This window comes from Strigops habroptila, chromosome 1 (assembly GCF_004027225.2).
Source record: "Strigops habroptila isolate Jane chromosome 1, bStrHab1.2.pri, whole genome shotgun sequence".
In the NCBI taxonomy this organism is placed as follows: Eukaryota; Metazoa; Chordata; class Aves; order Psittaciformes; family Psittacidae; genus Strigops; species Strigops habroptila.
This window is the reverse complement of record NC_044277.2, coordinates 22,793,830-23,082,187: the sequence shown is the minus strand read 5'-3', so window position 1 is coordinate 23,082,187 and position 288,358 is coordinate 22,793,830. Positions and strand designations below refer to the sequence as shown.

The 288,358-nt window shown below is 40.7% G+C and overlaps 2 protein-coding genes across 2 annotated transcripts; both read left to right on the top strand.

The window, feature by feature from the left end:
• Positions 1–27,932: 27,932 nt before the first annotated feature.
• Positions 27,933–89,483, top strand: SDC2 (syndecan 2). Its single transcript, XM_030497281.1, has 5 exons — positions 27,933–28,369; positions 77,706–77,817; positions 84,911–85,044; positions 85,824–85,959; positions 87,209–89,483. Exons 1-5 carry the CDS (start codon positions 28,310–28,312, stop codon positions 87,370–87,372), a joined length of 606 nt encoding a protein of 201 aa, XP_030353141.1. The 5' UTR covers positions 27,933–28,309; the 3' UTR covers positions 87,373–89,483.
• Positions 89,484–115,369: 25,886 nt separating this feature from the next.
• CPQ (carboxypeptidase Q) lies at positions 115,370–256,946 on the top strand. The gene is made up of 8 exons (XM_030506502.1): positions 115,370–115,420; positions 119,214–119,676; positions 131,737–131,944; positions 156,802–157,009; positions 197,566–197,677; positions 213,579–213,670; positions 223,211–223,412; positions 256,735–256,946. Exons 2-8 carry the CDS (start codon positions 119,250–119,252, stop codon positions 256,893–256,895), a joined length of 1,410 nt encoding a protein of 469 aa, XP_030362362.1. The 5' UTR covers positions 115,370–115,420; positions 119,214–119,249; the 3' UTR covers positions 256,896–256,946.
• The last annotated feature ends 31,412 nt before the right edge of the window (positions 256,947–288,358 follow it).

The window sequence follows — 288,358 nt, the reverse complement described above, 5'->3', positions numbered from 1 at the left end:
TTTCTGTGTTAGAAAAGTCATTCCATTCTCTTCTTTGATCTAATTTTCTATTTTGGAAATTAAAACAGAGCTAGTGCTAAAATTCCTTCATTAGATAGAGCATTTATTATGAACAGCAATTATGCGTTTAGTCTTACTAAACTGATTTTATGGGATTCTGCATGTTTATTTTCAAGGTATTCTCAAGAAAAAGATCTGGAGCCAGAATCATCTAGCATTGAAAGGTGTCTGCTCATAGGAGCCTGAAAAACCTTTCTCAACTGTATTTGAAATGATTTTTTAATTCGTTTGCAAGGAAATCAGAGAATCCATTTGCCTTTAGCCACAGTCCTGATGCCAGCAGGTAAAGCCAAGGAAATAACCCAGAGAGCATCCAGACAAATCCCTGATGAAATCTAATGCAAAGTTGCCTACCAGAAACCTAAAGAACTGGATTCAGAGAATGTTCATGGACCCACACCCAAGTTTTTTATTCCCCGATGAAGACTGACTTCCCATTGACACTCAGTGAAGCTTCCAGCCTGTGCTGTGAGGATGCCTCAGCTGGGTTCAGGACCTTAGGAGGAGGGAGGTTTCAAGCACTTGGGCTGCCTGTGGACAGTACAGGCTCTCACCTTTGAGCAGCCACTTGGGCTGCTCTGCAGTCCACAGTGGGGACAAGAGTTGTGCCTCCTTGCTCTTTGTGCTGCCCTGTGGTCCAGGAGCTGAGGAGTCATCAAGGAAAGAAATATTTAAAACCAAATCTCCTTGAAACCTCTTGCTCTGCAGGATCCCCCAAATAATCCCCATCCTTTGGTGCTCAGTCCATCAGGAATAGAGGTTAAAAATTCAAATTGACAGAAGAAAGCAGCAGCAGCCATTGTACCATGGAAAGGTCCTTCTTTGACAGATTGATAACAACATAACTCTGGTAGTGAATTTTGCTTTCATATTCTAAGAGGAAAATTAAACCAATGTGTCAGACCCATCTGGGCTCGCAATACCAGTAAGCAAGAGGGAAGTGAAGAGTATCGCTATCATGAAGAATAAGGTTTAAAAAATGAAGACAACTTCTTCATTGTGAGGTCTGGGGTTTATGTTGTATTTTTATTACTGCAGATGGTTTTGTGTGGAGTATGATGGCTATCCTGCTGTGTTGGAAGGATTATGTTCAATTTAAAAGCCTGAATTTCCAGTCTACAAGTTTTGTAAGAAATAAATAAACAGTTTCATACAGGAAATGAACAGAAGTCTCTCTGCAGCACACAGCATTTACAAATTATTGATTTGTCATCTGATATTTATTGGGCTACCTTACATCACGAATATGGAGACAAAAAAAAAAAGTAAGTGAATGACACTGTCCAGTACCTGTTAACAGGGCAGAATTAGTCTTTACTCTGACCAAAGGTGCCTCTTCCAGCCATGTCTTGGCAGTTTAAAGACCATTAGCCAGCATAAAGGGTTGTTTCCTTTGGCATCTGCTGGCTTTGGTACAAGCCTGTACTGCAAAGCCTCCATCCACAGCATTAGCAGGCATTTCTGTAAAATGATGTTACTTCAAAGCTCTGGGAGCATGCTATGTTATAAGAATTCAAAGCAGCAGCAGAACATTATTGAACAGCATGCCTAACTCATTGCTATTATTTACCATGTGGTAAATGTTAAATATTACTAATAAATATTTACTGTAGATTTCGAGAGCCCCTAAAAACCACAGGAAAGGAGCTCCGGCAAGTTTTTCGATGTTCTTCATAATGGTTTCCTTGCAAAACCTACACAATTCTCCTGTTTAACACTACCTAAGCAACAGAAATGTTCAGTAACAGGAACATGTATGATTTAGTACAGTGTTGCTTAGACAATTCCTCAGTTGAATTTATAAGGTGAGGACAGGATATTGCCATGTTACAAGTATGACCTCCCTACATCAGCTAACCCATGTTGCTTCTTGGGACATCAGTAGATCAGAAAGAAATTTTAGTTTTACCCATTAATGTCAGCATCAAGCTTATAAAGAGCAAGCTTGCCTTCACAAACAGCACTGACAACCAGCTTCCTAAGAGCCCTTGCAAAATGAGTGGAGTCCCCAGCATCTCTTGCCACATCCTCTTTCCAACTCTGTTGAAGTGCTTGGGCTAATAGCTGCTCTACCTGTGACTTTTGCAGTTTGCCATGAGCTGGAGTGTTTATTTACGTATATATATATGTAAAAGTATATGGCGGGTTGTAGAGGTGTTGCTTAGAAACCTCTTTTAGCAACAGAATCAGCAGAGATCTGCTTCTGCTGAGTCGGAGATGTAACTACTTAACAAGGGCTAACACTAGCTGCTGCACAAGACAGCAGCTAGCTCTGGTGGGACTTATAGGGGTGCCGCCAGCCTCTTCCTTGCCCTTCCCAGCCTAGCCAGAAGGCCACTGACATAGCTGTTAGCACAACAGAAGTCCTAGCATGCATGATAAACCTTATAATTTGCCATACTTGCTCAAGATGTCAGTGCAAGTTCAGGAGGTTCTTGCCTCATCCACCCTGACATTGGTATTTCTGGTGTGATTCAGGCTCTTGGTTCATGGGCGGGCAACAGGAGCCCCATTCCCATGGCAGCACTGCTGCCATCCACAGTCCTGTACCATGGCTTGGATCTGCAAGGTTTCCCCAGTGTCGTCATGGAGGGAGTTCATTAGCTCAGTTCTGTAATGTCACATCTCATCATGTTCATTCTGCATTGAATTATTTCCTTTGCCTGTCACAGGTTAAACCTGAGGCTTCCAGCTTCCTATTACAAATGTCTTCAACACACAGGTTCTCTCATGAAAGATGATCAGAAAAAGCTGGAAGAGGTAGGTTTTATCTTTATAGCAAGGACTGAAGAAAGAGATGATAATTGTCCTATCTGAAGTGGCTTTTTCTCACAGCTATTTTCATACACGTATGCATTGATCTGTTGAGATCCATGTAGTTACACCACCACACTATTGCAATAACACCACCAAAGAGCCATCAGCCCATGGTCTTCTCTGTAGCAGTGATGGACCAGGGGAGGATCAGTCTTTTAGGAGATTCCTGCGTTACCTGCTGGCAGCAAGCTGAGGCAGGCAGCCTGGCAGCTCACATCATCTCTTCAGAGCAAAGCCTTGGCTGACTGCCTGAATGACCCTTAGGCAAGGTTTAGGATGACCCAAGTGACGCAATCCTAGGAAAATCTCAAGTATATCTTCGGGAGAAGCATATTGTCCAGCAGCCCCAGCAGACAGTGTGGGTGTCCATCCCTCTCCCAGACTAATCCACCAAGATTTTCCCGAATCCCCCCACAGTTCACCCTGGACCCTGAGGCCACCACCTTCTATCTTTAGCATGCTACCACTGTTAGCAGGCCTCTTTTGCCTCTGGAGATAGGCTATACCTTCTCAGTTACTGATTCTGCAAAGATGTGGGACCACAATATACCTTCTAGAGGGCTGTTATCCTAAGAAAGGCTCCAGCAAAGGAAGGATGCAGCCAGGCATCTGCCAGGCCCAGGATACCTATGCCTGGCGGGGAGGTTCTAGGTGGTAAGCAGACCTCGGAGATCACACAAAGAGCTTGTAATTGTGCCTGTGACCTCCCTGGAACCAGCCACAGTGAGTGAAGATGTTGACTAAAGCAGTTACTGCAAAGCCAACATAAAGCAAATAGCCCATATACACCAGTGAAATGGGATGAGGAGTAGAAAGTGCTGATCAGCAGGTGGGAGCCTGTACAGCAGAGCCTGTCCCAGCAGCCCATGCTCCAGGGCTTAGCTAAGGAGAGGCTGGTACTGAACCAGATTCTTGCTCTGTTTTCTGAGGAGCTGCAGGAGGAGATTGAGAGGAGCAATGTCTAAGGTCTCCCCCAGAGACAGTATTTAAAAGCCAGACCTACATGTCATCATGAGTCTTGCTGGCTGTTTAGTTGAGAAGGAGATTGGAAACATGGTGCAGCAATAGACCCTGACTGATGGCAGACATGTTGACTGTGCATAAAGTGCGGTCATTTCTTCTGTCTTCATCTTACTTTTATATTCACTCTCTCTTGCTCATAATCCTTGAATATAGCCAACCTTTGCTAGACTGGGAATATAAACATGTATTTTTATACATATAAATTCAAGGCCAAAGCCTGTGGCCATGAAATTGGAGGCAAATGGACAAACTGTTTCAAGATATGGGAATCCCACTCAACTCTTCAGAAGGGACTAACTGAGGGGGAGGTGGCATGTCCCTCCAGCTACCCTCCAGATGTGTCCCATGGCCGGGAGCAGTGTCAGCCCTCACCGCAGGGTGGCCAGGCACTTTGCCTTCACACTTCAGAGCCCAAGCACACAGACGGTGTCAAGGGTCTCCCTCAGGGAACTGCTAATGGGAGCCTCCAAGTGGAAAATAGCTGCAGCAATGCAAATAGAGGTGGATAAGCCACATAGGTGCTGCAGCTGCACCTCCGTGGCTTGTCATCCACATTGATTCCCCAGGGGGCACATCAGGTACAGTCCTGGCTAATTTCTAGTGACATCTGTGCTTAACACGGGTCAAGCCCTAGCCCTGCCTTTCTCAAAACAGGCTTAATAATTATTAACTTCAGGCTGGATGAGGAGAAAACAAACGTTAACTAATAACCTTGATTTCCTAGCATACACAAAACCTTTTTTTTTTTTTCAACATTGGCTCTGCTTGACTTTCCATTTGCCTGGGAAACACCGATCAGATGCTTTGCCCCCTGCCTGCGGTTTTATACCATGGGAAGGACAGAAAATCTGGAGTGGTGAATCAGTGATGCAAGGTGAAGTTGGAGATGTGTGCAAGTCAGCAGGTACTCCGCCGTGCCGGCAGAAGCGGGGCTTCTTTTCTTCCCTTTACTTTATGAATTAATTTGCCATCATGTCAGTTCAATTGTAACTAAATCTGCTTCTTTTCTTCCCTTTTTTTTTTTATGATGCACTTTGCAGCGCTTTGCATAGCCTGAGGGTCTCAGTTGGCATGTAAATGGATATTGCCCTGCAAGCTGCATTCTGACATACAATCGCCATCGTCTCCTAAGTCTTAAAAGCCAGACCATGATGTGAATTATAGGCTTTTTTTCTCCATGTGGGGCTTGCAGCTTATAGTCCTAAATTACATTTTGTCAGCCTATTAACAAAGCAAGATAGAAGCCCATTAAAAATAAGCTGCAGTTATGTAAGTGTTCATAAGTGTCTAAATATTAATGTCAGGACACTGCATAACGGAAGTGCTCTAAATAATCCTTTTTAGCATTTGTAGTTTAATCTTTACTCATATTTTATCCATTAGTTACCTCTAAATAGCATGGTTCTTTTGATAAGTTAGAGGCTGTGAATAACATTCACTGAAATATCAACATTCTTGTCTTTCACTGCTGCAGTTGAATATGACCGTTCCTGGGGCTGCTTGGTCTTTGGTATTTTAATTGCAAATGAACTACACAACCTGCAGCAGTTTAAACAAACAAACAAAATAAGAGGAAACGTCCCAGTGCCCAACTCCTGCCTCCATCTACCGTCTGCAGAGGTATTTGAAATCTCAGCCCACTCGCATTATTGGTGCTTAACTCATACCACTTTTCTACATGGTGTTATTTGCCCGCTTCCAAATCTTACCAATCAAATGCTGTCTCAATGTCAAAGTGATGAGATAAAATGACAAAATGCAGGAATTAGAAGCTTTCACACTGTGCCTAACTAGCTGCCAGTGTCTACAACTGATCCATTGTGTCAGTGAATTACTGGGTTTGGTTGGAGGTCTCAGCGGTGGGTACCACATACACTGTAGCATCCAGCTGTGGATGAGGAGGGTTTCATTCATTTTTTGTGCTTACTGTACAATCCCTACCCTACCAGGGCTTTCATCTAAGAAAAGTACATGAGCAATACCTGAAGGCAAATGAGGCAATATTTGCACATTCAGAGAAGGACCTGAAGTGGTAATTCACCATGTCATGGTAGGAGGCTGGACCTTGTACAGAGGCAGCCAAAGTACCTGCTGGAGTCCAACAGATCCTTCTCCTCTCGTCCTCCTTCCCTGTCAGCACATCAATTTACCGTATGGCAGCTGCTCTGCTATGGTGAGGTGGCACATGCAGGCTTCACCCTGATGCATGGGCAAAGTACATGGCCATAAAAGAGGGTTTCCCCCTGCCCATCACAGCACCCTGTGCTCACTACCATGGCACCCAGAGTCATTCCAAGCCCTCTGCTGCTACGTGAGTGTTTCTGGCTGTAGGCTTGGCAAAGGGGATGCATGGAAAGGTGCAGAGACAGGACGTGGATGCAGCCAGGGGAGGGGTCTAACAGGAGAAAAGCTAAATTTGTTTCATGGCTCAATTTGCAGCTCTTGCTCACAGCCCTGCACAGTGAGGACAGAATCTGTGGGGCAGCACTACGAGCAACTGGCATCAAGTACCAATGGTTTTGGTAAGGCGAAAATAAATTCCATAAATATCCTGTCCCTCCATTTCTCAACAAACACAGCAAAGAATCTCATTTCTTCAATATTTTGTAAATAACTGACTATATCAGGTAGCTATAAAGTTTTCATAGAATCATAGAATCATAGAATAGTTAGGGTTGGAAAGGATCTTAAGATCATCTAGTTCCAACCCCCCTGCCATGGGCAGGGACACCTCACACTAAACCATGTCGCCCAAGGCTCTGTCCAACCTGGCCTTGAACACTACCAGGGATGGAGGATTCACAACTTCCTTCGGCAACCCATTCCAGTGCCTCACCACCCTCACAGTAAAGAACTTCTTCTTTATATCTAATCTAAACTTCCCCTGTTAAAGTTTGAACCCATTACCCCTTGTCCTACCACTACAGTCCCTAATGAAGAGTCCCTCCCCAGCACCCTTATAGGCCCCCTTCAGATATTGGAAGGCTGCTATGAGGTCAAATCTGTTTCCAAAATGCTCAGTAATTTGTTTGTTAATTTAGATTGCACTTACTTTAATAAAAATAGCCAAGCAAGAGGCATTGAAAAACTGCAAAAGGACTTCCAGTGGGAGAACTGATGCTGTTTAACTCTCCATTATTGTTGCTTAGGGCCATAGCCTTTCTCGCGTTCCCCCAGCACCATGGAAATGCCACGCAGCCAGCTGAGAAATAGCTGTCATCAAGGAATTCCTCACCATTAGATTTATGGACAAGGATAATTTCTAGGTTGAGACACAGTCTTGTGTTTGAAGATCCTCTTGTGAAAACTTTGCCATTGCAGTTGGGTTTCTAAGGAAGTTGTGACAACAATACGTGTTGATTAGAAAGCACTAAATGCTGGAGCTGAATGATTCACAGTGTCACGCTGGGGGATGTTGCAGAAATAGCTTCTGGTAGCACAGAGCATCCCAAACTCTAGCCTACAAAGCAGATCCTACAGCACGAATCACGTGGGAGTGATTCTTTCTTCTTACTTCCAGCTGCTCAATTGCTTAAAAGGTTGCTAAAAATATGACTATTGCTTAATATTATCCTTATATGTAGTCTTTCTGCAATATCATCTTGCAAGCTGTATGGGGAAATCCTCCCACCATGTGACAAATATGTTTGATAACTCTTCAGAATCTAAATTTTCCAACGGAGGCATTCACTTTCTCTATTTTAAACACATCCTTTCTATTTTGGTCAAATGACTGTGATCATTAGATCACCAACAAGGTGAAAAGGAACTCTCAAAAGAAAACACCCCCAAACCTTCACTTTTTGTTAGCCCTGAAATGTGCTGGTGGGGGGAGGACTCACTGCCAAGCTTTGCTTTTCCACAGCCTCAAAATCCTGCTGGGCACTGGAGCAGCCCAGCTGCTGGTGGGAAGAGTCATAGAGTTGCGAGAGGGGCACAGTGCATTGCTGCCCTGCCCCAAAATGCCTGGGATCACTATCACCCTTTTCTGGAAATATCCATGCGGATAGCTGGTTTGATGTTATATCAGGGCTTCTGATGCTGGTAATAACTTTAAATGAAAGTATACATTTTCACTCATATTATCCAGGCTCTCTATAGCACCCAATGTCCTGAATTTAAGCAGAAATATTTAGGTACCATTGCAGTGTCTAAATGTTTTTTTGATTTTGAACACCAACTTTAAGGAAATCAATGACAAAACCTGAGCTTTCAGTGTTTCTCTGCTGAGGATTTTGGGCTGCTCACAGAGCGCTAAATCAAGGCAGCATTCAGAGATTCTGTACCATAATGGGTGACACCAAACACTTCTTCAGACTTTGCAGAGGGGTTGCAATACTAGGCATTTTCACAGTAAAAGCCCAGAAATTGTTCGTGCATACAGTATTTGCACAGGGTTAATATTTCCTTTTTCTGTTTGTGTGTCCGCACGTGCCCCTACACAGATGTGCACACATATATGCACACACAGAGTCCTGATTGGTACAAGAAATTTACATTTTTAGCATATTTTTAACACCCTGGATTCAGTTTGCTGCAAACGGTGGAATTACCTTACTGACATTTTGACAGCAGTATTTGGACTGCTGTCAATGCTTACAAAAATCCCATGGAAGTTGATGATGAACTGCAGAGGAAATGTGTCTTTGCAGCAGAGCGGCACTGTTTTCTCTCTGCCCTTCTCGCCTTTTCTCTTTAAAATACTTCAGCCATCTAATCCGGGATCAGAAATTACACTGTGTCACTTAAATTGCCAATTGCACAAAACAGGTCCTGAATGGCTGAAACAAAAAAAGTTTGTGCACAACCTGTAATCTGAAAATCATCTGTCCAAGCAACTCAGTAGCCGCTTATGAATAACAAATACATTTGAAGAAATGGATTGGGGCTCACAGACTGACCTGCTAGCCACCATCCAGGATGAAGTATTCATAGCCCCCGGCAACAACTACTTTATGATTGTGGAAAAATAGGAGTGTGGTACCTAGAAAATACTTCTAGGGGAGTCTACAGTACCTCTGTGGGTCACCTAATAATTTGAATTGGGCAAGGTCGTGGGAGAGAGGATGGCAGCCACCATGTGCTTCAACACAGCTGAAAGCAGAGGAGGGATGATGCTTGCCCCATGCATTTGGATGTTTCCAGCACTGGGCAGGAAGTTTTGCTGGGAAATGTTGGCAAAAGGTACTGTAGACATTTGCAGGAGGCAGAAGGAGAGACGGAGAGGGAGGAGGGATGCAGGGAGAAGTTCAGCAGCGTGGGCATGTGAGTGAGAGCTGTCACCCAAGCAAGGGGTGAGGCATTCTGCTTTCTGTGTGGCTCTAGTCCACACCCCAGGACAAGAAACTGCTCCCTTTCTTATTATCATGACTTACATATGGCCTGCAAAAGGCATACATGAAGAAGCATGGAGTAGTTACTTTTTTCATCAACTGCTCTATGCACGCCAGAAATAGGCTTTAGTCCTTTGCTGGCTTCCAGTTCATGTTAACAAAATACAGTGAAAGTGATTGCTGAGCAAAGGCAGAACTAAGAGTGAGCTTCAGAGGGCTGAGAGACTGTGAAAAATGAATGGCATCCCTGCTCTGCTAACCAGCAGGAGAATGGGCTGCACAGTACCGCTGGGATCCTACCAAGTGCAATCGCACATTTTCCACCTCCCTAACAAAAAAAAAAAAAATGCTATTTTCTCTTTGAAATCCTTGGAAGCTCTGCTAGAATAAACTCTCTAATCCTGTTTGAACAAGTGTGATTTTATATTCTCACTGTTTGCTTTGCATTGCATTACAAACCCCCATAGTCACTCACTTGGAAAAATGCTTGTGGCTCAAATACATTGAATAGCTAAAAACAAACACTGTTTACTCTTCTGATTGCATTAAAAGCATTTTACTTAAAGCGTTTACAAAATCTTCTACATGTAATAGGAATTCACTGCGAAGTCAGAACAGCGCTTTTAGGACTTTTTAAAATCATTGCCAAGTAATCATGGTAATTTGATTATATTAGCAGGACTTTTTAAAAATTCAGGAAATTGGGTCTTTATTCAGTAAAATGAAAATAGGTTGTAGGAAAGAGATACTCAGGCATTAAATGCTACAAGACGTTCTGCTGTGAATTGCCAGATGTTCCCATGCGGCGTACTGAACATAGTGGAACGTTTTGATTGAGGATTGCAACATGCTGTACGGAGTAATCAAACTACCCTCAGGCAATGGGATGAAACTCCTCGCACCCCACTGGAATTATCCAGTGCAGCAAGTTCCCATAATCTCCTGGCTCAGCACATGGAAGCAGCTCACACAAACAGATCAGTGCGCACGTTCCGAGTTTGTCACTTTAGGTTTCATCAGCCTGTGCATGTGCTTGGCAATAGATATTGGTTCTGGACAAATGTTTCTCGTTCAGAGTCTTGCTTATGTGACGGCATGGCCTGTGCGTTGAGTTCACCTTCTGTACCTGCTCTGCCTGCATTGCCACGAAATAAGTCCAGAGGAATTTGACTTTATATTGCCTTTTTCACACTCGGGGTATGTAAAACTGCAGTGGAAATTCATCAGCTGATAGCAACCACACAACCACGTTGCATAGGTAATCCTCAGGCACAGCAGCTCCAGTGGCTCTGGATGCCTATTTCAGCTTGTTTAATGGTCAGAAGGAATTTCGGTGACATCGCTGGAGTTACACATACAATCTTCTTGTTTTAAGGAATTCCATGGGATTGATCTCTGACCTGGAGGGTGACGCAGAGGTGACCTCCACCTCTGACCTCCCTTCCTCCAAAGGACCCAGCTGGGTAATGGTCAGAGTAGCAGCCTGCCAGTCCTGGGCTGCTCTGCAAGTGCCATTTTCAAGCATAGGATCTCCCATGATCTTGAAGCAAATTTTCCCACTTGCCATGTTTCAGTTTTAGTATCAGGTACACTGAGGCCCTCAGCTGTTTGGCAAGGATGTATTATCAGAGGAGCAACAGGAGGATTTTTATGCAATAGGCACATCTGGAGAAGATATCTCTGCATTGTGCCTCCTGTGGTTTCAGCCCCATTTCCAGCTGAGGTAATTAACACAGCTTCTGGGATTGCTCTGCACCTGTGTGGTGGCTGGAGGGGCAGCACCAAGGGCAAGGGAATGTCCAACAGGAGAGGTGCAGTGGTTTCACTGCTTCAGCTTCACACTTCAGCTGTTCTCTTGAAGACACTCAGGGTCTGGTTTTGGTACTAGAGAGCAAGTGAGGACTATCTGAACTGGAACTCCATTGAAATCCAGAAATCACTAAGGTCATTTTTCCCTGGGATAGCTGTGACCATGGGCTGCCTGGTCTCCTTTGAATCTGTCTTGCTGGTGCCCATTTCCATAGGAGGCTGATCCTTTCCCGCCCCGCAGGTGTATGGATTTCATGAACCTCTGCAGGAAAACCTCCAGTTTCCCTTAAGTCAGCGTGCCATCACTTGTACTTTCCCCATGTCCACTGTGGTATGAGCAGGCATTTCTGGCTCCAAATGATGCTCGCCCACTCTCTCTAATCTCAGTTTCTACCTGTTTATCCCTTACTTTTGGGAAACTTATTGTGAAGCTGATATAGATGTGAACCTCCACCCACTGGGTCGTAACTCTGATGAAAATCCCTACACCATTTATGCCCCCAAGGATTTTCTTTAAGCACTGTTGCCAGCAGCACATTTGGGATCAATTTCAGATTTTAATTAAAAAGGCATACTTCTTATCTGTTATATTGTCACTACTCAGTACAACTTTCTAATGCTTTTCAAAGAGCAGGTTCAGACTAGAAATGTGTGATTTTTGTAGGATGTAGAGGGTTTTTTGTAGGATGAGAGAGTTTCACCACAGAGTTTTATCGTCCTTATTCCTTTTTGTTTTTGCTGTGACCATAAACTCCAGAAAACTCTTGTGAGAAGTACACAGGCGGGGGGGCACTGCAGAAGAGCACGCTGGCAGAGGAGGGCAGGAGGCCGAGTCTCCATGATTGTTACTGTGGACCATGAAATGCATCAAAAGTCCAGTTACACAGGCAGCAAAATACAGGAAGGATTTATAAACACAAGTGTAGCTGTGTGTTGCCATCACAAAGACCTGGGAGGAGCTGCTCTTGGAAGTTGACATGGAGGAAATCATCAATGTGCAGCGTTCATGTAGTTCATCCATCCTCTTGCTGTCATTGACACCAACCATTCAGCAGGTATAAAATCAGGGTTTGGGAGTCTCTTTGGACAGAAAGGACCTGTAGTAGTCTGTAATGGAGAAGGACACCCTGCAGGGGCTTGCCTGGCTGTGTCATGTCAAGCCAGATCCTCAGCCGGCTATAGGTGGGGAGACGAATTTCTGCAGCCTAAAAACAACACTGATCCTGCCAGCAGCTCATCCTTTGCAAATCTCTTCACCTGTCGCTACCTGAGGGTGTTTGAAATCAGGCTGAATGCGCTCATTCAGCCTCATCTTCTCCAGGCAGGGCTGACTGCAGGGGCTGAAGTCATGCACCATTGCTGCCCGATGCCGTGACATTAAGGTCTCAGCACTTTACGAAGTCCTTTGAAGTCAGGGATTATATGGTGCTCCTTGGGCACAGAGTGGTGTACACACAGCTTCTTACTGATGTGATACTGGAACACCAAGAGACAGAAAATTGAATTTAGCCTCTTAATAGCATTTATTGAGATCTGCTTTAGTAACAGGCAAGAATAAGGACCTAAGAGCCCAGGAGACTAATCCTTTCAGACACTCAAGCTCCTATGCAGAGTGAGGTGAATCTCCAAATGCCACGTAAAAGACATGAGTGACTCAGGACTGTGCCCCAGCCATGGGAAAAACAGGGAGTCCTCTTGCCTCTGAAGGAGGCAAGCAGATGATGGCTCAGAGGTATTTTCTCTCCTGGCTTTAGGGTACTACTGCGCTTATGAACAGGGCTCATAAAGACAGGGACTGAACTGGCATGAAAATTAACTTTCTACATATCTGTATCTAGCTGTCTCTCTTTTCCAAAAATTTTGTGAGAAGCAACGGAGATTTTGCAAAATCCACACCTTGACTATCAAGACTTGAGGATGCAGCGCTCTAAGCTGCTGAGAACGTATCAAATCCTTCAGCAATGGATTTATCAAAATGCTTAAGAGAACTTTTTGTAACGTGGAGTTAGTATCCTTAGTAATATGGTTTCTTACTGAATTGAATAATAAAGTAGGATTTTTTAAGCAAATCAACTCTTGAAGCCTACTACTGTCACTGTGCTTTTTCATCTCAGGAAATTCTGGGGACTAGAAGTGTGAAGATTTATTTCACTGTGTACTTCTGAAGAAAAACTTATGTTAGAAAACAAGGGCTGGAGCTGTGGCAGATGGTGCTTTTCTGGAGAAGAAATTAGTGTTTAATAAAGATTGTAATAGTGTGAACCAGATGTTCATCTCACATTTATCTTTGAAAAGATTTGGGATGATGCCAGACAGATACATATGTGCATCACAGATCTTGAAAAAATACACAACTGTATTCCCAGGGGCTCATTAAGGGAGGAGTAACTTTCTGCAAACCATCAAACTCAACTGTAAAAGCAAGGTCTGTTTAAGCTGTGACTAACTATCTCCTAGGAACTCCCTTTCACCTTTCACATGGGCAGAGCAGCACTCCAGAATAACAAGGGTAAAGTAATCTGGTTTTCCAAGGAAAATGGTAACAAGTTTCATCAAGTACTTTGGAAAATAATAATTAACTAAGTAACAAAGCTCATAATGAAAAGTTACTCTTATCAGGCTTTGTCTAGCTCTCCACTGGGATGCAGAGATGAGTCTCTAGCTATGCAAGACAATATTTTTAAGTTCCCTATTTTCTGGGCCTTTCAGCTAAGCATGATTGTATTTCTTGTCTCTGAATTGTTCCTGCTGCGTGACAGCCTCCCAGTCTTCAGTGAGCTGTCCCAGTTTCTTCCCGTGCAGTGGAGAAGTGCTCCCACCCCTGCTCTCTCCACCTGAGCTACCTGAAGGATCAGCCTCATACTACATGATGCTTCTGGCAGAAGAGAGGTGTGAGGTCAGAGCTCTCAGCCTGGTGCTGAGGTCTTGCAACAAGACTATTTAAAACTCCACATGCGTGCCACTCTGCTGCCTGTGCCATGCACACCCTCCCCGGTGACACTTTGCCTCAGCTGCCTGTAAGCAGCACAGCTGCCTGTACTGCTCAGGTATGAGGTCCTCCCTCCATCCCTCCCCCAGGGCTGGGTGGCATGAGAATGACTTCACTGGACATGGCTGTAGAAGATCAGTTACCTTGACCTTGTTTCCCTTTTGCACTTACACAAGTCCTTGATACCAGCCAAGGTCTCCTGCCTTACTATCTTCACTTCGTAAAAACACACATTGCTGTAGAGAAAGAGCTCTGGATGGATAAATGACTTTTCATGCTGTGACTGAGCTGTTTGCAGTCTCAAGTCAATGAAGCTGCCACTGGGGTCTCTAGTGGGTGGAGGCAATTATTTTAGGTGGAGGGTCATTCGCAAAAGGGCATGTGCAGCAAGTATTGATGATGCCAGATGTGTTACTGCAATTAGAGCAGGTGCCCATCATAGGATGTAGCATTTATTATCAGCTCCTGTTGTTATTGGAAAAGCTGCAAGTCCTATATATATCTGTGAGAGGTGAGGTTAATCAATGACCTCTAAGGTGGTTATTTAGCATTATCATCTGTGTGTGTGTACATGTGTCTAACCGTCTGGGAAAAATCCAGTTAAAAATTAAGGTGGCAAATACTTCAGCTGCAGCACAGCCTTGCAGGACTGGCAGCTTCCTGCAGCCCTGGGAGCACCATCCTGGGAACAGGCAGTGCAAGGATAGGGGCACTGTTATACCCTCTGAAGCAGTTACTCCTTTGGCTGGGCTGCAGGCCTGGCTCCTGTCTCCTTGTGGGTAGGGAACATTCAGGGGGTTGTCCTACGTCAGGGGCCCAGCAGCACCCACAACTGCTGACCTGGGAGTGAGGGGAGCCTGGAGCCCTGTGGGAAGATCCAGCAGTGGCTGCCAACCGGTTTTGCCAACCTCCTTCCTGCCGCAGCAGCAAGAGTATTCTTTGTTCACAGTTTTTTGAACAAGGATTTTGTCATAGCACTAAAATAACCAAGGGACTGCACGTTTTAGTTAGGCCTGCTGTGATTTCTGGTCTCCTTCCTGCAAGCCAACAGGAAGACCAAGTGGATACGGGTAGCAGGGTCTCCATTATTTTGAGGGGGAGCCTCTGAGTTCCTGCTGCCCTCCTTTAGCAGATCTCTACAAGTCTGCCTCAGCATCCAAACAAACTCAGAAAGCAAGAATGCTCAAACTAGATGAGGTACATTGGAGAAGCACATGGAAAAGTATCTTGCCTTAAGTACATGGTGGACATAATTGCCAGGATCATTTTTCTGGGCATGGCATTTGTACTGTATTGCTGGGACAGTCAATGCCATGGCCATTTTTTGCTGTTAAAGCTCAAGGTGTACTATCTGAAAAACTTTGCAATATGTTTTCTATAAACACAAAACCTACATTAATTAATAGGATTTTAATTAAGAGGATGAGCTACATTGTGCACACTTAAATTGCTTTAGAACTCATTTACATCAATTTCTTTGCTATTAGTCAGTTGTAAATCAATTAAATATGTCCACATAGAGGACCTGACTGGTATAAAATGCAAGACTGATTCACAGATTCCTTGTACTTACATTCCAGTTCAAGGTGTCCTTGTAGTGGGGCCAAACACTATCCTGTAAACACCATACTTATCTTTTCCAGCTTACAGTTTTCTTGTGACTCAGATACAAAACTGAACTACTGTCACAGCATTGTGGAGGAAATGCTTTAGCTTAAAACTCTCCAACCAGAGTTCATGCTGAGTTGCCTCACATTGCAATTAGAACAGGTGAGGAGTGCACATAAATTATTATTGACATCTCTGGGAGCTCAGCTGATGCAAGGTTAGTTACTTAACTCAGTTGTCTGCTGGAGCCCTTGAACTAAAATAAAGATTATTCTCACTGACAGCATCTTTTGTGCATGCAAAAGCACAGGAGAAATCATTATGGACTTTATTCTTTGAAATTCTTAGGAGTCACACCAAAACCCCATAGCTGCTAAATGTGTCCTTCCAGAGCTGGAAGGTAATGAATTTAAAATGTTGTTTATTACAGAAAAGAAGAAAGAGGAAAAAATCAAAAGCGTCATCATCTAACATTACTGAAGAGGTTGGAAGGGAAATAAAGATATTTATTTTCGATGTGAAGATATTTGCAAGGTTTTTCATCTTTCCTGTGCTACCACAGAAGCATTGAGGCTTGTACTGTTACACCAATCCTACCCCTGTGAAGAATTTAATAAGAATATTAGAGTAAAAGCAGCTGAGATCTCTGAAGTGAGGTTCACCTGAGAAAGAGCACACCAGTGTTCAGAGCCCTCCAGCACAGCTTGGGAACACAGGCTCATTGCTGACCAAGGCACAGCTAGCGGTATGCCTGGAAATCAGTGACATCATCTACCTAAACTGTCTGCATATCTCTAAGGCTTAGAAAGGACAGAGTGATTTTCCTTCTTTGTGCCCATTGCTAACTGTTAACATGGGAAAGTCACACCAGATTTAAACAAACTGTTCAGAACTGTGTGAACATCCCTCTCTGCTTGCTCTTGCCAGTTGTGGCTGTCCATTATCCCTGATCTTTGTTCTTGCAACAACTGAACAGAGAACCTTGTGGGACAAAAGCAACAGTTTTCTTTGTGCCTACAGAGCTGTTGTAGAATTTCAGGCAATGTCTAAACAGATGCCTTGAATAGCATATGTGTTTAATATTTTCTTGGCCACAGAAGACCTCTTCTTCACCTCTGTCGCGAGTTCTGTCCTGAAGGACTCCAACACAGTCCCGTGTCCATTATACATAAATATGCTGGCAGGGTCAGCTACTGCAAACCAGTCTACACAGGAAGTCACTCACAGAGCAAACCCAATGGCATACATGTGGGAATATTCAAAAGACTTCTGTTACTCATATGAGTTGCCATTAGCAAAACTGGGCCTTTATGGTAATGTTTATGACTGTGCCTACTGCCCCACATGAAGAAAGAGGGGAAGGAAGAAAGCACCCACTGCCTTTGTCAAGGTGCAGGAGATAATTCTCACTCTAGTGCATGTTACTCTTTTTTCTCCCTACTGCTTGCACCCTTCTCCCTCCCTCCTATCCTTCCATTTCCTTCCGCCACTACAAAGCCCTTCAAAGATCAAAGTCATCATCGACCATGAGTTTGCACAATGCTTCTGCTTCGACACTGGCTGGGGGCCAGCTGGCATGTGTTAAAAACCATCATCAGAATCTGTTCAATTACTGTTCCCAATGCAGTATTTTAACAAAACACTGGAATGGACACAGTTCTAGCAAGCTGATGCCCAGTGATGGGACACTGCAGCAGCACAGCCATGACTTTAATGTTGGATGGTTTAATTCTTTTTTTATTTCATACTATTAATCCATGTTTGGCCCATTTTGAAAAGATGCCTTTGCAAACACAGTAAAATGAGATCTATAAGATTTTCCCCAATTTAGTATGAATTTATTACTAGAAGAGGTCCCATGTAGATTTAAATTCAAAATATATCACTTACAAAATGAGGCTCTTTCTGCTAGGGACCTCCCCAATCTATGACCTGTTGCTGGATAAGGACACTGTCCTGGCTGGACTTGGAGCTGAGAGTTAGCATGATGATCAGCTGCTCCAGGAATTGCTTGCAATTAATCCACCTGTTAAATTAAACCTATTACAGTTTCTTCTAAGCCTTTTCCTAACCTTTCATATATGTCTTGACTTCTGGTCCTGCCCAGAGCCACCACTGGGTGGTTTCTCTGGTTCACACCTTCTCCAGGTTCTACTCTGATGCAAGAGCATGTATTCTTGCTGCCCCTGGGTGATCGCGCACAGAACAGGCCAGGTCTGTCATGCCCCAGGCAGCCAGGGGCTACCTGCCTTGAAGGACCTCATGCTGTACATCTCTCTAGCCAAAAAATCTGTAGATGTATCATCTGCACTATTGCCCAAAATCATACCACAGGATTGAGAGCCCCCAGACAGCTAAACCATGGAAACTCAAGGACTATATGGAGCAGAAGTCTGAACTTTCTGCTAGTGGAAGAGCATCCAGCCCAGTGTGCAAGGGAAAGGTGACAGCCTCCCTGTGCACTCAAGCTGGAAATGAGAACTGCGAGGGTGCAGCACTGTCCACTGAGACACAACATCAGAGCAGCCTCCGGCTGATGCACAAGTTGTCCTGTTTTGAGGAGTGAGCCTGTGTTATCAGAACCAGTTTGACCATGGCTAGGTACCTGTTATTCTTCTTGTCACCCAGGAATCTGAACTGCAGGGTCCCAGGGCTGGTTGGGAATGACAAAGCAAGTCCTGCACTGAGGACATTGCTGTCCTGGCAGAGACATCCTCTCGTGAGCCAGGGAACCACTCCTGCTGCTCTGCAGTGGACGGCCTCTTTGGCAGCTCGGGGGACTGTGAATAATCCTTTTGAGCTCCTGCCACCAGTTCCAAAGTGTGATCAGTACACAATGACGCCAATGACATAGTCTGAACCCTCTCTTGCTTCGAGTGGCTGGGTTTGAACAACAGTGGCAAGAAAGATCCGGGAAATACAGGACATTCAAAAGGACTCCCTCCTTCACACAGACCCTGTGAGAGGAATGTAGTCACTCCATCAGATCACAGGACATGTTGAACACAGGTCATGTGTTAGGCACACATTGTCCTGGCATCCTCACCTTGCCCCTGCCTCATGTGACAAGTGCATCTTCTTGTCCCACTTCCCTCATCCCATCACACAGCCAGATGGCAACCTCAGCACCGAGGAGCCTGACTCCCAGCATCTTGCCACAAGGCTTTTGCACATGCCCAAAGCAAAAGGTGGATGGGGCAATTATTCACTCTGTTCATCACTGCTAAAGCCTGGGGCAAAAATGTGCCTTCAAGATGCCCATGATGCTGGACTGGGAGCCTCAGCATCCAGGGTGTCCCAGCAGAACATGGCACGTGTGGTGGCTGGGGCACACAGAGCTGTCCCGCGTGACATAGTCATGTTTTTGCTTCTCACCCATTATGCTTTCGCTGTTCCTTCTTGTATATTAATTGGCTACATCTCCTCTGTGTTGGATTTGATGGAGAGTTAACTGCTCGAGCTTTTTGTTCAAAAAGATATCAGAAGTTTCAAATACTTGGTTGCCCTATCTCAGCGATCGGGTCTGCAAAATTATCTGGGGATTATCCTGAGGATGAGGGTAAAATCTTGCCCTTGGAGAGGTCAGATGAGTATTTTACCACAGATTTTATCATATTCCTGGAGCTGGAATTTTCCCCAGTGAGATTTCTAGCACTTTAACTGGATGTTCAGTTAGAAAGACCGCACATGATGCTGCCTGACTGGTGTTTAGCTTTTTTGCTTCCAGGCCTGGCTTAACCTAATATGAGAGCTGGGAGTGGAGGGGAGACAGGCTGGGCAGGAAACAAGAGTCCAGTGAACTTCTACAAACCTTAAACAACTGCAGCTGGCTGGGATTCAGTATGTGAGATGGACCAAGGTTCAGGGTGATTTATTTTATCTGGAATTGTTTCACATCTCTGGATGTAATATGTGGGGTTGGCTCCCCCTGCAAAAGAAAGTAGGCTTTCCGAAGAAGGCTTTCAAAATGATCACCCATTATCTGTAGTGCAGCATTTGCCTTCTCTGCATTCACAAATTTGGAATTAATTCCCTACACGACATAGCATTTAATGAGTTTGTCTCCTGAGTTCTGCAAAGCATTTAAAATCCTTTTGATGGCATTTTCTCTTTTAGTAATTAATGTCTTATCAGTGAATTTTGCAGAGAACAATGGCCTGATTCTCCTCTGATGTCATTTTACATCTCTGTAGCTCCACTGACTACAAATGAGTTTCTCCTGCTTTGCATAGTCGGAAAGGAGAATTAAGACCTTAAGCCTACCATTATTTAATCACATGCTTTGAACTCATTTTGTCTCATTCAGAATTTGTCCTTTGCTTGCAGCCCTGCATAAGTCCCATTTTACTGTCATTAAGAAGCTGGTCATTATTGAGAATGTGTGTACTACCCTTTGATTTCAGAAACCTCAAGTGATGGATGCTCCAGCCAGGGGAAACCCCACACCATATCATCTCACAGCAGTAGGTGGTGGCTCATCTCCTCCTGGGTGTCAGACTTCCCCCAGGGATTGCTCTACAGCACTGAGGGACACTGGTCATTGTTTCATTTCACCACTTCCACATACCTGATGAGTTTGCAATTACACTCAAAAAGGAAAAGCTTGTCACATGAAAACGAAGCTTTTTCTCTAGCATGAAAAGTCCAGCTGTGTTTTCTCTTAGCAACAGTCAGACCGCAGACTCTCCTAGTACTGCAGACTGATTTGTTTTGATGCTCACAGGATATATATCCTGAGATTGGAATAAATATGATGCAACATATACGACCTGGACACATCTTTGTTTTATTCATTTGGCTCTGGATCCAGTTCCATCCTGAGAAGGTAAAAACAACACCAATAGAGAGAGAAACAGAAATGCAAAAAACCCAAACAGCTGTGATAAGGCTTGATATAGACAGATGCTCACTTGCTGTTGGAATATATGTTTATTTTAAATATATCTATATATTTATATCTGAACAATCAAGTATGAGCAGGCAAGAGGTAGCAGATACTGTTTTAAAATACTTTCATCAATTATACACACAGCTGGACTAACTTTAGCATGCTCAATGTACTACATGGGCAAGTCCTGCAGTACTTGTTTACTCCTGTAAGTTAGGAGGTGGTAAGTGGTGTCAAATAATTCCAGTGATTTTTTCATGTGTGCAAGCATTACCCATATGGGTACAGATTTCCGGGGCCAGATGATAGAAATTAGTCGACCCAAGTGTGACATGTTGTGAATTATACTGTAAAAGTAACATTAAGAAAACCTGTGATATGAAAACATTTAAGCTACAAAGAAAAGTGCTCAGAGTTGAGAAACATCAAAATTGAGGTTGTCCTTGCAGCTAATGCCTTCTGATACTATCTTTAATTACAGTCGCCTTTGTCATTGTCTCCATAGCTTTCAACTTCTGCAACAAAATGCGGCATGGATCTTACTGACAACATTCTCTCTCACTATACAGCCTATTATTTATGCTGATCAGCCAATGCAGAGTGTTGGGGCAGAGAGACATCTTCCCATTGTTATTTGCTGACAGCTGAGGGACCTGGAGCCTTACGTCCATTGGTGTAATTTCGAGGTCTGGAGGAGAACGCAGCTGTCCCATGACGGGCAGTTAGCATCTTGTCTTCGGCAGGACTGTCTCCCTCCGCCTCTTCTCCTGGCCACCCCAGAGACTGCGCTGTCCTGCTTTCATCCCTCGCTGACCCTGTGGGTACCTACTGTGGGTCTGATGCCCTGGTGCTCACCTGTCCATGCCAATGCCTTCCACCACCCTTGCTCTTGTCCTCCCACCGTGCTGCTCCCTCCCACATCGCCCCACTTCCTCCTCACTCTACAACTCTTACCACCACTGCCCCGCTCTTTATTTCTCCACAAGTAAATCAAATTCCGTTCTCTTGTCCCTCACTGCGTAGGCAAACACAGCAGACCTTGTCTCACAAGTGCCGAGAGGAAATCTACAGCCAGCCCTTTTATTTGAAGACCAACCACAGGGAGATTTCTGTGGCTCTGAGCTGGAACATGCCCTGCTTAGATGGGATTTTTAGACGTCAGAATTTTACAAGTCTCTACCGAGCATATACAAACTGCAAAGACGGTAATGTTTAGACATGGTCCAAATTTGGGAATAACTTCCCAAGTGTGTTGAAAAGCAAATTTCTGGTGTTTGATTGACTCCTTTTGCCTAACTTTTGCTCTTTGCTTCCATGCATGGAAGTAAAACTTCTCAGATAAATGTTTGAAGGAATTTGGCTTACCATAGACAAAACAACATACTTTATCCTAACCTTGCTCTTGGACACAGATGCACTGGTCTTGATAGAACCTGCAAAACAAAAATAAACCAAAACAAATAAAGTCAGCCGGAGGCTGATACTCAGCGTAGGAAATTTCAGCTTGATGCATTAAACTTTGGCAAATGTATAAGCAACTGACAACAAGATATAATAATGAAAAAGGGTTGGGCAATCTCTGTACCTATAATTCATAACTCCTACTCATTTTAAGATAATGGAAATTACTCATGTTCATCAAGAATTGAATGGATGCCTCTGTTATTACTTGTATTATTCAGTTAGCAACAGCAGCCAAATGTACGTCTAACTGACTTTCATTAACTTCAGCAGTATACCTGGCAGAATTAAAATCTATTTCAATTCAACCCTTCCGTATTTTTCTCCTGATGTACTGCATACAAACCTTAACCACGATATCATCTTTTGGGATAATAAACTAAATCAACAATGCATTTCATTTGCAGTGATCATCACGTATGAGACACTTCCAGGTATGCAAATGTCTCAGGCAAATATTGAGCCATGGTTCTAAATGAAACTTTCAGAGATAAAGAATTATCTTTTCTATTTTAAAGGTACATTTTGTCCTAATAAAAAGAAAGCAAGTGTAATAGCCTTGGCTAAAATGTCAGAGTGGTAAATTTTACCCTGTTCAGGAGGTCAGCACAAAGTGACACTGGATTTCTCAGGGCAGTTAACATCCAGAGCCAAAGCTGGGAGCGTAATGTTTCTTTGGCCAAGTTTCATGATTTTTTGGTGGTCTTAGCTGTCAGTATTGTGTTATTTGCTTTGCTTATGGTACTTGGTAGGCACCTCTCCTGGAAAAGAGAGCCTCGAATCAGCAAGGCACTGGAGGCACATATTTTACATTTAAAAGCTTCAGTGATTTGCTGAATAGCAGGGATGAGACCTGCTCTAGGAGCGCTGCCAAAGCCAGACTTTAATGCCAGGTGTAAAGGCCATCTTTGAACGTGGATGAATGACTGGTTCTGATGTCCCCCTCTAGGCAGGGGTCATGACTTTCTGAACGTAACTCTTCTGGAAAGCTGGCTAACACCTTCTCACTGAGTAGGAGATTACTGCTGATCCCGCCTGCCTGCTCCACCTGAGCATGTCCCCCCAGCAGCCATCGCTTGAGTGAAGCCTCCAGCCTGTGTTTACCATTCTCTATCTTTGCATTGATGCTCCTATTATTGAACAATGACAAACACAAACCAGCTCCATTTTCAGGCTGCTCCTGGACTGCTTCACTCCACCCACCACCTCTTAGGAGGCTGCTGCATGTGCTCTGCCTGTAATTCTAGCCTTTTCTTTTCATTAGGCCTCACTACCACCACTTTTCCACAGAAAATGAACAAAAAGGTTTTCTTTGCTGCAAGTTTTCTGTTGTCAGTTGTTTCCCAGCTGAGTTGCAGGCCAAGTTCAGACTTTTTGTTGCATTCATGCAGAGCCCAACATTATAAACCACCTTATAAACCACATACAGTCCAAATGCGTGGCCCTGGCCATGTCACAGCAGACACAACAAGCACTGGTTGCTTCATGGTGCCCTTAGCTCCTGCCATGCTGCTGTTTTAGCAATCAGGGAGCACCCAGTTCTGTGCAGACATATTTTGTTTTTCATATCAAACCAAAATAAACAGATAGATGGATTAAAAAATAAATACCCTGCATAAGTGTATGCTTCAGAAGCTGCACAGCAGGAGAGTTCTTTGAATCAAAGAAACAAATGTGTCCCAGGGTATTTTGGGGATGCTTAGAATAGGTACCCTTGGAACAAGAGCCTGTTGAAGAAGGATGCATGTTCATATAATTACACTTTTAAAAACTGTCGCAGAAAAGAACCATTCACTGATGCGTTACCAAAAATTGCTGCCACTTCTCCTGTGGTTCAATGGTCCTACAAGCAGCAGTCCCAGCCTACCATATCCCTGACTTCATATTATAATACAGAAATTAAGACGACTGCACTTGCAAATATTTACTGAGATATTTTTGTAGAAAAGATGGGTAGTTCTATTATTCTTAAATTAGAAGCACAGAATTTGGGAGTTTGGGGATGCAGTAATAAATCTCACTCTGAACTCTCCTACTGACATATTTTAACAAGTTTATTTCAGACCATTGCCAGCATGGGTTCAACCAGATTTAACGTCAGCTGCTTTCTTCCTTTTCACAGATTCTGCTCCTCTGTGAATAAGTTATTTGGGAAAAATTGCCACCTCTTATGACCTTTGAACGTGATGCCAAGGCTATCCCATTATGGGAACAAATACGTATACCAATCATTTATACAACAAACATCAGCTCCAGCCAACACCACCTCATCACCCACTTGGCTGCAGCATGAGGCTCAGAGTTTTGCTGTGTTGGCTGATGTTGTGGGCCAAGCGTTCTCAATCATGCCTTGGGTTATTGGCCAAATCTTAATGGAGAAATGGCATGATCAGGAGCTCTCCTGCCCATGTAGACCTCTTTCCTTAGCCCTGCTGGGTGTGCGAGTCACCTGGTGGACTTGGCCATGCAGAAATGAATGCTTGGGAAGCACTCAGGAACTTGTTAATCAATCACACTTATCTTTAACAGTGCTTTGGCAGCTACAGGCTTGAAATCTTTTTTCTAAGGTTTCCAAACTTGTTTTTTGCACAGCTGCTGTCTCTTTCTAACCATGACTTTTCCCTAAAATTCCGGTAACTCCATGGCACATCCCACTAAAAGGGTCCTTCAACACCCTGTCTGTGCTCTCTGGCACTCCTAGTTTTGGAAATGTTTGCATTTGTGTGAAGTCATTCAGTGCTTTGCCTGCATAGTGCAAATGAGCCAGAGCTGGGAACACAGCCTCCAAATCCAGAAGGTTTCTTTTCCCTTAGGAGAGACCCACAGGTGAATTTTCAAATTTGGTGTCCATTTGGGTTATGGTTAGCTATTTTTAGTTGAAAACCACATTGCACATGCTACATGGGAGGTCCTCTCACATCCTTCCAGCATATAACAGTTTGTAAAAAAAGGGCCTTTTTGGTGCAGTTTGTCCCTTAATCCCACCTTAATGCCATTCCAGCCTTGTGTGATTCAGCATTGGACTGTTGGAGAGGTGAGGGGGCTTGGGGTGGCACAAAGGCAGAGCAGTGGTCGCTGCCTGACAGTCTGCATCAGGAATGCCCTGGCCTGCAGCTTTCTTTTGGCAGCTCTGTCTCGTTGCCTGGCTCTGATTACCCTCTCATTGCAGTTCTTATTACATAATTCCTCTGGGTTAAAAACATTTGGTTTCATGCTGGGCTTTCCACTTGCTTCTGTCCCTATAAAATCAGGGTGACAAGAGGAGCAGGTGCCAAACCACTTGGCTGTGATGAAGTAGAACAGCTATCCTCTGTAGGACCATGCATGGAAATGCTCCTACCTCAGTATGTTGCTTCCAGCCAGAGGGCTCAGGAGTGTGGGAAGGCAACAAGTAGGTCCCAAGACAATCTTTTGCTATTTCTGTGACCTACAAGGGTTATTTCTTTTCTTTTCTTTCCTCCTCATGCTCATTTCTATCCTTCCAAATAATCCATTTGATTTCTGGTCCTCAGTTCTTCTCCTTCTAGTATTAGTACATGTGCTTAGCTTTGTGCTTGACATCAGAAATTGCCTCCCCACCCCAGGTTTAAGAATGTGTGCAGGCATTTGGAAGTTTTCCAGGTCTTAGCCCCGAGTCCTCCAATGGGCACTGCGCATATGGACACTTGTGGTCCATGAAAGGCCCCTTAGCTGCTGTTCTCTTTGCCTGAGGAAGGCCTTCCTCTCACTGATTGCAGATGATATTGGTCTTTGGCAGATTCTACTGAGTACATAGATCATAGGATCACAGAATCACAGAACGGTTTGGATTGGAAGGGACCTTGAAGATCACCTGGTTCCAACCCCATTGCCATGGGCAGGGACACCTTCCACTAGACCAGGTTGCTCCAAGCCACATCCAACCTGGCCTTGAACACTGCCAGGTATGGGGCAGCCTCAGCTTCTCTGGGCAACTTGTTCCAGTGTCTCATCACGCTCACACTAAAAATCCCTGATAATCATGGATTGTAACATGCAAGAAAGCGTGAGCTTGCTTTGTTTGTTAAAGACATGCCCGAAAAGTCTGAATGCTAAAAACACATGCTACTGTAGTAAATCACCTGCCCCTCGGTATCTGGCAACCCTTAGGATGCTTCCTGTACTCAGCTTCTCTGTCTTCACAATCGCTCTTTTATGTTATTTGCTTCTAATGTGGCGTTCTGCTTTCCTGCTGTTAAGTATCCTGCCAGCACATGGAATGCTACTTCTGGTTTCCGCTTTGACTTGGGGCAAGTTGCAACCTCTTTATCTCTCCCACCCGTGCAGATGGGGGTGCCTGTAAGACCCCATGCCAATGTGAGGTCCTACAGATTTGGCCCAACTGGAGTCTTCCTCCCTTTTGTTCACTGCACTTCACTCACCCACATCAAACAGCACTGAAATTGTTGTTTAGCTGGATTGCAGTCCTGCTGCCTACCAAGGAAGAGGATACACAGAGTTGGGTCCTAAGTATTTGCAAGATACTTTGAAGGAGAAGGATTACATTAAACAATCTGTTTAATATAAGCAATATATTAAACAATCTGTGCGTGACTCCCACGAGGAGCAGACCACTGAAAATCTGTAAGATTTCAGCAGGGAATGCAGCCTAAAAAATCAATGACACGGCATGTCCGGAAAGTGGATCTAGAAATAGCAAGTGTGGTAACTGTTGAGAGGTATCATGTTCCTGGGATTGGGTCATGTGCAGCAAGAGCACTTCAGGCATGGCCACCTACCCCTCTGGGACAAGGGTCCTGCCGCTTCCCAGCACACCGCACAGGCATTTCCATGGATGCCTATTTGCCTACGAGAGGTTGGGAAAGTGATGAGTGGGGTGAGAGGATTGCTTGTGCAAATTAACTGCATTTCATTTTCTTACATGGTGTTCTGGTTTTGATAGGAAGGCAAACGGAGTGGGAAGTAAAGCAGTTGGGATCTCAACACCACCCATCAGCCAAAGCACTCCACAAAGTGCAGGGCAAGCAAGGTAAAGGGCATGGAAAAACATCTGCCCAGGATAATCTGTCCAGGCAATCTCCCTGGGCCCTTTTTGCCCCCTCCAGGGCAGAGGTCCTCTAAGGGGGATAGGTTTTGCTAAAACAAGAGATCATTGCAGACCTTGCAACCATTTGATGCAGCTATAAAACGCTGCCTGCAGCCTTCTGAATTAAATCATAAGTGGTAGTTTGCAAGTGAGACTGATATATTTTGCTTTCCTGGTTATTGCTCCTTTCCCGTGTCCAATGACTGATGTAATATATGGACACAGTCAGTGGTGGAAACATGCTGGCATAGGCAAGTGGATCAGACTGAGGCTCCTAAGCTTTGCAATACCACCATTTTCCCCAGTTGAGAAATACCACGGACTAGTCACAGCAAGACTTCTTGTTTTGACTTCTGGAGCACACATTCTTGGTGCTGTCAATTCCTGCAATATTTATTTTGAAGCTCCTGGATCCCTGTAACTGGGTGCAAATTGTAGCTGTCTCTCTTACTTGCCACCCCCTCACCCCTAAAAGTTTCTAAGCTTCTTGTCGAGGGAGAAAAGTTAAAAGCAAAAAGAATCTTGGGGCAGAAAGCCAAGAGGGGATCCACAATGGGCTGGCATTTTGGGATATCCCCTCTCCCCGAGATTTTTAACCCCTCAGTCCTGTTTTTTCCGACACCGGAGGCTGCCACCCGGGCTGACTCGGGAGGGTGGCGCGGAGCAGGGATGCGAAATCCAACGCTGAAAATACGCGCCAGCGGCCAAGATTTCCCTTGAAAAGAGGGAGCCTTTCCACGGCCCCTCTTTTATACCGGGCCAGCCCTCGCTCGGTCGGCCCACGGCGCTGCTCATGTTTTCCACTGGGGGGGAGGACGAGAGAGGGGAGACCGGGGCGGAGAAGGAGGAGGGGTTGGGGGGGGAAAGTTGCTTGAATTTGCGAGGGGCGAGAGCCGGCGGCAGCGGCGCGCCGCCTCCTTCCACTGGCTGGGGGAGCTGCCAATCTGTGTTGTAATCCTGCAGGAATTTCTGCGGGGTTTAACTGAGAGCCGCGCCGCCGCCGCCGCGCACTCGGGGCGGACGGAAGGCGGCGGAGCCGGCAGCGCGCAGCCTGCAAGCCGGGCGCCCTAGCGCCGCGCAGCATCGGGCCCGCCGGGCAGCGCCGGAGCGGACCGCGGAGCGGAAGGAGCGCGGCGGGCCGGAGGGCGCCCGCGGCCCTGCCCCGCGCCCCCCCGGGCGCTGCCGAGCGCCGGCGCCCCCCGGTTTCTCCTTTGTGCCCGGCCCCAGGCGGCCGCCGCTTCGGCTCCGCGGGAATAATGCGGGGCGTGTGGCTAGCGCTCACCGTCAGCTTCGTGGCCTGCGCCTCCGGGCAGCCGGTGAGTGCCGGGGCGGAGAGGAGGGAGGCGGCCCCGCGAAGCGCGGAGGGACGGGATAGGGACGCGGGCAGCCGCTTCGGCTCCGTCTCCGGGCGCGGAGCGCTCAGCCCTGGCCCTGCCCGCGGCGTTGCCGCCCGCTGGGTAGCGGGCTAGTTCAGGGGGCATCTGTTGATAGCTGAGGGCTCTGCAAGGAGCAGACCCCTCCTCCAAAAGGAAAAAGAGATCCCCCCCAAACGAAGCGGAGCGGAGCGCCCTGTCGCCCTCCAGCGAACCTCAGCCCAAGTTTGCCGCGACGGCCCGTCCGCCTGCCGGTCCCGGAGCCCCCCCGGTGCTTCTTTCCCTGCCGCCCCTGAGCGAGGGGCATGAAGGGGGGACTCGGCGGCCGTGGGGCGCCCGAAGGGCGGCGGCGGCGCTGCGGGGTCGGGTCCCAGAGCCCTCGGGGCGCTGCGTCCCGCGGGGGCTCCGTGCTCGGCCCGGCGCTGGGAGCAGCAGCCCGAGGGCAACGCGCCTTCCCTGGCTCCGCGGGCAGCGAGGCGGGAGCGTCTCCTTGCAAAGTCAGCCCTCTCCGGACGGCTGCTAATATGAGGGGGAAAAATCAGTAACGACTCTTGGTTGCGAGGCGCAGGACCCCCCAAAAGCTTCGTGTACGCAGCGCTGCTGCGCCTCTACTTGCGCGGGTGCGCAGCGCTGCGCGCCTCCCGCCAGCCGCCTGTCCCGGCCGGCGGCCCCGCCAGCCCTTTCCTTGCGGACTTGCTACGAGATGCTCGGGATAATGCCGCTGTTTACACTTTTTCTGAGCCACAAGTGTATTTGCTAAGCAAGGCCCTGCGCTTAATGCAATTAACTCGGTTGCCGGGATTTGTACCTCTGGAAGAGCCACTCTCGGCGAAGCGCTCCCACCCTTCCGCGGCACGGAGCCGGTGACGGCCGGGCAGAGGGGTTTAGCCTTTTCCATCGGTGGATGTGAGATTGTTCTGAGAGAAAGGGGGCATGCAAATGACACTGTTGGAGTGTTTGGGCAAATATTAGGAAATAATAAATTGAGGTTTCAGTATGAAATTAAAAAAAATGACAATTTAATCCAATTAAAATGAGCCGCTCCAGTGAACTAAATAATGTCACTAGCTTGGGCTAACTTTTGAAGTTGTCTAGCTGTTGTATAAATTAGCCCAGTCACAGCCTTCATGAAATCTGGCTCATCATTAGGGATTTCTAAGGATACAATTGCAAAACGCTTTTCTTAAGAACTAATTAAAAAAGGGTTGTGTAGAACACCGAGTCCCGTTTCCACGAAGTATAACAGCACTGCAGAAACACCCTTGGCTAATGAGGGACAATATACTTTAATTTTATAGAAATGCTGTTATTACGAAGCTCTCTGATGGTGTAGTAACTATTAAACTGCCACGGTAATTAGTAAAGTATTAAGTTTGATGGGTTTTTGCCTTAGGATGAACACGCTGCGGCTGCGTGAGGCGGCTTGTCAGGCGGTTCGGGGGGTAGGGGGAGAGCGAGGCGGGGGCAGAAAGCCTGGTCTTGGTGCAGCGCCCTCCCTGCTACCAGAAAGTTGTGGAGAGACTGGAAAAGCAAAGGGAGGTTGTTATTTTTTCTTTTTCTTCCCTCATCTTCCCCCCCTTTTTCTCCTCTCACTATGTCTGGCAGCAGCTACATGATCCCTTAAGGTAGAATTCTGTAGACTGATCTCTGGGAAAAGATAGATACCAAATCTGTTGTCACTGCAGAAGGCTGTCCTGGTCATAAGAGGAATTTTATTTGGATGCTTAAAAAACCCTGCTAGCTCTCCAGAGCACTCTCAAGTGGTTTAGCTCTAAATTTCTTCCCCTTTGATTCTGCTGTTTATTGTAGTTGTTATTATCTAGGCAAAGCTGTAAGGTAGAAATCTCATTTCTGATGAAGTAAATTATCCAGGAGTTTTTTAAGGAGGGGAGGGTGGGGCAGCAGGAGATTTTGTTTCCTGAAGCAGTGAGTTCCCTGTGTTTATTTCATGTAACCAACAAACCTCTTTACTGGGGTGGGCCATGTAGACGTCAGAGCTGTGTCAAAAATGTACTGGACATGAGACCACCGCCGAACCTGGGAGTGGTTTGTCCATGCTGGATGCATGTTCTGAGGTGTATGCTGAGGTGCGGGGGCACAGCAGATGCTCTCTGCTGTTCTGTGCCAGCTCCCCTGGGGGAGCCAGTGTTTGGGGACATGTTTGGGGTGCAGAGGGTGAGGGGGAGCCCAACCTGCTCATGCCAACCTGTGCATCGTGATGTGGGCATGCCAACATTGCCCACATCAAAGCTGGTGGATCACAGCCAGGGTTTGTGGGGTGGTTTGCTGCCATCAGAACAGTGTGCAGTGAGACATCAGAGTCGAGTGGGGTCCAGTAACCCTGGCAGGCCTGGAAGGACATGGGGGAGTCACCCAGGCTTGTCTGACTGGCAAAAAATGTGCTTTTTAGCTACCTTTAAAGTTTCCTGGTTTGCTTTTAGGAGAGGGAAAGAGAGTGATATGAAACCGCTGGAAAGAAAAGGCAAACTCTGTAAGCAAGAAGCTTGATGTGCCTTTTAAAAGGTTGGGTCCGGTCCTGGAGGTGGTGGGAGTCAGCGATTGCTGATTTTAGTAGCACCAGAGAGCAGCGCCAAGTATCTAACTGTACTTGTCAGCTCCCATTCGGAAGAGGCTGATAAACCTTTCTGTTTCATCCCGGTTTGCAGCAGTGAGACGAATGGTTTTCCAGAGCTTGTGCGATGGTCTGATCTTCCCCGCAAGCCCAAGCGCATGTTGGGAAACTTTGCTGGCTGACAGGTTGTGCTGCATACCGCAGTGCTGAAGTGCTGCTCTCCTAACAGAAGGTTAATCGTGGCTCTCCTTGGGAGGGTTCTGGAGTCTGGAGACTTTGCTTCATGTCAGCAATATATGGTGGGGTGTTGGTTTTTAGGCTTTCAGTAAAATAGAGCACTGGGGCATTAACATCAACTGGGTGGTCTTTCTGTTTCTTCTGCAAGCATCTGAGCACTGATTTGTTGACATAAATGTAGTTATTGAAGGATGATCCAAGGGCAATATTTGGTATATTTTTCAGGAGTATTTAGTATTTTAGGAGCACGATGCTGTAATTTTCCTGTATTTGTTTTTAATGGTTATTTTGCTTTTCAAATTTGGAAAATTGATAGTGTGTTGGAGAGGAGGAATGTTGGCTTTTTTGAAAAAGACAGCTAGACTTTGGAGATAGTAATTAGAGGAGAACAGAGAAGAAGGTTTGGAGAGATAGGTGGCATTTCAGATCGATATGCCATGCATGTCTCTCCTAAGCGTGTTAAATCTGCATTGCCAAGTTCCAAAGAAAGGTAGGAAGCTTTTTTAGTCTTGATTTATTTCCACCCTTCCCCAGCTCACGTGAGCTTTTTCTTCTCACTGTAGAATTAATAAATATCCATCCATTGCTTTTTGTGGCTTGGCAGCACCTGGAATCAGGCAGCAGCATCTGCCATGGCTGCTTCCTTTGCTCTGGCTGAACATCTGGATGCTCCAATCCAACAGCTGCCTGCACTGCTGTGCACTGGAAATTCAGGTTTTGCCCCCAGTTTTGGGAATTACAATTCTGGTGCTGCAATGAAGCCACCCTTTAGCTGGATGTTCTCAGGAGCCACTTTCTGGGAATAGGTTTCCCTCCTGGGTTAGCTTATCTTTTAAAAATTAAAGAACAGATGATTCTTGTCCCAAGATCAAACACTGAAACATTTTCTCTTTTTAATATCTTAGCCCCAAGGTCTGCACTGGAACTGACTTAATATTCAGGCCCAAAGTGCAGAGATGTTTTCTCTGCATTTTTTTCTAGATCCTTATCAAGGAAGTAGATGAGAGCGTCATCTTCTGGAACAAGTCAGGGCAAATATCTTGGGGTTTGAAGTCGGGTACTGGGATTGTGGTTCTTGGGCAGATGATACTTCTGTGGTATGTTTGAGGCAATTGCTGCAGCTAATGGAATAAAGATGGTAGACTTTGGAGAATGAGACATAAGCCTTGGGTTTGCTTGAAGTTTTGATGGATCTAAGTCTCTGTGGTCGTAATCTTAAGCGTAATCTCAGGATGACCATATTGAGGCCTAATTTCTTCACTAGCAGAGGTCAAGCCTAATTTCTTGGCCAGCAGAGGTGCGAGTTCTAAACAGTCCCATGTCAAAGAAAGAGCCATGATCTAATGCCTCCAGGGAAGATGGTGGAGAGATACCTGCCATCCTCAGTGGGGAATGTAGTGTTTTGGCCAGGAGTCCTGAGTTTGGAGAAGAGTTCATTCCTCCCTGCAGCAGCTGAGCTCCCTGCAGAGCAGCCAGTCATTTGCCGAGCTTTCCGTTTGCCCTGCTTTTCGTGGCCAATTGTCTTTATAAAAGAGAGGCATATGTATGGCATTTATTAATTACATTATCTCACCAAATTGACTTTTGCCATTGACCAGTTTAAACATTTTCCTTATGGTGAAGAATTACAGACTTTAGTAAAGCTCAGCAGCCGAACAAAGGGCTTTTGTCTAGTTACAGAGAAGTACTCTTTTGTCTTATGAATAGATTTGACTGACTATGATTTTTAGCAGAAATGTTGTGTTTGAGACTGGCAAGCTTATTTGAGGCCCATGTAAGACCCTACTTGAATGTAAGTCATAAAGATGCCCTCTGTGCTGCTGCACTTGAGAGAGTACGCACACGTTATGAGCAAGCAATTTGGTCCATGTTCAAGTTGCTTTGCTCTCCATATTGTAGCAGGCATGACAGAATTGCTGTAGGCTGTTCTGCAAACAGCTTCTTGTTGTTTGGTTATCGTAGAGTCACAGAATGATTTGGATTGGAAGGGACCTTAAAGAATATCCAGTTCCAAACCTCCTGCCACAGGCAGGGACACCTTCCACTAGACCAGGTTGCTCCAAGCCCTGTCCAACCTGGCACTGAACACTGCCAGGGGTGGGGCAGTCACAGCTTCTCTGGATACCCTGTGCCAGTGTCTCACCACCCTCACAGGGAAGAATTTATTCCTTATTTCTAATCTAAATCTACTCATTTTGAGCTTAAAGCCACCTCTCCATGTCCTATCCCTATGTGCCCTTGTAAAAAGTCCCTCTCCAGCTTTCTTATAGGCCCCCTTTAGGCACTGGAGCTGCTCTAAGGTCTCCTTGGAGCCTTCTCTTCTCCAGGCTGAACAAGACCAACTCCTCAGCCTATCTTCATGGGAGAGGTGCTCCAGCCCTCTGAGCATCTTTGTGGCCCTCCTCTGGACTCATTCCAACAGGTCTATGTACTTCTTAAGGAGGGGACCCAGAGCTGGATGCAGTACTCCAGGTGGGGTCTCACGAGAGTGGAGTAGAGGGAGAGAATCAGCTTTCTGGGCTGCATATGCACACTGCTGGTTTACATTGAGCTTCTCATCAACCAACACCCCCAAGTCTTTCTCCTAGGGGCTGCTCTTCCATTCTCTGCCCAACCTGTAGTTGTGCTTGGGATTTCCCTGACCCGGGTGTAGGACCTTGCACTCGCCTTTGTTGAACTGCATGTTGTTTGCACTTACCCACCTCTCCAGCATGTATAAGTTCCTCTGGATGGCATCCCTTCCCTCCAGCATGTCAACCACACCACACAGCTCGGTGTCATCACCAAACTTGCTGAGGGTACTCTCAATCCCAATTGTCTGTGTAGCTGATGAAGATGTTAAACAGTGCTGGTCCCAGTACTGACCTCTGAGGGACTCCACTCATCACTGGACTCCACTTGGACATTGAGCCATTGACCACAACTCTTTGAGTGTGACTTTCCAGCCAAATCCTTATCTACCAAGCAGTCCATCCATCAAATCCATGTCTCTTCAGTTTAGAGACAAGGATGTCATGTACCTCTCGTGGTTGGTTCCTCTATCATTTGGAGAAGGAAGTTATCATCAATGCATTTCAGGAACCTCCTGGATTACCTGTGCCCTGCTGTCTCGTCCTTCCAACAGATATCAAGGTGGTTGAAGTCCCCCATGAGGACCCCCTTGTGAACGTGAGGCTACTCCTATCTGCCTATAGGGAGTCTCATCTGCTTGGTCTTCCTGGTTGGGTGGCCTGTAACAGACTCCACCGGTAATGTCACCTGTGCCAGGCCTCCCTTTAAGCCTGACCCATAAGCTCTCAGTTGGCTCCTCATCCATCCCCAGGCAGAGCTCCATGCGCTCCAGACAGCCATTGGCATTGAGGGCCACACCTCCTCCTCATCTCCCCTGCCAGTCCTTCCTAAAGAGCCTGTATCCTTCCTTTCCAACATTCCAGTCATAGGAGGTATCCAACCACCTCTCCACGATGCCAATCAGATTGTAGCCCTGCAGGTGTGCACGTCTCTAACTCCTCTTGTTTATTCCCCTTGCCCCATGTGTTTGCATAGAGGCATTTACGTTGGTCCCCAAGGAAGCTGACTTAGTGGTTAGAATAGCTGAGATCTCCAGGCTTTGGGCATCTCCTGCTGGCACTGGCACCAAACTGGTAGGAGTGGGATGGATTGAGGTTCCCTTCCTCTGGCAACTTCAGTTAAAGTCCTCTTCACCAGCTTGGTTATCTTCAGTTCATGCTTACAAGACAATAACAAACTGCTATGTGCAATCTTTTTAGGACTAGTAATTTATTCATAGGTTACATGGCACTATTCAGTGATTTGGGAACAAGATTTCTCTTGCTCACATTGAAGTATAATTTGCAATCTCTTGAGTAAAGACTGCATTAGTGTTTGACCCTGTAATAATGACAGTTCTCTGTATGTATGTTGTTTTCTTGATTAGCTCAGCCCTGAGGGATGCTTTCAAAAGCATACTAGATATTTAGGCAGAAATACAAAATATATGTAATTCTCAAAAGTATTGGAAAACTGATTGCAGCAGGAGAAAACATAGCGTTTAACAATCATTTGCAACAAGTACTTTTGTGCTGAACAAATTATTTTTGTTGACGTCTCAAGTAGAGGGTTCATTTAAAGTGAAATAATGACTAACAGGGCGGCATGAATCTGCAGATCTTGGCCTTGTCTGTAGATTGGCTATTAGTGTGTCACGTAAACTGTGCTTAACTAAAGCCTGAGCTGGACGCTCCATCTAAAATCACTATTTTTAGTTTATATATAAACAGCTTCTTCAGAAATCTCTCTTCTAAGCTAAATTGTTTTGTTCCAAAGGTGAATTGATTTGGGAAAGTTCAAATAAAAACCTGTTTGGCTATATTTGAGTTGTGAGCATGAAGATAAATACATACTTTGTACTTTTATTAATCGTAAGGAGACAGAGGGACTTGCAGAAGGTCAAACAGCTTGTGGTATACACAGGAACTGAATCAAAATGTTCAGAAACCAGCACTGTGATCAGCAACCGGAATGTATTGCCTGTAATTAAATATTATGTTGTCAGACATGTTTTGTTCCTGCTTGATTAACCATAATAAAGTATAATTTTCTCTAGAGGTGCTTCCACGCTAATGGAGGTCACTTGTCACCTTTCAGATCAGTGTGAAGTGGCCCATCCTTATGTTTTGAAGTGTATTTCAGAAGTATGACTGTAATGGTCTTGCATAGCTGTAGGAAACAGTGCCGCTAATGTAGCTTGCGAGGTAGAGTAATTCTCAGGGAGCAGTTGGGTGCATGAGTGATATAGCCTCAAGACTAAGAATGTTTTGAGAGAGAATTAAAAATGTAATCTACTTGCTGCCACGTGAATGAATAACCTTACTAGGTCTTCCACCTCCTACCTTCCCCAGGATCCTCTCTGGTATGTCTGCTCCTGTCCCTCCATTAGTTATACAAGTAGAAGCAACCTTTCCTCTTTCTCTGGGCTGAGCTGCATGAATTCCAGCTGTGGTGACTCTGCAGTACCTTCAGGAACAGCTGGCCAGACACAGCAGCTGGAGGGCACAGCTGTGACCAGCCAAGCCCTATGTGCTTGATCTCTTTTTGGCTTTAAGATCTGAATCTTGTTCATTTTTTGGACTAGCATCTTCAGGGGAAGGCTAATAATGGATTTGAATACATGATGTATTGTGCAGGCTGCAGGAGAGATGTCCAGGAGACAGATTCTTCCTTTGCTGAGTCGTTTATCTGTGTTTGTACTGGATATGGAGATGCTAGAATTAATGTATCACTTAATCTGACTACCAGATGAAAGCCTCCACAAAGCCTTTCCTTTTGAATCCTTTTCCAGTGTTGTGCAGTTCCATATTCAAATATGCAGGCGTGGAGGTGTGACATTGATGATGTTCTTATTATTTAAAATGAAAACCTGCAAGGGAAGCAAAGCAGAAAGGTGAAGCTAGTTCAAAATGTGGAAACGGGACATCTGAAAATTGGGTTTCTGTTGAATATAAATTTGTGACATGTCATAAATAAAAATAGGCATGGCTTAGTCCTATAAATAATAATAATAATGTGTAATTCCTGCAGCAAGGATGTGCATAAAATAGTGTTGCTGAGAAGCAAGATTGTGAGTTTTCCATGGAAGGGGGCTTGCAGAACTTCCAGGTCTTGTCCTGACAATGGACCTGCATCTCCTCCCAGTTGGGAGCTCAGGGGCACTTGGTACTTGCCACTCTTGGCAGTGCAAGCCCGTGAATGGAAGTGTTTGTTCAGCAAAGAGAAGGAGCATCCATGAACAGGATGTGTGAAATTTGGTTAGGTGTTTAGCTGGCTTGTGTAAGTCTCATTGTGAGAAGGTGAAAAGTTCTCAAGAACTGCTGTGGCAGCATACAATGTTAGAAGATTAATGCTTTAGGATCATTAATGACTTAAGCATCTGTAGCATGTGGACCTCACAAATATCTGTCTCCATGGTAGAACAAGAAAGATGACTAGTTCTGAAGGTAGACAGGAAAAGTTACTAAAGTGACATATGTATCTTCTAAATTCTTGTCTTCAGTGGAGTTGCTTATAATTTTCCAGCTATGTACTCTCTGATTTTTTCTCATATGTGAAAGCTGATTTTTTAAAATGTAGCATCTAAAATGTCATGAAACGAAACTTCTTGGAGTATGTTTGAAATTACTTGTTCACAGAGACTGTATCTGCAGAGGATTGAGCACTGAGCTCTCTGAAACTGTTGCTGTTCTAGCTTGGAATGTCTTTGAAACGTTGTTTTTTTGTGTGTGTGTATTTTATATAGATCTTCATTCTACACAGATCTCTATTTTACATATATTTTTTAACTTATCTTTTATATTCTTTTGTGTGCGTGTCTTTCACAAAAGGCAGTGTGTCTTTTAAGTGTCAGGAAAAGAAATGCCCCACAGAACATAAAAAGGACTTCCAGTTACATAAACAGAACAAAATTGCCCACAAAACTGTCTTAATATAATTCTCTTGGGCTGAATTAGGGTGGGAGGAGCAGCTTTTCTAACCTTACTTACCAGGAAAAAAAGCTTTAAATGAGGGTGGTCTTTACAATGTTTTTCTTCTTGTTTCTTCACTTGTGGTTTAATATAAGTATGATTTGATCCTCTGTAGCTCCCACAGGTGCTTTTGGTTTCATTCTCCAGCACAGCCTTTCCTCTGCCTTCAAAGCCCTGGCAGGGGACAGGCATAGCTGGCACTGTAAAATGTGAATGAGTTGGAAACATTTTGTTCTGAAGAACTGGGAATAGTGGGGAGCATAGTGGCTGTCTCAGTCGTGCTGTGTTTAGCCCAAGCAGCCCTGCCCTGTTGAAGAGCAGGGCTGTGTTCTGCAAGGGAGGGGGGGAGTTTCTTTGCCTTTGGCAAGGCTCAGTCTTTCTGCTGGAGTGGGGAGGCAGAGGTGTGCGCATGCCACTATTCTGGGGCTTCTGGATGGAGCGAACTTCTGAGCTCCTGACAATGCAAGAGCATTGGGTCTAAAATGGTCTGAGACAGTACTCTTAATAGTGTTGCTGTGCTGAAAATGCCACTTCTCATCTGTTTTGTAACTGTAGGGCATTAGAAAGAGGAAATGACCTTTCTTTCCTTTTGTTCCTGTTCTTACTGTGATTCACAACCTGAAAAGCTTATTCTACCCTAGGCTGTTTTGGAGTTTTGTGCTTTCACTAATGCTGCTTTCTTGACTATATCTCTCCCACTTAACCAAGAGCTGGTGACTTGGCATCATGATGTAGGTCTCTTCTTATGAATACCCGTAATTGGTCTTCTGCCTGGTGGCATAAATTGCCATATATCAAAAGCCAGATAAACTTAATAGTGATGAAGGTTTCCTGATACTTTTTTTGAGAACCATGAAACTTGTCTGTGGGTTAAAGAAGTCTTCTGGGCTTGTAAATATTTAGTGATGCTACTGAGGTCACATGCCAATAATTTTGTTGTTGTTGTTGTGTTTGGTTTTGTTGCTTTTTGTTTGTTCTTCCTTTCCTAGCCTTCTCTCTATTTGCACTGGAAAAATTAGGCAGCTTTTGGTTATGACAAAAAAATCTTAGTTTAGGAAAAAACTGGTGCTTCTATAATATACCTGTAGGAGTCTTCGATACATGACCATGTTACTTCTTGCTGTTTCACATAACATCCAAGTATCTTGCTGGTATCCACTGGTTTAAATGTGTAAAGACTGAGCAGAAAACTCGTGGCAGATGCTGTCAGTCTCCAAAAAGTAGGGATCCCTTGTCATGAAAATTGTGGCTGTACAGACAGTCATAGCTGACACAGTTCCCGTGTAGTATCGTAGCTCACATGGCATTTCTGTATTTGTGATCAGAGATGAAGGGGTCCTAAGGGAGGATTAGCAAGAGTATTTTGGGGATTTCTCTGTGGCTTTCTAGAGATGCACAGAAAAAGCTAATCTCTCTCTCTCTCTCTCTCATTATTTAATTCAGCTAACCTAATTAGAAAGCCTCCTTAGAGCAGTCTCTGGCAGCTAGCTGCAGCAGCTGTACAATTAGTAGTGTCACCTAATGGGAGAGCAAAACAAGGAGCAGTAGGAAACTGGAGGTGGATGTTTCTGTATATCTTAACAGCCCTCCCAAGGGCCAAGCTTGCTGGGGTGAACTCAGCTGTGAATTTTAAGAGCTTAAAGAAACAAAAGAGGAAAAGTGAGTTTTGAAAGACTTAAAATTCCAAATACCTTGATTTTCTTACTGCCAATCTTGTTATCCTGTTAAGCTTCGCAGAAGGTGTATCTGACCCCAGAGTTATTGTTTTGGCTATATAACCCCCTCTTACTCCTTGAAGTAGTTTTGGGGTTTGGGTGTTGTTGTAGTTTATTTATGGATGAATTTATTAATGAAATTTTACACAAGCATGATTGGATGGGGGGCTGGTGGGCTCTACTGCCCATTCCTCAGGGTGTGAGCAGTAAATCTGACCTGGGAAGAGGTAAGTAATTAATTGCTTTATATATCTGGGGACAGTTCTTTGGCCTTTGCTCGGGAATGCACATATTCCTTTGTGTACAGGAATATGCTTTATTTGGGGATAGTCCTGAAGCCCATTAAGAGCAGGAGCTGGCATGGAGGGGAGCACCAGCCCTGAGCTGACTGTGATGCAGCAGGGCAGGAGGGTGATGGAGCTGGCCACAGTACTGCTACTTGGCCACACGGTTCAGGGCTGTACATAGGCACCAGAGGGCAGAGACAGATCTGCATCTGAATCGCTAACTTGGCACTTCACAGCTTCACATCGTTAATTACTGTGATGCTAATGTCATTTAGCCATACATGCATATTCAGGGAGCATTTAGTTAAGTGCATGTGTGGGGCAAGTCATAATTTCCCAGTCCATGTGGAGGTACGTGGTCATTGTGTTTGAAATATGTGACTCATGGTTACAAAGGATGAGTTTTGGAAGTGCTACTAACTGAGTGGCATATGTCAGCGACTGGAAAATGTAGGCTATTTATAGTTATCCACAGGTGGAGAGGGAAGCAGCAATGCACAGCACCAGTAATAATTATCAGCAGTATAGAAGTTCATCTCTTAAGCTGCTGGGTCTAATGCACTAAAAAGTATTTGATCTGAAGTCTGGCACAGCCTTCAGATGGAGCCGTTCAAAGGCGTCCTGACCTAATTTTGCTGCGGAAGTGTGCAAGCCTTCCTCATTCCCTTAATTTCTTGCAGAAGGTTTCAATGATAAAGTCTTCATCCCCTACACGTGCATATATTTTACCACAGAGCATTTGAATAAAAGCAGCCATTGCAAGCCAGGTGGTAAATATAGCATACAGCTTAACAGAAAAGACCTTCAATTAAGCAGAGGCGGGCCCTTCTCCTGCGCTGTGCAGTTGTCAATTAGCTTTCCTTAAGCCTTTTTTTTTTATTTGCTGGGTCTTTTTTTGTGACTAATTACAAAGCCTGAAGTGCAGTGCTGGCTCTGCATGTACAAGTAAAGACTTCGTGTTACGCTGAACTCCTGTTTCAGTGAACTTCTCTAAAATGTGAAGCAGCTTATAAATAAAAGTTTATTTTCTTTTCCAAGGAAACAAATCATTAAATTATAAAACATCGTTTATGGAGCTATGTAAATTTATCAGTTAATGCATATAATGTAAGTGTTTTGACTTTCCTTTGGATAAATCAAAGCAGATGTAACAACATTTTGCCTTGATAGGCTTTTGTCTTCAAAAGAAAATGTGTGTGTGTGAGGAAGTCTATTTTTCAGCGGGGGTACGATAAGAGTGTACTGCAGGGATGGGTAGTGCTTTGTGTTATTGTCTGTGTAGGTGTAGACTGTTTCTATCAGAAGATAAAAACAAACAAAAGAACCTGAACTGAGGTGTTCTAAATTCTATCTAACCTGTCACTTGTACATTTTCTCGTGCCATTATTACCGCAGTGGTGGTGTAAGACTACCAGTTTCCTACCAGAAATGTCACTTTTTGACCCGTGCTACTGGTATTTCTGAGCAATACAGCACAGTACATGGTAACTGTAGTGCACTTTCTTGTAATTTGTACCTTAAGTTCTTTATTTGCTCTTTTTCTTTGCAATCTACTGTGCTTCCGACCTCATTAGACTAATTTTATTTTTTCCCTCCCTGCTGCTTTTGTGCTGTCAGGCAAGCCAGGTAACTGTTAGCATTGGCACAGCTCTTCAGTCTCATATTGCAAGTACAAGATAAAAGAGCAGAAGAAAAGGTGGATGAAAAACTGAGTCTGCTTTGGTGCTCTGCCTACCCTCAGGAATCCTTCTGCTCACTCAGCTTACCGCAGTGAGAATGAGGGAGTGGGGAGGAGGCGGCTGGAGTGACCAAAGTACTGGCAGAGCTGTTGGTGGGGAGGGGATGCTGGGCTGCTGACATGTCGTGGTCAGACCATAACTCAAGGAAAAACCTGGAGGTGACTGGTCTGGGGTGGTAAAGAGTGGCCGTATCAGGGATACTAGCTCCATCTTTGACTCTTCAGCTGTGTCTGTTTGATAGCACTGGAGCATGTGAACCAAGTGTTAAAGCAGACATGGATGACTTGAGCACTACATCCCTCATCCCCTTTGCATTTTGGAAAGTGAGCGTGTGGAGCCAGACTTTGCAGCTTGGCATTTCTCTCTGCTCATCAGGCTTCCTTGGAAGCCTTTGTGTTCTCCTCTCGGATTGAGGAAGGATGGAATGGTGGATGCAAGGTGCTGATGAAGTTGGTGCTCCTCCTCTGGCCTACAGCATAACTTCAAAACTTATTTTTGTCCAAATCACCATTTGCCTGTTGAAGTGATCAGTAACTGTTTGTTCAAGTGGAGGGGGAGCCGGCTGAAGTTAGGACTAGTTGGAGAAGTATCAGGTTACTGAGGGCACTATAATCAAGGTGACAGCTGCTTTCCTTGTGCTATCCTGAAACAAAATATCTCAAACTGCTCTACAGAGCCTCACCGCATACATTAACCTCAGTGCTTTTACTCTTTCCACAAGTTGGTGGAATACTTAGTGCTGTTGGCTAATGAAATATTGGAGTGCTAATCTCTTTCCATGGATACCAGAGGGGAAAATGTTGAGTATTGCTATCCCAAAGTGCAAGCCTATGTGTGCGCTAATGAAGACTTTCAAGGCAGACAATACAGGGAGGGAAGTGTTTTCTCTCTGGGGTGCTCATGTACCCGCTGTAGGTGCCAAGCCTGGTGCAGGAGGAAGAGGAAGGGTGGGCTCCAGCATGCCTGGGGGGATTATCTGCAGCTCAGCAGCTGCTGTCTGGATGCTCATTTTGCCATACCCTGCATGGTGAGCAACCTGTTAACACAACCCTGTCTTCCTCCCACCCCTTCCAAGGTATTTACGCTTGCCCTTAAGTAACCATTTCTTCCTTCGGCTGCTTAAGCTGACACGCTTTTAGATACTCTGGAGCGAAAAATGGGAGGCGCTACTTGAAATAGCCTTGATGTGCTGCTCGGGAGAAGCGTGTTTGAGGAGCAAGCTATGAGTGTCCTCCCTGAGCAATATTTATACCTCCCTTCTAATAATACCAGTCAATTTTATTTCATTTTATTTTATTTCATTTTATTTTATTTTATTTTATTTTATTTTATTTACTTAATTTTATTTTATTTTATTTTAATCAAAAGCTCCTGTGGGTGTCTTAGCCACAGAAAAAAACACCAAAATAACTTGCTGGGGTTTGGGTGAAGTTTGTTTCCAGTGATGAAGGACAAGCATGTGTAGAGAAGAGGTTTATGTGAAAAGAATAAGATAAATGAAGACCATGAGAAATTACTAGTCCTGGGCTTTATTGTGGGACTATGACTAAAATTTTTGGAATCGTCCTCTGGTACAAAGCCTTTTCTTAATAGGCTCCTCTGCAGAGAAAACTAGTCTTGGTCTTAGTCTTTGGATTGCTAGAGGCTTGTTCCCAGAACAGTCAGAAGGCTGTAAGCTGTGTTTTCCTTCAAGGCAGAAGGACCTCTTCCCAGGCCTCTGTGGAAGGGTCTGCTGCAACAGTTGGCATCAGAAAAAGGAAGGTTGAACTGGGAAGCCTGAATCTGTAAAGACAGCAGGGATGCGAGGCTTAAAAATTGCGGGGAGGAAAGGCAAGGGTAATCTTTTGATAGCTGAGCCTCACTGTGTGGGAAGTGTAGCTTTAGCTGTTACGTGCTGATTGCCACATCCCCTTTCTGGTTAGGAAAGGCAAGAACAAGGAATGAAAGGACTCTGAGAAAATAATCTCAGTTAAAGTTGATTCACACAGGTCTGATGAAATGCACCGGGATTTCTGCTGAGTGTATTTTGAGAGTTGGCTGTAAAAGCCTGAGGCCGGTGGAGCTGCAGCAGGAGGGAAGAGGGGCAGCCTCTGGCTGCAGGGTTTGCAGGAGGCTCCTTCCCTGCCATGAACTCCATGCATGTAGCTCTCCTGTTCCACCAGGCTGCCAGTGTGACCAGAAACCTCCCGTTTCCCTGGCCATACAGCCTTCTCCTGCTGATGGAAAAGCACGTCTGTATCACTTCATCTATGGTCAATGACATGAAGTGTTTCCAGAGTTGAGAGTATGTGCTGATACTCCTGAAAGGGCAAAGAAACAGGGCGAGAGCTAGGGTATTGGTAGAGCACGAACTGCGTATTTCCTGGCTTGCAGCTGCTTGGTTATTTCAAAGCACCTAGTTTATCCTTTTATCTTTTCTTGATCAGACCTAACTTGGGCAAAGCCTGTGCTGTGCGGGGACTGTGTTGGAACATGTGCACTTTGAAGTGGAGAAACTGCTCAGTAACAAGGAAGTATGAAGATCTGAGAAACAGCTTTTGTACCTCATGGTTTTTGCTCTTGAAGGTCTGGAGCATTAGGTGCGCCAATAACAAATCTTGCATGAGCAGAAGACTAAGTGATGTAGGCCACAACAACCAGGGTTGCATCCAGGCTTCCCCAGGAGAACTAGTTAACCAGGACCCTTGCAGCAGGATGGCCAGGGTGTGACATGTCCCCACTTGTGAAGCAGAGGCCCTGCACACCTCTGTTTTCAAAATGATTGAGGTATTTTTTCCTTACAACGCAGTAGAGGCTGAAACTGTAAGGCTGACCTCTTGCATGAGGTAACAGTTTCTTCCAAGGGAGAAGGAACAAACACCAAGGAAATTAAAGGGAGAGTTGTTCCAATAAGAATTTTTTTTGGCTATTTTGTTTTCTTTTTGCATAATTATTTTTAATCCTCTCCTCCTGGCAGCATAAGAGGCATCAGAAGAAGGCAGTGTGTTCACTAGGTGTGGTGCAGGACTCGTGAAGCCTGACCAAAATGAATAGGCTTCACTGGATGGTCATTGAACACATGCTCTGGAAATAACTCCTTAATTTTCTCTTGGGGTTTGGGAGATGAAGGGGCACTTTCTTTCAGCCCTCTGGCTTATTTAAAATAATATGTTGTCATGCCAAACAGAGCAGGATTTATTTTTTTCCAATGCTGCGAGAAGCAGCCCAATATTAAGAAATTCTCGTGGTTTGTGACTCTTAGTTTGTTTTCTTGTATTTTTGATGCATGTGTTTGTTTGTATGCTGAGGTGTTCATAAAAGCATAAGAAAGTGTATTTTTGGGAAAGTTGTGAAATGGATGACATTTTTCTGAAAGGACAGTATGTCTCTTCTGGCAGTATCATGGTCAAACAAGCAAATATGTATTTTGGTAAGGAGCCTAATTTTGAAAACATCTATGGATCTGCCCTGTCATACCCTACTTACTGTGTTTGTAATTCCAGGCAGTCTTGGAAATATCAGAGTTGTCAAATCCAAGTATTTTTGGTTGTTGTTGGTTAGTTGGGGTTGTTTGTTTTTTGGTTTGGTTTTTTTTTTTTTTTTTGGTCATATTTCGTGAATTTAAAATTACTTTTTAATTGTATGATAATGGTCTGAATTACACTATAGTTCTAGCATAATTAGCATAAGTTAGGATGAAGTAGCCTGTAGCCTGTAACTCCAGTAGAGGTATCTCAGCACTTTCTGTGGCAGAAGATAGCCGAATACCAACTTCTGTTCATTTTTTACCTCTCAGCTGAAACTGTTGCTAATACAGCTTATTTAGGCATTTGTATTTCTGATGTGGAGGGATCTGCCCTGAGCTAATGAAAAATATCAAACTTTGCTGAAAATTTGGTAGAGGGAGTGGAGTAATGGTGTGCTGCTGCTGCTGCTGATCTCTTGTGGGTACAGAGGGCATTGAGAAAGGCAGATGTAGAGATACAGATAAAGAAGAGGGAAGAGCCACAATGTGACTTTACATGCTGAAAATCATCCTGACTGCTCTCAATCCACTAATGCCATTCCAGAAAATTATGCATGCTTTGAAAGTGGCTGCAGCAATGGACAGGAGAGAAGCAGCTTTCGCTGAAAAGGAGAAAAAACATTCAAGAAAACTCACTTGCTATAACTCTTGATTGTTCTACTTTTGGTTTTCTTAGGGTTTGGTTTCCTTTTTTATGGAGGATGTGACTACAGTCAGTTCCTCACTGTCCTCTGCCCAAGAGCCAAGTAAGGAAGCACTGATGGAGAGTGAGCAGGTACCTTGCACCATCACTGCTGGCAGAGGTACCAGGAGGTGGAGGATTTGCCTCATCTCAGCAGTCCCTGTGCTGCTCACCTCCTCCAGACTGGTGCTTCATCAAGGGAATTGTGATAGTGTTGCGAGTAATGTTGTAAGAAATGAGGGCAAAGGTAATACTGGATTTATTTGTGGGACTCCAGAAAGATGATCCAGGGAAGTGAAGGTGCTCTTGTGTAACTCTTGCAAAAGCAGAGGACTACTTTCACTAGAAGTGGGACAGAGTAGCAGGTTGGAGCTGACTATCCTGGTGGAAAAAACCCAAATATCCCTTGTGGTATATCACGTCTGAACTGATGTGAAAATACACAAACCAATATGGCTCTTACGTCAATACTTCAGCATCACATAAGACATTTCTAGCTCCTACTGCAACACCAGCAAATCAGTTACTGCTTTGTAACACTCGTGCTAGAAGTAAAGTACCTATATTTTATCAGTTTTATCTTTGGAAACATGTGTGATTCAGGACTTTCAGCATATGAATTAACCAAGTTAAAGATTATGCTTCACAGTACATATGGGTGTAATACTCTTATATGGTGAAAATTAGCTAATATTTTATATGAGCTATTAAGCCTCATATAAAATTGTTTAGCTTTTACCTAATAAATATTTATTAGCTGCTAAATATCAGTCATTCATGCCTGATGAATGAGGTTCTCCAGGAGGCAGCATCAGCGGGGAAGGCATCTCCCTCTTGCCCTCTCTGCACAGTTCTACATTAAGCGATGTCTTTCCCACCTGCTGCTTTTTGCCCGCAGTTGGAATGTCCCTTTTCAGTGCTTGTCAACGAGTCTGGATGGAGATGTGAGTATCTTGCACTTCCCAGCACTCAGAAAGGGGCCAGTTCTTCAGGACAAATCCTTTTAGAGATGTGAATTTGTTTGCTTGCAGGGAGGATTGAAATGGATCATCTACTCAAGTGATGCTGTGATTTCTCTTTGGGAATTTAGGTGGATATTATGCATGTCACACAGCTGAGTTTTTGAACACGTTTTTCATTTTAGAATTTGCTTTTAAATGTCAATATAGTCATCTCTGAAGCTTAAGCATCCAGAATTGACAGGTGTTTTTTTAGGACTAGACAGTCTTTGTGGAGAGGCAAGTAGGAAGGCAGTACTAAAATAAAGCGCTAGGCTATTTGGGATTGCTGGTTCAGCTTTAGTATCAGGGGATGACGAGCCTGGGTGTGCTGTGGAAGCCATTTTCCAGGACAACATGAGTCGTGCAAATGCATGTCAGAGTTCAAGGTGGAGGGGGCAGGATTTTCTACAGGACAGGAAAAGCGTAATTCATCTGTATGCATTATGGTTGTTTGATGGCAAGGGCAATCTCCATTTATACATGAATGCGTTGCATGTTACAAGGGGGGGAAAAGGCAAGACAAGGGGGAGCTAAAAAGAATTGTTCAGACTTGAATTGGGTTGTTTGTTAAGAAACAAAAGAAAGCATCCACCCCAAAGTCAAACTGATTTTGCCATGATCAGCGATAGTCTAACAGTCTAGCCTCTAACAACAGCTTGGGATATGCTGCTGGGTCTTTTTAAAAGAAATGATTGGTAAAGAGGCATTTTGCTGATGCATTAAGCGGCAGTTTGCTGCAGAATTGCCTTGAGAATCAAAACAAGTTGGGGACTTTACTTTTTCAAATGTAAAGTTCCTATTGCCTAGCAGTTCAGGGATTTCTGCATCAGCATGATCTGCCGAGATTATGGAGCCAGAATTAGTTATATGCTTCTACCATTTAAAAGAGTCAACACTTCTTAGCAATTCTGTGTAAGGAGCACTAGATACTGTGTTAATTTCCTTTTCACTCAGTGTGTTCTGTGTGAGGTTTTATTTATTTTTTTAAAAAGTCTGCAGCATATGAAACTTTGAGGATTAAAAGTAACTTTCAAGGATGTAATTACAGTGCAGTTCTCACTACATTATACTTGTTTTGTAAACTGTCTCTATGCAGCCGAATTTATCCTTTGAATGAAGTCTTATGTACCACCAGAGTTAATATCTAAACCAAACCATGGACTTAAATTGGGTACCCATTACCCCAGTTACATTAAATTAGAAACTCTGGTAACAAAGTGAAAAGGTTCTTGTTTTATAGCATGAGCCGCTTTCCCACCCTCAGGCAGCAAACTTATTTTAAGTCTCTTGCTCTGAAGAAAATAGGGTTCAGTCCACCAGCTGCACATGGCCGTCTCAGCACCATGAAGATAGAAACTAGTGCTATCCCAAATGCATAACTCATCCCGTAGCTAGCAGGCATTCATGCAATAGAGTAAATGGCCATGGCTCCTTTGAGCATGCTGTGGGTGAACAGCAGCACTGGGGCTGCGGTGCCTGTGCTTGTGTGCCCATTCCCAGCTCAGCCTCTTCCATCCTGTGCCCAGTGGGAAAGCTGCCCTGAGGAAAACACCAGCAGCTTGGCAGGCTCACCGAGGTGTGCAGGGACCCCTCTGCTTTTGGTGAAGTAAAGGCTGACTTTGCAGCCACTTATAGGAAAGTTATAGGGAAATTTCATCAGATGTTAATGGTTGAATGCAAAGGAAGGAGTTGTAGAAATGAACAGACCTCAACTTGCTGGTGTCCTTTGGATGAAAAAATATTGTTTCAAGCTTTACAGAACATGTTTATGTTCTGAATTTGCATAGGAAAAAGCAGTTTTGTAAACTATATAACTGCCATGTGGTGTTTTTTTCTTCCTTCCCTCTTTCCCACAAATCAGTACAGTGAGGGTGGTGAAGCACTGGAATGGGTTGCCCAGGGAGGCTGTGGATGCTTCATCCCTGGCAGTGTTCAAGGCCAGGTTGGACAGAGCCTTGGGCCACATGGTTTAGTGCGAGGTGTCCCTGCCCATGGCAGGGGGGTTGGAACTAGATGATCTTAAGGTCCTTTCCAACCCTTACTATTCTATGATTCTATGATTCTATGGTTTGTTTCATTCCCTCCATCACCTCAGTGTTACTAGTTACTGCCACCAAAACCAGGGAGTTGGGATCAAGATGATCTTTACTGTTGAATATTCGAGAAACACAGCATAAAGTAGCTGATGTTAATAGCATCCTTTTCCTTGCCTGCTTTTGAGCAAAATTTTCTACAGCATTTCTTAATTTCCATTAAGAAATTTGGGATACTCTTTTGTTTTCACTCTTGGTTTTACCTGAGCAAATACCAGTGATATGAGTGAAGTTTATGTTGTAGGAGTTGGAGATCTTGCTCCAAAAAAAAAAAAAAAAAGCTGTAGATTTGGAGATGCTGAAGGATGGAATAATCTCAGGGAGAAAGGAGAATACAGAAGGTTGACGTTGTTTTTCTTACTACTTTAATTTTTAGAGGAATAAACGTTGATCAATTAAAATAAATATGATATGTCAGAGAAAGGTAAATGTTTAGGAGGCTTCTCAGAAAAGAGAAGAAATGCTTTGAAGTCTGTCCTGTACAGATGCAGAATGACAACCACACAAAACTTTTCATTCATTACGATGCCTTTCAGAGGAGATCTTTTAAAATAGGTTTCACCAAAATGATTCTTAAAAAATGAAAAAAGTAGTTCCTTGATTACTCACAGGTTTCTTCACCTGTCTTCCCAGGGGCCATGGTTTGGCCATATGGCCTCAGTAGCTGACGCCAAGCTAAATCAGGAGGCTTGAGGATTTCACTCATCAAGGGAGAGAGGTCGAGCTGGCATCAATTCCTTGTTGCAGGAGTCTACTGTTGTTGCATGTGCTTCGCTGGATGATGGTATTTATTTTGCTGGGATTTAGGACAACCCCAGTCACTGTGTTACTTATGACTAGATGCTGTGAAGAAAGTGTTTGGTTGTGTAACACTAAATGGTGGTTGATCCATCACCTCACTTGGCTCTCTTCAGCTTTTGGTGATTGTCAACTGTTAAATAAAACTTTGTGTAACTGTGATAGGATTTGTGTTGTGACAGGTATAAGCTGGGCTCCAGCTGTGCCTTGTGTTAGATATGTGCAGTAGATGCTATCTGGGGAGACTGGTGATGAGTTCAGGTTAGATGGATCCCACACATTGTTACTCTTGCATCTATCTCATTTTCTAGGACCTCTCAATTGTTAATGGTGCCATACAGAAATATTGTAGGGGTTTAAAGTACAAGCACATACTTGAATGGTGTCCTGAAGTATTTTAGAGTAGTAAATAAGTAAATTAAACAAAAAACAAAGAAAATTTGTATTTTCAGAGCAGTCCTTTACAACATGAGTTAAACAAAAGAAGCAGCAAATCAGATGCAATCCACGACTTAAGCATATGCTCCAAGTTAAGCACACTGAGCAAGCTCAGATGGGGTCCCTGATGGTACTGCTTGTGCATAAAGTGAGGCATGCATGGGGGCATCTAATGGAGGCCCAAGATCAGAGTTGCAGGTCATGGGCAAGCCCTAATTCAAAAGTGGTAGCAGGGCACTGGGCCAAAATTGTCCATGTGTTCCTTGGTGGGTTTGGTGGCTCCACAAAAATGTTCCGTGATGTGGTGTCATGGGTTTGGATTGATCCAAGACAGGCCAGACCATGCTGTTTTCTTCTGGAGACATCTTTATGAACATACAAAATAATGTAGTCGATTTTAGTGCTCTGGGAGGAGAGAATGGTACAAAATTCAGTATAAGCCCTGAATGGCATGAACACTTAGACTAACACTGTGCAGGTTGCTTTATTCAGTACTGTATCTCAGTGAAAAAACTGTGAGGGAAGCAAAGCCCATCAAGTGTTGCATTGGGAGGAACAGGCTGAGCAGGAGGAGCTGATGAACTCAGAGAAGAGGCAGCTGGCTGCCTTGCAAGTTTGTCCTAGGAACTGTTGCTTCTTTTAAAAAACAAAAAATGAATCAAATATACACCAAAGGCAGTTTACATACTGTGTTTGGCAATTAAAGTTGGGAATGCAGCTGAGAGGAGGGATGCAGATCACTGCAGACGAGCATGGAATAGTCTCATTGGAAAAGATGAGTAACTCCAGAAGAGAGTCCTGTACAAGTGGCTCACTTGTTTTCGTCAGCCCTTTGGAGAGGAAACTGAAATGACAGAAGTCTGTGAGACTTGACAAGTTTCCACCATACTCACTGGAAGAAAGGATGTTTCTTTTGTGCCTCACGTGAAGGAAACCAGCGGTTGCCATTGCCTGTGTAATTCTGTTACCTGTAGTTGCTAAGTGTGACTGAAGCACAACACTAGTGCGATGTTCCCGTTTCAGTTAAGTAATACTTTCCATCCCAAGTTCTCCTTGCTCCTATTTGTGAAGCATTCTTGTTTTTCTTACTAGATAACCAGTAGTTGCCTGCTCTTCTCTCCTCCCAAATCCTGACTTCTGCCCCAAACTCAAACTGCTGAACAGTGTATGGATAAATCCATGGCATCTTGCCTGTCTGAAGCTGCAACCCAAGCCTGACTGAAGCCGAAGCTGTTGGATGGCCACCACCTTGCTCTTGCTTGAGGATACTCTGCATGCCACAAGCAGTGGATGTTTGCAAGGGTTGGAATCGCACAGTAGCTCCTGGGAATCTGCAGCTGTAGGCTTTGGTCTAGTGTTGACCTGGTATGGCCAACCCATACCAGGTATAGGTGCTGGTCCAGCAGTGCACATACTGGTTGTGCACACAAACCTCAGCGATGTGGCAGAGTTGGGTCCTCCAAAGTTGATGCCACATGTGGCATATGGACTGAGGCCTTAATTCTTTTCTTATATACTCACTATCCCTGGAAGTCATTTATATTACTGATTCTGTTCTTTGTTTCCTCCCAGAGAAGCTTAGGTGTCATGTCTCATACAGATCAGTTACAGTTGAGTTCTAGTTTATTGGGGTGGAGTTCTTTGCTTGAAACTGCGCTCTCTCCCGAGTTCCTCCAAAGCTGGTTGCTCTGCCCCTGGACTGCAGAGCTGGCAGGATTTGTAGGCACCTACCCTGCGGTGAGTGCAGTAAGGTCATACCTTTGAAGCCTGTAGTCAGTTCTGCTCCATTCTGGAGGATTTGGCACAGCTCTGCTATTAGGCCTGGCAGATGAATGTGATTAAAAATAGATCTGGCCACTAACTGTTTGAATTCCCAGGTGGCTGAATTTCCATGTAATAGGACTTTCATCATAATTTATCCGCTTGGGGTGTATTAGCGATGAAAAGCTGCCTTTCTGCAATCACAGTTTTATTCATCATGTTTTGTTTCTGCAGTTGCTCAACAGTTATGTCACTCATTTTTGCTACTATGTGGCTTTTGCTACTGTAAAATAAAATTCTCTGTTGAAGAGAACCTATACTGGGAAATTACACTTCATTACACCTACCCTAGTATATCATTTCCTTACTTTCTTGCTGGTTCTCATACCACTTCAGCCTCAGAGCTCAGGTGATGAGACCTGCTCTTCTCTCTGTTAGTGAGACCTTCCTCCCTTTTGAGAAGCAGTCAGCAGGCAGCAACCTGCACCTGCAGCAACACATGACATGGCAAACCCAGGCCTGGGTGTGCACAGTGCTCACTGTGGTACCTGCTTCTCCCATGGGCAGGTCTGTCCGTGACGATGGAGGGCTGGTCTCTTCCTAAGGCTGCCTTAACAGCAGCAAAGGGAGGGCTTTGTCTTGGAAAGTAGAAGAAACTGATGTGGGCTACATGGCAAGTGGCTTTTCTTTTCAGTAGCTCTGTTTTGACTGCAATGCCAGCAGCTGTACTTCGTGCGTGATTCTTGGAGAAGCAGGTTTCCAAATTGTATTGGTGCAGTGACTTGACTGGTGACAGCAGTCATTATGACCTGTATTTGTCCCTCCAGGTGTGTGACATCTGCTTGTATGATATTGATAATAGTAAAATACGCAGTGGAAGTTTTTCCCTCTCTCCTTTTCCAAGTGACGCTTCATCTCTGGACCTCTCTCCACTCAGATACACCAAGGGAGTACACCTCAAAAAAGGAGGCTTGAAAGCACAGTATCATCTGCAGTGTGGGATTTGTGCTAGCATGTCACCTCACTCTGCTTCATTGGCCTTTCAAAGAACTTGACAAGGGAAGTATGATTTATAGTTTATGACATGTTTATATAGAAACAACAGTCTTTTACCACAGACATGATTTTTCACTCTCTTCCCATAACTCACCTTCAACTATTCAATTTTAGAAAGTGTATGCATTATGAAGTTATTTTTTCCTGTTTTTATATCCTTTACATATATACTGCAGGAGGTTTTTACGAAATAGGCTTTTTTTAAGGTCATTAACTTCCTATGTCATTTTCTTCAGTGTTGTGTGATACTGAACGAGCATTCCTCTTGTTTCTTGAAGCATCTTGCCTTTGTTAGTGTATAATGTTTCTGCAATTCATTAAGCTTTATAAGTTTCTTTGCAGTGAATGAAAAGAATTGCAGGTATTTCAGGAATCTATGAATAGCTATTTCATAATAAAAGGCTAATAAAAGGGGAGCATTTTTTCCTGGTAATCTGAGTTTCAAGAGAGGTGAGCACTAAGAACTCAGTGTTACGGCCTCCTTGCTAAAACTTGATACTTTGGCTGCGTAAAAGAAAGCTGTAGTCTTCAATGAGATTGTGGAGAGATAAAAATACAGATCAGCGCTGTGTCAGAGTATTTCTTGCCACAGCACTGAGTGAGCACTCAGGTCTCTTTATCTAAACTAGAAGTGGCAGCAGTGTTGCCTTCAGCATAGCCAAGAGAGAAGGTAGAAGGAGGGGGACTGGTTAACAAGTCCCGTTAAAGTGCCTGTGAAAAGTAAATAACTAAATTACTTGCAAATTCTATACTATGCTACAAGTCCATGTCTGGAAAGGAGCATTAAATAATTCTGATTTGGAAAGACATCTTAGGATGACCATATTACCTTTTAGAAAAGTAATTCTGCTAGATTTGCTTTGCTTTGTACAATCAATTGTGGTAGCTGCTGTGAGAGCCCTTCAACCTTAATGCCTTCCTTTTAGGAAGTGGTATTGGTGATGGGAAGTTGTACAGATTAGGTTATACCAGTGCCTGGTTTCTATCAAACAGCTTGGCAGGAATTGCTGCATTCCCTGATAATAAATTTGGTCCTCTAATGGTGTATCTTTCTAAATGCAATATCAAATGAGAGACTATTGTACGACGTCTCTTTCATGGCTGTACTTGAGAATATTGCCTTTAAATCATGGAGGCTTATTGTGCTTCAGTTTACTTATGTTTAATTTTTAAGCAGGGATTCCCTTGAGCTAGGTACTCAGTTTTACTTAAGGCACATAATAAGTAAGTATTAGATGTGGATGATTGTTTAACGGCCATGGATTTTCACAGTATAATTAAGGTTAATGTTTTCCTAAACTTATTTGGTTTTGTATCTTTTTCAGTTAGTGTCCAATATAGAAGATAGGTTTGTACACTACCTCTGCTCTACTTTTTTATTTATTTATTTATTTATTTTTAATCTAATGTGATTTAATTATTTCTGAGGGGGGAAAAAACCCTCTCTGGTTTGGCTTCAATGTTTCAGCAGCCTATAACCTTAGAGGAATATGCCGAAGTCTGAATTACCTAAGCTTTTCTTCTCTCACCAGTAATGATCAGGAACAGGTTTCCAATTTAAGGCTGCTGCTTCCAAGGGCAGTATTATTACCTGTGCTGTGGGTTCAACCCACACAAGGTGGGTTTCATTACAGATGCTGAATAGGGAACATCTCTCAGTCAGTATAAATGCTGTTGTCAGAAGCAGCCTTAGGATTTTTCTATTGGACAAAGTTGCCTCCAAATAAGTAAGTCTAAATGTATGCATAGTATTTATGATGTATCGATTTTGAAAATAATGCTTATTCCTTCCTAAAGGAAGGAATTTGATTTAATGCTGCTGGTTCAAGACAGTATCAGCAAGACAGGCAAATTTTGCCTGCGTATTTGAAAGCAGTAGAAACATTTAGATGATATCTTGCTTCACACAGGAAAACTTTTAGGCTCAGATAATAGAGTTCATTGGGCAAGTTTAAACTTGCTCAATGTTTTATGTCTTAAAAGGACAGCATACATATAGTATGGAGCTTCTAGTTACCTGTGTCTGTTGGTATTGCAGCAGCTATGCTTCATGTGAGAAAGAAGGAAATTCAGAAGTATATGCAAGTTTTCTAAATCAGGTAAAGATTAAAAATAAAAATCCCTGCCCCCCCCGCCCATGCTGTGATCCTCAAGCTGTTGTGAGGAGTTTGTGTATTGTTTTCTGTTCCTCACAAGACATGCTTGTATCTAAAATAAATTAAAAGCCCCTGTGGGAATGCCTGTTCTGTAGGAAGCTGTCAAGGCTTTCTAGTTGTATATGCAGTAAAGCTCACGTGTTACTTGCACAAAAGTTAATTACTCCTATATTTAACTTGCTCACAGACCTCTAGCATATAAAGGAATTGAAATATGGGACTTGTCCTTCCCTGGTGGTGGCTGGATTTTGTGAGGGGGTTGTTTGTTGTTTTTTTGTGTGTCTTATTTATAGAGCTTTATATCTTTTTCAGAAATTGTCCCTTTATATCTTTTAGAATTATTGCAATAAAGCAAAACGACTATTTTTAATGGAAGTGAGTGCAGTATGGAGTACAGTCATGAGTGTATTATGTTATTTGACTGCCTGTACGAATTACATTCTACATACCGTGCTGTGGTGTGTTAGTAGGCAGTCTGATTTATGGTTGTAGAAAAATACCATTGCTAGTGTTTTTGAGAGCCTGGGAAGGAAGGAAATAGGTAGCCTTTCTGGTTAGCTTTCAGTGGAGTGCTCTGAAATGCTTGGCCTTCAGTCAAGAGAACAAAACCCCTCTTGTTGGTTTATGGGGTTTTAGGGTGTGCCTACACCCTAAAAATGTTGTAGTAGCATTTATTTGGAAGCCTTATTTAGAGCTTTCATCAACACCTTGATGAGGAGGACAGAGCTACTATCAACTCCCCTGCCTGGCCAATTTCTGGTTTAATCCAGCCCAGAGGGAATCATCAGTAATGCATCAGCCTTTGCAAATCCTGCCTGGACCTGTCTTTCTGGCCTTGAAGAAAGAATGAGATGTTCACCAAGATTTTCTGCTAATCTTTCTATAAATATGGCTGTACAATGAGAAACCTTGGAAGTAGAAGATCTACAGGTGTTTTAATACAGACAGCTCATAGTGCTTCACTTTGCTGTTTTCAACTGCCCATCTAACATAAGATCCAGTTCAGGATTGCAGCCTGCAAGCCCTTTTTAATGTCCTTTGAAGACTTGCCGCCTTTTTGCAAAAGGACCATGTGGCTGACAACTCCTGAAAAGCTACGCGTAAATCTCTGCAAATCACATCATAGCTATGTGCACTGAAATGATAGTAAAGCTTGCTCCAAATCAGGCTATTTTCTCCAGCTCTTAATCTCTAGATACGACTAATGCAACATCTTCTAACCTCACACCTGTGTCTACAGGCATAAGATTGAAAATGATTTTCTGTGTAGGTGTGGAGCCTGGGGCTGATGAAAATGCTGATCTCGCTGCAGATCCAGGACAACACAAACTTGGTGAGAAGGGTGCCCTCCTCTTTCCCACCATGCCCTCGCTAGCTTTTCACTATGGCAAAGGGAGGAGGTTTGTTCCTTCCACAAGAAGCTGTGGCTGCTGTAGCAGCCTGCGCTCCCACACCTGTCATGGATGTATCGGAGGCGGCAGGCGATGAGGAGAACTTGGCCATCTGTAGGAGAGCTCAACAGAGTACTGCACAGCTTAGACATACCCCTTCACTGCTGCAGGAGCAGCTATTGCTGGTACTCAGGATCTTTCCCACAGCAGCAAGGGGAACCAGTTTAAGCAACTCTAAGCTGTGGTGAGGAAGGTAGAGATTGGGGTTCTTGGTTTTCTAGTTATTAGAAAAATTGTCTAATAGATTTGTGTTACAAAGACGTTAGTGTTCTTCCCACGTCTATAAGCAACAGGTTATCTAAATTAGCTTTGAAGGTTTGGAAACTTTCTGTTTCTGTGCTTGGCATTTTAGCTGAAAAAAGCAATCTGAGAGAAAAAACTCTTGAGTGTAGTTCTTGTATCCTTTGTAATTGTCTTGCACACATGGGATACAGAAATTTACATTGATGTCTGTTGTGTGAGGAGTGTCTTGGGTTTGGCCCAGATCTTGTCATCTGAGGAGTTTCTAGGTGGTATAAACGGACTCTAGAAGACCTGTTGGGTAACACCCTGGAGCATTCTCCAAAGCTTGTGCTGTGCAGAGCTGCTCTCACTGAAGTGTGATAAACCAGGCTTCACTCATGATTGATTCAGTACGTGTGGACAGGGAGTGTGTGCTGAGGTTACAAAGCTGAGCGTTCCAGAAGTGCTTCCAACCCTTGCACAACCTTCATTCAGGGTCCTTTGTCTTGCATGCCACAGACTAGCCCTGATTCGGAGACAGCCTCCTCCTTCTGCCTGCAACTCCTGCCCTCCCAGCATAGACAGAGAAGAGAAATGATCTTAACTTTCTCTGCTGTTTGAGATATCTTCTGGCACTGGGAGGTCTGCACAGTCCTGGAAGGTGTGACAGGACCTGCAGGAGGCACATGCCCATCTGGAGCAGGAGCTGGAGACAAGGCAGGGTGCCTGAGGGATCCCAAGCAGTGCTATGTGCTTGTGTTTAGGAAGCTCAACAGGGCTCCCCTGGGTGCAGTGACAAGATTTCCACTGATTAAAATAAGATTCTGGACACTGAGCTCAAGGCAAATGGCTGCCTAAAAGTAGATGTCTGTGGAGCTGAAACCCTCGCTTCAAGCCTGGCCCTCTGGGGGCTCTCCAGGAATGGGTTTTAAATTCTCCATGCCTGTTTGTGCTTTTTCTCTTTTCCTTTTCCCCTATCACTGGCGAACAGCGATGGTACTTCAGCTTAGAGCCAGGAAGCACGCCGATATCCTGTAATTGCATCTTAGACATTAGCTGGGAAGTTGCTTTTGTGTAATTGTCTTGTTTTGTTCTCAGTTTGTTTGTTCCCACAGCCTCCTATTACATTAGGACAATATGTCCCACTTGGAAGGTTTTCTCCACCACTGTAAGGTAATTTCATCTTGGTGACCAGGACACCATTGTCTGTAAGTGCATTATATGCAGGTATCCTTACGGGTTTTCATACTGTGTGGGCATTTATCAATAGCCCAGCTCAAAAGAAAAGGAGATGACCCAGGAATAGGAACTGGAGTGCTGTCTTACGCTGAGGGAATAGGTCCTTATTGTCTGTAGGTAGAGTAGGTGTATAATTACCAGAAATTTCAAGCACTTTTTAACACAAGCACATCTCACATTTACAGGTTGGCCTTAGGTCAATTTTTCTCCTAGTATGTAATTGATAGGTATACAGTGCTCTTTTACATAGAAAAGAACTGAATTTTGAGCTGGTTTGTCTGGTTTCGGTCTCATTGCATGATAAATATGGGATGTTTAATTTTAAGCCTTAATAGATTATACTTCATTCTTACTGTGCAGGAGAAAATAAAGTACAGTACACAGTCTGCAGGTTTTATAAACCATTACATCCTTCTGAGATATGCAAGTCTAAATAGTTGGTATCTTGCAGACTTTGATTACTGTATCACAATGCAGGTACTCCTTTGTTTTCCATTCCTCAAAGTGGCACATGGAAAGTCTTATTTCTAAAGCATTATGCTCAGTGTGCTTTCTCCTGTACACACTGGTTGGCATTGAGAAAGGATCTGATATATGTTACCATTCATTTAATGACCGTACAGGGTGGAATTAACAATTGGTGGAGAGTTGCAGTGCTCCAAGCATGGAACAATATAACTTTCATAGGAGTCATTGAGTGACTATAAGCAACATAAGAAGATGTAAAAAGTTTGCCTGGAAGAATTTTTTCGGTACCACGTTAATTAGCAGAATTTATTTTCAATACAGCCAGGTCTGCACATTTAGTTGCATGACAGTGATGTCTGCGTGTATACTTCAGAGCTGAAATAACTGCTGATGTACATGGCCAGAGAAATACAGCTTCTTCTTGCTGAAAGAAATCTGCAGTTAGGAATTATGCTGTGGTTACTTATTTTTCCTTCCTTATAGAGCATCCAGAGAAATGAGTACCCGCTGTCCCAGTCCAGGCACAAGTCACCTGTTTGGTTGGATTGTACTGTGTCATTACAAATAAACAGACATCTCTTACTGGAGCTGTGACCTGCAAAAGTATGGGTCTGCAGCCTGAAGTCATGGGGTTTGGGTTTTTTTTCAGTGCATCTCATGGCAGCACTGAGATACTGAGGTTTCTTGCCGAGTCTCATAGAAGTGCTGTTGTCACAGTAATTGTTCCCTTGGAAAATGCAGATCTGCTGGCTTTGCAGTGTGCCTCTCTACTGTTTTATTCCAAAACTCATTTAGACCTACTGGAACCTGACGTTATAGGTGCCATTTCAGTCAGAGATTGACTCCCTTGCTCAACATGTGTTGGAAGGACTGTTCAGCTGTTAACTGAGGAGTCTGAATTCAGACCTAAAATCAGGACTGTAAACAGCCCTCTGGAGAAGTATACCTCTCTCCATTGATTTGTAGAAGGACCTTTTGGTCCTAAATGTAGCTACTCTGGATTGAACTAAAGTTAAGTGCCTGAAATACACAGTGGCTTTCTGTCTCTCCATCTCCTTAGTCTCATCTGAGAGTGCCTCTGTATTAAAGCCCTGAAAAGGATAATCCAGTATGAGGCCAGTGGGTTCAAAATTACAAGTGAAGTCTATTTGTAGTGATTATGCTAATTGTACTGAGATAGTGAGAGGGAAAGGAATGTGCATATGACTCTTTGGGGGCTCACTTTGATCCTTTCCTCCCTATGCCAAGCAGAGGGACAGAGAGAGTAGGAGTAGATGCAGATAATGTTGGAAAAATACTTTAGGTTTCATCCAAGGCTGATGTGCTTTTTTAGACCGTGGCAATTTTAATCAGGCTAGATGAAACCTCCAGCTCATGAAGGAGGCACCATCAAAGCTGGATGGCTGCAGCCAGCAGCACGGCTGAGCACTGGCCCTGCAAGGAGCAATATCTTCTGGGCACCTTGTCCTGACCAGCCACCACATTGGGCACTTGCTGGAAACTCAGAACTTATTGATAAATAAATAAATGGGGCAGGAGCTGCCTTTGAGCTAGTTGTCAGCTGAGAGGTATGAAATCAGCAACTCATACCCCTGTTATGGAGAACTGATTTCACTTCTGCTGCATCTGAATTGAATGATATAATTTGTGCATTTGTGGGACAGCCTGTCTGCCCGCTTCAGATAAAGCAAGGGGCTCTGCCACATGAAATACCGGCTTCGTGTAGGGGATGAAGGGGTGAATAGGTGACAGATGTTAGTTATATGCTTTATAAACCATGTCAGAGAGAACTGTGCGACAACCTATGCAACAACAGAGTAAAGGAACATGAAAAGGTTCAGCATTAATCCACTCTGGAAGCCATCTCTTGTGTAAGAGAGATGCCCTGGGCCTGTTGACATCCAGCTGGGGAAGCAGGGTAATCCGGGTGTGACCCCATCACAAGGTGTACCAATCCTCTGGGAGCTACCTGTCTAGCTCTGGCATCACTCTGAATCCCATGCCTGGGTCAGAGTGCCCACATGTCTTTCTTGGCCTTCTCCTGCTTAAAGGGAAGTACCTTTAGTTTTCTTGAACAGGGATGGCAGCTGTTGGTGTGCATAGCCTTTGCTGGAAGGGTCTGTGTAGCTCTGAGAGCAAGGAACCTTAGATTTTAACCAAAACGTGTCAGCACAGATTACGTTGTTAAAAGAAGTAAGCCTTTGAATCCCCAACATGATAGTTGTAATCCCGCAGTCATTATAACATCAAGCAACAAGTCTGAAAAAGATGTCGAGCTTGATGCTGTTGCTCAGGATGGCTACAAGCTGAAGCAGCCAAGCTCCATGGGTGGCACAGGACCACAGCTGCATCCTGTGCTCTCTTCTGATGTGCTAAGGTTTCAAAAAGTGGGAAGATGACAGCTCTGGTGGGATAGTCTGCTTTGGCAAGCCCTCAAGGTATTTATTGCAATAATGCATTAAGAGGGGAAATAACATGGCAAATAGCTGCCATAACTGGAAGTTCCATGGTATCTTCTATGCTTTGCTTTGAAAATACAAGCCTGAGACTTGACATGTACCAGGATCACCATGAATGCAGACTGAATCTGTGTTTAATTCCTCTTTAGCATTGGGGTATAAACAAAGAGTGTGTGCCCTGGAAATTTTTACAGCTGCTTGCAGAGAAACAGTAATGGAAGCCCAATGTTGAGATTGATTGATTACTCACAGATTATAGAGCAGCAATTGCAGACAGTTTTATTGTTTAAACACTGCTTGGTATTAAACCACTTTTACAGCAGACTGGAAAGGCAGATGTCCATTTAATCTGTTTGGCTCCTTCAGCACTGCATAATGTCACGAATGACAACCTTCTCCAGCAAAATGGAAAACTTCAGCTGTGTGATCCAGTGGAACAGGCTTGGAAGTGAGAGAGGCTTGCTCCTTTTAGTGACTCCTTTGGTGAATGTGAGCTTTAACTTTTGGATCATGTGACTAACTAAAACTTGATAGTAGGATATGATATATCCTGGGATATACAGGATATTATATATCCTGATTATAAATCAATAATAGGATATTAAGTTAATTTCTTAAGATAGTATAAAGGGTGAAGTGGTGTGAGGTATCCTAAACTATCCCTTTATTTGAATCTCGTATATCGGTTTAAAAAAACCCAAACTACATGTAGTTAGGCTTTGTGGTCAAATCTGAAGTGCCACTTTTACACTTTGCTTCAGCAAACACTGGGGGACTGCAGTTGGTTGTTAACAAACCCAAGCTTTCCATTTTGTGTTACCTCTGAATTGTGGCTGTACTGAGCACAAAGAGGGGAACAGCACAACCCCCTTCAATCCTCACAGAATGGGATTTATAAAAACCAGTCCATGTTGGGTGGTCAGTGCTGGCTTGACTGGCAGCAAAGGTGGCACAAAGCAAGCTGGGGCAAGTTAATGTCCATCAGGCACATGCCTGGGGACAGCTCGCGGAAAGGTTCTGCTCAGTTTTTTGGTGACAAACTGAGGTTTTCCACTCTGAATGCAAATGGTGTGCCACTTCAAACCAGCCCTGCCAGCAAAGAATGAGGGAAACACAGCATTGTCTGTGAAGGCAGGTTGCAGTCTACCAGGAGGGTTGCCTTTGGCTCCTGGCACCGTTTGCTGCCTGCCTGAAGCCAGTGGCTGCTGAGCTGGTACCTGCAAGGAGCGATAGTGTTCCCTGGGCTCCGTGGCTCCTGGTGCCATGAGTGGTGGGGCAGGTGGGACAGACCCTTCCCTCTCCCTCCTGCTGCATGTCCTGCTGTAGAAGATGTAATGACTGCCAAAGCAGATTTCAGTAATATTAGGCTTGCAGAGCATAGCCTGGTCTTTCTTTTTGAAACTGTAAACAGGCTTATGAAGGACATAGTGTGAGCAGAAAATAAAGAGGAGTCCTGGCTTTCCAGCAGGCTTCATGTGAGTGGGGCTGTTGGCAGAGCCTCCTGACTCTGCCCTTACCCCAGTAATTGAAAACTGAGGTGTTATCCCACAGCTCTGTACTGTGTTTTGGGGGGTTTATGTCACTTCTTTTAGTGTCCTTCATAACTATTCATTCTTTCCCCCTTCAAACTGATTTTAAAAGAATGAAATGGAGGCTTGTTAAGCCTTTCAGTTGCATACAGTGCTGTACCTGTGCCACAAACCAGTAGTAATCTGCTGTCCTAGCACATCAGAGGCTTCCCTGGGAGACTACAGCATGGGCCTATGTGTACGCACATATAATTAATGGAGGAAGGACAGCCCCTGGCACGAGCTGGGCCATGGCCCTGGTCTCCAGAAGGGGCCGTGCTCTCTCAGGCTGTTAAGCGAGCAGTTCCAGCACAGCAAACTCTTGGGGTGCCAGTTTATCTTGATAAGCTAGTTTTTCTACAAGTGAAGTGCAGCTATGTATTTCACTGGATGAGTATCTTTAGTTTTTGTGGGATGTATCCAGTATGGACTCATTTTTTAAAGAAATGAACTGAACTGATGACTCTGCTTTATCAAAATGCCTGTAGTTGTTTCACTCTTCTGCCTAATGGTCTTTGTTTATTGTGTTATGAAGTTGAATGAACTTCTGAGTGACTTTTGAGAAGAGACGTCAGCTACTGACAGGAATTGAGTTTTCAGCGGAAAAGATCTTCACCTTTTCAGTTCTCAAATGCTTCCTGGTCATCGTCTGCCTTCATTCAATTATTGAAAGTGGCATTTGAACATGTCTTTCTGATCTCTCCTATCTGGTCAAAGTGAGCAAACAAATGCTGCTTGCCATGGTGTAACATGCTGCAATTGCCTCCTTAGAGCTGTTTTCCCCAGAATGCCATAAAAAGCTGCCTCCATTTGTGTTATTTGCAGAATTGTATTTATCGACAAGTTCTTGACCTAATTTGCTCATGTATATGTAAATCATGGTCATGTAAATCAGAAAACCTGATTTACACACTACATGCCCTGCCCTGTGTGGAAAGGTTTATTCTTGATTAAAATGCCTAATTTGAGAAGAACTTTAATACAACATTATTGTGTGACAGAAAATTCCTCTACACTTTCTACTAATGCCACATCAGAGGCACATTCTTCTGTCTATCCATATAGATGCATGTGTTAAAATGTTGCTTCACGTTGCATTGCTGTCACTTGAAACACAGTCCTTGATTGCTCTATTTTCTTAGATATACATATGCAAGTGTACTAGTAATGTTCCACAACTATTCTGTGTTTTCTTGCTGTGGCAATCTGAATGTCTTGCCATATGGTCTCCTTAAGCAGAGTCTTTTCACCTTCCCTCTTTGTCCTTGGATTATTTTTTTCAGGAGGTGAGGTCAGGTCTATTAAGCAGCCAATATCAGTAATAGGCTGATGAAACTCCTTTTTGCTTGTTCCGAGTGCCAAGTGACCCTTTTACTGGAGCAAACAGAAATGGGAGCTAAGAAACTTTCTAATGCCATGAGTGTAGCAACCTTTTTTATTGCTTGCAGAGAAAAACCTGTGGTTTGAATTAAATGTTTGTTATTAATCTGGGGATAGCCTTGTAAAGTGCAATTGCTTTGGACATATCCGCAATGAAACCTTAAGAGAATTTTTCGATTTGATTGACGGCTATATATGGAGCAGATTATATGCTGTACTTTTGAAGCAGAACTGTTGGAAATAAGGTGCAGCTAATTGGCGTATATTCCTGCTTTATCTGAGAATAACTCAGGGTTGACATGTTACCTATCCATTGTGTCCGCTATTTTTGCCAACACTTAACCACATTAAGTAGCATAAAGATGCCAGTGATGAATTAGTTGCTTCTGTAAGACATTGCTTAAAAGGTGTTTTTGTGGTACCTGTGAACTTTACTGAGCTTAGAAAACATCTGTTCTTTCCATTCACTCCACAAGGTACAGGTTTAACAAGGAAATAGGGAAGTTGATCTAACATACAGAAATAAAATAACACTAGCAGAACTTTTGTGGACTCAATTTGTATCAGTTTAAATATCTTTCTTTTACTTTTCTTCCTGGGCAGCTTCCTCTGTATGTCTTGGCTCTCATGTGAGAGCCTGGTTGTCAAGTGTGATACAGAAGTTGGTATCAAATCTAAATGTCGCTGTGCCTGTGTGGGCTGTCAGTTGAGTACATTTTATAGTGTGGCCTTGGATTAAAACAGGGTAGGGTTTAGTAATTCTGTTGACAGCAAGAAGTAGCATGGGTCACTGGCCACACAAGCTTTCAACATATGAAACTTCAAAGTCAAAGGGCAAGCAAGAGTTGCTTCCCCAAACAGGATCACTGCATACATATTTTTGGTAAGTAGGAGAGTAGAAGAAGCATGGATGTGGCTGCTCAACAAGTTACAATCCAAGGAAGGCTGCTGTGCTAGCACTGGCCTTCTCAGTTGATACCTCCAGGCATAAGCCTGCAGAAGACCATGAGGTTGCTTTTGATGTTTGCTGATATGTGTCAGATTGAGGTTTGCTTTTCCTACCATGACACAGAAATATGGTCCTCAAGCTGGGGACTTTTATCTGATAAGAGGTATAAGAATAAGGCAGAGTGTTTGGGGTTTGAGTTTGAAGTGTGAGAAATTTGCCTTTCTTTTTCTTCTTCCCTTCCTCACCTCCCAAGACAGGTGATGTGGTTTCTTCCTCAGTAGGTAAATACACTTGCTAGCTTCTGTTTCTCTATGATATATATAAAGATAGCATAGAGAGATATGTACATATCTCTCTATGATATGCATACATATAAAAGTGACAAGAAGGCAAAAGAAAGTGTGCAAATTAAAGAGCATGGTCTCAAAAATATGCGGATTTGGTCTGTTTTGTCTGCTGTGCATTCACATTTCCCCCTCTCAGGAGGTGGCTTAAGTGTGTAGCCAGATTCCAGGCAGCAGGGTGGTGTTCTGTAGAATATTAGAAGCATATCAGGGAAGTGGGGAAAAAAAGGAAATAAAAAGGGAACTTGACAGACCCCTTTCTGGTTTCTGCTTAGTACCTCCCTGCTTTGCGCTGTATTGTAAGCAGTGCTTTAGCAATAATACTGACAAAGCCTAACAAAGAGACTTGCTTGCTGGCAGAAAGTTGCTTAAAATAACTTACTGAGGATAAAGAGGCTGCCCAGGTCAATAATGCTGTGAAATCCTCAATGTGTACCAGCTGTGAAATCCTCAATGTGTACCAGCTCCAGGAGGTTTTGTAGGCATATAGATTTTTAAAAGCTTTAGACCGTTGGTAAGGCTGTAAAGATTGCAGAGTGCTGCTAACCTTGTATTGGTGGTGCTGGGACAATTTTATGAAGATTCGGAGTTTGGCTATAGAAATATTGAAATCTTTGTGCCCTTCATCAGAGCTCTGATTTAAAGTATGAATACTAGAAAGAAAGTGTTGTTCTTTATTAACAGATATTTAATACTATTTAGAGTCTCTATATTTTACTCTTCAGTTAGATCTATCACTGTTAAAAATGCTGTCAAGCAACTTACCTGGCTTGCTTTCCTTTAAATCAAGGGAAGCTAATTTATCAAATACAGTGTAATTTATCCCTACCTTTGTTATGAATGTAATTCTTTTGGTCCTAGTTTTATGTAGTATTATTTTTTAAAACATCAGCTGAAGGTAATCAATATGAAGCTTATTTCAGCTAGTTTTCATTAACGGTAGCCACTCATGATAACTGAGAGATGTTAGCAGTTCACTAATCCTTCAATTAAAGGATTAGCTTTCTTCACGACGCCTTAAACCAGAGAATTGTAACATGCTGTTCAAAGGTGGTCCCTTATGTAATTTCAGTTGAAACTTTTATTTTGAAGAATTCCTATACATTCATCTTCAGAGTTGTTTGATCCATGTTCTGCCACATCCATGTGCGCAATTTATAGGGAAGGAGTAGCACAGGGGAAAGGGTCAGGAGCTGGGGTTGTGATGAGGAAGGGAACCTCTGCAAGAAATCTGATGTCAGTCTTTCCACTGCCCATGGACTATTATTTTAATGTACTTTATCCTATGCAGTTTCAGCTTGAGGTTTTCTGTGTATGTTTGTGGGGTTTTTTAAGAGCAGACAAGTGGTTCTCAGGAATATGAATGCATGTTAATTGTTATGGTGTGCAGAAGAGTCTTACAGCAGGTATGGAGGCTCACAGCAGACTGCCTCACTGAGGCTCTGCCTTGTTTTCTCTTTCTGTGCTGTTGATATGGGGTCAACCAGCTGCAAAACCATTTTGGGAAAGATTCCTAACAGTATAGTTCAAATTCTCTTTTAGTGGTTATGCTCGGTATGTCCATTTAGGTTCCAAATGTAACTTTGACCTGTATTTGTTTTCAGAAGAAATTGTCTCCTTGCTTCCCTTGCCCTGTCCAATGCTGCACTGCAAGCCCCAGGGAGCCACTAGGAGAGTAAGAAGCGGAGAGAGGGCAGGAGGGAAAATCCTTCCTTTTTGCCTCGGCTCCACCTGGCTAGGAAGTTGGCTGGCACTGCAGACAGGGTGCTGTGTCTCTCCCAGCCCAACCTGTCTGTCGTCTTTGGCTGGGTAGTCAGGCGGGCTTCTGTTGGTGATGCACCAGTTCATTCTCCCTGGTGAAGGAGGGGAGTCATGCCTGAAGGGCAGCATACCAGACAGAAGACTGCTCCTGAAGCCATGCAGCCTGTACAAGCTGCTGTATCTCTGATTTCACTCAACTGCTGTTATAGTAGAAGTTATTAGAGTGATGTTTTATCCCATCTGAAGTAAACTCATTTCTTATCTTTTTATGCATCAAAGAGGATATGAACACCAAGCCTTTGTAGCAAAAATTCAGTTAAGTAAGATGGGATCATAGTGCCGAATCCAACAACTTAATCTTGTAGACCAGTGAGGTGAGTGGGAGTTGGCACGTGGAAACAGCAATAAAGTCATCTTTGTTGTCTTACTATTTGGGGATCTGGAACATGAAGAGGTATCTCAGAAATACATACCTGGTCTCTCAATGCTTTTTGTGTTTGCTGTCTCTGTCTGAGAAGACTGTGCCAGTGGAAAGAATGATACCATTTATCTTTTTGGCCACAGAGATTATGGCTTCTGGCCTAATTTAACCAAGTTTTGGATTTACCTGCCAGTGCTTTTCCTGCCAGAGGACAAACTGATGTCCCATTTCTGTGCTTTCAGGCACTACCCAGAGTAGTTATCTGAAGAAATGAAGTTGTGATCATTTTCATGGACTGAAGAAAGAAGTTGGCACGTGCAGCGTGTTCTGCTGGCTAACGCAAAGTTCACATTGATCTGCAGTTCAGTTTGCATTTTGCATCATTAGATAGTACCAGTTTTGAGCAGAAAATATTCTCTGTCAGCACCCAAAGTAGTATAAAGATGATGACTGGGGGCTTTTTTTTTGTTTGTTAGGGTTTTTTTAAGATACTTTTTTAAAGGGTGATTCTTTCTTCTCATGTTGAGTGCACAGCCTGCATATTCTGTTGTTATGAAACTAGTGTCCTGGTACAAAGGTGTGTTTCATTCAAGCATGCTTAAAGCTTATTTGAGCTCTACTTTCCTTAAATATAAGAATCTAGCAAACCCAGGATATAAATGTGTTACCACCAACATTCATCTCAGTTCTAGAGGATCTAGGATTCCTCTTCATTCGGAGCAGTTTATGACTATCTTCTGAAATAGGGAAGTTACTTCAGCTAATTGCTATGATGGCACACAGTTTTAGAAAGATCAAACAGATTTTAAATCCACCAGTGGCTGGTTTTCCACCTGTGGGGAGCTTTGGTGGATCGTCACCAAAAGTCTGCTGGCTGCAGGTGGCAAGCAGAAGTGTCCACTGAGATATTTGTAGACCTTGATGAATAAATCCCTATTGAATAACAGATTATGCACTCAAAAATTGGAAATCTCACTCCTTAAGATGAGAAGCTGATTCCTACTCATCTTTGATAAACATCAGTTGCCCTACATAACCTTTGTTAGTAATATTTAATTGGTGCATAATGTAACTTTAATAATATAGTTAATTTATATGTAATTTCCCTGTTTATGGAAAAGGAATGTAATTGAGAGAGTTTATTGCCAATTCTTGTACTAATGGCAAAAATATCTTGATTTAAATGATTTGACGTTATTTGATTCTGGGTTCCTCACATGGGGTTATTTTGTTGAAATCCATGGGCTGGAAAAGAATCAATATGGGGCTTTTGAAACTGGTGGAGGTTCGCAGTGCTCCCACTACGATTGATTACAGCTGCTTTTGTAGGGCTTTAAAAAGAACAATCTGTATTAAAAACATCATTCTTTGGTATGAGCTCGAACAGCTCCAAATAGGTTTCCATGGGGGCTGCCCTGCAATTTGACCACTTCAAGGGACTGCAGTAATCACCAGTGGGCCAGGGCAGTGAGACAGAGGAAAGGCTATTAGGTGGGGAGTTATTGGCATGCATGCCAAAGAGGTTACCCTGGCAGCTTTAATCATTCATCCACATTCTCAAGAGGAGGGAGGAAAATGTAAGTGTTAGTTCTTCTGATTGATTAGCAAAAAGGATCAGTAAAGCATGAAAGGAGAGGGGAAGTGTGCGTTGGAAGAGCCAGTGCACGTTACATTTAAAAGCACTGACTGGGGCAGGTACATGTAGTTATGACCTCTAAACCAAAAGCTACCTGCTTCCTCCATTGCTGTCACACTTGTGACTGGTGATTCAAAGACAGGCTAACCTCTTCATTCAGCATTTTCAAAGGAGTGCATTTAGCTTCTTGGTCACGCTGTGCCTTAAATTTAACCTGTCTGCACATGGGCTGATGCGTCCTTAAAAAAAATGATTAGCATTTTGAGCTGTGACAATTATTTGCATGGTGGTTTTGATCCTATTTTTGGCAAAACTGATGGGTCCTTTTTGGAAAACGTGCAGAAAATTGCTATGCTAATTGAGAGAAATCAATCCGTGATGCACATTGCTGGCTGCTGGCTTCCAATGCTGTTTCGCCTGCACGCTGCCCTTTAATATTTCAGTCTGGAGTAGTACTTTGGAAGCTGATTCAGCTGCAGACCTTCTAAAATAGTTTCCCTGTTGTATCGTGCCGACGTCAAAGGCAGAGTTGAAAAATAAACTGTTCTTTACACCGATTGATATCTTGGTGTGAGGGCTGAAAGGGCTTTGAATCTTTTAATTTTGGGATTCCTAGAGAAACTTTGGTATTAAACTTCTGCTTTTATGTGGGAAACCAGAATTGCTGTGTACTGTACCTTGACTGTTAAGCAGTCCTGAGGTTTTCAAGGTAAAGGAGACAGCTAAACTTCAGCGTTCAATTCTAGGTTTCATGTACAAGGAAAGACCTGTTGGTACAGCATCAGGAAATGTGATATGATGTCAAATCAAGGGGGTTCATGTAAATGGCACAGCAATACTATTTGCTTGGGTTGGTGTATCAGATTTGCCTTGCTCCTCTATCATTCCTAAGTAACCATTTTTAAGTTGAAGTTTGTGTGGTGATTGAATTAGGAAAGTCCTGACCTGTAGCCTCTGTGGAGATGATTTGACCATACAGCTCCCAAGCTGTATGTCTGGTGAAGGACCAGCAGGGCTGGTACTCTTTCAAGCATGGGCTTTCAGCATGAACTGCTGTAGAACCACAGCAAACTCTCATTGCTGGAGAAAGAAAATAAAATACTGCAGTTTCATATCCTGTGATCCAGGTAGCTTTCACTTGCTGAGTTGTGGGATGAGGCTGTGGAGCTTCTTCTGAGGAGACTCTGTCTAGGTGAAGAACTGCTCTCCTTTGGGATGTAGCAGTGGCAGGGATCCACAGAGGTGTAAAGGTTTGTTGTTCCGGAAAATTGTGCATACCTGAATGAAGATGTAGGTATCTTCTGCTGAGTAGATGACAAAGGTGTCTTTTGCAGGGGCAGGCCCAACTATGATCTCACTCAGCTAGTAGTCCTTTAATACTGCTTCACGTGGGCTTGAGCCTAATTAGGTAGCCTAGAGAAGGCTGTTGTGTAACTGATGAGGATGTCTTTTTGTTCATTTACTAAATATCTGTTGTAGCTGTAGAGCATGGAGCGAGTTGTTTGATCTGTCCTTCATCACAAATCATGCTGTTGGTACTTGTGTAAGGATAAAAAGCTCTGCCTGATCTTGCCAACGTGCTACCTCACCTCCCTTCTGCACCTTCATATAGCAACCTCTGTCCCACCCTGGGCAACACAGTTTCTGGATAAGGGATTATATTAACAGTCTGAAGTTTGGTCTCTGTGTGCAGCTAGTAGGTAAATGATGCACAACTGGAAATCAGACTCTGTGAAAAGAAGTGGAAAGATAAAAGCTTTTTCCATTTGAATTTACCTCAAACAGTCCAGAATTTAAGAGGATGTTTATCTTTCTCCTCAAGGCAGGACAAGCTTCAGCTCCAAAGCTGTAAGCAGGCCAAAGACCCACTACACAGATCTGTGACCCTTTATAATGGGAAGAAAAACATTTTCAATTAAGCTTGAACAAGTTCTCCTGTTACAGTTTTAAGTTCTGTTATCACATAATGTACCATACAGCATGTAATTACACATAAGGGAGTATTTCTAAAGGCACAGATGACTGTTAGAAAACAGGCACATAAGTTTCTATGACTTAGTGAAGAGTATGAATGTAAATCTATCAACTGCAGCGCTGTAATTTCTTTGATGCATGGCTGTAAGTGAACAGTAACTGACATAGCAGTGGCTTGTTGGTGTCTCCCTACTCCAGGGACTTTTTGCCTTGGAGCATTTTCCTGTGAGCACCATGTATGCAGTGTATTTTCTTTAGTGCAAGCTCTGACACAGACAGCTGAAATGCCTGACACCGGCAAGAGTTGTTTTATTAATGCTGTTCTTGTCAAATACGCCTCTGTTTTGGTAATTAGTCTGGCATAACAGACTGTGCGCATCTTAAAAGCCAGCATATTTTGACTCTTGGCTCTGACATGAGGCAATCTCTGTAAATCAGCTCTTTTGGTAGACTCCTTTATTGTTGAACACTAGCAGTAGTAGAAGCAGTTTGCAGTACTTGTGTTTATTTTGGGCTCTTCGCCTTTCCTCAGCAGCCACGAGCAGTCAAACCCTTTCTTTATCTGTCATGAGAGATTGGAGGCCTAAAGCTATAGTTTTGTGCAGCATCAGGAAGTTCTACATGAGGTACAAGGAGCGTGAATAATCTTTCTGGCATGTGCTCCTGCCGTGTTAGCGGCTCTGCACTGTATGAGACAGGGTCTCAGCCTGCTGCACCGCTGCCAGCACCAGCGCCGTCCCCATGGGCAAACACCCGACTTACAACACTAGTAGATACACCTGTACAAAGTTGATTTACGAAGGGCAGCAAACGTCCTTTAAGATTCTAAAAATACCTTTGAAAATGAGCTCTCTAGAATGAGTCACGGCAACCAAAGCTTGTTGTTTAAGTGGCCAAAGCCAGCGGTGGGGGAGACAGCGGCTTTTGCAAATCCAGTCCAGGCAGCTGCCATTGCAAGGCTGGTTTTTACATTGGGCATGTGGATGAACAAGAGAACTAGGCACAGAAAGGCAGCAGCCTTGGGGAGTGCTTGGAGAGTTTTAAGCCATTCCAAGGTAAAACTGAGAGATGGTAACCGTGTCAAAATGATTCAGGGGAAATGAGCAATGCAGATGTTGGCTTCTATGTGAAACCTTTGCTCTCAACTTGGAAAATTCAATCTGGGGTCTGTTGTTATGGAAAGGAATATTTTTTGCTGTGATCACAGTTACACAGACTGTGGTGTAGGGTAGCCAGTACCCAGTCCACTAACGTCACCAATGTGTAGGCAGTACAGTTTCTTCAGGAAGAAAATGGGGAGTCCTTAGAGTGTTGTGCTTAAATTACATCACTAATTATTAGTGGCTTGTTTCTCAAGAATTCCCACAACTGCCCACCACTGTGCTTCCCGCTGCCACCTCTGCTAAAGGCCCCACCACACTTGGCACGGTGCACTGGGGTGGGGTTTGCTGGGAAAAGTGTGGCCTGTGAGTCCTTAAAAGTGGCCACCACCACTTTGAATGGAAATAATGGGGACTACGTCTCTCCTTTTCTTTGGTGCCCAGCTGTAGGGCGTATCAGTGAAAGAAAGACATCTGTACTAAGACAACTAGTGGTAAACATGCCTTGTAACACAAAATCCTCCTTCAAAATTACGTGTTTGCAACAGGGTACATATGGGCAGTATAGGAGTGTGCAGGCTGGAGGAGGTTGATCAGCATTCATCCTCATCTGATGAGGATGTCAGAGCCAGCAGAGGCTCATCTGTGAGAATCAATAACACCATGAGAAATGGAAGGTGAATACTCTTCTGGCTAGCATGTTTCTCTGTGAAAACCTAGTGCTTTGAGATTGAAAACTGATTTTCAAGTTTTGCACTGTAGAGTTTCCTGGACAAGGTTAATGAACTCTTAATGGGACAGTCCCACTTGATGAAATAGGTTTCCTGGTGTGATCAGGGAAAGCAAAGAAATGGCAGCCAACAATAGGAAGACACCTGCCTGCTTCGAGGTTGGCAATGCTGAAGCATATTAGTAGTAACTCCTGTTGGGTGGCAGGTCATAGTTCCTTTAGCAGGAAGCCTAGAGGGAAATACAGCTTCTCCTTCACACAAGTGCCTTTTTTCCAGCCTTCAATGGGAGTCTCTGCAACAGCCCTCGGGCTTTAAATGAATGCATTCGGGTAGCTAGCTTTCAAAAAAAAGTAGTGTATATGAAGAATACATCACTTCAGTGAACTCAGACTCACCAGCTGAGCGTGCTTTTATACAAGCATGTATGGAACAGCACTATACGTTAATAGAAGAGGAAAATCCGTTTCCTTTCTCCTTTTTACATATAAGATCTCTGTCTAATCAACAGCTGTAATGTTTGCAAATTTTCAGAGCCTTCTGGCTTAGGTATCTGTGATATAACATCACTTTTAAAATACTAGTCTCTGGTTCTGTGCATACTGAGTGGTTTGCATCTAAAGGACTTCCATCTGGGGAAAAAGGGAAGCAATGTACCGTTAATAACCCAGCTGCAAAACTCAAATTCTCTGTCCCATACATATACCTAAAAAGGCAGAGAAGAGAAATTTGCGTGCATCTGTAAGTAATAAAATGTTTCCTTCCATATGGCAATTACTCATCGCTCTTCCGTCTGATTCCAACAGCCACAACAGCCATGGTAGGCATTACTTCTTCACTGCTCCTCACACCAGCTTTCTTGGCTTCATCTATATGGCATAGAAGTCTTTAATGTCTTACTCCTAAATTATCCCCCACATACTGGAAGGACTGACTTTATCAGCAGCACTGGAAAAGGGAATGGCTGTGACAGGGCACTTTGTACTTTTTGATGAAATGATGAGTCAGAAAAGGCTTTTTTGCTTTGTTTACATTCTGACATTTAGTGTCAGAATGAGGCTTTTGGGTTTTTTTTTTTATAATGTCCTGAATGATCTAAATCTATTAAATTAAAAATAATTTAAAATATAGCTTTAGTAAAATAAAGAGTTCGAGATTTCAAATTCAACATATTACTGATACGGGGAATATCTTTTATCTAGTACTTAATGGGTGCTAATCTACACTACATCCATAAGGTTTAGATTTATGCCAGTGTAGTCGATAACCAGACAGGAATCACTGATCATTGGCATGTAGCATGTGAAGTTTTTAGGTCACAGGATTTTGCAGCTTTATATTCTTGGAATAAAAACGTAAGTGGGTTAACAATGATGGATGAGAATGCAATCTCTGTCAAGAGGTAACGAGCAGTTTTTGTGGCTTCAGGGTCAGATTAAAAGACTGATAACAGAGACATCCTTTCCTGGTGTTCCTGCCATTTTAATAGATCTGAAAATAAGGCTGTTACGTAAAAGTGTCATAAGGGCTCTTATTTCAATTGTTAGCCATAGGAAATGGTCTCTTAAATATTTGGCCTTCATGATAAGTAAAAATAGATTTATGGAGTTGTAATTTGCAAACTTTTTTACTCTTCCTCCTAAGCATACTGAAGTGCTGGTACAGACCTTTCTCTGTCCAAGATTACTGACAACAGACTTGTTTTTCCAACTTATCTTTAATGAAGACCCTGGAAGTAGTCCACAGGCCCCCATGGATTCCCAGCTGACAAGCAAGAAAACATTTCTAGAGCAAATGTTAAATCCAATTATTTTTTACATAGCATAAAATTGCAAAACATGGTTTCAGTGCTTGATACATAAGCACCATGAATGAAGTATTCTTTTCTTTTCATTAACCATCTCATTTTTCTAAGCTTAATCTTCACAGAATTATTTTTTGTTAACTGTTGGGCTTTTGTTTTTATTCTTAACCTTAAGACAACTTTCATTCCAAGTGGCCTAAGGCAGTGCATGCTTCTGAGCAACTGGGAAAAGAGGTGCAAGCTGTGGGTGTAGGAGGGGGGTGTCCCTACCCCATGTCCACTAGTCAGCTCGCGAAGAGAGTCTGTTTGGGGATAGTGCAATGCATTTATCTAGGCAAACGCTTGGGGATTTTTAAGCTAGAGTATGCTTCTTTGTGCCTTTTGTTTGAGAGGGTGCTCATGTCCTGCCCAAGTTTCACTAGATGAGAATCATTTGCGCTGGAAATGGGCTGAAGCAAGGGGCTCTGGCCAGAGAAGCTGCAGAACATCTTCCTCACATGGAGTGTGTGATGTTTGATGTGAATGCATTTGGAGTTCACTGTACTGTATATTTCTCCCTATAGTAAATATTGTACTGATTCTGTAAGACTGTGGGGAATAGTTTTCTCATTCTGACGGAGAATGAGAAATCCACCCACAATACTATATGTTAAATAATGTTTCATATTGTATTTTTTGCATTCCCCAAATAAAATACAATGGATGCTCAACTTGCTGCTGAAAACTACACAGGCTTTTCTTCCATTTCTGTTTCTCTGTTTTCAGCTGATTTAAATCTTGAGAACATCTCAGCATAGCTAGAAATGAAAGCTTTTTGGCAGCTGAAAAGCCATAATTCATTGAAAGAAAGGGAGTGAATATGATGGTGGGGAGCCTGGCTGACCAGGCACTTGCAGCTTGGGCTGGATTGGGATAGCTGCTTAGCTGTCTTACAAAAACTGAATCTTTAGAATAACTGTCAGGGATCATTTCTGTCTTCTCTAAGTCCTGTGAGGCTGGAAAGAGCAAGAAAACATGGGTTTTGCAGGGGGATGTTTTGGATTTTTGTTTGGTTTTTGAATTCTATTAAGTTTGCTTCTGATATAGACAGAAGTAGGAAATGGCCTAAGGAAAAAATAGATTTGTAAGTTCATATCTTTATTCCACACTAAAAATTCTGGGCATGGATGTGTGATGCTTCTGTTCTCATGAAGACTAGTTTTCAGTCACTAACATTTGGAAACTCAGGCAGTTTCTCAGCTGTTGACAAATGCTATTGCTATTTCCATTGTTAGGAAATTTCTCCAGGTAGGTCTTCAATTTTTTTTTCCCAGCTTGGTGTTGGGTATCATTTACTGCCTTTGAATATTGTATGCCTTTTGTATACTCATGGTGAGCCACCTGCGTTTCCTTTTAAATATATTTTGTTTTTTCCTGACTGGTATTGGAGAGTGGGCTATTTTGTACCACAATTGTGGCTGAAAGTAAAATGGGGTGAAGTGGCTTGGTCTATTGTGGCAGCCTCGTCAACAGCAGGATATTTGTCCTGTGACAGGGAGTTGTTTTCCTATACGGAAACAGTCTCAGCTGTGTCTTAATTACAATACCACCTATACACCTACCGAGGTACTTCAGGCCTTCCTTTGGAAACATATTTTAAAGGAGTTAAGTCATTTGACGGTGACCAGACAGTGTCTCGAATTTCTGCTTTGGACTGCAGCCAGTTCTAGGCAGACCATGTGAACTAGCAGAGGCAGATGAGAACAGGCCTTTTGTAAACCTATCTTAAAACCAGGGCTTTTCTTCTCCCACATATCCCACAGGTAATCCTCTTGCCATAGCAAGAGTAGACTTTGACCGAGTGTCATGTTATTTTTCTTTTTCCTCTGTAGAAGAAAAGCAGGATAACACTGTTTTAGTTTAAGAGCTTTTCAGTGAAGTGTTATAGGTATCCCCAGTGGAAAGGTCTTTTACTCTGAAATACTCTAATAATCAGGATGGCCTTTCTGCTTTCCATGAAGAATCATTTTTCGCTGTAGATCAAACTGAAGAGCAGTTTTCTGCCATGAAAAAGCTTAGAACAGGAATCTGTTGCCAAAAAACTCCTAAAAAAATAAGTCACAGATGTCTTCAACAATATTTTTTTGACCTTTGGGAAAAAAATTACCTTGAAAAGTCTGATGTGGGTCTTTGAATACAGGAGTTAACCCTTTCACAGTTTGATACCCCTTTAGGAAAGCTACAGTGAATGCTGGGTAGAATAAACGAGGCAATCAATGCCATGCAGTAAAAAGTAAGATGGAAGCCCTTGGTACTCAGAGCAGCAGGTTTGGGTGCTTATATGCGATACAGAACAGATGCACTTTGGTGTAGCATTTTGGTATTTGGCTTTTTGACTTAAAACTCTGTTTGCAACTGTCATACTTTTTTCAACAAGTCGTGGCAAATGGGTCTTCACGGAAATGCTCATAAAAGTAATAGTAGTAATAGCAGCAGGTATCTTCTCAGTCGTCAAAGATACATGGCTCCTGTAAGGAAGGTCATGTTCTGTCAAGAAAGTGCAAGCTGCTGTGGAAGAAGAGAATGTCTAGTCTTTCAAAGCCTGAATTGTCAATCTAAAAGCGTGACTGATACCTTGTTCTATTATCAGCTCATTTTAGCAGAATTTCTCTTTAGTGGAGAAATACTTGGAGACATAAATGTGGTGAAAGTCACAAAAACCCAAATTTTTAGCCTCTTGAAGCTACAGCTAAATTTTAGGAGAGATGCATTGAGGTCGATATACCTGTGAAACGGGTTTTGATACATGCTCTTGTTGCTTCCCATTTGAGATCAAATGACAGTCTGCATGTGACAGTCTATAGATGTGCATATTTGAGATCCTGACAGAGGCCTTGGTTCCAGGATTTACTTCTTTCTTGTTACAGAAGCTCTGCAGAGTATATTGCAAATCCTGTTTATTCATTCATGCATTTAATGAGATGAAGTGTGATTTGAAGGGGGCTTGGTTCCTAGAGATTGGGTGGTTTCCTAGTTTTCGTTGTGCAGCCTTGGTTTTTTTATGCTGCAATTTTTACAAATTTCTTTAACAACTTAGATGAATGTGTTGCATAAACTGAAATTATAAACTGTTCAGTGTGCCATCATCAGCTTCGGAAATAGGAGTGAAGATTAAGAGACTGCTACGCTGGAGAACTGTTATCTTTTTAACCATTCCCTCTTATCTGTTTTCCAGAGAACAGATTTGACCTCTGATAAAGATTTGTACCTTGACAACAGCTCTGTTGAAGAAGCATCAGGCGTCTATCCAATTGATGATGATGATTATTCTTCTGGGTCAGGTTCAGGTGAGACAATGTGTCACAATTTGATTTTCAAAGGTGTAAGAGGTAATGCGGTTATTTGAGGAAAAGCTGTGCAGTTTTCCTTTATAAGCTGGAGTTGTTACTTTCAGTGAGTATCATGAGTGCTTGGCTCTTTATTTACAGAGCACTGAACACCCCTGCGGGCTGGGTTTTAAATACTAACTTTCTGCTCTTTTCTCTTACACCTTAGTTGCATCATTTCACTTGTGGTGTTTTCTCTCTGCTGTCTCTCTGCTTTCCCTCTGGTTTCTGTGTAGATCTCTCTGGAGTTTAGAAATAAGGATTAGAGAAGGCTTAGTACATCCATGACATAATGCTAATTTAGCAGTCTGTAAGAAAACACAGCAGCAGCAATCTTGTTTTCTCTTATATGCATTCAGGTTCCTGTAAACATAGTGTCTGTGCCTTTTTGTTGTTCTTTTAAATTTAGAAGTCTAGATACTGCCAAAAATATGAGTTTTCTCTGAGGTAATTACATTCATATAGTGAATTAAGTAATTCTTAAACATAAGATACTAAGTTCTCAGACTTAAACACTCATTAGAGGCATGTAACTAGATCATCATTTTTCAAAAAACTGTCAGTGAAACCTCATTAATCATTTCTCTCAGAAGGTCTCTTTGTGGATTGTCTTCTAGACTAGCTGGGAGACTCTAGCTGTTACAAGTTAAGTGCAGGATTTTATGGTATTTTTGGAGGAGGAATTTCCTTGTTGTTTTGAGTATTTGCTAAGCTGTTGTGGAAATCCCATTTCTTTTCCAAGTATGTGTTACTTATTTCTTTGTTATTATACTTTTTGTAATCTGTCTTTTGATGGTTTTACATACTTGTGGATTTTTAAAGGATGAATCCCTCTTGAAGCACCTTTTGTCATATTTTTTATGCATGTTTTGTATTTGTTACCTTGTAAGCCACAGCTGAGATTTTTCAGATGGATTTTTGCTTTTCCGTTCTTTTGGTGATTCAAGGATATGTTAAAATGAAGTCTGCAGAGGTCTGATTGTGCTGCCAGGCAAATCTAGGCCCAAGGTTATTGGCATCTGGATGATAGCTTGCATTTTGGAAGTTCTTCATGGGGGCAGTTTGATATTTCAGTGTGATCAAAGGCTTAATTGGACCTCCTTGCTGTAGACTTCTTTGAGGGGAAATTTAACATTTCATTTCAAAAAGAAAAAATAAATTAAATTAACAATTCAATGTTTCCATTCCCAGGACTGTCTGAGGAAAATTCTTATCTCCAGTAAGATCACACTTTCAGTCAGCATCCCATTCTGTCTTCAGATGCTGGTGACTTTGTAAGCTTCATGAAAGAAGATAGGTTAATAAATAGTGGTATGGAGAATGGTCTGGTTTTTTTGGCTTTTTTTTTTTTATCCCTCTATGGAGTTTGGCTGTTTCTAATATGAACGATTCAAAATGCAGCCTTGCTTTTTAAGTGGAAAGTACTATACAAGAACTAGGTTGAGATTTTATTAACCCCTCTCAGTGGTAAAAGTGGAGCCAGAAGGACAGAATCTACCTGTAGACTTCACCAACAGTAATGCCAAGAGGGAGCATTCTTGCTGCCTCTGGCAATCTTTGTTTCTTTCCTACAAGAAAACAGGAAAAGTCTCATTGTAGACTGAGACTAGCTGGATGCCTCTCCAAAGAGCTCATGTTACAGTACCAAAATCTAATACTTTTAAGCAAAGGAAAAACTCTAAGTTAAAATAATCTTCTGACCAATCTGTGGGCCCAGTTTTATTCATTTAAGAAAAAAATCTCGAGAGAAGCAGATTAGCATCCCCTCCACTCTACCCATCCTATACTTACTGCTATCTCTATTTTATGAAGCAGAAACTGTCCTGCAGATGTCCAATGATCAGTTTTCATTATAGTATGTTGAATGTGTGTCTCTACTTGATACTCAGTGATGTAGTGTTCCTCTAGCAGGAAGAGCCTTCCCACTCAAGAGTGGTTTTCTTGCCATGTAATTCCACTCCAAGCAAACAGATCCAACATGACAACATGCTGACTCCTTTCTTTGGTATGAAATTTGTTAGATGCCACCAGGCCTATGGAGATAAACAGGAATTGTCAGCACCACCATTAATGCCCTCGCAGGTCTGCAGCAGCATTAACGTGGACAAATGTCTCTGTAGACATGACACATTTCAAACTAGAAATTGGCTGAGGGCTTTTTGTAAAGGGGAAAAAAAATAGGTGATGGTGTTCTGCATTTTTTCTTTTCTTTCCTTTCATAGCTTCTTTAGCCTTCATGTACATTCAGCTACCATTGTGCTTTTCCCCAAGTGTTCAGTCCAAATCCATCCACTTGGTTAACAGTTTCTGAAGGAGCCATGTCTGCATCCTCATTGCTCTGTATCAACAACAGAAAGTCCATAATGAATTCATTAGTCCATTGCTTCCTTCTTGCAGTCTCCACCTCTGAGAAGATGCCTCAGTCTGTCATCACTGTTTTTAGTGTTGGTGGTTTTATGTAGCATAATAATAGAAGAGTAAAAATAGTTTTCCTTCCTATAAACAACTTGAATTGCTTTTATAACTACTTTTTCCTCTGGCATAAAAAGGCTTAACTGAACCTTGGTCTCGCAGGTACCTGGAAGTAGCTGCTAAGCAGCATGACTACCCTTATGTTAAGGAGAGGTACCAACTCTATCAGATTCTACAAGTTCTTTGGAAAGTTATCAGTTTGGTTCTTGTATCTTCTCTTCGGTTACTCATGGTAGACAAGTCTCTGCAGTATATTCATTGTATTCTCATGCAGATTTTTTTCCTTTCCCTTCTCTTCCCCAGACTAATATTTCTCAGTCAATAGCAGCTTGAATTGAGAAGGCTAGCTCAGGGTGAACTAGGTCTAGATTGAGATTGTGGCTCAGGACTGTTCTTGGAGGAAAGTTATGGTGGTGGGGTTGGAGCTTCTCCAAGAAACATGAGAGCAGGTCTGCTTTGGCTCTTGACCTAACGGGAAGGCAAAGTTATCCTGCAAGGCTGGAAGGCAGTTTGAGCCCAGCAGCAGTGTGTGTGGTGTGGGGCTGGGTGACGGGTGGTGGGGTGGCTGGGGGGAAGGTGGATGCTGGTTCTTGGCGGAGGCACCGACGCTCTCCCAGGTGCTGAAAAGGAGCCAGCACAGGGGCCATGGCCACCAGGATGCTCCTGGCCCTGGGGGCACTGTGCCCAGCAGACACTCCAGATGAGGCAACACACCCTCTCATGTGCTTGCCCTCCTGTGGTGCAGGCAACACAGCAAATATTCATTTTCCATTTCCTACGGTCCCATTTGTGAGTGCCTTTCAGATTGTCTTGCAGCAAGAGCTTCTTCTGTCCACCTGCCACATCAGCTCCAAGCATGCTTCACGTCATTGACTGCCTGGTTCTCCAGGTCTTTCAATATAAAAACCTACTGTGACACTGTTTGAAAGTGTGTTTTTGTTGTGCTGGACAGAATCTTGTACTTCAGTACAGTTAGGACTCTAACTTTTATTCTTTCTTCAAGTTTTGTTGTTGTTTTTTTTTTTTTAATCTCCTCAGGTGAGAATTATCAGAGACACAGCATCCTTCCACTGTCCCCATTTATTCAGCTGCAGGTCTCTGATAGGGCACTAGTATTATGTTTACGGTGTCATCTCTGGTTGCCTAACACTATGTTGATTAAGGGTTGTATTGGGGATTTTTCATGTGAATAGGGGTGGGATAAGCCAGCTAAAAATGTGTCATTCTGCTATGTGTCACATTGATGATAGAGATAAAAAGTGTGAAAGAGATGATGGGTATGTGTATGCCCAGCTTATGACAAGTTTGCTTGTGGTGGTAGTACTCCCTGAGTGTGATGTGCAACAGCAAAAGTGATACCAAATGATAGGGTGAAATTATTGGATTTGTTTAGTAGGAAGAGTTAATCACTGGTTGCTTTGCAAGTAGGAGTGCTAACTACCGTGGGCTTTTTGTAGTATACAATAATTTAAGCTGGCAAAGTCTTGATTTCTTCACAAGTTTCCTCAAGCACCAGGAGTGTGAAAGAGTATTTGCGTTCCTGTCATCTTAGAGGCAGCTAATAGACACATCACTGAGGGCTATATTAGATATTTCCAATACTACAGCACAATTTAGAGCTATTTTGACCACTATGAAGACAGCAGTTGGGCATCCTGAAGAAGTTGTAGTGGATAAAAGATGGTGTGTGATAGTGAAGAGGTTTCAACTCTTTACTACAGAAATGGCTGTGGGTTTAACTACCACAGGGGTTTTGTGGTGCCCTCACTAGGAGGGCACTATCTATTTGTAAAGGGACTCAAGGCAGTTAATACCCAGCACTGTCACTGGCCAAATCCAGAAATCGCCTACAGAGACAATGATATTTTCAAGAGGAAAAAGTAAGCTAGCTCTTATACTCCAGCCATATCACAGTATTCCTTTTAACAACCTAGCTGGAAGTTATGCTCATGTATACACCAGACGCTCTGTAGGTTTTTTTCTTTCCAATCTTTTTTGGATTCAGGAAGGAGGTTGGGTTTGTTTGGGGTTTTTTGCCTTTTAGGGAACATGGTAGTATGTCAAGTGCTATTGCAATGTTCTGGAGAGCTTTAGAGAGGTTTTTTCCCATCCCTTAGTTGTATTTATGGGTAATTCTGGGAAAACTATTGTCAGTTTAGCAAAGGAAATGCCTTCCCTTTGTTTAGCCCTACTCCATGCCAAGCCGACACCTGTCTAGATAAAGCTAATTAGAAAGCAGGAACCATGGGGATGTGTTTGAGACAGTACCTAAGTCAGGCCTAAATGATAGGTGTCCCAATGTTTTGGGGATTTTCAGGATTCCCCTGGGGCCATACCGAAGAGGAGTTGAGTACCTTCACTGCAAATCTAGTGACTAGTCCAGGAGTTAGATTAGTCATCCATTTGTTGAAACTAGAGATCTGCATCCTCCATAGGTAGAGAGGTTTGGACCTGTAACGCTCACCGTTTTATCTGGCAGACACAACTATTGCCTGAAGCAAAGGTGGCATTTTAAGGATTTGGAGGAGCAGTTGTGATTAAAAGGGACTTCTCCTTTCATAAAAATAAGAAAATAAAGTTCTGTACTCTCAAAGTGTGTTTTATCATCAGATCTCTAATCTGCTCATCAATTTTAATTTTCTTGACTCTGAAAGTCTTGTGTAATTTGGAGGAACTTTGGAAGGTGAAGCAGACTGAGCTCTACATTGGGCCCTTACTTCCCTTATTTCGCAAAGAAAACTCTTGAGGCAAAGCCATAAACATTTTCCTGTTGGATGCCTTTCCTCACCTCTGTTTTGAAGCAGGATGTTGTTTTTTTGATCTTTGAGTAGCATTTCAGGAAAATATCTGATTCTTGTTGTGAGGTCTTATTCTAGAGGTTGCACTGTCATTTTGGTATCTCTGAGGGTTTTTCCAGTATTATTCTGTGCCGGTAGCTTTAATGTAGTACTTTTTTAAATGATTCTAAATTTTCTTTCCTACAGTACAGAAGTTGTTTTAATTATTTGTCTTGTTAATGTCCTTCCTTTCAATGCCAAATGTATGTAACTCTTGATAATGAGTTCAAAACATCGTTATTGTGCTCATATTTTCAGCCTGTCCCTTTTCTCTACAAAAATAAGATAAAAACTGAGTTTGGAATGCGTGAGTTATACTATTCTGTTGTAAGAGGATATATTTGTAAGGAGTTATTCTTATGCACATTTGCTGGATTTATTACCCAATTGTTACTTGGGTAACTGGTGTCTGTAACGAGCAGAACACATTGAGATTCCTAAGGAGTGGTCCAAGAATAGGCTGATTCTTTTCCTCTTTCAGGCCTTGCAATAATTTAGTCTTTTGTCTGTGTCTTCTTCCTTCCAGTATCACTAAAGGATATTTATTAGACATGTCCATTATCTTACTCTAAAGGAATCTTCATACTCCAGCAGAGCTTTGAATGTGAAGGAAATTAAATTTAAGGTCATCTTTAGGGAGTTTTGTGTCCTCTCACTCTTGAATTCAGAAGTCTTTTTCTTTTGAAATATAGAGTTTAAAAACATGTGAATTCTTGATGACTGAAACATAAAGTAATCTTTCTGTGGATACTTGGGTTTTTATGTTTGAGAGTTTAACAGATTTGCTGCAGAAAAGAGATTTTGTTGCTGAAGCAGTGTGTTGCAGAGAAAAACTGTTCAGTTCATATGGTTTAAGTCAAGTCAGGATAAAGAAGTTTATTGATTGATTGATTGATTTATGTAATTAGCTGACAATCATTGAACTACATTTATGGGCTTAATATCAGCAATACAACACATAACCACAATACCAGCCACTTAAAAAAATGGTAACATGCACCTACAAATCTCCAACCTCTTTTTGTAACCGACCCCAGCATGTGCCACACACACACAAAGATTTGTTCACACACACACACACCCCCCCTCTTGCAGGCCATGGGGTGTGCAAGCTCCCCTCATCAGGGTGTGCAGGACCCTCTGCCCGCACACCCCCGCTGTGGGAGACACGGGTGCCCCCAGCCCCATGTGATCCCAGGGCCCCACCAGCTCCTGGGGCTGGCAGGAGGTGACCCTGCACCCCCAGGTTGCAGCTTCCAGGGGTGCCCCCATGATGACTAGAGCTAGAGGTGCTGCTGGGGGCACCCATGGGGTAGGGGCGGCACTGCAAAGCCCTAGAAGAGCACACGGTACTACGGGGCCACATCAGCCAGGGTCACACAGCCCCAGTAGCTGCTGCTTTCACTCCAGGGTTTCTCTCCATTACAAGTGTTTATGCTTTTTTTCATACTTCTTTTCAGGCTGGTTCCTTCTGTTTCAAAAATATTGTGGCAATTTCCTGGTTACTGCTTACTCTGGCTGATGGCCCCCCTTCCTCTTTCATGGGATCGCTTGGGAAAAGTACCTCCCTCACAATTTGAGGCACACTGTTTGCATTTGCATCTCTATCTTAGCATGCATTGTCATCTAGGCCATTTGCTTAGGATGTGCTGTGCAAGCACCCCTACCTGGATGTCATAGTTAAAAATATAATTAGTCTGGAAGAATTTCACCAGTCAGTGCAATGTCTCCTCTTTGGTCTCCAGGTGCTGAAGAAGATGAGGATAGTACAATGATAACAACATCCAGAACACTTCCAAAATTACCGGCAACTAGTGATGCATCTAGGGCTGAGACCACCACAGTGAAAATGCAGACCAAGGTGCCTGCACAAACAAAGGTGCGTGGCTGGAGAGCAATGGTTAAAATGGTTCTGCTGTACACCACTGATGGCTTCATGTTAACTTTGATATATATGGATTAAAAAGCCCCCACACGCTTTTCTTAATGCTATTGCAGCCTGTTAAGTGAATACAGAGCTGCTCAGTTTCATTCCTACTAGGAAGTCTGTATTTCACATGAAAGAAAAGAGAGATGCAAAAAAGAATATCTTAGATACACAAGACAGCTTTTCATTACACCTTTGAGTCTCAGCTGTACCTTTTTTACATCTCTCATATTGTTATTCAAAAAATTCTACATGAAATTTCCCTCCTCGAAGGAGACTGTTATGTGGTTTGGCTGTAGTTTGAACACTTGCCAGGTTCCATTTAGCATTTCAGTACTTTCTTCTACTACCTCAGGTAATATTGTCTAAGTTACCCTCAAAGGTGTTCTGAATATGACATGTCTGATGTGTTAATTTCAGAATTCATTTAGAGGCCATTACTCTGATAAACACAGGAAATATTTAACAATTGTTTGCTAAATATACTTTTGGGGGTTTTAAACTTGTGTGTAGTGTTTTTCATTTCAACATCATGACAACAAATAGATTCAATTACAATGTCTAGCACAGTTTTCTGTGGTCAAAAAGCTTCCCGTGTGTTGTGTTTGTTGATATTGTGGCGTACACATATGGAGCCGCAGCTTTGTGGCTGCCCATGACAAGCAGTGATTGTGCTGACTTGTGGTGCTCTCTGTCTGTAAGCAATACTCTGTTTTCCTTTTGTGCCACAGTCACCTGAAGAAATCGATAAAGAGGAAAGGACCGAGGTGGATGCCAAGAAAAAGAGTGATCAGCCAGGGGATGACACCGATGTGTACACTGAGAAGCATTCAGAAAACCTCTTCCAGAGAACAGAAGTTCTGGCAGGTGAGGCCGTGTTTGCCAAGGTCCAGCTCACCAGAAATACCCCAGGGAACAGAGGGGATCCATATCAAATAATGCAAACTCAACATTTGTGTTTTCTTAGTAGATCCTTAAACGATTCATAGTGGGTAGCCAGTGGTTGATATGATGAGAATGAGATGGGCATCTTCTGGAGATTTTTAATAGCGACGTATGTTCTTAATTGATTTGATGCCCAAAAGTTGAGTACTGCCAGCTGAATATCTGGAGCTTCCACAGCTCAGAAAGGGAGTTGCTATTTGGATTGATGTTTGCAGTGCAAAAATGTATTTCTCACCCACATTGCTGTCTGGTCTGCCTGGTGCAGATGGACACTGCCCAGGAGGAGCTCATGGCAAGGGGTGGGTGGATAGGTGGATGGAGAGGGACATATGAGTGCCACCCTTAGAATACAGAGGGTCTATTACCATGCATAATGCAGGGAGGCACAGGCTAGCCACCGATGTTTTCACTACACGTGAGGGCTTTTTGGCTTAAGAACAGTGTTTGCAGGTACACTTTTCCCTACTGTCCTCACAAGTGTTGGGAACCTTGTGAAAAGTCACACAGTTTTGGACCACATCTTCCCATGAGCATCAAAATGTGAAATAGCCTTAATATCCACATCAGTGGAAGCATGTGGGGTTGCTCTTGAAGGCTGATTGGGGTTGATACTTTCTACACATTTGCAAATCCATGATGAATGTAATGCCTCTGTTCCTACAACTCCATGAAATGTTCCCTCCTACTGCTCATCAATAGGAAATTCATTTCAGTCTTGGGTCAGAGTGAAAACTGATGGAGAAAAGGGAAAACTCATTTCTTAGCTAGTGTAACAAAATAGCTCTTTTAAGGCTGAAAATGTTAACTGTTGAAAAGTGAGTTTGAAAGAAACTTAAAAGTTATTATTATAAATTAAGACAACTTTTGCTTGGCAGTATTTGTGGCTCTCTTAAATGAGGTTTTAGGAAATTTTTAATAACCTTTTTAGAACTGTGGGTTGTTGCATCACTGACCTGTAGATGGAATGTACTTTTAAATGACTGCCCTCATAAACACAAACAGGCTTTCTGAGAATATATTTCAGGATACTAATAATCAAGACAGTTGCATAATGGGAGCCCTTTTCTGCAATTTGAAAATAATAGCAACCTTATTGTGTGAGATGAAAAAGAAACATGGTGCTAAACTTGTTTTCCCAGCATATTGTGAATGTCTGTTTCTTTGATTACAGCTGTTATTGCTGGCGGAGTTATCGGTTTTCTTTTCGCAATCTTCCTTATCCTGCTGCTGGTATATCGCATGAGAAAGAAGGATGAAGGCAGTTACGACCTTGGTGAACGTAAACCATCCTGTGCTGCCTATCAAAAGGCACCTACTAAGGAGTTTTATGCATAAAATTCCTATTTAGTGTCTCTATTTATGAGATCACTGAACTTTTTTAAATAAAGCTTTTGCATAGAATAATGAAGATCCCCCCTTTTTTTTTTCTTCTTCTTTTTTTTTTTTTTCCCATTAAAGAGCCATTCCGGCACCTTTATGATAAAATCCCATTGTATTTAAAACTTTTCATGTATTCCTTTACAAATGTAAAATTAAAACTTAACATTTGCAGTGTTCTGTGAATAACAGTGGCAAAGCATTATTTTATAAAACCATTGATGTTCACTGAATCATTTTTAAAACTTTATGCATAAATATAAAATAATGAAAATTATTGTTTTATCCTATGGTTCAATGAAAGTTGTTTAATTTTTGTCAGCATGTGTCAGATTGATCTTACAAGTTAGTTTTTATTTCATTAATTTATCTGTTTCCAAAAAATGCCTTTTTGTAGTTGTCATGGTGCAATTTGTCTTCGGATAATTCAGATAACAGTAACTTTTAGTGTAAATGTAATTTTTCAGCTATGTAAACTTTAACCTCCACTTTGTATAAATTTAAGTGTCAGAATATCAATTTTACACTTTGCATTGTTTCTCAGCGTACCTGTAGCTTCAGTGAGATTTGTAACAGCAAATTAATGTGTAAAATTGGATTATTACTACAAACTGTATAGTCGTATTCTTACTAAACAAATCTCCTGTAAGGAAGATTTGGAGTAAGCTACTGACACACCTAAGCAAACCCAAAGACTCTAACAGTATTTTGAGAAGTTGCTGCAGATTTCTATGGCCACTGTATTTGTTAATTATTTGCAATTTGAAGGTACAAGTAGGGGTTTAAATTTTTGTTCTTTAAAAATGCATTTAAGTTGTAAACGTCTTTTAAAGCCTTTGAAGTGCCTATGATTATATGTGACTCGTCGCAGACTGGTGTTAATGAGTATATAACAGTAAAAGAAAATGTTGGTATTTTATAAGCACAGACAATTCTAATGGTAACTTTTGTAGTCTTACATGGATAGACATAATTGTAATTTGGGAACATAAACACTACTGAATAAATCATGTGGCCTAATACTGAGAATTCTATTGTGATATACTTTTGTACGCTTTTCATTTTATGTCTACTTGCTTATGTTTTAATGTCACAGAATACATCTAGTAGATCTTAAAAATCCAGACCAAAAGAAAAAGGCTGTTGATCCAGGCTGATCCTTGGACTAGATTTATTGCTGAAGTGGCAGAGAAAAGTGGGAATATTTAAGTCTTGCATCTGATGTATGAATCATTCGACCTTTGCATTATATTTAATAGCAGTACTGACACAGACCTGTTCTTCCTGCAAATGTTGTTTTCCATACTCTAAAATTCAAAGGAGTACCTGGGTTCATTTTTTGTGTATATTGGGTTTTGATTTGTTGTTCAGGATTGTTTTTTTCCCTGGCCTTTGGAGAATTTTGGCTTATTCTGCTCGGACTCCAGCAGAAGAGTTGAGACAAGTGGAATATCTTCATAAGAGAAGAAAGAAATTTTCCGAGTAGAAGAGAAAAGGTTCTGTTGCTTAGACCTCAGATAGGTGTTGGATAGAGGGACACATGGAGAAGATGATAGTCTGCCTCCTTATATTATGCTTTCTAACAGACAAATGGCTTCATCTTCTGCTCTGTTAAGCTCCTCACTTTTTATTTTTGAGATTTCCAAAATACAGGTGTTCAGGACGTCAAGCTGAAGTGCTTCTCAGAAATGGCAATGTAATGTAAATAAGTTCTGGTAGCTCTTTACATAAGAGTTGCATAACTTGTATTTGTTGCTGTCCCAAGTTCAGTGGTCATTTAGGAACAAACAAACACTATCCTGTGCTAAAATATTTAATATATTGCTTTTAAAATTACTTATACTTACTGGCAAGTTTTTCAAAGCCATACAAGTTCAGCAAGTAAAAACAGGGTAAGAATTTAACAGGTATATCTTATTGTGCAATATTTAGTGAAATTCAATTAGTAAAATAACTGCTTGAAATAACTGTGCCAAGAAAAGAAAATTTCTGGCAAATGCTGTGCCACTGCTGTAAAATAAAGCATTTGTTAAAGTGCCAAAATAAAGTCTACCATGCCTAAACTAATACTTTATTTGTATAGTCTGACATCCACTTTTTTGAAGCCCACTTTGCTTGAGGTAGTAGGTCTGAATTTTCTTTAAGGGTGCGATGAATATTGCTGTAAGTATAGCTATGAATATTAAGCACCAGATAAATTGTCTTCTCCTTCTTCATAAGCAAACTGATATTAAGAAGCTGTTTTCTTTTTACTTATGTATGTTAGATTCCACCTCTATTCCTAATGTGCAGAATACTTTATCCAACATAGACATCCTTTGTAATTATGCAGGCTACCAAATATTATGCTTGTTTGGTTCCTCCTGCCTCTGCTAACAAGCAGAAGCAATGATAAAGTTTCAGCTCTATTTCACCAGTTGCCTTTTTTTCCACTACACATCCATTATCCACTCTGTTATGTGCAGAAGATGTTTAATGCTTCAGCTATGTACACGGACCTAAAGTATCACCGTCCTCCCACCCTCCCTAACAAAACCCTGAAACTTCTTTAACATGCAGTAGGTGTGATAGTAGCATTTATCATCTTGCCATCTCTTTCCCTGTTTTCAGTGCCAAACCACAGTATTAGGGAAAAATTCTAACAGAGCTATCATCTCCATTATAAACATCATTTCAATTTTCATCAGTCTGAAAACCAGGCTGATGCAGACACCCGGCTTCCAGCAACGCTGTTCAGAAGAGATCGACAACTGAATGTGCGTCTCTCACACTGAGGCTTCCTAGCACAAGTTGGTCTTCAGTTCTGCTTCCCTTTTGTTCTCCCCTTCCTGGATGTGTTTCTAGCAATACTCTGGCTACTCATAGATGTTGCTGGGCAGCTGGGAGTCTTGGTGCCAGGCTGTGGATGCTGCGCCGCCTGCCCGCAGCTAGCAGTGGCATCTGTACCTCTGGGATGGCTTTTCGTAGAGACCCTTGGCTCTTCTCTGCTAGAGCTGCTGTAGCAGCTCTGAAATTCCTCAGCAACCTGATACGGTGTCTCCTTGTGATTGATAGGCTCTAGTGATTATCAGAATGCAATTTTGCTTTGATTTACCCTGGGTTATAAATGGTTACTTCCTCTTAGATTCTTTGCAGACGAGGCCAAATGCAAGCAACAAAGTTTACGTTAAGTTTCTTGTCTTTGCTTTATTCATGGAAAAGTAACTTTAGAAGTTGAGTTACTGGTTCCTCTGATCGCCGGTTTTACACAAGTGCATTGTAGCTCATGTTTACAGGCTCTATAGCTAGCTTTCCTTCACTTTGAGCATTGCACTTCACTGAAATAGAATACATGAAAACCAAAAAATGTCCTTTTGCATCTCCTAACAAAGGGAATAGCATATTTGTAACTTTGGCTAGTTGTTGCTCTTTTTTGCCCTTGGAGCCGTGTATTGAAATGATGGTGCAGTCTCAAATGGTAGATATGATTTTTAAGCAACATACAGAATACTGGAAAGAAGTATCCAGATAAACACAGAACAAAAACTACTGGTGTGAGGGAGATTATCATACCATGCTCAGTATTATATTCTTTGCTTAAATAAGCAAAGAGGGAGAAGGAAAAAGGAATCTGGGGGGGAGAAGATCTCTAAGGAAACTATTATTCTTACAGATGGAAATAATATAGCAGTTTTTTCTAAATTTGCAATCAATCAGTTATATTTGTTATTTAGGCTTGTTTAATCAGACTGGCATAATTTCCTTTAAGGAATTTGCAATATTGTTGTCCATTTTTAATTAGCTTTAATATTAATTTTGTTATATTTAATCTTTTGCCCACGTATCACAGAGCTCTGAACCTTGGTGTGAAAACTGTGCTGTGAACTTTTAGAGCATTCCCTTTCCAAAAACTTCCTTCAGGAAGAGTGACTTTACTGTACAGTTTGTCTGAGAAAACATAGCAAGTATCCCCCTCCCTGGCATGTCTTCTGGTCCTGGGCTGGTTCATGGCTGGAGCAGAAGAGCAGTTTTGCTAAGGAACTGGAGCAGGAGAGGGGGACGCTGACATGTGCATTTCATTTCCTCCTGACTCTTGAGCTGACCGGGTGCTGGGTTCAGCTGTGTGTGTGGGACGGGGGAGCTGTAACCCAACCCTGCCAGTGGAAAAGATGCTCTGCCGAGATTTCTTCCCCGGTAAAGTAAAGTAAATTGTATATTTTTTGCTTTGAAAACAAACAATGATAGCACTTAAGCTCAGTGGAGCTAGAAATGGAAACGTGGGCTCCTGCCCTAACCCCTGTGATCCAATTTCACATGTTCATCGGATGTGCAGAGTAGCTGCTCGTGTGGGTGGAATACTGAAAATCACTCTGTGCGTTTGCAGCATCTGAGCTTAGTTTCTAGTGGGAATTAGGGGCATGGTGGGGACAGGGCTGATGTGGAACTACTGACACTAATTTGGGGTGAGTGGAAAGAAGGCAGGAAGAGAAACTGTCCTGACAGCCCACATTTTCCACTGTAAGTTACAAGGCATTCTGTTTTCTTGAGTTGTTGCTGTCTCCCTGAATTTGCTCTCAATAGAGAGACTCCATAGGCAGGAGAGCAGGCAGGTGTTGGTGTCATACCCTGAGAGACACTCTTGGTTGCACACAGCTTCCCAGGACATTGGACATCAGTGCTACCTGTTACAGATGCTGGCAGTGGCAGCTCTGCTGGCTGCTCGCCTCCTGGACTTGCAGAGGAACTGCTACCACAACATAGGTGAAAGACATGAAGGGTTGGCTCCCCATACCTACTGCTGCCCACAGGAGGTGCTGGGAGGGTGGCAGAAGGCAACAATTAGGATGCTGCACAGCACTTGCAAGGGTCTGGGTTGTGTTTTGTTCCTGGGAGGTGAGAAGACATGGATGAGATGCAACCAGGGCTTTGCAGTTGAGATTTGCTCTTGTGCATTGAAGCAACTTTCTGTTTCTTTTCCGTGCTTGGGAGATGTCAAGCTACCCCTAATTCCTTCAATATCAGATGTGTTTATGGCATAGCCTGCGTAGCTTTTGAGTTTTCGAATTCATGTTGCAGCTTATAAAACTGTGCTGTAGCTGGGCTGGGGCTGAGGGCCACTGTCTCTCTGGCTGAAGGTCAGGTCCAAAGAATTCCTCCAGCCTGGCAGTTCAGCCCTGGCCCAGAGTGACAGGAAATAGGAATGCCTGTGAAAAACTTCGAAAAAAATATTGCAAAACGTGTAATAGTTTGTTGAAAATAAACAGAGCCCAAGTTCTCTGTAGGGGGTGACTTTAATTCATTTAGATTTCTTCTGGGGCATTATGCAATTCTTTTTCCCATGGATCTTTTGTCGATTTGTTGAATGTAGAGGAAGCTTCTGATTTTTTTCTATTTTTAATTCAAGCACTGACGTATAAGGAACAATAATTCCACCAGACAAGCTACTTGAAGCTTATCTAGTGGTGGGAAACTAAGTTCAGTGGAGGAAAAAGTTCTGTGTCCTAGTTACCCACCCACCTGGTATATGTAGTCCTAAAGTGTAAACGAAGATCGGTGCCCATTTTTCCAAGCTCCTGTGGTGGAACAGGAGCTTTCTCTGAACACTGCAGCTTCCCAGAGGATACAACAAGAAATGGGAAGACTTACTTTTTGATGGTTTTGTGTCATAACCCATAATACTAGTGCTCATCTCCTTCCTACTCCCCTTCTAAATCTAGCGACAGGGAGAAGTCAACAACCATCACACTGAACAGTGCTGAAAGAATGTAAAACAGTCCAAAGTTCAGTTTTCATCATTCATCCCTATAATTTTTGTTACCGCAGAGCTAACAGAAGAGTCTCTTGTGAAAGGAAAGGAAGTGGAGCATGTGCTTCCTTCTGGACCAGCCTGCAGTGCCAGCTGAGCTAATGCTGACTTGGGGAAAAAACTCTTCTTGGGAAGGAACAGCTTCTGAGGCCAAGTCTCAGATGGCTGAGATGAAAGCTTAACTCCTGCTTAGACCAAAAAGCTTGAATGAAGGACCCTGCCTTGACTTGATGCCTCACTGCTGAGCTAGCAGCCATTCAACCTTCATGCTGGTGAGGCAAGGCTTCAGGAAGAGTTCTAGTAAAGTTGCACTATCTGAGGACCATCCTGTAGGAACACCTTTCCTGAGAATCACAGTCAGTTAACTTACTGATTGCAGTCAAAGCAGCAGCAGGAAACCTTTCTTTAAATCATCAGCTTTCGCCTCATTTTGCATGTGCTCAGACATATTCCTAAAGAAAATTGGTTTTCATTGGCTGGTAAACAAGATGACTTGTTAACTTGTAATTTAATTTAATATTTACAATAAATATCGTACTTCTTTTTGCTCTGCAGGAGCACACACTATTTACATATTTATGCCGTTACAAAGCTTAACTTCCACTTTCATATTCTAGTTCTTCCATTCTGTTTGTTAAAGATGGTAAATAAATATTCATTTACCAGCTGATTCAGTTTGTAGCTTTTATTTGTTTCAACTTGCTTTTCAATGGAAATTGAGATTTCATAAAGAATGCATAAAATTAGCATTTCTTATAAAGTAAAATATATTAAGCACATCAGAACAAAGATTAGCAAAAACATTTTGACTTTAAAGCATATGAAATTATTAGAAATAACTTATTTATTAGGGAACAGCATTTTTGCTAGTTACTGAATTGAACTGAGTAATTCCAATCACAATGTCTGTTAAGACTTCAAAACCTATAGGTCTCAATCTTCCTTCTTTTTTCCCACAGGATGGAAAAGTACAAGCTCTCCTGTTTTTTTCAGCTTCTAAGTGGTTTTAGGGAAAAAAAAAAAGCAAACCTGAAAATAATAATAAAAAAGAGAATTTTATATCTACAGAAAAGCTGTCAAAGAGTCAAAAGTTTTCTTTTATCATCTCAAAAACTGGTTACAGGTGCTCAGCCACGTGACTTCTCCCAATCTATGGTTTGATTTTTGCAACAGCTCTAGCAGTAGAAATCATCAATTTTTCTCTGCCAGGCTGTGCTTTTTATAACACACATTCAACCACTAAAAGCTAAGTGGAATTTTACTTTAGCCTTCCCCGATGGGACTTCTAATGAAGATTCTGAAACTCCATAGACTCGTTCAGCTCTGGCTCTTCTAGACTCTAAGAAATACAGTACCCATCCTCGACTAAGCAATATATGCTTTTACACAAGCTCTTAGTATATTAGTTTTTCACTTTCTAGCATGTGTTTCAAAGCTTTCAAACTGTGATCAGACGGACTGCAAATGTGAGTAAGAGGATGCCGTCTTCTAAATATGTACCATAGAGGATCCAAACAGGACTCCAAAGCTTTAGTTAGTTTTGATAGTAACATGTTTACGCTTGCAGAATCACATTTTTTTTAAGTTTAAGTGATTCATGCTATATTATCTCTGCTTGACTTGAGCAGCCTGTTCGGAGTCTTGTAGTTAAACCTAGAATGAGATACTGATGAAGCTGGGTCTCAAAGCATGCATTCATGCACTGAGTAGAAAGTTGTGTCTGTTTGCATTCAAAACCCATCACACAATAAAACACCTCTCACTTTTGGGCCTGTTCAGATGATAACAAGCTATTTTGGCACTCAGATTCTGTCCATCTGTCTAATATCCGCCACTCCAAGAACGCTCCCCTTCCCAGTACAATGGCTAGCTGAAGCATCGTTAGCCAGAGAAGTCACACTCCTGCTTGGCCTCCCATCTGCCTCTGTTAGATGGATATTTTATTGGCTCATCCTGTATGAAGACAGTCTCTTATGTGTTCAACACAGTTCAACCCATCCCAAGCTGTGACCAGGGACTAACTGTGTTTCCATGCAGGGCAGTGGGGTTGCACTAGGTGTCCCTTGAACTTGAACCTCACCATTACAGTAGATATGTTATGAAACAAGGGCTGCTCTGGTACACAGCAGGGTAGAGGGCTCCTTTTAAGTTTATATATCCAGAAATAAAAGATGTATTTTATCTGTGTTTTTTAAAAGTATCAATTGATTTAAACTTGCCTGGGACAAACACATGTTGAATAAGTTAACCTGGATTTTAAGTAAGTTGAATCTGGATTTTATCTTCACAAAAATATTAAGAACAAATGTACCTAGCTGTACTGAAGACAGTTGATGAGAAAAATTAATTATAATTTAATTCCTTCATCATAAGCAGTATTTAATGCTTTTTTAATGCAAATAGATGATAATTGATGTTAGGCATTCAAATGTCTTTGCTTTGTAAACACAGGAGTGGAGGCAGACTCATGTATATTGCTGGACCAATCGCTTCCTGAAGACTGGAGATCCACAGGAATGCACAGAAAGAGTTCCTTGTACCCCTGGGTTTACATCAGGTGCCCATGCTGTGCTATCTACAGCACAAGTCACACAGTTTATAAGGAGATTCCACTGGGGACACTTTCCACGAGTGCTTAATGAAAACCTTTCTGCTGGATTGCAATGCAATTGCCCCTTGTAAGTAAACTTGTAGTAATCAGCGGGAGAAATTACGCTGTCAGGCTATCTCTTGCTCGCCAGTTTTGCTGCCTAAACTTTTGTGGGGTCATGAGTTGCTGACATTTTTATGTCTTTGGAGCATGTGTGCTCATCACTGCTTTTTTGGGGTACTGCATGTCCTTGCTGCAAGAAGCTGTAACAGCAGAAGGACTGCTGCATGCTGGGTAAGGACCCAGGGCTTGCAGCTGCCAACATCACTGTGTTTTTCGAGCATGTATATAGTGGCATTTTGCTAGTAGCTATATGCTGGTTTGTGTTGTTTAGAGAAGAGATTTCACTTGGGCAGGAGAGGCTGAATTTTGTTGGCCTACATCAACATAGTATGAGAATGCATAGAAACTCGGGGCAAATCATGCTGACTTCTGACGGTAAACCTCTATAGCACTGGACAGCTAAGATTTGTCCCACACAAGCACACCTTACCAACCCATTGCCGGCAGATGTTCTGCTCTTAGCTGATGTTGCTCTTGATAACTGAAAAAAACAACTCTGACACAGGAGCATAAAAGCTAGCAGAACTGTGTAGATGAATATATGCCATGAGATGGTTGCTGTTTTTCTTTTACAGTGTCCCTACCTTTTGTCTCATTTTATGCACTATTAGAATGTATTTATTTGCTGGCAGACTGCTTAAATGGAAAGACAAACAAGTCAGGGTCAACCCTGGAATACTTCTTCCTAGGAAGAACTGAAAAACAGTGCTTCTTGGAAACTTAGGAGTATTTCTTTTCAGCTCCTTAAACTGAAAAAGAAGTGGAAATAAAAGCTGAAGGTTGCATTGATTAGCAGTCCATATTTACCTGCCTACAGTGCAAAGCAACAAAGAAAAACTTTATATGAAGAAAACAGCTTCTAGTGGTACTGAAATACAGTGTGGACCTAGAGGAGACTTTTGGGAGATTGAGTCAAAAAAACCCCAGAAAATAGTTTGGTAAAGTAAATAAATGTTGTAAAATGGAAATTGCAAGCATGCTTCTAAACAAGGGTAGCCGGTGCACTGGTAATTCTTTCAGGCTGTTATAGTATGTTCCCACTTCAAATATCTTTTGTGTTTGAACCTGTGCTGGCAGCTTTTCAAAGGAATCTCATACTTTCTTTCCTCTCCCTCCCCACTTTGCATAATAATTAGTATGTGAATATGCTTGTGATTTCTTCTTATTATTTTAATACAGTCACATTTTAGAGACTTCAATAAAGTTCAGAGCTCCACCAAAGCAGTCCTTGCTCCAAAAACCATGCAGACTAAAAGGACTGGAAAAACAAAGCACAGTGAAATAGCACCTCTGTGCAGGGAGAAGCATGGTGCTAAGCAACTGTCCTATCAGAGGAGATCCAGGATCCATTCAGGCAGTATCCTGTGCCTAACAGCACACTGCACCAGTTGCTTCATATACTGTATAATAGAAGGTGAAAAAAATCCAGCAGTAAGAAGTGTCATCTGTCCTCACATTAGATTTAATTCCCCTTTCCAGGAGTCAGATACCAGCTTATTCCCTGCAGCACCAAGTTACAATCAGATAATTCTGATTATTTTTGACATTCATATCTATCCAATCCCTTTCTTGAGTATTAAGTTCTTCACTTTGACGCTGTTCCTATCAGTGTAATCACAGCAATCCTGTAAAGATACATCCATATGAAGACCTTCAATCAACTGAATTGTCTTAATGAGTTCAGAAGTATGTGAGATGGCTCACACACATGATTTCTGGATGGGGGGCAGGGCTAGGATTTTGCCCACCGTAGTAGCTTGTAAAGTCTGGGAAGCTGAGCACAGGTCTCCTCAGCTCCAGCCTCTCCCTGATTTACAATTGAAATTCTGAGGACGGAAGAACAGCAATCCAGAAGCCCAGAACCTGCAAATTAAAGGAGAACAAAACTATGCATTTAGTGAATAATGCAAAATATAAGAAAATAATGTAAGAGATGGATGTGATGGAAATACCTTTCCCAAGACTAAGTGGGTATTGATATATTTCAAACCTATAGACAGATTTGTGCATGTTGCTGGCTAAAGAGTCTTGGGGGGTGGAGCTCTAGGTTTTGTTGTTGTACTGCTTTACTTGCTCTTATTTATTGCTTCTTGGTCAGGACAATGTAAGACATAAGTAGAGTGTTCTTTTCCCTCTGACCTGGGATTAATGATAGCCATGCCAAGATTTCTCTATCCTTCTGACTGTTTGATGATGGAGAAAAAAGATGGCTTATTAGCACTCATCCTTCTTGCTCCTTGGCTGTGGAAGGATTAACAAAGGAAGGTAATTCAGGAAAAAATAATGGAAAACCAGTTTAGGGAAGCAATTTAATTGTAAATGGAGCAAATGAAGAAAGAAGGAATCACTCTCAGGAGTCAGCCGAAATCCTAAATTCAAATAATGCATGTACAGTTTTACATGAGATTGTTTTCATGTCCTATGTCCTCTCTCTTGTTGGAAGCAAAAAGAAAAGCTGTACATTAGTGGTTAAGTTCGAGATGTAGTGGGTGCAATAGCCAATTTTTGAGGATGGAATATTTTCTTGCATGACTTACAGCAACGCATATATAACTATTTAATCATTGTGTGTTATCTCTTTCCAGAGATACAGTCCCAGACACTTACAGCTTATAAGACATGATATGTAAAGAATATACAGAATGTACAGGAAAGAGACAGGTAAACAGGCGTATATCTGACAGATATTTACTTGTGTAACATTTTTATTCAAACAGTTGTTTTGTTACCCTCAGTGTAAGAGGGCTCTCAAGGACAGCAGCAGTTTGAGAAAAACATATTGTTGCATCCCACTAGCATGCTTCCTGACCTGTGTAACAGAGGGCACAGCTCCAGCTGCAAACATGTACCATACAGACTGTGCACTGAAAAATACAAACTACAAACTGGGCCACCTCAAATAAATAGGTGGAGCAGTCAGGTTGGCAGGGACAGCCATTATTTTATAGTAACATGCATTTCAACCTCCTCCTCAAGGTACATGCCCAATGAAGGACATTATTATTACAGTCTTTTCACTTAGGCATAAAGTTCATGAATATAGGAGTACTGTGTTGAATATTAGAGCAAAATTCTTCACTGTCTTCCTGCTACAGCATCTTTTTGGAAATGCACCAAGAGCTTTGATTCTAGCGATGCTTACCTGCAAGCACCTGAGTAGTCCCATTGACTTAAATAAAACCAATCTAGAGGTTAAATTCAAGTGTTTGCAGATTAAGACCCATGTTTGTATTGTAAGATCTTATTTACAGAAGAAATAGCACTCTTTTACCTAAGTGTTTGTAAAAACCACACCTTTATTTAAATAAGCACCATGTTACTTGTGCAGGAGGCTGCCATGTGAGGAGCAGAGGCCCCACCTCCGTTCCCAGCAGTATGAATGAAGGCAGTGATGGCTCTCAGACAGCTGGAAACCATCCATGAGTGACATGGTATTGTCATGGTCTGAAGTCCCCAGGGAGAAGGCCACTGTGACCGTGCAAGGAGCAGGAAAACCTCCTCCCTTTTCATCTGTTTCATAGAATCACAGAATGGTTTGGGTTGGAAGGGAGCTTAAAGGTCATCTAGTTCCAACTGCCCTTCCATGGACAAGGAGCCCCTTCCACTAGACCAGGTTGCTCAAAGCCCCATCCAGCCTGGCCTCGCAGTCTGCTGTAGGTCCTCACACCACTAACACATCCACCCTATAAAACCGCAATCCCGCGTAGCAGGCAGCCCCGCACCGAGAGGGTTTCTCCCCGGGAAGGGCTGGTGATGGTACATGGATGGAGTTTTTAGGCCTCCTCCCCGAGAAGCCAGGGTCGGGCGGGAGCGCCCGTGCTGCGCCCGCCTCGCCTCAAAGGAGCCCACGAGGCGCCACGGCCCGAGCCGCCAGCAAGGGGGGTTCACCCGCCCCGCCCGCAGCGCAGGACCGGCACGGGCTGGGTGCAGGTCCCAAGGCCGGTTCCGTTCGGCTTCAGGCGGCCTCGGCGCGGCCCGCCTCCTTCCAGCCCCGCGGCGGCTCCTCCTTCCCTCGTCCCCAGCCAGCCGGCCGGGCTGAGGTGAGGGCTGTGCCGCCGCCGTCCGATCCGCACGGGGAAGGTGCGTGTTTGCTCTCTCCCCTCCTCATCCTTCTCTTTTTCTCCTCCTTACAGCAAGTCGCTAGCGCGGGGAGCGCTCCCTTACGCTGCCGGCAGCCGCCGCTCGCCCGGGCCGCGCTTCTCGCCGGGCTGGGGGCACGGAGGGCACGCAGGCCGCCATCTCCGGCGCCCCGGCGGGGCTCAGCACTGGCTCCTTCTCTTGCCCATGCCTTGCTTTGGAGCCTTGCCAGGATATGCTGGCGTCCCTCCCGGAGCGGGGCCTCCAGCCGCTGGGCCGCAGCCTCTGGTGCTGCTGGGTCAGCCCAGCCCGGGGCCGATGGGCTGGAGTCCTCCTGGGCCCACCTTACGCCTACCTCCTGCCCTTCTGTGAGGCAGACAGACACCAGCTTGGTCGCCCTTCAGGAACACGGAGGCTCCATCGCGTGACAAGAAATGCCTGCTTACCGTCGTGTTCCTCTTAATTTTAAACGAAATACCGACGTGAAGTTGTAGTTGGCAGTAGCACACGTGCTTGGGGGACACACGGTCAGTGTTAGGCAAGGCACGGTGGTCAGCCGTGGTCAGCAGAGTTGACAGCAGTCACTGACTGGTGACTGTGCTGCTGCAAATGGATAAACCCATAAATAGCAGATGGGCGCATTAGATACTTAGTTCCAGTTTATAGCACACTTCATTGTGAAGAGGTCTCAGCATGTAAGGTGGTTTAGTGCTTCTGAGTAAGAAATTATAGTAACTGGTACCCATTAGATTTGTTTTGGCAGGGCTTTATTCTTCAAAAACTACGTTTTTCGAATTGATGCAAAAGGGAAAAGTGTGTAAGAAGAGAGGCATTTTTATATATACACAATTTTTATATATGTATATATGCATATACGTATTTTATAGATGTGTTAAAATACATATGAGGGAGAGAAAAGTGAGATATAAAAAAAACCCCATGAAAAAAGTAAGTTTTGCAAGCTGAATCAGATTTTGCTAAGGAAGCATTAGATATGGAGGAGCGTTTTGAATCTAGAGGTTGTGTCTTACAAGGTACAAGTCTGCTCAGAACTGAAGAGAAAATTCGAAGTACAAGTATTTCTGTTTGCTTGTTGATTATTTGTTTCATCCTTCAAACTGCAGAATTTGTGGGACCTGCATGAGCACCCGAAGTGCCTGCTCAGAGAGGGCCATACACATGCAACACCCAAAATCCTTGTTTCTTGTTTCGTAAGCCTTAGTTTTCAAGATTCTGCCTGTGTTTTTCACTGTGTTAAAAATGAGATTAATTTTAACTATTTCTACTCACTCTTTTGTAGTAAAAGACTGTAAGAGTGTTGTAATCTATCAATGAAAGGGAAACATGTGGGTGTTTCTTCTTATAAAGCAATACTTGGTGTGACTGTAGAACAGATTCCCAGTGTGGGAATGGAAGAATTGCTTACATTAACATCTATCTAGAATGTATCTCTCTATTTTAGCTTGAGAAATTAAAAAGATTTAAGCTAGAGTGATAAAAGTTGACCTTGATTTTGCTCTGGTTATTTTTCTGTGAGGATGAAAGCTTTTATTAAAAGTCTTTCTCATGCTTACCTACTATCACTTCTTAAAATCACCTTCCAGTCTCATCTGGTGCTCCCTCTGTTATATTACTTTTTTCAAATAAAGCTCAAACACTTTTTCCCCAGAGAAACCTTACAAAGACTGCCATATCCATGAGAGTTCTTATGTCCCTTGTTTCCTTGTAAGTTTTGCCTCATTTCTTTGGACATATTCACTCCGTTTTGGATAGCATCTCTGAATTGTGCCTTGCAATCAGTTTTTCTTTACCCAAATTTCAAGCTTTCAGATGAAGTCTGTGCAGATAAGCTTGGATCAGGGCCACTGCAGCTTTAGAGATTCACACAAAGCCTTCGTCTTGCCCAATATTGTTTCTTGGTGTTTAAAATATATATAATTCTTTTGAACAGCAGAACAATAAGATGCAAAATCAGATAAGAGCAGATTGCAAATCTGGGCTGGGGAAGAACAACCTGGCATTGACCCCTGTTGGGAGACATCTGTCAGTAAAAGCTCATATAAATTCTTATTTGTTTTAGAACATGGTTTTCCAAATGCCTGCGTGTCTTTAATGCCAAATCCGGAAAGGAAGCAACTTACACAGTCTCTTATTGTTGATATAATTGCACAAACTCATAATGCACATGGGATTCTTTTATCTATTCCTGCTATAGTGTATAAAACTTTCTTAATTTAAGATTGAAAACTTTGTCTGTCATTTCATCCTTCCTTCTCAGTTGTGGGAGGATGAAGATGAAGAATGGCAGTACATCTAAGAGATAGCAGCTGCAGGGGTGAAATATTTTGCTTAAAAAAGTACTTTGTGCGTAGAAATGTACAAAATGATTACAATCTTGAAGCTCTACAGTTCTTTCTGTTCTGTCTCGACAGGAAATATTATCTGTCAAAAACTGCATTGCAGTAATCTTTCATGTTTTTGTTACCGAATGTCTGCAATAATCTCAAAGTAGTGAAATAAATGTAAGTTCTTTCTTCAGTTGACCCTTACATTTTCACTGCGATGGTAATAGTGAATTTTTAGCTCTGATTTGAAATCTCCAAATGCCAATTACTTGATTAATTCAGTATTTCTGACAGAATCTGTGGAGAATGCTCTGCTCTTTTTCGTTTCAGTTTTACAATAGAAGAAAAATTGTATGTCAGTTTGAGAAAAATGTTAACCTTGTTAGCCTGTAGTCTTAATTTGGGTGCCTCGATATTGCAAGAGGCTTGTTTTCTGTTTGTGGAACAGAGAGAATGGACCAGTGATGGTAGTAGGGGGGCACAAATTTTATTATCTCTCTATCTTTCTATCTCTCTATCTATCTATCTTGAATGGAGAGCATACAGACATCCAGTATCCAAATATCCAATAATGATATCCAGTATCATTTGGATTTTTTTTTTTCCTGTCTTGGTATTAATAATAGCAATATCTTCTCAGTCTTTTAAATCTAATTAAGATAGATCTGTTTGATGAATTTTCTCCACAATAGGTTAGAGAAAAATGCAAAAATCCCTTTGGTGCTGTTGCTGCCAAGAGGGATTTGATAGAAGTATCTAATGAACAGACATTCGGATTAAAATGCATCTTGAAGAAGTTATTTATATATGTTGGCAAAATGTTTCTCTTTTTTCTTTTCTGATTGCATACCCATTGCAATCAGAGGTATGGCAAGAGACCTGTGGTCTTAAACCCCGATTTTTAAAGTAACTAATGCTGTTTTGGAAAAGAAAAATTCCAGTCAAATTTATCTCAATTCTATAAGGTAAATTTTAAACCAATAATCTTGATGTTTATAGCGAGAGGAGGTTAATCTAAGGTTAATCCCTTCCAACCCAAACCATTCTATGATTCTGTGTTTTCTTACATCACAGGAAATATAAACAAATCGGATTTATTTTAAACTTGCCCAAGTGACCATCCTGCATTCAGTACAACAGTGGTGATCTCCACCAGCTCAGGATTTGCCCAAACCTGTTTTGTGACCCCACAGATGTAGCATCTGTGCAACTGAGAATTGTCGTCACCCTTGTGCAGCCTGTTTTAGTACTGATGTGAGAAAACAGTGCTGGTTTTAAGTATACCTGTGTTGGGGGTTTTTTTTCTCCTTTCTTTTTCTCCAGTTGCTGGTTACGGTGTCTGATCTTCTACTTAAATGTTGTGATAGTACATTTCCTGCTAGAATACTCTGTATGAAAGGGAATGAGATCACTCTTCCGCCCTCCCCCAATTTTTCTAGCTTTCTTCTGCTACATGTATATTGATGTCCTGCACCTTTTAATTTTCGTGTTACTTTTTTTTCAGAGGAGGCACTTGACTATGAATTTGCATAAAACAAGTGAGTCAAAAGTAACTTTGTGTTTCAAGTAGCCCTACAAAAGGGACTTATGCAATATTATGCATGTGCCAATAGACATTTGAGAAAGAAATGTGCTTTTTTTGAGGCCTTAAAATGAGATCTGAGCTGATAGACTCTGTTGGGAAAGCATCCACTTTTTTTATCTGTATCTTTTGAAGACCAAAGCATAAATTTGATTTATCTGTAATGGCTTCCCTTTCTGCTCTCCACAGGTTTTGAGATTAGTGTTTCTGATCTTGTTGATTTTTACTGTTCTGAATCACAGGCTCTCTCTGGTCATGTTCTCCCATACAAAACTCAAGTGCTCTTCTGTGGCAGACTGTGAAAACACTTCTTGGGAGTTTTAGTTTAATGAAATTCTTTATTGCTTTGGAAGCAGAAAGAATTGTAAGTTAGTAATTTCTTTAAGATTGATCATATACTGCAGTAGGCTATTAATATTCTCTCTTATGACAACTAGATAATGCAGAAAAGTACATTACTAATCTCAGGTAATGTATTCAGTGCTGCCAAAAAAATACACAGAGCAGACAGTTTCTACCAGCAGACAGTTCATCATTTCAGTGATGCACTGTGAGATACCCTAGAAGGAAAACAAAGTCAACTTGATTTTAATTACTTGTTCTGTTTGGCTGTCTTGAAATAGTTGTTGGCAAAGAATCTCTAGAGGGTTTTCAGAAACAAAAAGGTCTCAGGAATAGGCTTGGAAATTTCTGTGCAGGCTCTGAGTCACTGCCCTTTTCTAACTTACCTGAAGCTGCTGCAGAGGTTTCCACCCCAGCCCCTGCCTGTTCTTTGGTCAGTGATTCTCACCCAGGTGGCAGAGCTGTCTGCTCATCAGGCTGCAGGGACTGCTGCAGTCCAATCTTCCTTCTCCATTTTCCCTTTGGCAGTAACCTACTGGTAGTCATGCTTGGGATTAATTTCTGCAAACAAAGGATAAATGTTTTTCACTGGATTAGTTCCAAGAACCAACTGGCTGCCTGACCATATGGACAAGGTTCTGGTGCAAGTGAATGGCAATTTGGAGGGTAGAACCACCGTAGCTGGGATCTAGATAGACTTAAGCCGTGACTGATCCAAATCTTCTGTTGCCCAGTCCACAGGCTGTTAAAATGCACATACATTGATTTTAATATACATTAGTACTGCAGGTATGGTCTGTGATACATGCTTAATTTTGAACTTAACTTCTCATGGCTGAAGAGAAAACTTGCAAAAAGGGTGGTAGTGAGCAGGAATATCTCCGTGGTTGGCCTTCAAAGAGAATGAGAATAGACGTTCTTGTTTCCAACAAGTGATGCTGCCCAAGTCAGCAGGTACATCTTGCTTTGCAGTGCTCTCTGCTGTACACTATTGTCATGATTATTAAGACCTGGCTTAGCAAAACCCAGTATATCCTTTATGGGTGGATCATACTGGGCTTATTGGTAGTTGTCTGGTTTTTCGCTGTTTTGGCATGTCTGGTTATGAGAGAGGAGAAAGTGGCTCAACTGGAAGAAACTTGGAGAGAACAGCTAATGTTGAATGTCAAAACATCTCTTAAAAGTTTGCAGTGCTCATAGCAGGGGACAACATTGCCTCCAGCCTCACATCTAATTTTAACTGGAACAACTAATTTTTTGTTTCATTGGAAAAAGAGATGGTCAGAATAGTATGATAATCTTTCTCTGTTTAGATCTGGTAGCAGGTGAGCTGAAAACTCATTTGCAAGACTTTTTTTCCTAAAGGAAAGAGTGTTTCCCAGTGCCAAGTGGTGTTTCTGTTAGCAGTCCTCTCATTGCTCAAAGTAGGCCTGATGTTTTGGCCCAGAATATTGACTTTGAGTAAAGATAATAGTTTTGACAAAAGAGTGTAAGTTAACTTGTGTTTGTAAGTGAACAAGACTTTATGCTTTCTCCAGTATGGGAATTTTGGGATGACTAGAAATGATATTTTTTTCCCTCACTTTACACTCTCCCACCCAATGTTATCTGTGAAACAAATTTGTGAGAATTGCGTTTTGCTTTATGCTGTAAGCTTTTAGGCTGACAGAAGTCAATGCATGTTTTAAGATTTATTTGAGGAGCTATCATTATCAATAATATGTTTCTTCGATCCATATTATATGGCAAGTTTTATTTGAAATAGAAACATAGAAAAAACCCTGTACAAAGTGAATCCTGCTTTGCCGACCCTGTCTTTAAGTCAGGAGGTGAACCCAGCAGTTAAAAACTGCATTATATATGTGTCTGTAATGCATATTTGATGTTTATATGCTTGGGTTTGGTTGGTTTTTGTTGTTGGGTTTTTTTTTTTTTAATCAGTGCCGTTTTCTTGTGATTATGGTGCAGCCCTCTCAGCTATCTCATCATTGTGTTACACACCACACTCTAGTAAGTCCCGCTGTTATTCATGTACAGGTCACAAGGGTTTACCAGAGTCAGAACAGTTGCGTTTTGAGGGAGTATTGGTCACATTTTCTAATTTTTTTTCCGCTCTTTTCACATGTTTGTTTTCTTCTTCGGTTTTTCCTTATTGTTGTAACTCTGGAAGATACAGCACTTCTCTATTGCTGCTGTTCTCAGTGCATTGGTGTTAAAATTAAATGTATTCAGATGAGAGAGTTGTGGTGGTTCAGCTTGGAGAAGACACCAAGGTGACCTGGCTGCCACCTTTCAGTACTTAAAGGGGGCTTATAAGAAAGATGGAGAGGGGCTTTTTACAAGGGCCTGTTGGGATAGAAACAGAGGTAATGATTTTAAGCTAAAAGAGGGGAGATTTAGACTAGATATAAGGAAGAAATTTGTTATAAAAAGGGTGATGAAACTCTGGAACAGGTTGCCCAGAGAGATGACCCATCTTTGGAAACATTCAAGGTCAGGCTGTATGGGGCTCTGAGCAACCTAATCTAGTTGAAGATGGCCCTGCTCACTGTAGGGGGGTTGGATTAGACAACCTTTAAAGGTCACTTCCAACCCAAACTATTCTGTGATTCTTTGATGACTCTTTTCTGAAAAACCAGAGCATTCAGCCCAGTTGAGCAGCATGCAGACCGGAATGGAAGCATGGGAAAGTTCCTTTCAAGGAGGTTTTATAAAAACAACTGTTGGGAGCTTATCAGTATGTGAACTGTATATAAAAAACTAGATGCACACTGGATAAATGCAACCTCCCAAAATTACCAAAATGAAATGCGCTGTCTAATATCTGTCCCTATGGACAAGTGGCATGGGAGGGATGAAAGTCAGATAATACTAGCTTTTTCCTGGAAGACATTTTCAGCTTTAGTGAGGTGACAGCTGGACTGTTGGCTGCAGGCACTGCTGCAACTGCGGGTGATGGTCTGTGCAAGCTCAGCTGTTCGTCTGGAAGCAGGTAACTTTGCTGTAGAAAAAGCCTTAATCTAGGAATTAAATGGGATAGTAAGTTTAAGAAAAGTAGGCTTTTTGCTGACCTTGCCTGCTGTCCAGTTTAAGCACTTTGTACTCAACAAGTAGGGCTTGTTGGTAAGCATGGAGTAAGGGGTGTAGGATTAGTGTTGCCATCAGATCTGTTCCAGTGGATAACTGGGAAATCATCATTGAGGAGCAGGACTGATACATAATTCATTGCTCAATGCACTGTTTATGTCCTGGCCTGGCTTCCAAATGATTTGAAAGAAGAGCTTTCTGAGGAGTGACCTTAATATGGAAATCAAGGAAGTGTGGGCACCTGTGGTAAGACCGTCGTCCTGAAAGGACTGGCACTTCATTAGGAAGTCACAGATGACTTTTTGGCTGCTTCTGAATGAAGGACCACTTGTAACTTTGTGTAAACTCCACTTCATCAGTTGCCCCTGCTTGCAAGCTAATATATATGATAAAATTGAAGCCAAGTGTAAGTGATCCTCCAATACCAGTTTCATTTTAACTCGGAATTGCATTTAGTTCATGAAGAGGCTGACATTTGCAACATCTGGATTCACTGAAGTAGGCAGAGGCTCCATTTTTTTCCTCATACTAGTAACACCAGAGCCCCAGATGTCAAATAGTCTCTACTCATGCTGTGGATAAAGCCCTCTGAATTTTATACAATTATAACAGGGCAAATGTGTGGTTTTGAAAATTACCATTTATAGCTAAATCAAAGTAAAGTGCTCTAAGTGGGTCGTTTCTGCAAGCTTTTGTCTCCTTAATGATTGGTCTTGGACTAGAAACGGTTAAAGCTGGCATTCCCAAAGCTGTGCTTGCAGGGGGCTACTTAAGAGGTAGGCTAAAAGCCAGAGGTGTCCTAATAGCCTGATCCCTGACCAGTTTGATAACACTGTATCTAAATAGCAATTTAAAGAGTGTTTAAATAGCTTCACTTTTTATTGTGTTCCAGGCATAACTCCTCCAGCAAACTCATAGGGAGCTCGTAGCTGTCGCAATAGTAGAAGGACAGGGGGCTGGCAATGGAGCTGGGAGCTCTCAGGGCTCTGCTTGTCTGAAGTCCCTGTGGCTTCCTGAGTTCAGGTGCAGTCACTCACAGGGCCTGGTGTGTTCTTGGCAGCAGCAGCGAGCTGGTTTTCTCAAAGATGGCCAGTGTAAAAACTTCTCTGGAATCTGGGAGCTGACACTTGTGTGTCAGCTTTGCCTTACGCAGTCTGAACTGTGCAGGAGTATTTAATAAATAGGAGGAAACTTCTGGCTGGTTTGTTTCCTCCTGTACTTTCTTGGCATAATTTAATCTCTGAGTATTATTGATCAGGTGCAGTGTCAGAATCATGTCAGTGCAAAGTCAGGGAGGGAAATGTCTTAACATAATATTTGCAAAGTGATGGTTGTTCACATTCTGTCTTCAGTAGTGTTGCAGATGATGTAAAATGTGTGCCAGAATATGATTTATGTGTATACCTAGTCAGCTTATGTTTGCCAAAGTCAGTATCTTCCCTTAACATGACACTCGAGTACAGCATCAGCTTTTTTATTGTCACATTCGAGACCCTGCTAAGCATCTGTATCAACCAAACGGTACAATGGATAGTTCGGCAGCTAGAACAAAGAACCTATGAGGATTTTAAAGGATAGATTTCTATTTGTTTTTCTAATACCATGAGATTCAAACCATAATTGTGTTGAGAAAGAGTTTCATAGTTTGTTAACTAGTTTCTTCCCACAATTTTTTTTTTTTCCCTTGCCATTTTGGAAGGCTGTCTCCAGTGTAGCTGCTGAATATGTTTTGGCAGTGGTACTTTTTCCATTTATTCTGAAGCTGCTGTTGATATTGGTGCATGTTTGTTCTGTTGTATCTGCAGTACAGTTAACTACAGGTACAGTTGTGTAAGAATAAGGCATTTATTTTTGCTTCGACGGTTATCTGTATTAACAACATTATCTAAAATCTCTCCCCTCCCTTCTCGTTCCCTTCTCTCCTCTTCATTTTCTAAAGACTTCTCCTGATGAAAAATACAACCCCCTCAATTTTCTGGAAACCGTTGCTTCCAGGTCTCTTAAGAAATGCTGATCAAGGCCAATGGCTAATATTTCTGAACCTGAAAACTATACTGTAGGCATATTCTACATTTAGCTTTATTGATAAATCAGTGTGTAAGCATCTCACTAAACAGAAAATGTAGTTTATAACACCATTAGTCCAATGCTACTACACTCCATTTAACATTTTAATTTGAGCACATGAATGGGATTTGAACATATAAATTGCTAATACAGCTACTTTTCCTGATGATAATTCTGCATACTGAGAAATCAACGTAGTCCTTTAAAAGGTGTTTTGTACTCTTGATTCCACTTTGAACATCGTCTCAGGTTTATGTTTTGGCTGCTTCAGGGAGAAGTTTCTTCTGTTTCAGCCATCTGCTTAGAATGGTAATTTATCAAAAGGTATTAAGAAATTGGTGTTCATTCAGGTGTCAGTTATTCTTTGGTTCCAAGAAGTGTGTTCCTCTCTTTCACGTTAAAAAACCAAAGGACTTGTAGCTGGGTGTATGTTTGAGAAATAAATATTCAAAGAGAACTTTAAATTTTCCATTGAGGTATGTTCACAAGGAAATTTTGTACATCTGGACTTCCCTCTATGTATTTTCCCATGCTTAAATTTTGTCTACACAGAAAATTGTCAATACTTACCTAAGATTTGCTAACCTATAGCAGCTCAGTGTAAGCTATTTCACAGGTTATCTGTGTGATGGATCTTCAGAGTCACTACATGAGATTTATGGAGAGAGACATGCCAGCTGTGTTAGTGTGTGAACAAAAATAAATTGAGAACAGACATTTCAGGTATTTATTACTAGCATACCAGATACAGTAATTGTTTATGTTTATAACTATTTTGCTTTCCTGTATTTAAAAAATACCAACACAATTCAAACATCTTTTAAAGTAGAACTTTTGGAAGTAGAATTTCATGGCTCAGAAAAACAGGAATTTTCTTACCAGGCTCACTGGTGTCAGCATTTGTCACTGTGCTCTCTATATAACTGGTGTGTTTACTCTTTAGTGTGCTCTTGAGGCTTTTTTTGGTTGTTGTTTTGTTTTTTTTCCCACTTTGATTTCCGATTGACTTTTTATAATATGACCATTTGCTTCACTGCAGCAAACTTTGGACCACTCATCTTCGCAGTGAGAGGAGAAAGGAGCTGAGTGGTCATGCTAATTGAAATGTCTTTCATGTGGCAACTGAATCACTTGGAGATATCACGTCTGGGTCCCTCCTCTTTCAATTGTTTGTCCATTGTCTGTCTGTACTTGTAAGGCCCTAAAGGCATGTTTGGCTTTGTATATCTGTGCAGTGGGCAGCACTGTGGACCCTGCACCCTCATCTTAACTGGGACTGTTAAATGCCCCTCGGAATAAATAAAAATAAATTAATACTGATTTCTGTTGTCATAACTGACTTTTTTTTTTTTTTTTTTTGGTCCTGCAATAGCAAAATTGTTTGATAATTTTTTGTCTCTTCAATGGCAGTTGAAAAGTAACTAGAAGTTAATGCAGAATCAGAACCACCTTATGCATGGTAGCTGTAGTGCTCCATATGTGCAGCACTGCGGAATAGCTTTGAAGAAGAAATGATGTTGGAGCTTTCTTCAACATCAGAAAGAGGTCTGGTTTTGCTAATTTGTTACTCAAAATTGGCTGAAAACCAGTTTCTTATCAGTCTCTTTAAGGAAAGTGTATTCATCTTGTTTACAGTCTGTCCCTTGCCTTGGTTCTTTACATTTAACCTTTTTAAGCTTGCTTTTGTTTCTGTGTTGCAGTGCAGTCTTCAGTGGGATGGTCGCTCCAACTGTACATTGCTGCTGAACTGTAGCAATTTAGTTTTGATGTTGATATGTTGGAATGCAGTAAGATATTTGAGTACCAGTATTATGCTCCAGTGAATATGATGAAATCGTAAATGACATACTTCATATCTCATGGAAATTAATATCCTTTCCCACCCTTAATATAAGTAAAGAAATGTGCATCATAAAGATCATTTTTCTGTCAATCATAATAAGAAATTCTTGATGCTATGCCTTTTTCATATAGTTGTATTTACAAATTCATCCTTCGTTGCTCTGGGAAGGCTCAGTGGGCATATCCTACAGTAAGGAAGCAAAAGACTAGAATATCAATTTTCTTAACAAGTATAGCAATATGTTCACCAGATTTCTCAGCTTCACAAAACCACTTGAACATTATTGCTATAGCACTATGAGAAACATACCTTTTCTTGTGACTGTAGCAAAGACTATGAAAAAAATCTAGCAATTAAAAAAGATTTTCAGAAAAGTTACAGTTATTTTAGTCAGGAAATTTTATTTGTTAATATTTTTAAATACCTCATCATATTTAGTAATGCTGGATAATTATTGACTTAATTTGGAATTGTGGTGCTACTTACAGTTACTGTAAAATGAGACTGTAGGTATAAAATGGTTGGATAGTTTTGAAAACATTGATCTTGCCTTTTTTGGTTTTTGACGTGTTTAATAATGTGCATAATTATTCTCTGGACTTGAAGTGAAAAATTTTATTCCATGTACAAAGCAAAAAAATGCTTTGTAGGCATGTGGTCATAGAGGAATATTATTATTGTCATTTGTGGAAATTCTAGGAATTTAATTTAAGACTTTATAGTTCTAGAGTTGTATATAATGTATGTAGGTGAGATTATTGTCTGGCATAGTTTTTGTTAAGGCCAGAGAGGTCACTTCATCAGAAAACTTGGCCTGTTGCCCTCCATTACATAATTAGTAACTAAAGTTACTTATTTTGGTGGTTCATTTTGGCAAATATCCCAAATCTTAGTGCTGTATAGTCACATTTGAATCTGGGATTTAGTTGTTAGAAGGAGACACTCCTTCCTGTGTATTTTTGGGCCAAAATCTGGAGCAACATAAAGTATACATGCGTTCGGTAGGACTGAACAGCCTTTTGCTGAACGCTGCTTGGAGGAGCACCAAGAAGTGCCTGTGAGTGTCAGATACTTGGTGAATTGATTCCTTTTGGCTTTCATAGGGCTGATAGACCAACTTGTGACAGTAACAGCCCTGCACTGACTATTGTTAATGAAACTTGGTTTGCTCCTGTTACAACGCCCATCCATCAACTTTAGCAGCTTTTTCTATCTAGAGATATGGGTTGATCATTTGCTTATAGCTCATATTTTCTGCTTTAGTTTCATCCTTTGTCTGGATGCAGTTTGCTAGTGTTTCGATAAAAACTCAGAAAATATTTAGCATCAGAATTGTGGGAATAATTTATGTAAATACAGGATAAAAGATTCCTTGTTGAACATGTTTTCAAAAAGAAACTTACTTTAGAATTTTGGGTGATAGATGCATAAGTATGGGGTCTTGCTGGCAATTCTTGTGTTTGGTGCCCCTTATTTTGTGGCCTCTTGTTTCTCTCTCTTGGGTACTCCATTCTTTTCCATGGCCTAATTCATCTCCTCAGATAAGAAAACACAGAAAACACACAAGATGTTGTGGGAGAAGTTTTCTGTTGTTATACTGCCTCAATGAAAAAGGAGTGCCTTTCTCCTGTAAGAAAGGCTGAGAGAAAAATAAGCGGTTCTGAACAGTTTGTGTCTCAATTATATATTAATTTTTTTGTGAAAACGTACAAGAGATGTGTCTGTCCCAAGGGCCTTTACATTACTAAGGGGCCTACATTAGTAAGAGGCCCCTAATGTTTTGTCTCAGAATGGGTGTGTTTGAATATATTTATTTTTTTCATAAGCCAGTCTTTCAAAGTCTAGAGGCAACCTGTCTTGTTTTTCACACTAGAACAATAGTTGCAGACTTGAAGGAAGTGTCATTGATGTTGAGCATCAAAATACCATAATAATTGCAGCCTTATTCTGTTATGTTTTGGTTTAATTGTCCAAAATAATCTTTCCTACCCTCCCCCCAGTTGTCTTTCAACACCATCAGCTGGCATTAGCTATGTACTTTGGCATTCATTGTAATATGAACAACATTGTGTATTTTGGTGCCTTGATTTCCTAACTGCCTTCCTTTCATTAAATATTTCTGTTCTATTCAGTTGTTCTTATCTAAAAATATTGCTGAATTCCTATCTTTTGTCTCTGAAAATATAATGTACTCCCCTTTGAGAACTGTTCGTATTTTGAATGCTCATTAGAATAATATCAGCTGCTAAGTGGCTGAGGCATTGTTCAGTGGTAATATCTTTTATTTTTACCTTATTTTTTGTCTTAGCTGTCGCTGTTTCTTAGGGAGGTAACAGACTGATTGTTTCTGTAGCTTTGCTGATACAGTACGCTGCACATGGATTATGGTGTGATTCTTCAGGCTTACTGCCATCCGTTTTAGCAGCAGCTACTGAGTAAGATGAGATCATGGTAGCCTGTTACTATTCTGAGGCTTGCAGGTGAAGAGTTAAGTGGGATTCCTTTTACTGCTTCCTTCCTATGTTAAGCTGTACTACTTCCACCGTACACTGTATAAATATAGGGTATGAACTTTTGCCAAATGGGAAGCTATGACTGCAGTATCTCTGGGCACATTTGGACTTTCTCTGTTTCAATCCTTAGCTTTCTTTAAATACTTTCTATTCTCCCCACACAAGTCAGTATCACTATTGGGCATATGTGGTCAAACACTACTAGATCACACTTATCTATTCAAAGATTTCAGGACATGTCTTCAGTTGTAGCGAATCAAGACAGTTCTGAAGTTAGTAAAGGTTGAAACAGCTCTGGTGTTTCCTTTAGAATTTTAGAGTTTTTTGGTCCAAGTAGTAAGATTTCATTTTTTTTTTTTTCAAAGTCTTGTATCCATATTGTGTTGTACTCTTCCTTTCCTTAGCTTTAGATGTAAAGAGGCTCATTTTAAGGACTTTGTAACGTAAGCGGTAACTTTGGCTGTGAGTGTTCCCAAAGCCAAGATTTTCCAACTGATTAAATGTTCTCCCAGATGAGGAAAAGCAGTCTTGGAGAAATGTCTGCTTTTCTGTTTCACTCTTCAAGATCATAAAGCTTTCTCCTCCACCCCTTTATCTTTCTAAGTGGTGGAAGAACTCCATGACTTTATTTTTAGGCAGAAATCTCCTCCTCATTTTGCAAGTCCACCTAGCCTTCCAGCCATCCTACTCCACAGCTGTCACAACAAACTTTCCTTCAGATGCTATTAAATGTATCAGACATCACTCCACAGCATGTGAGTTTGCTACCCTGGGGCTTTTCAGTCTATTCTCATGTTATCAAAAACCACTATGTGATTTCAAGTTTCCTACATTCCTTGGAGAAAAATCAAATGGTACATAGTTAGGAAACTGATAGGTAGGAAACTGCAGATTTAGCAGACCTCTAGCAATTAAGTGGTTAATAGCCTCAATTTATTGTTTTCTTTCACAATTTCCCATAACCATGACTCTTGTGAACTTTCTATGTCCTTTGTCTATATTTTCAACTGGGATTTTGGGAAAACTTTGCCACACTGGAGAAGCAGCATTGCTCTATCTTTGTTTATCCTATTTCTGTTCCCTCTGCTCCTCTTTCAGTTATCTGATTGCTGTAGACTGTTCTCATCTGAGAGGTTTTTTTATCCTCTTTCTCTCATTTTTTTCCATCTGCTACATTTTTATTGTAATAATTTTAATGGTGGTAACATCCGTTAGCCTGGTTACAGATTGGGTGTGCTAAAGATCTGTTATATAAGGGCATCATAAAAGATGAAGATCCCAATGATCTTGCCCTTTAGCATCAAAGACAGTAGTTAGCTACAGACAAATGGATCAGGTAATAGGTGAAAGCGTCCTTAAAATAGCTGCTTAGCTGCTATTAAACATCTTATGACACTGTCTGCGCTGCACTACCAATGTAGCATTGTGCTGTACATTTCATTCTCTTTCATACTAATTGGAGCTCGAAAAGAGTTATTTCCTGCCTTTAATTTCTGTTTTTCTTCTGCATACCTGAACCCTTTCACCCTTGATTTTTTTAAATCCTTTCAGCTTATGTTTATGGCTTCCTTCTGTATTCTGAATCACAGATTTCGGCTGGAAGACATCTTGTGAGTCCAAACTCCCTGTTTAAGCAGGGTCAGCTGCAGCAGGTAAAAAAGTGCATTCTTATGTTCAGATGGACCCAGGTATTGGCATGGATGGGTACCCTCTCTCCACTTTACCTGAAGCTAAAAGAACTGGAACTGTTGTACATTACTGTGTTTTAGCTTTGTTCTCATTTTGGAGAACAGAGTTTCCATGGTTTCTAAGTGTAGTCTCTCATCCTGGAAAGCTGAGAGCCTATGTAACCCTTTAAACTAGAGATAATTAAACCTTGAGCCCTGCTGAAGTTTCTGAAGAGACCAAATTCATCTGTCATAAACATGCAGTGTTTAATATGTCAGTGGCTTTCAGTTCTGCTCAAAATTGGAAGAGGAGCAATAGCCGCTCCCGCTTTTTGTTAATGTCAGTTGTTAGAAGTCCCTTTGAAGAAGTGAAAGATGGGAGTTGTCATTTTATATAGTCTTGAGAGCTTAATTTTTTTAGGAATATACCATAAACATGAGTCTGCAGGCAAGGCTGGAATGGGGCTATTCTGTGTCCTTTCGATGCATGCAAGCTTTACATGGTCAGAGAAATAAAGTGGAGGGATTGTAACCCTGTAAAGAGCATCCTTACTTCCTGGAAGGGCAAGGGGGGGGAACCCCAGATTCTTATCCCTACTTAAGAAAATGGGTATTTTGTACTAAAGAACCATGGAATGAGATCCATTAATAGGTCTGGGAGAAACACTTCCTAAAAGTGTGTTTTCTTTCTCTCTCATTTTGCTCTAAACTATTGAAGAAATTCAGTGAATAATTAAATGCATTGAACAATTGTGACTGTCCTATAATTTTATTTTATTTTTTTTAATTTGGTTGACACTGTGGTGTTCATTTGCTGAGTCATAGCTAGGGAGATGTGCAAAAATCAGTAGTCTCTTTTCCTTCATGGTTCACTGAGGTGATAAACTTAATGTTTCAGAGTCTGGGACAACAGATGTGCTTTTCTTTCCCTGAATTAGCAGTGTAGTGATGCCTGTATTGCAGTCCAAGTGAGTAGGATGTCATTTTGCCTAGCAGGGAATTATTTCTTAACTCTGCTAGCCTTTGGACAGATTATGCCAGACTAGTCAAGGAAAGCACAATAAATTACATTCCCATTCTTGTATCATTGTGCAGGTTTTGAATTCAGTTATACTTCTCTTACAGTGCTATGGTAGGTAGTGAGATGCTGTGCGTGGCAGGAGTATGTTACATCTAGAAAAGCTGTGGAAACACATGGGAAATTCGTGGAAAAAGTGCGCCTTTTGAATGCAGCTCCTCTGGGGCAGCCTTTGGAGTGAAGTTGCTGCTGGTTTTAAATGAATCCAGGAAAAGCAAAGGAAGCATTTCTTAGTTAAGGGAAACATGATAACTGTGGTTTCATTTCTCCACTGAAAGAATGCATGAAGTTAGTAGCTGGGGGCTCTTTGAGGTGGCCAATGCTAATTAAACAATCCTCCTGTGTTTTCTGTTTAACAACTAAATGTATCAGCTTTGTCTGGTAGATTTTGCAAACCCTTAAACAAACAAACCCCCACACTTGAAGCTTTTGAAGCTAACTCTCCAAAGTTGTTGTCTTACTCCACTCAGTAAGAATTTGTTTTATGGTAGAAATCAGATTATCTTGCTTGCTTCTTTGTGGATGATGAGCTTGGCAAAAATCAGAGAACGAGCATGGTCATCCTGAGAAAATTACTGATGTCTCTAGCAAAGGATGTCTATGAGCATGTAATTAACTGGTCCAAAGGGAAGGAACATGGGGGGAACATGGGGAAAGTATAGAGCGTAGCAATAAAAATACACCAGTACCCTCTGCATAGTATAACCACAAATAAACAGTAACTCAGACTATAAAAGGTATTTTACAGTTCTCTGTCAGTATCCTGAGATAACCCAAGTCTTCCACTCCTGGTTGTGTAAGACCTTTGCCCTGTCTGTCTTGCAGAGAGAGAGGAAATATATGTGATAGATTTATCATTCATAGATAAAATCACGGATGATTTTTGTTGTTCTTTTGGGAAAGTGACATTTCACTGTGAAGGATTTGTTACTGCATTGATCTCAGGTTTAGGGGACATTTGAATAGTTAAGGAGAACAGCTTAATATTCTTATATTGCTAAAGCTATTGTTTAAGTTGCTGTTTATGAGAAGACCCATAAAGGCCTATGAAACGCTGGAAATTTGCGCTGGTTATCGTATGAGCAAGGCTTGGTGACTCCAAAACGTTTGTGTGTATTTTTTGTTTGGTGGTTGTTGTTGTTTTTCTTCTGGTTTATGGATCCTAGAAGTGTGGTTTAATCCTTTCACTCTTTCTGTGTGAAGTGGATTGAAAAGCAGTTCGACAGATGAGCTGAGAGTGTTGTGATCATTGGCACAAAGTCCAGTTGGAGACCAGTAACTAAAGGTGTCCCCCAGAAGTCAATGCTTGGTCTAGTCCTCTTCAATGTTTTATTTAGTGATCTGGATGCTTGGACAGAGGGCACCCTCAGCATGTTTGCAGATAATACAAAGTTAGGAGGAGCGGCTAGTACGGTAGATGGTTGTGCTGACATTCTGAGGCACCTTGATACTAAATAAATACAAATGGAAGAAGGAATATTAGCCAGTAAACTAGTCCTTTGATTTTGTTAAGACAGCTGTTTCCTAGTAAAACATATTTTGTAGAGGCTAACATTTGCCTTTAGTGTAACTGTTTTTTGAGGCAAGTTGCATTCTTTTTCAAAAATACTGGTATTCCCATGAAAGTCCATGAAAATGGTAAAAGTGCTGAATCTAAATCTTTTTGGGCTAGCAGTAATTGTCAGTTCACTTGGCTGTTAACTAATTACTATTTTTTAAAGTCTCATAATAGCTGCAGCTATAGAGCTGATTTAAAGGCCTTATTTCTTATTGCTAATTTTTATCATTCGAATTGTAGCCTGATTAAAATTCAAAGGAAAATAAACCAATTACATTTCCTTTTGTGTATATCAATAAAGACCTTTATATTTTGGACTTGGATAATCATATTTCCTATATTATAAAAGAGCTTTGCAACTATTATTCCAGAGGGTTTTTGTCAGTTCAATTAATAGTATAGACAAACTATTGCTTTGTAAGATCTTAAAAACGAGAACTTTTAACAATAAGATGGATAAACTATTAAGTGTTAAGAAAGATAACTCTTGGTATTCAACCCAGGATCAGCACCTCTGGCACTGCACCTCTCTACAATGCTGATGAAGTCAGCCCTTAAGAGATATACCAGTTAATAAGAAATGGTGTTTTTCTGATAGTCACAGATTTTCTTCCTGGGGGCATTGGATCTAAGTTGCTCTGACATCTTTCTAGTCCAATAGAAAGTCCTTTCCTGATTATGAAGATAGAGATTAAGAAGCACTTTTATTTGTGAATGGTTCAAGAAATGTTTTTGTCCAGGTGTTTTGTGTGAAGACATTTGATTTGGCACTTCTGGCAAATTCTGCTCCTAACAGAGCAGAAAGGAGAAAGGAGATGCAGAGCTGCTCCTGGATGGGAGCAGCCCTGGGTTTTGATTTAGTGAAAGATGTGATTATTTAAAGAGATGCAGCATTCCAAGGATGTTTCTGAAGACCACAACAAAGATTGTGCCCAGTGGTCTAAGTATCTTTTTCATTTGCTTTCAATAATTGTGTCTCCAAGTTGAGTTTTCTTTCCTGCCAGTTCTGATCAAAGCATTTTCGTGATAAACTGATTTCTTTTCATTTTGTTCTGTCTGCCAATCTAAGTAACAAAAAGCACTGCTGATAGCTGTATGAGGGGTTTTTATAGCCTTTTTTTTTCTTTTTGTCTTTCTAACAGGCCATCTGTGGAAAAGAAAAAAAAAAAAAGAGAAAAATGAAGTGCGTATTCTTAATATTTTTCATTAATTTATTACCACTGTATGCTGGGAAGTCTTTGACAAGAGATGGCAGTTACCCAAGAACATTTGAAGACATTAAAAATGAGATAGCTGGCTATTCTGATATTGCTAAAGCTATTATTAATCTTGCTGTTCATGGAAAAGCTCAAAACAGATCCTATGAAAGATTAGCAGTTTTTGCTGATACCATAGGACCTAGACTAAGTGGCATGAAAAATCTAGATGCAGCCATCAAGTATATGTTCAGTGCCCTGCGGGAAGATGGGCTGGAAAATGTGCATCTGGAGCCTGTGAAAGTACCACACTGGGAAAGAGGAGAAGAGTTTGCAATGATGTTGGAACCAAGGAATCACAGCATTGCTATTTTGGGTCTTGGGAGCAGTGTTGGAACTCGTCCAGAAGGTAACTCTTGCTTTTGGAATTAAGTATAATTTGCTTTTTAATGCCAAACTGTATGATACACCTAACTACTCTCAGTGGTGAAACTGAAGTATTCTTCATGCTGTAGTTCTGCAAGAGAAGATGCTATTTTTCTGGGACTTCTCTGTATGACATGGTTGTGAATGATGCAGTTTGGTTTAACTCAGTTTGGTTGAACCGGCCAGTAAAATTAGAGTTGACTCCTGAACTCTCCATTAAATCTATACCTTTTTGTCTAACACTCCTGAACCTTGCTTGCAATGATTCTGCTCCTCCATTGAAGCTTGTGGGAAATGTTCTTTTAATCCGGGATTTTCCAGCCCTTCTTTTTCGTGTTGGCCAGAGAAGTTCTCCATGGGGCATTGAGTTGATCCATGATTTCTGTTCTTTTTGCTGTGCCCTATCCCCCCAGGCCCAGCACTTCACTCTGGCAAAAAACAAGACAGCAGGATGAGGACACTCTCATGCTGAGCTTGGCAATGCCAGCCCCTCGCTAAGCATGGCAGTTGGCATCTGTGTGTCCTTCCCTTCCCTTGTCTCATGCTTACCTTGGAAAAGTCTTTGGTACTCATGTGTTACTGAACTGCATGTTGCCTTGTAGTGGATGATGTGTGGTATGTTACTGTGGGAACAAGAATGATCTTCAGCTGGGCTCAGCAAAATCAAGGTGTTTTGAGCCGCAAAATATTACCTTGCTTGCAAACAGAATTATTTATAAGGTTCTCTTTTTGTACGTATTGATGTGGGGCTTTCTATTTAAAGGCTGGAGGACAAATTTTTGTGACTGCTCTCCATAAGTAACAATAGGCTTATTCTTAGACCACTTCAAAAGCATTCTTATTCCTTTATGAGAAGATAAATTTGGTTTAGGAAATAGAATGTAACATGATAGTAATAATTATTTTTATGAATTGTAATTTTTTGTGATAGTGAGCTTTCTGTTTGAAATGAAACAAATAATGTATAAAAGCTGTTTTGTTTAGAAAAATTATATAGCCATTCAAAACACAACAAAGTAAAACTGGGTAATTTAGGATAGGTTTGGAATAAACCTTAGTTGGGAAACTGCTACTGTAAATTTTGTCTGAGATATTTCTGTCATATTGAGGAAAACACATGCCTAAAATACAAAACAACTAAACCCATTAATAATATCTGTTTATCCCATAATACGTCTATAAGGCTTAGTACTTTGATAGGAGGATATTTATAGCAAAGGTTAAACCTACAACTTACTTTGTATCCTTTCCAGCCTTATTGCAAGCTTCCTAAAAAGGAAGCTAAAATTAATATGGCATTTTTGGAGTTGAGCAAGTGTTACTGAACCTGCAAAGAGAACTTGCAATTTAATCTCGGCAAACATCTTCACATCCTGAGAAGTCTGGTTTTCACTCCCTTTCTTAGCTGTGTAGTTATTTGTAGTTGCCTGATCTTACTCCTAGGTTTGCCTTTTTTTCATTTAGAAAGTTACTGAATTTACGCATTTAAAAATGCTCACAGAGGCTAATCCTGTCTTTCTTTTTCATCTGTAAAGTTCTTATTATAAGACAAGATTGTATTATCCAGCACTGGTTTATGCTCAGTAATGTTCAAAACCCTCGCATTATTCTCCCTCAACATTTACTTTCCTCTGAGATCTGCCATGTTTCTGAAGAGGTGTATGTGTTGGTGCTAGAAGACTGCATGGCAGTGAGATCTCTCATAGAAGAGCGGGCAGTTTCTTACACATGGTGGTATCATTTTGATTAAATTACCTTCTGATTTAAAATCTATCTGACTGTTCCTGGCTGTTAAGATTTCTGCTGGTCTGATCTTGCTCTGTGAAGCTGTGACAGGTTGTCCTAATTGAGGGAGGTTACAGGGGGTAGCTGGTCCATGGTGAGCTCTTGGCTATCATTCTTCTGCTTGCTGGATCAGCTGCCTGGCTGACGGAAGTGTCTGGTGAGAGGTGCTTGTCACCAGCCTCTCTGGGCAAGAGAATTGCAAGGTGTGCTGCTCAGAAAAGTGGTGTCCCACTTATCCCAAGCACAGAATAAAAAATGTGTGGTTAGACTATTAAACACTGCCTCATCACTTCTGAGGAATTCATTCCTAGATCTGCTCCCTCTGCTCTAACCAGCAATTGTCACTGAGCCCTATTCCTGAGAAAAAGGGATAGGCAGTTGCCCTAAATCACATCAGAAATATTTGAACAATTTTCCTCAGCGAGGGAATATCGGCTGTTCTGTTTTGTCCTGTTTTAGCCAAGAAGCTGTGGGAGCGTGAGTCATCCTGTAATCAAAATAATGCAACTCAGTATGAGATGCTTGATGCTGATTCTCCTGGCATTGTGCTGTTGTTGTTGCACGGGATCAACTAGGGACATCGACTGCTGCCATGCCGAGCTTTGCATGTGTTAAAGGCTGAGGACTGGCTTCCAGTCGTTGGCTTCATGATCTGGCCATTGGTGAGCCACTTAGTGGCCATGGCCTTTAGAGGCACCTTCAGAGCTGCCTCTAAAGTGGACTGTGCAGGTGATCCCTGAGGGTGTTTGGTATTAGCTTGATAATTATTGTGTTTTAAATCAGGATACATTTTGGACCCCTTAGTTAACAAACCTCTGTCTCTGTAGAGCCCAAACAGATCCCTTTCTTGATATTACTGATGCCTACTTAGACCCAGAGGACAGCACTGGCTGGGCTTACAATCTTTTAAACTCTGGGGATGCAGTTAAGACGGGACTCCCCACTCCCAGCAGGATGTACAGAAAACCATTTCTTGCTTTCTCATCCTCTCAGTTGTGTCCTGTGTGCCTCCTTTCCCATTATGTGCCCTCAGGCTTGACACCAGATGGGCTAAGAAAATAGGAAGCATTGGTAGATACTTAAAACATTGCTTTTCTTTGGATGTGCTTAGTGCTACATGCTGGACTTTGTGAACCCCCGGTGCCCTAGGAGCAACTCCTGGAGCTCAGATGCCTGAGCTAGTGCTCTGAAGGGCTCTTTAATAACATGGGAATAACCTAACAGCAGTTAGAAACCTGGCTTTGAATGTTGGAAATTCAGGGTTTCTGTTCTGTTTTGTCCATGGAAATTCAGACCAGTGTTTCCTAAGAGTGACCCAATGGCCAGAGCACACGCTGAGGCTGCTTGCTTTCCGTTTCAGCATACATCATGCAGGTGTGGAAAAAAAATCCACGATCCTGTGGGACAAGGGCAGGAAGCCCTAAATGATAGCAACATTTTAGCCATGGAACTTGAGCCAGCATTGACTCCAGGATACAAGGAGGGTCTCTTCTTGCAGGTCTTCTATCTAACCCACACCTATGGGGTTGAAAACCTTATGGGACATGGACAGAGCTTTGCCCCTTTATTGGATTTGTGGGGATTTGCCTACTTCGGCTCAGATATGAATTTGGCATAGACCTAGTTGGCTCACTTGAGGTTGGAACAGTTCTGATGATGTGCAGGAGGCTTTTCAGTACTTTGTGATCTTGTGGATAAGATCTACATTTCCCTATTTTCTTCTTCAGGACTAGGCAGCATGACAGGATGTCAAGTTTCCAGATTCAGTCTGATTTATACAGCAAAAAGGGGTAGCACAGAAAAGGTTAGGTTTTTTTATCGAAGAGGAAAATTTTTCAGAATCCCAAGATTTGAAGGTGTTGGGTCAAAGAGAAAGTTTTCGTTTCTTTTCATCACCTTACAAGGAGGGAGTAACTTTCGTGCCTGTCTTAGTGACAGGGAGAGAAAAAACATGAAATGCCGAGTGATCCGGATTTCCAGAAGTCAGCAGAGGTTTAAAATGGTCACCACCTTGAAGAAACGGATTTCTCGGTAACAGACAGGATTGAATGTTAGAAAGTGCTTAGTTGAGGGAGCTGACAAACGGGAGGTTTACCATATTTAGTCAATGCCCTTGTCTCGTTTCCAGTGTTTCAACATTGGCAAAACATACATACATAGAGAGAGACTGTTGATTTCTGGTAGTACTGATTATATCCCCCAAATTCTGAGGAAAATAGATATAATTGTTGCTTTGAGAATCCCATAATTGAAGGAAAGTAGTAGTTTAGCAGATGTTTAACCATAAAGTATCAAAAAAAATTTTTTTTTTTTTTTTTTTGCGTTTTAAAATATACTTCCCCCCCCCCCCCGATGAGTGACCCTGCCCTTTCATTTTAAAGAAATCCTGACGAGTAGGACCAACCCCAGAATGCAGCCTGCCTGAAACGTCTCCTCGAAAAATGAACAGCTTCTGGTTTCTATGTACTGTTTTCTGCAGCAAAACTGAAATAATACAAATATGAAGATGATGTATTGGCAGACTTCTTCCTAGTTTTCATGTTCAAGTCATGGAGTTTTTTTGTTTAACTATCAACAACATTTGGTCCAGTCTTGCTCTTACAGAAGTTGGTGGGAGTTTTGCCACTTAGATAATATAAAAATAGTTCCAGCTTGTTATTTATAAAATGGGGTTAATATGTGTCTCAAAGCTGTTGAAGGTGTGTACTGTTGCTGTAGGCTTACAGTCCTTAAAGGGGCTGACATCCCTTTAAGGATGCTGCTGAAAGAAGTGGTCTGGCTCCAGTCCTGGCTGATACATTTTTCCCTGATGTTGACCCTCCTTTTTTGTTTCTCAGTGGTGAAGTGGATTAGGGAATTCAGATAGATTAACAAAAGGCCTCCCCCAAAATTAATTTTAATATGTACCAAGGGAATTACGCTTGAGTTGGATGGTGACTGACCTACTGGGAGAGAAAGAAATCCTTCTGGAGAGACTTGGGCACCCTTTTTGACGAGGCCTGCAGTGCTGAGAACCGGGGTTGGAGGCAGTCATAGACATGAGAGCACAGTGCATGGCAAAGCTCTCCTCCTGTCTTCACTGGATCCCTGTTTTTCTATGTATAAGGAGCTATTGATTCACATCTTGAGACCATGAGCCTCAGTATTGTTTGTTATTACTTAGAGCAGTGCTGCTTGTGGTACAGTAACTATGCTACTGTTTTTCTTGGAATGTAAAAGAGGATGTCCGTGAAGGACCTTGGATGCTGTGGTGTTCAGTGGCCCAGCGTCTGGGCCAAAAGTTAGTGCAATGGCATTTCGAAGATTTAGAGTGTAGGAGTAGCTGTGTGGCTTTGAGGTGAACAGGCTGTCTGGGAAAGACATGGGTTCCAGTCGCTGCTGTAGTAAATGTTCAGGTGAACTGTACAGATTGGCAACAGCAAAAAACTGAATTTTCAGCTCTTGGCCCTTTTCAGCGTCACTGAGTCAAGGGTGGTTACTTCAAGGATGGTGAGCCCAGGCTGAAGCTTCTGCCTGACACTAAGAGAGGCAGGATTTGAACATGATTTTCTGTATGTGTGGGGAATGCATGCACAGCTGGGTCGCACTGGCACTTTCCCTCTCAGGGGACTGTCTACAGTGACTGGCATCTTGAGTCACTATGGAGGGAATGGCCGCCCTTGGTTCATCCTGTTTTGGGCACTTGTGTGCTGCAAAACTAGCTTTTCTAGATCCTGTTCTTGGTGCCTGCTTCTCCCCAGACACGGGGCAAGCCTGTGCCCTGTGCAGGGCTGCTCCTGGGAGAACCAGACCTGTTGCCCCACTCTTTTGGCATACAAGGCTTTGTGCTGGGGGTCAGGTCCAACCCCCTTGCTACTACGATTTACTGCTGCACAGTAAGCTACATGCTATTGAAACCAAACTGTTCTAATGAGATCCAGTATTTGCTGGAAATTAAAAGTCATTTGTACTGAAAATGTGACTATTACACAGTGTTTATTTTTCTCTGTGTTCTTCTTAAAGAACAGAGTAATACATTTAGCCTCTGTGCTATGCATCAGAGCTGAATAGTTTTGGATAACTCTCCTATGTAATTTTAGTTTCATGAAGTAATTCTGTTTGCTGTTCCACAGAGTAGGTGAGGTCACATTTTCCAGAAGTATATTCAGATCTTACAAAATCTTTCTTCCTGATAAAAGCCCTCTTCTTCGTTTCACAGTTTCCGTAAAATATTACATCTTTTCTTTGTACCTTAATTCTTATATCAATACATATTGATATGTGCTAGTAGAACAAATGTGTTTCTAGGGTACATTTCTTAAAGTATTTTAAATTTTTAGTATATGCTAATAATTTTTGAGGGAGAAAAAAAAGTAAGTGATGATATGAATCTTTAAATTGCTTCAGCCTGACACCAGTCCTTAATTTGATGGGTTCATTATGGACCCAGAATTTGGGTTTGTTTTTCTGAAAATCTTGTTGAATTGTGTGGGACATTGGGGGCAAAGCTGAACTAACTGCTGGAGAGAGCTGAAAAGTGACATGTTTTTAAAAGAGGTAAGGTAGAAGTTGAGAGGAAAAATGTTTTCTGGGCAGATTTTAGAGGACGCTGAACTTAAATAGGATATAATGCCAGGTCTTAGCTTTCAAGAATATATTTGCCTTCTCTCTCTACCCCTCAAACCGTTCTTTTCTTTGACCTGTCCCAACAACTACCTTTCTTCCCTATTGCCAGACATATACATCTACTTTTTCCCTGTTGCATGCTTTACCTTCTTATATCTTTATCCAGGACTATTGATCCTGGCACGTGCTCCGGTTCTGTGCAGGATGATGTGGCATCCAGGGTCCAAGACTGACATTTTTACAGTGTAACTGCACATCCTGCCTGGTACATTATAACTTTTTGTGCAGCTGTTTCCCGTGGTCCATGCAAAAAAATTTCCAGGTTTTCTGTATCTCTGTGAAAGAAGCTACCTTGCGAATAGGCACAAGACAGTGCATGTGAGCCATTTCTGAAAGGACCAGGGGTGTGATGCTTTTATCCTGGGGAGATGGGCAAGTCTGAAGGACAACTGGATTAGCCAGGCTAAGGTCAGAAAAATTTGGGGCTACCACCTGCATGTGCTTAGGGTTAGCATGGAATACAGTATACTTTGATGTGGCAGCTTCCAGGCTAAATTAACTTTGTGGGAGAGCTGAGGTGGAAATTGAGACATCTGAGAAGTGGCAGCCATGCAGTAGGCAAGAAACAAGGGTGGTCTGATGTCTCCACTCTGTGAGGCAGGGCTATGATCATCAGGTAGGCTTAATGCACTGCTCTTGTGGTCTCTTACTGCTCCTACTCTTTCTTTTGTCTTGATTTCCTGGTCGTGCTGTCCTGGTGCCTGGTTCTGATGAATGGAGATGTAGCACTCTTGTCTCCTCCTTGCTGTCATAACTGCAGAGGCCAGGACATGTTTCAGATACAATCTTCACCAGTTTCAAAATCCCCACCAGCACCAGAACAGTAAGATGTTGTTGACTTTTAGTGTTGATATTTCAGGCAGTATTTTATGCTTAGGATGCAAAAATTTTAAAATATGTAACGCACAGGGAAGCTTAATGGATACTTGGTCAATGTATTCTCAAGCTTTGTTGTGTTAAGACTTAAAAATACCATATTTTAATTGTTTTAAGCAAAAATTGCCTTGCCCATCAGAGTATTTATTTGACAGTGGCAGCTTCAGTGCATGTGAATCAGTGGCATTGCTGTTCCATAATGTGATTTGTAAGAGAAATCGTAATTCTTATGTTAACTCGGTGTGAAGTAAATGAAGTTTGGCAGGTACATAGGGGTGCATTGTTCACATGCTGTTATTGAAAAAAAATTATTGTCAAATTAATGATGGCTGCATTTGGCTTTGTAACTAGATCTTCAAGGCGCTGTTCCTGTCAACAGAAAAGAGACTGGGGGAAAACCAAGAATTGTAGAATCATAGAATAGTAAGGGTTGGAAAGGACCTTAAGATCATCTAGTTCCAAGCCCCCTGCCATGGGTGGGGTCACCTCGCACTAAACCACGTGGCCCAAGGCTCTGTCCAACCTGGCCTTGAACACTGCCAGGGATGGAGCATTCACAACTTCCTTGGGCAACCTGTTCCAATGCCTCACCACCCTCACTGTAAAGAACTTCTTCCTTATATCTAATCTAAACTTCCCCTGTTAAAGTTTGAACCCATTACCCCTTGTCCTACCACTACAGTCCCTAAGGAAGAGTCCCTCCCCAGCATCCTTGTAGACCCCCTTCAGATATTGGAAGGCTGCTATGAGGTCACCACGCAGCCTTCTCTTCTCCAGGCTGAACAGCCCCAACTTTCTCAGCCTGTCTTCATACGGGAGGTGCTCCAGCCCCCTTATCATCCTCATGGCCCTCCTCTGGACTCGCTCCAACAGCTCCATGTCCTTTTTATGTTGAGGACACCAGAACTGTACGCAGTACTCCAAGTGAGGTCTCACAAGAACAGAGTAGAGGGGCAGGATCACCTCCTTCGACCTGCTGGTCATGCTTCTTTTGATGCAGCCCAGGATACGGTTGGCTTTCTGGGCTGCCAGCGCACACTGCCGGCTCATGTTAAACTTCTTATCAACCAACACCCCCAAATCCTTCTCTGCAGGGCTGCTCTGAGTCTCTTCTCCGCCCAACCTGTAGCAACAATAGAACAGCAACAATATTCTGTATGAAGTTTCCTTGATGTTTTAGTAGAGATTAATCAGTTTTAAAAATCTGATAATAGGGTGAATTTTCTTTTTTTTTTTTTCCCCCTTACTTTTCTCTGAAACCTGTTAGTAACACAGACAGATGCATAGCTCCAAATACTATAATGGCTTAAGTATTCATTGCATTTAATCTTGGGGAGGATAGGTTCCTTTATGAGGAATTCCCTTTGAACTAATCTATTTCTGGCATGATTGCTGGCAGGGAAGCATGTGCTAGGAGGTGGCTCTCCAGACAGAATTGTTCATGCCAAGAATCAGACTTTTGATGTATGGCAGTGTTGCAGACAGCTGATTTACAGGTTCTTTTTCATGTGCACATATATATATAATTGGGCTTTCTGTAGCTAGTAAAGAATAACTGTAATCAGTCATGCCTTTGTCCTGCCTGTGACAGACTTTAGACTTTGCAAATGTGGACCATGCCATTTATTTCAGCTGGCAGTGTGATCATCAAAGTTGTGGCAGAGTGTTAGAAACATACATTTCTGTGTACAGAGGACTTTGTAATACATAATTCTGTTGGTAATTGAAAGTTGCCTGCTTGTTCCCACCATCAACACCCTTTCTGTACCTTAATTCTCAGAAATGACAGAGTACAATTTACTGTTTAATATGAGAAATGAGAGGAAACCCTAGTACTACATAGATGCTTTTGCTTACTCACCCAGCCCAACAATATGTATAGTGTTTCACATGGTGAGAACAAATAAAGAGTCTTCAGCTTCATACAGTCAGCCAAGTTTATCACGTTTGTAATTCTGTCTTCAATGCTTCATGCCCTTTACTTAGCTAATTCCCCAAATGCTCCATATTCATCTTTTGGGCTGTGTGGGTTATAATCTTTAGATCTTGCTTAAGCAAGCAGGCAATCTGCCTCCCTCCTTACTTGTGTTTTCTGAAGACTTCTGTTCAATAACACACAGTCAAGCTCTGGATCAGATAACGGTAAGAGTGAGAAAGATATAGAACAGCTTTTGATATGGGAAAATCAAAAGAGCCATGAGGCATTGAATTGTTAGGAGATGGTGGGGGTAGAGTTTTGTTATTTGGTTGAAGGCTCAATAAGGTGAAGCATTGCCCATTTTTGAAAGGAGTAACTTATTCTCCTTGCATTGGTAAACCGTTGGGGTTTTTGCTTCATTTCTCCCTGTCCACAGGAGATCTTAGGGTGATTTGTGTATGTGTGTCCACATATTTATTTAAAATGAACATTGCTCTTGTCACTTCAGTAGATGAGAATGTGACTAAAATGCAAATTAGTTACTGAATTAGTCAGAAGTTACACAAGAGTAAAGTTTTACTTTGTTACCAAAAGCACTATAATTAATGCTTTATGTATATGGTGCTGCCATTAAATTAAACTTGCAGAGAGAAACTGTGTTTTGTTTTGTTAAAGGATGGCTTTATTTAGCTTCTTTGGGAACATTCAGAAGTAGAGATACTGGGCTGGAGTTTGCAGCTCTGCATTCTTTCCCTTAGCTTCAAATCCCACAAAGCTCACTGTACAAACTTCTGATGCCTGTCATACAGGGAGGACATTTACTTCTCCATGATATTGATAGTTACTAGCTGTCTGTAGAATTCTTTAAAAACCATCCAGAGTTGGTGTTTGTTCATTAATGCAGTAAAGTAATGCCAAGAAGAGTTACTCTTAGCTTCCTATGATGCACAGTCACTAATATGACATGTGCCCTTTCAGTGCCTTCTGCACGATCCAAGTGGAGCATTGGGAGAGCTAATATGAAGTACGGGTTGCAGTATCAGCCTACTACTGGCTTTTCTTGTGGAAAATGAAATTTTGCAGATACCTGCCTTTATTTCCAGTGACATGGTTCCATACCCAAAATGATCCTATCACTGGGATGCTCCTTAGGTAGGCAGCTGAACCTTCATTAGAAGCAGCTGGGGTCTGTTAGCATGCTCACCTACCTGCCAACAACAACTAGTAATATTTGAAGGTGATTCCCTGGTTTGGCTCTCTGTGCCTCTTTCAGTAAAGCTAAGAATCTGAATAGTTACTCAGTTAAAATTTTCTACACCTCTCACGCTAGGTTAGTTCTGTAGCTAAAACTCACAGGCTTTGGCAGTAGCAGTGGATGTCTCTTGCCCTTTTAGTGGTGCACTCTTAAGAAACCAAACCTGTGTGAAATAGTTTCTTTAAGGTTTTGAAGTGTACTGTAGTTTGATCTTAAAGAAGCCATGAGCCTGGATACGCTGGTGCTGGGAGAGATGATCTTCTATTTCTGTCAGTTCTTCTCATGTATTACAGTCTCAAATACAAGCCTTTGAACTCTTCTCCAAATAATTCTTAGCCTACAAAAAACAAAAAAGAAAAAAAGCGGGGGGGGGGGGGGGGGGGGATAAAAAAAAAGAAAGAGGACTTTCGGAGGAAATGTTTTCTTTTTAAAAACATGATGGTTTCAACTTCTTCAACCAATCCTTGCTAGACATTTGTTATTAGTTTTAGTTTTCATGATGTATTTTGTGGCATTTAGGTGAAATGTAGAACACTAAAATTTCAGGCATCCGTTACTGCTTCTATATTTAGAAGAAAAGAACCAGCCCGCATTGTTAAGCAGTTTCTGTTGGTTACTTATCTCTGGAACCAATCAGCAAAATTGGATTTTAAGCATAGTGGTCGTTTTAATGAATTACTTCTTCAATGCTGAGAAATATAGTTTGTCAGTTAATGTTCTAAGAAGTCAGAAGAATTCTCTGGCTTTGGAAGAAATGACTTCTCTATAAAATCCTTTGTTTCTTCAAGCAGGATAGTTTAGCAATTTAAAACTATTCCAACTATGAAAAACAAAGAGCTGAATGGGATCTTTCTTACCATGTGTGAATAGTTCTGCAGAAGTACCTGCCTGTCTCCTCTGTACCACACCTGGGAAAGATGGGTTCCTGGGAAAACTCTCAGAAAGAGATCCTGTAGAACTGTGGTATTATCCTGAATTAAATATGAAGGTGGTTTTGTTTTGGTTTTTTTTTTTTTTTTTTTAATCTATAAGCGAACAACAAAACTTGTTGAAACTGCAGAGCTTTAATTTCATCTAATTTAAGTATTTCAGTCTAAAAATCTGTGCTTCCAGTTGTTTTATGTTAAGCAAAGTTGTTTAGCAACATATCAAAACAATTCCATGAAAAGAGCACTATCTTTTTTTTATTAATCCCATAGGCATCTTTTGCAAATGTTTTTGTACTATAAATGATTGCAGCGAGGCATTAAAGCACATGCAGAGAACAGAATTCTCCCCATATATCCTTCTTGCCCTTCAAGTTATGTTTTAATACCAACCTGATAGCAGGGTTTACAGAACTGTGTGTACTTGGTTCAGGGTGCTATTACAGCTATTTATACCAATCCCTGCTGAAGCATTTCACATAGTCTTCTTTCTCCAGTAATAATTTAAATCTGTTTTAAATCTGTGTTCTGCATAGCCAATGCTTTTCTGTCTGTTAAAACTGGCTGTAGGAGAGTTACAGGGAAGCAGTGTTAAAGCCAATGTAATATTTCTTTCAGGAATTACGGCGGAAGTTATAGTGGTAGTCTCTTTTGATGAACTTCACAAAAGAGCTCAGGAGGCCAAGGGGAAGATTGTTGTCTACAACAAACCTTTCATCAGTTATGGTGAAACTGTGCGATACAGATCACAAGGAGCAGTGGAAGCTGCTAAAGTTGGAGCAGTCGCATCACTCATTAGATCCATTGCATCTTTTTCTATTCAAAGGTAAGTATTTTTTTTTCGTTTCTCCCTGTAACTCACATTTCAGCCTTTAATTCACATGTCTTTTCTGGGCGGGCGGTTTTGTTCTCTGTGACTTAAACATTGCCAGTTACGAGTGGGTGTTCAGTTGTGAAACTGTTGGCTGCACAATAATTTTTTTCCCCTGTGCTTTGTCATTCTTTCAAAATGTTTTCATTTTTTGTTGCTGATCCAAATTTTATGTATTTGTTTTAAAGAACTTCCTGCTTTCTCAAGGCTGCCATAAATATTCTGAGATCAACCACAATCAAATGTCTTTGGTGACACCATGTACCAGACTTTCAGTGATGATTCTGTATATTTGATCATTTTGTATATTTGACCAGAATGTAAGTGCACAGGTTTTATAGTGTTGCTCATTTTTCTAGTATGAGTCTGTCTTGTACGAGATGAAGGAGTAGTCTGCTTTAAACATAATAATTTAGAACAGTTTAGCAGTGAGGTTTGTAATTCTCACAATTCTTTTGAACTGAGGTAGGTTGAAACGATGATTTTTTTATTTATTTTTTTTTTTTAATTCAAGTATTTTTAGATGTCTTAGTACATTACTCTATTTGTCCTGTATAGAGTTACATTCCTTTTTTAGTTTTCTGGTTCGTAACAGAATTCCATATTTTATCTGGTGATTTTTTCCAACTCTGAAAGCTTACACTTAAAATGCTTGTCCATTGTGAAAAAGACAAGTTGAGGCATAGAGAGGAAATGAAGAAGAGTTCAGGTATAAAGTAAAAGGGTGACAGAAAAACCTTGTCTTTTAACATAGTGTTTTTTAAATTTTACAGTTATTGGTGAGCTTAATGCCTGCAGCAAGGTTTGCATAGTAGTCTGCTGACTGCGACTAGAGTTCTGGTCATGCAGGTTCAGACAGCAATGCTGGGCTGAGGACTGCAGATGGGACAGACCCATCTCCCTGCCCACTCTCCTCAACCTGAGCCGCAGCCTGAGCAGGAGTGGCAGAGGCTTTAAGTGATGCCAGACACAAAGTCTGAGTGCTTAAACTGTAAAGCTGTGTTAATAAAACCACTTAAGGCAGCATGGAAGAGACACATGCAGTTTGTACAAGAAGTGCTGTATTTTGCAACTCTGTTTTTTTTTTTTTTTGCAAATACATGTTTAGAGCAGTACAGGCTGTTTGTTCCTCCCCCTAGCTGCCTAATAACTCCCTGCCCACAGAAGAGTCATTGGCAGCAACTAACATGCCCCTGAATGTGTAATACACCATAAACTGGAATTGTTTTCTATTTAGATAACAGCATGGTTTCTTTCTGATCTCTGCTCCTAGGTTTTGTTTCTACAGAAGTCTAGACTGGTAGGTGGGAAGGGCTGGTATGGCTTTGGATCTTTCTTGAGGCTGGGACTGGGAAGTGGCTGGGACAGGCACTTGGAAGCATGCTAGATTCCACCATTTCAGACAGAACATAAGTATTCACAACTCGGTAGTAGAAATGTGCAAGCATCACCATTTTTGATGCTTCAGAAAGTCTGAGAAATGCAGTAATGCTAACTAACTGTATTGGATCATGTGCAGAAGATGGCTTTGGTGCCAGTGTAGTTGACAGCATTTTTATATGTTCCATATTCTGCTAAAGAACCCAACATTACCTGTTTAAAATGCTTTCTCAAAACCAAAATTCTTTGAATTCAGATGCTATCCAAACTATACTAGAGTATTTCTTAGTGCCCAACAAATGTGTTATTTACAATATATTTTCTAATAATTTTATAATACAGTTCATAGTAATGAACAGATAGCAGAACATGTTTCAAAAACAATTTTATGAAAAATTATATGGTTTCAAAATAGCCTTATAGGTATCATCAAAGAATATTGCAATCTATAATCTGTTGATTATCTGAAAACCAGAAAATGATCTATGCCATCGTTAGTTTTGGTGCCCTGCAGAGGTGTTCATTTGAAAGCAACTCTTTGTATCTTCTGCTATTTATGGAAGTGCATTTTAACATGTAATGGAAAATTTAGAGATGAGGAACAGAGGTGGAGACTGAAGGTAATAAAGCCTGTTTATTACGTCTGGGTACTGGCATTACAGCTATTTCAGAATTGAATGAAAAGAGAGGAGAAACAGATGCCGAATGCATGTTTGTTTAGAAGTATTGAATCCCTAATTGAGGCTGGGAGCTGAGGTGTCATTCCCAAAAGCAATTTCAAATTTAGATGCTGCCAGGAAGCACTTTTTCACTAAATGTACTTTCTGTCCTTTCTTCGTTTACCTTCACTTAGGGGGTTTTTTGGGTCTTTGAGGGATTGGTTGGTCTATTTTTTCCTATAATAAGGGAGGTATTCAGGTCCAGTCTGTTATTTCTGCCACTCCATAATGCCTAGATCTGTTTGTCTTGTTTGTAACAGAAAATAGGTGTTGCTGTAGGCAGGATGGATTTTCTTATCTCCATGCCTTCTCCTGTGTTTTCTCTTAATGACCAGCTGTGTGGCTCCTTGTCTGTCCTACCAATGTGCTCTGCTGGATGGGCTCTGTGCTGGATGGGGTATTTCTTGTCAATCAGTGTCGGAGGCACTGTTCAAGACACTTGCCTTTTCGATTGACTGATGGGAAATACTGTTGCTGCAGGGAGTAGCATGTTAGAAGGGTGAGACATGAAAGGTAAAAAGCCGATAAAAGACTTCTAAATGTTGTGAAAGAAAGTCTTGAATTCTTTCATTTTGTACAGTGTTGCTTTGTTGACCAGAACCTTTACTTCTTGGGCCTGTGGGTTTACATGTGCACCCGTAATATGAATAACTGATAATGGGATTGTGGCAGTTTCCCAAAATACCCTGGGAATGTCTTAGAAAGTATTCTCCTGATAGTGCACCATCCTACTTTCAGCAGGTGAATAAAGAGTGGAAATTCACAGTTTTCCCTAAACTATATCAGCTTCAGCATTCAGTGTGTTGATTGTGAGTTTTGTTTTGTTTTTGTTTTTGTTTTTTTAAGATTTCAACCTCTTTTGGACATGGGGTTGCTTATTGTTATTTACTTACTCTATTTACAATAAATTAAACTGGCTGGAACAATGAAAGCCACTTTGTGGCATGATTTCTAGGTGATCTTGCAGTACGAATAATAATAATAGGTTAAAGCTAAGTACTTTAGTAGATAAACATCTTAGGCTTATTAGGGCTGATTATTAACAGACAAGACAGAATTGGTAAAATCACAATGTGAATTAAATCAATGTTCTCTTGCTGGCAGCTTGGTGGCTGTTCTTTGTTCCAGAGGTGGCAAGTGGCTGCGACATTGTCAGGGGCAAGAAGTGTGAAGGGAACCTGTGTGCACAGGTTATTTTTCTTGAAGGTATGATAGTACAGCTATGGAGTAAATGAAACCACTTGAGGACTCAGGCATCCCAACTCTGAATGAGCCTAAGAAGTGATGAACTTGATTATGCTCAGGAAAACTCACTGCTGTGTTTATATTGGGGCTCATGCCAACTTGTTGGTAGCAGTGAAGGACTTAAAGGATTTGTTGTTGAGTTTCAAGGAATGGATTAATTTATTTAAGACAGAAATGGTAAGTGAATAGGAAATAATGAAGAGCAACTATTTTTAATGAACCTTCTCAAATAACGTGTTGCTGTAATCAGTCAACAGTATCCATAGTATTTGATTATTTGGAGAAATACGGATGTTGACTTTTGCTTTAATAGGTTGACTGTGATGTGATTAATGGTCTTGTACAAGTGAAAGTAATACATGTATTTACTGTTGTGTGCAATAAACTGATGAGTATTTCCCAGTTTGTAATGGATGTTTTTACAGCAAAAATACTCAGTTTACAAGGCATGGTTAAAAAAGTGTTGTAATAAGCTAGCCATAAGTCTGGTTTTTTTGCTTCCTAGCTGTATGTTTTCAGAACATTTTATAGATAAAAGTTATCCTTTAGCTGTGAAGTGGTCCAGTATTTATCCTATGGTGAATGTACTATTAGGAATCTAAAACTAGAAGTAAATCCTGTTCCTCAAGAACCACAGATTAGATAAGGTTGTAACACTGTGTCTTGTCATAATTACCCCTTCAAGGGCTCTAGAAAGAAGCAAAATTGAGTGTTTTATGAGAACTCAAAAGGAAAGTTCCCAAGAATCCTCAGAGATAAATGCCAAGAGCCCAATTATTTTTTTTTTTAAATGCTGCAGAACAGTCTCTCCAATATATAAGAAATCCAACAGGGATCTTATTACAAGGCCCAAATAGACCAAGTAGTTTATATTGGGGCTCATGCGCTCCACAGTCTGGAGACTGTTAACAAGGACATACCTGGTCAAGTTCTTCTCTTTTTGGGCTCAATTCACCATCTTATACTTACCTGAAACCAGTGATTTCCTTCACTTTTTCTCCCTTTCCTCAGGCTACAAATGGCCCAGACACAATGTCTGCTTGTGAAGCTCTGGTAACTAATCAAAAGCTGTGTCTGGATGAAAGCTGAGTTCATGAGTGGCACAGTGCAACTCAAGATTTATGGCAGAGGTTGCACAGATAGCCCAAGTGGATACATATGACACAATTAAGTGCAGGCATGCCAGGGCTGAAATGTATGTGGATTTGAAAACTGTTGCTTTTCCTTTATCTTAATTTCCCCTGTCTGTAACCTCACATGGTTTATTTTCTTCTGCCATGTATAGTCATGTATACCTTTTGGTATATACATTGTACTCTCAAAGTGCATTTTCTTTTCCTCTCCTGCTTTCCCTTTTACTCTTCACTGCTTTGTAAACAATTTATTCCCTTCTCAATCTCTCTGGCAATGTTTGTGAGCTAGCATCATTTTTCAGCTTCAGGTGCTAGCACAATGACTTCTTACCACATCACCTCTTCCTAATGCTTGGTCTGCTGCCTTTCCAAATGTGAGACTTGCTACCTAAGGAGAGCTTCCTCCTTTCGCTAAAACTCAATGTCTAAGGAAAGGAAGGGTTTATTAACATTGGTAGTGGTAGACATTCAACTTCTGCTTGTTCTGCCAAGTTTTCTGGAATCTGGGATGGTGCAGTAGTTTTGGTAGGATTTTTTTTTTTTTGTTTGTTTGTTTTTTTTTTTTTTTTTTTTTTTTTATAGAAAAGAAATGCATCTGGCCTTTAAAACTGATGTTGTATCTTTGAAATACTGTATGCTCTGATTGTGTCATGAGTCCTGATGGCTCCTGTCCTCCCTCCAGCCCCTCCTTCACAATGAATGCCAGTATACCTAATGCTTTGCTGCCATCTTAGGAATCTTTCTTCCTGTGACCCGTTCTTCTGCCCATAGAGGAGGACCAGTGTTGTGCCCATGTGAGATTGTATTTCACCTGGTAAGCACTGGCTGAGACTTGGATGTGAGCATGAGAACAGTTCTCTTTTAATATGGGACTCGACATGACTTGAGCTCAGCCTGCCTATGAGCTGTAGGTCAGGTCCCTGAGCATCTCTATTGCTCTGTGTGGACATGGTCTAGCTAAGAGGACCTATATTCCCTTTCATGTACCACTGGTAATCAAGTGGGTGAGACAGGTCACTTTGCCTTAGAAAGCTGCCCCTGTTGCCCATTAAATGTCCTGGACCACTAGCTGTTGTTTTCAGCCAAAAATCTTGACTTGTGTGTATGTTTCTAAAAATTAACCTACATCCTAAAATAATTTCAGGAGCTCTTCAGCTAAGCACTTAATTTTTAATGTCTTCTTTCATTTTGGTCGTTTAATAAACAACACAATTGCTGTGAACCACAGAGCTTATGGTAGCACAAAATAGGATTTAGGTTTGTCATCACTTTTTCTTCAGTAACACTGTCTGTTGTAGCATGGGAATGGTCCAGATTGCTGCTCAACGCATAAAAATTAGCTGTCCTCAGGCATTTGAGTTCAACTAAGATTGTTCGCTGCCTCTGGCACCCATTGAAAAGAATGAAATTGGTTTATGTGTACAGAATGAAGTAGGAGTTTTTGTATAGTTAGTTTTTCTAAGTTTTTTGCTCACTTTCCTCTTTTCGCCCAACACTCATACACACCTTTTTCTGAACTGCCTGTAGCACCTTGGTGACTACATGATTTTCTGGGCTGCTGAAGCCACGCAGCCTCAGTGGCTGTTCCTTGTTCCAGAGATGGCAAGTGGCTGCCACATTGTCAAGGGCAGGAAGTGTGAAGGGAACTTCCTACTTGGCCACGTTCAGGGACCAGCCTGGCTAATGTGCACAGGATGCATAGCTGGAGGGAAGGCGACCCGTAGCATCTCCGGCTGTGTGTACAGCCTTAGTGTGTGTGAGCAACCAGTGCCCTGGGTGCGTTTGAATTTTGATCCCTCCTCCAAGTGCTGTGTCAGTTCAAGAATTTGTGGTTACTCTGGCTTTTGGCCTGTTAGTGCATGTGGTATGTGAGTTAATTTCCTGCAGTTCTGTTCAGTCCCCTCTATTTCTAATTTGCTTCTAATTAAGCTCACCTTGGGCTCTCAAGTCTGCAGGAGTGAGGTGTATTTGTGTCCATTTGTAAACCTGCTTCTTTCGTTTTTGGTTAATGAAATAATCTTGTGTTGTCTTCTCTTGGGATTAGGGGACATATTTTACTCGTTGCCCAAACTTTTTTCTCTTCTAATTGCAAATCATTTTTACAGCTTTCAAAACAAAAGTCCTTGTGTTTTTCATCTGATAGAACTAAGGTAAAAATTACTTAAAAAAAAGTAAAGCTGCAATTAAAGATTTAGGTGCAGTAGCTCAGACTAAGGATGTGCTTGTGGTTGGGCTGTGCTAGGTGCTCTTACTGAGCGCATCAGCTGGTTTAGTTTTATCAGAAAGGAATCTAGCACTGGTGCTCAGAGACTACTTAAGTGATTGGACAGCCCAGGATTTTGGGATGTTTACTTCGAAAGTTCATTCTTTATTCAAACAAAAAGGTTAATATGGACACAGCACATGAAAACTTTAAGAAAGTCACATCATCTGTGTAATAATTTAAACTGTTTATGGTGTAATTTCTATTACAGTGGCCAGAGATGTGCCCCCTGTGATGCAAAGATTCACTTCATCAGTGCAGGTTGTAGCTCTTACTTATCAAGTGGCAATTCCAAGATGGACCACAGGGACAGAAACGAGGCTTTCTGTAAGTCAGGGAAGACAAACTTGGGGATATTCACTGCATTTCAGCCAAGTAGGTCTCCTTGATGCTGATGTGTACATTAAATCAAATGTTATTGTTATTATTGAAGATAGATAGAAATGGCTAAACCAGATTGCCTTTTTTTCAAAAAAAAGCACCAAGAAAGATTTGGTTTGAAGGGAAAAAGTTACTGAATGAAGATTCCAGAAATAATGTTTTTCAAAGGATATCTGGGGATAAGACATTTTTCTGAGTGTAGAAGCAAAGTATTTCTATATTCCTTGAGTAGAAAAATCTGCCTTTTTTTTTTTTTTCTTTTCATTTTTATTTCCCATTTCATGTGACAGTGCTAAGCTGGTATCTGAAATTCTCCTTGATTGCTTGTAATGCTATGTTCTTTTGTCCTGGTGCATGCTATTATGAGCAGTGCCACCCCTCTTTCTTCCAGAGAGCTAGCTCTTGTTGGAAGTACTGAAAATAGTTTGCCTATATTATGTGTGGATATGATGCCATATTTATTAACTTGAGAAACCTTTGCTCATTACCATCTTCCAGTGACAGAGTACCTGTTCTTATTATTGTCTTCTTGTATTTTTAAGTGGTTTTGTTTCTCCCTACCATGTAAGTTTTATGCACACAGGGTGGAGTGGTGAATGTGTGTGTTGAGGATTTATTTTCTTTCAGTGGGGAGGAGAATGCAGTTATGGTGAAGGTAGTTTAGAATTGATCTCTGGGGGAATCGGAAAACTGGTGAACCTGATTCTCTCCTGCTTGGTATTCTGCATGCTCCCTTTTGACACTGCAAAATTGTTATACGCCTGAGCAGGCAGCATCTGCTGTCTGCTTTGCATAGGCTTGCGGAATGCGCAAGGCATAAAGGCAGCAGGAAGCTGAGTGATAATTGTAGAAATGCAACAGTAGTGCTGTAGCATGACTGGAAAAATCAGGAAGCACCACTGGTTATTTATGAATGCTTTTCACTTATGGGATTAGTATAGTGGCAAGAATTGTTCATAGGAAACATCTCAACGAGAGTCTATCCTAAGACAATATCCTGTGTCAATAGGATGCAGCAATATTGTCTTCTGTTCTACTAAGGGACAAGGAAACAATGATAAAACCCTTGTTTATGGTGTAACAAGCAGAACCATGTTTTATAAATCTCTGGTGAGCTTGTGGAAGATTCTAGTTATGTTTCATAGTGCTGTGCATGTTGTCTCACTGCCCTTAGAGATACGAATGTGTGTGCTGTGGGATTTTTCTTGTCCTGCGCTTAGGGGCTTTCCCTCCAGGATGTCTGTTTATGTTGTTGACTGACAATTCATTATTTTTTACTTTGTTTCCTATGTTCCCTGAAGGCCAACATGCCAGACTGCATTCTGCAGTGCAGTCTTTGTGCTCACTTTTGGGCAAATCCTAGCTGTCAGCAAGACAACTTAGATGTCCTTAGAAGAAATGCAGCCTGTGCTTTAGGAGATGATTGTATTGTACAGTGGGTTCTTGCTATTTGAGCAGTGATTGCAGAAGTCAAATTTCAGGTAACTTCATAATAGCAAGAAATCTGTAGATAATGTTTCTTAAGACCAAATCTTTCTTTGGCTTTTGCCAAACTTTTTGCTTCTTTTTGCTTTGAACTGCATGAGTCTGTTCTTTTCCAGTAGACAGGGCTTGGTGTTACAGCTTGAAACCTCTGGGTAATTTCAGACACTTGGCATATTTGTTCGCTTATGAAGTCAGTCAAATGCTGATGAGACTAACAAAGGCTTTCTCCACCTCCTCCTAGTTTTGGCTACTCCAGGTACATGTTCATGTAATTGGAAAGAGTTTCCTCCATTTAATGTCTAGTAATATATGTAGTGTCCTGTAGTTTTGTTAGAGGCAGGTAAAGGGCTAGTAAAATCTTTGTTAATAGACTTATCCAGAAAGATGCTGTGAGGATAATGGTCCTTTTGAAATCCTCATTTCCTCACTAATAGCTTCCCAAGGCACATTTATCAATGTAGTAGTCCAGTTTTGGGGTTTTTTTCTTCTCTTCTGGCCCACCTCCTCTCCTGACATTACTGACTCATACATTTTGTTGGTGGCTAGTTGGCCACCCATATCGTGAGTAACGTGCTAACTCTGGTCTTACTCGGGTACCATGAGCACCCACTGATTAGATTCAGTAATATTCTGGAGTTAGTAAGCTTTAAAGGAACAGTTTTATTCTGCCTTTGCATTACTGGTTCATGTATATAAAGATGTTGAGCATATAAAACTGCCAAGTCTTGGGTTTCTTGTACAGATCTTTAAAGAGTTACAGCTGTGCTTGCTGTGGGTTGAGCACCAGGAACTTTAGCAGTTTTCTGTGATTTCCTGTTTCTCCCTAATCAGCTCCGGCTTTCTTCGGTGTTGCCAGCCCGTTCTGAGTCTGTACAAGTTGCTGTGCCTACAAAAGCACTGTTAGCAAGTTCAGAACCATCTGACATGATTGTAATGTCTTGATCCATCAATTGCAGGTTCTGTTTTAATGTTCTTGCATTATTCAGTTTTCTTGATGACACTGGCAATTGTCTCAGCAGTATATGGCAACTGTAAATGTGGAGGATTGAAGGAAAACCCAACAGTAAAAATGCAGATGAAGATTACAGGGAGGGATCTGGGTAATACAATGCCAATGAATTATTTTCACAATGGCTGTATTTATTTTCAGCTGCTGATTAGATCTGAGAAGTCTGTGGACTGTCATTTCATTTCTCTGTAATTCCACATGTTTTTCCTGTCCGTGTGCAGCACTGAGGACTTTATCTGGAGTGTTCGTCTCCAGAGCGCATAAGCAGATAGCTCTGGACAGCTGCAAAGATTAAATAGTACCAAAATGGTTGTGCCAGAATGGTACAGAATTGGTGTTTGGGGTATTCTAGCCTAATACTCTCTCTTTTTTTTTTTTTCATTTAAAAAAAAAAAAAGGGGAAAAAAAAGGAGTAAAGGCTCGATTTCTTGATGTATTCTAGGATTAACTCCATTAATTTCAAGATACACAGCAACTCGCTTCTTGTTTTTGGTCAAGGCAATACTGAAACAGCATGTACAGAGGTCTGCTGTACAGACTCATCTGTCTATCCAATTTTATTATTTTCATGTCTTGTAATTGGTTTTCAAGTATTGTTTCTACTTCCTGTATTACTCAAGATAGTTTTTCAGAATCTATTTGATATTGTTCTTAATCTGATGGTGTTACAAAATATTATCTACATACTACAGAAAAGTTTTAGCATGTATATATCAAAATTTTATTTATGAAACACGTATCTGCTGTAAAAAATCTGAAGTATTCTTTTCAAGGCTTACTGCTGATTTCCAAAGTGAACACAGCTTTATGTAGGGACTTCGGCTGAATTTGTGTGTTTCAGAATCTGTCTTACATATACAACAAAATGTTTTATTTTGATATATAACTTTTACTTATGTCATGTAAAACAAACAGGCTGACAAATAAAGGTGCCATTTATAAATTATACTTAATGTGCTATGTCAATTGAGTTGACTTAATGTCGACTGTTAATATGCACAATCTCTCTGGTTTATACCCCAGGCAAGCAGAGGATTTGGAAATGCTAATTCCACATTTTGTTTTGCCTTGTTTGCTTAAACATGTGAGCAAACATGTATGGTTTGCTCCAATATATTATGATTTCTCTTTACAAGAATGCTTGCATTGTTTTTCAGGGAGTAGGGGGCCTCTCATTTTTGCTGGTTCTTCCAATTCCCACAGTCTTGCTTGTGGCGTGTCCATATGGTAGAGTATTTCTGTGTTATTTCATTAAATGTTGTCTTCATATAGGATGGCCTCACCCTGCTGCGTTAGCTTGACTATGATGCATGTCAGGCATTTAAGTACGACCTGTTTGTATGATGAAACCCCTTATTTATGGCACACAAATTATGACTTGTGTCTTAGGAAGTCAAAGACAATTATTCCACAGTTGTTTAGAATTGTTTTCTAAATGTAGCTTGATGTTGGTGGCCAACAGTAATAGTGAGCTCTTCCCAGCAGAAGTAATGTCTTGGGCCTCGTAAGTGTAACCATTTAAATTGCTTTAATCTCTTTCTTCAGCTTTGTTTTCCCATTCAAATCCCATCAGTCACCTGAGCCTTTCTTACTGTGTCTATCTTGTTGCATCAAATACTAATCCTTTGGTTTTGCCTGCAGGGAAAGGCTAAATGGTGAAAATCCTTCTCCATCTGGTTTATTAAATGTGAGATGCCAGCTTCTGTCTCTGCTCTGCCAGTGATGCCAGCTTTGATTACTTGCCTGTTGTCCTTTCCTTCAGGCACCTTATACTTTCTCTCATTTTGTTTCTATATTTAGGAGGATGGTGCAAACCTAAAGCTGTAACTTTGTTCTCTTCCAATTTTCCTTTTAAAATCTGACCTTTGGTTTGGTATTTATAGATCATTCCCATATGTCATTAGCTGGGTATGTGACGAGGGTATGTGACTACTGCTAAACTGTTTCACCGTTACCTTGCTTTCTTAGGCACTCTTCTGCATTGGCTGTCTAATATGTATATTGCAAATACTCTGTGAAACAGAGGGGTTGTCTTTGATATGTTTCTATTCATTATTATTAAGCAGGGTTGACTGCAATTCCTGGATTGTTAATCTACTGTGATCACAAAAGAAGAACATTTGTTCTAAGGATAAAAAACAGAAAGAAGCTGCATAATTTCTGATTTACTTATTTCTATTTGGATTTAATCTTATTAGTTTGCTAATAACAAAAAATATACCTTTACAAGAGACATGGAAACTATTGTACTGTTGAGCTCTGGAAAATCCAGATTGATTTTAGGCATTTGTGCACAGGATAACAAAAGATGCTTCTGTCACAAGGGAGAATAGTCATGTGAATTAACTAAAGCCAGGGATTCTGAAGTTCCATTCATCACCCTGCCTTGTGCCCCTGTGGGATCCTGAGTAACTCATGATAATTTTTCTCTTTTCCTGTTTGTAAGCTGCATTAATATGTTTTTGAATGTTAATGTAGCGTAGCATTTGTACATTGTTTACTGTAAAGAAAGCAACATTAAAATCAACTCCTCTAAACTGTGATTAGGTTGTCAAGAGTTTTGGCACAGGCAAAGTATTGCAGAATCTACTCTTGTAGAGAGATGATTGTATTATTACATAGCAGTGGGTGACTTCTGCTGATAAATAATCCATTATATAACCATGGGTTTGTATTATGAAATAGATGCTAGAGGACGTTGCAGGTTGACCTAACAGAGATCTGTGGGAAGGCTCTGGCAGGAGGTGAATGGCAGAGAATAGAGGTCATTACCTTGGAATATCGTATTTTCAAATGTAAATATTTAAAAACAATTGGTTTACTGTAGCTCAAAGGATTTGGATTTTGAGTTCAATTCAGTATCAACTCACTGTGAGAGTTGAAGCTGCTGGAATGAGCAGGCAGGAGCTGGAATTTTGTAAAAGTACAAGGGTTTTTCTTAGTAATAGCTCTTTATTGTCAAGAACAACATGAACTTTAGAAATCAGGTCCTGGGATTCCAATGTGATTTTGCCAAAAGTCTGAGTTTTGGAAAGGGTGATCTCATGGGTGGTACACAAGGGAGGCTGTAGCTGTTCTTCTATAATCTGTGTATGGCTTGCACCTTTTCAGGGAGTAGGCTGTGGTCCTTCTTTGAGAAGAGTCTGTGTCTTCCTCTGAGTATCTCTCGCTGCAGTCTCCAAAGAAGGAAACAACAATGTTCAGGGCTCCCAGTTTCAGGCTCTGAGAGGGCTATAGTGGCTGCTGGGGGAACATGGGAGAGCCAGAAAGGGCTGTAAAGGGACAACGCTGCTTGAGTACATACTCTCTATCTCCAGAAATGGAATTAGAGGTATCTCTGTCTGTGCTCAAGCCCAAAGAGCTTGAGCAGGGACTCAACACTATCCAGATGCAGCCAGCACCTGGAGTCCCAAATCCTGGGCTGCAGGTTCATCTGAGAGACCATCCAAGGCTTTAAGTCCACAAAACTCTGTGGTTTTTTCCCTCTTCCTTAGTTTATTTAGGAACCCTTTACTTAGTTTATAATGCTGACAATCTAGGAAAACAGAAATGCTGTGCTGCAGCATCTGAAAGAATTCTAACATTTCAGGCTTGCCAGAAATGCGATGTGAGTGGGCATACCCATGAGAAAACTTTAGCAGAGATACTTGGAATTATAAGTGCAGCTGCAATTTATGATTTTAGAAGCGTGACTGTTTTTCAGTGCCTAAAATTAGGTTTCAGTCATGTAAATCTTCGTATGGTACTTCTCAGGGACAATCAGTGATGGATTCTTTTAATCCTTTCCCATATAGAGCAGTACTTTTTATTCCTTGAATATTTCAATGATACTTAGAGGAATAACTTCAGTTAGTGAAAAGATGGCAGAATCCATGCAAGTGCGAAAAGGTGTCAAGGAACTGGAGAACACCATTGTAAAGCATCAGACTTCCAGGTAATGCTTGTCCATAGAAGTTTCCTGAGAAAGGAAAGGAGAATGCCATTTGTCCCTCTGAGGGTCTCCCCCTTAAGGTGTCTAAATTGAAACAACTAGTGTAATTGGTCATACTTTTAATACATTTTTTTTTAAGAATAATTTTAAATGCTTAGATCAGTGTCAGCTCATCATGTGATGCGCTTAGCTGTGTATCTGTATAAACAGAAGATGTTTTATTAGCATTTTTGCAGCCAGGTCACTCAATAGTTTCATAGTTCTGGCAGCAAGAAGTGATACTGTGTGATTTGCAGAGTACCATGGGTCATGTCAACCATCAACTATTCATTGCAGGTGAACAGTTTAGTGGTTAAGTTGTGGATCAAGCACTGACCTGTTAAACCATGAGTTTTGTTAATGTTGGTATTAATCCTTTTAATTAATTAAAAGGTTACATCACAAAATTCACCCACAGGTCAGTGAACCTTTATCTTCATGTAAATGAAACTATTTAAAGCCCACTTTGAGGGCTGGGTGTACAAAGGCTTTGCAAGCTGCAAGTGATCTTTGGGCTGCACTTACAGAGCAACTGCTTTAAACTACACAATAAATAGTTATGAACTGCACACATTCAGATTTGTTCTGTGTCTGTTTATATAGACAAGTTAGATTTGAAACAAGTACCATTTCCAGTGAATAATTTAAGTAACTCCACTATGCTTACACAGAATCGTAGTACAGAATATTTTAGCTTGACATCTGCAAGTTAATTCAGCCTGTGCATATTAGCTTGTAAAACACAGTTCTGCTTCTAAAATTATACGATACACTTCTTTCTAAGTAGATACAGTTTTTTAACAGATTTTCTATTTATATTATTTATGAAGTTATATATGTGGTTTCAGTATTAACATTAATCATAGAATCATAGAATCATAGAATCATAGAATCATAGAATAGTAAGGGTTGGAAAGGACCTTAAGATCATCTAGTTCCAACCCCCCTGCCATTGGCAGGGACACCTTGTCCTAAACCACGTGGTCCAAGGCTCTGTCCAACCTGGCCTTGAACACCGCCAGGGATGGAGCATCGTTAACAGTCAGTAAGATAATTTTCCTGCATAGTGTTCGTCAGGGGACAAAAAGCATTTCTAGTTAGCATTTGAAAACTGGAAAGAAAATTCCCACTTTTTATTCTGTTACTGTCTTGTAGTGTTGCACTAGGTGGGCGTCAGTGTGTTCATATCTTGAGCTGTAAGGCTGTGGCGTGTGCACAAGTCTGTGAATGCAGGCGGCTTGCTGCATGTCCTTCATTGTGGAGGCTGTCTGAACAGAAGAGTGACACCCAGGACAGACAGGTGAGGAGGAAGTGGGGAAACTCATGGTTGCCGGTGCCCACCCCCCCCCCCCCCAACAGTCCTCTTCTGGAGCTACCAGAGGATTGCTGAGAGAGCCACAGCATTCCCATGGCAGTCAGTTTTCAGGAAATCTTATCATGTCCCTAAATCCAGGTCTCCTCCACCAGCACCACAGCTCATCTAATCTGACCGGCTGTGTACCCTTATGCCTTGGTAAAGGTCCAAAAAGCATTTGTGTATTTAAATTTATGTACAGACTATGAAAGTCATGATCAGTATTGTGCATTCCAGCAGAAGCCTCCATCCTGCTACCTTTTTTCGACATTTTCCTCACCAACATGGATCAATTAATGAAAACGAAAGAAAAAATTATTGTTTCAGTCTGTCTTCCAGCAGAGACTCTCCTAGGCACTCTTATTAGATATTAAAGAAATCCATAAAATGTAAGAGTGGCATTGAGAATAATATTTTCTCTCCCCTTCAGAAGATGATGAAGGAATTGGTGTATCTCCAGGATTAAATAGGAAGAGCACAAACCTTCAAACAGTAAGCAAAATAATATGAATATGTAGTATATATTGAAGAGCACAAAGAAAAAATGTAGTACATATTAAAGAGTAAGAAACTTGATCGCTAAAAGAAAGAGTGAGAAAGTATTGCCATTTGACAGCGATTTCTGTTTTCCTTTTGAGGAAGGAAAATGACTTGAATTCTCAAGGCTTAACTGTTTTATTGGGAAACCCCTGCATTCATTTCATCATGGCAGCTGCTGTGTACCGGCTGTTCTTCCTGCATGCTCCCAAAGAAACCAGCAGCATGGGAAGATACCCAGAACTGATTCAGTCATTCTCCCAACCATAGCTTGCACTGGAAAGTTTTTTTTTTCAGCCTGACATTCTTCATTTCCTAGACACAACAGCAGTTGCCAGGAAAGGAGCTTTTCAGAGGAAATACATACCTATTGGGACATTTTGTATTTCATCTGATGTAGATTATGAAGCTTTGGGGATGATCTGCCATAGTCAACAAATGCAGGTGGGGAAAGAATGCTCACTCTTGGCATGACATTTTGCTCTGCTGCTAAATATTTAGTCCTGGTTCACAGGACTTACAGTATTATAATAAGCTTTAATAATATATTCTGTTGCTAAAAGGCACTTTTCTGTTTGCAGTGGGTTTGAAGTTTGAGACTGAAAAATTCAGGGTGTGTCTGTAACTTTGGAGCAACAGGCAAGACTTAGTTGAGTTTTGCAAATAAAACCATACCATTTTATTGGAGAATGAGTTTATCAAATCAGTGTAATACACTATTAGATAAAGTATGCTTATCACTTAAGCTTTTACATTGTATTTTACATTGTGTGAGTGTTGTATAATATGTGAACTAGATAGGCAAATATAACGATCAAGTGATGTTAAAATAGTTCCTTTCATGTGGCATTACTAAAATCTCTCATTTGAGGGAAAAATAGGTGGTACACTCACCATATTGTTTTTACTAACATATTTTTTATTCTCTTGGACTGAAATTAATTTTTTTTTTACGTGAACAGCAGAAGTGTTGCATTGTGTAATAGAACATCAAAAAGGAGTTTAATATGCTATCAAAATTAGATCTGTGGGAGTAAAAGAAGTATTTAAGTAGTAAAGATATTTCAGAGTTTCAGTTTTCTTCAGAAAGTGTAGGGGCTCACACTGACAAGTGTTTTGCAGTGGCTTTTTATTTGCTCACTGCTGAGCAAACTCACTCACTGAGACTGAATCCAGTCAGGCGCTTTATGCTTTCTTCTCATATCCAGTCAGTTTTCAAAGCCTATTGAAGTTAATGGAAGATTTGCCACTGTTTTTCTGTGGAAACATGGTTATACTCACAAACAGCAGAAAAGATTACTAGGTTGCTCCATTTCCGCTATCCTAATCCACTCCTGGGATTTACTTCCATGCTATCTATGGTGATGATACCTAAATTATTTTCCTGAATAGTTTTTTACTTTTAAAAGCTTTCCACTTTTATCCATCTACATAGCTGTCTTTGGTGCTAAGATACTGTTCTCCTGCTGTCTTCAGAGACTTGTTCTCCGCTGCCATTCTCATTTTTACCTTGTGGGTTTTGTTTTTTTTCGACACTGCCCTTGTATTCCTGTTGATCCTTAAGTCTTACTTTTCACACTTTAAAAATGTATCTCCGTAAGGCTTTGCTTTCATTGCCCCAACCTATTTAGGGAAAAGCTATTCCTAAATATGTTTGAGTTTAAGATAGGTTTATATTTCATTTTTTTAATGGAGGACAGTGTCCAAAGTGTGTACAGCTCTGAATGGTGTGTGGCATGAAGAAGGAAGGGAAGAAAAAAAGCTCCATCCACATCCTCTTCTGTGAGTTTGAAACTTTGCCCTGCTTCCTTTCAGACCTTGATCCCCTTATTTACCTCTTGGTCCTTGATAAAAAGGAAGATGTTTTATGGTGGGTAAGATCAGTATCCCTACCCTTTTCCTTCAGCTCACTGAAAGTGCTGACTGCATGTTACCCTTTATCATGACCATCTTTTGAAAGGAGTAGTACTCCTTGTACTGTCCTGTAATATATTGTATTCAATGCCAGAGGAGACTCAAGTTTCTGGTGTGACTTAATGTGTATGGCAGAGCTTGACCTTCCTCGCTACTTACTGTCTGCAGCAGAGCAGAGGCTTGGAAGCACTGATATGATGATCAATCCTACCCATAAAGCTCTGATGCCTCTTCACTCCTGTTTGTGTGTGATAATTTTGATGCAAGAACTCATTATGAATAATAACAAATATCACTACATGGAGGAAGTATGAAGGCCAGATCAGTATTCTAGACATCTAGCTGTTTTCTAGTTTGCTTATGTATTGCTAGCCCTGTGTTGACTCTTTGTCAGATTTTGTGCTTTCAAACTAGAGAAAATTATTTTTCTTGGTGGTGGTTTTTTGTTTGGTTGTTGGTTTGTTGGGGTTTTTTTGCCCCCCCCCCCTTTTTTTTTTTTTTTTTGATTGGGTTTATTTATATCCTTCCTATAGGTACAAAATATAACATCAGTTTCCAGTGAGGTTTATTTTTAATTTGTCCTGTGTGCTCACTAGTCTCTGGTGATGGAGGGGTCACTGCAGATATAAACGTGGCTCCTGCTCAAGGCTGAGGAGCCAGGAGTTCAACAAAAAATAAAAAGAAACCCCATGAAGCCAGAAGCCTGCAGCTGCTGGCAATTAGGATTGTCACTGGGGTTCCCTCCAAGAGTCCTCTGCTAACATGCCTGTGGTAGTGTGCAGCCGGCAGCTGTGTTCTCACAAGGTGGGGATGTAAACACAGGAGGGGGAGCTTGCTTGTTCATATAGAGCAGGAGTAGGCCAAACAGGTGTATGACTTCAATGGTTCCCTCAAGGTATTGTCAGCTGCTGGAGAGTCGTCCTCAGGTCTTTTAAGATGCAGAAAGTTTCTTTCTTAGCTGAGGAGCAGCTGATGTGGGCCTCTGCTTCTTACAGACTTTTGGAAAGGATTGTGCAGACTTTTCTACTTTCCCAGCAGTTGGATAGTCCCGGGGTAGAATTCATTGGACTTGCTTCATTTGATCATTTTACCATTCACAGTTGTTTTCTGCTTCTTGTTTGAAAAACCGTGTCTAATCTATGCCGTTTTTTAAAAACTTCTGTGTTTATCACAGAATTCCCTTGGTGCATGTGGTACTGAACATTATAGCGAAATACAAACATATACATGTTAGTTGCTGTAACCTGGCACATATGTAATTATGTCAAAGCTATTATGCGTGTTTGGTAAAGACTTATTTTAATGAGTGCCTAGCACTGATTAGATGCAGTATTCTAAATGTTAATTTAAATGGAGTCCATGTGGTAACAGAGTCATGCTGTACTAATTTTTCAAAGGGAGTTTTCCTTGGTAAGGCAAATAGTTTCTGGAGTCTCTTACACTTCATTATGCTTGTGCAAATGCTACATCTATTAAAGGTTGGTACAAAGTAATACGGAAGAGACTGTATGACTAGACTCCAAATAGTCTATCCTTGGTAACAGACTGTTATATTATTTAATTCCGTATTTGTACCACATTGTATTTTTGCTCCTTAGTTTCTTGAAATTTACTGCTCCTATTCAAATTTTGTTTCAAATTTAGCAGTCTTGATATTATTTCAACCTACTGTAAACCAACAAATCAAATCCCACAAAACCAAAAAGAAACAAAGAAAGAGAATCTTGGGATAAATGGTGGCAGAAATGCAAAATTAGGCTGAATTTATTTCTTTCATATTTTGCCAAGTGGCTGTAAACGGGGAATAGTCTTGATTTTATTTTTAAAGACCTAATTCTTCTGAAAAGATTAACAATACTTCTAACATTTTGACTAATTCTGTTACAGTTTGGCCTCTCTATCCAGATAATGGTGAGAATCTGGAAAGAACGTACACAGACTGAGTGTGCACAAGGACAAGTTTTGTTTTGTAAGGACTTGATGGTGCTGGAAAAAGGGATTTACTTTAATGGAGTTCAGCCCTTCCTGGACTTCTCTTGATGAAGAGAAAGATACAGGAGTGAGGCACTTATGAGTAGCTATTCTCTGTAGCTAAGTGTGAGATTAAGATGTACAATTTTCCTTCTCTTTTGCTACAGAATGTTCCATAATTCTTTCAAAGTGTAAAGCTTTGTATGTGAGGAAGTTTTCTGTGGTATGTAGAATATACAAGAGAAAAAACAGAACCGAAGTATGAGAGGGATGTGAGCCTATTACTGAGAGTTAAAGCTGTGACCTTGTTATGAGTATAGCTAGAGACGAATTTAGTCATGGTTCCATTCTGGAATGTATTTTACGCTTGAAGTCAATGATAACAAACTAGCTGACCTGGTATGAATGTTTAGTTTATATGTCGCTGGTAAAGCGGCTATGGTATGGGTCCTGTAGAAAACAGGCACCTCTATATGTAATTAGTCTCACAATGTGTTTGTATAAGTGAGTAAACTAAAGATACTTAGACAAAACTCATTTTGTGTTTCCCAACCCTAGATTGCTTTATGAGATAGATGTGAAGAATTGTGCGTTGGGGTGTGTATAGACACATTGTGGCTGAAGTAGATCTTTGTAAGCTTTCATATAATCAAGTTTTGTTTTGTTTTGCTTTCTTTTAGTCATGTTAGAGTTTTTGTAGTGTCACACTTCTCCCTTTAGGAGATTGCTATCTTTGCCTGAGACTTCAACTTGAGATATGTTTTCCATCAGAGCATCCAGTTTAGCTTGAAGCACTGGTTCTTACACAGTTCATTTGTCCTTGGGCATTTTACCTTATCGTAGAGATAAGGTAGTTAGTAGTCCAGGAGCAAAGTAACGAAGCATGCAAGCTCAGCTACCACAGTAACGAGTTAGAACTGACCTGACACCAGCAGCACATATTTTCATCCATGCATTTTGATGTCTCCACATTTGATTATGTTACTCAGAAGAGAAACTACCTAGCTGCCTCTTGACTTTTTTTACCTTCCTTAACACTTTTCTGTAAGATGGAAGACAAATCTGTCATTTGATGTGCACTTCTAAAAGAGAAAACTTTCCAAGATGTGAAATCCACAGGTTTATCAAAAGCCAGATCCAACCATTTTGTTTATCTGAATCTTGTCAGCTGTTGAACAGGAATGTCAAGCCCAAATGATGATGAGTTTTTATTAATATTAATAGGTTCATAAAGGATTAATCTAGCTAGGTGTGTTCAAATTTTTAAGTAGTTTGAATAAGGAGATGAGGTGATCCAGTAGATATGTAGCAGAAGAACAGGGGATTTTGTTTAAAAAAAAAAAAAAAAAAAAAAAAGGGTAAAAGAACCATGCATGCTCTCCCCTGAACTGAACACCAAACTATGGCATTGGAGTATGAGTATGTTAGATACTGAATGGGCTAATTAACCTGAAAGTTTTGTAAAGTGAATTCAGGCTTTGCTGGATGACAACATTTTTCAGAGTGAGTGTGGGTTTCAAGAAGCAGAAGTTGACATCACTCCGGGGTGTTAGGAAACACCAGAGGTGCGCCTTGCTTGCCTGTAGGTACCAATGTTGCAAAGATGAGTCAGGGTTTCTTTGTGATCTCCCTAGCTGATTTTATGTGATGCTTTTCTTTCTTTTCTTTTTCAAGGGGCAGGGAATGGTAAATGCAAGTCAGATTATTTTTTTTTTGGTTTGTTTTGTTTTGTTTGGGTTTTTTTGGTTTTTTTGGGGTTTTTTTTTTTGTTTGTTTATTTTTTTTAAATCCTTTTTCTTTACAAAGAATACTCACAAATCCATGTTTGTTCAGACTCAGTGAAAAAAAATTTTCCTTACCCACCAATACCAAAATTCCAAAATTCTTTCTCCTGAACTACATCCTCTTCACCCTGTTTTGAGCCAAACTCAGGACTGTTTTTCTCCATTTTCATCTGTCGCACCCAGAGTCTGCTAGTAATTTCTTTTCTATTTTGTTCAGTTAATTCTTGCTCAGGTCTTGTCATATGGTCAGCAGCCTTTCCGGTTTTTGGTTATCTCTACATAAAAGTGGCTTAATTACTTAAATGATTTTTTTTAATGTAGTCTTTGACACTTTATTAAGCCATTTACTATGTAGATATACTTAACATGTGGTGTGTTTTGCATGCATGTAAACTTTAATCGGGTATATCACTGGATGTTTAGTGTCTGCCATAAATGTTTTCTATGCGAGTTCATTGTGCAGCATTAGGAATGCACAGTACTGTGATATCGCCTTGAGCCTTTGCACTGGTAATGCTTAGGGTCCATTTCCCTTTTTGTAGCAAATGTTTTTTACAGTCATCCATTCCCTTCAGGTCCTGGTATCAGCTGAACGGTTGCTTACTCTGCCTGCCTATGCCAAAATGTGTTAATTTGGGTAGTTGGGTTTACCTTTACAATCTTGGCAAAATAGTAGTTTGAGCATAAAAATGGCACAACTACCAGGTAACTTCAGCGTTTGTTTTTTGGGCTAGCTGGGTTAAATGTTGGACCTGCAAGCGTTCATTCATTTGAGGTGTGTAAGAATGCATGCATCTCAGTGGGTTGTCAGAAGCTTTATTCACAGTTGTGGTGAAGCGTCGGGATTGAGCATCCAAAACAAATGTAATTGCTACTTATACCACAGAAACAAATACGGTTTTAGGGGGTTCTTTTATTGAGCATCTGGGAAATAACAAGAGGAATGAAATCAATGATAAAACTTGACTTACTGCAATTCAGCATACACAGCATGTTAGTACTAAGACATAATCTTGCCAGAAGACACAGGTGAATGGATTAATTTCAAATGAGCAGAAACTTCTGTTGAATGTAGGGGTTTTTTAACATTAATACTTGAAATCGTCATCTCTCTCTTCCCCCCCGCCCCGTGTTGTATATTTTATGATTTTTTGGAATGTCTCCTGGATAACATGCTGGGTATACCCCCAAACATTCAAAGATATATTAAACATATGCAGCAAATTGTTGCAGTTTGAAAGCGGGGGTGAGTGGGACCTGTTCTTTTTTTTCCTGTCTGTCTTTATTACAAGGACAAAGGGAATGAAAAAAAAAATAAATCTCAGCTTACCTATCTACATGAGTTTATCCCACTCAGAGGATTATGTAGTGCATGAGATTCTGAGTGCCAGGGTAACTGTTATTTACAAAGGTAGCTATGGGTCACCCAACCTGCAAAGCTGATGAGGAGAAGGGGCACCACCTTTCCTATGAGGTTCAGCTGTAAACAACTGGAAGCAGTGATGTCCTAACTGTTGCCACCTAATAAACAGATCTGCCTACACTCTGAAGCAGCTCCCATAAGACCTCTGTTTTACATCTCTGATTGTTAGTATTTTCTTTACGAATATATATTTATACATATCTACTCTGTGGGTTATATTATTGATTACAACATGACTTGCTATTGCTGATAAGGATTTATTATTCTAAACAAATAGAACTGAATAATCTCTCCCATTTTACCTAATCTGTATCCTTACAAAGTGGACTTCTCCTTTTCTTCTCACCACATCTCCAGGCGTTAAGCGTGGGTTTTTTCCCAGTTTTGAAGACTTAAAGGGGTGTTTGGACCAGATGACGTCCAGAGTTCCCCGACAACCTCAACCATTCTGCAATTCTGTTATCAATATATGTATAAATAGCATTAAGATTTCTAACAGCTGATGTGAAGAATGTCTCTAATCTGGTTTGAAAGCTTCAACCAGCCCTTCTTCATAGGGTAATATGTAGGTAAAGATATGATTTAGCTTTAGAGATTTCCTTCGGAGACGTAATTCATGACATTTCACTGATGAAGTCAGAATTTTGTAACAGACAAGTAGACAAATAGCATATTCACAAGAATATTGAAGAAGTCTCTAGGTGGCTGAATATTTTATGTGTTTTGAAAATAACTCTGGAGTAGTGACTGAAATGTGAGAATTACAAAGTAGACCTGAAATAAAAGGTTGCAGTTGTATTATTTCAGCTTACAGATTTATTGCAGAGGATGGCCGGTACTGGAGAGCTGCTTGTTTAGAGTTCTACTATAATATTTCAATGCACAATTCTAAGCTTATTTTAGGATTTAGGACATATAATTATATACCAGTCAATTTCGGATCATTATTGCAGTATCGGAATTGTTCTCAAGTGTCCATTGAGTCTGTTCTTGTGAAACAAAGAGTATTTTTATTCTCTTCTTTTTCCCAGTTTCTGAAACAGAGTATGCTTATTCCCATTTTACAAGTGGGAAATGAAGGCAAGGAATGATTTCATATTGGGAGTATTTGCAGATTTGGGCATACATCTAGATCCTGATGTCTCTTTTCCCCACACGTTTTTTTTCCACCCTATCTGTCTTTATGTACAACTCCACTTTAAAAGCATTGACTTCAGCTGCAGCTGTAATGCTCAGTGCTCCTGCAAGTCAAATCCAAAGATTGTAACAGAGCACAAGAAAATGAGGAATATTAAATAATGGCCAAATGTGAAATAACACTGAAGGAACCTATTAGCAATGCTGTGATGTCAGATGTGCAGTCACTCACTCCAGTTAGCTCTGCATGCAACAGTGGTAGAAGCAGCCTCTCGAAGGGAAATAAGTTTTAGATAAGGGAAATAGTCATGAAACTGTCTATAGCTTTCTGAGAGGAAAGAAGTCATCACTCCATATTGCACATGAACATCAGACCAACTTTGTGATTATTTTTGTTTGACTTTTTTGCCCCTTTTTTAGATTTCCATAAGGCATAGCTATTCCTAAGTGTAAGACACTGAAGCCTTACACCTAGTGGTGCATATTTTTCTTCTTCTTTGCATGATTTGTGTAAAGTTAATTGGGGGGTTGTGATGTTGGTTTTGTTTGTTTATTTAGTTCTCTTATGTCTACGGGTAGTGGTGAAATCTCAAGTGTCCTGAGAACAAATTAATGCACTTTTTTTTTTTCTTATGGTCTCATTGTCTTACTTTTCCTGAAGTCTCTCATATTAGTGCTCTTCAAAATAAACCTCCAGTCTGATGTTGAAATAATTGAAGTAGTGAATTTTAATTTCAATACTTGTCACAGGGAAGAAAATGCACTTCTTATGAACTGTTCACTTTTCATTGCTTTTCTTCCTGATAAAGCAGTGAAGGAAGTGTGGTATCAGAGCATTTACTACTGTTATGTCAAAGCATGGCAATGACCAAAATAGAGCTGACACAGAATAGCTTTCTAGACAGAGAGAATGGTACAGTCAGATATTCTGATTAGTATAAAAGCACTTGATGTATTTTATTGAAAGGTTTATTTAAATAAATGTATCCATTTTTGGGAGTCTGCTGGGGATGGTACTGAAAGTACTCTTTTTAATAATTCTACAATAATGATAATAACTTACAGAGATAAATTGTTGTCTCTGTCCTTTGATTTTTCTTTTCACAGCCCACATACTGGGTGGCAGAATTACCAGCCTGGTGTACCCCGGATTCCCACTGCCTGCATCTCTGTGGAAGATGCTGAAATGATGTCACGAATGTCCCTCCGGGGCATTAAGATCATTGTGCACATGAAGATGGGAGCTAAGACCTATCCAGACGCTCCTTCCTTTAACACTGTAGCAGAGATAGTTGGAAGCAAGTACCCAGAGCAGGTGAGTGAGAATATGGCAAAGGAAACCTATTTTGTTCTTTAAAAATATGAAAAAACAAACTCAAAGAATACCCTATCCTAAGAAATCCCTCAATCTGGTAACTTTTATTCACCCACTCTTCCACATCTCAGACACCTTCAGCTCTTCAGTCTTTTTCAGGTAGCAGGTTTGAAACCACCAGACTCAGTTCTAACATACCAAGTTATATCTTAGAAAACTGTAAGAATTACTGTGATCTAAGAACAGGAAATTCAACTAAACTCTACACAATTCAACCTCCTCCTTTTTGTTTCCCTGTTTTTGTTTTAAGTGGCTTAAAGCTCACTTTAAACAGTACCATCTGCATAGGCTTACAAAGAAGCACGTATGTAAGCAGCAGTGAAATCCCAGCACTGTAACAAATACAGTTATTGCTTTAATTAACAAGTAGTAAGTGAAGGTTGTCATAATGATTTGTGCTTGGGGGTGCCTGTTGTTAGTAATCTTCAAGTGTTTTTTTGACCAGGCAAATAAGCAAGGTTCTGCGGTACGGAAACAAAATTGTTTGCCTGAGTTTTTCCTCTCATGTGAAAGTGAATGCAGGATGACAGTTTAACTTTTCTGAAGATGGTTTTTCTTGTGCAAATCATTGCCGTGTTTAGCAGGAGTTGTATGTGTGTTAGTTTGGAGGAATAAACCATCTATGATCTGCTCTAAAAAGTATCTGCAAATTCTGTTTGAACACTAGGTAAGCTTAAATTGTTGGTTTCCATTTTAAGACTTTTCTTCTTGCTTTCTCTTTTCTCACAACTTCTTAGCCAAAAATCATACAAACTAAATTCATGGTGCTGAAGGATGTGTGCCTGGTATGAGATTTTCTATGTCAGCTTACAACATGGAATGATTTTTCTGGCAGTATGGTTTATTGTGAAACTGCTGATGCCACTTCAATTACAGCAGCACTAGAAATTGTTGCTAGAGTACATCTACTGAGCCACAATTCTTTCTTAAATGCTGTGGTTTTCTAACTTTAATGGAAAATAAGAGTTACTATCTCTGTCCCTTAAACCAGGCATAGCTCTTAACTACCTTCTCAGAAAAGATAAATCTTTTCTGTAGCTCCGGCTTGTGATGTCTGAAGATCCTCAGTCTTCACATGCATGTACGATTTCAGAAGCATGATCATTGGGAAAGGGAAAATTAAGTACCCTCATGGTTGATGGTTTGCATACCGTCAGCTATGAGTCTGGCTTCATAAAACACATATTTACTAAGTTGAAGACAATGCCCAAACTTCTAAATTAAGGTACAGTTAATTTAATTTTATGTCATCTGAATTTTTATCCATGCTTCTAACCGGGTAATAAGCTACCTTTCCTGAATTATGTTTGGTGTGTTTCAGAATATGATATTTCTATTCAGGTTATGAAGTGTCCAAATGCAACCTTCAGAGATGTCTTAAGGTGCTTGCCTGCACTTGATTTTCTGTTTGCTGGCCAGCTCTGTTTCTTTAAGTACTGGAATGGGTTGGGATCTCTTTGCTTCTTCACTGAAAAACTTTGTTTTTTGAAACACTGGGTAAAGACTTATTTACAAGCCCCCTGCTGATGTTAATGGGAGTGGTAGTGGACACACTTTGAAAATGTAACCAAGAAACAGAAAAATAAAACAAGTGAATGTTTAGGTTTTTTAGCACTCAGTTCCTCTCGAAGCCTTAATAGGTTCTTCACCACGCTCATTCCACTGCATTACTCTGGTAAAAATGGGAACCATCTAGCTATTAAGGCAGTAAAATACATTGCAGACCCAAACTCTTACAATGCCTTTTATACTAAAGTGTTTCAAAATGCAGTACAAATCCAGGGGAATAGAAAGGTGCCATTTCCACGGGCCAAAATTCCAATTTAAGTTTTGAATTGGAAACAAAAGCAAATCTGGATCTCTGAACTCTGGGTGAGAAATCATCAGCGGGTGGTATCACTTTTAGAAAGGTCAAAAGCAAAACAGCTTGAAATTAGGCCGAAGCCTGGGAAATGTAACTGGTGACAGGTATTGCAGCAAATTATACCTTAAAAAAATGGAACTTAATTGAAAATGAGGGTCACTGTAGGATACTGAGGAAGTTGGGTGAGAAGTGATGCAGTTTTAGACGTAACTGCATGTTTGGCATGTTTGTGTTCATCTACATATTGTCCAGAATTTAATGTATAGTATATGCTTGTATAGTGATAAATAATTCGTTAATTCCTCCTATAAGATTTTAGCATGTTTATTAAAAATAATCACCAAGAACTGAAATAATATTTGTCTGAAAATTTTATCTGTTGCAATCAATGCTGAATATTACCTTTAAAATCCTTTAAAGAAGAAAACAATTTATTATTTTTTCTTACCTGTTTGGGTTTGTTGGTTTTGGGGTGGTTTTTTTTGCTTTATTTAACCACTCTTGTAGCATGTCCAGTTCTGTTCCTCCTTTTTAAGTAATTTTTCCAAGTGTTTTGTGTAGATTCTTGCAAATAGCAATGGAAAGAAAAAAAACCCAACCAAACCAACCTAAAGAAATGTTAAGGAAAACAGGAGGAAAAAAAAAGTAGTTTACATACTTCTGACATATTTTCCTAAATGTTTGCTGTATTATAGACTTAGTGTTCTTAACTCTTGTAATACGTGCTTTGTTTTGCTGTTGCAAGAAATGTTTGATATCATCAAAATTGATACTCCAAATTGTCAAACTTGCAAACTTTTGTTTAGGCACCTGTGCTTAGCTTCAAGACATTTACATTTCTGGAGAATTTTAAGCAATAGAAGAAATGTCATTACTGCTTTGTGAAGCATCAAGCTCTCAGGGATGTCAGGGATGCATCCAGCTAGCAATGATGTGACATGGGTGCAGATGTTCTGTTGCTGTTTGAGACAGCTCTGCACCCAAGGCACGCAGGTACTTTTGAAAAGTTAATCCACTGATACTTCAGATTTCTGTTCTGCTTTATCCTTCTCTTTGGCCAGGCAGTATCAATAAGCCAGTCCTTTAGCATCAATAGCTTCAACTAAGAAAAATGCACTTTGAAACCTACTCTAAGTTGCAACTTCGCACTCCCAAGCATTCAGGTGTTGTAGAAAGCATCTGAACAGAAAAAGGAAATGGATTTTGTCATGCTGTCAGTAAAGTTCCGTCTCACCAATGTCTATGTTCTGTTTATCTTTGTATTATTCCTTCTAAGTTAGGGAAGGGCTGCTCTCCTCAGGCAGAACCCTTGCTAATGTCAGAGCGGGCATGACTGTGCGTGTTCTAAGCAGAGACATCTACCATCCCCACTGTCAGTCCCGAGGTCCTCAGTGCCTGCTGAGGCCTGAATACCTGTAGGTACCCAAATGAGGAGAGCCTGTGCCTATAAGATAATGAGTTCATGATCAAGCTTTTCTTATAAACAGATAGAAAGCAGTGGGACCAAACATGCTATGACTTGATACCCTGGCAGCCCTTCTGAGCCTGGGATCCCATTCTCACGGTGCTTAGGACAGCAGTGAGTGTGGAAAACCTGTGGGTTGTGGGACTTAACATATTTAAGCCTGTATGACTGCTGACAGTTGAGCCAAAGAGTTTGTGAAATGAGAAGGGTATGGTAGCAGAACCTTCTGAGGTCCAGGCTATTGCAGGTTAGAGACACATGCATTCCATTCTTCACTTTTATCTTGGAGGAATTTCTGAAGCACACTATCACAGAATTCTAGAATCAACTAGATTGGAAAATACCTTTAAGATCATCAGTTAGAACCATTACCCCAGGACTGCCAAGTTCACCACTAAACGATGTCACTGAGGGCCTCATTTACGCAGTTTTTGAACACTTTCAGGGACGGTGATTCCACCACTTCCATGGGCAGCCTGTTCCAATGCCTGATCACCCTCTTGGTGAAGACATTTTTCCTAATATCCAATCTAAACCTCCCCTGGGGCAGCTTGAGCCCGTTACCTCTTGTCCTATCACTTGTTACTTGGGAAAAGAGACCAGCCACTTCCTCACTCCATCCTCCTTTCAGGTGGTTGTAGAGAGTGATAAGGTCCCCCATGAGCCTTCTCTTCTTCAGGCTAAACAACCCCAGTTCCCTCAAAAAGGGAACTGTTCCTCAGAAGACCCGTGTTCCACGCCCTTCACGAGTTTTGCTGCCCTTCTCTGGACCCGCTCCAGCAACTCATTGTCTTTCTTGTAGTGAGGGGCCCAGAACTGAACACAGGATTCCAGACGTGGCCTCAGTCGCCTCACCAATGAGGTTCCCAGGTTCACTATTGAACCTGGGACCATGCTGTTAGCATCTTTTTGTACTGTACTGGTGAGATGTTTTATTTAAACTATGTAAGTTGACACTGGAGACTGACTGACTGAGAAATTTACAAGTTAACTAATGTGGTTTTCATTTGAAATTCAGGCAGAGCTGGCAGTAAGACATGTTTGTCTTCTCATTTTAATACAGATGTAACACGGTTGGTCTTAAAGTGCAGAGGCAACCGTTCCCATCTCTGGGGAAATGCTATAAATAGCAGCTGCTTGTTGTTGGTCCAGCTTCCATGCACCTAATGTGCCAAACAAGGAACCACAAAATACTTGATTAACTGAAAAGGTATCAAAGTGGATAAAGATATAACTCTCCTATAATCCTGACTTTCAGTGTCTTTCCGTACTGTGTATTTCTTGGTGTGTAGTGCTGTGTGACTTATCTTACAGTTACTAAATGATGGGAAAACTGTTTCTTAAGTGCCCTACAAAGTACATAAATTTAATGGTTGCTCATTATTCTGTGATCTAGCATAAATACTGTAGAATGGAAACAGAGGAGCTCCTAAGTGGCTTTTTTGGAATCCTGAAGAGCTGTTCCAGGATTTCACTCTACACAGCTGGTTTGCCTTCTGTTTTTATGGAGTGCCATATCTACAAAATGTACCACTTGAAAAGTGACTCTATTTTGAACACCACAGGCATAAAAGACCATTGAAGAATATACTGTAGCTCTGAGCCAAGTTTGGACAGCACTTTCAAAGTAGCATTCCTAGGGATGACCTGTGAAACAAAGATGCTAAGGTAATAGACTGTGAAGTTCTTTACCAGTCCATGATTGATGTAACAGAACCTGTTCTACAAAGGAAATAGCAGCATATCTGCTTTTTTGTTCTTCTTCCTTTCCCTATTTCAAAAATCAGCTCTTTCTTGGAATTTGTGATACTGGGCAAGGCTCCAGGGAACAAGAGAACACGAAAATTGTCCAGGCTTCTGAGCCTGTGAGGCATTCATGCACATAAGGGAAGAAATAATTTGTAGACCAAAAAAAAAAACCACCCCAACCCCAGGAAAAAAAAAAAAAAAAAAAAAGACTTCTCTGAAGATGTGTAATACTCAGTACAATGCTGTTTTATGGCCTGGCACCAGTTCTACATATGTTAACAAAATGTCTATCCATTAGCCCTTTGATGTGGCTTCCAGATATCCCTCTGCTCGAACTAAATCATGCATACAATAGAGCTTTGAGTAGAAATGTTTTAAGAGCCTGGTGCCATCACGTTATGGCTCCATTATCACATTTTCTCCATGTGGATTGTTTTGCTATTCATTCCAAGATGTTGAGGGGTTTGTAAGTGCACTTCTCTAAGCCCCTCTCTTGTGACTGTAAACTGATGCTAGAATTTAAGAGATGATTATGGAGATTGGGTTTTGAGAGTGCAAGCCCATTAGTTCATGATAGTGAACTGGTGGGCAAGAAGAAGAAGAAGAAAGAGAAATGATGAAGAAGGAACATTGGCATTGTTAGGAAATGTATTTTCTTTCAAGTTTTTGTATCAATATTTGCTGAAAGAAGTAGTAACCTTTGTGTGTTTGTGTTCGTTTTATTAGTAATGGGACTTTGTACTATTAATTGGGGGTGGGGTTTTTTATAGTGTGCCTTGTCGGAGTGGAAATATTGCCATCATTTGTTCTTAAACAGAGGTCTTGTCATGATGAAAACAGTCAAATTAATATGAAACTGATATAGAGGAAGATTTTTCTTTGTAACTTGACCATTTTAAAAACTTTTTCTTTTTAACTGCCAGAAGGCCTAACAAGTTTTAAGACTAAAGTACATGCTAAATTTTGTCGTGTAAAGCTTGGCAAATATAAAACTTGAACTGCCAATTTAAAACCCAAGAGCTGACTGAAAGCATTTAATTCTGATAGGGAGAACTTGGCAATAGTTTGCCTTCTGAATCTGAATGACGGATGCACCCTGAATTAGGCATGTTTGTTTGGAAACCTCAATATCTGGGTGTGCACAAATACATCTTCAAAGTCATTTGTACATAGGTGGTTGATGTCAGAAAGGAGCAACAGTTAAAAAGCATTGTGCTCATTAGTAGGTGTGTCTAAAATGTTGGTGGAACCAGTTAACGTGTGTATGTGGAAGAAAGATTCAAACCAAGTTACATCTTTTAAAAAATTATTTTCCTGACAGTTTTTCTGGAAGGCATCAGTCAGGTTCACCAGTGTGATGTGACCTTGCTAATGTTCAGATGTTTTCCGAATGAATAGACCATATCTATAAATGGGCAGCTGAGAGTGGGAGAGAGGGCAGGGGTGGTAGCAGGCTCTGCTGATCTTGGAGACACCTGAAGTTGCTGTGTGTCTCAGCTTGGTGATGCCAGAGTGGAACCAAAGGATGTGCTCCACTGGGTGCAGGCAAGCCAACAGCTCCTTGGAAGGGTCCTCCTTTTGCCAGCTGAGGCACAGTAGCTGTGTCACTGTATATATGAACTATTGCAGTATGAAGGAAAAATGTACTAGCCTTGATTGCCATTCATGACTGGTCCTCAGAGGGAGCAGGACCTTCTTAGAGTGCTACCTCAACTCACTGCATGCAACTGTAACCAGTGATATCCTAGGTTATTGCAGCAGCAGGGCAACAGTGACAAGGGGTGATGACATCTAGGTGGCCTTTCTCACTAGAGCCAAGTGAAGTTTGGAGGAATTTAGTGCTGCTGTAACCCTGCTATACATGTTCCATTTGGATTCTCTTGATGTAAGCTCAGTGTGCTTTCTGCCTTTCCCCTAAGCTCGGACACAGGTATTGCCATATACATGACAGCTGCATGCCTACCCCAGCCCCTTTTGTTTTCTGAATCCAGACTGGGATCTGCCTGGGGCTACTTGTGAGACCTCTGCTCTGTGCATTATTCTTGAGAGCATTTGGTTGGGTTTTAAATCGTCTGCTTCATAAACTGCAACCAACTAAATTGCAAGACTAGAAATTAAAAAGTAACATCTAGGGTGCTTGTTCTATTGGTCAGCAAATTTATCTGAGCACACAGTTTTGTAGTGCTTTTGATGGCATGAGTATAAGCAGATACACTGTAATATTTTTTCTTCCCACCCATTCTTTTGTCTCTACTCCCACACAGCACTTTAAAGAATTACTGTGGGATTTTATTTCAGTAATAATTTACAAATACACATAGGGTTTACAGAACAGTTGTGAAAGGTTTTTTTTCTCCAGATTGAAAAAGTTATCTTCTAAAATTACACCGCACCCTTCTTTCATTCTGATACACAAGAGTATCTAAAGGGTAGTCCTAAGCTTGGCAGATGTGATACTTGCCTGAGGCATGAAGAAACCACAATATTGAGGAGTGAGGAGGAAAGAAACTATATCATACTTCTCATTATGAATAAGTAGATGCCAGAAATGCTAGTGCCAAGGGTTAGCTTAAAAATAACTGTTCACTACAGAAGTTGTCAAATAGCATAGTAGTATGTTTGTATTTGTTGGGTACATACTTTATGCTTCACCTTGTACAACAGAAGACAGTTTTTGTCCTAGTGATGAGTACAGTGCTAAAAAAATTACATGTTTTCCATGCAAGTCTAATGGAAAACTGCATGTCTAAGAGTGGGTGGGTTGGATGTAAAGGGCTGTTTGTTTGACACAGATTCAGAGGTTCCCACACAAAGGACTAATATGGAGGAAGATCTGACAGATTTTAAGTGGTGGATGGAACTATGGTAATGGAGTGGAAATGCCAAAAGCAGTGAAATGGGCAGGTTGGGGCTGAGGTGAAAGGGGGAAAGAACTTGGTCTGCCCAATCACACTGAGATACTGACAGTAGAGGTGTTATTCTAAGAAATGTGTGGTTGCGGCAACTGAGAGAGATGGTTACTCAAGGATGTAGCAGAGCATCTAGCAAAGTTCATATTTTTGATGGGCAGAGACACATTATTTTTGAGAAACACTGAACCAGCTGTAAAACTGGGGGTAGACTTGTTAGGGTTTCATACACTGTATTGCTGCTTTGTGAGAACAAGAACTGGGGAGAGATGGTGAAAAAGATAAGCTGACCGCAGCTGGCATGGTCTTTAAGAGAATTAGTCTCAAGAGCTTGTTTTTTTTCATTAGTACGTGCTTCAAAATGTTGAGATAATTCATTGTTTGGTTGGTTGGGGTTTTTTTAATACCATTTTATGTAGTTTTTTTATACAGTTTCATCAGCCTAGAAGGAGTCCCTTAGGCTTCTGAGACCTTAAAGACCTTGCACTTTGCTACTGTAGCATTATTGTAAATGTAGTCACAATGATACAAAAGTATTTATTATGACTTGGCAAAGCAAAATACACTGTAATGCACATTATACAAGTACAATTTTTCCAAAATGATTGTAAATAAAATGTTAAAGATCTTGTGAGGCTGGCAGGCATAAATCTTAATTAAATCAAAGAATGAGATTTGTTCATAGAGTTTCTCCAGTATTACCAGTACTTATATGAACAATATATCATGATGCAATATGTAAGTTATCTAGAATTTCAGTGTGCACAAATATAATTCTGATTCATTGTAACAGGTAAATGTAAATTTTGGACAAATTCCTGATTTACGTGTTGTCTCTTTTCAATAGTACTTGTCAAAAAAGTAAACTGATTTATGTGTTTAGGACTGAGATCCCATTTCTTTTGTATTGAAGTTGCAAGGAAAAAAAGGGACATATTGCAGGGTGTTTAACAGAAAATGTATTTTGTTCTACAGGTTCTATAGGTTTGCTGCTTTTTACATGCTAAAATGTATGTGCAGTCTGCATTTTCTTTTCACACTAGTTTTTATTCTGTCATGTATTCCATAGACCGGTTTACAAATTTGAACAAAAATCAACTAAAATGCATCTTCTGGTATTACATAGTCTGTTGATATCTGATTTCTATTGCAATGTTTGAATTTACAACTATCATTGTGAAATATTAGTCTCAAGAACAATGTACAATGGTCTAAATTCCTCAGGAAAAAAATACGTCCTATTTCATCTAATCATGTGTACATTATCATATACAGGGTGAATGGAGTAATAGAATGATGTAAGAGGAAATAGTCTGTAAATCATACTGCTTTAGAAATTCTACCAAATCAGTGTCTTTTTTCATAGAGTTCATATAAGCAAATAGGAGTAGGATTGTCCTTGTATTTTAAATATTTTACCTCAGCAGAGAAGGATATTAATGCTATCTCAGTACTTCTGTATGACTTAAAATTCTGGGCTTTACTTTTTAATTGTATGCCTAGTCTAATGATCATTGTGTTTAGCTTCTGCATTCATTAATGTCAACTGGACAAAGATTTTTCTCATCCTCTCCATGTCCCAAGTTTAATGTGTTGCTTGTGGGAGAAGGTATTTCTTGAAATAATATTCCTTCACTGTAATGGAATTTGTTGCCGTAAGCTATACATGTATGTGTATATATATGTATATAGGTGTATATGATAGTTTTAGGACACCACCTTCAGTGGCATACTGCTCTGCAGAGTAGAGCATATTCTACCATTCCAAGTGGGAAATGTCTGTCATCCAGTTTCTTGCCAGGAGAATGATTACTGAGCCATAAAACGTGATGTCGTCTGTTCTCTTCTTTCCCCTTTCAAATAATCAGGAAGAGGACCTGAGGTCACATTATTCTTTGTGAAGGGAAGGGAAAACAAGATCTTGAACTGCTGACAAGTATGTTCCTCTCTGTCTTATCTTACAAGCAGATACTACAAGCTCGTGGTCTGTTCTGCTTGTATGATTTTGTTTCTTGGCATTGTAAACCTGAAGTCTTGGATTTCCAAGTTCTCCACTTCTGCCTGAAGTCACTGACCTCAATTTATATGCTAAAGTGCTTCAGGGATCTGTTCATTTAACTGGAATTAATGTTCAGATGATACTTTATTTGACTGTCTCTTAACACATTCTGCAAGTTGTTCTGCAAGTCTTTCTGGAAGACTGCAGCTGTGCATATAAATAGGCTATAGTTAATAAGCCTATTTATAGCAAGCCCAAGTCTGACAATTTTTTTCTCATTCATTAGAGTTTCTAACCTTCAAATAAGCTTGACAAAATAATTGGATTGCACCCTTACCCACTAAGTATGGTGCATTTACTTTTTCATTGATTAATTTGGTAGTTTAATTTAAAATTGCCTAGACAAATTTAAATGCTGAGCTTCATGAAAGAGATACAGCTAAGTAAAAAGAAATATAAATAAGATGGGTTTGATAGGTTTGTTAAATTTCAACAAAAGTGGTAAGGATAATATTATAGATTATATGAAAATATATAAGCTTTATATTTTTTAATCTGTGGACACAAGATTAAATTTCCTGCACACAATTTCCTCCTACAGATAAACGTAACAGCCCTCACTGCCCCAGCAAAATACCTAGCAAGCTTTTCAGAATGCTTTAGATTATTTGTTGCACTAGGTCTGCAATGCCTAACACAAATTACTTCCATTTTCATTTATCTGTAACAGGTTTTTCTGTGAATTAAGAAGAACTCGGGGGATGTTCTCAGTTGCACTTCAGTGTGACCTTCTGAATCTGGCAATGGCTGGACCAGAATGAGGGCATGAAGAATGTGACTGCAAGTGTTGCCAGGGTTGCAAGGATAAAAGTACTAAATACTATGGAGGAGAGAACAACAATTCAGAATAATTTTGGCAAATTCATAGGAACCATCAATATTCATCAGGATGAAGTGTGATCTGTTCACTTTAGGAAGCAGAAATTGATTGTACAGTGTGCCCCTGGCACACACAGTTGTCAGGTACTTAGGTACACAAATTATGGCATAAAAGTAATGAGATGGCATCCAGCTTTTCCTTGGAAGAGCTGTCCTGCCCTGTGAGCAAGCACGTTTTAGACAGATCCACAAGTTGGGGAGTTGAAGGGTCATGCTTGAAGAACATGTTTGTACAAAGATAAGTGGAGGCATTTAGACAATCTTTCATGAGTGCAAAAAGCTCAGGCTCCTGAGAGAGCGTCTGATTGTTCGACATACTGTAATTGCTGCAGTTTGTTTCAAAAGCTTCTGCACTAAAGGTATGGCTTTGTTTTTCTAAGTATCTGTGTAGACCATTTAGAGCTCTTTCAGTGACCTTTCAGCATAGGATTCTGAAATATCGCAAAGCATGAATGTTAGCTATGTAAGATCCAGCCAATAATATATAGATAGGAAAATATATAATTTGCATGTCTGTCAAATCACTTGCTGCTGAATTAAATTTTATAAAGGATAAATGAATCCAAGTTTGTGTTAAAAGCATAAAGAAATTTCAATAAAGAATTTTTGTTTTCTAATAGGAAACTTTTCCCTAATTGGGAAAGGCTGTGTATGTTTAAAGGAAGAGCAACAGAAAATTCCAACCAAACCTTTCCCTGCTTAACTGAGAATCACTTAATGCATTGAATTAAGATGATCTTTGAAAGCCACTAAGAAGTTGAAGAAGGAGCAGCTAGCGTGCAGTATTTTTTGCTATTTAAATCTAGTGGCATTGAAAATGTTTAAATTGCTGTAAATACAGTTTTAGAGGTTTAAAAGAATCTTTGTCTATAATTGCACTTTCATTTAAATGTGTATCTTAGGAGATAAAGATTTCTTCTCTCAGGGTGGTGCAAGAAGATATTAGCATATTTTCAATAACTTCATTTGGCTTCTTTGAGTGCTTTAAAATCTCTGTTGAATCTTTGAAGGAGAGAATTGATCTTTTTTTTTTCTTTCCCCTTATCTGAAACCACGTATTTAATTGTAACGTGGATCATAATTGCTAATACCAATTTTAAACTGTGATGTTGAACCAAGCAGAACAAGAGATCAAGGGATTATCTGCACCATGTTGAGTATATACAGCATGTTGCTGCATGGATGCAACATTAATCTGGAATGTGAGTTACGGTAGGTAATGTGGTGTCTTTCCCATCATGTAACTCAAAGCATCCATCTTTTGTGGTGTAGGATAAGACAGCTTTGCCCTCTTCTTCCTTGGTGAACCAGCTGCATTTATAAACTTTGTGAGATGATAATTCACAGAAATGTTTTATCTGAAGTAATTAGCATAATGCTGAGCAATTGCTCTAAAGCTGACCCACTGAATTAGTCATTAAGAAACCTTAGTTTATCCAAGGTTCTTTAGACAGCCTGGGAAGAACTTCCATTTTTTCAGAGCTCTCTTCATTTTCTCTGCGGTGTCTCAGGTTTAATTAAACCTTTGCCTCCAGAAGAAAATAACATTGTTTTCTGGTACTGGTTTAACAAGCATACATCTTTAACGATTTTGTTCTGCAGGTGAAATTGGAATTGGGTGGATATCAATATATCCACATATATATATTTCATATATATATGATATATATGTATCAGTATATAAAATCAATATTTTAAAAAGTGATAAATCTGAAATGTTTATTACAATCTTTGAACCTTGGAAAAGGGATCTCAGAGTAACTAGCCTTTTTTCAGAGTTTTTTACACTCTTTGTTTTAATGCTTTTTGGAAAGAATGAAAATGAAGGAAGAATGGTAGCATAGATAGCAAAATTTACTCAAACTGTGAGCAAAGGAATGAGATAATCCTGTGTCACTTTTTCACCTGTAATAAATGGCACAAAAATATTTAATTATGATGAATAAAAACACTCTGTAGGTAACCTACCTTTCACAAATTTACAAAACCAAAGCAAATGTGAATACAACATACCATGATGTGACCTTTTGTATCAGTCTTGGACCTGAAGGTACAACCTTCACTCCTGGAACAAGACCCACACAACAGGTAATGCAGTGCAGTGCTAAGTTTTCATTGGTGGAGATGCCATATTTCTGGCTTCCTTCTCTTCACATCCTATAAACCAGCAGCCTTCCCCCAGACACAGTCCACACCATCTGGCTTACTGCAGTCCCTTTTTGAAGTGGTGTGGTTAGTCTTTTCTTTCCTCCTTGTCCCATTTGTTTGAAATTAAGAGCAGGAAGAATTGTTTAGCTGTGTGCTACAGCCAGATTCCTGCATTGTGGCTTGCAGAGTACCAAATGATGGAAACCTTTTTGGTGGTTGACAAAATGAGTCAGCTGGTGGGCAGGCTGCAGTTTTGGGAAGAGGAAGGAAGTGCTGTGCAGCTCTGAAGACTGTGACCTCTGTGGGTCTTTGGTGCAGCCATGAATGGGCTGTCATTTTGTGGGCCAGGAGCACATTTTTGCATGAAGAGCTGTATTGAAATACCCATTCTGTTTCTTGCTGTCAACCTGGTTTGGTTTTGTGATACTTTAACTGTACGCCTGCTCTGCCATTCCCCAGCTGAGTGCCTGCACACATGGTGAACGCATCTTTCCCATGGTTGCTGGTTTGGGCTGGGGAGTTCTGGCTCTGTAAGGGCAAGTCCTAGGGAAAACTGAAGGTAGTTGGAGGTCGGGGTTTGCCACCAATTTTTTCTAAAGAGATTTTTCCTGTTCAGTTGACCACTTGATGTAATCCATGCAGTGCTAGCCGTATGAGGCAGGTTTATTTCAATTACAGATTTGAAGTAACTGCTCTTTGAGTTCAGGGTGACCTACAGCAGGTTGCATCTCTTCTTCAGTTTTGTTACCTCATTTCTGATTTATGTGTTGAAAGGAAATGAGAGAGAGAAGTATTCAGAGAGTAATTTCTCCTTCAGGTATTTATGCATTAAAGCAACTCCAAAGAAACTGAATGTGCAAACTGCTGTTCTGTCCCAAACCTCTCATTCCCAAGTGTAACCACAGAGGGACTCCTCAAAGGCTACTATAAGCATGTCTAACAGAATTTTACCTGCTAGAATTGGCATGATTGGTGTCTAGTCCAGAAGATCAACATGTTGTGATGTTAATGGTTAAAAGAGAGACAACATTTATGGCTTCCTGAGTTCTCTGATAAAATGCTTTGAGTACTTCCTGAAGTGATCCCCATGAGTGATGAAATTCCTGTCTTTCACTTCTCTCCTTCTGCTTTTCAACAACCTCAGAGAATTGTGGGGTGAACTGTTAAGACAACATGGACTCAAGCACCAATAACACGTGGATGTCTGCATATTCTTTCTTCCTTACCACATATTTCTATAGTAATATGACAAGTTTGTATTGACCTTGTGCTTAGATGAGCTCAGTTAATGAATGAAGAACAGCTAGATGAAGATGAACTTGACAGAGGAAAGTTCCGGTGGGATAAAAGGCATTGTGGAGAACCCACAAACCTAGTACTTCTGTCTCTACTGAAGACGTGTACTTAGGGGCTTTCACTGACCTTGTGTTCCAGAGAAAGTCAGCTTCCTTTGACTCACTTTCTCTGCCATAGAAATACAGCACCATTTACACCTTCAAGAACTGTTCCTCCAGCAAAAATAAACAAATCTTTTCAGAAGACATTCCAATACATGTTTCTCTCCCCTTGTAATAGGTTAAAAGGGACAAACAGTATATGACAGATACTCATCTTGCAGAATGATACACATAGATATTTAATGATTGATTCTATAGCCAGGGCTACTCTGATACTACAGCTATGAATAAAGAATTTTTTATCTATCCAGTTTTGATTAAAAAAAAAAAAAAAGACAGCTAGGGATGGATCTAGTATTAGATTTTAGTCCCTTTATGTCTTAAATGGCAGGGAAAGATCAGGCTTTGGGAGTAAGGGGTTCTACCTTATTAAGGGGCACTAACTCCATGAATGTCTGAAAATTTAGGGCTGCCCCCCAGTAGGTAGGCTGGTAGGTGAACTCAGGTTAAGAAGAATGAAAATGGTATCTGGCTGAAGTTTTCTCAGTTTGTATCTGGGCTGCAGAAGCATTTGAGGAGACATTGTCTTCTTCCTACCAGTAATATCTGGACTGATCAAAGACTTGGAAATAAAAGTCACTGGGGAGGAGTCTGGCATTTGTATTTCCCCATGCAGAGAAATGTATGTTCATGGTGGTATACAGCCCAGAGCAGCCCGGCCGGTAAGGGTTCACACGTGGGACCCATAAAGTAGAAGAAATGCCAGTCTTCAGTCCAAGCGTGCAAGTTCTGCTCTTGAATTAAGTCATTCCTTTGCCTGGGGATTCTCTTGGATTTCATAGTCCTTCTGGATGCCTAAATATTCATGATGCTAGTAAACACTGGTTTAAGCTGAGTTTGCCAAAAGATGCAGTAGGCCAGATCCGTGACTCATGATGACCTGTATCTTTTTTTCTTTATTTCTTTTGCTAGAAATTAAGCAGCTTTTCAAAGACTCAGCAAATACCAAACAGCAGCAGCCTGAGTGCTGAGCTCCCATCCCAGTGTTCTGCTGACTGCAGTAGTTTTCTGATGAATGCAGAATCAAGATCTGATGTTAGTACCTTAATTTTAATGCTCTACATGACTACACTGTCCATTTTTAGATGTACTCTTCAAAATCTCTACAGTTTGTTTGTCTGCCAGTGGACAGGTAGGAGACAACTGCCAGAGGAAATGAATAAAGATGAAGTGGATTCTCTCAAAGAAGAAGAACAGACTTCATATCCAGCAATTAGAATTTTGAATTTCCCTTCTGCTTGCATCTTCCTTGTCCCAACCAAGCATGCCTCTGAGTGAATAAGGTTATTTTTTTCACTTACAGTCTCAAGGAAGAGCACTAGGAGGAAGAGATTTCTATTTTTATGTTCATGGGAATGTGTTGGTACAACAATGAGGGGGATCTTAAGTCCAAAGAAAATTTAGTCTAAATTTATTTTTAATAAATAAGGAAAAAAAAAAAAAAGCTGCATATGCTGAATCCTGGTTTTGATTGCTGAAAGTTTTGTGTTGCACAGCCTGGCTTGCATACTTTTGAGAAAAAGCCTTTGGCTGGAAATGCATCTTCTGTACTGGAAGGGGAATATTTTTGTTCACTTAAACCTGCTCATTCCAAGAAGAGTTGGAAAACTTTGGGAGAATTTTTGCTGCGTAAGATGCTTTGTTTCTGGGTGTAACGGTGCACAAATAATGTATATCTGACATACTTGTGTATGGAGTTACATTGTTCTTGGCAATCTAATCAGGAAGAAATTCAGTGTATGTTGTCAGAGCTGGGAATGGACCAGAGCACGTTTTTATAAAGCAGTAACTTCAGGGCAACTCACTTTTCCCTGAAATGCTAATCCGTCTGTGTTTCTTAGTAGAGATTTTTATTTAAATTATATCTAATACCCTAAATTACATCTGCAAACTCCATTTTGATTAAGGCTTATACAACTATTTATTCCAGAGGCTGTGTGGAGGAAAAGGTGCAGTAGCTAAATCAAAGAGATTCACTTGCTGTTTGTTGCAGTGTACTTTTTCTCCCTTAGCCTTACCACTGGTAACCCATGCAGTGTATTTTATGCATTATTCTATATTATTAACTGAACGTGGTCTCAATATTTAACTATATATAGAGGCATCTTTTGAAACCTGTGACACTGCTTTTGGCTTTTTGCTGTGCTTTCTAAGAATGAAAAATACTACAACTGAAGGTAGATTTTGTACTTTCGATTTACTGTCTTGTTTAGAAGTGTATGTGAAAGAGGCTCCCAGTTCATGCTGTACTCAGGAACTATAACTCTTCTAAAGATAAAAGAAATTGTTATAATCCTTTCACTAGCTAATTTCTGCATGCTGTAAATGGATTGCTGTCTATCCAGGGAAAATTGCTCAAGGGAAAAAGAGTTTGTGACTCTTTTTCACACAGAAAAAGACTGCTGTGACTGCAGCAGTTACTAGGCTGGGCAGAATGATTAATAAATTACTGGTTTAGTAACTTGGAGCGAATCACTTTAGCTGTAACTGAATTACTAAAAAATCATGCAACAACAATAAAAGGTTTTAACAGCAAAATTAAATATTTTGAACTGTGCTTTCTGTGCTTGACAAGCTAATGTACCCTTTTTTATGGAATAAGACATTTTACTGTGGCTTAGGAGGGGGAGACTTGGGATATCAAATAAAATTTGAACATTGTGGAGCACTAGATTTATTAGGATGCCACAAGTGATTGTGCTGGAGAAATGCATCCCTTCTTTTTATTCACACACTTTTAGTCCTGGAATTGCCTTAGTATGCTCTTGCCCACCCTGCCATGCTGTGACAGCAAGTCTTCAGGATCAGCCCATGATGTTGAACCTGCACTCTGGGAAGCTGACCAGTGGGGGGAACAAGGCCAAGTAGAGATGCATGAAGACCCAGGTGCAGCAGTATAGTTATACCCAGTCTTCTCCAATTTTAGTTAATGGAAGCCCATAGCACTGCCAGTGTCTCCACGAAGCAGGGAGAACTGAGGTGGATGCTAAGGAAACAGCACTTAGGTTACTCCATGAGAGACAGTCTTATACCTGGACCATCAGATGGGGTTTAAAGAGCCTTTTGATCCTTATTTATTTTCTCTCCCTAAAATGAAGTGTAAAGTTTCTCTGACAGGGATATAGGTCAAGTGGTTCAAGCTTCCTGCTAAGTGCCTAATCTAGAATGGTTCTTCTGCCTTCATTTTTCCAGCCAAAACAACCAGAGGCGTTCTGGGTTTTAATTTCCTGACTTGGTTTGTGTCCTTTGTGCTGATCATGTTTCCTCTAAGCTTTTAGCAATCTCAGCTGAGTTCTTTTGTATGTACAGAATACTGAACATTTGTTCGTACTTGTTGTTTAAGGGTTTTTTGAGCACATTTTTGTCAGTGAAAAGCAAATTTAATCATGAGCTGTGCTTTTTGTGATACTTCAAGCGAGGAAACAGAGTTCATACAGTTTACTTCTGTGTTCAGCAGTTCCGGCAGAGAAACCAAACAGCCGTATCTGTTTAGACTGCCTCCATTCTGCCGAGTCTTTGTAGCCCTGCCAAAGTTCTCCACATCACTGAGCCTCCCCGTGAAAACCAGAGACCACTTCACTTTGTTCACAGGGCTGAAAGCCGCTCACAGTGTGGGATTTGGGGAGCAAAATTCTTTCAGGAATGAATTACACTCAACCAGTTAGAGTCGTCAGAAGAGTAAATCAAAGGGATTATTTGTTTTGACTGGTGCCTGATTTGTTTTTGCCAATATTACGCTCAGTCAGAAAATTAAAAAAAGACCCTTAATGAAGTGTGATATTTTTATAAGCAAAAAACAGGCAGAAGAATCTGGTGTAGCTTTCACTGTGTCGTCCATGCAGGAACTTTATCATCTGAACCATACTGGCTTCTTTCTATGATGTCTTATAATGGACAACAATCATGGTTTAAAAATTGGGTGAGAGGGTTGCAGTTTGTATAATAGAGGGCTTGAGCAGGCGGCAAAAGATTGTACCTATATCTAAAAATCTGATCATGGGAACTCCTCTGCTTCTATAAATTGTTTATAAGGAATTAAAAACAAAGTGACAGAAATGCAGATGCCCCGATACGAAGTGGGCAAAGCAGAACGATTTTAGGGGGGGAAAAACCCCTTCTTTTGTTTTTCTGTTTTTGTGCATTTGATGGGAACTGTGATGTAATAAAGCTTTAGACTGCAGAATTATTAGCAAATATCCTTGCAAATAACCACTGAGGAAATTCTCATTCCACATCTATTTCCAGTAGCTTATGCTTGTGAAACTACTTAAGAGACTTAAGGAAAAAGAGTAGAAATGAACTGTTGCTTTCAACATTGTTAAAGTTTGTTAGAAATTGTGCTGAAATAGTCTGTTATTAACTCAGAATTCTCATTGCTGAGCTACAAAAGTCATTAATTCTTTGATTATGAACTTGAGAAGGTTCAATCAAGCTATTTAAATAGGCTATATAATTGCAAGTGAAATTTATGAGGAACTGACACTACGTACCCTTTGGTAAACAGATTTCAGGAGATAAAACAGGTAATGTGTTTAACCTTAATACTAGATCAGTTGCACATGCAGTGAAGTTGTAAGGAAACATATCTAATCAATATTAATGAATAGCATTTTGACACTATTCAGTTAAATTGTAGTGTTTTTACCTAGAAAATATTAATACCACAAATCCTGTAGGGTTTACAATAGGTTTAAACACTTAACATATCTTCATTAGATGGGATAAAATGTTCTTGAGAAGACATTTTTAAGTTTGATATTTACCCAACAGCAGGGCTGAAGAAGGGGATAGGAAAATTTGCAGCTTTAAAAACGTGATATATGTCACCTCTAAATCTAGGCATAAGATGTAACTGTATCTATGTGAAATTTCCATATTCATTCAAAATTGTGTCTTTTGGAAATTCACTTGACAATGAGTGTTTTTTAGCTTATGCAAATTTTCATTGCAGCAGAAAATGAACAATGCTAGTAGATGATGTTTAGAGCTGCATTATTTGCCTGTTCATTATGATAAATGTTTATAGTGTGTTAATTGCAGTAGATAATGATAAAAAGCTTTGTACTCGTTGCTACTACAAAATCAAATGCAGGGACCAAAACTGCTTTGCATTTGCTGGGTCAGGCACTTAAGGCATTTTTTGAGAGAAAGTACTTTTTCTGAAAGTGGTCCTGTTAACTTGAACTACTTGCAGTCTTATTAAAGGGGTTAGTTGTATTTTAACGTCTACCATGTAAATGTTCTACCATGCTGAATGTTAGTGGTGGCAACACATATGACCTCAACTGTTCTGTTGTCCCCTGTGCTAGACCAGCTGCAGCTGTGCCACAGCACTGCCTGCTGGCTTTGTGTCATCCTTGCTGGTTTTTAGGTTCAGGTCACTGAGCATCTTGCACTAAGGACTGGTAGAGTGAAGCTGAGTAGATTTTCTAAAAGAATGAATGAAATGGGTTTATTGCTTTGGCTTTAGTCCATGTTGCTGAAAAGGTACCATCTGTGCTGGTAGAAGGGTGGAGTTTTGCAGACACTGAAAACTCTGGGGTGAGGTGTCCAACTCTTGCAACCCAGATAGCTATCCATATGCAGTTACCATCTGTGGGAATATTTGGTACCTGCTAAATTTGTAGTCCAATAATAGGAAAAGGAGACTGAGTGGTGTTCTCAGCTAGAACAAATAGTATGATTACTCTCCTAATCTTTCTATGTTCAGATAGCTGTAGTTGTGCCCATTGATACCCCAGGTTTTCAGGACACTTAAACAGAATAACAGAGTAGTTGCACTCCCAGGGATTTTACAGTTGCAACATAGGAATGAGAGAAGGATTAAGTGGGTAACACATAGGGAGCAATTAAAATACTGCTTTGTAAGAAGTTTGGAAGTAGAGATTTTGAAATAAAGGTCCCAGAAGTTCCGAGCAAGTACAGAAAGCTGTTTGAAAGAAGTGGGGGAAGCTGAGGGATTAAACTCACTAAGAGGATTTTGAGGCATGGGGAGTGACATAGTTGGGCAGTAGAAAGATAAATCCTTTTACTCTGTCATGTTTAACTGAGGAATTAGGAATGTCAGAGAAAAGGAGAATACAAAGGGAAGGTAACGAAAAAGGGTGTAGAGAGGTGTGAATCATGGTATGTGCTCTAGGAATTAAAACAAGAATGACTTCAGAGCATGGAGAGAGAGAAGAGACCCAGGTTTTTAAAATTCTGACAGAGAGCAAGGAATAAGAAATGTCAGATAATAAATTTGAGTCTCTTTAACTATTCAGCTCTTCTGAAACCAAAGTCTGTTCTTTGCCTGCATTTCTTGCAGGCTCATGTAGGCCCCAGAGGTGTCTGCCAGTTGGCCGCCTTGTGCTCTCGCAAACTCTCCTTTTCAGATACTTTGTTCCTGATGGTTGCATTTAGCTTTAAATTCTTCATATAGAGTTTTTTCATCCCTTTATATGACTAATATTCCCAAGAACATGTAATTCCTTTTAATGTTGGGGTTTTTTTCCCATGTTAATACAGGTTAATACACAGGTTTTCTGGAATAATATTTCCTGGAGCTGCTATGCCACCACATAATGCAGTGGCAAGGAATTGTTTCAATTTAGGTGTATTAGATGGGACTTTATCTGGAAGTCTGTATTTAGCTTTCAGTTGTCAGTCCTGCAAAGGAATAGTATTGATTGGTTTAAAGGAATTCACTGGAAAGAACACTAAGTGTAGGCACAGGATGGGGAATGACAGGGGAGAATGATTGTAGAATAATTATGTATTTCTGAAGTGAGTAGGTTGGTGGGGGAGGAGGACAAAATGTCTGCACATAGCGTGAATAATTGCTTGAGATAAACTAAGTAGGGAATATTTAAATGGAATATCGTGAAAAACTTCCTGAGAGAGACATTTGGCTGTCTACAGAATGGCTGATCACTTAGCTCCTTGAGTTCCCTTGGTTTGTGTTTGAAAAGTTTCAAATGCTGCAAAATACTGACAAGGAGGAAAGTTTGCTGTCATATTGCATCTCCTCTCTGCCTCTAGTTTTTAGTTTGTTTTTGTTAGTTCCACTATCTTATTAAACAAACCTCTACTTAAAAAGGCAAAACAAATCCCAATATATGAATAAATGCAGGCTGTGCTGTTCATCAAGACCTGGATAGGCTAGAAAGTTGGGCAGAGAGGAATCTAATGAAGTTCAGCAGAGGCAAATGTAGGGTCCTGCACCTAGGAAGGAATAACCTTGCACACCAGTACAGGTTAGGGGTTGATCTGCTGGAAAGCAGCTCTGCAGAGAAGGACCTGGGAGTCCAGGTGGACAAGTTGTCCATGAGCCAGCAATGTGCCCTTGTTGCCAAGTCAGCCAATGGTATCCTGCAAGAGTGTGGCCAGCAGGTTGAGGGAGGTTACCTTTCCCGTCTGTGCTGCCCTGGTGGGGCGACATCTGGAGTACTGTGTTCAGTTCTGGGCTCCCCAGTTCAAGAAAGAAAAGAACTACTGGAGAGAGTCCATCGGAGGGCTAGGAAGATGATTAGGGGACTGGAGCACCTGTCCCATGAGGAAAGGCAGAGAGAGCTGGACCTGTTTAGGCTGAGGAAGAGAAGACTGAGACGGGATCTTATCATTGCATACAAAAACCTTCAGGGCATGTGTCAAGAGGATGGGGCCAAACCTTTTCAGTGGTGCTCAGCGACAGGATAAGGGGCAATGGGCACAAACTGAAACACAGGAAGTGGGTTTACTCTGAGGGTGACAGAGCACTGGAATGGGTTGCCCAGATTGGCTGTTAATTCTCCTTCTCTGGAGATACTCAAAACCTCCCTGGACATGATCTAGGTGAACCTGCTTTAGCAGGTTGGGTTGGACTAGGTGATCTCCAAAAGACCCTTCCAAGCCCAAACATTCTGTGTGATTCTATGTAATAAATAACCTTTGCTCAGCTGTCGTCTTACTGGAGAGGCCTTGGGATATGCCCAATCTAAAGAGGAGAACAGGCTACAGGACTGTGGGCTGTCGTATCCAAATCTTCAGGCTTGCAGCTGGGAACTGTTGCTTGTGCTCAAAGTTGAATTTTGTTTTTTGTTACCGCAAATGGTTTTGGTTTATCTCAAGTCAGTGAACATGACAGAAGCATGTCAGAACTAGTGGGGGAGGTTTTCACTTACTTAATGTGGGATGGTTTCCGTCACCTGGGAAGTTAGGGAGAAAAGCACAAAGGAGGAACAAAGGAGTTTCTAAAATATCTGCATGTGCAACGTGCAAGAGTGATGATTTTCAGTTGATAATGACCCATCCAGGTAGTAGATAGATAGTGAATGATCCAAAAGTAGCAGTGATAGAAATTACACAGCTGCTGGGAGAAGACTCCATTGCAGTTGTCTTTTCGAGACACTGCTGGAACTGATGGAACTTCTGCTGGCCTTGCACTCACAGCCTTGTACATCTTTGATGCTGCTTTGGTATTCACAATGTATGGTTAGTATGTTTTCCTCTTGCTCATTCAATCCTTTGATCCCTTCTGTTTTGATGGAAATTGAAACTAGCCTGGACTCTTTTCAGTGGCTTTATGGAGATTATGTCTTCTACCTTCTGAAATAATCCATCTTCTTCCAGTATTCATTTTGGTGACTTGTGTTTAGGGCTCCTTCAGATGTTCTGTGGTGTAATAAAATCCAGCTCTCAAGGCAAGGTATTCTGCATTTCAGGGTGATGTTAACAGTGACTTGCCCAAACTGGATGCATTTTGCTGAGTTATGTGAAAACTACAATGAAATTCTTTTGAAGACAGTTTGTATCTCTATTTACATCTACACGTCTCATGGAAAAGAGAGATGAATTGACTATCCGCTGTCAAAGAAGTGTTACATCATAAGGATACCGGAAATTTGAGGGTATTTGCTGGACATTGATCCTAATTGCTCTCTGTTTACATGGAAAGTTAATGCATGGAGCATGTTGTATAAACCAAAAGAAATAATAAATACTGTAAACGTTACTTGGCTCACATGGATGCAGCCAGACTAATCAAAACTATGTTTAATCTGTGTTAGCTGTCAGTGTTTAGACAAGATCCAACAAATCGTTTCTTGGCTGCTGCAGAGAAGGCTTGTATCCAGCTTCAAAGTCTTTTATACAGGGTCAGAGTTTCCTTATGCTTCCCTTCCGTAAAAGCCATGAGAAAAAAGCTGTATCCTTCTCTGCTTTCCCTGTCGATATGAATGGTATTACTTGCACTGATGTCCTGAATGCATTGTTCTCTAGTTGTCTTATAGATCTCCTTTCATAGAAATTAAGGGGCTTCCACCCTCAGCCACACTAGTCCTGAGGAAAATGTTTTAGGTTCTTGCACATGTTTTCCTCAAATTTGAGTTTTGTAATCTGTTAGCACTGTCCCCTCCTCCCTTTGTGCTTGTGCTTTTTTTCTATATCTGTCAAAATTTACATTTTCTTACTTTCGTGTATATGTTATTCAAGGTGCCATCTATTACACTATTTAGGTATGCGGCTAGTGCTCAGTTGCTCTGACTACTCTATGAGATGCATCCTTCCAGCAAGCACTGGGAGAGGAGAAACTTCAAACTAAACCACCAGGCATACACAATGTCTTCTTTGTGCCTGTGGTTAACTTATTCCAACTAATAAACCCAACTAGTACTTTCACTTATAAAGGGTGCAAGATGCACTGCCAAAGCCCTTTACACTGAAAACTGGGGGGGGGGGGGGGGGGGGGGGGGGGGAGTGTCAGTAAATACATACAAGCAATTTAAAAAAAAATGCAACTTAATTATTAATGTTACCCTTGCAGAAAAAAGACATCAGACCATGTTCCTTATTTACTAACCTGCTGCCCACAGAACATTGCTTGCAGATATACATGTAGACACTCATGCTTCTCTGGCAAAGCATGCAGTCTGTCATAATAAGCATCTTCATTTTGAGAGAAATGAGCATATTGTCTGTCTATATTGTCTCCAGATTTCTTGGGAATCAGTCAAACCCCATATTGCACCAGATCCAATCATTGTCCCCTGCAAATATAAAGCACACATCTTTTACATTGCCTAAAATCAGTGTAACATATGCAAACAGTGCTTTTTAATCAAAAGTGATTTCCCACTGTGATAGGGAGAGGGAGGGAACGTACAGGGGTGCTGGACACATTGCTAAACACCATGGAAGTTTTTCAAATGTGCTGGTGACTTCTGGGAAACTCTGTCCTTGGTTGCAGGTTCAATTAGTGAAAAGAACAAAAAGAAAAAGAACACACACACACACTCCCCCCCAAACTCTGAATGCAGTCCAGGCTCTGCAGATCATGTGGGAAGGAGAATTGGGAGTAACTTATTTTTACCTCACATTAATTTCTTTGAATGTCTCTGACATCATGTGTTGTCTGGATTAAAAACATTTGTGTTCAACAGGTCTTTTGACGCCTGTATCTAAACAAAATGCAGGTATATGTTCACAGGAATTTCAACCACTGGTCATATGCTCACTATTAAATTGTCCTAATATGACAGTAATATACTTAGTAATTTCCCTTCTATTGAGAGCCTTGGAAGGGCATTTGGCTGATTGGCATTAAGAAAATGCTTTAAAAAATGTATAATGGTAGTCTGGAGTCAAGAAATATGATCTAGTATCTAGTAAATTGTGAGTTTATGAAAAATTGTGTATAAGGCTCTGGGTTTAGCAAGAAGGCAAACACTTGGCAAAAGCAAAATGCAGAAGCATTGAGGGCAGATTCTTTGTTTTACTTTAACACATTGTTATAACTGGCCTTGATAATCTCACCATCAGTATTTCCCCTTGAGTATAAAAAAATGTACTTCTCTGGTTTTGGTATAGTTCTGGGTTCTGCAATGTTACTTCAGAAAAGGAATTCGCTACAAATGTCATGCTAAATGAACTTTAATCTTGTAACACTCTATTGTATTTTGTATATGCATGCACTTTCTCATATTGAAAAACATGTGCATCTCATTTTATATATAAACTGTTGTTGATTTAAGTCTTTGATGATCTGAGATTAGATTCTGAAAATTAAAAATTTAATAACCTGTGGGACATTTAAGGGTACTTGAACTGTTACATGTTCTGGCTAGAGTGCATACACATGTCATATCTGAAGATGTATGGCCCATTATGAAGTTCTGAGGATGGATGGTGCTTTATGAAGTGTTTTCTGGTTTTCTTCTCTGTATCCTCCATAGTGGTCAAGCTGTCAATAAATAGGCTCTCAGGGCTGAATTAATTGAGAGGAGATTGAAGTTGAATAATGGAGAGGCAGGGAAAAAAGATTGAAATTGATTGATAAAGCAGCTTTCCAGGAATGTGGTGAAGTCCCTGCATGTCTCATTTTCACTGTCTGGTTGCTGAATGGAGGTTGCCCTCTCTCCTCCGTCCTATGAGTATTCATTTTCCTGTCTTTCAGAAAAATTTACTCTGATTTGGCCTTAACTGGGCAGTGGGAGAGGAGAGGAACATCTTGAGGAGAGGAATGCTCTCTCTTTTGATTTGCCTGGTAGCCACTGTGACCCACCAAAGGTGGCTGACCTCTTTGAGGGAAACCCTGTCAGTTGTGCTGGGATCCAGATTCCGCCCTGAACTTTAAAAAGTAGGAGTGGGGAGGATGGGAGGGAGATTTTAGTTACAACCTGATACTTAAGCTTTTCTTGCTCATGAAAACCAGAGTGGATATATGGGTGTAACTGCTGATCAAGATAGCCTGGAAAGCAAGCAAAGGAAGGTCTGCAGACGCTACAGTGAAGGTGGTGTGTGGGAATGCCAAGACAACCCAGTGATGGAAAATCATTGGCACCTCTAGCACAACTGTTTTTATTACATAAGACACCTGTTTAACACCCATCCTTTGCCAGTGCAGTTCCTGCTCAATGTACCTTGAGCTTTTATTGTGCTTTGTCATTCTTTCCAGAGGAAACTCAGGTGTCTCATAAACCACTTTAAATCTTTTTTGCAGTACATTTACAGCCTGGTTTTCAGTCTTGTTTTTGTTTCTCAGTGTTTCCTTGGGGTAATTTGGAGAGATTGTGTCCTTAGTACAAGGATCTGCTGTAGCTTGATAGGCAGAGATGACTGTTGAGGCAAGAGAGCACTTTGTATGTGTTTGTGTGTCTTTTTTGAACTTCTGGTACTCAATTGTGGTTTGCTGGTGACATGCTTAGAACAAAGGATATGTTACAACAGCACCAGCTAGTATCTGTTCCCAGGCAGCAGTTCATATAAACTTCTTCCTCTCAAACCTATGCTGATTTGATGATACTGGCAACAAGTCATCAGTAATTCTGGGGACATACTTGAATTGCAGTCAACCCTCCTTCTTTACCATTTCTACTAACTTATTTCTTCATGTCTTTTTTAAGAAATAAAACATTCGCTAGGTGTTTTTTTTGGAAGGCATGTTTACTGGCCAATGTAGAATAACTCTGAATCAGTTGTGGAATAGAAACTAACTGTAAGGTTGCTTGGTAGATTGCAAAGTTTGTAGGCGAAGTCCTAGAAATATTTCAGTTCTGTGTCTTTCTGCCTTGTGTGGCTCAGTTACAATTATAATGGTGTAATTACGGTAGCAGTGTTAGTGTTGAGCATCCTGCAGCTGAGAAGAGTAAATGTTAATTATTAGTGAGATCTGCAACTGCACTCTGGGTTATGTGAGTGTAGGTGGTTTCAGAAATGAGTATGCAGCTTACTTGTTTTAGGGGCATATGCATTGCAGAAGACCTGTTCTTTGGAGCACCTTTTTCCAAAAGGGTGTCTAACAGCTGCTTTTCAAGTAAGTTACCCTATCAAGCTGAGGTATTTCTATATGGCAGGACTAGCATTTGCCTTTTCTTTCTCTTAGTAATAGGCCAAGTTAATTTGCATTTTGTTTCATTTGTAACATGCAAAATCCAGGTGAACACTTTTGCTTACTGTTGTTCAGGAAGACCAGTCAAATAAATGTTCATTTCCTGCTCGTCCTGACCTTATTTAGCAACCAATGTTTTTCAAAGCCATAATTAAAATGCCTTCTAATGTTACCGCCTTTGAACCAACCAGTGACTCACATTCCTTTTGGTCTGTCCCTGCCTTATGTGGATGAAAAGGGAACTATCTGCGTAAAGGCTTCAGTCTCTTGAGAAGAATGTAACGGACATAAGAAATGCTGGCCAACCTTTGAGCATCTTTTTTTCTTTCAACGGGAATGAAGCATCCAAGAATGGCTTGCAAAGTCAGTAGTAAATTTTATAAAACATCAGTGGGAGGAGAAGAGTTTAGAGAAAACTACAGATTCCTATCAGTTATTCTGAAATTGTTGTGTTATTAAATCCACTAACATGAGAATAAGAATTACTGAATGCATTCAAATGATAAGCATATGAACCAGATTTTTCATGCAGTTACGTCTGATAACAAGGACTGGAGTAGATGCATTAGGAGAATCCTGTTCCTCAGGCCCATAATTCTCTGTGTGCAGTCTTGTCAGAAGCGTATATAAAGGCTAGAATAAGTTTCTTTTAACATTCAACCATTAAAATAATTAAGCAGCTACAGCCCTGGCACGTTCTTGACTAAACATGCTTTTCAAGCTTATTAATCCTGGACATATAATCAGTTTTGTGTACTACAGTGATAACCATTGTGTTTAATTTTGAAAGTTAAAGGCACAAAACCTAATAAAATTAGAATAGGAGCCTCTGAGAACAATGCCTGAAGGAGAAATTAAATTCATTTCAACACAAACAAATATGAAATGAAGTACAAAACAGAACATCAGTAATAATTTTAGTATGACACAAGATTTCATTAAACCGTTATTGCATGCAGTGTCAGGGTTGTGGAGGCTGAATGAATACAGGGTCTTTTAAATGCATATTTTGGAGGAGATTGAAAACTAATGTCTAATAGCAGTCAGTGGTGCTTGCCAGCTGGTTAGCCAGTGCTATATAGATGTCAGGATTTCTGTGAGCATACATTCCTCTGTCATGTGTGAAATTGAGGCGTGCAGGGATAGTTAAGTAAATAAGTTATTTCAACTTGCAGCTGTAGGAAGAGAAACTAGAGGGAGGTGGCATTGGTAATAAGACACACAACCTGTCAGATGAAGGTCAGGGATTCAAATCTAAGGTGAAGTGACAGGGGGTATTAGTTAACACTGACAGATTTGAGTGGCCTAAAGACATAAATTTGATGTTAAGTCCAAGCACACAGAAACCCATCTGTATAGCCTGGACCTAGCTGGCATTTCTGGTATTATTCTTTCTGATTTCCTCTCTGTAGCTGGACATGGGGAAAAAAATTCCTGTTGTGAACATTCTCACAAGCTCATAAAATTTCCTATGCTATGGAAGACATAAAGAAATTTGTGCCTGAGAAAATGTCAGAGATGATAAAACCTGCAGCCAATCTGTAGGTGCTTTAGAGAAGGGAGACGGAGACCTATGTGCAAAAAGCATGGCTCAGCTTGATTCCAGAGTGTAGCCATGAGGACACCTCTCCCACTTTTGGGATGAGTGCTGTAATCATTCTGCGTGTCCCTTCCAATGTATAGTGAAATGTTTCTTACACGCTGGACCAGTTCCAAATGAGGTCACTTCTGTTTTCTGGTACCCCGCCTGTGGTAATCACACAATGATTTTGGAAAGAGGCAGGACAAGGGACTTGTGTATCTCCTCCCTTTCTCTTATTACAGTTGACTTGATTTTCATCTTTCTCCAGGGTTTGTTCAGAGGTATGAGTTATGCATCTGCTGTCTGTTCTGTGCAAGGGAAGCACTGATTTATGCTTGGCGTAGAATCATAGAATTGTTTAGGTTGGAAAGACCTTTAAGATCATCAGGTCCAACCATTAACCTAACACTGCCAAGTCCACCACTAAAACGTGTCTCTAAGCACCACATTTACACATCTTTTAAATAATTCCAGAGGACTCCACCGCTTCCCTGGGCAGCCTGTGCCAGTGTTTGAGAACCCTTTCAGTGAAGAAATTTTTTCTAACACCCAATCTAAACCTCCCCTGGCACAACTTGAGGCCAACACCCACCTCCCTCCGTCCTCCTTTCAGGTAGTTGTAGAGAGCGATAAGGTCCCCCTGGAGCCTCCTTTTCTGCAGGCTAAACAACCCCAGTTCCCTTAGCTGTTCCTTAGCAGACTTGTGCTGTAGACCCTTCACCAGTTTCATTGCCCTTCTTTACACACGCTTGCCCTTTGGACACTCATGTGCATGTATTAAAAGATGGCAACAGGCAGTAGCCACACTGTGCTCAAACAACTCATCCACTTGAACCGCTTTCCAGGCCTGTGGTATGGCAATCATCGTGAAGTGTGTGATGCCACTGTTTTGTCTTTGTCCACAGCTGTACTTTGCACCAGGTTTTCTGAAGTCCCCTGCACTCCAAATGCATTCCAGAGTCCTTGTGTTACTTGTTCTAATAGACCAAATCTCTTTTGACTTTAAGCAGAAATTCTACCCTGGCAATCATCCTGACAGCAGTTGTCTCATCTGGCCTTTTACAGAAATTGTCTGAGTTTGAAAAATCAGTCTCTTCTCTGTCTTGGTGAGAACTTGTGTCAAACACACTTTAAGTTTCACAGTTGTATATAAACAGAGAAATTAAGGACAGATAAACATGAAGGGTGAGCTATCACTTTGTATCAAAACTCTGGAGTTTTGAGATACACTAATGGGAATTTAGGAGGGAAATCTGTCAGTGTTACTTTTAAGTACTTAGCTGTGTCCCTGTGAATTCGACTCTGGTTTCTGTGGGGCTGTGGGCAGGTACTAGAAGTTGTGGACTGAAATTTTGTTTGTATAAGGAGATACAGCTCCAGTAATAACAACATAAGGCAGAGGCTTTGTCTCCACTTCTCAGTATTTTCTATGAATGCTGTCGTAAATATAGCAATAAATGTTAACTTCACTGTATTCCTAGATATTAAGCAGTGTTCAGTCCCATTTGACTGATAAAAAGATAAATACAATATAATTAACTAATTTTAATTTAACAGTAAGAAATTAATGGTTTTCTAAGTCCACTTTTAAGCCTCAATAGAAGTGCTGTTTGAGTTATCAGAAACTAGAAGAAACAGAAGGGACTATAATTGGTGAAAGAAGACTTGTAATCTGAAAATGATATTGAGACTTTCAAGACATGCCTCGTACAATATGTAAAGCAATACTTTTAGGGTCAGTGTAAGATAAAGACTTTTTTTTTCATGTTGCAAGCCAAGTAATTCCCTGATTCTGTGGTTTCTTGCATCAGTTCATAAAAGTGAGAAAGACAAAAATTGCAAATGATTCTATAAAATGGATTTCATACCAATTTTAATTTTTACCATAATTTTGACTGTCTTTTGTCTTGTGCCAGTAAAATACTATATCGAAAATTACAGTTGTACTTTAGCTGTCTGGATCTTGAAAGACATACTTGGGTTTGGTAGACTTGATTTCCAAGTTGTGTTCTGCTTTTTGTGTTTCTTTAATGAAATTTTCAGAACCAAAAGAAATTTGCATTATTTACAAAGCCAGAAGAAAATATGGTTTATTTATTCTGGAATCAGTGTCATAATGAGAAAAAGACACCTCTGCAGATTTTGTAGTCCACCCCTGTGCTCAGAGCCAGGTCAACTAGAGGAGGTTGTGTAGGGTGTGGGTTTTTAATATGTTCAAGGATGGAGACCTTGCAGCTTGTCTGGGTAGCAGTTCCAGTGTTCTACAATCCTTGTAGTAAAAACACTTTTTTCTTATTTTTAAATGTAATTTCTTCTGTTTTAGTTTTTCCCTCTTCCCTCTTGTTCTGTCAGTGGGCACTACTGAGAAGAGCCTGGCTCTGCCTTCTTTACATCCCCCATCATGTATTTATGCACATTGATGAGATTCCCTAAGTCTTTTCCAGTTCCAGCTCTGTCAGACACTCCAGTCTCTTCATCATCTCTGTGGCCTTTGGTTGGATTTATTCCAATATATTTGTGTCTTTCTTGTTCTGTGTAGCTCAGAGCTGGACACAGCACCCGATGTGTTTCTCCAGTACTCAGTGGACCATGTCCCATAACCTGTTTGCAGCACTCTGCCTGATGTAGCCCTGGTACTGTTGGCCTTTCTTATGACACAGACACATCGCTGGCTCACAGTCAACTAGTTGTCCTCCAAGGCCCAAGATGCTTCTCTGCCAAGCTGCTTTTCAGTTGGCCAGCTCCAGCATAATCCTAGAAAACCAGCCAGCTCTCCTGGACCCTTTTTCTCTCCAGCTCTGTCTCTCATAGGATTCTTGCAAGCAGGTTCTTGAACAGGGTAAACTCTACTTTCCTGAATTCCAGGGCTAAAATCCTGCAGTTTTCCTTGCTCCCTCCTCTTGGGATTCTGATTTCTACCATCTTATGTTCACTGCAGACCTTTGCATGCCCAATCAGTTCTTCCTTGTTTGTAAATCTAGCAGAGCATCTCCCTCATGGGTTCTTTCATCACCTCTGTGACCACGTCATCATCAGCGTACTCCAGAGACCTCCTGCATTCCTTGTGCCCTGCTGTGAGCAGGATATGGAAGTCAGTGAGCACCCAGAGGTCCCTTCTGACCTCAAGTATTCTCTGGTGCTTGGTGTTTGGCACTGGGACATAAGTGTTATGTTTTGATGCCTCCTCTCTTGTAGCCCTTGTAGTTATTACAGCCATCTAAGGGTTGTTTTGACTTACTTCCATCAGCAATCTTCTTGGGTAATTTGTAAAATGAAGTCTATTTACTTGAGCACACTTCAGATGTGGCTACTCAGGATGCAAGACCGTGCTAGGGGGCCATAGTCTGACTTCAGGGGTTCTCTAGTGTTCTCAAGAGGAAACAATAGTTTTGTAATTTTCTTGAGAAAAATCTACAGTTTTTAGTTTTGGAAAGGGGTGCTTGCCAGTAGTGCATAGTATAACTGTAGAAGTAGGACAGTTTAAACAATTCAGTGGAAGAGGTAACACTAGCTATTAGTGTTTATTTAAATGAGATTAATTTTGATATCTGATGAAAGAAATTTCAAAGATAAAATATTTGTGAATGTTGTTAAATCTGTAATAATGTGGAATCATATATATCCCTAAAGTGGAAAATATATAAATACAAGGACTCTATGTTATAAAATAATCCCTTTCTTCATACACAAATCATCTGCCACATTTGTAAGGGAAGTCTTTCCTTGATAAATGTAAAAAAAAGATTGTTTCTCTCTGCACATCAGGTCAGACACTGTTTCAGCTTTCATATAGGGGTATTGCAGAGATTCTTTGTTGATCTTTGAACAAGAAAAACAGCAGCTACAACATCATCTTTATGCAAGGGTAAGTGATATTTCAATGATACCTGGTCTTGCTTAGAGGTAGTTATTGTTATGATTTTTCTTCTAAAACATCTAGAGGTGGACTGAAATATAGAAATTAAAGTCCTTAGTTTTGAAATATAGTATTATGAAAAGTGCTGTTGTTTCTGAAATGTTACAGCTCGGGAAATAGGAAATAAAAGATTCTAGGGAACATAAATATGGAAATGCTAAGTCTTAAAATCCAACATTTAACACAAAAATGGTAGTCATTTCAATACTTGGTTATCTTTTGACTGCTCATATAGTTTCTATATCTTGTTACCTTCACTACAATTCCCTTATCAGTAATAATTTATTTCCAGACTAATTTTCTCCTTCACTGTTCTGTATGCCATAAATGATATCAGCCCATGCTATTTAACTACTCAGTAGTTTCGAGACTTACTTCAAACAGAGAGGTTTGGTTGCAATACGTTCCAAGAACACTTTATTTTCAATCACTTTTACAAAGTAGAGATTCAGCTTCAAAGAGTTTACTGTATATTGTGACACAGGGGCTCTTTGAAGGTTAATGAGCTTCTTAGCAATAATAGGGTTGGATTCTTGTGTGACTAAGTGAGTCACTTCTGTTTCATGTGCAGATCTATCATTTAATCAGAAGCCTGGAAGTTAAGACTTACTACCCTGCCTATTAAGTGGAAAAGACAGTTGTTGTTTTAATCATTTTTTTCTTTCTGAACTTCACTCTATCTTTAGGACTGTGAATTAGTTGAGACAGCTAGACTGATTATTTAAGACCCATTCCTAATGTGCGTGAAATCTAATAAAAGGAGTTGTACAGTGAAGTTATATTATTTGGACACCAAAGCTAAAAACTAATTTGAAAAAATATTCTTATATATACAAAATAAAATCCACTAAATGTGGTAATGTTCCTGATTTAAATTTAAGGCATGATTTAATCCAATTGCAGTTTAACTGGAGGCAGTGTTTTCTTAAAGGCAAGTGCAGAAACTCACAGATCTTTTTTTCACATATTTGTAGCCCAAAATAAATATTTGGGAAATGGTCAGGGTAGACCTTCACTAAGAGTTTGTACCAGGTAAGCATTTTTTTACAGTTGAATCTCTCTGATATAGCTCTGTGCTTGAATTTCGGTGTTGAAGTTGATGGAACTACACACAGTAGAGTAGACCTGTTTAAGAATAACAGGACAAAGTTGTTGGTTTGTTTTTTGGGGGTTTTTTGTTGTTGTTGGTTTTTTTTTTCCCCAGTAGTAATGAACAGCATATCTTTAAATACAGGAGAGTTTATATTCAAGTACATATACATTATATGTATATATCTAGCCTTGCAAGTAAGTCTCATTCTAATTCCTTGCCACATAGTGCTATGCTGCTGATTGGTACTAAATGAAAGTTTTATCCTCCCCCAATGTTGAGACGCCGAGCTTGAAATAATGGTAGTGTAGATACAAAATTCAGTATCCCTGCAAAAACTATTTAAATGGTTATCTTTATTGCGCAGTGCTTGAGAAGTTTCCTTTGAGTCTCTGTCCTGCTGCTGGAAGAGCTGAGTTGGATTCTAGGAAGAGAGATGATGTGTGATGCATTTGCTGCAGTCTGTGTGCTGCTACAGCACATAGGATTACAAGTTCTGATTGTGTAGATTTTGGAAGGCCTTTGGTGGAAAAGCCAAGGGACTGATTTACAGAATCTTACTGCATGATACAAATAAATAATTGTTGTAAATATTTTAAAACTTGAGGAATGTTGGTTTGTGTACAGCAATGTGGGTCTGCCTGAACATGAAGTATCAAGTAGGAAGAATTGATAACTCTTAATTTGCTATTTGTTTTGCTGTGGGAGTTGAAGAGAGAAAGGTTTGAAGTGGAATAGGGAAGAAAATGGGTCAGGGCAAAAAAACTAATTACACACCAACATTTTATTCCACTGAGATGACAGAACTTTTTCCTTAAAAGGGAGAAATAGAATACAGTCTGCAGACTAAGAATTACTATAAAAGAGGAGGTTGCTGTGGACACTAGTGCCAGCTGTGCTATGTGGGTAAGCAGTAGACAAGCATATTGCTTGGTGTTGCCATTTTCCAGAATGTATTTGCAAGCACTACTGTGGATGATGCTAATACATCGTAAAACTACTGTGCCAGATTTGCTACTCCTAATTTGCAAATTTGTGTATATGAAGACGTTATTTAATCATAGTTTTAAAGGCAAGTTAAGCATGATGGGCTTACATTTAGTCCTGCCAGCTGTTTTTTTTGCTCACTAGTTAGCTGCATGATATCGTGCCTTTCTCTTTTCCTTTGTTCCCATGCTGTTGACACAGTGAAATGAAGAAAATCTTTAGATCCTTATAAACTGAAGCCATTTGACAGTTCATATTTGTCATGCTATCCAAATGGGTATATTACCCAAAATGTAATCCCTGTGCTTCGGAGCACAGGCCTGAATTTGGTGCTGGGTTTCCCTGTGAAGCTGGGATTAAGTTTTTCAGTCATGGTTTAGTTAGCTTCAGAAATTTTGTTTGGGACTAGGGAAAATAGGAAATTGTGAGGTGAGAAAGTGCTTGTGTGGGTAAAAAGAGTAATAAGTATTTGTGGAAGGAGAGAATTCACAGGCATTTTTTGGATTCAGTTGGGGATTGATTGATCAACTTGGATTGATTGGCTTGAATCAGGGATCCTAATTCTTATCTGACTTGTGTTTTCCTCTAATTTCAGCCCAAACACAAATCAACCATATGTGGTGTTTGTATGTGTAAGTTAAGTATTGTACAAATATGCCATGCACTGGGAGGGGATTCATGCAGAAAAAATGTCCAGTCAAACAATGTAAGACCTTGGTACCTGGCCTTGTACCTAGAGCTTAAGATGGACCCATTTAGAAGCAAACTGGAGAAAAAAGAATCACACAAATTTGAATAGAAATGCTTTTTGTGAGTTTCCAAGTAATTGGGAACTGAGCTGTAACACTGTAGACCTCTTTTACCTGAGCAAATGACTAACTCACGGCAGTAGTTGTTTGAAAATATGGATGAGCAGTTGAAAAGAACTCAAGTTACAGTCTAGAGCACTTCACTGTTTTAGCTTGAAGTTTTGGCATACAGATACTTGGAGTTTGCATGTGTCTTCACTAAAGATGCTTGATCTGGTTCTAATACCCTGTTTAGTTCTTGGACATCCCATTCTCTATATGTGGTCCTTGCAAGTTAAGGTGCTCCTTATCTTCCCTGTCTGCTGGAGGAAGATGTAAGGAAAAATGCTTTTCAGTGATTTGGGTAATGGAAGTTATTACCAAGCTTTTCTAAGAGTATGTGTTGGTAGTCAGATTCCATGAATAAAGGTCCTACTTTGTGGTCCCTAACCTCCATCCATGAAATCCATGAAGTCTTCTTCATCCATGAAGGGCAAAGATGAATGATGGTTTCATTACTCTTCTATTACCCTCTACCCCAGTGACATGAAATAACTTTGAATGCTGGTTTTCACAACTTGTTACAAATGTTATTCTAGATTAAATTCTGTGGTTGAAAATGTTAGAGTTCTTTCCTAATGTTTATTGTTTATGATCCCTAATGTTGCATAGAAAGAAGCCTTTGCCTTGTACCCTTATGAAAGAAAAATGAGATTCTGGAGACTAAAAGTGGAATAGACTTTTCTTGAAATTCCCTCTAACCAAGCAGAAGGTAGCTCACCTACATTTTATGAAGTTATTGCGTGACAAATGCAATAGGCATGTGTGACTACACATGGAATGGGAGATTATTTTTTAGTGGCAAAACCTATCCTGCTTAGAAAAGGATAAGTCCATGACATATACAAATGTATGTGAGCGGGTAGTTCCTCTTCCTAATCTTCTTGGGTTTAAAATATAAAATATAAAAATACGTATTCATATAAATATGTAAGATATAGTCTAAATTGCAAAATATTTCAATATGCTTGATTGAAATACTGGGCGTGACTTAAAGGCATCCAATAGAAGCGATAATGCTGGTGTAGAAGGAAATAGAATAATTCATCTTCTATTTGAAATGTTTCTCAAAGTTTTCTTAAGTGGTATTGTCTCAGGACTGTGTCTAGAGTAGCATTTCTTAGCTGTGTCACTGCAGATAAGATGAATTTTAAGTTGTCATGTTGCATGCAAGCTGTCTTATCCTAAATTTATTTTGTGTCAATTTGGCAAATGTGTACTGCTATATTTATTCTGTCCTGTATTGTTCCTTGAGGTTTCGCTGTATATTTAAAGCAAATACTTATACTTACATGTACTTACTTCCATTGCTTTGCAGTGCTTACATTCTGTTGGCATGTACTGACATTTCTATAGGGGTGTTTTGTACAAATGAAAGTGATTAGTCTATGTATAGATTTGGAGCTGAGAACCACATAACAGATTTGAAAGCAATGTGGAAAATTGAATAATCATACATCCTTGATAGCTTTAAATGCCTTTGTTATTAGCCCACCTGTACAGAGAATTCTAATACTGTTATTTTATAATATTATTTTAAATAATATAGTGGCTTAGAGTGAATTTCAGAAATATTTCCATTCATTGCCCAAACACATTATATCTACTTAAAGACCAAGATAAACATAGTGATTATGTTATTTTATGACTGTATCTTATTTTAAGTATGTCTATGGCTAGCTGTAAGCAGGATCACTGAAACTTTCATTTTAGCAGCTGCTACAAAAGCATGAGAGTTAAAAAAAACAACTGTTCTGAAGAAGCTTTCACATAGAAGTACATTGGTTGTATTTATGTCATTGCTTTTGGCATCAGCTTAAGTAAATTTAAGTAAAAGTTCGTCCATAGAATTATCTGACTTTCTCAATCCACTTGAACTTTGATCTGTTTTGGTGTAATGTTTGGGAGTTGGTAACGATGCTTAATGATTGGAGTCTGTAACCCCAAATGGGATTACACCACCTTCTTCTGATTCAGAATTTCCTGCTGTTGCAATATGTGTTGTTTCACAGAAATGAGAAATAATTCCTTCTCAGATGCTCATGTTGGGATTGCTGCCAGGGAACAGTATTAGTGAGGTATTCTTTCACTGCTAAAGACAAGACGTTGCTTCTGTCATAAACTTGGTTCTCTCTAAATGAGGTTACAAACTTATTCTAAATAATTCACTTCAGCTTGAAGCTCTGTTTCCCAGGAGAATGAATAGTTCTCTTCTTAAAACCAATTTTTGCTTTAAGAACAAACAGACCACATGGATGATGATTTTGACATTGTGGAATGGCCATCCTTTATACGGCAGACAGCTGTACATTCACACAGAGCCTTTCCTGTTCTTAAAAAAAAAAAAAATTGTTATTATTTGAAAATTCCTTGGTGAGTGGACAGTAATTAGTCTGCATCAGTTGGCTGCCAAGTGCAATGGTGTTTGGGCTCAGTCCTCCATAGGCAGGTTGCAGTGGGGTTGCACATGCCTGAATGAACTCAGTGCAGAGTTCATTGCTATGTTGCCCTCACTGCCTACAAGCATGTGTGTGTGTATGCTTCATCCTCCCATATAAGAAAACAAAAAGAGCAAGGAGTACCACAGAAGTGCTCAGCACTGTTTTTCCACTCTCGTTTCAGAAAGGTTTCTACCTCCAAAGCTAGCATGGCTTTTCTTAGATTTCAAGCTATGTTGCAATTGTAGCAGAGGGCTTCAGTAGATCAAGTGCATCTACTGTAGGGCAGCATCCCTGGAAAACTTGCTGTTTGCTGTCTTTCATGCTGGGCCTCAAGGATCATGACATTAAATTGCAGGAATACCTCCTAAGTAAATCTGAGGCTCTTACAGAGGAGCCTGCTGTCCAAATTTATGCACTTTTGAAGGAGGGGAGGTTTTGGAATAAAGGCTGCAGCAAGTCTGTCTACTACCAAGAAAATCAGTCTGTGCTGTAAAGCAAACACGTGTTAAGGCTGGATAAGCAGAAAAGATAGTTGAAACATCTGAGAAGTAAAGAGCAAGCTGCTCTTGAGATTTTGATCACAAGTTTTTCAAGCTTCTAAGACATGACACTTCTGTTTTTTATAATATACACATTTATAAATATTTCATAGTGTATTTTCTAAATTTAAAGGGTTTTGGTGCACTCTGGTTGGACATATGGCAATACAATGGATATGACTAGTAATTTACCATGGCCTTTTTTTAATACAAAGGGGCCTTTTAGTTGTTTTACCTGAATTTGTATTTGGTTGGATGAAAAAACATGTTCGTTTGAACACTTCATGCTTTTTGCCTTGCCATGATCTGTTTGTCCATTATTTTTAATAACCATTGAAAAGGTACTAAGATTTCTCTCGTGTGAAGGGAAAAATAAAGATCTTTGTGCTTGGGCCTCAAGTTCCTTGTGGTGCTAGCTGCACGCTTGAGAGCATAGGTTCTTACCCTCCAGGGGTGATAACAGGAAAGATTCTCTATGTTCTCATTTTCAGTGCTAGAGTAGTTGTCATGTGATGAATGAAAGCTGAGAGGATGTGCCAGGAGTTCCTTCTCCCTTAGGGAGAAGAAGGGAGCAGGAAGAATGAGTACTTTTTAACCTTTTTCTAGATCCCACAACTCTGAGACCTGTTTGACATCAGCTGACCAGAGAGTGGGAAGCGTCCCTTCATGTATGGCCAGTTCTGGGCAGGGCACAGGGGCAGGGCACAGGGGGATGCTCCAGGGTCTCCTTCAGTTTTTCCTAAGTGCTGAGCTTTCATAGGTTGGATGGTCCCACTTCCACCCTATCCCAAGGGCACTCTTTACTGGTACCAATTCTTCAAAGATTCCTGGGGCATTGCAGCATCTCCCTGCTCTTGTTTTTGTGCTATTTCATCATTTTACCACGCTGCCTGAGAGTTCTTGTCCCTCCTTGACCTCGCCACTGCGATCACAGATCCACCAGCTCTTCAGTTTCAGGTCCAGTTAGGGAACTGTCCCACTTCTGGTATTGGTCTGATGCTGCTTGTCGACATTTGAAGTGATGATTTGAAGAGTTCAGATCTGAAAGTTGGTGTTTCTGGAGATATGTATTATTACTATACTCTACTGTAGCCACAAAACTTTCTTTGCAGAAAACCCTTCTGGGACTTGCTACGATGTCACTTTTAATTTAAAATATCCTTATGACTAATGGAACTATAAAATACCTTGTCATTGTTGTAGCACATAGGGGATCCAATAATAAATTAGAGGTCCTCTGTGACAGGAACCATAGATGTGTAATAAAACAACAACCTCTGTCTGGGAACACTTATTCTAAGTTCGTATTTCTTCCCTATGCACCTAGATATAAGGTTAATCAAATTTCATGCCTAGGGGCCTAAACAGCTAAAATATAAAAGTCATTTTCACCATCCTGCAATGTACTAGTCCTGTATCTCTGGAAAGTACACACTTTGTTAATGTACAAGACAAAACCTTTCATTTAAACATTTCTCACAGCATATCTAGTTTGATTTAGGCATTGGTTTGAAGAAGTAGGATGCATTTGGTCATTTTGGATTTATATTCAGTGACTAGAGAAAAATGTTTTAGTTTTATTTGAAATGTTTCCTTCCTCCTGTTCTAAACTAAAAAAGCCAAATTTATGACAAAATCATTAAAATGCTTAAATACTCAACTGACTTTTCTGATTCAGTGTTTTCATGTAGATATCTTTTCTCGTAATTGCTTTTTCAGATTGTATTGGTCAGTGGACATCTGGACAGCTGGGACGTTGGGCAGGGAGCTATGGATGACGGTGGTGGAGCATTTATATCATGGGAAGCATTATCACTCATTAAGGATCTTGGTAAATATTTTATTTTAAAATCTTTTTAAGGCATTATATTTCCAGGACATTTTGCATATTGTCTAAACTGGATTTTCTATTTTATCCATTCCTCTGAGAACATGTGTTCATATTTAGTATGAATATTTTGCAAGTTTGTCTGTTAAACTCCTTCTTTCATCCAAAAGCAACACATCAGCCAATGATCTAGAAAGTGTCACAAGCCTGCATGGTCACCATCATCACAGAATGAAACTTCAGTGTAAGATATAATATCTAGATACCTTAGAACGAAGTCACTCCTTTTCGTTTTGTCTTAATGATTTCCTCCCTATTCAATGAAGATGAAGCTTTGTGAAGTCACAGATAGCCTTCTGATACTTTTGTCTGCCTTTTAAGCAAACAATGCCACTTAATGCATTCCGAAATCTTTCACTGTCCTATATGCTGCTTTTACAGTGGCTACTCAGTTAATTTAATTCCCAGCCTCTTACCTCATTCTTCGTAAGTTCTCAAGAAATTTCATATAACTCTCTCTCAAGAGCATCTAACTAGGACTTTATCCAGACAATGATCCTTCCTCTTTTCCCTTTCACCTACATGTAAATATATTAAGAAAAAAAATATTCTAAACTTCAGAGAAGTTCATATTTTCAATGTATATATTTCGATGGTTTTGTTTCTTCCTTCTATGTTCTTCCTAAGTAAATTTATGTCCTCCCTGGACTTCTTCCACCAAATATTTAGAAGTATCTATACCATTAAACTGGTGCATTCTCAGCTTTGCACTTGAGGGCTGATTTCTCGATTATGGTGCTTTTATGTTGCTGTGTGCTTGGTCTCTGCTTTGGACTGTGACAGCTGATTTCCTTGGCAAAGGGAATCCAGATCAGAAGAAACACATGCTTGAGTGTCATCACTACAAGGATACACTTCTGTCAAATCTTACCATGGTGACCCATCAAATGTTGTGGGCTCATATATCTCACCAAGCAACATTTGACACTGATGCCTAGCAAACAGTAGTGTACTGCTGCAATAGGTTTGTGGGATACAGAGCAACGTTCTGTTTCCAGGGATCACTTCTTTGAATCTTTCTTGGTAATCAGTGAGCTGGTGACGGGGTTCTGGAATTTGTCTGTATATCAGTTGGACTCTGCCGAAGTTGATATTCTAGCACACAGGCTGTCTACACTGTACTTGCTGGTCTCCCTCCTCCACAATTTGTGCTTAGCAGGAGTATGAGTTGAACTAAACCCCCATGCTGTCAATGCTAAATGTAGATAAAGAAGGAGAGAAAGAGGAAGAGGCAGCTTCTAGCCTGGATATGTCTGTTCCGGTCGTGCTATGGATAAAATACTAGTGTGAGCTTGTTCAGACTACTGCCTCCTGGATTGCATAGGCCCCGCAAGTGTGGGATCTGAATGGCCAATTTCTTCTTCTCATGGGCTTCATCTAACTTACGGGCTGCAGGGAGCATGTTATTGTAGGAGAGTATTGTATATGTCTACATAGGGTGTGTTTGGTGGGAGAGATGATCTCCAAGGTAAGATGAGATAGGGTCAATGTATGTGCAAGGGAGAACTATGGTTGCACAGTCATCTGCTTGTGTTCTTCAGACACCAAGCCTCTCAAAGTTTGGTCTGGTGTCCTGCTGTTCCCAGGCTGCCGTGGCCAGTCTGATTTCTGGTCTCCAAACTGCAAATTCCAGTCTTACTGTTTCATCTGTAGCTTTTTGCTAGTTTTACTTCTATATGGGCTTTTGTCACCACTCAAACCTAGTTCAAAACAGACTTCTTAGATTGCTAAGTTGATATCCAAGGATGCTTTTCCCCCTTCGTCACATGGAATCTATTTTTCTTCATTATTCCCTTTTCCAGAACCTGTGGTCAAGAGGAATGCACCACACAGTCATTAAAAAATAAAATCAGCTGCTGGTCCTGCTTTTATCTCTGGCACAGTTTAAATAATAAACTAGCTTTCCCTGCTTCTGATCAGAAGGATTCGTGCACTTGAACAATCTCAGTGTTTCTTGAAGAGCTCTTTGTAGAATTCTGTTACGCGATTAGCGACTCTCATGCTGCAGTGGTGAACATCGGACATCCCTGTGAATTCCTATTCTTTTATTTTGCATTATTTGAACCTCTTATCTCTCATTTTCCCAGCCTTGGAATGATTGGAATATCATTCTGTAACTGAAAACAAAGAAGTGCCTTTTTTTTTTTTTTTTGGTCTTTTAAAAATAAACTAGAGAGGATTCTTCTACAGAAGAATCCAGACCTACTCCTTTTAGTGTTTTTTAATCTTTCTTTTAAGATTCTTGGAAAATTGTCTACACTCCCGCCATCCGCAGGAAATAAAATAATAATGCTTCTATGTTTGCTGACTCTATTCCATTCAGAGTAAACTGCTTTGTGTCTCTTAAGGACAAGTTCCTGGTGGCATTGTATAATTCTTATTCACTGAGTTTCCCTTCACGCATGACTGAAATGCATCACTCTCTTGTTCAAATATTTGATTTCCTCTGGTAGTAGCCTGTGTGTTTGCTGTACAACCTGTGGTAAAATGCTGTTTTCTCAGCTGGGAAATGCCAGAGCCTTTGCTGATGCTCTCTGTTCTGGGCAGCTGTTGTGCTCAGCTCTTCTTGTTATACCAGTGTTCTGCAGGACCATAAAGCTGGCAGAGGACTTCTGGGTCATCACATCTAACCTGGAGATAACCATAGGGGATAGGGCCTAGGGCCTTTTATAAATTGTCTTCCATAACAGATTGATTAATGCAGATTTTGTATCTTATGATGCACATAGAATCTGACAAAAAGGACAACTAAATAATAGATGTGCAGATTGTGTGAGAAATGAATTAATGAGTGTTATGTAAAATCAATTTCATAGATTGTGTTTTGAGTGAGCATTATATTTTGAACTGTGGAGACTTAGTTTGATATCCTTTTGGACCCTGATAAATTTAGTCTCAGACTAGTCCACCAGACACATTTGACATGGGGATAAGCCAACTCAATTGGCTTGTCTCTGTGAACATGTAGATTTTTTTTTACAGTGTACTGGGAGTCTTAAAGTTGTGGTGCGTTGTGTAGCCATAAAAACTGTGTCTGTGTTTACCAAAGTATAACTGCTCTTGGCAGGGGGGTTGGAACTAGATGATCATTAAGGTCCATTCCAACCCAAACCGATCTATGATTCTATGATTGTATGATCTTACAGCTGTGGTGATATGATCCTAAAGCTGAAGCTAGAATTCTGAAATATGAATTCTAGAATATGAAGTCTTTATCATGTAATGAGAAATACTGTCACTGCTTCTGCCATGGTCCATTGGTTCCATGAAGGCAAGATGTTATTACACTATTTAAACAGTTTTTTTCCATGATGATTTAATAGCACTTTATCATGATATCACTGTGATCCTTGGATATGGCTGGTGGACACAAGTTATGCCTTTTAATTAGAGTTTTGATAATTCCATATGTACTTGAAGAATGATTATAGTTTAAATACCATTTCGTACTTTCAACATAACCTCCTCCACAAGACATTTAATAGCTATTGGCTTGGGACCACATATATTTAAATTCATTGAAAAATCATTAAAATTATGGTTATATAAATTATATTTTTATTTTAAGCACTGCAGTTTGTTTTCTTGCCTCAAGTAGAATTTTTTAACAGTTTTTGCTTTTATTTCTAAGTAACTTACTGTGTTAGCCTTTGTATTTCCTGAATCTTCAGTGTTAGCTTTTATTTTTTTGATTAAACGGGTAGTTTATATACCATATTGATGCCTTTTTTTTCTTTCTGATGTTTTTGTAGATTTTCAAACACTGTAATAGTTACATGTTCCCTACAAGGGCACATAACAGTAGCACAATCTGAAGTAGTTTTACACAGTCTTGAAACTTCAGCCTTTTGACAGGATTTTTTTTCCTTTTCACTTTTTGAGTTCAGATGAATGTTGATTCTTTTTGAGAGAAAGGGAACTACATGAAGGCCAGACTGGACTGAAATAATTTTGTATTATATTCCCAGAGAGTAGAATAAAAATATTTAATTCATGTAAATCCTCGTGTGCATTTCAAAAGCATAGGACTTTAGAAACAGGTCCAGGCTGTGAACTACTGTATTTTTTTAATACTGTTTAGAGCTATAACAATTCAGTTAGCTAAAAAGTGGAAAGTTTCAAGTTTGTCTGAATACTTTGCTTGTTAATAGCTGTAATGTCTCCCTGCCTGTCTTCCACACTGGGGCAACAGGAAGGGGGCTCTTGCAGAGGTGTCATTCCCTCTCCTCCTTCTCTAGGGAGGAAGCACAGGCACCAAATTCAGAGCAAACACTGACTTTTAGGTGGTTACATTTTAGCAGGGTGAATCTTGCTCTTTCCACAGCCACCCTGTGCAGAAAACTAAACCCTATCTCTTCTGCGCGGCTGCAGCTTCAATCTTGAAACGTCTCTTTGAGCACTGTATAGTCAAATGTCAGCACTGACCTGTGCACCTGTTGGTAACAGCACTGGCTGTAGGCATCTCTGGACCAGAGTGTTTTCTTTCCTTAGTGCACCCATATCAAGTTCTCTGTATCAGCTATACTCACAGCTGCTTGCTCTGCCGGTAGCTAATCCCAGAAAACCTCACCAACTACTGGCTCTATTGACTAATATTATCCAAAGGGATATTTTCTCCCAGTTAATGCTGAAATTTAATGAAGCACAAAGGAAATAAAAACAGACTTGTTCCCTGGAACTCTTGAAGCTTATATACACCACTGATTGGCAAGTTCTGTGGTGAGCTGCTTCATGGTTTATGTGCTTAAAAAATGGAGAACTGGAAGTGTTTCCACAGAAGTTGTTTATGTGAATAAAGATGAAAGTTTCAGCCTGTTACTGCTGTTGATTTCTTTTTTCTGGAAATAAAGACATCTTTAGAGGCGCTGTGACAGTCTGTGAGCTGGTCTGAACTGGTAAACTCCATTTCTGTCAGTGGAGCTGGGGCTGTTGGGATTATCTGAGGCTTTCTGATGCTTTAGAAATTACCCTTCGTAACTGCAGGCAGGGTGTTGGAGGCAGTAAGCTTGTGCAACACGCAGTTTGCCTGCAGCTGTGTGGCAGCTGCTGCCCTCCCCAGCCCTCTGCAGCTTTTAACCTTTTAAACTAAATTTTAATCAATTTTAACTAAATTTGATAGGGCACAGAAATACTTAGAATACAAAGTTGTGATATGTTCTTTGCAAGTGGGTGATTGAGGAGAGATGGACAAGCGCATTTGTGTCACAGCTGAGGGAGAGGCAGGAAGAAAGTTCACTTTTATCCCTTCCATATGATGATGAACTCCTGGATAATCAGCATGTGTGTAGCTTTCATGTAAGCATCAGAGCCTCTTCTTACATGTTTGCAAACTCTGTGTGATAGGTAGCAAATATTGCTACGGCAGTAGTGAAGTTGTTGTTTGGGGTAATTTAGAGATGATGGAAAGGCTCTGGGGGTATTCTAGGGAGGAAGGGCTGAGGGGTTCCCGTCTTCAAGCCAAGGGAATCCATGGGCTGTTGCATGAGCTATGATGTGGTGTGGGGGCATCTGGAAGCTGTAGGAGAAGCAGCACTCGAGCAAACTGGTGTTTTCCAGTTTTGCAGAACAGCTGTGCTGCTAATTACAGTCTAGAAATCTCAAACCCAACTTGTTTTCAGGTTGCATTTATAATCCTCAAGTTTTGCACGCAAAACAGGCATCTCTGGAGATGGCCAATGCTATTTGCCTCAGCATTTTCATGATAGATTGGTTAGTGCTCTGGTGTCATTTGGAACACAGTTTCTCTTGTCGCTGTGTCACATGAGGTTTACAAAAGAAGCTGCCTTTCCAGGTGAGGTAACAGACTAGTTAAGCAGGTACTCATAAGAAGTCATCGTAAAATTACTCCAAATTTATTTTGGTGCCATTATTTTGCCTTTAGTTGGGTATTCAGGTTGTACGGGCTGCCTGTGGGACTTGATGCTGCTCTGGATGTTGGTTGTCAGTTTCTGTGAAGGAGGTATTTGTGTTCCTCTCCCACCTTTTCAAACCTGTGGCTACCACCATGCTGGTCTTGCTCAGGACTAATACAAATACACTACAAAATATTTGAGCAAGAAGCAGGTAGTATGTATTGATGATTTCAGAGCTTTAGCCAGTGCTGCCTCTTTGCTCCTGATCCAGCTGTGTTACTGCGTCACTTGGCTGAGGGGCATTTCCCATTAGAGGTCAAAGTGCTCTGCCCTGCTCCTGCCCCAGGCCAAAGCCACCTTGCACTCCAGAGCTAAAAACATGGGACTTTTATCTCTAATGGGAGCTTGAGGGAACTGAGTAACAATAATAGCGAAAGGTATTTAGAAAGTGGTCATATGGCAGTGTTAGCTTTGCAACCATAATATTTTAAGCTTCCTAACTGCACTAGGGAGCCCAATTTTGGTGGATGAATTTCACTGCTTGCTTCTGAAAAACTTCAGACATGATAATTGTTGTGTCTCTTTTAAAATAAAACAGCTGGAGCCTTTTTTTCCCCCTGTTAAGAAGAGAAGCTGATAGGGTCTGCTACTTGACACTACAGTCTAGTTTATTTTCAGTCTCATCCCTGCTACCACAGGAGGAATCAAACAGTCAACAGGTCCTTTGTTCACATCCCAGGTTTCTTTCAGCAACACATACCCACAAACTCTCTCTCCTTGTTCAGAAATGTGTTTTCTACCTTTCCCTGGCTGTGTTTGAGTCTCTCTTGCTCCATTGCTAGTCTACTCGTGGTGCCCTGCCAAACCCAGAGGTGCACATGTGTCCACCAGCTACTGCTGGTATGTGTTTATGGGGTGCATCTTTGGAAGAAGCTCAATGGCTGTGCTGTGAATTTGCCAGATTACAAACTTATACCCTTTCCCTTCAATTGCTTGAACTGTAGCAGTGTAAGACATCACCAGTTATTAACATATGAACTCCTGCCTGTGTTGAAGTAATCAGTATAGACTTCAGGAAGGGCTGCACTGCAAAGACCACTATAGTGATATATTGTGGTACAGAGTAAACATTTCTCCACTTTTGCTGTTGTCTTGTGCACTGAGCTCATGTTCAGTCATGTCTGTGTGCCACATTAGACCAGGAAGTCTCCTGTTCAGACTGTGCCTCCAAGTGCTTCTGGGAATCCTGGTTCTTCCATGTAAAAAAATATTTGCTATGGGAAGCTGCCAGAGCCAGTGAACAACAGGAGTCAAGTAGATGAACAGAGCACATTTTCCTCTTCTGCACCCAGGGCATTGATGCCCCGGTGCCATTGCCACTAGAGCAGCCTGGTGAGGGAAGGATGATTGTTGACAAAGTCTAATCCCGGCCATCACACCTTTTACAGGCTTTCCTACATTCCTAGACGATGATCTATATGCACACAAGAAGGAGAGAAATGTGTGGTGATAGGTGGTATGTGTACTTCCCCCTCTTCCTCTCTTTGCTAGCGTTAAGGGGAGTTTCATGAGTCAACTTTTCCATGGATGTAGACATGGATCTGGCACAACCAAATTTCTGTTTCATAGGAGAAAGGCACAGAAAAAACACAGAAATGTTTTTAAAACAGAGCACATAAGAATTGTAAGGTACTACCTGAATTACATTTTATGTAACTCATAAGGAGTTATTAGACTGTTTTTTCCCTTTAAAACTTATTTAAAATTGGAACTGTAGCTCTCATCTGAATTATACCCGTGACTAATGTGACTGGAAAACCGTAAGATTTTTATGCAGTTCACTGTAGTCTTTGTATGAAGTTACATTTCTTGAGTCCAAATTCACTGGCTAATATATGAGGACTACAGATATGTTTTATTAAAAAATGATCACTGGAGTCATTCCTCTCCTGCTAGTTTAATTGAAGTCATATAACTGCAGCTTTAACCTACTTGCCAAAAATTTTGTTAAACTTTTTTCTAAATTTCCTATAGCTGTGGTGCTGTAGTTGTTTTCTGTCTAGGAGATATGTTGTGAAATGTGATTAAATGTCTGCTTTTACTGTAGGTTTTGTTGGGGTTTTTTTAATTAAATATGCCTGATATTAACTCCTTGTTCTTACATTCTTTCCACTTTCCCAAAGTAGCGTATTTTATTCTGACCTTCACCTTTTGCAAATCTATTAAATCTACTTAGTATGAAATTTCTGCATATGCTGTTATACTTCAACTGCAATTATTCCTTCATTTCAACCTTTGATTGAATGCATATTTGGCAAATACTTAAATCTTCAATTTCCATACTGGGTCGGCATAGCAGAACGCTGACTGCAGACGTACAAAGTTGTTAATCTGGTGGTAAATTTAGGCATGCAGCCCTCCATAACAATGTTTCCCTGTGTCCTGTGGAGTGCTGCTTCTCTGCAAGCTTTAATTTACCCAGGAACCTAAAAAACCTGGGCACAGAGGCTGTTATGACTTTTTTCATGTCTGTACAATGGCTGACATGATGAAATTCTGAAATCCTTCCCGGATAAAGTCAGGGGCATCTTGTCCTTCTTGTCAGGGTGTTTTTTAAGGCATAGATTTTCAATATAGAGAGACAAGTGTGGCTGGTGCACTTTCTGGCTCATCTGCCCTGAGGACAGTCTAGCAGATTTGGGTTTTTTCTGATCCAAAGAGTGGGGCAGCAAAACCACCACTCAGTAAAATCAAACCATGGCTGATGTTTATAATCCCAGAGATTGTGGGAGCGGGACCTTGCATTACCTTTTCTGGTCCACAATTTGATGACATCTCCAAATATTGTTAAGGTATTCCTTTAAGGAAGGAGGTGTTCCTGAAGAGGAATAAAGTGCGTTTTAAAGGTGGACAGTGTCCTCTTCCATTTGTGGGACTTGGAGAACATGACAACAGGATCAGAGCAGGACAGGGGCTAGAGGAGGCCTCTGCTCGATGCTTTGCTGTTTTACACAAGCAAGTAGCAGGTTTCCTTTTCTTTTTTTAGGAGACTTGTGTTGATTTCAGTAAGCAGTTCTTTGTTTAAAACCCCACATGCAGAGGAGCATGCTTTTCAGCACTTCTTGTGTGAACTCTCCCTGCGCTGTGCTGCCGAGTAGCAAGGAGGTGGCCCCCATGGAAACCCTTGCTCTGGCTGTATTGCTGCCTGGCTCAATTTCAGCCCATCGCACTGGGCTTTGTGCTTGGCTTCCCTCTTCTCCCCCCATCTCCCTAGTCAAAAGGCTTAATCCGTGTTATTTTTAGTTACTAGAGTTGCAAATCATTCACAGCTTTCCCTTCCAGTCTTGTGTACCCAGCTCCTTCCTTGACATTTCCTCTTGGATATTCCACCACTTTCTTAAAATAGATCTACCTAAAACCTCTCGCATTTCCCACCTCCACTCTTCTGTAAAACTGCCCATCCTATTCTGTTGTAAACTCATCAGCCTCCCTAAAAACAGGGAAAAAAAATGGCTTGGATTAATCTCAGTCTCACTACACTGCCACCAGGGCTGCTGGCCCACCACTGGAGCTCTGCAAGCCCAAATCCTTCCCTAGCCCAGCTCACCTCAGGCCTTGCTGTCTCCCTGCACTCTCTTTGCAGGGGCCTTTCCAAAACGCTGCTCCTGCTCTGCAGGTATGGTAGGGTTGTGTCCCCAAAATGCGGCTCTGACCATGCTGCCAGCCTCAGGCAAGATTAAGCTGCAGTGTCCAGCTTGGCTTCTGCCTCCACTTTCATTTCCCACTTTCCAGTCCCTGACCTGCCTGTTTTCTGTCTTCTTTCTGTGACACCATGTCTCTTCTCCAGAAGACCTCATTTCTCTTTAATCCAGACCTTCAGACTCGGAGGTTTACTCACTTTGCAGTGCTATCCTGTGGACCACTTCATCCTCAATGCTGCAAACAAACCCCTATCAATAGAGAAAAATCAAGGAGATTGCATTGCATTAGAGCATTTTAAGAAGAAAACAAAGACAGTTTCCCAAGCAAAAAGCTTTCCCATGTCTAATTTGAGCTTCCCTAGAGAATTAGAAATATATCATAGTCAGGGCTTAAGTAATACTCTTAAAGTTGGGGTTTTTTTTGAGGTGTGGTTTGCCTTACTTTTGAAGCGTATAACCTGAATAACCTTAGATTTTGTCTGTTACATCATTTTCACTCAAATAAAAATAATTTCCACTTAAATAAACATCTAACTAGCTAGACACTTTTCTGCACAGTGAAATTAGTTGTCTGAACCATGGAGGATTGTATTTCTAATAACAGAATGAAAGTGAAAATTCTGCTGGTTTAGAATGGACACTTCTTGGTCTTCAGAGCAGTAAGTCTGGACATCTTCAATTAATTGCATTATTACTGTCATCCCATAAATTACAGTTTATTGATATGTGTATATTCATTGAAATTAACCAAAGAAATGGGATGGTAGGGGTAGAAGCTCTTTCTTTAAAACAGTGGTTGCCCATGCCACAGAATACATAAATTAGGCCTCTTTGAAATGGAAGCAGATTGTACACTGTGTTTGATGATGAATTCTTATCTTCTTTAGAAAAATGTGGAGTACTGGTTTTATTTTTATTTTACACAGTGGCAGAGGTTTTAGAAATTCCAGACATTTTATGAGGAGTGCTAGCAAGATAGAAACATCCCAACTAATGTCACATAGTAAATCCCTTATGTCTAATGAACTGCAAACCTGAAAATAGTAAGGAGTGCATTAGGAATTTAATGATTGTCAGCAATGTCATCATGTATCTTACTACTTTTTATATAAATACCCTTTTAAAGAAATTCCAGGACACAAGATAAAAATGCTCATGATGCTAAATGCAGCAGTGGACAAGACTTGAGGATGATATATCTGAATATACCTCTTCCTAGTAGCTACTGAATCAAATGCGTCAGTGACTTAGGCAGTTATAGAGAGTAAGGAATCATAGAATCAGAATGTTTTGGGTTGGAAGGGACCTTTAAAGGTAATCTAGTCCAATCCCCCTGCAGGGACATGTGCAATTAGATTAGGTTGCTCAGAGCCCCTTCCAACCTGACTGTGAATGTTTCCAGGCATGGGGTATCTACCACCTCTCTGGGCAATGTTCTAGTATTTCACCAGCCTCATTAAAACATTCCTTCCTTATATGTAATCTAAATCTACCCTGCTTTAGTTTAAAACCATTACCCCTTGCACTATTGCTGCAAGTCTTATTAAGAAGCTTATCCCCATCTTTCTTATAAGCCCCCTTGAAGTATTAAAGGCCACTTCCTGGAGCCTTCTCTTCCCCAGGCTGAACAAGCCTGACTCTCCTAGCCTTTATTCATAGCAGTGATGCTCCAGCCCTTTGATCATTTTTGTGACCCTCCTCTGGATTCACTCCAACAGATCCATGTCCTTCTTATTTTGGGGGCTACAGAGCTGAATGCAGCACTGCAGGTGGAGTCTCACGAGAGCAAAGTATAGAGGCAGACTTTCCTTCCTCAACGGTACTGCAATTTATTCTATGTTAATGCTCAGTTCAAGGCTTTGCAAGGCAATTTATGCAGGCCCTGCAAAGCCTTGAACCTCTAAGAAACCTCGTGGTTTTCACAGTTTCAGAGCACATGAGGGGGGAGATACAGTAATTTTCCTTTTTATTGGATACAGATGAGTTTTAGCCCCATCTTTGCACTGCTAAGGAGCTTCTCCTCCCTTCAGCTAACGCAACTTCTTACAAATGTTCTTAAAAATCAGGAGGGTGTGAGATAAATGCAGCTTTCAGACTGAAGGATTAGAAATAGACATTAGAAATTAAAACCAAGAAGATAGTATTTTACCACTGAATACACTATAAATGCAATTTAAGATACTTTACCTGTTAATCTGATTACATTCATTTGCAGTTTGCTTATATGCCTCATGTAAGCTGAACAGCTATTTGATTTGCTTGTGGGTGATCCCACTGCCTTAGCTTGCAGGGCAAAAAGTCCTTTTTCACAAAGGTGGAATGGTTTTTATATTTTCAAGAGATGATCATTCTTACAACAACATAATGGCTTCTCTTGAAGAAGTCTAATTAGCCATCTATATGCTGTCTTCTTAGAAAACACATCCCATCAGTAAGTGTTTATGTTTATAAAGTGCTAAAATATTTACTGAAGGAAATTTAGTATTTACACTACTGATCTTTGTTTTGATTTTAAAAAAGACATGATTCAAGTTGTCCCTCCAGGCATATGTGCTATCTTGAGAGTGAAGCAGGTTTATTTTTTTACGTTACATGTGACAGCTGAGCATAATTCATGCTTGTACCAAACCATAGATTTTGGTTTCGCTGTGTGGGAATGTTTCAGTTCTATCAAGCATGACCAAAGTATATAGGACATAAAATTCAGGTCTTATACTGCATCCTGATAAGTATCTTATTGCAAGGAGATCATCCACTTGTGGAAGAACATGCGTGGATTTGATAAACACTGTCATGTTTAGTAAATATCTATGTTAATTTTAAAATGAACCTAAAATGTGTGTATATAAATATATAACATTTCCATGTTATTTGCTGACAATTCTTTTACGTAAGTTATGAAAGAAAAGCTTTTGGCAAAATACCTCGTTGTAGTTGAGGTTGAAGTCAAACTGATTTGTTAATACCACTTGGTTATTTTTCTTCTCACGCATTTGATATTTTGGCTAATCCTGGCTTGCTGCTGATATCTGCAGGTGTGAGTATTCTATGAGGATCTAAAAGAAACATAAGAGTCAATAAGAGCTGCATCTTAATATGACAGAAATGTTTGTGGTACCTGAGGACAACAAAAGGGCTACAGCCACTCCAGCACAGAGGAAGTATAATACAGCAAGGGTCCTGCTGTACTTAATTACACACATTTCCTTAGTCATAGATTGACCACGTTGATGTTTTTATTTCATTCTTTAACATAGGAGCCCAGGTGCCCTAAAGTATTTTTTATGCTTTGGATAAACCGTAAGAACATAGCAGTTGTTCAGTACAATGCACTTCTGTGGTAAACTATGAATAATATTTCCTGGTTAAGGGTAAGGTAGAGGGGAAAAAAAGCTACTTCATTTTTCTAAAACACTGGACATTTGTAAATCAATCTGTAGCTGGATGAGGATCTATAGTTGTTTTGGTTTTGCTTTTAGTTGTGTGAGCTTAGAAAGAACAATTTGTATGAGTACCAGCTATCAACTTTTCAATGTTATCCTCCTGTAAACCATTGCTATTCTTTTTATTGAAATGCAGCAGTAGGATGGAAACTGGGATTTCAGTGCTTTTGAACAGGTGCTGAGCCCAGCAACTTTCATTTGAGTTACACAATCTCAGGTCCCAGTGACCCTGGGAGGACATAGCAGAATCCCTGCACTGATTCATCAATGAATTCTGTTTGCGCTTTGCCAAAATGATCTATTTAAATGCTCTGGGTAACTTTACAATTTTTTTTTCTTCTGATATCTTCTTTTTGGTTTTTTGGTTTTGTTTTGTGCTTTTTGTTGTTGTTTTTGCTTGTTTGTTTGTTTTTTAAGACGGTGTAATATGTGGTTTATATAGATAAAAAGGACAGTGAAACAGTTTTCCTTCATTTTAAAATTTGGTACCTATCCATCTGCATGGTGCACCCGTCACAGAACATAGTTTTCTAGTCCAAGTGATATTTTATCATGCCTATTCAATACATAGCTTGGCTTTGATATGAAAGACTTCTGATTTTGTGGAGATGATACCTTGCGTAGGAACCAGTAGTTTCTACAAAGCAAGCCAAAAAGTTAAAGTTCGTAAAAAAAAAAAAAAAAAAAAATATATATAGTAACATATGTGTAGTACTTCATAATTTTTAATAAAAATGTGCAGTGAGAATATGCTTAGCAATTTTACTTGTGAATATTGGATTTGTTTGATGTTCTTTGGTCAGAATAGCTGTGTTTTTAATAATAGGTAGATAAATACTTATCACTTTCAGATTAAGATAATGAGGAAATTAAATTTTCCTCTGTAGACTTTGTTTTGTATTTAAAATAGCTGCCCCCATAGCCTATTTATTTATTTATTTATTAACTTGCCCATTTAATTTCAGTAGAACACACAAGTGAATCTGCTGACAGAAATATGTGATGTTGGAAGAGCTGATACACCATCTCTCGGACTAGAAAAATGGAAGCTTAACAGGGCTTTTTCATTTCTGCAGCTTTAATGGACAGATGCAGTGACAGGTTAGGAGGGGCCCATAAGAACCTAAGATTTCTCAAGTGACCTGAGACCTTCTCAAGCTCCTGTAGAGGATGGAACAGGAGATGGGTTTACAGCCCACCCAAGCTGAACAGGATGTCCTTGGTCACTGACCTGAGTTCCCTTTAGGGCAGCAGTGGCAGGCTAATTCATCTTGATTTTTGCCTGGGAGAAGGCAGGAGATGCTGCTCCCCTGTCTCAAGCGTCTCCAGCCTTGGCCTTGTGGGCTGGAGACTGGGCTTCACTGCTTTGTATTTTGTGATACAACAAACACACCTCTATTTTTTACTTAAACTGCAGTGCCATTGGAACCATACTACAGGAGCAGCCACTCTATGCTTTATATGCAGCATCTGGTCTGCTTTAGAGCCACCTCTTCTAACCAAGCTGCTGACACATTTGTGGTTATTTTGGGTCTAAAATCTTTCTAATTTCAATCTGATCACTATTTGATTATCTTAACAGATCAACATTTAGGAAATACAGCTTTAAACCACTTGTTTGCACTTCCTTCATTATGAAATATTGAAAAATCCAAGGTGTTTTCTTCAGATTTTGAGTATTCCTTGTATACCCTGCCTTCAGTTATGAGACTGCTAACATGTAGTTTCATGAAAGAAATCTTCGGTTGATTTTTATTGTATCGAGAGAAAAAAAAACAGTGAAGGTCAGGTCTATTTGTAAACTTCATCCATTTCAGCTAGGAAATTAAATAAGCTTTTACAGTGATAATGATAATATTCCTCCTCAGAACAGAAGTGTATGTGGTGATTTATGCTTTATCACTTGTGCTAGTCTCCTTACTGTTGTTGGGGTTTTTGGTTTGGGATTTTTTTAATAGTTTTTGGGGCTTTATTTTTGCTCAAAAATAATTAGCATCACACTGCACAGAGAACACTATTTATTCTCGATCTGTTTGCTCTTCCATGGTCTCAGATTTGATGTCTCAAATGTATTTGATTATGAATAGAATCAATCAAATAAATAAAGGGCAACAACTTCTATCTGATCAGTTCTGCCATGGCACAGATGGTTTCAAAATTTATCTGAGAACTTATCTTTCTTACTGAGCTACCATAACAAAATAGCAAATGGCCTTGTGTTTGCCCTGTTTTAAAAAGCCAGGCATACATTCAGCAACTGATTGTGTTTCAGATTCCAAAGTATAGATTGTTGCTTTTCATTTCTCTGATAAAAAGCAAAATAATATTGCAGAGCCATTCAGTTCTTGAAATGGGTAAACATTTCTCATAAAAACCAGCTCAATTAATTGTAATAAATTAACCATGCAAAGCTATGGTAATTCTCAAAAAAATTTGATTTGGATCTGCTGAAAGCAGACACGCATTACTTACTGCAGACCACCACCACAATGAGAGCAGCATCTGTGTCAGAAATCTATCAAGTTAGTTATGTTATGGTTTTTAGACACCTACAGTATGTCCCCAAAATGTGCTTCTCTTGTGCTACCATGACTGATAGCAGCACCACAGCAGCCCACTTTTCCTAGCATTATCTTGTTCCCTGCACCCCAGTCCTTCCCCCCAAAACAAGCAAAAAGTATTCTTGGCAACAAACCCCACTATTTGAAATAGGTTGTGTTTAGTGAAGGTAGAAGTGACTGAATGGAAACCCAGGCTTTTCATTCATGGGATGGTGGAGACCAATGCAAAAAATGTTCAAATATATGGATATTTACTACTAAAACCAGTATTTTAAAATATGTTTTAGGACTTCGCCCAAAAAGGACTCTGCGCTTGGTGCTATGGACAGGAGAAGAGCAAGGAGGAATAGGTGCTGAGCAATACTATCAGTTGCACAAGGTAAATCATGTCTTCAGATGATTTGCTTGATGGCACTTTTCTCCCTAGTCTTGTGACTTCCATATTATTTTTGCTGAAAAGTTCAGCTTTCTAACCTAAAATACGGTTTCCAGTTCTGCCTGAAAGTGTTTTTTCTGTTTTTAATTATAAACGTAAACTTCATTTTACATTTAACAGAAAGCGATGTGGCCACACATATACATGTTCTGCCTGACCCAAGATACTCTGTCACAAAACTGTTCTGAAACAGATATTTCATGGTGATATCTTCCATAGCTTTCAAACATAGCTAACTTCCTGAGAATGAATGACAAATGGTCCACATATGTTGGCAATATAAATAAATTTTGTTTGCTTTATATATTTCTGCTTCATTGCATTTCCCTGTAATATTTTACAGTGTAAAACATAATACAAAGAAAAATCTTTGTTGTCTTATCTTAATAATGTGTAATCTAAAGGACTCTTTGCCAATTATTAGTTTTGTGGGAGCTGGAACATTTTAAATGGTTGATTTCAAATGATGCAAGGAACACACAAACTCTACGACTGGTTATCAGGATAAAAATGTTGTGTATTTCACATCTGTTTCTCCTGCCAACAACCTTTTCAAAGTACATCATGACATGAAGGGCAGTTGCGTAAAACCGTTTTTGAGATAAATCATTGGAATATGTGTGGATTTTTTCCCCCTCCCCAAAAAGTTTTGCTATACCTGTATGACTAAGATAAAGTAGTTATCTTTTATTGTTTTCCCTGATTTGCTATTATTACTCTCAGTGATGGTTAATATATCCAAGGCAGAGACAAGACAAATGCAGATGTGTTTAGGAAGTCACCTACTGTACAGTAGTATGAAAGCAGACTTACAAGCAATTCCTAAGAGTATGTTTTTAATGGTAAGCAACCTACTAGAACAAAAAATGGAAATTTCACTTTGAATCAAATTCATTGTGATGAATTAAACTCAATCAATTTGCATCTGCAATAGAGTTGTCAGAGATAGCATTACAGTGGTTATGGTTTTCTGGCTAATTGGTGAACAGTCAATTATTTCCCACTAACTTGTTTAACATTATGAAGAAGTGTATTTAGCTACCCATGTAGTTCCTCCTTATATCACCAAATTATAGGAATAGCTCAGCTGTCTCATTTGGAAGAGGTACTAAGAACTTGCATTTCTCATCTTCCGGGAGGTAACAGGCTACAGTTTAGTATGTATTAAGGACTCTGGATTTACCACTGGTACTCTGCTGTTCAGCAGGATTAAGCTAGAATGGAATGTTCTGGAATATGTAGCACAGGAAAGATATGTTTCTAATAAATAGAAGTGCAGTTTGGAGGAGCTGGAGGGATGCTCTGTGCCTAGTGCACACTGCTCATAAGAAAAGTATCATCACCCTTTAGATTCCCATGTGGGACAATAAGCACCATCCTATGGTGGTGGTGTCAGCAACACATGGAATTGTCTCATGCACATCTCAACTTTTGCCAAAATGTCTGCATTTCACTGTTGACTCTAGGTTTTATATTCAGAAGTAATATCAAAAAGCAGGCTTAAGGATTAAATAGGGAAATATAAACCAGGTTGGGTGTTGTTTGCAAGGTATTTGGTTACCTGTAAAAAAATTCAGGCAAAGGTGTGTCTCGATTTTTGCTATGTTGATGTGATTCTATCTGGATGTTGTGCTCTGAGAAGAAAACCCGGTCTAACTTAACAAGAGTTTGTAATTTACATGGAGAATTTAAGCAGAAATGACATCCGTCTGTTGTTTGTTGCTTCTTGTTTCCCCCCCTGCCATGTGATCGGGCATAATTATAAATTGATGTGACTATAGGACATCACATTACTCATAATAACAAAATAAAGCAGATTAACACTGTACATTATATTTAGCATGAAAAATAACTTAACCTTTTAATGATTTACTTCTGCAAATTTCTGGCAATTAGGGTAGTATGGCACAAACATTGCTTGCTGATGGTAATGAGTACAAGGTAAATAAGAGTGGTATTTAAAGATGTCTTGTTAAATGAAAGATGCCCTGTATGACTCATCTACATAGCTGGGCTTATTATGACATTAGTTTGCTACAAACAAGTAGAAATATGAATGCAGTAATTCAGCACAGGCAGACATGGATTTTCTTGAGATTTTAAATTACCTCCTCATACCAGTGGAAATGTGCAAGGGAGAAGAAATGAAGACAATATAGTACTGGACAAGTACAAATACTCTTGTAGCTTATTTATTATTTCTTTCAATTTAATTTCAGCTCTTTCTTCCTCATCCTTCACTGTAGGTTGCCACTGCTAGAAAGTGGATAAGTTACTGCAGAAATAACTGAGGTAACAGCAGCATAGTGGTTTTACTGTGGTGCGAATAATTAACTCATATCGCTGCATCATAGCGTTATTTATATCACTCATGTATTTCTGTACAGCCTAGTGTTATAGTTTCTGATTATTAAAACTAGCAATAGTGTATATTGGATGTTCAGAGCTTTCTGAAACTGTAAGAGCTGCCATATTGGCTTCACCCAAAATCTCAGTCTACTGCTGTCTCCTGATTTTGATAGCATCCAGTAAGTAGATTCTTAGGAAAGGTATATTTGCCCAACTGCAGTCAGAGTAAGCTCAGACACATAGATTACTCATGCAACCAGGCTTTCATGTTATCAAATATTTTTCAGGAGAGCATCTCATGGTCCTCATACATTGTTTTCTTTGTATGATCTTCCTAAGACATGTCCAAGAGTTGAAAGCCAAGTCTTATCCAGCAGTTTCAGTGCCTCCGTTAGTGCAGGGGGTACCTGCCTTCCATCAGTACATTATAGAGCACCTGCTCAGTTTTGACCATGTGGCAGAAACATCCCGGAGGAATTACCAGCATCTTTGCTCCCAAAACAGATACCCTCTGAAGTGTTCAATGCTTTTAACTTTTAGGCAATAAGTAGATTTAATCCTAGACTGGAAAAAGGCTTCATTTTTTCTTTACAGTAAAGATTCCGTATATTGATAAAAGGTAATGAAATTAAAGGATCTAAGTGTAAATCAGGCTCTAGATCTTGGGGTCTGACACTACAGCTGATGTCTTTGCCCAGAGTTAGTGTTGTGCGATTGAGTTGGTGAGTAGGGCTCTTAATACAGTAAATAGCTTCGAAAATGTGAATATTGCAACTGCTGCTTTCCTTTTCAAGTTGAATGGAAGAAGCAGGAGGAGCATGGTTTAGTAACTCTGGGGGACCTCATGTTATGGCTATTCAGTACAGATTCTCTTACAGCCTTTAACAACAGTACCTGAGTACTGTCCAGTAGCATTTTTAAGTTTTTTGTGTGTTTACTCTTATGCTGCCTTCATGAGGGGAGAATGAAGTGTATGTAATGAAGTGTCTGGCCTCCTTTCCATTGCTCAGACTAGTTTCCGTGAAAGATCTGTGTGCCGTGAAGACAAGGTTACAGTTATTTACCCAGCTGAATTAAGGGACTATGAATGGCTGATGATATTTATTTTGGAATAGAAGTATTGCATACAATCTCCTGGAAAACCAAATTTATTTTTTAATTAGAAGACTAAGAGATCCCAGGCCACATTCAAATTTACTTTAGTAACTCTGTTGAGATCATTGGAGGCATTAATGTAATTTAATTCAAACTGCATTGGAGAAAGCATTCTTAAAATATTTCTGCATGCTTTTATTCCTACCTTAATGATGATTAGAGTACTTTTACCTACATTTCTGGTGCAAATGCCATACACTGTTTTAACTTTTTAGTAAAGGTTTAACTTTATGAAAAATATCAATCACCAGTGTTTGCTATTGTTTCATTTTTGTTTTTATTACCCAGGAGATTCGATATTTTGCCTAAAGTGGGTCTGCATGAAAACAGGGCTTTCTGAAATGCTGGTATCTCATTGTTGCTAATTTATATATTAATATGTCGATTGACAGTCTATTGACTGTCCTGAAATATTCTCTGTAATCAAAAGTTTAAAAAGTTAAAAATTAAAATTACTGCTGGTTGTTTTGTCCGCTGCTGTTCTGTTGATCCGTTTCATTAAGAATTTAAAGAAATGCATAAAGAGATTTACAAAACTTCAAGAAAAAAATAATTGCACTATATTCTCCAGAATCACAGTTAACAGCCAGTAGCACCCTTGATTGTATTAAGCACAGTAGACCTAGCATAGCACTGGTTCTACGTCAGTATGTGTCATATTCACAGATTTTTCTGAAACCATGTTGATTCCTTACCGGCTTCAGAGCTGCCATCTGAAACATGTGAACTGGTGGAGACATTTTCTGAGGATAGCTGCTCTGTTTTCATACTCCAGGAAGATGCACCCAGCCACAGGTCCTTGGTGCTTTGGGATATTCTGCTGTAGAGAAAGCTGGGCTCCTTCTAGCCAAACTTTCCACAGCTGTGCAAGACACAGAAAATTGACGCCTCTTGTTGACTCACGATGAACTTTCTCCTCATTGACTTCTTTTCATTTTCACATTTCACCTCTTACCTAGATGAGAACCTGAAAGTGTTCTGCATAAACCTAGGAAATATTACCAACGTACGTGTTGCGATAATTTCTAAGGTGTTGCTGATTTATTTTCATCTATCTTTTATTGATGGTTACAAAAGTACTCATTTGTTTACTGAAAGAGTAAAAATCATCTTTGGCTGAAAGATGTAAACCACAATTTTGGCGTTGTCGCCTTTTTTCAAATGATAACTAAGCTTTCAAAAAAGGACAGTAGTGGGACAGTCATTCAGAGTCATAGACAGTGTTTTGATACTCTTGTACTCAAACAGTAAAAGGGCTTAAGTTAAGGAACATTTTTCAGGAAGAGCACATCTCTTTGATACACTCTTTGTCAAAGAAAAGACTTCCCAAGCCAGGGCTTTAGGTAAGCTTAGGCATACCTACCTTAGCCTGCTGCTGTCTTCACAGCTGTCTGCATCTTCTTGTCTATCCTTCCAGAGAACTTACAATACTGAATGGTCATCTCTGTGAGTGCTGGCAAGTGCTTGCAGAGGAAACAGTAGCAGTATTGTACAAGGCAAGACATGCTAGTAGTATGTTTCTACTAAGCAGAATGCTAATAAGTACATGACCAAATCCTGCTCCAGGGCTGTTGAAATTATTATGACTATTGTCATCAGCTTCTCGGAGGTCAGAACTCTAACTTTGATAGAAAACAAGCCATAAAATCTGTGGACTTTTTTACAAACTGCTTTCCCACAAAATGTGGCAGAATAATATTTCATCTTTTAACCGAAGTAGGAGCCTTATTCATACCTTGTCATCTATAAAAAATTGTGTTAATCTTCAACTTTATAGCAGCTTTCTCCCATATAATGATGGGGTAATTTACAAAAATTTATAACTCACAGTGTTCCTGATTTTCCCCATCTTCATTCAAAAAGAATGTGAGTGGTATGATCACACTTGTACCTGGTGGTTATTATGCCTTGATGCTGGCGCATCTCTGCTTCCTAACAGCTGTTTTGATGTTTTTTCTCTAGTTTCCATTTATGCTGTTTTTCTTCATTAAATAATGTTGATCCTAAACAGCAACTCAAAATTACACTGAACCCTGTTTATATAGTATTAAATACTTAGAGGATATTATTTATTTTTTTCCTTTTCCAGCAGTCACATGCACCTAGATGTTTCCTGTCTTTTCTCTTGTCTTTCCTGTAGTCTTAGTTGCCAGCCCAACAAATCTGGGTGTTGATTTAAACATGCTTTTGGTGCTGCAAGGGGGATGACTGTCATTTCACCATAAGTTCTGCAACATTATAGCCATGCTATAACTTGAATCCCAGCTGCTCTGACTCAAATACTCGAGTACAAGAATATAAGTGTTGGTGTTTCCTAAAGTTAGTGTAAATCAATAACAGAAAGCTGAAAATGCACTCTTGGATTAACTGATGTCCGTTATCACTGGAACAAATCAACCGTTAGTCAAGGGCAGTGCTTTCCCATTATAGACTTTAACATTTTCCCTGTAAAGTGGTGATTCTTCCCAGTGGAATGAAAAAGGAAACCAGTAAATGAGCTATTGGACAAGTAATAACACCCGATTTTAGATAGTCCCAATTACTGAAGGTTTTTAGGACAGCTGTTCCCTCCCTTATCCTCTCAGGTATCTCACTGCTTTAGCTGGGTAAGAGGAGTTGCTGTCAGTGACTCAGTAGATTAATCATGAGATGCTGGAGTCTAGTTCAACATTTGCTAAGAATTAACAATTGGGATTTTGACTGAATAAGTAGCTACCTGTTGGGATATATCTGCTTGGTATTGCCAGTGTCTACTTATACTGGATGGGATGTGTTTCCTATAAATAGAAGTAGCAGTCATACATATGACAAGGGTTTGATTTCTTAATTGAAAAGATTTGATTATAATTTCATGTTTTCAAGTGTTTGCCTTAAGATGAGAAGCACTTATATTTTTAGTTTTGCTTAACAGAGATAAAAATAGATTATTTATAGAGAAAACAGACATAAAAGGAATTAAAATTAAAAATAAATTTAAAATAGGGGAAGTATTGGCAAGGATTATGCCTATTTGTGTATTTGATGAAAATAGCAAGCTATTGAAAACCAATTTTCCCTTGCAGTATTTATTGTGAAGTTTCATTTAAAAATGCAGTCAAAGAGCTAAACATGATAAGATAAAGAGAGGTGGCCTCTTCTGTGACCGAGGATGATAAAGGATAAAAGTCTATTTTGATGTTCAGAGAATTAGGCAGCAGGTTACACCAACAAGTTTTAATTTTCTGGTATGTATGTGCTAAGAGAAGTGGCACAGTACCAAGATGCAGCAAAAGGGATTACTTAAAAAAAAAAAATTGCATACTGAGTTTAAAAGGCTTATTTAAATGGTACATTAACTACGAGGGAACAGCTGAGCCTGCAGTTATTTTTATAAAATCTTACTGGTTTGTTGTGCTGTTCCCTTGAATTACTCAAGGGAGCTATGAATGGTCTCACCCCACTTTACTAAGTGGCGAAGGACAACAGAGCAGCTTCCCTATAGCATGTTTTCCAGACCATATTTCTTTCTGTGTAAGTAGAAACACTTACATATGTGTACATATATGTGTACAAAAATGGGTATGGTGAAACCAACCTAACCCTCCTTTGTTTTAAACATTTCAACTTTCAAACTTGACAATGAAGAGGCTTATAATTAATCTTATCTTCTAGATGACAAAATAGGGAAAAAGCTTTCTCAAGCACACATGGTACTTCAAGTAGTTGTGACCAGTTTCTTTTTTGTCCCTCAGTGAGTCTAGTTTCTCTCCCCAGGGCGTCCTGTTTTCGTGCCGCTCAGGCACGTTCTGAGAACTGAACAGCTTTCTAACAGAGCAAGAATATGGTGTAATGTATTGTGGGTGGTTTGTTTTCTCAGTTTCATATTAAAAACACATGCAAATATTTACATGAGAAAACACAACTGAAGTAATGCTCCTATACTAGCAGTTTATGAAGTTTTGGAACTTGGGAATTCTGTTCTTTGGAGTAATAGGTGAGATTTCTTCTCTGCACTGTTCCTGTGCTCTCTGTTTTCACCTTGCTGCCCTAAATAGTCCCTTCCACTTGCCTTATTGCTCCTACTCATTGCAGCGTCTCTAAAAATAAGCAGAAATCCTGCTTCAAAGACTCAGCCAAAGAGGCCATTTCCAAATTATTTCAATCCTGGTATTTATGTAGGGCTCACTATAATTAAGTTAGCTTTCATTGGCAATTCACCAGAACACCAGAATGTGTATTGTCTTCCCTAAGTCTTGTTCCCTGGGCTTTTGATATGAAGATTCACATTTTGAGATATTCTTTCTTGTTGACCTCTGACATTAGAGCTTTATGGGTCCCTCTTACCAAGCAGTGTGCTTTTCTTGGCCTGCTTCTCTCCCATGATGTTCAGAGGATCCATGGATCACAATATTAGATTGAGGCTCACGACCTGTAATACTGCATTTGATGACGGGCCTTGACGTGACATGTATCCTAATTCTTTACATTGAATCTTTTACAAACTGAAGATTTTTTTCATTGTATAAAAATAGCAATTGCCAATTTGGCAACAATGTTATTTCCACCTTGATTTCTGGCAGCTGGATGGGTAGATAGATAGATTGGTTATTTTATACTATATAACATTTATAGTTGCTTCATCATATGCAAAGATTTTGTATTAGATTTTTTAACTTCTGGATGTATTTTCAGGTTTGAAGTGAATACCTCTGCTGTGTTGGAACTTGTTTCAATTGAAAGAGAAAAGTTCGGGGCAAGTAGAGTGTAAAACACAGTTCTTGGCAAATTCTACAAAGAACTTCTGAAAACTTATGTGAATATCACATTCAGAGCCGCTTGTAGTTCATATTTGATTTTATATCCAGAAAAATATGGAAGAATTCTTTACTGTATCTCAGCTGTATGTAAGCTGTTAGTGACATGGATCTGATACTCACTGCTATCGCATATCTCTTGTAACGATTTTCATATAATAACCCATGACAGCCATAAAATTCTGGAATGAGATCTAGGCATAGGAGTAAAACCTGCAGTAAGTTCGCTTAGTCACATTTGAGGTAGTGTGAAGTATAGCTTTTTTTCTGCCTGACCTGGCCATAAACTTTTCTATTTTTAAAAAAAAAAAAAAAAAAAAAAAAAAAAGTTATGTTCCTTTCAAAAAGAGTGAGAACTTCCTTCAGATAAAGTCCCTAAATATTATATTCCAATTAAAGCTATGTGACTAGTCTTCTGAGTATATGAGAAGCAAGTAAATGGCCCTAGATGCTATTTTTTCTTCTTTTAGCTAAAAAGGATCTTCTAAGTGCACACTAAAAGCAAATGTTATTATGCTGTTTGTACACAGAATCTTAAAATTTTACATTTCCTGTAAGGACTTACGTTGGAAGCACAAACTTCCTGTGAAACACATATTATTCCTTCAGGTCAGGAGGAACCTTGGCATTTCAGTCCTCCAACTGAAGTCAGAGTTGACTGCATGGTATATTGAAAATAATGTGTTTCTAAGGAGGTAGCAGCTGTTTGGTTTTGGTTTTTTTTAAGTGGGATGTCTTTCACAGTCTAAGCAAGCTTTGAATACATCTAGTTTTAAAGCCTGCCAGACTGTGTACCTTCCACCCTGCAACAGAATTTCTGAGTTTCAGGTCTAAAAAGTAAGCAAGAGCTACACGTGAAAAATGAAATATGGTGGTAATGGCTTACCTTTCTAGGTGGCACTTCAGAAGTCTTAAAGCGAGTATTTGGGGCAGCCTGCCAGTCATGTTGTGGCTCCTACAGAATATCGGTGGCTCAGAACTGAACTTGAACTGTTTCAGCTTTTTCATACAGAAAGATTACGTCCCTTTATTTATACTTACATACATTGGAAGGAAGACAGGAAGCATTTCTCTGCTTGTTAAACTAATTTGTTATGGTATGCTCACACAGACATCTAGAATCTAGGATATAGTGCCAGTTCAAATAGAAGTCACAAACCAATATCTTCTTTCCTTACATGTTTAGGAAAATATCTCCAACTTTGATATCGTCATGGAGTCTGATGAGGGCACCTTCCAGCCATCTGGACTGGGTTTTACTGGCAATGCTAAAGCTCGGGAGATCGTGAAAGAGATCATGACTCTGCTGCAGCCCATCAATGTTACAGATGTTTACGATGATGCAGATGGAACGGACATTGATTTCTGGATGAGAGACGGGGTGCCCGGTGAGTGACACCACTCCTCCCGTGCAGTGGCACATGCGATAGATGGTCTGGTGTTTTGAAAACAGTAAGAAATGCTTTCTATTGAGAAATAAAATTTGCTGTAGGTAAAATGCAGAAATGTTAAAAGATGACCAACAGAAATAGGACATGAAGTGAATTTGAGCTGCAGTTTAATAATGGTATATAGATTATATGTAGCATAACATGCCTAAAATCTTCTTTTCGGCTTTAAGGATTTATAATAATTAATCCCAGACTGGTGGTTTATAAATAGTAAACTAAGGCAGAGGGGAATTCTCCAATGCAGAACAAATAATTATTTTATTATTATTATTTTGACTTTGAAATACAGGGCTTTTTCTTCTTGTTTTATGTGCCGAAGAAGCAATGTTTTGAGACATGGCATTTAAAAGGTTATGGGGCATTAAGGTGTACTAAAGGGGTAAAGTTTTGCAAAGTTTGAAGTGGTTTAGGGGTTTGTTTGGAGGATTGTATCTGGCTCCCAGTGAGGCGCAGCTTGTTGGCAGAGGCTTGCAAGCCGTGAAAGCGATCCACCACTGGCAGCCCCCCCCGTACAGGAGACTGACCCCACACTAGCATGGGAGCTTGCAGAGCACAAGAGTCTCAATTAGAGGCAAGCCCGGGTGAAGCCTTAGTGAATTTCCATTGTGGTTTCCACACTTGAGTAACTGTAGAAGGAAAAGTTTCGTAACACTGATATTAAAAAATTATGATCAGTTTTAAAATTTTAAGGTTCTCTTTCTCTGGTGTTTTATGACTGCAGTATGCTGGTGCGTTTCTCATGCTAGTTTTACTAGTAGTTACTATATGCTTAGAATCTCTTAATATTTTATTAACTGCTGTGGTTTTTACCTGGTCTTGTGGAAGACACAGTGGGTCATGGAATATATGCTTCTTATTTATGGTCAGAACCCTTTGCTTCTCGATCACCTGTGGTGTACAAAGATACCATAAAGTTGACTGCCTCTATAAATGTGTGGATGTCTAATTTTCAAAGCTAAGTATCTGTGCAGTGCAAGAAATATGGATGAATGGATATTGTTAAACAGCTAGGGATTAATCTTTAGCTGGTGTGCTGCTTTCCAAGTGAGGTGCAAGCTGTTCAGTGCAGTGTCATACTGCTGTGACATTGGTGTGCGCTTAAGTTCTTAGGCTCTGTGGGTGCATCTTACATGAGTGTTAGGACCATATGCCGAGTTGAGCTGAGACTGTAAGCACTGCTGAGAGGCTGTAGCCTCATCGTCCTCCTGGTCGGGAAGTGCCCATGCCAAGATGTCTGGTCCAGAACTTCAGACCAGCATGTCTGTGTTGTAGCTGGAATATGAGAACTCACCACTCATCTTGTGCTTAGAAAATACAAGTGTATTAGGATTATTTCCTAGGTAAGGTGTTGGGAGCACTACAGAGGGTCCTTCAGGACTTCTGTTGTGCTTCCCATGTCAGTGTGACAGATTATGGAAGAAGAGATTAAAAATTAACATTCATTCATTCAAATGCCTGGTTTTCAGTTGATAATGTAAGTGGTGGTGTGATAGCAGTGAGTATCGAGCTTTCGTATACCACTTTTCATCAGCTGAGGTGCACCTAGAACCTGAACAGCTAAGCTTGCTATGGTCCTCTTGCTTAGTCACCTGGGCTACTTGTGTAAAATACACCCAGTAGGAGCAGGGCAGAAATGGGAGCCCTCTCAGATAGTCATCTGTACTCCTCAGAAAGCATAAACTATGAAAAATATCATAAACTATAAGCTCAACCTTGGGAAAACATAAATACACCAGACCCAAGACCTCAGTTCTTAAATAAATCTGATTTGCTTTCCTATTAAAAATTTGGTGCATAAATTGATGTGCCTTTTTTTTTTTTTTTTTCTGTCTGAAGTTTTGGTTCATTTAACTTCCCGTTAAGCAAGTTACAGTGTTCTTGCAGCATAAAGGAACAATGATTCCTTTTCTCCCTGTAGAGCCTCGGTGGGAAGGAATTAGCTCCACTAAAAGAATTTCATTTGCTTTAGATTGTATTTCATACTGTAGCAGGGAGAAGTCTTAAGACATCTTGTAATCTTCACGCCTTGTCTGCAGTATTCTCACTGCTCGAATGAGCCCTTATGGTATATAATAACATTGGAACAAATTGAACACACTGTAACAGCTTTTATAATTTTGTCCAATTTAAACAAGCAGTCAAGTGTTGACACTTTATCAATTTTATTTAAATATTTTCTTGAAAATACACTTGGTTGCTTTGTTTCTGCAACAGTGAGAGAAAACGTGATGTACTACTTGAAAAATAAGAAAGGTTTCCGACATAATTTCTCTAGATTTTTTGTCCTTTTTGGTGTTAAATAGATTCTGGGATTTACCTTTTTAGATGCTATTAAAATTCTGCTTCTCCTGCTCCTTTTGGTCTGAAGATCCACAGAGGGCAACAGTTTGTGTGTTTTTCAGAGCTATTCATAGCTGCTCCTGAGACAGCCAAAATGACTCTGGCTCCTTACTCTCTGCTGTTTATTTTTAATTGGCATGCAATAAAATGTTGTTTGTAATGTTACTGAAATGCATTTGCAAGAAAACTGCCGTGACTACTTTGAGATTTTAGGATGAGAGAGGCCAGGAGAGTTCAGAGCATTCTGCAAACCAAGGACTGAAGCTTAACTAATACCTCTGAAGAACAAGCAAGGTGGTGTACCAAACACAGCAGTTTAATGCTTTGTGATTGCAGAGTATGAGAAATATTTCAGTCAGCGGCCTTTACATTGGATTATTTTGAGAACAGTTCAGGCCAGCAATGAGGAATGTCTGTATCTGTGTTTTTATAGTGATAGCCAGTTTTCAGCTACTGAAAATATTTGTGTAACATTTGGTTTGCTTTTTCATGAAGCATAAATCAAATGAAATGGGGCTTTTGTAGTGTCATATTTTATGCTGTATTTTACAGTTTGAGGTGACCAATGGTCCTAAGACTGCTTCTTTATTAATTATGCAATTATCTTCCCCAGCTTTCTTTTTAAGGCTTCAATTACGTATTTGTTTTTAGTTGGAGATACATCTAAACTGTGACACATAAAGCTGTTCCTTTCAACACCAAATCCTACTCAAGTTCAGCCAGAATTTGCAAATATAGGTGGGAAGACAGGTTGGCTGATTAGGTTTCTTTGCATTCTTTTTCACAACAAGCTTCTTCAGTCTCTGAAAGGGTTAAAAAACATTAAGAAAGCCCTGCTACACCAGCGCTCAGGTATTTTTGTTGAAAAAGCAAGGTATTTGATGTTCACAAGGATGCTTTGAACGTGATTTAGACCTGTTCCTAACATAAAAGCACAGGGGCTGAGTCAGCCTTCCCAGAAACTGAGAAGGGTGAGTGGTGTGATGATGACATTCGTGTTGTGGTATCCAGTATTCAGCTTTAGGTGTTAGGGCAAAGGAAAGTGGGTGCTCTCCTGTTTTTGCAGAGGGAAGGCTGTTGTGACAGAGTATTTCCAAGAAAGCTGGTTGAAGGATGCTCCTTTCTGCCAGGCTCATCAGGGAGGTTATCTGTTGCTGCAGTACTTATGATGGGAACACTTGTCTGTTAGGAACTGAGCTGTATTTGAGATCGAGCTGACCCAGGACATCAAACAAAGTGGCTCCTCTATTTAAAATTCAACCAGTGACCTAAAGGTGAAACTCCTTTTTACAGTGTCACTCTGAACCTCAGTGGTTGGTCATGTCTCTGTCTCCACAGTGACCGTGTCTTGCTTTTTTGTTACATTACACAAGAGGAGGAATTATTCTTCCAGAAACTAATAAACCAGTAGTTCATCAAACTTTAATGTTTCTTCAGAAATTAAAAATTCATTGCTAACCCAGTCTATTAGTCATTTGCTCAGAGGTGGCAAACAAATACTACCATATATCTTTTCTCTCATTTTTGTATTTTCATAGTGCTTTATTACCTTCATCTAAAATAAGATACATTTTGGCCTTAGACACCAGACTTCGACATGTGGGATTTGCTTTCTTCTTACATAAGAGGTTAAATCCTTCAATTCCACCCCTTTTCCAGAGCATGCTGCCCCCTGTCCCAGTCATCTCTTGTAGCACCAAACTCCAGTGTGAGCTTGCCAGCACGCTTGAGCCAAGCCTGCTCCTCTGCTTGGTGTCAGCCAGGGGAAGTTTGAGAAAGTGGAGTAATGGGGGAGCTCTCCGACTTAAGGTTGCCAGCGGGGCATGAAGAATTGGGTAAACTATTTCCCAAATTATAACGTAACCTCTGTTTACGCTTGGCTGTGTCACTGTTTGGAAGTGATACTCCACTGTGATACATGAAGCATTGCCCCTCAGCGTCCTCAGGCTTGGGCAGAGTCTTTGGATCCAGTTTCTAAGCTTATATGTATTGCCAAAAGAATAAAAACTGTAAAGAATAAAGAGGAAAAAATCAGATTCACATAGTCTAGGAATTCATAGGCTAATGCTGAAAAGGCTTTGGCTTGATTGGGCACGCATAATGAATGTTGCACTTAACAAAGACTTCCTAGAAGATGAGGGAAAGAGAAAAATGTTTCCTTAAAAACAGACATTAAGCTTAACTTCCTCACTTTAATACACAGTGTTTATGTGATTTGTGATCTGTTTAGTGTAGGGTATCACATGGAAAGCTCCAGTTATTTGACCAAGTGACTAACAGAAGTGAAATGCTCCTCATGGAGCAAAAAGTTGAATAAAACTCCTGAATGCTAGTCACAGAACTAGCTTTATTCATACAATTATAAATACTGAGATAAATGTACCTCCACAGGTGCTACATTTTTGTACTTGTTGAGTTCACACTTCTCTGGGCATGTTGAAACACAGCAACAACACCAGCCACTATGGACCTGATTTACTTTTTTGTGGAAATGAGAAGTGAGGGGTTATGGTGTACACCTATGTCCTGCATGAGTATTCATCTCAATAAGTCTGAGATATACCACCACTGTTGTGTGATAATTAGCAATATTCTGTTACTTTTTCCAAGTAATACCTTTCCTTTTAAATATCTCATTTTATTATTCTGAAAGGAAATATGGTGAATAAGTGTGTTCCGCTGCAGAAGTCAAATTTTCTGCAACTTGGGAGGTATTAAATTAATCCAATATGCTAAGAGAAGAATTATAACTGCTTGGCGCTTAAAGAACCTACTATAAGTGCTACATCTATTAGAACCATATAAAATCTTGATTGCAGCAAGAACTGTGTGTATTAATCTGTAAAATAATTATATGCTCTAATTTATCATTGTTCCATAAAAATAGGCTTTTGAAATTAGAAATTACTCTAGAGTAATTAAATAAATTTAATATGCTGCAACTTTTTATGAAGGTGGATACCTTAAAAGGCTCATAGTTATCTCAGTGTTATTAGCCTTTCATATGACCTTTTCTGCTTTTAATACAGTTAATAAGGTCTTTGAGAATAATCATTTAATGAAAGGACTAGTCTGTAGATTATGATATGATTTCCTATTAGTTGTGCTGTTTGATTTGACCATAGAGTTCCTTCCACCTTTGTTCTGCTTGGGCTAGAGTCTTGTTTTGCCATATTGGAGTATTAGGCTACTTCTAATAATTAACAGAAAGCATCAGAATTGCAAGGGTTTTTTGTTTCACTTAAACTAGACACAAACCATGCAAATAATTGAGCTGGGGTATTACTGTTGGAGAGAGGGATGGAATTGGGTGATTAGGCACAGTGCTGGAATAAAATTTTGCTGGTAGTTTTAGGAGGGATTCTGTAATATATTTCTCATTAGAGTGTGCACATTTCTAATGCAAGGGCACAGAAAGTCATGTCAAGTCAAAAATAATTTGTCATTTTTGAGGCAAAATAGTTCATGATTGTAACAAATACTTGAAAACTAGTCATTCACACTTATTTTAACAAAATTGAAGACTACTTCTGAATGAACTTGCTGAAGTCTATCTTAACTATGAACTCCCACTGTTGAGTAATGTATTTTAAGAGTAATTTATTAGAGACTGATAGAAATACTAGGAAGTCAAAGGTTGATGCAATTAAGGGTGAACGCTGCAATTACTAGCAGATAGTACTGAGTGATTTTAATTCACTCAATATTAGTGACATTTTAGTGAGATAGATTAGAAAAGAACTGCAGGAAGACTTGAAAGTCTAGAAATCATACCTTATAGTGAGAAATGGGAGAAGTTAAATCTTTCTCTGTTTATGCAAAATTATGTGAAGTGATGACTCAACTACAGCATACATATTCGACTGGGAAGCGTTTTGCCTAATTACAGCACCTTTCTCCCTTATTTCGAAAAATAGTCCATTAGAAATTCAGTCTATCTGATTTTAACCAAATTCAAAGTGGAAGAAAGAGAACACCTTCTTCCAATAAGGTCAGTGAGCTAGAGAAGTACCTTGCAGGCTTGGTGAATTCTCCATCATTTTGAATGTGTAAAACAAGACTTGAGTGTCCTTCAAAAAGTAAAGGGTAATTCAAGCAAGAGGAATGGGCTTGATGCAGTAGAAACAACGTGCGGTTCTTTGCATGTGTTATTCAGAAGGTGTGCTTAGATGACAATGGGTCTTGCTGGCCTTAAAAAGTCTGTGAATCTGCCAGTAAATCTTATAAGCATTTTCCATAATGAAATACCTCATTCCCCATTTAAGCCTTATCCAGTTCAAACAGACTAGCTTTTTGAATATGAAAAGTTCTTGTCTTTGGTTTGTACAACGTTTAGATAATCGTAATTACAATTTTAAAAGTAGAAGTATTGTTAACTTGCTGATCCTAGAAGAAATTTGAACTGTGAAAGCAGAAACATTTGCAAAACTGTCATACACTGCTGAACATACTGATTTTTTATTTTATTTCTAGTTATTCTCTTTTCTTCAGTATCTGTGATGTAGTTTATTTGACAAAGTTTTCTTGGTGGTCACAAGATAAGAATTGCAGCACATGGGTTAAACAGCTGATATTACAGAGCACTTAAATTTATCTCTCATAAAAGCTGAGGCAAGGCAGATTTAAAATGATCTTACATGAAAATTACAATAAATCAGTTTGAAACACTGACATTCTAATTGGCTTTTAGAATCATAGAAGTAATATTGTTCTAATGCATTCAACACTGTGAAAATACTAAATAAGCTCATTAATCTAGTAATGGAAACTTAAATGAAGGTGTTTCAAATAAATTAATAAATTCTAGTGGTTCTTGCACTTTTTGGCTAGTGGACTTCTTACTCTGAAAGACATTTTGTCACTGTTCCTTCTGTGAATATCTGGAAAATTTTCCTCATTTCTAGATGCTTACTCTTAAAAAAAATTGCATGAAGCGGATTGGCATAAAAGACAATGTTTTTAAATCTGTTCCCTCTGTAAGCACACAAAATTACTAAAGATTTCAAAAATTGACAATAAATTTGTTCCTGCCTCTCACCTTTGTAGGAGAATATGCGCTCTCAGAAAAGAAACACTGAAAATATCTAACTGAGAATCCCACTTGGATTTGGGGTGTGGTTGTTTTTATTCTGGCTGTGCCTCTGAGAGGCATATTAATTCTCTATTGTTTGCTGTGTAGGAAAGCTGAATTCTGTTTCTGTGGGTGGGGATATTCTTTTTCATATGGAAGCATTTGCCATTTGTTGATCCTAAAAAAAATCAACCCAAGTGTCCTACATCAACACACAGAGCTCAGTGTTAACATGTTAAATATGAAGTTTGGAAGTACAAGTCAGTTAAGCCTTATTCCTAGAATTGTTCCTGACTTCACTGAAGCTCATGCAAATAATGAAGTAAATAGGGGGAAAAAACAGTATTTAATCTGTGTTCTGTAAGGAAGTTGGAGGTGGAAAGTGTTTGCCAATGGAAAAGTGTGAAAGTTAAATGTGATTCTCTACAGTTTCATTTTTTTATTTTACCTTTTTGGAATTCGACTGTGTGAAAAATGAGGCAGATTTATAGTGTGAAAATGCTCACCCAAATGGTGATGATCCAGAATGGCTGTTAGGAACAACAGCAGAAATATCTGTGGATTCATGGATTTCATTCCTGGAAAACAAACTGTAATAGCATCAGTATTGAAAAAATGTATAAAAAGTAAACTCTTCAGTAGTATTGCAGGAAGACCATGCGTAAGCTGTTCTTGGTTAAATGGATTAAGCAGCTCTCCAAGTAGTTTCCTATATGAAGTCATATGATGAGTGTTTCTGATAGCATTCTTCAGTACTTGGTACATCCTCTGCTATTCAGAGTTTCCATTGGTGGTTTGGAATCAAGTTTAAAACTACAACTAAACACAGCTGATGTAATTGCTATTGGAATGATAAAGAATGATGAGCACAAGCTGATCGTCTAGCCAGGGTGATTCTGTTAGTGTGAGTCCACTTTGTTCACCCCTTTCTTTTACTGAAGTCCCAAAAGAAGTTGCAATATTTAGGAAAAATCACTTCCTTGGACCTGTTGGCTACTCTGTTGCTAATGGAAGCCCATATATTACCTTCATTGCCATAGGGTCTCACTGGTGCACCTTGCCCAGCAGGGCCTGAGATCCCATTCTGCAGAGCTGCTATCTTGCTGCTGCACCTGCAGCCCGTACTGTTTCAGTGGGTGGTCATGTTCCAGTACAGGACTTTGGTTTAGTCTTTTGCTGAATTTTCTGAGGTCCTTGTCAGGCCACTTCCGGATTCAGAGCTCTCTGAAAATAAGCTCTGCCTTCCAGCATATACAACTGCTCCTTCTAAGAATTTAATGAAGACAAGGGCCACCCCTGTTGTCTAGGTCATTGCTGAAGATGTAAAGAGTACTAGCCTGGCATTACCGCTGAGGGTCACACCACTCATAACCAGCCACCAGTCAGATGTCAAACTGTTGATGGCTGCCCTTTGAGTCCAGCGGTCCAGTCAGTTTTCTATACACTTTGATTGCATCTCTGCAGTCTGTAAGGAGACTGAGGTTAGTTTCTCTGGCTTATAGTTCTCTGGATCCTGCTGCTTTTTATTTTACAGCGGGCATAAAATTTGCCCCTTTTCTGTCTTGGGCACTTCCCCTGATTGCCACAACTTTACCAAGATGATAGGAAGCAACCTCTCAGTGGTACTGGTGAATTCTTTCATGCAGCCCATCTAGTACCGTAAATCTGTATTTGCCTCATTTACTTAAATGACCCTAATTTCATTTTCCTATACCATGAGTAGTGCCTTTTCCCTCTTCTCCCCAACATTGCTGCCAGGCAGAGACCTGAGAGTTACTTTATATTTTAAACCACAGCAATTACTTTCTTACTACTTTTTTTCATTACTCATTATAGCTAATATAGCAAATAATATAGCACTTCCACAGCACTTTTTCCCAAGCAATGTAAAAGTTTTACATGGAGAGGAGGCTGAAAAAAGCATCTTGACTGACTGTGCAGGGCACATGGAAGTTTTGAACCAAGTATGGTTTTGATCCAGGATCAGAAAGCTTTTTAGTGACAGAGCTTTAGATATTACTCAGAAAACTCATCCCTTCCTTATGCAGCAAGCACATCACACTTTGCACTTTGATTTGCAGGTCACGTTTTAGGTGTAAATTCTGAAGAATACTTTTGATAGTAGACCAAGCTGAACAAATACAAAGCTCAGAAATCGTTTATAGAGACATCTTCCTCAAAGGAGCAAGTTCAAAATTGTTTCAATGGCAGTTTCTCCAGGACATCGTTAACATTTACAAACTTCAGAATGGGAACTGTTCTAACTGTTTGTCTTCAAAACTGATTCTACAGATCTGGTCTACAGTGGTACTGAATTTCTGATTTATTGAACACTATTTTTTTCCCCCAGCTATCTCTCTTTATTGTAACATTACATGTTTTTTCATGAAATAATTCCAGTCAATTCAGCCATGGACTAGACCACAGAAACACACTTAAGTGTGAAAGAAACTGAATACACATTTGTATTTCGTAGTATCAAATCCTCAAGAAAGGATTGTGGGCTGCATAAGAATGCAAGAAAGAAGGTACAGGGTTACTGTTATGGCTCTGAGATCAGCTGCCATCATCACTGAACAATTTATGCTTCCTCAGTTTCCCCTAATGATAGCAGTTATTTGAGGGGAGCTGAGGAGCTACTTTTTGTCTGTAAAGTGCAATAAAGAGGAAGGAGTCTTCAGTACCCTCCTGAATAAGCTGGTCCGTCTTCTGCTGCAATCATCAAATCTTGCATTTATTTAGCACAAGGGCAGCTTTACCTCGTCATATGTTGTGGATGCACATAAAGAAAATAGAAGCTTATGTGGAAAGAGCTTCCTACAAATGTATTTTGTTTAATACATTTACATTAACAAATCTGTCTGCAAGGACAAAGCATACACTTCAACATGAGCAGCAGTTTATTCTGCATACAAAAAACCAGAGAACCTAAACTCAAAGACAACAAGGAGTTCTACAGAGGGTGGAAGCAAGGACAGGTAGCCTGGGAGGAATACAGAGAAATTTCTTGAGCAGCCAGGGGTCAGCTTAGGAAAGCTAAAGCCCTGAGAGAATTAAATCTGGCCAGCAATATCAAGGGCAGCAAGAAAAGCTTTTATAGGTACACTGGTGATAAAAGGAAAACAAGGGAAAATGTTGATCCACTCCATAAGGTGACTGGAGACCTGGTTAACCATTCTATGATTCTGATTCTGATCCATCGGGGCCAGTCTGTCCACAGCTCTCCACTGTTTGCAGTGCCTGTGATGGAGCGCTGTCTCAGTCACCATGTAGTTCTTGGAAATTCATCAATGAAAATGTGCACTTTTCCTGTTGCTTATCTGGCTAAACTGGATTTTAAACCAGTTCAGTTCTATTAACTATATTAAACCTGAGCAGTGACCTTCTGGGAAGCAGAAATTTTGTAGTTGTTGCTGCTGTTTTTAAAGAAAGCTAAAGTAAAGGAATAGCTGAAAGCCAGGATTTTCAGACTCTGGTCTTCAGACTATTCAGGGATTGTGTATTATTCCTAAAAATGTACAAGTTCATCTGCCACTAAGAAGAGAGCAAGTTTGGTGTCAGTGGGCTTGATTATTCATCTGTTGTCAGTTGGGATCATCCATGTGTTAGAAAATGTTGATGGATTTTAAAATTGGAAGCAGTTGAAAACCATTAATGTAACATTGTGGAGGAGAAAGAAGTTGAGCAGCTTGGTTTCTCAAAGGGTAGATTCTCCGTCCCTACAGAGACATGAGGGTTTAAGGTATTGGCATTTTACACGTACCTCAGATTGCTTTGAGGATGTGTAATGTATAAACACCTCACCGGCTGGAAGCTACTGGAAGTAACTTACAAAATAAATTAGAGACACAAGACAGAAAAACTAGAATTATGTGAGGACAGAAGTTACTGTGAAGAAACCTAAAGTGTTTTTACCTAAACAAGCGTTGTCTGGATTGCCTGCCTGCTTCCCAAATCCAAACCGACAGCAACACCAACCAAGGCACAGTGGAAGGTGCTGGGTGCAGGCTGAGAAACATCAGTGCTCAGTCCATTTCTGAACAGACAGATGCAAAAAAAGAAAAATCAAACTTAGCACTGGTGAAGTCACAGAAGTGATTTTCAAAAAGTTTTATGCCTTGTGCTCCCTAAAGGGGAGACTTCTAAAGGACTTTTAGCAGTATTTTCCACTCGCACATTCATTGCAGTTCATCTGAAGTATTTAGGAGCAGAACATCTTTCTGATCTAAAGTTCTTATTTCTAGACTGTTCATAAAATGCAGTGAGGTTACTCCAGAAGTTTGATGACTAGTTTAATACTGCGTGCAAGGTTCACTTGGAATAGTGATCCTTAATTTCTCTCTGCCTTGCAGGCCAAACTTGGCTGTAGCCATGGGTCAAGTAAAGCGCCAGAGAAAGATCTGTAGTCTGTTAAGGAGCTATTTCAGAAATGTGTACAAACAGAAGAGATTTCAAAAAGCCACAGAGCTGGCAAGAAGGTCTCTGGAGAGTCTCTAAACATCTTCCGTTCCAGCACGGTCTCGCCAATGCCTGTGGCCTTTCTTTCATGTTTGTTTATGCTGTTCTTGAAGACTTACTATAATGGAAACATAGACCAGCTGTTTTGTCCCAGTGCTTAGTTCTTAGGCAGGTTTTTCTAGTATCTATCCTAAGTCTTTCCTGCTGCAGTTTAAGTGCATTACCTCTCTTTTCTCTCCATTATGAACCCAGAAACATGTTTTTTAATTTCCTCTTGCATCAGGTTTTTATGTAAAGTTAATTTTTTTCCTTTCTTAGTGTGGTAGTTTATACTTGCCCCTACTGATCATCATCCTGGGTGGTTTTATTTTTCAAGTATCTTGTTAGTGAAGATCACTTCACAAACTCTCATCATGCTGTCTGTGTCCCTGCTATATGACCCTGGTTAGGGTCGTCTCTTAGCACAGGAAGACTCTACTCCATCATTTTGGTCTATAGTAAAAATACCAAATTGCCCCAGACGCCTGTGGTGCCCCACTCTACACTTTTTTGGCTCCCCGAGTGCACTGTCCATCCAGTTTGGGTGAACCTTATAATATACACCATTTTCTTTGTCTCTTCTGATGTCCTTAATGAATACCATAACTTTGGACTTTCATACATGTTTATAGGATCAGAAAGTTAGTTCAAAGGGAGCCATCATGTGTACTGGGGACACAGACTGAAGTGCTAGACCATACTGTATTCTGGTAGCATCTGGAGATCAGAGTGGTTTTGTGCCTGACATTAAAAGCATTGACCATAGGTGTATGTTTGGGAGGTTCTTCAAAGTTAGGATGCGTTCCAGAAGTAGCTTCTGTGGGTAGATGAGCTCTTTACGTCTTTAAAGAAAGAAAGATATTAAAAGATGTTGATTTGTATAAAGAAGTTCTGCCTGTCTTACGGATTCCATGAAACTACAGTTCTTTGCATCGTGTATTAATGCAGCAAGACAATAAGAGTTACGATTACTAGTTTAATTAAAGCAAACCAATCTTTATGCTGTACAAGCTACTCTCTGGAATTTGATGCAGACTCAAATGAGCCTAGTTCCAGGTTTTATCAGATTGTCCCATTGTGACTTTGGGTGGAAGCCACCAACAAAACTATCATCATCTCTGGAAAGAAAAGTGAAAAGTACATGAGAGACATATATGAACAGCACAGAAAAGATGAATAGTTATCCTCTATAATATTACATTCTACATAGTGCTTATTGTACTACAGAGAATAACAATTCACCTTGTACAATATAAACAGATGATCGGAGCGTCAATGCTAACCAGAGATCAGGCTTAAGACATAAAGACACATTTCTCTGGACAATAGATAATTGAATGGAAGAAGTCAGTACCACGAGATGTTTCGGAGACCAGTATCAAACATAATTTTAAAAAGGATCAACTACTGCATGGCAGGAAGGTCCAGCAAAGGCTGTCCAACACAGTAGTATGAATGCATGTTCCTATTCAGAAAGTCCTCAATGTTGACGGCTGGACAGGTATACTGAAGGAAGAGACCCTGTTCCTCCAGTTCTTCTTCTCACAACATTAGCTGTTACCAGAGAGTATCATGCTGGCTCAACCTTTGGATTTTTCCCAGTTCTTTTTATGTCTACATACAGTCTAAATAGTGCTAAATAACCCAGGTAAGCAGACTCACAGTACTCTTTAGGATCAGTAGCCTTTTAGAATTGGTAATGTTTGCATGTCATTTAAAGTGTTTGTTAGATATAAATTATGATGCAGTCTTTCCTCTGAGCCTTTGTCTCTGTATAATATAAATCCAAGGCCCTCATCCTGCAGTCAGGAGCCTGCGGCTTCCTGCTGCAGCACTTGGCTCGAGCTGAAAGGCAGTGTAATGCAAATGAGAAGGGAAATGGGAGAGGAAAGGTGAAGCGACTGGAGTGGAGCTGTGTGGGGTCTTAGGCTTTCAGCTTTTCAGGCTAGCTATTCTCAAATGGAAGCACCTTTCACTAAGTTTCCAGATTTAGGCCAGAGATAAGCAGGAAATATTAATGATACCAATGATCATTATTGACTCTTTGCATCTTACTTCTGTGCTTTAAAAATGCTAACCGAATCTACAAGCAGACAAGACGCTGCAGCAGCAGCCCTTCACTTCAAATCACAGAGACTCTGAAATAAGCTGAATGGATTTTAAATTTAAAAAATAGATTGTTGTCTCTTCATTTGCATTTCAGAGCAGAATTAGGGGCTCACGTATGTGCTACACGTCACCAAAAGAAGTCTTTAGAAAAATACTGCTGAAGGCTGGGCAGTTGTTTCTCTTGCACTCAGGCTTTAACTGGTGCATCTCACAAAGTGACCTCCGCCTTAGCATTAACAGCGGCCCCTGGAGAAACAGGCAGCAGTCTTCTATGCAGCAGTTTGCACCTACACTGTCTATACCAGTTTCAAGCAAGCCATAGTGCATTCTCATTTTGTTGTCTCTGTTCCCTGCCTATATGCAGAAAGCTGCAGAAATAGATGGCTACTAATAGCTACAAACCCTAGTTTTGGCAAAGCCTAGGTTAATTCTAGGGGTGGGTTGGTTTGGGGTTTTTTTCCCATGCAGATGGGCTAGGGAAGTTCCTAAGCTGTTTACACAGAAGAGCCACTGCCAGATTTGAAAATTATTATTAGGTCTCTAGCCATCATTACTCCCGAGCTTGTAACCACCAGCAGCATGAAGGAAATGGTGTCTGACAGGGCAGCTCTTGCTCTCTTGCTGTGCTGGAGAGTGAGAACCACAGGCTGAACGTGTCAGAGCTTTGGCACTCCAATGCAGCAGCTTGTTTTCTTGGTCTGAACAATTTTAACCCTTCTAACTTCTAGCCAAGAAGCAGATCTCATGCAGCTAAAACTAGTCGGCAAGTTTTAGACATTTATAATCTTGAAAACATCCCAAATTATACATGTCTTCAATTTTAAATCCTCAAGCCATGCTAAATGGGAAGCATTGGAGAGAGTTAATTAGTCTGCCCCCTCTTCCTTTAGTTCCTAATTACTGTGGGTACTTTTCTTGTCCACCAAAACCTGCTGGCTACATTTTAGGGCAGATGTTCATGTGCAGTCATGGTTCTTAATTAGAATCATAGAATCATAGAATGGTTTGGGTCAGAAGGGACCTTAAACATTGTCGAGTATCAACCCCCTTGCCATGGGCAGGGACTAGACCAGGTTGCTCAAAACCCCATCCAGCCTGGCCTTGAACACTGCCAGAGATGAGACATCCACAACTTCTATGAGCAACCTCAAATGTGTGGTTGGAGTAAGCAGGTCTCCCAGTACCTTCTGGAGAGGGCCCACATTTTCCCTCCTCTTATCACCAGTGCAACTACAGAAGCTTTTCTTGTTGCCCTTGACATCCCTGGGCAGATTTAATTCTATCAGGGCTTTAATTTTCCTAACTTGACCCCAGGCTGCTCGGACAATTTCTCTGCATGCCTCCCAGGCTACCTGTCCTTGCTTCTACCCTCTGTAGAATTCTTTTTTGTCTTTGAGTTTGATCTGCAGATCCTTGTTCGTCCACTCAGGCCTCCTGGCATTTTTGCCTGATCCCTTTGTTGGGATGCATTGCTCCTGAGCTTGGAGGAGGTGATCCTTGACTATTAACCAACTTTCCTGGGCCCTTCTTCCCTCCAGGGCTCTATCCCATTACCAGGCACACCCCTAAAGAGGCCAAAGCCTGCTCTCCTGAAGTCCAGGGTAGTGAGCTTGCTGTGTGCTCTCCTTGCTGCCCCAAAGATCTCGAACTCCACCATTTCCTGGTCACTGCAGCCAAGGCTGCTCTTGAGCTTCACATTCCCCACCAGCCCCTCCTTTTTGGTGAGAACAAAGTCCAGCATAGCACCTCTCATTGTTGACTGCTCTATTACTTGGAAACAGAAGTTATCATCAACGCATTGAGGGAACCTCCTGGATTGCTTATGCCCTGCTGTGTTTTCCCTCTGACAGATACCAGGGTGGTTTAAGTCCCCCATGAGGACCAGGGTTTGTGAATATGAGGCCACTCCTATCTGTCTATAGAGGGTCCCATCTGCTCAGCCTTCCTGGTCAGGTGGCCTGTAGCAGACTGCCACTGTAATGTCACCTATTGCTGCCCTCCCTTTAATCTGGCTCCTCATCCAACCCCAGGCAGAGCTCCATGCACTCCAGGTGGTCGTTGACATAGAAGGTACACCCCTCCTCATCTCTCCTGCCTGTCCTTCCTGAAGAGCCTGTATCCTTCCATTCCAATACTCCAGTCATATTTTATGTCTTATTTCAGGATGCTTAGGGGAAAGAAGGGATCATCACACAGTTTAAAATGCCATTTGCTTTTTTTCATATTTTCCATACAGCTCCTCTCTTTCAGTCAGAAAAGTAGCTGCCAGGAAATCTACTAATAGTAAAATGATTTTGAGACATAGTGCAGTGGTTTTGATTGAATTATCTTGATATCTTTAAAAACTTTTTCACTTAATATACTCAACCTAGTGACAATTTAATTTCACTGTCCCTTGGCCCAAGTAATGACTTCCAATTTCTAATTAGAGAGCAAGAGGGAAGGGACTGCAAATGGTCCCTGGGGCCTGAGTTATGAGAGTGCTAAGAAACACTCCTGTAATATTTTAACAGGCGAGAGCTCCTGCCTGCCGAGCCAGCTCTGCTGCCTCTGTGGAAAGGGCAGGGTCGCTGCTTCACCCATGTGTTGGTCCTCTCCAACCAGTCGTGCCTTGGCTTCACCTCCCCAAGCTGTGCAAGTTGTGATTGGGCCCCTCTCTCAGCCTTCCTTACAGCTTACCCGGGCAAAAACATCTGCCTCCATGTTTTACGTGTAGAGCATCCTTTGTGCACCAAAACCCCCTGGGTAGTTTGAAAACATGTCCCCGTTGTGTATAGCACTATTCCATGCCTTTTGTTGCTTTTCTCTGATCATTCTTTTTTGTCTTTTTGATTTGCAGTGCAGTTTAAATTCATTGGGCCAGGAAAAAGTGTGATTGCTCTTCTACTGTTTCAAGAAGATTTGGCTGCTCCATTCACTAAAATAGGTAGCTGTAAAGGCACTCTGCATGCCTTGTCTAATTCCAGATAAGCCTTGGGCTCTCAGTGTGCAACACAAGACAGAATCTAATTATTGAAGTCATTATTATTGCCTTCTCTGATACACTGTCTTTTTCCAAACCCAGAGCCACCTTTGGAGTCACAGCTGTGGACCCTGCTGGCAGCAGTGGGACATGATGGCAGTCTGTCAGCCTGGGAACAATTTGACTGTACTTACCTGGAATGAGTTACTCATTTAAAATTTCACTTGTCTATTTTTTGACCCTGAAAAGAATATGTGACAGGGGAAATTTTCCCTTCTTTATTCAATGCATTCTGATTTCAGTGGCTGCATTCTGAAAAGGTAGTACTTTTTTTTCACCTCTTCTGAGGAATCTGATACTAGCTAAGGCTAAGGTTGAGCTACCCAGGACTAATGAGACCTGCCAGATTTTATTCTCCTGTCAGTCCTTGTAGGAGTGGGAAATGGAAACTATTCAACCAGTAATCATGCAAGACTCTTTTGCAATGATGGAGCTTAAAGAGAGAAAAATCCTCCTCTTTTCCTTTTTTTTTTTTTTTTACTATCAAATGCCTGTCACTTTTAAAGTGAGGATGTAAAAGTAAAATAAATATTGGCTAGAGTGTAAAACTTTTTCATTCAGATGATATTTTTAGGTTAGACTTTTAATTCCAGTTTGACTGAGTAGTCATTGCAGCCCTTTGACCTTACAGCATGCCATTCTATTTAGCAAGAGCACATTTGGCTCCTAGAAGGTTTTAAATTATGTGGGAGTTGGTATATGTACATGTTTGCTGTGTAAAAAAAGTCTTCAATTTATGTATTTGAAAAGAACCAATGGTCATATCTACTCTTTTCCAATGAAACCTGTGTATTTTGAACTTTTTGATAGACTGTAAGGTTTATCTATATTCTCAGACTTCTCTTGATAATGAACATAGTGTAGGAAACATTTCAATTGATTCGAGAAGTGTATATTAGTACAGTAATGAAAAGAAAGGCAAGTTGGTGAGGACAAAGATCTAAATCCATCTAATCTCGGTCTAATGCCCTGAGTGCCTGTCAAATGGGATTCTGGTTATGAAAACTTGCATTTGGGGAGCATGTCTTTCTCCTATAAAAGGCAAGCATAGCAGTGCGGAGATTAAGATTTTTTTTAAGGAATGTATTAGATTCTAGCTTCTCTCTATTAAAATAATTGTAATCATTCAGTAATTATCTTGCTCTAGGCTGCTAACAGACTTCATCACTGGCTCTTTTTCCCCTTTGCATTAGTCTATAGGTGGTGTTTGAATGTAGCACCATAAACAGCTTTACAAGAGGGTGCTTGCACTTGAGTTCTTTCACTAAACCCAACACGAAATTGCTTCAATTTATACATCTTTAAATACCACCTTAAGTTTCAACATGAGCATAATATATCAGAAGGATGGTAGGGAGTATTTAAACTAATAGAGGATTGCTTACTTTGTATTGCCTAGAGTCTGGTCACTGTTATCAAATTATCTGCATTTGTTGCCATCATATGTAAAAGGTGCCATTTGGATCTGCTCATGAAATCTGTGTTAAAAGCTGCACTGAGCAACACAAGCATATCATTTAAAATGAGGCCTTGAACATTTTTATTCCCAAGTAGTGAAAATATACATATTGATTCTTGATTTGTGCAACAATATGATTGCAATGGAGATGGTCAAATGCCATCTGGAGAAGGATTTTCAAAGCTATGCTTACAGCTCGGCATCTGGGGCAACTGGACACTCTGGTGCTTTGTTCTGCTTCTGTAAAGTTTCACCCAACCAGTCTTTGCTTTCTGTATTTTAAATGGGGCCTTTGACCATATAGATTTAATTTGAATGAAAACAAACAAACAAACAAAAAAAAAACAACAAACCAAGCTCTCAAATTTATAAGGAAACAGCATATTCTATGCATGGTAATACAAATGCAGTAAGCCTATCTTGAAGGCAAATGCTGTTTGCATTTACTGGTAGGACTGAGGCTCTGTCCCTGAAAGTATGCAGGTTAACCTTTCAATCTAAAATTCATTGTCAGCTTCTCTTAATGTCTTTTCTAAGCTTGTATGACTTCTGCTTCACTCAATATATTTGCATTTTTGACAAGTCACTCACTGTGTTTGTACCGTGGCAAAATAGCTATCACAGCAACTCAAATTTATGGGTTGGAAGAATCATGCCAGTTAGGCACATCATTGCTTTGTTTACTCTGTCTTCTTTTAGGATTAGTTCTGCTGTGTGGATTAGCCAGAGCTCCCATACAGTTAGGGATATGCTGTAGAGTCAGAGCAGGTGTGACGAATTTCTGTCCTTCCCTACCTTAAAGAACAGAAATCCTTTCATTTCCCCTTTTGTTTTCCAAAGGGGCCCCATGTAATTTCATGAAACACTAAAACAGAGAAAGGTTCTGAGGCTGGGACAATAGTGTTGCAGCAGGTGTCTTCACTGTACCTTAATCCCTTTTTTGTTCTTGTTAAGGTATGTTTTTTCTTCACAGCTTTGCTGACAAAAATATGCAATTTATTGCTTAAGAACATTGAATCATTAGAACTGTTTTTTTCCTTCCTGCTACTTCATATTCACAGCCTGTGGAACAACATGGTCTGTAGACTAGAATGGGGAGGATTACTACAGCTTTGTTTCAGAAATTACTCAAAACTCCCAGATCTGAATAGCCCTGAACCTTGCAGTAAGATCAGATCTGAACTTTGTTTCAAGTACCTCTCTGTTTTTCTATTAATAATGAACTGCGTAAATATACGCTGGTTTGTAGATGAAATGAAAGAGGTATTTCATCACCAATATCTGGAGCATCTAACATTTATTAGGAAATAACTTATATTGGTTTAAAACTCAAGTATGCACTGATCAAAGTAACCACTGATATTTTGAAAGGTATCTTATTGTTGTAGACGTAGTATTCTTCCAGCCTTGTCTAAGGATCCTACACCTAAAATCCATCATGATCTTGAAGAGTTTGGTAGTCTCAGTGGGTTAGGACAATAAAAACCATTGCTCGTCCTATTGGTGTGGTTGTATAAACGCAGTTGCTGTTCATGTGATATAAAATAGAACAGACTTGTAGTGTGTTTAGGATGTCTTTTACTTAAAGTAGGGTGACCATTTGTTTTTTCATAGCTAGTTAAGCACCAGAATGGTCATTAAGAGGCTTTGTTCACCATGTGGGCACAAGAGAGCTCTGCTTAGTTGGGTCCTATGAATATTGGCATTTCTAGGAGTCGGCTACTTGCTGGGAAGGGCTCTAGAGGAACTTTGTGATTAAACGTCTAGTTGTGATCATATCTAAGATCTTATCTAAAGCCTAAAGGGAACTTCAATGGAAACCTGCATGTTTCCTCTCAGTCTCCAGCATCCTCTGGGAAAGCATTAAATTGGATTGTGAGTTTAGTTTAGGAAATAACTCTGTTAATTGTAAAATACAAGGAAGCTATTTCAATGGATTGAAACTGTAAACAGATGCAAACAGTTACTGCAAACAGAAATGCTGCTCAAAACCCTGACACGTCGGTCATTTACAAGTTCCTGCTCCTCACATCTGACCTTCAAACTGTCCGGGGGTGCTTGTTCCCACCAAATTTCTGGGGTGGTTTGGAAGCTGGATGTTAGCAGGAAGTTGATTGGGTAGTAAAGGACGTTGAAGAAAGCACTTCAATACTTTGGATTTCAAATTTATACCATCAGTTACGTGATGCAGTTATATGGAGAGTTTAGACAGGATGATGAGAGGGCTGGAGCACCTCCCGTATGAAGACAGGCTGAGAGAGTTGGGGCTGTTCAGCCTGGAGAAGAGAAGGCTGCGTGGTGACCTCATAGCAGCCTTCCAATATCTGAAGGGGGTCTCCAAGGATGCTGGGGAGGGGCTCTTCCTGAGGGACTGTAGTGGTAGGACAAGGGGTAATGGGTTCAAACTTAAACAGGGGAAGTTTAGATTAGATATAAGGAAGAAGTTCTTTACAGTGAGGGTGGTGAAGCACTGGAATGGGTTGCCCAGGGAGGTCGTGAATGCTCCATCCCTGGCAGTGTTCAAGGCCAGGTTGGACAGAGCCTTGGGCCACATGGTTTAGTGTGAGGTGTCCCTGCCCATGGCAGGGTGGTTGGAACTAGATGATCTTAAGGTCCTTTCCAACCCTTACGATTCTATGATTCTATGATTCTATACAGAAATGCATTTCGTTAGGAAAGATGGTTTACATGGGTCCCAGTCTTCACTTGACCCTCATGTGTGATATTCGAAGCTTAATGGCATTAAAATAAATCACATGCTCAAACTTTAACTGCTTTGCTGAGCTGAGGCATAAACAAACACAGGAAAAAGAATTCTAAATCAGGGAAAGTGCTGATTTCGCAATGGCTTTCATCCCTCTTACATAGTGTTTAAAAGAGAATGCAAAATATAAAGGATTTATAAATCCAGCAACCAATTTTAAAAGTATCAACTTTGTTACCTAGTCTCTGCATAATATACGTATCCATATACCTCATTTGAAAGAAAACACAAATGAAATAAACTATATTAAAATATCCAGGATGCATACATACGTACGTGTACAGGCATCTAACTGAAGTAGATAACCCTTCTAAGTTGAAATGCCTAAGTAGAGAATCCCCTAAATAGGGATCTGTGAATCACTGAACCAGGGTGGTCATAGAGCCAAGAGAAGGGCTGCAAAGACCAAAATCACAAAAGTAATGGAAAGTCCGTGGCAGCTTTTGAAAGAAAGAAGTCATGCCTCACCGATCTAGCAGGACTTTTTCAGAGAAGTTTATAACCATTTTTGTAGCTGGATCCGGTCAGCCAAAGTAACAGTCAAGTCTTCAAAAGCTTCTGGATCAAAGACCTTTAGAAAAATAAGCTACTGTAAGATAAGAGGTATTTACCTCTTGCAAGATAATACCTGATTAAAAGAAGGTAAAAATGAATCGTCAGTCTCCATAATGGAGAAAGCACCAGCTAGGAAGACTCACCCTTTGATTTTCTTTTCTTTTTTTTTTTTTTTTTTCAAAGAAGAGCCTAACCGATTGAAGATAAGAGGGTGGATGAGTGGAGGAAGAGCTTCCAAGTGCCTTTTACTGTTAAAGCTTCATCTGGTTTTGTTGGAATTTTGTGGTTTCTTTTTTTCCAGTCAAGGGCTGCTTAGGATATTATTTTGGAGTCTAGTCTACCTGTGCTCCATGGAGTAGAACTGCTTCCTTCTGTGAGACTTCATTTCACAGGATTTCATGCAAGTTTAGATTGAATCCCCAGCTGTCACCAGTCCTCTGCCACGAGGGAAAGGTTAATGCGTTGCAAAAGTAACTGTGATAATCCTGATAATCCAGAGCTGCAATTTAGTCTGTTTAATGTATCCAGAGGATTAATTCTCAAATGCATTAAGCAAAACAAGAAATAATGCACACTTCATATTGTCTCCCTTCCACTGTAGTCTCATTTAATTAGCCACTGAAACAACTGACTGAAAGCTTTCCCTCTGCCTTGTTTGAATCATGAATTTTAAAGACTTTTGAGAGACTGACTCAGGAGGTGAAACAGCAGGGCTTCTGGTGTTATTTATAAGCTCTGTACTGGAAACTCTTTCAGTGTCTGTAGCCACGTAACTCAAGCAACTTAGCCTGTAATTTCATCATTTGAGACTAAATGACAGGAGAACTAATGCTGTCAGCGCCCCACTGAACAGCATTAGCATTCTCCATTGCCTCTGCCCACTTGAAAAATGGATAATGAAATAATTGGCATTAAAGCCAGCTATCAACTACAGGTTATCCCACGAAAGAATAGGTTAATATGAGCACCAAAATACATGTCTGAAATAATTGGATTTTCATTACAGTAATAGTTCTGAAGACTGCTATTAAGTGAGGGCAGCTCACAAAACGTCTGTGCACCATGTAGTACAAGCAGCCAAGCACTCCGTGGCGCTTGCAGTGACGGGGATGCTATGCCATGGCAGGGAGCCTTCCAGTCAACCCATTCCAAACAGAACTACTGGTGCAACAGATTTACTCCCTGACCACTTAAGAGTTGTGACTTTGCCAGGTTTTAGAAAAGCACAAACTTAAAATATAGAATGAGAAATTATGTTCTCGTTAATCTCTTTAATCTTTTTTTTTTTTAATTTTGGTAGCTCTTTGACACATATCCTTTGAAGGAGAAATCATGTTCTCCCCCCTCTGCCCTGTGGTTTTGACCTTTCAGAATGTCTGGGGCATGCATGCTCCAGCTATGAGAATGAGAGGCTATTGGTTCTGTTATTGTATGGGCATGTGTGTACCTCTACACTCCCATTTCATAGGGTGTGTAAGAGCACAAAGCTGAGTTAGCACTCTGGTGTGAGGAAGAGAATGCTCTTCAGTATTTATGATTTCCTAGTATATACTAGTTTTTAACTGCATAGAAGATTGTCATGTGACCCTTTGCTTCTTTTTTCCCGTTTCTAAGTACTCAATGTAAAGGAAAAGGAGATATATATTTCATCAGGTCTCACTTTATTTCCAAAGCATTATAGTTTTTCAGTACATTCCTGAATATTGTCTCTGGCATTTAAAAGGCCCAAGATTGGAATAAACTTCATAATGAAGTAAAGTTTTTCTTGTTTCTTTAGGAAAAAGCAGTCTTTAATAGATGGGAAAAAAAATGAATGTCTTTTGTAGCCAGGAAAAGGTTTCAGATTAGGTGTTCTTGTTAACATCTTTCTACAAGCAGGACCTTTGATAGTATGCAGATCTCTCTTGGCAAGGAGAAAAAGCTTGAACACATAGGTACTTGGAAGATGCAAGAGATACACACATTATCTTACACAAAGCTTTATGAAGCTTTCTTTTAGCTTCATAAAATTTTGGAAACATCGAACAAAATATCCCTTGTTAAGGCATTTCCAACTTTCTGTTAGGACGTTAGTACAGCTGCGCAGTAGGGCACTGGCCTATGCTCAGATGTCTGGCATCTATTCCTTTCTCAGCTGCTGAAAGAAAATGAATGTGCCATTTCATCTCTGCATGCCTCTCTCTCATCCTACAGTCCCTCTTGTCTCTTTAGAATGTATGTTCTTCTAAGCTGGAGTCTTTTCTATTTGGAGAGTTATATATACTGTGTAAAATAGTGGAGTGGCAATTCTGTCAGCTCCTTTGGGGACTAATGTAAGATGAAACCTAAAAAAGTTATACACTGTTGTAATTCATTAGCATATTAACTTCACTGTATATGGCAATGTACATGTAGAGATCAGTATCCCAAAGATCTAACTGTAATATTGAAGACCTAGCACACCCAGGAGAGATTATACAAACAATGGGGAATTTCTCAGTGTATTTGAAAGATTCATAGAATAATTGTGTTGTGAAGTTTACTTAAAAGCAAAGACAACTGGGACAGTGCAGCAAATGTGTGTTGACTTCAAGACTCACATTTGGCTTCCTCTGGCGATTAAATGCTATTTGGGATATAAAAAAAAAAAAGAAAGAAAACGTAGGGAGGAATGTAATCTAAAATGATTTACGCTGAAAAAATACTCTATATGCTTTCCCCCCTTGAAGATATCTGTGTTTTATGGAAACTGCCTTTGTAATAATTCTGGTAATCAATAACTAATTTTCCAGTCATTGCACAAATGATGATAATTGTAATACTTAAATATCTGTCAACAGAGTTTAATTCTAATGTTAACTTATCACAGCAGTACGTATGAAAGCGGTAGTGCCTGACGGTGATGGACAAGAAGCAGTGGTCATCATTGACACGCTCATCATTCATTTTGTGGTTCATTCATCCTTCTACCTCGATAGCAGCATCACATCTTCTTAAGTTGGCAAGAAAAAAAATGTGCCAGACAGTTCATTAATGTGTGAAGAATCGGTGTTTAATGTGGACATATTGTAAGGAAGGTAAATATTCTGGTCATCAGCTAATTAATATTCACATTGTGCATTTCATACTGAGATCAGAAGCTAGAAGGGATGGGTCTTTTTTTTAGTATTCTTCAATGCGCGTGTGTGTGTATTTTCATCAAGATACTCTTACACAGCTGATTACTGAAAATACATTGTCGGTATCAATTACCACAAAGCTTTTACCTGCCTTGTGCAGCGCATCAAACCATGTGCGAAATAGCTGGTTATGCAGAGATTCATGAATTGAGTTCAAGACAGCAATGAGTTGAAGAATTTGTTTATGGTATGTCAGTTAGAAGAAATGTCTGAATGAGCCAGGGAAATAGCACCGTGGGTTAAAGAAGTACTACAGAATGGCTGAGGTTGGCAGGCAGCTCTTGAGCTGATGTAGTCCAACACTCCTACGCCAGCAGAGTCAGCTGCAGTAGGTTACCCAGGACCATGTTCAGTCAGGTTTTGAGGATGCCCAGATGAATACTCCACAGCCTCTCTGGGCAACCTCCCCCAGTGTTTGGCCACTGTTCCAGAAAAAAAAAGAAAGCTTTCTGGTATTTGGATGGGATTTCATGTGTTTTGTTTTGTGGTGATTGTCTCTTTTCCTGTTAGTGGGCACTACAAAGAAGAGCCTGGCTCCCTCTTCTTCATACTCTCCCATCTGGTATGTATCTCTTCCTCCAGGCTGAACAGCCCAGCTCTCTCAGCCTTTCTTCATATGAAGAATATTCCTTAACCATCTTAGTAGCCTTGTGCAGAACTCCAGTAAGGAGCTCCAGGTGGGTAGATGGAGAGATGCCCTTTCTGGAGATGGTGTCCCAGTGCAGTGGCACAGGAGATGACATATCTTATCCTTCTCCATGAGGTAGCTACCATGTGGGGCTAGGAAACTAGGTCCTGGATGGCATGTTTGTGACATTACCTCAGGCAAGTCACAAACAGGGCAAATGGAGATTATAGGCTGGAGAGTATGGGAACTCTGTTGGGGACGGGTGATGAGGTACAGAGTGTTTGTGGGGGTCAGGATCAAAGGGAAACAGCAACAGGGGACATTACGGTGAGGATCTGTTACAGGCTGCCTGATCAAGAGGACTCTGGGATGAAGCGCTCTACAGACAGATAGGAGCAGCCTCACGCTCGCAGCCCTTGTCCTCATGGTGGACTTCAACCATCCTGACATCTGTTGGAGGGACGGTACGGCCCGGCAGAAGCAATCCAGGAGGTTCCTCGATTGTTTGTGGAAGGGCAACTTCCTCTTTCAAGCAATAGAGGAGCCGACAAGGAGAGGTGCCATGCTGGACCTCGTGCTCACCAACAGGGAGGGACTGGTTGGAAATGTGATGCTCTGGGCAGCCTTGGCTGTAGTTGATCACGAGATGGTTGAGTTTGAGATCCTCAGGACAGTGAGAAGAGCATGCAGCAAGCTCACTGCCCTGGACTTCAAGAAAGCAGACTTTGGCCTCTCAGGAACCTGCTTAGTAAGGTTTCCATGGATATAGTCCTAGAGGGCAGGGGGGCCCAAGACGCTGGTCGATATTCAAGGATCACGCTGCTACGTGCTCAGGAGTGTTGCATCCCGACTAGAAGAAAGTGCAGCAGGAGGGCCAGGAGACCTCCATGGATGGACAAGGAGCTGCTGAGGAAACTTAGAGGGAAAAAGAAGCTTATAGGAGGTGGAAGCGAGGACAGGCGGCCTGGGAAGAATATAGGAGGCATTGGCCCGGAAGCTAGGGACCAGGTTTAGGAAAGCCCAGCTAGAATTAAGTTTGGCAAGGGATGTGAAAGATAACAGGAAGGATTCTATAGATATGTAGCAAATAAAAGACAGACTAGGGACAATGTGGGCCCTCTCCGGAATCTATTGAGAGAACTGGCTACATGGATTTGCGAGAAGGCTGAGGGTTCTTAATGACTTCTTTGCCTCAGTCTTCACTAGCAAATGCTCTGACCACACCATGGAAGTCTTGGAAAGCAGATGCAGGGACTGTGAAAATGAAGACCTTAGGCCCACTGTAGGAGAGATCAGGTTCGAGACCATCTTAAACCTGAACGTAGCCAAGTCCATGGACCTGATGAAATCCATCCACCAGGTCCTGAAGGAGCTGGCGAATGAAGTTGCTAAACCACTGTCCATCATATTCGAAAAATCCTGGCAGTCAGGTGAAGTTCCCGATGACTGGAAGAAGGGTAATATAACCCCCATTTTCAAGAAGCGGAAGATGGAAGACCCGGGAAACTACAGACCAGTCAGTCTCACCTCTGTGCCTGGCCAAATCTTGGAGCAGTTTCTCCTGGAAAACATGCTAAGGCACATGAAAAACAACGAGGTGGTTGGTGACAGCCAACATGGCTTCACTAAGGGGAAATCCTGCCTGACCAATTTGGTGGCCTTCTATGACGGAGCCACGGAACTGATGGACAGGGGCAGAGCAGTTGACATCATCTACCTGGACTTGTAGCAAAGCGTTGACACTGTCCCACATGACATCCTTGTCTCTAAATTGGAGAGACATCAATTTGACAGATGGACCACTCGTGGATAAAGAACTGGCTCGATGGCCACATGCAAAGAGTTGTGGTAAATGCTCGATGTCCAATTGGAAACCTGTAACGAGTGGTGTCCCTCAGGATCGGTGTTGGGACTGCGTCCTGTTTCAACATCTTTGTCGGCAACATGGACAGTGGGATTGAGTGCACCCTCAGCAAGTTTGCCAACGACAGCCAAGCTGTGTGGTTCGGTTGATACGCTGGAGGGAAGGGATGCCATCCAGAGGGACCTTGACACGCTTGTGAGGTGGGCAGTGCCAACCTTATGAAGTTTAACCAAGCCAAGTGTAAGGTCCTACACCTGGGTCGGGGCATCCCAGGCACTGCTACAGGCTGGGCAGAGAAGAGATTCAGAGCAGCCCTGCAGAGAAGGACTGGGGGTGTTGGTTGACGAGAAGCTTAACATGAGCCGGCAGTGTGCGGTTGCAGCCCAGAAGGCCAACCGTATCCTGGGCTGCATCAAAAGAAGTGTGACCAGCAGGTCAAAGGAGGTGATCCTGCCCCTCTACTCTGCTCTTGTGAGACCTCACTTGGAGTACTGCGTACAGTTCTGGTGTCCTCAACATAAAAAGGACATGGAGCTGTTGGAGTGAGTCCAGAGGAGGGCCACTAGGATGATCAGGGGGCTGGAGCACCTCCCGTATGAAGACAGGCTGAGAGAGTTGCGGCTGTTCAGCCTGGAGAAGAGAAGGCTGCGTGGAGACCTCATAGCAGCCTTCCAATATCTGAAGAGGGCCTATAAGGATGCTGGGGAGGGACTCTTCCTTAGGGACTGTAGTGGTAGGACAAGGGGTAATGGGTTCAAACTTAAACAGGGGGAGTTTAGATTAGATATGAGGAGGAAGTTCTTTACAGTGAGGGTGGTGAAGCACTGGAATGGGTTGCCCAGGGAGGTTGTGGATGCTCCATCCCTGGCAGTGTTCAAGGCCAGGTTGGACAGAGCCTTGGGCCACATGGTTTAGTGTGAGGTGTCCCTGCCCATGGCAGGGTGGTTGGAACTAGATGATCTTAAGGTCCTTTCCAACCCTTACGATTCTATGATTCTATGAGATGGTGACAGGGCTGGCAACAGTAGAAGCGAAATGTTGGAAGACAAACAGTTCTTATGCTTGGTTCTTCCTTCTGTTAATTAACATTAATAATACAAAAAGCAATGGACTGCTTTGGTGCAGTTTTACACCACTGAGTTATTTTTCTTACAACTGCATGAGAGTGGATTGATTCATGAACAAACACTTGTGCTTGGTGGCGAAGCTTGGAAGATGGCAAGTCTTAAGGTGCAGCACTTGGGGAAGGAAGATGGGGTAAATAGCATTTATGTTTGAGAGACTGGCTGAACTGTGAGTAGCAGACCTGTGATACCTAGGATCAGTATGTTTCTTAGGAGCTGGATTTGATCACAGGACACGTGTCTGCCATGCTAAGGGTACCTCTGTGATTAATAATTTTGTCAGCTCAGATGACATCAATATCACCCCAAACCCTCCAGTGCAATTTGGGTTTTCAACAGGAATGTGATCAGCACAAGAGCATATGCTGGTTGTGCATGGTTTTAAAATTATTACATTTGTGGAGTAAATTGATCTGTTTGGCAAGTGCTGCCCTGCTCTATAACCTGAGGCCAAAATTAGTTTCATCTGCACCTTGCTCCATATGCAGACTCACTAATAGGTCAGGTATAAGGAAATGTGTAGGACGAGTCGAAAGCAGAAAGAAACAAAACAAAATAAAACCCTGCAAGCCTCCCGCAACAAAGAAACCAAAAAGCCTAACCTGACAAGTGAGAGGCATTACTGAGTGTTTGGCTCTGGACCCTACTTAACACAACTATTTCCGACAAAGGGCAAGTAAGGTGTTGCCTTGCTGTAATAAGGAGAACCCTGCTTTAAGTGCCCAAAACACACACATCATGCTACTGAATAGTGAACTGCTTGGCCCCAGCAGCTGCTCCAAATGTGAGATATGACTCCTCTGGTCCTTCCATCAGACCCATGTGAATGGATCTCACCAGGCAGCTGGGGGGTCACAAGTGGCTCTAGGTAGCTGCTGTTGGGTAACTGCACTGCACCACTCTACTGGAGAGAGATTCCTTCCACTTTGTAATGGAACTATGAATTATCAATTATCTTATTTTTATCTTAATGAAGCTGTAAATTGTTAATTATTTCCAGTTTTTAATTGTCAGTATTTTTGATGCATTCAAGTAATAAGAACAGCATTTTTGGCAGCGATTTTTAACATTTGCTGTTTTCATGCCACAACACCTACTACACCCAGCTAGAAGCAGTTTCTCACTAATTTCTTATTGGCCACAGTATTCCTTATGTGATTTGCATTACTGTAAATGTGAACAGACTGAAATAGGATGATTAAAGAGGGTTGTTTGGCAAACAATCCCTTTTTTCTTTACGGGGTGCTCTGCAAACCGAGAAAGGAACAAAGTGCATAAAACGTGGCAGAGGAGGACTCAGCCCTTCTCTTGTTTTTCTGTTTGAGTATTGGTTCCACCTGGAAATCAGAATTAATATGTGATATACCTACACAACACCTCCCATCTAAGGATTTTTAAGTACTTAATCAGACTTTTCAGAGTCTTGTAAGGCTGTATGCTCTCCCTCTTCTGGGCGGCTAGGATGGAGATGGGTGAATAATTATAGGTCTATGAGACGTGGCTAGTCATCTGTTTTACTTGACTGCTAGCTTATGTAGCTGGCAAGAATAACCTCCATTTACTACTTGCTGTTGTTCCTTAGGGAAATGTTACATAATAACAACAAAAAAACCCAAGCAAACCTTCGATCCCATTTTAGGTGAAAGAACAAAATGGTTAGCAATTGAGTTTTAAAAACTTGTATCTTAAGTGAATTTTTCAAGTTTCTTTCAAGCTTCTGGAAGTGGCGTGTTTGTCTTTGAGGCAGTTTTTTTTGGAAGGGTTAATAATTCAGTGGCTATCAAGGATACAGTACAGTCAACCAGCTGACGTGCTTCAAAACCTCACTGTTTGGAAGTGGGATGCAGAATTCTTCTCTTCCTGCCTTTGTAGGATGGCTGATTGTGCTCATAGCATTGCTGCTTCTGTTAGGTTTTTAGAATAGGGGCTGTAGGATCCCACAGGCTTTATTTAGGTAACCCGAGATGACAGCAGTCTGCGGAGCCCTGCAGAACTTCCCAGTTCTCAGTCCTGGATGCATTCACTGGCAAAAGGGCACTATTCAGTGTCTTGCCATAGCCTGATGACCTCTGGAAGCCGTAAATATCTGCGGGCAGCTGACATCAACACGGAGGAGTCTCAAGTTTGGAACAGGAGACATGAAAATTGCTTGCAGTCATATCTGTACCCCAGGGTGTTTCATGTCTAGAGGCTTGTGTGAGGCCCTCGGTTATAAACTGTTCTTGTGCTCAAAGCCAAGAACATAGATTTTCACTTTTGTTTCTGATTACATAGGATAAAACTGCTTTCTTAGGGTCTTTCACTTAGTCTTTTTTCCTTAGAAACACAAGATGTTTACAGGTCACTGACTTCAATGCTAACCCAAGACATGAAAAAGACAGCAGCAGCCAGTTTAGGAACCCTTCAATATTCTCTCTACTCACACACTCTGATATTTCTTGCACAGTAATTCCTTGATGCCAAAGTCAAAACATTTTCTGATTTTTAAAATCAATTTAGAGAAACAAATCTGTTTCAGCATTTCAGGGAGTTAAACGTTACAACACAAAGTGTGTTTATCCTTGTTCCATTCACAGAGATAAAACACTACTTTGTAAATCCATAGTTACTGTAATTAGTGAAATGTCTGTGACAAATTCCATGCAAACAATTTTTGTCATGAGTCTTACAAAAGTGTTCAAAAGTTGTAATGGGTTTGCCTCAGTGGCTTAACTTGTAATGTGCCTATAGTGCAAAAGTCCCTCAGTTAAAGAATTTATCATTGTTCAACACTTTTATGGTTGTAGATATTGAAAAGAATTCAGAATCAGATTTTAAAAGTGAATATGAGTTGACATAAATTCAGTGCTAAAATTATTGGAACATAATTCAGCATCAGGGTGTAACCTATCCAGTGACTTCTGTGCAATTGCATTGCTTAAAGTCAGTAGCAAACAAGCCTGTTAAGGGCAAGAAAAGCCTCTTACAATAAAATTAATCACAATGCTGTATAACCATATGTTATAACTTTTGATCTTCCTGTGTATCATCTCTCTTTTGAAGGGGTCTTCATCTTGGATGGAATTATAAAATGCATTACCTTTCTACTTCTTCTCTCTAAAACAGCAGTGAAACAAGCAGTCCCAGCTAGTCCCCATTACAGCAATAGAAACATGCATATTAGCCACAGTGAGAGCTGGACTCTGTCCTGAATAACTGTATGAGTGATCAAAAGATATGTATTATAGCAATGTACAGTTACACTGTGAGAAATTTTGCTTTCATTCTCTTCAAAGGCTTCAGGCGTCTCAGGGAAACCAAGAAAAATCATGACTGAGTCTTATGAGTGCACATGAGTTTATCAAAGATCTCATCATCTGATACTGATTTCCACTGCACGTAAATAAATATATGAATAATTTATTTACTTCATCTTTATAAGCAAACAGTCCTGGGTTTTTTCTATCTTACTTGGCATGGTAGGAGTAGCCTCAGTCTGTGTTTCCGCCTGCAGCCCATAGCTCTTATTTGTGAATTTGCATTAGTGCTTGTTCTCTGGGTTTGATGACCATGCAAGGAGGGAGTCTTGCTGTGCTAGGTAGGTCCTACCCTAGGAGCTGTGCACCTCCTAGCCCTGATCAGCAGGCAGGCCAAGAGAATCAATGCAAAAGAATTGCAAGCAGTAAATTAGTGTGCTGGGGGAAAAAATCATATTTACTCATTTTCAAAATTTGGGGTGGAATTCTGTTAATGATGGAAGAGTTGTTGAAATAAAACCAAAACAGATGAAATAAAACCAGAGAAGAGGCAGAGGTAGAGCACTGGGAGAGAAGAAATTGCAAGGGACAGAGAGTCAGAGAGAGTCAGTGGATACTGGACCAGGCAGAAAATAGCCAGGTTGAAAATCTCCCACTGGCATCCATGCTGTTGTACCTAGTGAGGCAGCTGCTTCCCCTGCTCCTCTTGGCTTTGGTCTGCCTTGGGGCCATGAGTGATGCCTTATCGGCATTATTTGTGCTCCCTGAGCCCACCTGGCTTGGGTAAGAATACTCCTTCCCTTGTCCATGCGCTCCTGAGAGGGAGTCAGTCCTGAATGGGAAGAACCATGGTTTCACCTAAGTTGCTTCTGCCCCAGCTGATGAGGACTCCTCTGCGAGGGGGTTGTAGTCCTGGGCTATCTGGGTTACCTCAGGTTATCTAGAAAACTGGTCTGAAACAGCACATCCTTATGATGAACAGAGGGTCAAAAGCAGAAGCAAATTCCAAAGCATTCCCCAACGCAAATAACAACAAGGAGAGGACCCATAACTCAGTCATAACTCATTAGCAGAGCAGTGGGATGAAGAACAGAGGAAGCACTGCCGTGTGTGGGATTACTATAGGGATCTTCCTGCTTGGACTCTGGTAGTCTTAGAGGAAAATGAATGTATACTGTTGCTGAGGAAACAAGTCTCCCAGGGGAATGTTGGATTTTCCCCTACGTGAATTATTGCTGCCTCATGCTCACTCATGTCAATTAACCTAAAACCTACAAACTGCACATGCCACGGCTCTGTGCAGTTATTATTAGGAACTTTATACAGTTGCATGTGGATTTAATCATAAACAGCACAGGAATGGATTCAAGTTTATATTCCTCTTTAAATATTTGTATTCCTATAATGGAATATTGCCCATTTTTCTCTGTAGGTGCCAGCTTGCGTGATGACCTCAGTAAATACTTCTGGTTTCATCATTCTCAAGGGGACACAATGACAGTTCAGGATCCAAACCAGATGAATCTCTGTGCTGCTGTTTGGACTGTTGTCTCCTATGTAATTGCTGACATGGAGGAGATGTTGCCAAGGTAATAAAACAGCAAGAAAGAAGATTTCTGTTCTTCAGTAAAGATTGCGAGTCCATTAATGCATGTGGTCTACAGCTGTGGGAAATTTCTGTTTTTCACCCTGGTGGTGTGGATTATTATGTCTGTTTTCCTCAAAGCACATGCTCTTTTACACATTCCTGTTTCTTTTTGCTGTTTTGATATCTTCCATTTGTGATTTTCACTTAAAATTTCTTCTTTTATGTACTTTCAAATTTCTGGTGAAGGTATACCTCTTTGACTGTAATATAATAACTATTTGTATGCAAAGTGATCTTGTGCAGCAGGAAAAATATACCAAATAAATTTGTTACATCAGAATAATTAATGTATTGAGTTAGTGTACACATTTGTGGTTTTGTTTTCTGTCTTTCACTCTATGCATAAGAATGATGTACTATTAATAAAATAGGCCTTTCTTCTTACTCTCTTAAGATAACAATGTAGTTTCTACACAGTTTTCAGGTTATAAGAAAACATACTCTTGGCTGTTTTGATAGTAATGTATGATAAAATGCTAAAATAATAGAGCTTTTAATAGTTCATTCAGCTCACGTTGTTAAATCTTACTAAAGGTTTCTTCATGTGAGACTCAGATAAACCAGGACATCAAGGATAGGAAGCCAACCTCAGGACTCCCAGATCTCCTGTGTTTCTTCGGGCACCTCCCTGTGGAAGGCTGTGCATGTCCTTTTCTTTTTGATGGAAGACTTGCCATTGTGACATGCAGAGAATCTCATATGGCAGTTTTTCTCTGAAATGCCATGATGTTTCAGAAACGGCATCACAGCTTTGATTTGTGACCTTCACTACCTGCCAGCAGTGTAAAAAACAGATTTGATTCAGGCTCTTGAAGCTATTCCCAGTTGCTCCTCTCTTGTGGGGATGCTTTCCCCTGCTGGAAGCCAGTTAGTCTGGGAACTTGATTCTTGTCTACTTTCTTAGGTTTTGGTTTTGGGTTTTTTCCCTACTCAAAGATTATGGACATTCAGATGAGTTTCAGGGGTATCTGTAGAGAAGATATAAGTGGCGTTGGGGAATATTTTAAGGTGTATGATTTCTGCTCATTCCTTTGTGATGTGATCCTTGTTTGTGCTTTTAAATTTTACAAGTAAACTTACTGATGTAAATAACTGCTGCACTATAAACAACGCCAACCAACTATCGTAACAAACAACACAGAGTGTTAAACCAAATGGCAGACAGTCTCTGGTGCTGTTAATCGATTCTGTAGTTGAGCAACAGCTGAGTGACAAGCCATTCATTTTTATAGAATTAATGACCATGATATCTGTTTACAATGATATTGGCACTTTTACATCAAATTTATTAAAAATTTCAATTTTCCCTCTAAATCATTTCAGGAACAGAAAAGCTGCCTGGAGATACTCTGCTCTTTCTTATTAAAGAAACAGTATTGAAATAAAGTTAGCAAAAATTTCCTCTGTTTTCAAGGCATTGTGCCTATCCTTTTTCCTTCTGATTTGCTTGAGAAGAGCATAGCTGGTGGTGCTTACCACTGACAGATCTTCAGCTGTCTCTAAAGCCTTTGGACCTCCACAGAGTATTACTGACTTTTTCCTGAATGCGGTTTCCTGAACTGCGTTCCACAGCTTTTTCACTTAGGGTATGCCACTTCGTACATCAGACATTCAGAAGGGTTTTCCGTGAAGTTACATTTATTGTTACAAATCTTAACCTGTGCTCACTTGGAAATGGGGTTTATCTGTGTTTTTCCACATTGCCTCAATTCAGGCAGAGACTCTCTGGAGTCAAGAATGCAGTTTGCAAAGGAGAAGAATGCTGCAGTATGCACATAGTGCCACAGCACATCCCAAGATGTGCTTGTAGGCTCCCAGGCTACATAAGAAAAGGTGTAAAAATTAAGACCATGGTGCACCTGAAGAAAAGTTAACCTTCACATCAACTTCAAATACACAGTTCTAGAGAGAAGCTTTGCAGAGTGGAAAAAACTGTTCAAAAATCAAAATTGCTATCTTCTTTTTATAAAATAGTGAAATTAAAAATATTTTCATTCTCAAATTGAAAAACAAAGGTTATTTTACACATAAAAATAGATTTCATTAAAATAAGATGTTATCTTTTTGATTCACCTGTTCTTTTTGTCTGATCTGTAATAGTTCTCAGACCTATAGGTTCAGGGGTTCGCTGTGCTGTCCTGAGAACCTGCCTGTTCAGATGTACCTCTCTCAAAAATTTCCATGAATGAAGAAATGCTAATAAGCTTCTTTCCTTTCCCAGTGGGATTATGTACCTTCTGCGCAGTAGTTCATCTTTATTTCTGCTCAGTGTAGCAATTATGCTGTTCCAATTGGTGGCAATTAAACATATATCAGTTGCTCGATTTTCAATTGAAGAGCACTTCTGAAGTGATCCAGGTAAGCCAACATAATTTTGCTTTCTACTGGCATGCCACCTTTGAACTTTGAGAATCTTCTCAACTTCAGTTCAGAGCGTAATAGCTGAGTATATTATTTATATTACTCTTACTGTCAAGATCAGCTGCCATAAATCTGTGCTTTTCGAAGTATTTTGATGACATTCTATGATAAAGAGACCATGTGTACATTTCCCTCTGATAAAATAACACACTGTCAGCTTTGGAATAGATTGCTTTTTGCCTGCAAAGATCTCTGAGCTGAGAGTTGAAAACACAGTGGTAGTATTTAAATATATGTCAAAAATTTAAATTTCAAATAAAGACTTTCCTCAAGATATTACGAATCTCTTGCATCTGCTGAGAAGGGAGGCCCCTGGGTAGCCTTCCTTTCTGCTGCAACTCAAAGCTTTCAGACATAGTTATAGAGGGATGAGGCCAATACATAATTCATTTGCCTGACTAGACTATAGCACAAATGCTGAAGAAAAGTGTCTTTTCAAAACTCCATAATGTAACATAGGTAGTTTTGCAAGTAATAAAAGAAGAATTGCAGGATAGGAAAACGAGTGGTGCTTTTGTCCTTCATATGTCAAGGTATCACTGGAATTTCACTGTCTCTTTGAATGATTCAGTTCTATGTGATCCAGTGAGATTTTTACCTCCCTTAAAATAATTAAAAACAAAGAAAGAGAGCTATTTACTGAAACTAGAGATGAAGCGGTGCTTCTGCTGCTGCTACACTGCAAACATCCTTGGCTGTATATTTAGTTAGTATGCGTCCCCCATAACGATTTTTAGACACTTCCATTTACCATAAGTAAATATCAAACTGATCTTGATATCTGTATCTGTCTCATGAAATATACATACCATCTAAATGTGCCCAAATGATTAATTTACTGCTGTGCAATGATTAGCATAAAAATCTCATCACTGCATAGGATAGAAATGTTACCACTAATTGCTGGGTGAAGTGAACAATGTTTTCTGCATAGAAATTAATGATGCATGCATCTCAGCTCTTGAATAGCAAAAATCAAGACTTTCTGGAAGAGAAGCATCCTTCTTTTTTTTTCTTTTTCTTTTCTGCTAAAATAAATGGACATTAGGCATATCCATTTTAAACTGATAGTACATTGCATCCAGGAGTGATGTGGGACAATTATGTATGTGAAATGGTCACACACAATGCAATCTACATATATCGTTTCACAGCTTTGGACTGTCACGCATATGCTAAGCCTTTTTCACAAAATCAGTGTCCATACAGCGGGGTAGTTTGGGAAAAGAGGATAGGTCAAATGGTTTTCCAAAAGCCATGCGGCCAGTCAGTCCTAAAGTTCAGTTTAGGATGCCAAGAATATATATGCTAGGCTTCATCAAAAGGAGTATGGCCAGCAGGTTGAGGGAGGTGGTGCTTCCCCTCTACTCCAGTCTCCTGAGACCCCACCTGGAGTACTGTGTTCAGCTCTGGGGCCCCCAGTATAAGAAGAACGAGGACCTATTGGAGAGAATCCAGAGGATGCCACGAAGATGATCAGAGGGCTGAAGCACCTCTCCTATGAGGACGGGCTGAGAGAGTTGGGTTTGTTCAGCCTGGAGAAGTCTCTAGGAATCTTATAGCAGCTTCCAATACCTAAACAGGGCCTACAAGAAAGCTGGAGCAGGGCTTTTTTACAAGAGCGTGTAGTGACAGGACAAGGGGGAATGGCTTTAAACAGAAAAAGGGGAGATTTAGGTTAGATATAAGGAAGAAAGTCTTTACCGTGAGGGTGGTGAGGCCCTGGCACAGGTTGCCCCAAGAAGCTGTGACTACCTCATCCCTGGCAGTGTTCCAGGCCAGGTTGGACGGGGCTTTGAGCAACCTGGTCTAGTGGAAGCCGTCCCTGCACACGGCAGGAAGGTTGCAGCTAGGTGATCTTTAAGGTCCCTTCCAACCCAAACGTCTGTGATGTGATTTTTTTTTGACTGAGCATATGCAATGCTCTGGACTACAAATTCAAGAGCGAGAAATGAGAGAATAATTCTTATGTTTTTTTCTCAGTTGACCAAGTTTAATTTCTGGAAGGAAACCAAGAAGGTTTACATCATTTATATTAACCTTAAAAAGTATTAATACATACCTACACACATTTCCCACTCTACGCATAGCACAGAGAAGTGTTCTTATCCTGAAGATTAGTTCATTTCTGCTTTTTATCAAAGCATGTATTTTATAAGCAGAAATTGACAAAAAAAGAAATCTGGATTTACAGGGTAGCAAATATATTCTTTAGTCTTAGTAGGACTTGAGAGAGTAGTTACTACATGCATCTTGATAAAACTCCTGTTTGGTGTGAGGACTGAATCTTTCGGAAAGTCTTCAAAACTGTGATTTCACTGAGGTTCTTTGTGACTTGTGTTATAATCTCTGGAATATTTTGACTTCACCTTTTTGAATGTGATTATTCAATATGTTACCTATCCTAAATTGTCTATCTTTTGCTTTTTCCAGGTATATTATGTCAGTGATAAAGCTGCAGAGAAATCAGATCATTGCCTATACTTAAAAGAAACTTCCCAGTTCTTTTACACTTCACATCATCATTTTTATTTTTCTTTAAATTTCTATCACTGGGACAGAAAGGTATTACAGCGTTTAATATGACTCACAATGTAGAGGCTAATGATTGTTCAAAAGCAGATAACAAAATATCCACATTTTTTAATAAATCTGCCATGCTGTTCATTCAGTGGGTATTATCAAGCTTCAGCTCATCATAAGATGAGTTTAATAAAAGGAATTACTAGCAAGTGAGTCATGAGACATTTAACCACGGGAAGTTTAACAAGCATAAATCACGGCATAGTTTCTGAATGGAAATAAAATTTTGACAGCTTTACCCCTCCAAATCGCTCATTGTAGAGGCAGAAAAAGCTATAAATATCTCCCAACAAATGCATGCTTCTCTTCAGCAGTGCTGAGTTCTGTGTAGCAGATATTTTAAGCCTTTATAATGTAGCTTGAACCTTTAACATGAAATGTCAAGAAGCAAATACACACTAGTTGTTGTGAATTCCTACAGGCCTTTTTTGCAGCGGTAAACAGGATACAGCTCTATTGGGAACTTGGCCTAGCTTTAGTATTGCTGTCCCTCCAAGCAGGAGTCCCTTCTGGCTATATGGCAAGCTTCTTGGAAGGATAAGTATAGCAGTAGAAGAAATTACTTAAAAATTTGGTCTTGTGAGATCTTCATAAAATGGTGAAAGCATTGGTTTTGTGTTGGGTTTTTTTTTCTTCATGCACAAATACCTGTAGCTTGTTCAATGGCTGAACTTAGGTATTGTCATACGCAGTTTTAAAACCTCTTTTCATTCCTCTAAGAAGCAGTAGTGTCTCCATAGGTATGAGATGATAATAAATGAAATAATTCCATAAACTCTGTAGAAGTACCACATGTATCCTGTGTACCACCCATGTGCCACTACCCCACAAGTGGGTCAGTGTAAGATTTCATGCCTGGGGGCTGCATGGAAGTGAATACTTTTTTTGCACTCCAAACGCTGGAAGTTCAGGAAGAGCTCCAGGTCACAGGCTCTTTTTTCCTTCCAAACAGCCTGAATTATAGTTCAAACAGCAGTATTTGTATGTCTTTCAGACTTGAATTTGCAATGGATTTGTAATATACAACATTGTCATCACACTGTGAAATCACTGAAGTCTGATACTTTTCATGTTTCATATCTCTGCATTTCAGAGCTGTGTCTAAACAAGCAGGAACAGTAATGGCTGTCAGCAGAGCGCTTGACAATATCTTCAAAGCAGAAGAACTGAGTAAACATTTGCTGTGTGTGCTCTATTAGGTGTCAACGAAAATTTTATCCATCCCTCTCTCATCTGTGAAGTGATGGATGGCGAAAACATTACTGCTCTGTGTTTCTGTAGCAGTTAGTCTTAGAGTTACTGCTACAGTACTTCTAAATTGGTTTGAGGTGTAAGATTATATGAGACATCAGGAATTGGCAAGCTTCAGAGGAGTTGCAAATGGAGCAATGTTTATTGCACAGTGTTTATTCACACAGTAGTGAATGATCCTTTAAAACAGAAGTATAGGAATTTTGCAGTATTTGCAGAAACATTTTGCTGACTAGCTAAAGCTTTGAAAGACCTCTGTTACTTTATTGGTGTAAACTAACAAAGTGAAATTAATACCTGTTTGGGTTTTTTTTAACTTACCACTTTCAGATTCCTCAATGGGGGAAAAACCATCAGCCCAGTTTAAAGTAACTGTAGAAAAAGCTCCCAGAGTTCATTTCATTTACACTGGCTTCTAATATGAAGAAACAAAGACTGCAACTTCAGATAAGCATTAGTCAAGTCAGTAGGAATTTCTTTAAAAACATTTGTAAATGTGGGCAGATGGCATTGGGTGTTCTGCGCTGTAGCAGAGTGAGCAGTTACATTAGACTCTCAAAGTTATCCCGATTTTTACAAAAATCCTCCTGTTGCCGTTAATATCCAACATTCTAACAAGCTCTAAATTTACTACCATGCTATAGAAGTTTACTTTCTGGCCACTTTTTCCCCTCCCCTCTTAGAATAAGCTCAGTCTAGTGGTTTTAACTTTAGACAATAAACCAGGAACTCCCAAGTTCTAACTCTGCCTCAGTAACTGTCTTGCTGGGTGGTCTTGGCACACCCTAAAGGTATGGCTTCTGTGCAGATTTAATTTGTCAAAAACTAAAAAGAAAAGCTCTATTTCCTAGCCTCAATGTGGCTAGAGGTGTGGGACACTGTTCTAACGAGGTGTTTTCTATCTTTGGTCATAATCTGAAAGCAGCTTAGGCTTGGGCATCTCCTAATTTACGCTTCATAGGTGAATTAACTTTGCAGCTGAATAATACCCCAGCTTGCTGGAATCTGAAGACTGTTGCAACCCATTTTCACTGTGGTTGATTCATAGTTTCGAATAGAAAAGACAGAATTTGGTGGGTTTTTTGACCTTAAAACGAATGAAACCTTGGAGTTGTGGAGTATATTCTGTTGGCTAAAAAACCTGGACCCTCTGCAAGTGAAATTGTAGATGTTTCTCTTCAAAGCTCTGCACAAAGACTTCCAGAAAATAATGTTCAGGGGAAAAAATAGAAATGGTTAGTACAAAAATCTTCATGCATAGTAATACCATGAGCCTGGAAACAGGGAATATATTCAAAATTTGAACTGCTGGGTTTGGTTTTTTTCAAGAGTAAGAGTTAGGATAATAAAACTGCAAAGTCTAATAAAGTGTCTAAGTTATTCTTTACCCAAAGTCATTTTCTTATGTCTGCAGGAAATAAGTCCTACTGGAGCCAATTCAGAGAAAATTCAGCAAAGAGAAATAGAGCTCACCCTTCTTCATTATCCTGAACAGAAATCTACATGGATCTCACATCTCTCGCTTCTGTTCTTGGTGCTTACTGAGCCTTTAGCACAAATAATTAGGAGTCATCCCTCATAAAGCACTTACAAGTTAGTGAAATGTCAGAGGATTTTCCTCTATGTTTGGTTTTATTACAAATTCATCTAGTATCCTCTCGATTTTCTTAGTGGATACGATTAATGACACTGAAGACTTCTCAGGGTATAAATTAAAGTTAAAATTGTAGTAATGCTAGTGGCTGAAGAAGCCAGTTTACGGATAAGTCAGTCTTCAACTCCCCAATACATCAATTACTTGCTTTTTCACCTGCCAACCCTGCCTCTAGATTTGATACATGGTATTAACTGCATCTCTTTGCTAAAGGAAATTACGACAGAACTTACTTGTATAAAACTGTTCTTCTTTGTACTTTAAACAAAAGCTGTCTTTAAAATACTCATTGCCCTCAATATTTTTCCAAATACTATTTTAAAAGTCAGTTTCAATTTCTGACGCTAGTAATATGCATATTCACAATTCACATAGCCAAAAGAAGCAGCATGGGGAGGACTGACTTACACTTCTTGCTGGCCCTACTGGTATCAAAAAGTAGTGGTTAAAAACGTAGAAACAGCAATTACATACAATAAGATGCTGCCGTTTGTGGAATGGAAGACATGTTCTTGCCCTGTATTTAGAGTGGAAGAAAAGTAAACATCTTTAGGGAAATGGGATGTATAAGGTAAAAGATCACGAAGTGCAAAGGGGAAGATGAGAATTTAGTTTTGTGCCCAAGTAAAGATAATGTAGCTCCAAGATACCTGAAGCACTCAACTATTCTGGTAGCTGAAAAAAAAAAAAAAACAAAAGAAGAAAGCGAAGAACAAAATGCCTGTATTCAGTACAATGGTATAAAAAGTAAGGAATTTATAAACCAGGAAACACTGCAATTGCCTCAGATGTTGTTACAGGACCAAGAGTTGGGCCAGGCTGATGGCAGGCTTGGCAGTTTAAAGCAGCTTTAAGCAAACCTAAGCCAGCTGGATGGAAGAAATGTGTAACTTACGGGTTCATTATCCTTTATCACCCAAGTGGTTGAAAATTGGCTGATCTCAGTTCACTTATATTAGAATTTTGGTTCAGGAGAAATTTGGAACAACAATCTCTGATGCCAAAAGAATTGTTGTGTGAAGCCGTGGTTGGAAACTGCATCATGTAACATTGCTGTAGCAGGGCTTTTCATCTTTTTTTCCTTTTGCCCAGGATTGTTTCATACAGTCAATGCTGTGTCTTTTGTCAAGGTTTAGTTTAAAGTTTGAAATTGATGGGCTTCCCACAGTTTCCCTTGAGCAAGTTTTCTTTGCAATGAATCTTCTCTACAAACTTCTTTGGAGCTTGTAACTTACCAGTGGGATAACATTGGCATAAAATGTGCTTTCACAATTTTTAGGCACAGAAAAACTGCCCTTTAATTTGTCTTCTAGGAGAAAACAATGTTTGTGTGGCTGCAGATGTTGATGATGCAATAATTCTTAGTTGAAGAAAGAAAGAAATCAAAACCCAACTGTTTCACTGCTTCGCCAGCCTTTTGAGGTCAGTGCCTTTGTGGAACCTCCGCAGCAGTCTGTGAATAACAGGTGAAGAGAAAACTGCCCCATGGAGAGCGTAGGCAGGGCTGGTTGGTCATCCAATTGCTGTGCTATTTGCCTTCAGTATGTCACTACAAATTCAATATCTCAACATCACATCCAGAGAAAGCTTACAAAATCCAAAGGGCATTTATGCCTCACCTTTCTCTATAAAGGATGTTCTGAAATGTCCAGACTTGCCTCCTTTCCCTGTAAAGAGTTTTATGTAAGCTTGCCATCTAATAACATAGGTTGCTATCTAATATGTTAATGTAAACAGCAGGAATAAAAGTCCACTGAAGATTTTTTTGTACACTTTAGAAAAAATTATTGCATATTTTTGTACATGGTTGAAGCAAAAGATACTGCATAGATGAAGTGAGACGTTTCCCGGCAGGAGGAAGGTGTAGTTCTGTGAGATAAAAGGAAGGTGTACTTTTTCTCACTACTGAATTTGTCTGAAGATACATCTTATAACAAATCTCCCCTTAATGTTATGAGGATCCATAAATTCAGGTCAAATTAAATAGCCAGCCAATCTGCGTTTTAAATAATGGTGTGGTTAATAAATAGAAAAAAAGATCAGAGAGCTATGATGTAGCAAGTCCTCTGAAAGTCTCTTACTGGCAGTTAATAAAGAGAACTTCAAAATCAATACATGACTTTCCTGGAAGCCAATGTCAAGTCATTAAATTGGATGTAATATAATGTAAGCTCGCACGCCTGCAAGAATTCAAGCATTTGTGTCCTGGGCACTTTGTGTCTTGGGAACAAGATGATCAAAACTTCTGTGAAGCAAAGCTATGTGTTACAACACTCTAATTTCTGCAAAACAAGAGCTTTCACAAGAAATTGAAAATCATTCCCTCAAAGTAACTATATCTTTGGCATCGTTTCACAGAAAGTTGCATTCTCTCCCTGGCTGGCTGCAGAGGGACAGACCGTTTCTTTTGGTCTTGAGAAAAACTCACTACTGTCTTTCTTTTGTAATATGTGAAATGAAAGGACTGCGCCTGGCACAAAGGCAACCCTCCTGTGAATGCTACAGATTGTTTTTCATTGTATTGTTAAAAGCCTTTTATTTCCAACCTTTTCCCATTTCCTAGACCTGGCTAGTAAAGCCCAACAAGACCTCAAACCAAATAAACATTTAACACAACAAGAACAAAAGCTCAACTGTATTTTAGGACTTTAAAAGATTTTTCTTTCCTGGTTCAAACAGCTATCTGTTTACCTTCAAACACAGGCAGTCTGTGTGGTTCATGTTTATACTGAGACTCCTCTCCATCCCCATCTTCCAGTAAAACCTTCTGAACATCTGATATTAACTGTAATGTATTTATGCAGCTTTGTGGTGTTTTGTTCTGGTGCAGCGTAGCATGGTTTCACTAGCAACAGGCAAAGCTCTTGAAGATTCCTTTTACAGAGGATTTTTGCAAATTTTTCTCGTCCATGTTGATTCCTTTGGGTTTGAATGGTGACAGCCTGCAGCTATCTTGTTAATCCTGACTGTGTCTTAGGTGAAAAAAATTAAACATGAAAATTAATAATAAAAAAACAAACCCAGAGAAGAGCCTGTCCCTGGAGATGTCCCTATAGATGACTGTGCTGTTTTTCTTGGCTTCATGTAGAAGATACGGTGGAAAAACTAAGTTCCTCACTGAATGTAGGTTATTGCTATACGTAGATCTAATTTCATATAAAGGCTTAGAAAGCTTAGGATAATGAAATTTATGTTAAGGTACAAAGCCAGTTGCATTCAATATGATTTCAGTTTTCATTGAGAGGACCTTATAGTGTATTTTACGGAGTGCATAAAGCCGACGATATAATAAAACCAGACATAGATCTTAAATGCACACAGGTAGGCTAGTTCCACTTGTTCCTAAATTCAAAAACACACCACATTAGGCCTTCTCCACACAAAATCTTGCACCAGTGTGGTGTAACACTCAAGATTACACTGACTTACAGAAAGTGGTGCAAAATCATACTAACTTCTCTGAAATTGAAACCTGAGTGAGTTGTATCAGCTTACACCACTGAAAGCAGCCACCCATAACTGAAATCAGTGTTTACCCAAGATTTTGCACTTATTTGCAGAGCAAATTTTTGGTTAGTGGTGCAACTTTCTGTTGCTGCTAAGCCCTAAGGCTACCCACTGCTGGTTCATGCATGGTCGGTGGCACTGGCTGCCCATTCATGGGTGGGTGTGCTTAAGTTTGATCTGCAAACACTATTTGATAAGTTTGAAACAACTATACTATGGTCAAAAAGCAGTCTGAAACTGTCCCTGGCAGTGCGATCTCTCTGGCAGAGAAATGACCACTGGTGTGGGTGCCCGTGGCCTTGGTTGTTCCTGAAATGAGAAAAGTTGATTCCAACTTTGTTTCTTCACCCAATTCCTCTAACCTCCATCCCAACAAACAAAGTAACAGTTGGCAAGAGAGAATCATTTCCAAGTGTGTCATCTGGGCATCCTGGCCATCAACAGCATCCAAGTGACTTGTTGATGGTTCGACTATGGTAAAGCAGGGCCTCGGCATTTGCGCTCTCCTGCTTGCAGTGCCTGGGCAGCGCTGGAAATGTTAGCTTTCTGAAGAACCTACAGAGAGAGTGCAAATGCTGTTTGTCACCATGGGCTGACTGCCATAATGCGCAAGGGCTGCTGCATATGAGTTTACAGGCTTCTGGCCAAGGGACTTGTTTTCCAGCAGGCGAGCTGCTGCTGCTGTTGCTTTGGCTCCGCATGAGGGTGTAGTGACAGCAGTCAGTCCTTTCCCTAGTCCTTAGATAACCTGTGTCATCACTGTGACCGATCAGCTGGTAAAAATTTAGTGTAAAGTGCACTCATGAGAGACCACCCCGACCTACCTGTTTGTAGTCTGAGAACGATTCCTTGGCATGATTTCTTCTCCAGCACCAGTAGGGGACTCTGCCCTGTGCAGTTTTGTACACACAGAAATGGAAGTGAGTCAAAATGGTTACTTTAGGTTAATCTTTGTTTAATGCTTTGGGTTTTTAATAGAAAAACAGTTGTGCATGGTCTTCAGGAATGACTCTCATGATAATAACACAAATAAATCTTCTCTGCCACCAGATTGGAAAGACCTGGATGTAAAAGTGTTTCACAGGTCATACCAGGCTAGGAGAAGAGCCAGTCACTGAGAGCCACTTAGATGGAAGCCTATTTAGCTCTATTACATCAGTGATAAAGAAGTATAGAGCAAAGTACAAAAGTACTCTGTATTTGTAAGGTAAGGTTGTAAGATGTGGGTTTGTTATATCAGACATATTAAATGGAAAACACAGATCTTGCTTACAAATTAGTATTACAAAGATGATCATGTTTTTGATCCTATGGTAAAAGTCATTAGATGTACAAAGAAGATACCTGGGGGCACACTCCTGACTTACAGTTACTGGCACACATATGGAGGTGATGTGAAGTCTAACAAAAATCAGATCACACCATTCTAGAAATTACTAATTGCACAACTTGCTTTAATTTAAAAACATTCAAAAACCAACTTTTTTTTTTTTTTTTTAATGTATAGGAAGGAAGTACTTGAAGTGATGTAGCAGCTGTTTAGATTGACCTAGTAAACTTTTTTCCGTATGTAAAAGGCAATGTAGAAAACACACAGAAACATTCTTGAAAGAAGCAAACTGGTGGGGACAAGCATCGTGAAAAGGAGTCTAAATGGGGAGAGAGAACTGAGTTTATACTTCTAGTTCATTTAGTTAGCCCAAGGTACAGACTCCTGGTTTGGGGTAAATAGAGCTGTGCTTTAGGAGCTTTTCTATCTCTCTTGCTCCCTGTGTGAGCAGGAAACAGCCACAGAGCACAACAGAGCCTTCACCAGCATCTCTGTGTTCAGCTGGACCAGCACCATGTTTGGGTCGGTTTTCACATACAAATGAGAAGGAAAGAATTTCCCTTCCACATTCTGTGTTTGGCTTTTTCTCATATCAAAGTCATTAAGGGACATACAAACATCAGCTTGAAGGACACTTGGTCACTGCTGGCAAAAAAAAGCCAAAACAGGCTGCAGTGAGAACTAATCGTTATTTTTCATAAAAATAACTCCTCAATTTTTCATTCTTATTGTACTTGCTCCTAAAAATTGCTGCGAAAATTTGAGGATTTTTACTGCTTTCAGTTTCTTTAGCAGCACTTCAGAGAAGGAACAGAGCAGACACCTCCATGCAGCTTTGTTGCCCTTCACCGAGGGAGGCCTAAATCTCACCATGTCAGAGAATTATCGCATTGTCAGCAACCATTAATGATTCTCAAGTAAAGTATCTTTCCTTAATGCAATCTCCTAGAATTCAGGTTTCCTCAGTATCCAAAATTTGGATTGCCTACACTTTTAAAAAGAATTCCAAGGTTTTAATTTATTTGAGAAGCAACTGAAGGTACAACAAAACTTTGCTTGACCTGTGTAGTTGTTGGAAATACAGGCACATCTTATTGGAGGTGTATAAAATGTGATGTTTTACATGCACACCCAAATCTAAGCAGTAACTGCCAAATCAATAATTTTTTTTAGAGAAGGAGCAAGCAGTATTAATTATGATTAAGTAAATGGACCTGGACTGTGTTAATAATGCTGAATGTTAAAAATCAGCTGGAATCTGGTGTACAGAGTGCATATTTTTGGTTGACTGGCTGTGGCTTGTTTCACAGTCAAGAATGCCAAGAGGCTGACCTAGTAAATGTTTCTCTCCCCACTCACCCTTTGAAACGTCTGACAATATTATTTGTTTGTTTTTCACAGATCTAACACATTAATTGCATTAGGGACGGTATTAAAACTCTTGGCAGAATTAACCCAGTCCTTTCTTTTCATACCACTCCTACCAAAACACAGTGAAAGTTACCGTAATTTGAAACGATAACCTTTCATCTCCTTCCCACACCTGCACTCAAAATTAGAATAGATCTGCAGGTCCTAATTATTGTAATAAGCTGTAATTCATGTAGGTACCTGTGAGTCACCAGTAAAACTTTGAATTCTCTGGTACAGTTCTCTGGTCTGTGTGTGTAAATGCCATGCAGAAAAAGCAGAACTAGCAGTATTAAAGTTGTGAAAGCAAGAAAACACCCTTTAAACTCAAATAATCATCCCCGACCTGTGCTTTGTGCGATTGCTATACAAGGCCACCCCCTGTCCCTTGTCCAAACGGGAATTGCATATGCTATTGGCCATTCCTGTAAGTAAGCAGATGTGATATAAGCTAAGGTCACAGTTTGGACCTGGCCTCCAGGAGCTAGCCCTAGGTTTTTCACTTAGCCAAACATTCCATTAAATTTAGTGGGATCTCAGCCCAATCTTAGCATCAGGCCTTGGGTTTTGGAACTGAAACTTCATAATTAAACATATCCACTATTTATTTTTGCTTTTAATAAACACACAAAGAATACTGATTAGAAATTTCAAATGCCATTTATATGAACACTGTTTTAGGAATGATGAGTGAAAAAAAAATGCAGTGCAAGCTTCACACTGTGTACTTCCTGATTTGCAGAGTACATGCCTATAAAGAGAAATTGCTGGGGAATGACTTTCCTGCAAAATAGCTCCATTTTCATGCATTGTAGGGGTTCATCATCTCCTCTTCCTGGGCTGTGTTACTTTCCACCTGTATGAATCCTTTTCAATTTGTAATTTCAGCAGGATCTCCATAACTGGTTCTAGTTTTATTTGTCAAGATATTCCTTTTTTTTTTTTTTCTTTTTTTTCTTTTTTTTTTTTTAATGGCCTGTTAGTGAAATATCCCTACAAGATGATGTAAAATAAATTCAGCTCATGTTCTTCTATGTGAATGCCTAAGTTCAAGGTTGCATACCCTGTATGACATAAATATCCATAAAAGGATGTAAGAATGCAGTTTGATTACATACCACTTCAAATAGCAGAGATGTTACAACTGGACACAGTGGAAAATTTCTGCATGAATCATTTTCTTTATTTTCCACAAAGAAGAAGTGACATTTATGAAAAGAATTAATTTCCTTCTAAAGTTTGGGAGGGAAGGGGAATCCCCGAAAGTGACATTTAGGTATTTCCATATTTGAGACTTAAATGAGTTTTATTCTTTCCTTTTTCTCTGTGTATTTCTTCTGTCATTGGGTATGACAGAGTAAATCTTTGGACTATCAGATTCTGTTCTCTTTTATTTTCTTCTCACTAACTTTTCAAACATTGAGAAAGTTGAAAGGTAAAGCTCCTCTGATACTATCTATCTATTCTAATGCCACCAGGAGATAACTCACATTTTCAAACTTTTTTTATATATTGGTGTGTGGTGTTTTCTTTTTAGATGTTTGAAATTTTCCACTATATTGTTTCTTCCTTTATTCAGCTCAGCCTTTTGACAGTGTCTTGAAATATTAAAAAATAGCCTCGCATTAAATTACATTATTGAAAAATTACAAATATAATACAGCACATTACCAGTGCATTTAGAGTTACAACAAATCTCTGAATTTTAAACTACATCTCAATCATAATTACGGCTGTGATTTGAGTTGTTTCCGATAGGCTATACTTTTCCCTGTTTGTCATCCTGCATTGCATGTTTGCAGGCTGTAATTACAAGGTATGTTACTGTCTGCCTCGCTGAGATGTGGGGTGGATCTGAGTGCAGTGCAATGGGAGCTGATGTCTGGTTCTCCCGTGTCTGAGCAGCTACAACCTTCAAGCTATTCCTGTTTGGTTTTCTCGGCATCCAATTCATCATGTATTATGACTGGATGAAAACCACCTAAAACCACTGTCAAACCTTCTACACACCTCTCCTCTCTCCTTGGACTCCACCTCTGTGCAAGCAGTAGGGGAGAGCCCCGCACCCGTCCTGCACTGTGCTGAGACTGAACACCTGCACACTCAGGACACACCAAATCCATGATGGCACAAACCAATTCAAGGATGGTTTTTTTTGAAGAGTCTGTGCCCTTTACACACAGTACAGGGTATTTCCATAGATCTCCATTGCAGCTTATTGATATCTGATATAAGCATAGCCTCAGTTTATAGCCCTTTTCAGTTTAACTCAGGGAAACAACCTACATTAAAGGCTGGGTAAATTCCTTCAGAAATATCAGTGGATCAGATGAAAAGCCACAGTGTTGATTTACCCTATGGGAGAAACAGGGAAGGGACACAAGCTGCCTCCCCATCCTTTGCGGAGGTGCTGAGCACTACCTCTCTGCCTCCGAAGGGCTGGTCTTACCACCACTGCCTTCAACAGACAGAGGCAAAGCCTTCACCCAGGGCTGCTGTGGGGTGTGGACACCTTGTATACAACTACTAGAGCAAGCTGAGGAAGAAATCTATGAGTAAGGATAGTGCCTGGAAGACTGAGCTGGGTCATACCCAAGAGAGGCTCTGCAGTGTCCACACTGTCCCTTCTGGATACCACCAAGTCCCCAATCTTGCTGCAAAGCCCTCCTCCTCAGTGCTCCCCTTCCCAAGTCTCTCTTGGGACAGGGAGCAGGAGCAGGACGTCAGCAACAACACACCTCTGTCTGGACCTTAAAGGTGGTTGTTAGTCCTGTCTCAGACAACAGCTTCTGCGCTCCTCTTCCCATCGCTGTCTGCATTGTCATGTTCCTACAGGTTTGCCAAATGTCTGCACAGTACAAAACACCCTGGTGCTCCTCCTGTGTAAAGGAAAGGCACTCACACCAGCCCTGGGAGAGCAGAATCTGGACAAGAGCGAGAGCTGATGGCCACCAGAAGGTCCCAAGGTCCTCAGGGCTACCATGCTTTCCCTTTGGGGACTTCTGGGTCAGTTTGCAAGTAAAGGAATTCCCAGTCAATAGGAACACTCAAAAGCAGCACATTCAAAGCACTTCAGGGCTTGTAGGGAAGTCCCTTGTCTCTGCCTGTACCCCAAAGTGTTTCCATTGCTTGGGTTCCTGGGATCTTATGGCAGTTTTCTGCTGAGGCTGGTCTTATGGGTGGTCCAAGGCAGGGCCTGCGGGGCTCAGTCATCACTAGGACCTTCTGTTTCCACTGACTGACCAAAGACAATGCTCAAGGCTGTAGCCCTCACCCGTCTCCAGCCAGCAGCAGGCCAAGAGGAGATGGGAGAAGCCACTGTCACAGCATGATGGTTTCACCAGTGCTCAGCCTCAGGAGTGCCAGAAAAGGAGACCTGTAGAGCAAAGGCATGCAAATGTTCAAAAACTGCCACCCACAGAGACCATTCTGTTCACCAGAGAGGAGCAAATGTGCCGTTCTGAGATGAGATCACCTGTTCTGAACTGGATTTCTAACATGTACTGAAGGCCAGGCTAACCAGTGCCTAGTTTTGAGATAAGACAACGCTTCTTGTTTGTTTTAAGGGACCATAAACCTACATACCACTGCAGTTTACCAGCATTTGAGTCCATCAGAGGAATGGGAAGGGGAGGCCAGGATGAATCAACAGGAGACAGAGACACTAATACAACCTGAAGAATGGTCCATATGCAAACATAGCCACTGTTGGAGTACTTCTACATGCTGTCTTCTGGTTAATCAAGATCAACACTAAGGAATGGTGGGCAATCTTGCAGAGCTGTCCATTTCTGCGTTTTCTGGTTTGCAGAATGAACTCCACTGAGGAGGCTCACACATCACTTCTGTGGAGCAAGCATCCCCCGAGCCTCCTGTGTGGTGGTGGAGGGGAAACTTTTCTTGCAGGCAGTAGGCAAAGAGGATCCCAAAAAGGCAGGCTCTGTCATGACACATTCACATGTGGTGAAGACAATGAGTTGGGTTTGGCCTCCAGGACACTGAGGGGGCACTTACAGCACAGCCACAGAAAAGCTGGGTCAGGGTGTGGGATGTGGCTTTGGGGTATGGTGGCGAACACTTGAAATGGTGGGTGGGATGCATCATGGCTCTACAAGCAAGGTAAGAGAGCTGTGTGTCTTTTTAGGACTGTTACAAGTGCTGCAGGGGGTGAGCTCCTTTGAAAGGTATCTTCCACTAAAATGCTGACGAAGTATTTCAGAAGCAAGCTAAGCCAAAAACTGCTGGGAACCAGGAGATCCTTATGGGCAGGCTACATTTTTATTTCACTACTTTAGTACCCAGGTATCTCATATTCCTTGATAGGTAAGTAGTGGGTATGGATGAGCCACTGGAGCTAGAGGGAGATGCAGGTGGGGAGCTCAGCCAGGTGGCCTGTTCACCTCTGCTCCATCCTCTCTTGTGTGGCCTTAAGCAGGTGATTAACCTTGATCCCCTCCTTCCTCAGCTGGAGACACCACAGAGCAGGGTTATCCAGCTCAAGTCTTTCCTACTTGTAGAAATGCAAACTGCTTTTATTTCGTGTCTGTAGGATGCCAGGAACCTCCACTGCTCTGTGAACAATACTAATGATGGCTACATTGGGCTGTCTGAAAGGTGGGTTGGTCATTAACCACCAGCAGTGTTTATGAGAGATTTACACCCTTGAGAACGGTTGAGCATTAGATAAATCCTAATTCACTCCCCTAGTTCTGATTTGGTATAATACGTAGTTCTTAGTTGCTATTTAAAGTTTTCTTTCAGTAAAATTAGTAGTACAGTGGATTAAGCTTAAAACAGCCAGTTGCTGTGAGGGCAGGCCATGAAGGGGAAAGCCAGTGGTTTGCCCATCATCCCAGCACTGTCCTTAGGGAGAAACTTGAGAGAGAAGGTCCCCTTTCTCCATCACAGCCTGATGCAGTAGGAGGTTGTCTCATATCAGACCTTTACTTCTGCCTTTCTGGAGACATTTCAGCCTTTGCCACAAAGTTCATGCTGGGGCCATTATTAGCAACATAGCAATTAATCCTCTTTCATAGATGGGAACAGACACCTGGGTGAGGCCTGGAGGCTACAGAATGCTTCTGAGCATCTTCAAGACAAAAAATGTTATAGCAGTGGCTGTTACCTGCTGGTGACTGGTAAGAGGACAGAGAGGGAACATAAAACAGGGAATGCAGGGAAAAATTACACTGGAGTCAGCTGCAAATGCATGAGGAAATAGGTGCGGTGTTATTAAAAGACAGATGCACCAGGGAGTCCAAAGCCTAAAAATCCCTTCATTATCTAGCTAAAGGCTCCAAGAAGCTGTGGCTAAAATGTGAGATATCAGCCTAGCAGGTCTGTTTATACAGACTTTTCTAAACAGTTCTCCAGTCAGATCTTTTGCTTCTGCAAAATCTTTCTTTTTCCCTTGTGTTTTGATTCCTTTCATCTTAAAGGACACCCTGCCATTTCGCAATCTGTAAATAAAACTCACTATGATAAAGGTCACGAGCTCAGTCTCTGGGAAGAATTACCCCACAATGAAAGGAAAAGCCAATTTGGGGCCTGCTAGTACTGCCCTTTGCCTCCACTGCTGTCAAGGCCTGATGAACATTGCCCAGCTCCTTGCACCTATTGAGCTTGGATGAATATCAGACCTTGCCCTTGCAATTATCCTGTCCCACAAAAACAGGATCTCTGGAGATTTACTAAAGGGTCAGGAGAGAGCATCATCGGCTGAGCTGAACAGCATCATTGAACCAAAGTTTTGGCTGGTGTGGTGGGTATACTTGAATGCCTTGGTCCCTCTGCTCAAAAGCCAGCTCTGCTGGCAACTCCTGCCTGAATTCCATTGGAAGATATTTGGCAAATCACATGCTGACATGTTTATCTTGTTAGCTGTCAGAATGAGTAAGTGTGCATGCTGAATGCTATCATTCAGCTTGAATGGAGCAATAGCTGCCACTCATGAAATCTGACAAAATAAATATATTTCCAAACATTATTTTTGTCAGACTCATATTAATCCTTTGTTCAGTTCCTGTCCTAAGTGACCTTAAATAGACTTGTGCTCACTGGCAAACCCTAACTCCAGTTTAGGGCTCACGTCGTGACTACGCAATCCAGAGATGACAAAATGACACTGTTGCCTACTCATTAGCGATGGATTGAGTTAGCTTCTGCCCTGTCACATATGCATTTACACATCTTCTAACATCTAATTACACTGAAGCATCCCACAGAAAGCTCATATTTGGGCTTTTAATGCTAATCCAATAAAAAAGCAATGCAACCATTTCAAGATAGTTATGGCATCAGCAACCCCCTGCCTACTTTCAGGCAAGCATTCATGGGAACCCCTTGTGGCTGTTCAAACAGTGTGAGAAAATAGCAAGTGCATTGAATCTCATTTCTATGGCACAAATATTTCAGTGTGTTAGACTACCTCAGAGCTAAGAAATGTCTGAAACATCAACATTTGGTTTCCTGCTTGATCTAAGCGGGCCTCGCCTGAGGCAGGGCTTGTTAACATACTACTCCGTTGTTCGCCAGAATTAAGAATAGCGGAGCTTGTCTGATCAGCTCCCTCTCTGGTAATATCAAAAAGTGCCTCATTCAATGAAAAAGCATCAAGCTTTGGCCCATTTCCCTTCTGATATTGACAGAAGTGCGAGCAGGAAAGGGAAAGGATAGATTGAATGTTTCCCCATCCCTGGCTTGGTTTGCTCTTTGCTTCAGCTTGCCTGAGAGGTGCAAGCATACGCTGGTCCACAGGGGGAGTTTGTAAAGGGATGGCTGGAACAGTTCAGTGCAACGCTTGTGCATGAAGGAATGAGGCATTTAAGCCCTGACCAGGCTTTCACGGCTGCCAGTATTGAGCAGGCAAGGACAGGATTAAGTCAGAGGTCCATGCAATAGGATTAGATACGGAAATCAGCACAAGCTCTGGGAAGACAAAGTGGAGTCACACAGCTTGGAAAGAAAAACGTGGCACATGGATGTGAAATGGCAGAGTGATGAAATCAGGGCTTTTAGCAGCACTATGCTCTATGTTAGCAGTGACAAAGACACGCCAGAGAGAACTTTTTTTTTCAGAACCAACCACATTTCACATTCAGGGCACTTTAAGGGAACAACACAGGCACCTGAAGAGAGGAAATGGCAGAAGATGGTACCAGGACCTGCAACTCCTTCTCTTCCACACCTGTATTACTGCCACAACCACAGATGTCCTCTCCTCTGGATCGGTACCTCCTTTGCTGCACAGGGTGAATAAAGCTGCGTGAAAGAGCAGCTGCTCAATATTTATTTTTATCTGCAGAGTTCAATGTGTGGCCTTGGCAGGCTGTACCACATAGTGCTGAAACTCTGCACCCTCCCAGCTCCTGCGGCAAATGCAGCAGGGGGGCAGCAGCTCCCTTTGCACTTTATGCCTCAGCCCATGCTGTGTACTGAAGGATGTGGAACGGAAGGATGTCCATCCTCATCATTTAAAGACCTTGCCCTTCTGAAATACCATTCAGTGAGGGGAGAGGCATTTGTTTTGGGAGGATAGCTTTGCTAGTTTTGTTTGGAGTGTTTTTGTACTGAGTTGTATGTTATGGGAAAGGGAAGGTTTCCTCTCTGCTGTCTGAAGGAGATCATCCACACGAAGCAGAGTGTTACAGGAAGCTCTGAGAGTCTTTCCATGTTCACCCACTTCAGTAAATCAAAGACTGTCCCTCACATCAGTGTGAATTAAACTAGGGTAAAGTCCTGTGTAACATTACTGCAGTAGGTGACACCACGATTACCTCCTGCCCCCTTCTTCTCTCTCTTCTCAGCAAAAGACAGTAACATTATTCAGTTCAGCTTATGAATTGCAGGACCAAGCAGCACCTGTAATTTCACATCATTCAAACCGCTTTTATCTCTCTTGACACAAATGCCAGATCCTTGTGTGACACTGAATGAGCTGCAGGCAAGAAACTGTGGCCAAGTGAGTTATGCCAGTAATCCTGAAGTCTGTCATCCAGCATGGGCTTCTGGGGAAAGAGCAGGTTATGCTGCGACAGGAGGGAAAATCTGAAGTGAAAATCTATTTTTTAAGCTGAAGGGGCATTGGTTAATGTGGTGCCCTGAGCCCAGGTCAATTCTCAGTCCAGATTCAAGGTTTTACCTGGAATAAACCAGAAAGCACTAAAGCCTGTTGTTTCACAAAGGACTTCTATGATTTGTTCTCCTCTTCCAGTGGAATGACCTATATTTGCTTTTGGTATAAAATTTTTCCTAGAGAAAAACTTCCCCTTCAGTTGTGTTTCACTTGCTTTGTTCACATGCATTTTACTGGCAGAAAAGTCTTGCTTTCAAAGTGCACCTTTCCTCTTTCTGTCTGTTCTCATTACTCATTCAGAAAGCTCAGAAAATCTTTCTGAAAATAGTAAGTCAGCTTACTGGCATTTGGAGAATGAGCATCTTCCCAAGCAATGTAACATCTACATCCGTTTGTAATTTAAATCAGAAAAAACAATCACTATCTTAAAATCTATCTCCATGTGTTGTTTCACTGTTCCATGGCCCAGCAAGGCTGGTACCTATGTACCACATTTCTTTGGAACAGCAGCAGAAGGAGCTGGTCCCCAGGCAGGCTGGTCCCTCAGAGCACACCAGGAGAGAACAGTTGCTTTCTGGCCATTTCAGCACACACCTGGCGATGTGGCCAGGCTACCATCACTTCTCTGGAGTGACTGGGGCTTAGCTCTTCCAGTTTGAAGGGAGGGTGTAGGTGAAATCCCAACTCATTTGACAACTATTTTCCTAGTTTACTCACACTCTGCAGATGCATGGGTCAGAATTAACCACAGAGGCAGGTATGTATTTCTATTTCTTATGTATTTCTATGTCAATATTGTTCATAAATATTGACAGCTAAAGGACTACATAACTAAAAAGAACCTTCAGTACAGAAAGGGGAAGGATGTTCTGCTGGTGTGGAGAAGCTCCGCCTCTTCTATCATTTTAGTGATATTGAGTTGGTGTCTTCAGCTGTCCCTTCCTACCTGTGCCCTTTTGAGGAGTAACCCACAGACACGGGAGGTTTCTGAAGGACAGAAAGCTTATCTGGGAGAGCCAGGGCAGGCCTGACATGACAGGGCTGTCTGCCTTTCCAGCGGGTGAGAGTTTTGCTCCCTGCAAAAGAATAATCCAAATCCGGGCCTCCTGGGCCAAATTGTCCAAGCATCTCCAAGCTTTGAGTCTCTTGTGCTCAAAATGCAGTTTTTCTCTAAAGGAAACAAATCTTTGGGCCAGCAGAATGAATGCAGCCAGTGGGGTAAGGGCTGGGTGTCTCCATGTGTGCTTACGGTGTAATTGGTGGCAGCCTCAGCTGTGGTCTCTAACAACATCCTGGCAGACAGGACGGTTAAAATGTCATCTTTATATTCTGAGTAATTCCTCTGACCAAAAGAAAGAGCTTCATCTGAAGCTTGTCAGGCCTTTCAGGAAAAATGTAGCCATGCTGAACAGAGCTTTTGGAGACACAGAAGGAAGGCTTGCAAGCTGGAGCAGCCAAGCATTGCCGTTAATATCCTCAGACATCCATGGCTTCAGAGTCACCTCCCACTTCATTGAACTGTTTTGCTCATGCTGAATCTGCATCTGCCCAAGATAAACTGTGCAGCACTGACCTAGCTGTGGGATCCAGTGAACTTCAGAGAGAAGCCATTGTCACACTCTGTCACATTAATCTGGCTAGCAGGTCGGTGCTGCTGCCAAAAGTCCTTGTAAAATATACACTAATTAGGCAATTTTGCAAATCTTACAAATAGTATGGGGAAGAGGGTGCTTAAGAAAACCTGTTAGATTATAATGTCTCCTAACAAAGCAGTTATGGTTTAGTGTTACAGTCTTGCTTAGTTTGCTGAATCTGGCCTTTGTGCTATTCTGTACAACCTGAAATATGTGGGACATTGTCACAGAAAATCCTAAGCAAGGGAAAATTATCAGTACATTTGGTGCTCCCCAAACTGATCGCTGTCTGTTTGCACAACTAGCCTCTGGTGTGAAGTGCCAAGGCTTGTACAAATGTGCTCTTGTACAAATCTAAGGAGAGCCAAGACACCAATACCAAACAGCTGAGCTCAGCCAAGGCTCTCAGAGCTTGCCCTGCCAGCTCTTGCAATAAAGAGGCTCAATAACACGTGCCCTGCTGCCATGACCATCAACAACATTGTGCAGGCACATCTGTAGTGCTTAGCCACTGTGGGGATCTTAATGCGGCTCTTCATGTTGTCATTGTTTATACAAGGTTCTCTTTTTCTTTTCTTGTAATTCTTTCTTATAATTCTTTCTTATTTTTCCTTTTTTCTTTCGTTATCTTTTTCTTTCTTTCTTTCTTTTCTTTCTTTCTTTCTTTCTTTGTCTCTTTCTCTCTCTCTTTTTCTTTTTTTCTTTTTCTTTTTCTTTTTCTTTTTCTTTTTCTTTTTCTTTTTCTTTTTCTTTCTTTTTCTTTTTTCTTTTTCTTTTTTCTTACTATTTTTATTTTTATTTTTATTTTTATTTTTATTTCTTTCTTTTTTATTTTTACTTTTTTAATTATTATTATTTCTCTTTTTCTTTTCTTCTTTCTTGCACTCCATCACAGCAGGCAGGTCCTCACTCAGCTTCATCTTACTGCCTAAGTATGGGAGAATCATTGGCTGTCATTGTTCCCAGCTCTACTCACCTACATTTTCCTTGCATAAGGCATAAATGGCATGTTAGATTTGAGGTTTAGCAATGCTGTTAGTATTTCCTTTCAGAAACAAACAAAAAAAAAAAAAAGGAAACAGCATGGTCCCACCATTCCTAAATCTGTAATGTTTTTCTGGGCAATAGTAAGGGCAGTTAGTGTGGGGGAAAGTTTTGAAATGACAGCTCACAGCTTGAAAGACAACTACCACCACTGGTGTTCAAGTGGAAACTTAACAAAATCAATACCAAAAGAAAGAAATCTCTCTCTTCCACACCAGGGGATAGTTGGTGCTTTACTCACTTCACCACTGTGTCCTTTGAGCATTGAGAAACCCCTGATATTTTGGAGGAACCACCATGACAGAAGCTCATGGAGATGTGCTTGAAATCACTTTTGGCCCTGTGATGCCTTGGGTGCTAGGAGCAAAACCACCACACAGAGGGAGATAGAACCTGCTGCCTGCTCACACTGCAGGTTCACAGAGCTGCCAGGCACTCCCAGAGCACTTCGTGGAGCTGTGAAGTAACAAAACTTTGGTTTTGAGCTTTTCTTCTGCTTGCTTTTAATAGTTTGCTGAAGTCAGTGTAATCTGAAACAAGTCTCCCACTCCTTGCCCACACTGGACTCCCACCCACAGCAATGGGCTGGAGTCCTGCTGTGCCTGTCATGCATCACCAAAATGCTTGCAGAAACTGCAGCCTAACCCAGTTCTCACTAACATGGCTTTCAAACAAGTGCAGCACCACTGGAGTCAGTGGAATAAATCTCAGTGTGAGAGAAAGATGTTCACTGAGCTGCTGTAAGTGTAGCATAATTGTGCTTGCTTTTCTTACCCATCTTCTCATAAGAATTACCCCATGTTTGTTTATCCTCATCTGCATCTGCCTCGTGACCTCCCTGCTATTCCAGCACTGCTAGGGTTTGGTTTGATTTGGTGGTGTAAGAGACAGTTCTGCAAAGGGAGAGCTGGAGGCAGCTCTGGCATGGGGCTGGGATTTCTCATAGCAACCCAGTGCCCACAGCCATTCATAACTCTTCATCACCATAGCATGGATGGATTTGCTAAGCTATTTCCTGTCTCCTTGTTCCCCTTCTGTAAAACTGCAAAATTATTAACATGTTAATAATTTTGTAAATTGGCAAGGATGTTTTAATTGAATTTGCTCTCCAAGTAGGTATGGAAAAGGAGAGCAGCATTAGAGCAGTTAGGAATGAAAGAGTCTATTAGGTCTGGCTTCTCCCTCTGGGACACTTACTAAACATAAAATTGGATTCCACTCGCTGGTAGATTGGTGGCCATAGAGAAGACAGCAATTTGTGTTTTCAGTTGTCTTCACAGGACACTAATTTCTCTGCAATGAAGACCTCAGACACCCACTGAGTAAACTAGAGGAGGGTCAGCAGTAAGTGAAATAAAATTATCTCCATAGATGATGGTCCTGGATCCTTCTGCTTGGGAGCTGCTGGTCTTGCGGCCTTGGTCCTCCCTCAGTATAAGCAAAGGGTGTCCCTTGGTGGTCTCCTGGCTGTGTCAATGAGGCTTGAGTCTGAATTAGGTTGGATCTGAAGCTCAGGTCTCAGCTGCAGTTGTCCTTAGCACTGCAGCTACAGGCCTTGGTGCAAGGCTGGGCATGGGCTCCCTGCACCATGGCTCTACAGCACCCCTGTTCCCATGGCCTCACTGTGCAGCTGGCCCAAGAGCTACACCGGTGGGAAGGAGCTGTCAGGTTACTTTATTATTTCCATGAGCAACTATTAATCACCCTGTTCCTCTTAATTTTGTTATTTTCAGAGGTGCAAAAGGAACATTAAGTAAATAATAAACTTCTTGTGACTAAGGAGGACTAGAGTCTGAGGCTCAAACAAAGGACAGCAGGGATTTAAGGAAAATTATATTTTCCATTTGTCTTTCTCCCACACCAAACCCCAGGGCAACAATCTCAGACAGCACATTTTGCAACTTTAAAGGAGCCTCAGCAGTTTGATTTCATCTCAAGCCTGGTACAAGGAAAACTTGTGAAGAGGGACCCAGACAAAGCCATTGAAGTTCAGTTCAATCACGTGCTTTGGAGGAAAGCTGTGTGCTACAAAAGGAAACATTTTCAAAATCATCTAAAAAATTATGTGGGAGTCCAACACCATGCTGGGGACCTGTCTTTTAGAGCCACTTTATGGCTTTTGGAAATGTTAACCATATAATTTCGTGTGGATATTTCTCTTTAACTGAAGAATAAGAAATATTAAAGGAAAAGTGAGATGATTGCCCTCGCAAAGCTCCCCTGAAGATGGACCCAGCATCAAAGCGAGCAGGGAGGAAGCAGGAGGCAGCAAGGAAACGCCTTTTCTCCTAGAGACAGGCAATGTCTCACGCCAAACTGAAGCCTCCAGACTGCCACAAACATGCCCTTTCAGCAAAAGTCAGTGTGCACCTTATTCTCAAAGGAATCCAGCTGGTGCCAGAAATGCCACATGTCAGCTCAGGAAAGGCATTCCTAAATAAATACATTTTTTTGTAACTTGCAGCTTCAGCAGGTTACTGGTGGTGGATTAATATATTTTTATGCTACCATAGCTGTGGAGTTTTCTGTTATCATACATATGTCAACAAAAAGAGTAACAACTATGAAGTATACATGATGGGGGGTGAATGGCGGATGATCTGGGATAACAAAGAGTTGACAAAATGAGGGTACTATGGAAGTGTTTTGAAATGGCATTCATACACCTTTCTTTACTGCTGCAAGGTCTGTTTGTTGCCATTCCTTACTCTGCCCCAAGTCTTTTCGTTGCATGATCCTGCCCAGTCAAGAGAAGGTCACGCGCAAATGCTTACTGGCACAAAAGAAAGTGGAAGAAGTAGAAAAGAGTTTGAATACGTCTGATCCTGCCAAAAGGGCAAGCTGTGTTCTGGAAAAAGAGGTGCAGGATCACCAGCAAAAGAAAGAGGCGGGAGAATGCATTCCTCACCCTTTTGGCATGCAGGCTGCCTCAGTGCTTTCCTCCCTGCCTTTGCATAATGGCACCGGAAGCCTGTAATGTATTTATTGCTGTTGGAAATGCTGAGCCTAAACATGGGAGACATGTTGGACAATGGAGGTACTACGGAGCAGAAGCTGTGAATGCTGACACCAAGCGAGTTGTCGAAGCTTGTCATGAATAATGTAAGAATAGCTCCAGTCCTTTTCCTGCCCATGCAGGGAGGTTTGAATGAATTCAGTGCGAATGTGCCCTCTGGGAACGTATGCTGCCAACTGTATTTTCACGGGGTAGAGTGGGAAAACTTAAAATCAGCCATCAAAGTTTAACTGCTTCCCATTTCTCTGTAAGAGGGTTACTGCTGAGCATAAATATGCATAGGACAAAAATGTCCCTTTTTCTGGGCAGAATGACTGCAGGTAACTTACAATTAGTGTTGGATGCTGATACTGCAGTGAGAACATTCTCTACATCCCCCCTGCTGGCACAGCTCAATAGAGACAGTATTCAAACCCACTGCTGCAAACAAATGGCTGTAGCTCGATGAGCAGCACTTCTGCTGGTGCCTACAGAGTGCTGCGTGGCGCACCCACAGGTCTGCTGCAGCACACCAACTATTGCACTTTACCCTGCTTCACTGGAGGGGCAAGAAGTGGAAAATGACACAAAATGGAGAAATCAAGAAAGACTAAGGAAAGGAGCCATCATTGGTGACTTTGGCAGAACAATGTTTGTATTAATTGCTGTCAGGATAATTGGCCACATGTTCCCAGACTGAACGTTCTGGCCATGTAGAGTTTTAACCATATTCATGCAGTGAAACTCTGCATTGCTGCCTGCAGGAGTGTGCTGCAACAGCTCATATAAGAAGGATTAAGAGAGGAGGAAAAAAGTGGTGCTCTTCCTCATGGTCCCAAGGATGCATTAGAAACTCTTATTTCTCAATGTTCATCAGCCAACTTACCCAGACAAATTGAGAAGGATTTTACATTGTTCCTCTCACTGACTAAACCCTGTAGCAAATCCCGATTGGCTCACACAGTTTAAGCCAAATCAGGGTTGAAGTGGTGCATTGATTTATTAACGATATGTAATGAGCTGGCAATCATTGAACAATACACTCAGGATAAATACCAGCCATACAACAGATAACCACAATACCTGTCACAAGCAGTAACAAATTTCTAAATCACCTTCTGTAATTGATCTCAACAAATTGATCTCAACATGTGCCACTCACACACACTTGTGTGTACACCCACATCGCACCCCAGGCTGTGGGGGTCACACATACCCTTCCTCATCTGGGTGTGCAGGACCCTTACTTGCACCCCCGCTGCAGGAGGTGTGGGTGCCTCAGCTCTGTGCAATCCTGCCCTGTCCTACACCCCTGAGACCCCAGATGTGGGTGAGTACCCTGCCCTGGGAAGTAGGAACAGGGTGTAGGTTCCTGTAGTGCACTCATTCTGGAAGAGACACTTCAAGATCCCCAGGACATCTCTTCTGCCAACATCCATTTTGCAGTGCAGACCTTTGATGGTGGAGGTAAAGTGACTCTTTTGCATGACATCATGCAAAATGATTTCCGAGTTAGCACAACTACACAACCACAAGCCCAGAACCACTTTGGATTCAGGCTCCTGAGCGACAGAAGTGGAAGGATTTACCAAATGATCTGCTGAGGAGTGACTCCAAGGGCTGCTTTGTGCACGTGCAACAGCTTCTCCCAGCCTTAGAAGGAAAGACCTCTCCCCACTGTCTAGTCTTTCTGGGTTATTTTTCTTTTGTTTTGGTCCTAGCCTTAGTCTCTCTTTCTATGAGACATGTTACACAAACTTACTGCTAAAGTAAAAAATGTATCTCTGCCTGTCTGAACTTCAAATGCTGTTATTGCAATATGACAAGTTGGAAAGAGTTTGCTCTTCAAGAGCATCATGTAGGGCAATAGATAGTAGTGCGTCAGCATGTGTTGTGACTGTTTTGCTCTCTGTAGGTACAACGGACTTCTGTGAAAAGCCATATTTTTAATGCTCTGTAGAAGTCTTAAGAAAGTATTAGTCTTACTCTGAGAGAGTAAAGAGCCCTCACCTACCCAGGGAGGTGAGAAAATTGTGGTTTGAGAGACTGTGAATGGATCTGACCTGTATAAATAAAATACCTTTCATTATCCATCTGTCAGTTTTACGGATCCCTCCCTTCTGCTAATAAGCGTGTTTTCAGATCCAGAGTTATAGATTATCAGCTTTTAAGCTCTGAAAACAAGATATATTTAAAAAAGGTTTTAAGCTATGATTCTTCAGTGTGCCCAGAAAATCAAACCAGAGCACAGTCCTTTCTGCAAAGACCTTGGGTTGTGGTTAATGGAAACAGCAGAGCTTGCAATACATGTGTACTGTTTTGGCCAAGTTCTACATTTTGTTAAAGTCAGTGGTGATGGGGAAAATACCATCTGATCTCTAGAAAGCTTCAGCTCTTCTGCAGAGTTTTTTTAGAAACAATTGCAGAAATCAGCTGGGCACTATGTAGTATCAAGGTCTTCATCTTATTACTTGAATGAAGAGCAAGAGGAGAGTGAATATTGGAACAAAACTAAATTTTACAGCATGAGAATTCCTGCTGGAATAACAGCTTGAATAAGTACTCCCTATTCCATGAGCCTTAGGTGTCTGGGAAACAACTTCTCTGTCTTTTTTCTGGAGGTCAATGAAGACTGATGTTTGCTTCTGCATACAAACTGCATTTTACAAAACCAGGAAATTAATTTAGTTTAAAATTTAATCTTAAATTTAATTTTAAATTTGTAATTCATTAAATCCTAGGTTTGATCCCAAGAAGGCAGGGGATAAAAACTCACTTTGTTTGTCTTTTTTATTTCAGCTCTAGGCTAATTGCATTGGAGGGTCTGAAGTAATTCAAGAAGTACCAGGAGCTCGGTGGGTAAAGAGCACCATATTTCACAGGCAAGAAGGAAGAAATTCACTCTAAGTGGAGCCTTCAGGGTAGAAAACCAGGAGAAATGCACAGCAGCTACTCCTCTCCAAACATCCTGACTTATTTCTGTACAGTGATAGATGTTACAGCTTTTACAAATAGATACTAGAGTTGAAAATACCTTTCTTTTTGTTTAGAAGAGACTCCTTTTGTTTAGAAGATACTAGTTCTCTAATTCAAATGAACTAAAGCAGACAAAATATGTTTTAATGAAGAGCTAAATCAGCAATGCTGTTAAACCATTTGAGATTTGTATGTAGTCCTCGTCTAGGATTTAAGTGAATAATGTGGTACAAAGCAGCTGTTAATCTGAAATCATAGCGTGCATAGGCTTTATTTTTAAGGAAAAGATACTATATTGAAAAAGATTTGTTGACTCTTATTTGAATACTTTTGTAAAGTTTCTGTAAAGTCTGAAAGTGGCTGTCCAAGGAGAACATATAGTGTCCATTACTAGACAGTGCTAGATTTTTAATAAAACCAATGTATAATAGCGTACAGAAAATCCAAACAGTAAAATCTAAAGCATAGCATTGTTTTTAAAATATTGCTGCTTTCTTGTTATTCCCCTGGGAGTAGAAAAAACCACATT

Coding starts and splice junctions, on each gene's coding strand:
- SDC2 (XM_030497281.1), top strand. CDS start 28,310: ATGCGGGGCGTGTGGCTAGCGCTCACCGTCAGCTTCGTGGCCTGCGCC. Junction 28,370..77,705: donor CCTGCGCCTCCGGGCAGCCG/GTGAGTGCCGGG, acceptor TCTGTTTTCCAG/AGAACAGATTTGACCTCTGA. Junction 85,960..87,208: donor GAGAACAGAAGTTCTGGCAG/GTGAGGCCGTGT, acceptor CTTTGATTACAG/CTGTTATTGCTGGCGGAGTT.
- CPQ (XM_030506502.1), top strand. CDS start 119,250: ATGAAGTGCGTATTCTTAATATTTTTCATTAATTTATTACCACTGTAT. Junction 197,678..213,578: donor ATCACTCATTAAGGATCTTG/GTAAATATTTTA, acceptor AATATGTTTTAG/GACTTCGCCCAAAAAGGACT. Junction 223,413..256,734: donor GATGAGAGACGGGGTGCCCG/GTGAGTGACACC, acceptor TTTTCTCTGTAG/GTGCCAGCTTGCGTGATGAC.